Raw genomic sequence first — 241,020 nt, 5'->3', positions numbered from 1 at the left:
AAAGGCACTTAAGCAATATGAAGCTACTACTGGCATGAGGCTAGAATTGCTGTGTAAACCACATGGTGTTGGTGCAAAGCTCACGAAAAGAAGTGAAGTATGTGCAGATCTTTTTTTCCACATGGTATACATTAGGCTTGAGCAATTTTGTGACTATGGGGCATCAGTTAAAATGTAATGTACAGTTCTGACAAGTGACAAAACAATCACAAATCTTCTACGTGTGACAGCGTTCAAGCTTCTTTGAAGAACGGTCACCACGCTTGGCAAAAACAGACAGATACAACCGTGGTAACTGAAAGCAGCCATCAGAAAATTGGTACAGTATGACCATTTAAAAAAATGGACATCGTCAGCAACAATAGTTATGTAAGCTGTGATGTTTAAACAATGCTCAGTTGGTACTGAGGGCAGTTAAGTGTGCCAAGAAGTCTCCCTCACACCATTGCACCACCTTAACCAGCTTGAACCACTAATACAAGGCATTCAAATGTCACAGCAGACATTGGTGAGTTGTAGCTTCAGTTATTCATAGCGAACAGCAGTGGCAACACAGTTACTGTTGCCTTCCTATCACCCTGAAGCAGTCTGGCCATTTTGCTTTGACCTCTAGCATCAGAAAGATATTTTAACCTGGAGAACTGCCGCTAGTTAGATATTTTCTCTTTTTTCCCCTGTAAACCGTGGTAAAGAGCAGTTGAAGAGGTGTCACAACATGGCTGGTGAGTGCACAAAACAATATAGCAGCCAGCACTGTTGCTTCTAGATGCTTTTTAGATTCAAACACTTCATCACAAATCTTCATATAGGAGTGTAGAAGAAGGGTTGCTCTTTTTTAACCTGGCTAGTTCGCCATGGTAACTTGTTGTCTACACATAACCTGAAGCTTCGGTTTGAAAGATAAAGCATCACAATCACACAAAAACCTTTCCATGACAGTGTCTTTGAAGCATGAATGTCAATGAAAGAGTTGGTGCAGTTAAAAAAGTAATGGAAGTCTGGAGGTCTGTATTTTTTTTTAATACTTTCGGAATTTCAAAAACTGAAGAGAAGATGGATTCATATTAAGAGATATTTGTATTTATTAATTAATTTAACCTTGATTTGTTAAAAACAAAAATCTTCATTATGGGCTAACATCAGAACTAAATGCTCTTCTTGAGTGTCATGCTTTTCACTGGTACAATTGAATGTTTTAGAGCTCTGGTGTGCAACCGTGACATTATTATGATTGCATAATTATGTGCTTCAAAGTAATGACATTAACTCATGAATTTACCAGAATAACAATATTCCGTGGTTGAACTTTGTAGCTGTTTTTGCTGTAATATATTTTAACATCTCAGCTCTCCAATTCTCCTCCAGGTGGCACTGGATCAGTCCATTTTGTGCAGAAGGGAGGTGTTGCAAGCCTCCTTCTCTGTAAGCACACAGAAAGCTTTGTTCAATTTAATTCAGTCAATTCAATATGATTTATATAGCACAAAATCACAGCAACAGTTTCCTCAAGGTGCTGTGTATTGTAAGGTAAAGACCCTACTGTGGTGGACCACTGGAGGGCTCCACTCACACCCAGTTCTCAGGAAGTGTTGTTGTTATGTTTTGGAGGGAAAAGTGTTCAGTTCTGTGGTGATGAGTAATAAACGAGGAGTGATAATCGAGAGCTCTCGTGTCGTCTGTGTTTACCTCCACATTGGTGACCCCTGACTTGAACATGCTGCAGTCCGATGGTGGCACCGACTCCGCACTGGATGCCTCAGCAGCCGCCAGCCCTCTGCCTCCGGCTGCAGCTGCGTTTGCTGTGCCGCTCGAGCTGCCGGACTTTTGGCTTCACAATCCCCCGTCGTGGTTTGTGCACGTGGAGGCTCAGTTCGCCCTTCGTGGCATCTCGGCTGACGACACAAAATATCACCAGGTGGTGGCCTCTCTCGACCCGCTAGCCACCCGTCGTGCGTTGACTCTCCTCCGGGACCCACCCGCCCGAGGGAAGTACGCCGCCCTTAAGGAGCTGCTTCTTCGGCGCTATGCCCTCTCCGACGCAGAGCGAGCCGAGAAGCTCCTCTCCCTCTCAGACCTGGGTGGCGGTACGGCTCTCGAACTGATGGAGCGCATGCTGTCCTTTCTCAGTCCGCACGACGGGGGATTCCTGTTCGCCCACATCCTCCTCCGACAGCTGCCGGCGGCCGTGAGAGCCGGCCTCGCCAACTCTCCGCTTCTGGGCACGAAGGATTATCGCTCCCTGGCTGAGGACGCGGATCGTATTCTCTTGGCTACCTGCGCTTTCCACGATCACGACCTAGTTCCAGCCTCGCCGGCGGCGCCTTCTACTTCCCCGCTGACCTGCCCCGACATGTCCGCTCCTTCGCTGGCGGCAAAGGTCGCGACACAGCGACACCGCGGACGGGACCTTTGTTTCTATCATCAGTGTTTTGGCCCCAGAGCGCGCCGCTGCTTGCTGCCTTGTGCTTTTCCGACCCTGGGACACAGGCCCTGAGAGCGCGCTGTAGCGGCCGCGACCGCTGGCGACAAAGAAAAACTGTTCTTCATAGAAGACTCGCGCTCCGGGAGACGTTTCCTGGTCGACTCCAGCTCCCAGAAGAGCCTCCTTCCCCCGTCCGGCGCCGACAGTTTAGCAGCGGGCTGCGGACCGCAGCTCATTGCGGCTAATGGCTCTCCCATCGCAACGTTCGGGGAAAGGTTCGTGACTGTTTGTTTTCATGGTCGGGATTTCCAATGGACCTTTGTTGTTGCCGCTAGCTCTGTACCTATTTTGGGCGCTGATTTTCTTTGTGCCCACAGACTGCTGGTCGATGTCGCTAACAGACGCTTAATCGACGCCCAGTCTTTTTCTTCAGTACCCTGTTTCACTCGCGCCATCGAGCCCCTGAATCGGGCTAATTTGGTGACTTCTGGGAATGTTTTTCAGCGTTTGCTCTCTGAGTTCCCTTCACTGACTGTTCCTAATTTCTCAAACACGGCAACGAAGCACGGGGTTGAACATTATATTCCGACGGTCGGTCCCCCGGTGTTCGCACGCGCGCGCCGCCTTGACCCCGCGAAACTCTCCGTCGCTCGGGAAGAGTTTGCCGCTATGGAGCGCCTCGGCATTGTGCAGCCCTCGAATAGTGCCTGGACCTCTCCGCTACACATGGTGCCCAAGTCCGACGGTCGGTGGCGGCCGTGTGGGGATTTTCGCCGTTTGAATAATGTCACGGAGAATGACCGTTACCCCATTCCCCACTTACAGGATTTTTCCGCCCACCTCGCCGGCACCTTGATTTTTTCTAAAATTGACTTATTGCGGGGGTATCACCAGGTTCCCGTGCGCGCCGAAGACGTCCCAAAAACTCCCGTTATTACCCCTTTCGGCTTGTTTGAATTTTTGCGCATGCCGTTCGGCCTGAAAGGCGCCGCCCAGACTTTTCAGCGGTTGATGGACTCTGTCTTGCGCGGGCTGCCTTTCGTCTTCGTGTACCTTGACGATATATTGGTGGCCAGCTGTTCTGAGAGTGAGCACGCGTCACATTTGCGTCAGGTTTTCCAGCGCTTGGCGGCACACGGCCTGATCGTCAACCCCTCCAAGTGCCAGTTCGGCTTGCCGGTTCTGGATTTCTTGGGCCACCGCATTTCCGCTGACGGTGTGGTTCCGTTGCCGGACAAGGTCCGGGCCGTTTCGGCTTTTCCGCGTCCCGCGTCCGTTAAAGCGCTGCAGGAGTTCTTGGGGATGGTCAATTTCTACAACCGCTTTCTCCCCAGAGCTGCGCACCTGCTGCAGCCTCTCTATGCTGCCTTGAAGGGTAAAACTGCTAAGGACCCGATTGATTGGCTCCCTGAACGCATCCAGGCATTTTCTGAGGCCAAGGCCGCGCTGGCAAACGCCCCTGCTGGCCCACCCGTTTCCGTCGGCGGAGATCGCGTTGACCACCAACGCGTCGGACGTGGCGGTGGGCGCAGTGTTGGAGCAGCGGGTCTCCGGTGTCTGGCAACCGCTTGCCTTTTTCAGTCGCACGCTTAGGGACAGTGAGCGCAAATATAGCGTTTTTGACAGAGAGTTGCTGGCCCTGCACCTCGCGACCCGGCATTTTCGTTTTTTTCTCGAGGGTCGGAGTTTCACCGCGTACGTCGATCATAAACCCTTGACATTTGCGATGTCCAAGGTCTCTGACCCGTGGAGCGGGCGCCAGCAGCGCCAGCTGGCAGCCATTTCCGAGTTCACAACTGACATTCAGCACGTGGCTGGTAAGTCCAACTGCGTGGCTGACTGTCTATCCCGCGCGCTGGTTTCTCCCGTTTATGTTGGCATAGACTTTGATGCTATGGCCGCTGACCAGCGGGCGGACCCGGACGTCCTTGCCCTTGGTCTGAGCAAACAGGCCTTGTACTGGAGGACAGACCCGTGTGGAACGGCGGGCCTAGCCTGCTTTGTGACGTTTCCACCGGCCGACCACGCCCTGTAGTTCCACTTTCGTGGCGTCGTCGCGTTTTCGACTCTGTACACGCCCTCTCTCATCTGGGCGTCCGGGCCTCGGTCAAGCTGGTCAGCTCTAGGTTCGTTTGGCTGGGCCTTCGTAAATCGGTGAAAGACTGGGCAGCAGCGTGCATCCCATGCCAACGCGCTAAGATCCATAGGCACACACAGGCGCCCCTCGAATCCTTCCGCGTTCCAGGGAGGCATTTTGATCATGTACATGTGGATCTGGTTGGTCCCCTGCCGCAGTCACAAGGTTTCATGCACCTTTTGACTGTGGTGGACCTCACAACCCGTTGGCCTGAGGCAGTGCCTCTGGCGTCCACTACAGCAGCAGCAGTGGCCAGGGCATTTTTGTCAACGTGGGTTTCGCGTTTCGGTCCCCCCGCCGACATCACCTCAGACAGGGGCCCCCAGTTCGTTTCCGAGCTTTGGTCTGCCATGGCTGACGGCCTGGGCGTCAAGGTCCACCGAACCACTGCGTACCACCCGCAGGCCAACAGGATGTGCGAGCGTTTCCACCGGTCGCTTAAGGCCGCGTTCCGTGCTTCTCTCACAGATGGCAACTGGGTTGACCGCCTTCCATGGGTTTTACTGGGGTTGCGCTGCGCGGTTAAAGAAGACCTCGGGGTTTCCCCGGCTGAACTTGGGGTACAATTTCCCGGGGAATTCTTGCCCGAGAGCCCACCCCCGTGCTTCACTCCCTCTGTGCTGTCTCTCCGTCCCCCGAGAGACTCGTTTTCTCTTCCTGGCCCAGTGCACCATTGTCTGCCCGACACCTTTGTTCCGAGGTCGTTGGACTCTTCGCAGTTTGTTTTCGTCAGGCATGACACTCATAGGCCTCCGCTGCGTCCACTGTATGACGGCCCCTTTAGGGTTATTCAACCGGGCCGGAAGCATTTCCTTTTGGACTTTGGGGGTCGTCAGGAGACTGTTTCTATTGACAGACTTAAACCGGCACATGTGCTGCAGGATGATCAGTTGGTGCCGGCTCAGGCCCCCGCCGTGGCCGCCCGCCTTCCACTGGACTGGACAACCCTGCTTCTTCCTCTGGGAGCACCCCCCACCTGGCAGGGCCCGAGCTATCTTCAGCTTCTCCTGGCCGCCCATGCCAGCCTGGTCCTCAGGCTCGTTTCCCCTCAGCCAGCTCTCCACCTCCCCGGTTCAGCCGTTCTGGACGTTTGATTAAAGCAAGGGTTCTGGACTAGGGGATGACCCTACTGGGTGTTCGGGGGGGGGCATGTGTGGTGGACCACTGGAGGGCTCCACTCACACCCAGTTCTCAGGAAGTGTTGTTGTTATGTTTTGGAGGGAAAAGTGTTCAGTTCTGTGGTGATGAGTAATAAACGAGGAGTGTTAATCGAGAGCTCTCGTGTCGTCTGTGTTTACCTGCACACTACAATAATACAGAGAAAACAGAGAAAACCCCAACAATTACATAAACGCCTTTGAGCGAGCACTCTGGTTACAGTGGGATGGAAAAACTGTCTTTTAAATGAAGAAAAAATTGAAAAACAAATGATAAATAGAGACAAGTATATTCATATTTTGGAGCACATGGCACTTAAGTGAGGTGGTTGAGCATGTGTTTTCTAAATAGATTTAAAGTATGTAACCACTGGTAATCAGTCTCTTATCAAGAGACGGATAAAACTGTGGACCTTTTCTCTATGATCTGATTTAGGTGCATGGAGAGCAGAAAAGATCTGAAAGTTGTGATTGCTGATGGTTTGGATGGTTGTTTGTTTATTGGAAGGAGGAAGGTGAGCTGGTACCTCCTGCTGTGTCTGCTGGCACATCTGTTTCAATTCAGGATGACTGGCCTGTTAGTACGCTCACACTTTCTTTCACTGCTCCTTGGGAAAAACGAGCAGTCATTTTTGCCATTTTTCCCCCATTTAGTTAGCTGGCTTTTATTGAGACAATGTTTAAAAAACCAATGTGGCCCAACTTGTCAACCGTTCTCTTGTTCTCTGAGGAACAACTGGACTGTGAAAACTATATGTGGAAAAAAAAACTGTGTGTGCACAAGTAACATCGTGTCCCTGTGAGCTTGTATGTGATGACAAAGAAGAAATAAACAAACAAAAAAAGCCTATAAACCAATTATAGATCATACTTGAATGCCCCCCCCCCCCCTCCAAAAAAACAAAAAACAAAAAACAATAGAGTAGATTTTGAGCCATCTCTCTTGGCTGGTGAGTAGGAGTTGTGTAGGCAGTGCTACACTTGACTTTAATGGAGGATGTTTTTTTGCACAGATCCAGACTTTGTACTCCCTCGGTAGCTACTGTTTAAGCATCATTTGTCTGCCCTCAGACAAAAAGGAAATATTATGTATCTATATTTCTGGACACTGAACCTCTTAACTGACCTGCTTTAGACTAGGAATAAATGGACAGGATGCTCAGTCTTCATCTGAGCATCTGAATTAATGATGGCAATGCTGCTGCTGTTTTACTGCTGTCTAAAAGCACAGGAAGCTCTTTATGCTTATTTCCTGAAGTTGACCCTTTTATTCCACTAATGACCCCCAAATACTTAAAGTGTTGTGGAGCAACTACACCTGTTGGAGGTAATTCAGAAACCTGGAGGGCCTTTTAAAAAAGCTTAAAATAGACATGTAGTCTCATGTCCAGCTTCATATTTTTATTCTTTTAATAATAGTTCAAAATAATCGTCATTTATTTTATACTAGGCTACATCTTTGGTTCTCTATGGCAACATATCACAACAATAATTGCCTCAAAGTATTTTATATTGTAAAGACCCTACAGTAATACAGAGAAAATTCGAACAATCAGATGTTCCTGGTAGAACCAAGCTCAGGGAGGAAACAGGATAAAACCCACCATGGAAGAGAGCCAAAGATAATAATAACTAATGATTAGATGCACCATGCTTTATAAACAGAGAGTAAAAAGAGGTGAGTGAAAAAGAAAGCCTAGGGCTATTGCAAGGTAACCAAGAAAGAGTTCATATCAACTATGCGCTTTATCAAAAAGGAAAGTTTTAAGTCTAATCTTAAATTTACAGGTGATACCTGCGTCCTGAATCCAAACTGGGAGCTATTTCCACAGAAAAGGAGCCTAAAAGCTTAACGTTCTGTCTCCCATTCTACTTTTAAATATCCTAGGAGCCACAAGTAAGCCAGCAGGCTGAGAATGAAGTCCTCTATTGGGGTGATGCAGGTACTATGAAGTCTTTAAGATAAAATGGGGTCTATTTATCCAAGACCTTATATGTGAGGAGAAAGATTTTAAATTCAATTCCGGATTAAATATGGAGAAAATGAAGAGAAGCCAAAATGGGAGAAATATGCTTTGCTGTCTTTTTAGTCAATGTCAGCACTCTCGCTGTAGCGTCATGGATCATTCAGGGAGGTTTTAGAGCAACCTTATAGTAATTAATTACAATAAAGTCACTATCCTTATAAGTGGATAACTTTCTTCTGATTTGCTGTCTCTTGTAAACTTTGAACAGTAGGTGGAGCTACTGTGAGTATCTGCAGACTGTGACTTAGATGAGGACCTTCCTTCTTGTCATACAGACATTAGGCAAGCCCAAAGGTACAGAAAAGACTGAATTTTATTGTTGGGCTTGTGATTTCGTCTTATATAAAGCCAGCGCAGATGACAGTCAAGAACAATAATGGATGAGACGAGAAAAGCAAACTTTGTGAAATAAGGCCGCTCAAGGAAGAGAGACGAGGCTGGAGCCAAGCAGCACGTGTTATTTGGAATAGTGGGATGACAAAGAAAGCCAATCATGTAACTTGGAAGTGTGTTTGCTCTGCTTCACCAGACTTGGACACAAATACGTCCAAAACTATCTTTCCGGACTTACTTGACAAGAAGGATATTCAAGAAGACTTTGGTTAAACACAACAATATTTCCACATCAAAGTGAGATTGTATTTGGAAAAACTTACAACTTGACTATGGCTTTCATATTTAGATTAATAAGGTTGGTTCGCTTTGAAAACCAGGCCTCTGGCCCTTGAGATATTTGAGCACAATACTGTACACTCAGAAAAAAGATTATTTTCCCTCATAAACATGAGAAAATTCAACTGAAATATATAAATTGGAACACTTATTTATTCAAATGATTAATATCCTTGGTATAAAGCAATCAAATACATTTCATTTGCCATTTGAGAGTGCATTAAATTTAACGTATGGAACTATATTTCTATTACATAGAAAGTCATGTAATCAAATTACTTAAAGCCAATGAAGAAAATAAAAGAATAAATGTGATCCAAAGGTGAATGAAGTATATCTGAAATGATTACAATGAACTTCTAAATCCTAAATCTTTGATCTCTGCCATTGCAGACGCAAAAGCTAGAAGGCTAACGCAAAAAATCTTGACTTTATTATTTTCTGAACTTGGAGAAGTTGTTGGTTATTCCCCAAGTCCCAAATTAATTCACTACATTTCGTAATCCTGGTCAGGTGTCAGGTGGTTGGATCTCTCTCTCTTCAGGCAGTCAGGTGTAATTGCTGGCACTTGCTTGGCTCCAACATAAGGCCAGTTCATGTAGCGTTGCCATTTATAACCAGCCTAGGCCTAGCTAAGACCATTTAGAGAGTGGGGATGTTTCAGTGGAAAGAAAGAAGCTGCGTTCAGGGTCATTTGCTTTCCTTTATATGTACTGTTCTTATGTTGGACAGGACAATTTTACCATACCACATCTTTTCCTTTTGCTTCTCCCGACTGCGCTTCCTCAAACTTGCTTTTCTGCTTCTTCTCTGTGGAAGACAGTGTTGCACTTCTTTCTGGCTTTTCTTCTATTTGTTGCAGCAACTCTTGTTTATGCACGAACTCGTCACAGCTCCAAGCAGTGGAAAATAACAACGCCCCCCCCCCCTCAAAACTCAAGCAGCTGTTTAGAACTGGCGTGTGTGTTTGCACTGACATTGAATTAAGAACAGAAAATGATTTGCCACTGGATTGAAATGCTACACCTCAAATCCGAAAAACCAAAAAGAAGAAAAAGTACCATATGTTTCAGACTGAGTTTACCATATAATTGAAAGGAAATGGTGCGAAACTTTTTGCCTAGGTTGGCGATTTGTATCAATAATTTGCTCCACGAGTTTTGTAACCCTACATATCATTCTGTGGAATTTTTACTGATGGACATTCCTTTGATAATTGTGGCCTAGCATGCATGAGGAAAGCTAAGCACAAATTACAGCTCCGTTTAACCCTTTATGAAGCCTGATCCTGATTAAGAATCATGGTATCTTTTTACCACAAAAGGGTTTTATGACTACGTGCAAATTTAGGCGGCCAGCATACGGTCCATGCAGAGAGACACATTCACACATTAGTGAACGCGTAGTATCAGGCGGTGGAGATTTATGTTGGAAATATTTTCACTGTATTTGAAGTGCCTGTTGCATTTTTTAGCTCTTAGGAAAAATTTTAGTCTGCATTGATAGTTACAACAAAAGGGCTGAGGATTAAGAGACGTTCACCCTTGGTCTCATTTTGTATGACATGAACTTTTGATGAATAAAATGTAAAATAGTGCACTCTGTCCTTGGTCACAATAAATGCTCTGCTATTGGCTTGTACTTTGAGGACCCTGTTTTTTTTTAACCATGTTTTTAACCAGGTTTCTCTGGTTTGTTGCTGCTGTGTTTGAGAATACATGTACTTGAGTCCGAAACATATTAAATCAAGGGGAAAATGTTTTCCCTCTTCAAGGGGAAGAGGAGAGAATTGTTCTTTATGTGCTTCGTTATTATTGCTGATTTTATTGAGTACACTGTTTTAATTTCCTGTGACATAAAAGATGGTCAAAGTCTTTCGTGAAAATGGAGTTTGTTTCAGGGAAATGCTTGCTGCCAGCTCCTTTCAGTACAGTTTGGTTCTTTGATTAAGAATTTTTTTTCACATTCAAACTGTTGTAGAATCTGTGCCAAGACAATCAGAAAAAATAGTACTGCTGTCAAAAAGGGAAACCACAGCGGCATGCAGCTGAAATGCAAAGAGGCTGACAGGGACGATTCTTTACTTTATTTCTATATTAAATAAACGGTTTTGCTGATGGTTTACCTTTTCCCCCACTTGCATTTAACTTCCTGTGAACCTTCACATTTCTCTCTTGCACTCACACAGATTATGTAACCCTTCTGACCAGCTATTATTGTCAGTGCTGAGGTTCCAATACAACACACAGAGTAGATTCTGCGTTTCTTGTTCATATAAGGATAGCTCTACTAATAACAGCCTTTCGTCTATGGGAAGTACACATCTGTGCCACGATCATCTCGGCACTGTGCAGCTGTGTTTTCTGCTGTTGTCTTGCTCACAGACGAAAAGAAGCAAAGGAGATGAGAGTGATTTCACTTGGAGCCTGGATGAAACTTGCGATGGGTGACAGGTGTCGTGTCAGAACAGGAGTAATGTGTCAGTAAATAATGAAGAACACTGTGGGAGTCACTTTTATTTTGTCTTCCAACTGCCATAATGCACAATACAGCAGTGTTAGTCATTTAAACAAACGCCAACTGTTTTCAGTGTTTTAAGAGTGCAATAAAGATATTCACTACTTAACTGTAACTCAAAGTGCTTTGAAAAAATATTTGCCCCCTTCCTGATTTCTTGGTTTGTTTGTTGCCAGGCATCCTCTTAATTTAATTTTGGTTAATGTGGCCAAAGGGGGACTTTTATGTTTAAGACTCTTAAACATAAAAGTCCCCCTTGCCCACATTAACCAAAATAAAAGACCAAATGCTATGATCAAACAAGTTAAACATAAGTAGATGGGATGAGGCATCAAAATTAGATGAGGGAAGAAATGTTCTGAGAAACCAAACCCTCTCTATTTAACACTTAGAGACAACTTATCAATATTTTATTAATGGTTTTTTAATGTACTTGGTGATGTTATATACATAAATACGTCAGTCAGGAACTATGTTACACAGCTTGACTGATATGGGATTTTTAAGACCAATACTAATATTTGGTTATTCAAAAAGCCAATATTCCAATATTTCGGTGGATATTGAAAAAATAAATAAAAATATCTAATAAAAGGAAACAAACAGATTTTCCTTTCATTTGTTATGTGTATTCTATATTTACTAGTTTATACTCTGCTCAACTGCTCAGCAAGTTGTATTTGTGGTGTTCAAACTATGGAACGTTTATATTCATAATTATTGAATATGGGTGTTTCTCACAGCTCTACTTTGCTTTTTTATTGTCATTAATCAGCTGTTATAAATGCCAAATCAATATATTGGCAGGTAGGTAATATCAGCTGATAATAACATGTGACAACCTGGTTGGCCTCTATTAACTTGCACATAATCATTTTCAGTGTATGAAGAAGTCTTCACATTCTACTTAAGACATCATCTGTGGAGGATCAAAACTGCCAACTAAGAAAGAAAGTTAAATGTCATCAATGTGTTACAAAAAAATAAATAAATGAGCATTCGTTTATAAAAATGTAACATGGACTGATGTTTCTATGACAGTTTTCTAATTTCTAAGGTTTAGTTTTTCTTCATTTTCCTCAGTAGGCAAAAGAGGGGACTGTCGTAGGTTCAGCTTTGTACCTATTAGTTGGTCAAGAAAAGCTCAAGACAGAAATGGTTCATGAGACTGTTAGAGTAAGGTGCCGAGCTAATGTAGCTCAAAAAACAAACAGACAAAACAACACTCAGTACTGTTAAAAAATATGAATGCAAATCAAACTAAATCAGCTTGTTACATTTCATAATTTAATCAGTGCCAAATTATATTTGTTTTTGGTCCATTTTTGGTTTATCCATCAGTTTTTTTTAAATCTTGGGTCTCTTTACATTTACAGTTTCAATTTGTTCTCTACACCTCGCCAAGTTTTTTTTTTCAAACTTCTTGTTCTCACTAAGTAGCCTTAATTAGGTTGATGCTGAGATTCCCGCGACACATTAACAGAATTATCAAACCTTTCATTGTACAATAAATCAAAGTAGGCTTCACTGAGGACGAATTTATCCCTCTGGCTCTAATCAAATGGATTACACAACAAACGACCAATGAGTGCGAACAGTCTAGTTCCCAACTCAATACACAGCAGGATCATCCTCGTCACCGAGGACAGCTATCAACCTCCACAGACCAAGCACAGCAAATGTAAATGTGCTCTAACTCAGCCCGAGCTACTTGCTTTGATCTTTCATGGTTTAAAATTCACATACGACCTGCATGCAAATTATGTTGTCACTCTATAGGAGCAAGCTCAAACAACACTTTCTGGCAATCAGCCGCAACCTATTAAACACTGTAAGTTGAAGGAAAAAGCAGCACAAGCCTTGTCAGTATATCTAGGTCAGAAGAATGCAATGTTTTCTAGTCCGTATCCACTTTCTCAGCTATGAAGTGAGGTAGTCATAGTAGCACGAGCAACTCCACTTTAATGTACTCTTTCAGCACTGCCATATGGAAAAAAATACAACACATACACACACACTATGTAATTTACAGTTACAATCATCATGGTTATCACCTCTTTTAACACAACACTTGCACTCATGGGCATGCATACGAGGCAAAGAATTACACAAACAGAAAGTGCACAGATGGATACAGAGAGGGAGAGAACTGGAGAAAGAATCCAGAATTCTAACACTGAAGTAAGGAGAGGAAACAGGATGACTAGTGATGACAAGAAATGGGAAGGAAGGCAGAGAAACACAGATCTTATTCTTGCTTTTACCTGACAGGGAATCAGAAGACATCTTTCCCTGCTGCTGCATCTTCAATGCTTGATCCAGATTGTGTGGCTGTAGAGTGAGCGAGCCAGCACGCCTCACTGTGTGTGTTTTGATGACGGAGTCTGTGTAGCAGCTCGGGGAGTGAGCGAGCGAGCGAGGAGCGAGCAAACAGAGCCAGGAGAAAGGTGCGGGAGAAGAAATGAGCTGCTTTTATTGCCTCGTCAAGTGTCTCCAATCTCATTCTGACTTTCTCTCATTCCTGCTCTCACTTGCTGCGAAAGTGGATGTGTTGGACTTACATGGAGCACATGTACTGCAGATGAAGATTTATGAGGTACACAGGGGCAGGGAAATGGGAGGAGCACGAGAGGAGAGGGGAGTTGCAAAGGTTGAAGAAGAGGAGGTGCTGAGGAGAGGAAGAAAGCAATCACCTGCTAGTGTGGGCTTACTCAGTCAGGCACTGAGGCATTATTCTTCCCTCCCCTCTATGTAACCTTGCAACGCAGAGCGCTAAGCCAGTTCACAGCTTACATGTACTGCATCACTTTGGCTGTGTGTGACAGATCCAATCTTTAGTGAAACTGCAGTCTAAATGGTATAATACCAGCATGTCTACATGAAGGCACGCAGGAAATCAACACGCTCATTCTTAAGGCTTGGGGAGCTTAGTGCACAAAGAAGAGCCGCAAGTGCAGAAAGCTTTGTTCTTTTGTCTTAAGCTGATGTTTGTATGGAGACCGGTCGGTTAATGATCTGTTGTTCAAACTCTGTCTCCACTATAAATAAATGAAGTGGGATTAGAAATTCTTAACAACCTTGGCGGCTTGTAGGATGAATGACTTTTCGCTTTCACTTGATTAAAAAAGGCGTAACCATTAGATGACATCGGATGTGCACTGACTCTACAATTCAAGGAATGCACCATGTTTCTGAAACACTGCGGGATTTATTTGCACCTGCGAACATACCTCTCATTATGCATTAAGGTTGTCAAAACTGACCAAAAATTTGATTTAATTGTTCTTTAAAAAACACAAACATACATAGTTTAGACTATTCACCTACAAATGTCTAATAACAGGAGACATATGTGCTTATATATGTGTGTCTATGCTCAACGGTGACTTTGTTAGGTTCATCTGTTCAACTGCTCATTAATGCAAATATCTAATAAGCAAAAAACATGACAGTAACTCAGCGCAGGCATGCAGGCACGGCCAAGATGACCTGCTAAATTACAAACTGAGAATCAGAATGGGTCATTTAAGTGACTTTTAATGCAGCATGCTTGTTGGTGCCAGATGGGTCTAAGTATTTCAAAAACTGCTGATCTCCTGGGATTTTCCCACACAACCATCTGTAGAGTTTACAGAAAATCATCAGAGAAAGGGAAAATATCCTGTGAGCGGCAGTTCTCTGGGTAAAAATGCCTTGTTGGTGTCAGAGGTCCGATGAAAAATGGCCAGACTGCAGCAAGGTGAGGTCAACAGAAACTCAAATAACAACTTGTTACTTCAAAGATATGCAGAAGAGCATCCCTGAATCCATAACATATTGAAGCTTGAGGCAGATGGGCTACAGGAGCAGAAGACCACAGTGGTGGCTACCCTGTCAACTAAGGACAGAAAATCGGGGGTACAGTTCTGACACAACTGGAAAAATGTTGCCTGGTCTAATGAGTCTTGATTTCTGCTGTGACATTTGGATAGTAGGCTCAGAATTTGGTATAAACAACATGAAAGCATAGAGCCATCATGCCCTGTAGCAATGGTTCAGGCTGCTACTGGTGGTGGAATGGTGTTGGTACTCAAATCATCTCAAATTGGTTTTTTTGAACAAAAAATGAGTTTGGTGTACTCAAATGACCTCCACAGTCACCAGATCTCAATCCAATTGAGCCCCTTTGTGATATGCATGACTGCACACCAATCCACATCACTAACACGGTCATCAAGTTTATAGATGACCGTGTTGATGTGGTGAGATTAATACACAATGCTGATGAGTTTGCTTACAGGAATGAACTGTCAGTATGGTGCTCCATCAATTACCTGACACTCAGTACCTCTAAAAGAAAAAAGCTGATCCTGAGCTTAAGGAGACAGAAGGAGAAACTTGTCACATTACACACGGGTGGAGACACTGTGGAGAGAGTGTCCAACTTTAAATTCTTTGGCACACACACATCCCTTCAGGACGTCACATAGAATATAAATACAGCCTCTCTGGTGAAGAAGGCTCAGAGGTGGCTCAACTTCTTAAGGATGTTTACAAAAGCCAAACTGTCCAAACAGCTGCTGGTGTCCTTCTGCCGTAGCTCAGTGTAAAGTGCACTCAGCTATGGAGTTTTGGTGTGGCATTCCAGCTGCAATAAGGCTGACAAAAAGGGTCTTAAGAAAACCATCCAATCGGCACAACCAACAACACTCACTCACACTGCACTTGAGGAGATCTACAGAACCCCGGTGCTCATGTCAGACCCCGAACATCATCAAGGACTCTTCTTATCCTGGGCGCCGCCTTTTCACTCACTTGCCCTCTGAAGGATGCTACAGATCAATAAAAGACTGTGGCTCCAGACTACAGAAAAGCCTCTTTCCAAACTGTCAAAGTGCTCAACTCTGTCTCATAACACACTCAAAACATCCTGTGCAGTATCACTAGGGGCTTCTCAGCGGATGTGTGTGTATTTCTTGTAATTCCTATGTGTGTGTGTGTGTGTGACCTTTCTTTCGTCATTGTTGATGATGATGATGCTCCCTTACTGTATTTGCTTGTTTCAGTTTGACTAACATTGCATTTCACTCAGTGTAAGACAGATGTTGTTTGAATCCTTCATGCTTTCAGGCGTATATACCACTGTACTGAAAGGCCAGCAGCCTGACCTCTTGTCAAGCTTAAGCCTAAGGTAAGTTTGTAGGTAAAGATATTTTGTTGAAATAAGCTGATACATTTCAGTTAGCTACCATACATTGTTGACTGGCCGATAACTGTTAAATAAAAGTTTACGTAAACGTTTTAAAGAAAGAATAAAGAGAAAGTATAACCAGCTTTGCGTCATTTGCAGCTCAAGAGCAGGGAGTTGGAACTGAATATATATTTTTCTTTTCACAAATCTATGTAAGGTTTGTTTTTTTCCACCCCCACATCACTATTTATCATACTTCTGTTTTTTATTTGCTGGAACTGGAAGTTTCTTTTTCATCTTTGCCAACACAGATTTATTTAGCTTTGGGAAATACATGCAAAGTTCCTCTTCCTTGGTAAAAAGTAAAAAGCCCAAAAAATTGGGTTGAATTTGACAACTGGATCCATGTTACTTTATGTGCTACATTTATGAAATATAAAAGCTCAGCCTTTCTGAAAGTTCCATCTTGGTCCACTGTGATAGGATATAATTTAATACAACATTAATAAAACATTTAGATTTTCTTAAAGCAAAGCTTTACAGAAAGAATTTTAATGTGAATGCATTATTCTAAATTAAGAGCAGACTTTCTGCTCTGGGAAGCAGATCTGGAGTTCTCCCTCCCATCGCATTACTGAACTGCGTGTGACTAATATATTCCTCCTACCTACAATGCATTCACCCGACTCCTTCCCCCTTATTAGAATGTGCCGCGATAGTATACATATAACAGGGTCAAAAGAAATGACTTCATTATGACATGTTCTGGGAAACATATGCATATTCAGAGAGTCCAAATGGATTTTATTGCAGGTTAATGCAGATACAGTACAGTGCTCCTCCAGGAAATTTAAAATCAGACAAAGAACAACATAAATAGCCTCTTTTCACCCACAACTAATGAGAAACTTTTATCTCAGAATATATTAAAATGAAAATTCTCATTTTTATCAATAAATATGCACCAAACAAGGTGGTGTGTACCATGCCAAGGATCCAGGCATCTAAAAAATTGAAGATGATGTGCTATTAGTGGTAAATGTTAAATTCTGTGAATGTCACTACATGCCATTTTGCTCACTGTCATCTTTCCATAGGTTATATGTAGCCTCAGGGCTGAGCCTGTTCCTTTAATCTACCCTCGTGAATGGCAGACCGATGAACTGAGCAGACTACTGGCACAAATACAGCCAGTGTCAGTGTTTGAAAACCATATAAAAAAAATATATCAGGCGAATGTATAATGTGTTTGAGTTTTCTAACTTGTATGGGTTTGGAAACACCAGTGGACTACTTGTAAAAGCAACACCATGTTGACTTGTTAACTATGTGGTGTGCTGTGCTGAATGGATGCACGGCCAGCAGTTTGTCAAATTCTTACTGTTAAGAGGTCATTAATAAATCGGTCGTGCGTTTGCCAATTTCATAAGAAAGCAGCTTTGTTATCTGCAGTTGTAAATGTTTAATAACTAATTTATATGTGGGTTTTCCCACAGATTCCCCACAGACCTAGAGTGGTTACTGTAAGCAGTGACTTCCAGGGCTGCAGTTCCTACTATTCCCATTTAAGGCTGGCTATAGAAGCAAGTTTAAAGGTTTAAAGCAGGTGAGTTATACATTTTTTTTGTTATTTTACGATAAAGGTACAGGTTACATAAGTGGCTGGTGGTTCCGTTTGTTATTTTCATATGTACTAAAATATACTTTGAGTAGTTTGCAGTTCAAAGAGAGGTTGCAAAGATGGAAATACTTAGAAGAGGTGATGAATGAAGAAAAATATGAGAGTGCTGAGGACAGATAGAAGAAAAGATAAATAAGGGCGTGTAGAGGATTAGTAAGGCGGAACTCAGGGCGGCTATGAAGAGGATGTGGACTGGAAAGGCGGTTGGTCCACATGACATAGCTGCGGCGGTATGTTGATGTCTAGTAGAGAAGGCAGTGGACTTTTTAACCAACAGTCTTGGCAAGTGAGTAGAGATAAAGTGCACTGGTACCAGTCTTTAAGAGCAGGGCTGGAGTGACCACAGAAAGATAAAGTTGATCAGCCATACCATGAAGCGATGAGAAAGGGTTCTTGAAGCATCAGCATGGTTTCAACCTTATAAACAGTACATTTGCATGATGACTGAAACTAGCACCACTGAGGGAACAATGGGCTGGGAGGTCAGTTCCTTGATCAGCGGACAACCGCTGCCTAAGTGAAAACCCGTAGTGATCCCCGACACAAACAAAATAATATAGTGTACGCTGTAAAGTGACAGGAGGATTGCCATGATTTATACATTGGGGGAAACCAAACAACCTCTGGCTAAATGGATGGCCCAACACAGAAGAGCTAACTCGTCATGCCAGAACTCTGCAGTCTATTCACACCTACAGGCCAGTGGACACTCTTTCAGTTATGAGGATGTACACATCCTGGACAGGGAGGAACGCTGGTTTGAGCGCGGAGTCAAGGAGGCCATTTATGTGAAAAGGGAAAGACCATCTCTGAGGAGGGGGCCTGAGGGTACATCTTTGCCATTCCCCAACTCTCTGTGAATGGTACTCATGACCATTGATCAGTGGTGTTTGATCAATGAGCCTTGATCAGTGGTTGTTGTCATGAGAATTTGCATATTAATGATCAAGGAACCAGCCCATTGTTCCCTCAGTGGTACTAGTTTCAGTCACCATGCAAATGTACTGTTTATTTGTTTACTGTTTAAATGTGCTGTTAAGGTTGGGGAAACCTGCAGTCAGCTGAGACTGAAGACGAAACATTTCTGCCACTGAAAACGCTACGTCCAGATAAACAGAATCAACTTTTAGGGATTTACTTACCTGGATGATTGAGCATGCATCAAAACTTATGAGATAGCAAGGAGGGTGGAGGAAGTGTCTGTTTCACTCACTGTTTGGTCTTGTTTTACTTTTTGTTTACTTTTACTTTCTCTAACTGTTTGATTAGGTTTATTGCTGTATTAGCAATTATATATATTATTATATATAATTATATATTAGGTATTGCTGTTTGGTTAGAGTCAGGAAAGATTATAGTGTGGGTTAAATACAAAAAAAGATTACACTCAGATCAAAAATCTCAAATAAATAATTTTATAATATTATATAAAATGTTATGTGCAGTATTGTCATCTAAATACAGTTGATCTTGTCGCTTATCAGCTGCGAAACAATACATAAGAGAAACCTACTTTCATACTAAACTTTGAAACCACTGTCATATACTATATAATAATACAAACAATTACAATAATTAGTAAAAATACACAATTTAATAACATATCAGTTATAAGGTACTAATCAACATAGCAAAAAAAAAAAAATCTAAAACAAATTGTGAGATACCTTCTATTACACTGGAAAGACGGAACAACGTCCTTTGTAAATAAATCAAAATTTGGGAAATGCTGACTACTTGGACATCTTGTTGTCTCTGCATGTGTGCTATCCTCAGTTTATTGAATTTCTCAGCGGGAGCGTCATGTTAGAAGCGTCTGTTTCTTACAGATTACTTTTAATTATCATGTTCTGAGCTCTGCATCCAATGGAGAACTTAATCAAGCACAGGAAAGAAAAACAGCCAGCCATATGTCTCTGTGTTGACACAATTTATGACAATATTCGTGCAAGGATATAAATGGTGCTTTTTCAGTTGCCAATTAGTTAAAGGATAACTCTTAATAGTCACATGTATTAAATATTAATAGCAGAGATTTTACAGTGTCTCAGTACTTTACAATAATAATGATATCATTACATGGGACAGCTATATTAAACACTTTGTTGAATGTATCTTATAATGAGCACACTGTGCAAGAGGGCTCATTATTGAACTTTATGTCAAAATACTTAAAGTAGCACTGACTAATACTGGGGCCAGACTCTTTAACTAATAAGAATTACACTGGCTGGAAATGAATAGATTATATATTAGTTCTATCACTGCAAAAACTACAGGCATTCATTCAGTATGACTCACATGTGATTGTTTAAGAATGATGTTGTGTCTGTTTGTGTATTAAAACACTGCCATCTAGTGAACATTTAATCAAACTGCATGATAATTAATTTTTTTTGTCACAACATGAACTGCAGTTTATATTTTATATAGCATCTTTTGTCATTGCACAACCATATTTACCAGCCAAGGCAAACACTGTATACACATGCACAAGTATGAATGTGGCTTACTAAAAAACATGGGATGTATACCTATGCATTGGTGTGGGTGTAGTTAGTTGAATAAAAGGAAATTCATTGAATTAACAGCCACACATGCACACTACCACCAAATGGCCTAAACTCTGGACCTGACAGGGAGGATTATTTTGGCTCCACAGACACAACACCAAACTAAACCATGTCTGCAGTTTCTTTGTTGAGGCCTCATGCCGGAAACACTTTATGCACACTCAGGCTTAGTGCATACTTCGGTTTAATGAGTAAGCTTGCACGGCTGACAAAGTTTTGCAAAAGTGCAAATGTGGGGTGGTACACCTATCAGATTTGCTATAATTACCTGGTTTTGAAATTGAATTAAGTTAAATTTTAATAGTATCTGAAAGGTTACAGGCAGCATATTTGCTCATGTACACTTTGTAAAATTCATACGGGCAACAAGACTCTTACCTGGCCTGTTCACATAATGTGCAAGTGCCATTTATTAGAAAATTAAATAAAAAAACATTTTGTACTCATCTATGAAGATCAAGGACAGCTCAACAGCTGTTTTTTCAGCTTTTAGAATTAGGAAGGAGTGCTAAAAATGGAAAACTGATATTAAAATCAAATAGATGAACTTACCCATAGTAAGTTAGATAAAAAAGATATATTTTTATCTTTAAGTGAGGTTGTGCTAATTGGTAGTAAATGTTTTATTAACACAGGCAGAGCTAATCTGGGACACTTATGCAACACGTAGGCGTGCTGTTCTTTGTTGTATTTCAGTTCACACTAATAAAGGATGTGCCCATGTGGACAGGTGTTACTCTAGAGCCTGACAGATAATCTATAAACTGTGGGTACGCACAGATTGCTCTGATACCCTGTCTTGCTGCATGCGCAGATTTCTCAGTTTGCCTATGCTTTTGGGAAGGGCTTTAAAAATACATAACTCATAACAATAAATATATTATAGGGTAATATTTCAGCATGGGCCATGCTATGTTATCTAGGTGACAGTGATTTACTAATTACTTTGGTACTGAGCTGTTTGAACATTTCTTAATGCACATAACTTATATTAAGTTAAGAAATAGGTTATTAAACCTGTATTTTACCATTATTTCATTATACACAGCATATGTATGGATGACAGGTATGGAAATATCGGAGAGAAAAGGTTTGTCCTCGAGCGGAAAAAATAATTCAAGAGATACAGCGGAATAGTATAAAATATAGATGCATTTATTACAGACGAGAGATGAGCCCATAGGTTTACAGCGAGTGTGGAGTTTAACCTTGCATAGAGGGTTTTCTTTATGCATTCACCCAAAATAGGGTGAAACTCAGTGGCCTTCTACACTATTGACATGCAGCTGGTCTCCCTTGAAGCCTTTTGCAGATGCAAAATAGAAAAGTTGGGTCTAACAAAATAGAGAGGTCAACTCAAAAACTCTGTTACAGTTGAGACAAATTATATAAATGCACACAGGCTACATTCCAGTGTGTTTAATTCCTGGCCCTACTGGACTGGTGAGCACAAAGAGAAGTGCTGCAGATTGAGGTTCCATAAAATTCACTTTTTTTTGGCACTTCCTATATGACAGTAGCAGTAAAGCATATATGCAATAATGCATAATGAAGGGCCTTTACCATGCAGGTGAGTTAAGGCAAAGTGGAAATAAGGGGCAATATGACTGTATTACTTTCTTTATTACATTATACGTCTTGATTATTGATTATTATTGTTATTTGCTATTATTATTATAACATCTTGGTTATGTGACTTGTCACATACCAGACTCAAAAAGTCTTTTTTTTTAAGTTTTAAAGTTTTTCTTAAACTGGAGAGAATGATCTGGTAACATACCATAAAAAAGAACTGATATGCTTAAAAGCACCATAAGAGTTCGTGTCCATTTCCTTACAACAGATTACCTGAGTGGAACTTTGACTCTTTCATGTCATTTTTTTTCCTTTTTACAAGCAGTGTTTGAAATCCAATCTCTGCAGTACACTTCCGGTTAAGAAGGTCAGGCCAACAAAACTGCCTTGTATTAAAACTTTAATGCTACAGAGCACTTCCTGAACTTTTAAAACCCTCCAAATCCTGGAAAAAAAAAGTTAAGAGCAACAAACACACATGGCTCAGTTTCCTTGTTTGACGGCAGTCCCGGCTGAGATTAGCTTTGGCCTTAATGAAATATCAGTCATCTGGAATGGCTTCGTCCATCCATTTCATGTACGCCAAGCTGCCGTCATCTACTGCAAGACTGAGGACTTCTGGGTTCCCGTAGGGATGTATAGACCTAAAGACACGCAAAGAACGTGTTCATATACACTCAAATCTGTTTAAAGTGGTTCTTGATTCCATTTCTTCCCATCACCTAACAGCACTGCAGTGCTTTAAAAGCCTCACGATGGAACCAATGTAGAATAGAGCTGGGCGATATAAGATTTTTTCATATCACGATATGTTTTTTTCATTTCAGGCGATAACGATATATATCACGATATAAGCCAAATAACTATATTTGTAAGATTTAAATGTGCCGTTGCTCACAAGTAAAATGTGAAATAATCAGCAGCTTGTTTTGATTTAAATATTTATTTCCCATAATAAGTTCAACAGGGCAGATGTACTTAAAGAACACGAGACTTCAGTTTCAGATAAATAAAGGCAAATATTGCAAACTACATAAAAGGCAGCCGCTAAAGTATCAATTCCACTTAGAAACAAAATATTAATTCTAAAAATAAATCTTGGTTTGTTTTACAGAAGAACAGACAAAATTGACTAACTTTTGTCAATATCAAATAAACTGAGAACTAAAAGGAAATTCTCAATCTCTCCTTGTTGTATAGCTTAGCTATTACCTCAATTAGCTGCTTGAATCCTTCATTTTCGACCGTGTTTATTGGTAGCATGTCTTTAGCAAGATGGTAGGCTATGGTAGGGCTGCACGATTTTGCAGAAAATGAGAATCACAATTTTTTTGCTTAGAATTGAGATCACGATTCTCTCACGATTTTCTTTTCCAGTATAAATATTTATTGCACTTATTAACTGCACATCAACTTCGTAACAGTTGAGACTGAACATAAAAACAATAAATGAACATAAAAACAATAAATGTCTCACATTTTGTCGTTGCCGCAAAATGTTGTACTGCTTGTAATTCCGTCTCCACCATTGCTCGACACTGTGTGTATAGAGCAGGTAGTGCAACATTTGAAAAATAGTTGCGGGACGGCACTGTGTAGCGTTTGTCTAGGGTGTTGATCATTTTCCTAAATCCCTCGTTTTGCACAGTGTTGATGGGAGCCATATCTTTAGCCAGGTGATAAGTGATAGCCTCCGTAATTTCTTTGTGCCTGCGGGAGTTCGACAGGTATAGGGAAGCGCTGTATAAGGTTCCCGTTATTGATGTTTGGGTGGTTGACTGGGACGGATTTTCTCCTGTCACTTTCTTGGCCTTTACAGCTTCGTCATCTCTCACGTGCTCTCCGTTGTTTTTACCCTGCGGCTCCGCCCTTGTCATTTGTTGAGCAGGAAGAGTGAGGGCTTGTTTTCATGCAGATTATGTCCCGGATCACAATGCGGTATAATCGTCATCTTTTTTTTTTTTTTTTTAAATCGTTGTCATTTGGAAATGAGATCGCACATAAGTATGAATTGAGATCGCGATTTTCTAACAATTAATTGTGCAGCCCTAGGCTATGGCATTCATTATGTCGCTATGTCTCTTAGCTTTTTTGTCATATGGTAAGACGCTGGAGAAAGCCGACTCAATTGACTGTTGCTGCTTCGCAGGGATTCTCCTGGTTGTTTTCAATGACGAATTAGCGCTTTCAGTATACGGAACTTCTCTGGCCCTTCCTTTCGACAATCTCTCCGGAATTGGAACCGTCATCTGTGTTCTCTTCGGTAACCTGGTCACCCAAGCTCTCGGTTGATTTTTCTCTAGCGGGCAAACTCATTTTCTCCACTGTTTGGGAAGCAGCCAGCACGGCGGCTGGCTGCTTCCCAAACAAATACACATGTGCGGCTTGGCACTTGTGCTGTACGTAACAAGTCATGTGACGTGACGCTGCGGCTGTGATTGGTTCGGCTATGCGCTACTTAATTTGGATTGGCTGTTCCTTTTTTTTTAAGACAGGAAGAGAGAGAGATGAGGTCTATTGCAATAGTTTCATTTTTCTATCGAGAAAAAGTTATTTCGCAATACATATCGTTATCGTTCTATCGTCCAGCTCTAGTGCAGAATAATGCTGACAGTACACTGAAGATGTGTGCATATGTTGTAATTATGCAGTGTTTTTAACGCTCTAATCCTGAATAGCCCGAAAAAGTGAATTGTCATGTAGAATGAGCAATCTCTAATTATAAATAGTGTGAAATACTGACGCAGAATTGCAGAAGCCGGCGGATGGGCTTTTATTAAAAACAAGACAAACCTCATCATCTGTTACTTCTATTTTTTTGTCCAAACAAAAGTATCAGTGTTCGAATGTGAATGTTTGAACTGAAAATAATGTTCAAACCGAAGCCATGAACCTGGCTTTTTTCTCCCTTTAATAACTCTTCTTCACAGAACACAAGGCGCAGTGTCCAGTGCGAGTTTGACAACGTGACAAGCCTCTTACCTCACGTAGTCCACCACCTTCTGGATCCTGGAAGTCTTTGTTTTCACCAGCTGCAACAACAAAAACATCTCATCTCACCAGTCTTGTATTTCAACATGCCCGAGTGCATGCTGATCACAGAAGGAATTGTCTCCGAGAGCTTACCATCAGGATTTCATTTGCATCCTGGATTTCTCCTTTCCAATAGAACCTAAAATGACAGAAAGTATCGGAACTGAAGCACCGCAGGGCTACTGACCGGAAAGTACAAGCAGACAAATGGAGCCTTCAAATTTAACAAAATAAGAGCTTTCATGCAAAGAACTAATAATAGTTTATTATACCCTACAGTGGCTGTCAGATTGTTCTTGATATGCTTCTGTGGTGTCAGGAGCAAAACTCCCTCTTTGTTTAAAACGTGGTTTTAAAGCACAGGAATGTCAATAAGTTTTATGCTGACATTTAAGATACGAAGATAACCGAAAGCTCACGGCATACCTGTAATAACACACCATGTCAAGTCCAAGCCAAACCTGTATTTTCACCTCTATTTTGTAAATAGGTGTTAACACTGACATTTCTATTCAGTTACTCTTATTTGTCCAAAGTTCAGCTTACTCCCCCTCTAACCTAATCGCCCCCCACCCACCGCCTTTGTGCTGTTATGCATTGACAGGAAAGCTAATCCATGCATGCAAAAACATGCCTACTTTGAAGGCTAACTGCCATTCAAGTTTCCAGCGGAAGTAAGGCTAAACAAATAAATTCAGGTGAAGCGCATTCGCTTTGTGGTTTGTGAAGAAAACAGCTTCCCCTTTGTGAACAAAGAAGCATGTGCTTTCATTGTATTTATGAGCGCGTACATGTGATGGACATGGTAACTAAGGGGAGCTTTTGTGACTGTGTGCCGGCTGGGTAGAGAGGCGTTTCAAAAATGGAGGTCAGGTGTAATTTACATTGTGGAGGTCTTGGAGAGAATGTTAACGCTGGCCGCCAACCGCCTTTCCATGATTGCCCTAAAAGAAGTAAAAAGAAAGAGAGAATGGCGAGTACGGTTGGATGTATTGGTGGAAATGAAATGAAGGAGGCTAAGAGGGAAAAGAGAAAAAAAATCAAACACAAGCCAACAGCTGTTTATCTATTAAAACTGGGCCCTTCATTATCAAGACTCATGAAGCAAGCTGAAGGGGAAGGACATCTGATGGGAATTCAAGAAAAAAAACAAACGGTAAACTAAATTTTATTACCACCTTCGCATTGCCCCCTTCCCTGAGCGAGGAGCTGTGAAGGAGGTGATTTACATATATGGAAAGCGCACTGTGGCTGTTTTCCTTGACGTGGTTAATAGATGGAATCTCATTTGCATGCAGCTAAAATGCCAACAAAGGGAGACGAGAGTGCAAACACAGCGCTCTGCTCCACTTGTTGGTTTGACAGGATTGTATCTCTTCTCCGGGCAGAAAAGGCAAACTTATGTCAGGGGAAATCACTTCAGTCACTTCAAATCTTTTACAAACCACAAGTCACACGCCAAAAAGGAGAAGCTTTAAATGAGCATCAATACTTATTTTATTTTTTCACAATTAGCAAAGTATTTTTCTTAAATCAGATGAGAAGATTGGAAAGGCTCTGTTTAATAAATGTGAAGCTATTTGGAACTTCTTGTTGCCTGGCAGCAAATGAAACTTCTGTTGTTGCACAGTTTCATAAAAACTAAACAAAACTAATAATTAAAAAAGAAAATGTGAGCAAAAGTGCTAATTAATAAGTGTTAGAGGTGTTTCCAATTTCTGAGCTAACTGGCTGGTGGCAGGTTTATAATTACTGCGCACGCCAAACAAGGGTGATAATAATGTTTTCAGCTGAACAAGAAAAGGCATAAATATTCTTTCACTTTGTGGAAACACTGAAAAAAAATAATTAAGGTGCATGACACCTTAGGACACTGAAAAATGCAATGCAAGTGTTTAAAAAGACAAAAAAGACCAAAAAAAGACCAAAAAAAAGCACCATACCTGCCAACGTGCTTTGCTGTTTGCTCATTGGGAGTGTTGATGACAAGGACAGAGTAGTGACCTGGTACATAGCTCCCTGTGAATACAGAATGAAGCTGGACCCCAATGGACCACAACCCAGGGTACATGCACACCAGCAGGATCAAGAACTAGAAGGGGATTTGTGAGTGGAATAGGACAGGGCTGTCAAACGCTGACATCTCAGACACTGCAAGAGCTGGGTAATGTTTATAAAGCCTGTCTATAATTATTACCACATTTAGATGTCAAACTTATTTTTTTCCTCTTTTTTTATGCTGGGATGAAGGAAAGTTATAACTCAATTTAATTATCCACTGGCCTCTGTAGGGATTGCCATGTTTGGATTGGATTCAGTATTTATCCTCTTATTATTTGGCACTGTCTGTCACAGATAAATTAGTATTGGACTTGGCTTGGACACAGTGACCAATTTATAAGCTGCCCTACTTCTCCGTATAGCACTGCTTCACAGCCCGGCACAGATGCACGTAAAATCCTCCATCTCCCCCCAAACAAGTCATTGTAAAGCAGGCTGAATTTTTTTTTTATTTTAAATTAGCGGCCAACATTAAAGCACCAGCTGTCACCAGGCCAACTCACAACTTTTACCAGACTTTTCGTTAAAACAGAAACGTTCATGTAATTCCACAAAATAATATCTCACCAAACACGACACGAGCAGCACCGAGCGAAAGTTCAAGACGACCTCTTTATGGCACCGCTGGAAGAGCCACTCCATCCTGCTGGCTCTGACTAATATCCTGCTCCGGAGCCCGGCCAGTTTAGACAGTGCAGGGGGGGACTAACTGTGCCAAACTTCGCCCATTTAAACCGCTAACACTGTCACTCGTGATAACTAGTGTTACGACATTATTTTTTTAGAACTTTGTCAGTCCTGCTTAGCACGAATTTAGTGAGAGAAAACACGCTAAATACTTGCTAACTTTAAATAAGAAGCGTATACAGTAAAGTTGACAGGTAGGTTGAATAGACAAATACAGTGACAAATCTCTGCCCCTTTCAATTGGTTGCCTATGACTTCCTGCCACTCCGGCGACCAATAAAATTGCTAGTTCACGTCCAGTGCTCTGCTTCCGGGCCTGGAGCATAATCGGCTTTGCTATCTTGCTAGATAAACACGTCTCCCATGGATTGTGCTGAAAACATTATGACAAAGCCACAAATCTTTAAGGTTACTTTAATTTGATTTATTTCAAGCTGAAATAGAAAAATGAAGTCCTTTTGTCAGAAGACCTTTTTTCTCATTTAATCTCCTATAACGCGCTCTTATCCACAACCCCCGAAAATATATGACGTTTTTTATACATCAAGCTTATAGGCTCGTTTTTATATTACCCTCTCCATTTTGGGACATTTTGACTTGGTTTTACTCTTTATTTGTCAGGGACCATGCACAAAATCACTGATCTCGCAAGACAAAGGATGACTTGTTCCAGATGTAGCAACTAACTTTCATTTTGCAGTCCCCAGGCGGGTACACACAATAATAAATAAGAAATAAAATAAAAGTACATATCCAAGATGCAACTGAGTGTAACAAAGTCAACTATGCACAAGTATGAAAAAACAAAACAAAACAAAAAAACCATTGACCCACAAAGCTTCATACCTGCAGAGCTGTGAAAAACCTGTACTTCCTGATTTCGATGTTGTTGTTGTTCGCATTTTAGTCGCACTTGTACATTTCAGCTCATCAAACAAATCTGAATGTTAAGATATAATGAATTCATAAGTGCAGTTTTTTAAATTATTATTTCATGTATTAGGGGAAAACCTACCTGACCTTTGTGTAAAAAAATAATACCCCCCCTTGTTAAACCACAAGTTTTAATTTAATTTTTTTGCCTGTCCTGTCTGGCAGTGTAGCAAGAATTATTGTCTAAAGGCCAAGAAAAATGCCCCACACATTTACTTTCCCAAGTGGAGCTTTACGCCTTTTGCTATACCCCTCCACTTGATAGTCAGAGTTTATTAGATTTTTATTGGGTTTTTTTATTTTTATTTTCAGTTACTATAATCAGAACAGACAGAACTGGGGACTGCAAAGAGTAAAAAAAGGGACCGAAAGGTTTGGAAGAAAGTTAACAGAAGGAGAGGGAGAGAAAAATAGAGGAGAAGAGGGATAGAGAGAGGAAAGACACTGAAAATCTGCATCACCACTTGCTGAAAAGAAAACAGCAAAAAAACCAAAAAAGAAACACAGCAGGGAAACCTCAGCAACAAACAACATATGCAAAAGGAACAGTAAGTAATAAATATTAAATGTTACTGAGCAGCACACAGTACTAAGATTACATGATATGTTTAGAGGCAGCAGCCGACCAAGATAGAGTGCGTCTGTGCATACCTGTTTGTACATCTGTGTGTGTGAGTGCACTTGTATTCATAAGATTTTTCTACGTAAATGTCTAATATTGAGTGTAGGGAGCCATAGCCCTGCCCCCAAAGACATGAAGCAGGCATGGAGGAGATCTGGGTCCCAGCCATCCAGAGGCACGAGAGCCCAAGGAGGATCATCGCAGGGGCATTCGTGCCACCCACCTAGAAAAGAGCTGAGGGGTGCCTTCTGCACCCAGCAGCCACGGTGCAGAAGGCACAGGGGGCCGCAGTGGCGAACCCGCAGGCTCTGCTGGCAGCATGCCTCACAATCTCAAGAAACTCAGATCATTGAGCTCTATTGGTCTGGAAAGGGTTACAAAGCCATTTCTAAGGCACTGGGACTCCAGTGAACCATGGTGAAAGCCATTATTCACAAATGGAGAAATCTTAGAACAGTGGTGAAGCTTCCCTGGAGTGGCTGGCATATCAAAATTACTCCAGAGTTCCAAGGCGAAAACCTCTGCTGGCCAAAAAGAACACAAAGGCTCATCTCACATTTGCCAAAAAAATCTTGATAATCCTCAAGACCTTTGGGAAAATACCCTGTGGACTGACGAGACAAAAGTTGAACTTTCTGGAAAGTTTGCGTCCCGTTACATCTGGTGTAAAACTGTCACTAAGACATAAAGAAAACATCATGCCAACAGTCAAACATGGTGTCGGTAGTGCCATGGTTTTGGGGATGATTTCTGCTTCGTCAGCTGGGCTACCTGCTGTAATTGATGGAAAATAATGGCTAAAATGACGGTTTGGGAGTGACCTTGTCAGACTGAAATCCAATTGAGATTCTTTGTCAGGACCTTAAACAGACCGTTCATGCTTGAAAAACCTCCAGTGTAGCTGGATAAAAACAATTCTGCAAATAGGAATTGGCCAAAGTTCCTCCACAGCGAAAGCCTCATTGCCAGTTATCACAAATACTTGATTGCAGTTCTTGCTGCTAAAGGTGGCACAACCAGTCATTAGGTTTAGGAGGCAATTACTTTTTCGACACAGAGCCGAGTAAGGTTTGCATAGCTTTTTCTTCTTAGTAAATGAAATCATCATTTAAGAACTGCATTTTGTATTTACTCACTTTATCTCTGTGTAATGAGTTTGTTAATTATTGTGACAAATATGCAAAAAACAAACAAGCAGATTTTCAGAGCATTGTATAAACATCCTTATTAAGCATCAACACTATGCCAGGATAAAAATCAGGATGAGAAAAGTTAAAAAAAATGTAAGGATCTTTACATGAAAACTCTGTCATTCAACTAGTTTTCTGATTAAGCCCTTACCTAGACTACAAAACCAATTATCTTGTAAAATATGATACATTTTGCAACACATTTAGCATCATAAACTGTGCAATAATGTAAAGTTGTTGACTACAGAGTACCTTGATTTGTGGCAACACTGAAATGCTGCTCGAGCAAATATTACTGTGAGTGCTTGTCATAGACAAAACTGTTAAAGACATAGCATGAAAGTGCTGTGTGATTGTCTGAACGAGGCTTTTTAAGTGGTCAGCTACAGTAGAAAAGTGATCTATAAATACCAGTATATTTACCGTTTACTTTAAACGGCTCTGTTAGGGTTCTCTACATTATCACCTGAAAATGGTGCAAACTGAACATTTGGTTGCCATAGTGCTTTTCTACATGTGTGTGGTTAAAAAAGGTCAGAAGAGGTTAAATCTTCAGCAACACTTGCAGCATAAAGAACAGCTTTCCTGCTCGACTGACGCATTTCGGCTTATCATCGCAGACCATGTGATGACTCTGAATGCTGTCAAGCATTAAAGTTTTTCTCTATACTGCAAGTGCTGTTACATTTTAACCTCTTCAGAGTTTTTTTATGCACCTTGGAAGGAGATGAAGTTCTGCCAGAAACCTCTACTAACAAAAAAAACAAAAAACACAACCAAGGTTCCTATTCCTAGTGCCTGGAAGTTGTACGGCTGATTTAAAAGTAAAATCAATATGACAACAAACTGTCCACATATAATATTAATAAGGCAGTAAAAAACAAAACCATCAGCATCACACCTCTAAACCATCCCCTGCACTCAACTTTAAAGAATCGAAACTAGTGCTCAGATGTTAAAATGCCAAAGACACCTTTGATGCAAATACTTTTTTTGGATAGAAGGTAGAGATGGATAGGAAATACAGTAGAGAGCCACAGGTCGGATTTTAACCCAGGCCACTGGGTTCCAGCCACGGGGAATGTCGTTGTGGAGCTAAACGGGCACCAACAAACGCTTTTTAATGTATAAAGAATACCAACAGTCTGACACAGTCTGTTGCGTTCAGTGGCATGTGGTGATAAACAAGCACATTTATTTCACATTGTACATTTTCATCTTCTTAGAAAATAATCAGTGCTTAAAAAACACACACACAAACTAAAATGTCGTGCCAAAGAAATCCTAATCTTACAATTTTTGTGACTCACTCACACGCAGACACGCAGATGGGGGTACGGGTACCGCGCGGCTTCACAGAATGTGCGAGTGAGCAACGCCTCACATAACATATGCAGAAAAAAAAAGGGGAAAAAAAAAACTTCAGTTGGCACGTGAAACTGCCAAGTCTGGTGGAAACAGTATATAAATAGAAAAAACAGAAAGGAAATTACGTCAGCATGACACTAAATTTGTCTGCGGGGCATAAATTTAATATTAGGCTCTGACGAGATGCCACTGATACAAATCAGTAAAAAGATTTATATACTTTCTTTCCCAGAAAAAGAAAAAGAAAAAAAAGAAGCAGTTTTGTACAGGATGCCCACATGGGGGAGTTGTGGTTGCATCTACAGGCTCCTTCTCGCCTCCTCTACTTCCACTGTGAATAAATCAAATACAGAGTACTCATTTAGCATGTATAAAACTCTCGACTAAAATGAAATGTAAATGTTCCAACACAGCAAACTGCATGACTCATCCTATTCCCACCCCACCTTTTTTTTTCTCTGACCTCTCCCCCTGCTAGCTTGTGTATTTTGTTTTGCTCGTCCCCCCCACTCCACTCAACCCTTTCAATTCCTCCATTGGACAAGCACAGATCAGAGCTTGAACAGCAGGGGGCGCCACAAGAGACAATGCCTCAGAACAAACCAATTTATTTCCCCGAAGCTCACACAGGCTTCATTTGAGAGCCCATCAGAGAGCTCCAATAGAGCCACTTAAGCCACTGTTCCCCAACATGAAAGAAAGCAACCAAAATAGAGAGAGATAGAGGAAGAAAGCTGAGGAGCTGGCGAAGAGGCGTTTGATCTGCTTGTTCTAGGGCGTCACTCAAAGCCCTCCCCCCGGAGGAGCGTAGAGGCCTGTTTGTCCCTTAGAAGTCTAATGTGAAAAATAAGATACATCTTTATTTCCGTCCGTGCTTCTTGACTGTTTGTATGTAATGAGGCCACAAGGTCCACAGTGCAAGAGCGAAGAGAGGGTGAAAAAAAGAAGGAGGAAAAAAAAGCACAAAAGGATGTGGCAACGGGTGCCATTTCTAATTTGCCATTAAACTGAATCACTGAAAGAAAACAAATTATAGCCACGAGAACTGGAGAGTTTAGGAGAGAGAGAGAACAGATAACTCTGTGTGAACAAGGAAACAGGGGTTACGGAAAATGAAAACTCAGAGAGCTACAGTTCCAAGAATTCTGCAGCCTCTCTCTGCTGTTGTCTTCTTCCCTGTGTGGCAGTGCCATTACAGCATTGATTGAGGGTGGGAGGGGGTAGAGGTAGGGAACAGGCAGACAAAGAAACTGGACACACTACTGGACACTCAAAGGTCAGATAGGTCCTAATTGTTGGACTTTCTAGGCTGTGATTACCTAGGCTGGTCCTCCCAAAGAGGTTAATTAAAGAAGTCACAGGGGCTGGAGCAGGGAAGTGTCTCTATCACTGCTGCGAACCCTGGAGACCCCTCCATCCTCTCAGAGAGACATGGCTATCCGTCACAGCTGATTTCTGGGCTGCCTTGGCTCCTGCTGGTTCTACAGAAATCCCAGAGTGGCTGAAAACACAGGAGTGCATAGCAGCACCACAACACTGACAAGCAGCAAAAAAGAAAAAAAAAGAAAAAAGAAGACATCCCCTGCTGAAGTCCCTCAGGTAATGAAACCCACCCTCTCTCAAGGATCAGAAAAACACCATATCTTGTCATCTTTCGCCTATTCTCTCCCTTCTCTTTTGCCCCCTATGTCACAACCGGTGAAACACACAAAGCCCATTCCTCAGAAAACTGAACTGTCACATTATTTATTTCTTCTGCACTTGTCAAAAATCTTGCGAGAAGAAAACCCAGAGCTTTTTAGTTTTTTTTATATTTGTCGAGCAACATCGGCACATTTTTCCAGATCCAGAGCCTGAATTTAAGCTCGGTGTTTTCAGTGAGCAGAATGAAGGGAAGATTAATAAAAATAGAAGAGACAAGAGAGAGATGTGCAGCAGTTTTGCTTCTTTTGGTTTGAGAGAGGACAAAGTGCCCTGGAGCAGTTTTACAGGGGAAAAAAAAAAGAAAAGTTAAACAATATAATTCTGTTCTTGCAGAGTTCACCTGCAGCGATGGTGACGGGCTTAAATCACATCACTCTCGTTTGGTCGAGAGGGTGAAACCTTTCTTGAGTGCGGGCGGCCACCTCCGCCACAGAAAGACCCGGGCTTCCTTATTACACTTTCTTCACCGAGCCGTCTGCAGCATAACCGTTCCTTGTGCTGACGCAGGTAGAATGAGCTCATTCCCCCTCTCCATTCACAGGCTGAGTGCACCAAAATTCAGAGAAGGGAGAAGGCATAATAAGCTCAGGCTCCAAGTTAGTGTAGCTGCAGGCAATAACATGTGGACTTAAAGGGCTGTGTGCGTGTGTGAAAGGAGGCTACAACTGCAACAGAAAAAAAGAGGAAAAAACTCTCTCAACTGGACTATTTCTAGTTCACTAATCCTTAAGTATACTTTAAATATTTTTCCACAGTGGACGCAGTGATTGATGATACCTGAATTTGAAATCATGAAGTGAAATCCATAGTGATTTTGGTGGCGATGTTGAAAACTGAACAAAACAGGGGTTTATACTTCTTGTGTCTCCAACACTGCACATAATAAGTATTTCCTGCTAAAAATGTTTAAAGGTTCCTGTCTGCAAAATTTCTGCCTGCAAAGGCAAGGTCACTTGGAAAAAAACATGCTGCTTAAAAAAGAAAAGAAAAAATCAATACACTCATTGACGCACCATCCAGTGCAGATCTAACTTTGAGCTTTGTGTATAGTCAAGCTGGAAGTGCATGCGTGTTGGTGCGTGTGTGCGAGAGAGACGTGCAACCATCAGAAGTTATGTTATGGAAATGCTGGAATCACCATAAAAAGGGCAGCCAGAGGCATGCTTAGGGCAACCTTTTAGAGACCGTAATCAGCCTGCCAACTGCCTTTGCTCCTATTTACCCTATTTATGAGTCACCTCTAAACCTGCAACCACTTCATCTAATCTCCTCGCCTCCGTCTTCATCCTCTCTGCAAAGAAAGCAGCAGTTCCACTCCTGGATAAAGTTTTTTCCACAGCAGCTTTGTTTAGCTCAGCTTATTATTCAGACCTTCACTGCTGGTCAGCTGATAACCTCCAACTGCTGTGAGCAATTAAGCAGACTTTGCCTCTACTGTATAGTATCTAGAAGGAAAAGAGCCCTTTTGAGCCAGAGGAGAAATAGAGCAGTTAAGGTCAGGAGAGAACCAGGAGGAAAATGGGAGCAGAGAATAAAGAGATAAGTGGGTGAAGGGATGGACAGAGGACCATTTTGTGGTCATTCAAAAGGAAATCGATGCTAATGAATGGGTTGGTTCAAGCTTTGTGGTGATAAGGAAATGACCAGTTAAAGAGGATGCTGCAGAGTGTGTGTGTGAGTGTCTGTGTGTGACCAGAAACCAATAAGGATGTTTGGCATCAAGGAAGAACAACAGCAGTGTTGCAAAGTACAGCAAACACAGGTGTCCAGACCCATTAGGAAGCAGTCTAAACTAAAGGCCCGGTCAATATCTAGAGTGTTGCATTGATTAAGTGACTTTGACTGGTTTGCTGTGGTTGAAATGTTTCAGACGATGCAGATTATTATCAGTTTCCAATCAAAACATAACACTGGTGCTGTATTGATTGAGCTTCAAAAGGCCTTTTCATATTGTAGACCATTCTATACATTCTATGTTAGAAACAAACCTGGAAGATATTGACTTAGATGATATATGTTTAATGTGCTTTAAGTCTCATCTGGAAGAAAGAAAGCAGTATACGGAATTAAACAATAATTCTACAATGTTACTTGTGGTGTACCACAAGGATCTATTTTAGGTCCTTTACTTTTTTCTACGTATATTAATATATCTCAGGCTGTTTCTTGTGACATTTTTTTTATGCAGATGATTCTACTCTAATAGTTACTGGGAAAAAATCTTAAGGATGTTGAATTTAAATCGTCTCCAGAATGTGTTAGGAATAGGCTCAAAAAACTCTAAAAAAAAAGAGAAGCTTTCGTTACATTTAGGGCGAACTATCTACTTTTTGAAAGTAGCCAAAAGTTATAACAATAACTTTTGATAATAACAATAGAGCAATAATAAATATGTCATATGTTATTTCAAGGGCAAAACCACGAAACTTTAGATGCAGTGCTACAAAATTTAAAAATATAATGTAAAAAATATTCCATCTAAGTATTTTTTTACAGTTAAGATGTAAAGCACTACTTAACAAATTGAGGATTGTGGCTAATTTACCTTGCTGTTGCTTAGCATGTTTTCTCTTCAAAAACTGTTTCCGAAAAAGGTCCAAAAATGGATCTTTATGATTACTTTTAAGTGCTCCTTATCCTGGGAGTATCATGGTCTAAATAGTTCTAAATGTGTCTGTGATATTTTGTTGGTTTGTGATATGTATTGGAATGAAATAAAATGAATAAATCAACCATTCAACCATTCAAATAAACTAAATATTAACTCATACCAGAGTTAGAATTGAAAGAGCCAAACAAAACATGCAGCCGGTGTTAGGAAAAGCCTTAGTTTTATGTCAACTTTCACACTCCTTAGTCTCATCCAACATGGACAGATTGTACTTTAAAAAAAAAGAAAGAATAAAAAAGAAAAAGAAAAAGCTTCGGTCTGCTCTGCCTCTCAAAAGCTGTTATGTTTTGTCATGTGGAACAATACAGTGGATCTTTATCCAGCTGCAGCTTGTTCACAAACACCATCAAAGCTGCACCGTGAACATGAGAAACACCACACATTTATTTACCTTATAATAAGTTTGTTTGGCTTAACGAGATTCCCGTGGGGAGGATGACATGGCTACGATTTACCAAGCTAGACTGAATCAGGTGCGGCTGCCTTGCTGGGGTGAGGTTGTTCTCCAGAAAGTGCTAATTAAAGTGGGAAGGTGTTTAAAAATGCTACAAATTAGCTGTGTCCCAGTGGTATCAAGAATTTTGCAGGTTGCATGAGAGGAAAAAAAAAAAGGTTTCTTAATTCTGCCTATTTATCTGCGCGTATCTGTTGGCCTCAACACATTCACAGTGCTACGATGATTAGAGTTGGGCGGGTGGAGGTTTTGCAGCAGATAACAATGGAAGCAGGAGCGGCGGAGATCAAACGATTTTTATTTCTGTTGTAACTGGGAGAAGGAGGCTCCTTCGGTGTCTCTTGTGGGACTGCTGCTCCAGATTCTGATACCCATTTTCCCTTTGTTTTCTCTCTTGGCCCTTTGAAATATTTAGCGTGAATCCGTGACTAACACATACAGACGTCAAGTGTGCGCTTGTGTATGTGCTCACACATCGTCTACGATCGCTACTCTCCCTCCAGGCGTCAGACATCAACTGTGCCTCACAACATCTGGATGTGGACAGCCTTTCCCTCAGGACATACAAGAGCACTTCTCCATTTTAGCATAGCATCCTGGGGGACTGCTTCTTTCAGCCCACCCCTTGGCCTCTCATTCTATTTTACCACTGGAGGCTCCACTGAGGAATATCCCGTCAACAACATTTCCTCTCCCATTCTTTTCTTTTCCATCTATCTTGCCCTTTTTTGAAGCAGTGCAACCACATCCTCCCCTCATGGATTGGCCTGCCTCTCTAGAGTCTTCACCAAACAGTCACTAACAGTGTGACCTTATAGTTGACCTGTTTAAAAGGTGGCCATATTTACTGTTTGCAAAAACAGGTCAAACATGAGCTATTTGCAGGTCTTCAGTCTGGAGCATATAAAATATGACCTCCCACTAGAGCAGCACACCACAAGTCCACCATGCTGCTGTAGCTCAGCAGTCCCAAGCATGGCCTTTAACCTCAGCAGAGCGTAACCTCGACGAACCTCCCTGCAATCTGTACCACCTTGTTAGTGCACAGTCACCATCTGAGGCCTGTAGTATTAGGTATTCTAATGCATGTCTTGTTATCCATATAGATGAGAGAAGGAACAGAGCAACAGATGGCCGGGGAAAGTGGGAGTCACAAAAACAGAAATCATCCTCCAGAAATGGGAAGATCACATGCATCCTCTGCACACACCTAGAGACTCACACACGGACACACACGGACACACACGACACTCTCCAGCACCAAATGTTTCACCACTTTCCAATTCTGCTCGATTCTTTGCAGCATCTTGGCGGTGATCCAGTCAGCCGATTGTGTGTAAAAGTTGCACAGGGGGCTGCCAGCTGAGATTTAATCTCTGCTCCCTCTCTCCACGAGCTTCCTGCTGGATCTGTTATCGCCACGTCTGAGAGATATTAAAGAGTATCAATAATATGGTTATTTCCCAGATAGGAATCTTCAGAAACTATGAGCGCTCCAACGCTATGCCCTGTAGGTTTTTAAACCACCAGAACATTTTATTAACTATTTGCAAACATGGCTAGCTTCCATCGCTGGAGGAATCCCACATCCAATTTCAAAGGATTTATCTTCTCATAAAAGACATTTGCAAAGGTAATTGGGGATTTATTTGTATATGCAATGCCACTTGATTTGTTTAAGATTAGCAAGATGTGCATATATGTACACAGAAAAAAAATCTTGTCAGTTAATGGACCACAGCATTGCAAGCATTAACTGACATGTCTTTTTATATTTTAATAAATAAAACCAAACACATGCAAAAACAAACAAGCAACAATTCTGCACTTACATTCTGTACGAAAACCTGCCTATCATTTTTTTTAAAGACTGATAGTCATAAATTGTTTATTAATCCCGTATAAGACATTAGGTAAGATATGCTCTTAGCTGGAAAATAGATCCATTAGTGTGTAACTGCATGAAAGGAAGGAAAAAGAGAAAGGAAAAAAAAAACCTTAAAAGGTTTTTCTATTGCATCAGTTAGCTTATATTTGTCAGAGCTGCCTGGCAAGAGGGGAATGTCAACAGCATGAGCAAACAAGACAGAATGAGCTGCACTGTAGGTAAAGTCGAGGCTATGTACAGTATAAGGTGTTCTTTAGAATTTTCTTGGCTTGTCTACACGACATCAGCTTCATTTTGTAATGTGACTCTATTCAATTCAATTCAATTCAGTCCACTTATCCAATTCAGGGTTGCGGGGATCTGGAGCCTATCCCAGTTACCACAGGGAGAGAGGCAGGGTACACCTAGAACAGGTTGCCAGTCTGTCACAGGGCTAACACAAAGAGACAGGCAACCATTCACACTCACATTCACACCTATGAGCAATTTAGAATGACCAATTAACCTGACCCTACTAACTGCATGGCTTTGAACTGTGGGACGAAGCCAAATTACCCGGAGAGAAAGCATGCAGATATGAGGACAATGTGCAAACTACAGAAAGTAGATTCAAACCCAGAAGCTTCTTGCTGTGAGGCTAACCACTGCACCACTACTGCCCTCTCAATTACAGCCATACGACCCTGAGCATGCGGGATCTCATCAGTTCAGTTCAGATTAATTCTATTTATATAGTGCCAAATTACAACAACAGTTGCCTCAAGGCACTTTATATTGTAAGGTCAAGACTCCAATAATAGAGAGAAAAACACAACAATCAGACAATCGTATGAACAAGCACTTGGCAACAGTTGGAAGAAAAAACTCACTTTTAACAGGAAGAAACCCCAAGCAGAACCAAGCTCAGCAAGTGGCAGCCATCTGTCGGTTTGGTGTGAGGAGAGGAAAACAGAACAAGAGACACACTGTGGAAGAAAGCAAGAGTTTCATATTAACCAATGATTAAATGCAGAATGGACTATAAACACACAGAGAGTGAAAAGAGGTGAGTGAAGAAGAAACACTCCAGCCCTCAGGAGACTATGCCTATTACAGCATAACTAAGGAAGAACCCAGGCCCTAACTACAAGCTTTATCAAAAAGGAAAGTTTTAAGTCGATTTTTGAAAGAAGAGGGTGTCTGTCTCCTGAATCTAAACTGGGAGATGATTCCACAGAAGAGGGGTCTGAAAGCCTCCCATTCTACTTTGAAATACCTTGAAACAACAAGTAAGCCTGCAGTCTGAGATCGAAGTGCTCTAATGTGTTGACACGATAGTATGAAGATAAGATGGGGCCTGATTATTCAGGACCATTTATGTGAAGATATAGATTTTAAATTCAGTTCTGGTTTTAAAAGAAAGTCAGTGAAGAGAAGCCAATATGGGATAAATGTGGTCTCTCTTTCTAGTCCTTGTCAACAGGAAGCTTTTCAGGGAATTTGTAGGACATCCTGATAGTAATGTATTACAGTAGTCCAGCTTAGAAGTAATAAATACATGAACTAGTTTTTCAGCATCAGGCTGAGACCGGATGTTTCTAATTTTAGAGATATTACACAAATACAAAAAAGCAGTGGTACATATTTGTTTAATATGTGCAGTGAAAGACATATGACTCCATGATTCCCCACAGTGTTGCTGGAGGCAAAGGTAATGCCACCCAGATTAAGTATTGGGTTACAGAGACCATGTTTTTAGAATTTTTTGGCCTGAGTGCAATAACCTCAGTTTTATCTGAATTTGAAAGCTAAAAATTAGAGTTCATCCAGGTCTTCATGTCTTTAAAACACACAGTTTAACTAAAAACTCTATGGCCTGCTTTTCCAATGTGACACAATGAAGATGGACGAGCTGCCCCGAGATGCGCTCTGTGCTCTGTTTTGTTCAATCTTTCCCTCTGAGGGTTTCTGCTGCCACACGCCTGCTTGGGCTACATTTAAAATGTGTTCTTTTCTGGACTCTTCTATACAACCATGCAACGCTTGTGAACACTTACATGAGAAATAAACACACAGAGACACACACACAGCCCTCTGCATAAGTGTGCCATGCTTACCTACACACATAATCGGTAATGATTGACTTTCACATCATGTCTTCCTGCATGTGTGTCTTTAAAAATTAATAGTGAAAATGGGATTTTAATACATGTATATAAAGAGCAAATTATGTGGAAAAACGGCTTTCACTTGCTTGATCAATCATATTTACCTTGGATCAAGCTCCATGTGTTATTAATGTCTCAGATAATCAACCTGTAATGTAGGCTACATTATGAATGAGTGCAACTCATTGGCTTTGAGTAATGAAGTGAGGATGTACTTCACACTCCGAGGAAGTAGCTACGCTCCAAGTATAGCTTTTGATTCATGTGTTTGGCCTACTCCTAGCCTATTGGGACTGATACAGAGGACCATTAGTTTTGTTGTCATTGCTAAGTGCATCACACAGGAGACTTTGCTACACAGCGAGAATATTGCTTTTGCAATTTCACTTTCTTTTAGATGTATGGACTCCTGATATACAATGAGTTCATTGATTTCCACTCAAACCTTAAAATAATCCGGAAAAACCTTGCACGTAAGGACAAACTGCAAAAAAACAGCTATCAACAGTGTTTCATTTTCTCTCTCAGCTCTTTCACGTCAGTCCATCAGTGGCTCATTCCACCCACTCAATCTCATCACTTGTCAAAATATTTTGCTGACTGCGGCGATCCGGGCAATAAGTATTGCCGGGTGATGCAGTCAATAACATCAAGTGGACTCGAGGATTGCCACCACCGTCTCCTCATCGGCAGCGCGCGTATTGAAAATCGATGTCTATAATAATGAAAACCTTTCGCCACTCCCAGCGTTTTCTGTTTAGAGCAAAATACATCAACTGACCCACCGTCGAACATATCAGTGATTTGTTGACACCTGAAGGGATTTGGCACCACTTGTTCACAGTTTACTGAAGTTTAGACAAATAAGGGCCGTAACACAAATTCAGTCAGATGTGATAGCCTCTGACTTTGTTTACTATCCAAATACTCTAACAGGAAAAGTTTCCCAGCCTGAGCATTCCACTAAATAAATAAATAAATAAATAAAACAAAACTTTCACAGGCTCTTTGAAAAAAAAAAAAGAAATCTTTGTAGAACATATTGTGGCATAAGACTGGAATAAAATCACAATCCAAGTGAAAATTAGAGATGGCAGTACTCCCCGACTGCCCTGTAATAGGGATTTTATGTGCGGCGGTATAAAAAAGAAACGTAGTGATCTGTGGAGAAAAAAAAGAGAGCGAAAAAGAGAAGAAAAATTACAAAGCGCCTCTGAGGGCCTGTCTCGTTATTATTAGTTTTAGATGAAAAACACAAGCGCTACCCGAGAGGCAGCGGCATGCAGCAGGCACGCGTTCTCTGACATTTGAAGAGGTGGCAGACTAGGAGTGGGAGATGTTGGAAAAACTGCTAAACCGCCCCGCGAATGAAAGAAACGGGGAAATTACGGCTGAGATAACTTTTTCTCGACACATTGCTGAGTCATGCATGAGACTGACCCGATGACCAGATTTCCTAAAGTCAGAGCTTTTGTTTTAAAGGCTACAAAACATACATTAGAGATGGTTTTATGGTTAATGCAAAAAACTATCAACTCGAATGTGAGTGTGAATGGTTGTCTGTCCCTGTGTGTTGGCCCTGCGACAGACTGGCGACCTGTCCAGGGTGTACCCCGCCTCTCGCCCTATGACAGGTGGGATAGGTTCCAGCACCCCCCGCGACCCTGGAAAGGATAAGTGGAAGCGAATGGATGGATGGAAAAAAAAAAGTAGTCCTAAATGGCGTGAAGGCAGGATGGGAGCTTATGATGTCTTGCCCGAAGACATGCTTTGCCAGCGTCTGTGCATAATGCAGTTGCATCAGTTGCTGCACTACGAAGAATGGTGGAAAGTAGAGTGAATATGAAAAAAACAAACCATTGTCAGGCTCAGCTGTCAATGCCAGGGTTTCATAAACAAATCTTATCAGATATTATAAAGAAAAACAACTAAAAACTCTGTCAGTCATTTTAATAGGTAGACTCAATAACACAAAATAACTTATATAATGTATTATCTAACAAATATCCAGTGCATTTACTATAACAATACACAGTCCACAGTCTTAGTTACTCAAATCCCACATAGGTTGCTATGAAAACCCCTACGCAGCAGTTCAACCCCACCAGCATGTTAAGCGGTCAGCAGATGGTTTGTAAATATATATTTTCGTGTGAATATCAAACAAGCATTACTGGCAACACCAGCTTATTCCTATTTTACTTCATATCTGCTAGACTAAAGCATGGTACTCAGCAAGCTTCTGCTTGTCTACACATGTCAGTCATCTTGTTATGTGTTAAAAACACAACCGTGTGGGTAGTACTAAGTGTTGACTGTCAGTCATTTTAACGGAGACATAATACAGTGAAGGCAAGTGGAAATATATTTTGGTTAGTAGCATAAACAGCAGGCAAAATAAGTATGGAACACTTCACAAATTTTCAAAGGAAATATATTTCTTAAGGTGCTATTGACATGAAATTCTCACAACCAGTCCAATCCACACATGCAAACAAATCAAACCATAGATGTCCACAAATTAGGCCATGTGTAAGAATGAGAAAAGATACAGGGAAAAAGTATTGAACACATGAAGAAAGGGGCAAAAAGGCATGGAAAGTCCTGGCACCTGCTGCAATCTCTCAGTAATTAGGAAGCCATTATGTGAATTTGTGCAAATTCATATCAGCTGGTTCAGTCTCACACCATCCCATGTGTTGGATTCCCATGATGCACTGAGTATTTTTTTCTTCAGTCACCTTTCTTACTCACTATGTGTTAATAGACCTCTGTGCACTGAATCATACTTGTTATTAATCTCTGTCTCTCTTCCACAGCATGTCTTTTATCCTGTCTTCTTTCTCTCACCCCAACTGGTCGCAGCAGATGGCCCCGCCCCTCCCTGAGCCTGGTTCTGCCAGAGGTTCTTCCTGTTAAAAGGGAGTTTTTCCTTCCCACTGTCGCCAAAGTGCTTGCTCATAGGGGGTCATATGATTGTTGTGTTTTTCTCTGTATGTATTATTGTAGGGTCTACCTTGCAATAAAAAGCGCCTTGAGGCAACTGATGTTGTGATTTGGTGCTGTATAAATAAAATTGAATTGAACTGAATCCCACCCTATACACCATGTTTGCAGCTCAAAAGTAACTGCATATTACCCCCAAAACACCATAGCAACAGTCAAGTTGGGAACAATAGGTGGGAACATCATGGTGTGGGGCTGTTTTTCAGCATATGGCACTGGCACACTTCATATAATTGAAAGACGGATGAATGGAAAAATGGACAGAGACATTCTTGATAAAAATCTGCTCCCATCTACCAGGATGATGAGGATGAAATGAGGGTGGACAGTTCAGCAAGACAATGATCCCAAACACACAGCCAAGGAAACTCTCAGTTGGTTTCAGAGAAAGAAAATAAAGCTGCTAGAATGGCCCTGCCAAGCACCTGACCTGAATCCAATTGCAAATCTCTGAAAAAAACTAAAGCTCAGCGTTCATAGAAGGAGCCCACGAAGCCTTCAGGATTTGAAAACTGTTTGTGTGGAAGAATGGGCCAAAATCACACCTGAACAATGCATGTGACTAGTTTCTCCATACTCCTCCATACAGGAGGCGTCTTGAAGTATCATCATAAACAAAAGCTTTAAGCGTGTTCAGTACTTTTTTCCCTGTGTCATTTGTCATTATTACACATCATTTATGGACATCTGTAGTTTGATTTCTTTGCATGTGTGGACTAGATGGGTTGTTGCCAACATGAAGTGAAAACTGGTGGTGTCAACCTTAGAAAATGTAGAAAATGTTCAATACTTGTTTTAAATCAAATTTAATCATGACAGAAAACGTGAGAGGATGTAAGAGGATGAGCTGTTAATGGTGCCTTGCATTTTAACACCTATACACCCAGTAATGAGACAAATGAATGCTAATGTTCTGCACTTGTTAGATTTGTGAACATTGGTGTTTCTACCTGGAAAACGTTTGTGGCGACCTCCTACTTCTGCACAGATGTGACTGGGATTGAGGAATTAACTGTTTTCACATTTTGACGTGATCTGCTGAGTTGATGGGATGAACCCACATGAGCACCATTCTCTCTTTAACTCACTGGCTCAGCCTCGTCAGAGTAGTGCTTGCTTTGTCGAGTAAGTCTTATTTTGCTGTTATCTGGAGGTGCCATCCCCCCAGATAACACATTGGAGGCAGATGTTGACAAGCTTAGCATTTAGCCATGTTAAATTGGATCTTTTTTTTAAACAAGAATTTTGGTTAATAACAATACCCAACAGCAGGTGGATCCTGATGCATCGGGTCTCAGATTTTCCTCCAAAGGCCTGTTTTGAAAAGTGATATAATGGACATGGGGCCATCGTCATGTAGCAATCTATCCAAACACCAATGTGAAACTCCAAGACATTATAAAGCACAGTACAAGTAAACTGTGTCTTAATAAACAATTAGTCTCTGACATATATTCCCCCTCAACTTAAAAGATTACAATATGTTAGCTTTAGAGTTCACATCTTATTCCCAGGCTCTCTATGTGACATAGCAGCCATTGTTGCAAGGTTAAAGCGAGGTCAAGTGAGCAAGGCCCTCAAGGCAAAGAGCGACCCATTTCCTTTTTGACAGGTTTTGTCTAGTCAGTACATAAATACTAAATTCCATGCATTATTTATTGGAAATGCAGACATAACAGCAGCCTTCACATTAGAGAATGTAACCCTGTTAGCTACCGAGGAATTCTGCGAAACTGTCACCTTGTCCTTAAATGAAACAGACGTAGGGATTTTAAATAATTATATTCCTCTAGTGAAACAGAGATGTCCTTAATAGGGTAATGCGAGTAATAAGCAATCAAGAAAGACAAAACATAATGTAATAATACCCCAAAGTGGGGTGTTATAATCATTACAAACACAGCAGTCCAGTGTGTGCACACTCCATTCACAGTCACATCAAGTAAATATCATCTGTCTAGATAGTGAGAAAGAACATGCCAAATTAATCTTAAGTCTACATTAAACCATAGCGTAACTACTGGTATATTCTATATCTATTAATTTTTTTTAATAAAATGTACAGCCCTCATGCTCTCAGAGTTTCAAAAGACTGCCTCGAATTCTCCTTTTGAAGTAATGACTGTATAACGAAGGGGATCATTAAGCCTCAGCTCTGCAGTGCCTTTTACAATCTCCTAACTTGCTGTTTTGGTTTAACGGCCAGCGGTTTTACAATTCTGGACCCGATCCTGATCACTTTCATTGACTTCTTTTTAAACCATAGTACCTACTCTAGTTGTTGTTAGCAAAAGAGATCTCAGAAAATATGTTAGCAACTTCATGATGGCTATAATGTGGCTGTTATGTGGTGGCCCTGAGAGGTCAAATTTACTGCAACTTATGAAAACACCAGCAAATAGAAAAACACTACAAAAGCACACAAAACATACTGGAAGATGAATAAATCTCAAAGGAAGTTGAATAAAATACAGTGAAAGTAGAAAAAAACCAAAAGCTCACAAAATGAAGTGGAAGTGTTTTTTCTTTAGACATTAGCTGCAGAAGGGAAAGAAACCCAAGGCTCTGTGGCATGGTTAAAAGAAACAGAGGATTCAGTGCTGGGTATTAATCGTATGATACATATAATACTGTAAGTATGCTATTAGCTTGTGACTTCAGGAAGTATTCCCTCACATTATTGTCTCCCCAAAAACACTTTTGTTGCCTTTTCTGAGCTGTTTTTTTTTTAAAATTCTGTTTTATTTTGTTTGCTTTTGCAGCATTTTTTAATTTGATGGTGTTTTCTTAATTTGCACTGCATTTGACCTTTCGTGGCTACTGCACAGAGATAGCAGATATGAGTCAGATTGAGTCATATAAGCACAAAGTACTGGGCCACCTTCATATTGCACCTCAGGGAGCTATTTGGCCATTGAACCCCATGGTATGAAGCTCCTGGTGCACAGGTTTTGTGCTAATGCTATTTTGGAAATCTTGTGTCCGCAGAGTATTGTTTGACTTTGGCAGTCTGTGTTGCACTCAGCAACCCTGCTCTGTAAATTATGTAGTGATGTTGCCATGGTTCCTAAACGCTTCCCCTTCACAGTAATACCACTTAACATATTTTTATTTCTTCTTGGTTAGATTATTGTAATAGTCTTTTACCAGGTATCAATCAGAAATCATTACATATAATTCAGATCACGACTTCTTCCAAGAACCAAGAGAACTGGTCTAAGTCTTCTACTTATGTTGCTGTTCCCGTGTTTGTTGTTAGGGCTCGTCAGTCCAGCGCAAAACCCAGCTCGCCTCATCAATGTCTCCTTTTGTATCACTGATAAGGACTTCTTTGTAAGGTAAGTTTTTTTTGTTGTTTTAAATTTTAGTATAGATTTTATAGTTTTTTGACATTCATTTTGAGAGCTTAACTCCATCTTATTCTTTTAACTTTTTAATGTTATTTTTAAGTTAGTTATTATGATGAAATCACACTTTATTTCCTTCTTATTTTTATTTCTGTGTTGCGGCATTAATAATAAATTGTTTTTAGAATTTCCTCTCCTATGTTAGTTCTTCTACTCTGTGCTTCTGGGAAGCACATTGTAATGCTGATTTTGATATTATAAATATTATATTTGATATTATAATAATAATAATAATGATAATAATAATTTTTTAAATATAAATTTCTCTCCTCAACTCCTACTAGTTGTGGCAAATTGTTGCCCTCCCTGACCCTGGTTTTGCCAGAAGTTTTATCCTGTTGAGGAGTTTTTTCTTCCCACTGTCACCAAGTGCTTTATGATTGCTGGGCTCTTCTCTGTATTATTGTAGGGTCTTCATCTTACATTATTAAGTACTTTAGGCAACTTCTGTTGTGATTTGGAGATATATAAATATTATTATTGTTATTATCATTATTATCATTATTATTGTTCATAAAATGTATGAAGGAATAACCCTTTCTCCCTCACTATGTGTTACTAGACCTCTCTGCACTGAATCATACTTGTTATTAATCTCTGGCTCCTTCTCTCTCCCCAACCGGTCGTGGCAGATGGCCGCCTCCTCCCTCCCTCAGCCTGGTTCTGACGGAGGTTTCTTCCTGTTAAAAGGTAGTTTTTCCTTCCCACTGTCGCCAAAGTCCTGCTCATAGTGGTTCATATGATTCTTGGATTTTTCTCTGTATACTATTCAAGTATAAAAACGGGCTCTTTTGAAATGAGATTATACACTTTTTTTTTCTTCAGTCATGGCCCAAGTCTATCTCCATAAAACAAGCCAGGTCATCAACATTACAATAAACTGTGAACCCTGAAACAGTAAGTTCATCTTTAAAAACTTTTTTTTTCTCCCCACCGACTGTGTTGAGATTGTACTTTTCAACGTTACAGATGGCATACTTTTTTGAAAATGACACCATAACTATTCATTTCTTGTGGTTTTACAATTAAGCCAAGCATTTAATACAGTGGGCTCTGCTATCTTTTTGCATACAGAAGCATAGAAAATGGGTAGGTCACCACGGTATAACTCCTGCCTCATTGCAAATTTACCTTTTTTAAAGAATTCAGTCTGTTGGGGGAGTGGCCTCTTTTAATCTTTTTTTTTTATATATATTATCAATGCTACTAATAGCAGGTCTTGGAAGTCTTCAAATCCCCCACACTAGACATTTAGGTAATACTTAGGTAATTCATTGGAAAACTTGTCTTTATCAGCACAACATATAAAGTAAGTCTGTGAAAGCACAGCAGTCTCTGCGGCATTGGTAGAAGATTGCTGTTACTGTAGCAAAATCATGTACTGCATAAAGTCCATTATGAACATTATTCCTGCAGCGGCTCGGCTGGTTCTCTTATACTGCAGCTGTTGACTTTCTCAGATGTAACAGTGGCTTTGTGTGTCTGTTACTGAGAAGGAAAGTAGGCAACAAAACACCAACTGCCAAAATCCCATTTCTCCTTTAACACTGTAGACATGCGCCAAAATTAGAGCTGTTAAAAATGAACGCCATCTCTAACTGAACTGAGTGGCATCATGCAAAAAAAAACATTACATCTTCTTATTGTACCAGTAGAAGTCCGAATGACTCTGTCTTGACAAAAAAAAATACAAGCAGAAGCAGAAGGGAAGAATACTTCCAGGACTTATTTGACCTTACAGATTGGGACTTGTGGTTCTGTGATGCACCACTAAACGATCAATAGCAATACAATGCAGAGATGTCCCCAAGTTACCCGGTGAGTTAGTTCAGTATTGTACCAATTGAGCTGATGTAAAAGACATTGATGTTTCTGGTGTCCAGCACTGAAAGCTGTAGAGGTTTTTGAAGGAGAGAGTACCACTTTATGGCACGGTTTGTAGGAAAATCGTGTACTTATCCTAATTGACTTCATACACATGCATAATTAGACAGAATGCTGGTGAAGTATGAAGCATGTCAATACACATCTGGGTTCTCCTGCTAGGATTTTACGTAAGAACCCATTTCGGCATGTGAAAAAATACACGCATGGCAAGTTATTTGACGGGATGACATTTCTTTATGAGAATGAATCACCGGCATCAAAGCATCATCCCAGGCTCATGCCTTTTCATTTACATGGCTGTCTATCACCAACATGGCACGCATTAGCTGTGAAAGAGAGAGATAGAGCGAAGTAGGTGGAGAAAGAGACCAGTAAAGCGTTACCTTTGAGCACATCTGTGTGAGGAGACATGTAATGCAGCAAGAAAAGATGAATGTCACACAGCAGCTATGGACATACATGAGAGAACACGAGAGAGAAAAAAATAAAGAGACTGCACCGACTGTCTTAAAATCAATATAAAGATAGTGGAGATTATGAGTTTTTGAAACAAATCCAAACTTTTACATTTGATTTTGAATCCATTCTTTATTCTTATCTTCTCTTTGATTCATCGCTGTGCTTCCAACCGTAATATATTTGTACTATAGATTCGTACCAGTTATTTATAAGTGGAATTTCTAAAAAACAAACATATAAAAGCCACTAATATGCAAAAAGACACCATGATATTCTTTCTTTTAGTTCAGCAGCTGCCAGAGACTCTTCTAATAAAAGTGTAGCCACTGATAATGTGGAAAAATGTAACAATACGAAAGCTGTCACTAGTAATTATTAAACCTAGAGAGATAATTATCACCCGATTCTGCTGTTCCAATCTGCTTGGCAGTGATTAACTGAATTTTAAGTCATTTTCAGCTGTACGGCTCACGACTTTGATGTGATGGTTCACTCTTACTGCTCTCTGTTGATTTCGGCCATAGCGGGCAGCTGTTTTCAGCGAAAACGCACTAAAAACCAACTGCTCGTTACCTGCTTAATGCTAAATGGCAGAGATGACATTAGCAGCTAGCTGGTTAGCATGTTTAGCAGATGCAGTGACATATGGTATTTTCCTTCCTCAGGTGTTAGGTGCCAAAAAAACAGATCAAAAAAAGTGAGAGGATGTTGGGTTTACACTGATAATTGCCATAAAACTAATCATCGTGAAATCATGTGTGTTTTCAGTATGAACTTGTTTCACTTTTAAGCCCCATGTGCCAAAAAAAGGGAGAAAAATATCAGTTATTGTTCAGTGGGTTTGACGGGGAATCTCTTATGCTTTTTTCTTTATTTTCTGACAGAAAATAAGGAACAAGTACAAGTGATTCCTCTGAGCCACAATCTCAGGCTTCAGACTTCTGTAAGCTCTCAGTTTCAAACACTTTTTTCAACTCTTAGCTCTGTATATCAGTGAGGAGTGAAAACCTTAATATGGTCTTCCCAGGCACACAAATCCAACTAATCAAGGCTTCACCAAGGCCCGGTATAAGATAAATGAGACTTATTTTGAACTACAAAATACAAAAAAAGGAAAAAAGCTTCTTTTGCAGAACACAGAAATTAAAATAATAAGCATCATGGGTCTCGTTTCATAATGTGAGTCACACTCTAAAACCACTGGAGCCTACATAATGGTACTTGATAGCTTAGTAAATTTGAAGCCCCTCTTTAACTTAAAACTGAATTCGGGCTTTCTCTTCTAAACATGTCTCCAAGGCCTGCGCCAAAATAACTCCAATAAAATAAACAGGGTTATTTTCACATGTGTCACAGCTTTAGCTCGTACTCTAAGGAGGAAGCAATGTGGTAAATCCATTTCTCAGCTTAGATGTTGTGATTTGTTTCCAGTTTAGACTTAGTTTCCACTCTCTAATTTTCATGTGTATTCATGTTTAACTGTTGCTTTTGCTTATTGCGAGTTTAGGGTTACACAAAAATAGCTGCTCTGGTTTACCAAATGGCACTTGGCATGTCAAAGGTACCCAGTGCGTTAATATGACACTGATAGATCCTGAACATATGTGATAAGTAATGAAGGTATGATATACATCTTACTGTGGCCATAAGTAGGAGATAGAAGAGGAGATTTGTTGTGAATGAGATGTCAGCGGTTGTGGCATTTCAAAGAAAGGCCGTCCAAGTCTATTTCTTGGGGAAAAAAAGTGACAAACATTATTAGGCTATGCATTATCCCATGAACCCTATCAATCTTGTCTGCCATCAGCCCTGATGTCTGGATTAATAACACGGAACAATTTCGTTATGTGAGCTGGACAGATGTGACCGTGTTCACAATCTTTTTCAAAGTGGGTGAGCAAAACACTATTGATTTCTCCTCTGCAGATGGATTAAGAAGCGCGTTTGGCCTACTCAGGAGAGCGGTCTTGGGATGACTTCGGTGTAAATATGAAATACTTGTGTATGTGTGTGTATATGTGTGTGTGTGCGTGTGAGTATTAGTGGACAGACAGAAAGATAGATTGCTAGCTGAAAGTCTTCCAGTGACATTTGGCTGTTTTCTGTCAGACATTTCTGCAGTCAAACAAACAAGGTCCAATCTGTCAAGAGCAACAGAGCAGTATATTGAGATACCTGACTAGATAAAGCTGACAGAGAGAGAGAGAGAGAAAAGAGGCAGATTGTTTTAGATAAATTTTTTTTAAGTTTAATTAAGATTATGATCTACTGCAAATGACCAATTATTTTAAAAGATGGCTAACTGAAAGAGAAACATTCAGTGTCAGTAGATATTTGATGGAAGGTTTTATGCACATTCACAAGGGCACACCAAATAACCTTTGCTTTCTTTTACCCCCCCCCCCCCTTATTGATTTCTCTTTAACTTTTCATGTTCCAATCATTTTTTTCCCTTGTTGTCCTTCATCGCCTGATCTTGTATTTTTTATATTTCACTGCCTTCGCTTTCCTTTTCATTCAAACTGCCTGTACACATGTGCGGAATATAATTATAGTTGTGACTTTGAAATACAAGCCAAGGTTGACATATTATATAAGTACAGTAAAAAATAAAACAAAATAAATGAAAATAAAAAAAATCTAAGATATAAGATTTATATATATTATATATGATATATACTAGAAGGATGCATAAGTTGGTTACAATATATACCACATATTGGTTACATTGCTTTGGCAATAGATTTAGTTTTGTTATATACAATCTCTCTTTTTGTGTCATAAAGTGTGCACGCTGAGGTAGTGACAGTGCAGATAAGTTCTAGTTGTCGGCCTGTATTTTTCTGCCTCTCTATGCTGTCTTATTACCTCTTTCTACCTGTGATCTTCCAGCGCTGACACTATCTTCTCAGTGTCTTTGCTTATGCTATGCAAAATGACAGCCCCAAGTCCTCTGTTCCACTGCCAGATAGCAGTGCGAGGGGGGCCGCGGCTATAAAGCAGAAAATACCGAATCACATTCAGCTAATACCCTCAGTGATGACAGCCTCCGTCTTAGTTCAGTTAAAATTTGCTGCTGCAGAGACACCAACTCTAGTGGCTCTGCAAGTTTGCTACGAAAAATGATGCTTTTATTGAGTTTGCATTAGGGCGAGCAAAGAAACTGTCGAAGAAAGCATCAAAGATGCAAGAGGGCTGTTTAAGTGGTGACAGTCATGTAGAAGAGGCATGTTTTGAATGATTTTTTTGTTTTGTTTTGGGGGTTTTTTTGGCTGTGGGGAGAATACGTTGGACAGGCTGAAGGAGCCTGGAGCACAAATGTTGCTCCGTCATGCAGGAAAGAACTAATTGGGAAAGTTTTGACGTCTGATAAAGATGATCTATTGAATTGGGGAGTGGGGATTTTCTAGGGACATAGATCAGAGTGAAGCCTCAGAATGGATGCCATTGTGGTATAGGAAGAAAAAAACAATGCAATTTAGAGGATACATGGGTCTAAGCAGTAGTATTTGGATAACAGTTATTATTTCCTAGGTACACTTTGAGCCATCTGGAAAATCTTGCTGTAGGCTCGGTCATCAAGATTGACCTTCAGTGTCGACTTAGTCACTGACAGCAAGATCCCAGCAGTGGTGGGATGATTTCCAGAAATCTTATATGGCATGCTAGAACGATGCTGAGGCTGGGTTGTAGCAGCGACACCAAGAGAACTGCCCTTATAAAAGTACACCCAGTGCCATTGCTTGATCTAGAGCATAACAAATATGCCTTTAATCAACAACCATAAGTACAAAGCTTCCCATAATAGCCTCAGAGTGTATTAAATAACATGTTCTTATGTCTCTTTAACACTTTGAGGTCTTAGTCAATGATGATCCTACCACTACTCTAACCCCATATTTGGGGAAAGGTAAAACAGACTTTTTCATGTAAAGATTAAAATAGTTTATGATGTGTGTCAGTTGCAGTCATGATTTTTTTTTGTTTAAGATTTGAAAGAACTTTAACATTTCCTAGGGTTAAGGTTGGGATCATCACCGATGATGACTAAGACATTAGAGGTTTAAGTATCCAGGGGATGCACACTTTAACAGGGGAGCTATGGTGATGCCCGTTCTTCAGCGCTATTCTGAAAACCAAGATACTAAGCTATAAAAAAAGCAATGACATCCCCTGACCATTCTCATCTCTGGCTGTTTTAGGTGATTCGAGGGTGATCTTGTGCATACACATTCTAAAGCCTTAGGTCTAAAAATAGGCTTTCCTGCTGTCCCTATGATAGGCATAGCAAGCTTACATGTTGGCAGACAAAGGCAGTCTGTGTTGGCATCAGCAGGCTAAATCAGTGGAACGTGAGGAGGACATATGTGCAAAATTGACTAGACCTGCCTTGGTTGGCTCACTATTCCTCCCACATTCTGCTTTGCAGGAAGAAGAAAAGGTAGAGAGTGGAAATATATTCTTGACCGTCTGGTGCTCTGTTCAGGTCTCCCTTAAGGTTCAGGTTTGGATCTGAGATGAGTCCAGTGGGCATGTGAGATTTGTTGTGTAGGAGGCATACAGAGCTGTTGCTTTACGATCTGCATGAGTTGGCTGTTGCTGTCTCTCACCTCCTGCTTAGTAGGTGGATTGGATGATATGCCAGATTTGTCCCAGACGACTTGGTGCCCACAGTCAGTGTAACAAAGCCTTGGCTGTTTAAAATGGTTGGATAAGTAGAGAGGAGCATGTCACCTTAAAGAATAGGTACGTTTTTTTCCAGGTTTATCTCATTACAACATTCATGTTCCAGATCTACATGTAAGTGCCGCTTTGATTCGGAATTTTTAATGAACGGTGGACCGAAGATCTGGTTCACAGCCTGTGTAAAAATAGATTGTGATGATAGGAAGATAAAGCGCCATCAGTGTAAATGGCATATATTAACACACGTCTATACTTCAACTTCATGCATGCCAGTGTCACAGTATTGGATGCAGCTCCTGTAAACTGTGACTGCAGGGAGAAACTATATTAGGATTGTGGTGAAGCCGGTATCAGTTTTATGACAACAGTGTCTAATATCTTAACAAGGTTCAGATCTGTTACCATGAACATTTGTTCAGACATATTTCTAAAAGATGTATCCCACTGACTTTGGTGACTCGTGGCTTTTCCTCGAGTCAAACAATGAGTGTTTTAACATCTACTGAATTTCATTAAACTTTTAAAGGATACTTGGTACAAGAACGTGTACAACAACATTTATTGCTGCATTTTTATTTAATACCTTCAGCTTAAGTCAGGTTTTTTATGTATTTAATATTTGTTTTGTGACTAAACATCTGCAGATGAGTGGCAATCCCATCAGCGTTTCTTTGTGTTTAATGCAAATTGGAAAATGTTAGCATGCTGTTTAATACTGGGATTTACATTATCATAGCGTTTTAGCATGCCAACATGTCTGCGCGGCTCAGTAGCTTCGCTGAGACTAGTGTGCCACTCCCAAATATGTCTCTGATGGTTCCTATTCTGTTTAATTAAGCCCTGTCTTTATCCTTAACGGAACTTAGGCTCACAAAACCCTCGGCTATACAATTTAGGAAAGCTTAGAAAGGCTGAATTTGATGCAAATATTTTTCATGCATGACACGCTACAGTCGTGCAAAAGGGACACATTAAATTGATCCAAAGATCAGGATAACCTCCAGCCCATAAACAGGACCAAAATCCCTGACTTGGACATCTTCTGTCCTTTTGGTGTTAACAGTTACAAATACAAATACAAGTCAGCAATGCTATTAAGTAAATTGTGCCACATGGAATACATAGTTATCAGACACAAAATGAAAACTACCTTTCGAATATTGTGTAGGTCCCCCTCGTGCCAAAACAAAACAGATCAGGACATAATCTCTTAGTGTCCCAGGGTTTCTGGCAGAAGGATTATAGCAGCAGTTCCTTTGCATCCTGTAGGATGCACATGGACTACCAGATTGACAATTGCTCAGTACCTTTGGCTCGCTGTTCCTCAAGCTATTCCAAAGTAGTTTTTGCAGTGTAGCAGGGAACATTGTCCTGCTGGGAGAGTACATGTCATGTTCATGAATGCCAGATTTCCCAGCGGAACGCTGCATTGTTACAGTTAGACCGCACACCTTTAGACGAAAGTCTCTTCAGGACAGATAATGGAAACTACAAGTTTGAATGCATTGTTGATCTTAATCTGAAATTCCAATATGCCAATAAGAACTTGTGTTCTTCAGTTCTGTACAAGCTATATGTAATTACAGGGTATAATTTCCCTATAATTAAATTGAATTTCACTGTATTTTATTTGAAATTCTAATGTATTTATATTTACATGCAAATACTTAAAGGTAGGTACACTAAAATAAGGGGTTAACAAGTCAGATTTTACAGGAAACAAAGAAATAATTATACTGCAAGTAAATGTAAGTACTGCCTAATTTCCTGGTAAGTTAAAAACAAACAATATTTATTTACATCATAAGTATGCTGTACTTTTTGGGGATATTGTGCAGTAGTTTAACCTTCAGGAAGTTAAACTTCAGGAAATTATGCCATACTATTATAATTATTTACAGTATAGTCAGTTCTTTGTTTCATGTAAAAACTGGTCTTGTTTACTTTACCTGTAAGTATGTGTATGTAAATATAATTACATTGCAATTTCAAATAAACTACACAAACATTTCAGGGTAATTATGTCATCTTTCTAGCCATATTATGGAGCAATGTAGTAGCTCATCCAGGTCCATGATCCACAACATTTCACAGGTTTCAAAGTGAACAGTTTTCTTGCCACTGGTTGACAGTCATATCCAGACAAATTAATCAATTTAAATTCTTAGCATGAAAATATGTAAAGCATGTCATAGCACTGACCATATTACTGATGTAAGTGTGACAGGCAGGACTACTTAACCCTTTTATGCATGACAACAATCTGGATTTTTTTCTTAAGTATTTTCATTCATCTTTAGGTATGAAAAAAAGATTTTTGAACTTCATTTTTTTAAAACATGTACTTTTTAAAGAGCTGTTTACATGTCCACTTAGGTGGACAACATCACCTTTGGAGTGGGTGGCAGGGTGTGGAGTGGTTTATGTGCAAGTATGCCATCAACACTGACACAAATACAAGAAAACAGCCTTTGAATAGCTGTCCACTGTAGTGACCACTATGAAAGGGCTAATGTAGGAGTCAACTCCCTCCATGATCTCGACCAATAAGATCATTGTCATTACCATCTAACAGGATGAAACTTACCTGTAACATGTGTGACGTTTTTCAGCCTGTCATTTTGTATTTCATGAAAGTCTTTCTTTGTCAATCTAGTAAGATCGACAATCGTATGTTAAGGACTTTGCTAAATGCCTTGAACTGAAAAAAACAAAACAAAGTACATCAAGAGTGAACATTTTAAAACTGCATCAAGTGTTCATGAAGGTTATGTTACGAAAACGAAACAACAAATGTCGTCTTGACCTTTAGCACAATTTGGGTGAAGACCCATTACTTTATCGCTATGTGAAAGTGTGATTAAATTCTGACCAGTACTGTAGTACAAATAGCCAATTTGGGGATTATTGACGAATGGCCTGGCGACTCTTTGCCATGGCGGGAGCTCATTGGTCCTAGCACAGATGAGCTAAAACTGATTGCACTGTAATCCGACTGAATGGAATATAGTCAACAACAGAAAACAGAACTTGCCTGCTGCTTTACTGTTGAGTTAACTCATACTTTTTGTGATAAGCCTGAGCATTACATAGTTTCCAGAGCTACTTTTGTTGGCTGGGTGGATTTTGCATCCCATGACATTAGCTGGATTTTCATGGACTTTTCTTTTAATCATTATTTCATTGATGACAAGCTATTGAATATGCATGAAAGGCTGCACTAAAAAAAAAATGTCTCAGTGACAATAGACTGTAGATTACAGTCAATCCCTCAAACTGGGAGTGCAATGTGGATGTCAAAACACACAAAGGGATAAAAAAAGAAAAAGCACATGGCAAAAACAACCAAACAAACAAACACGCAAACAGGCACAAACAACACTGCAAATCCTGTCATCTTCATACAAAGATGCATTCAGCAGGCTGTTTGGTATTTCTGGTGCAAACCTCTCAAGACATTAATGAGTAAAATGTTAGCTCATGTTGGGTGGATGGATTTTCACACTAGGCAAATTCTGCCAGAGAGGTTTCACACAGAGACATTGTTTTGTGATTCACACATGCCAAAGGAACGCAGACACACACACACACATCCACATGTGCGTGCGCATACGCACACAGAAATAAACACAGATTTAGGGAACACTTTGTTTGCTGGAAGTTGCATACTCGCGGGCATGGGGCTGCTGCTCTATATTCAGTGGCTGCCTATGGTTTGGATATAACTCATTTCTGAAAGCAAAAGCCTGACAACCCACTGTGTCTCCTATTGGCTTAGTTTTGTTTTTGTTTTGCCGCTGCTCTAATATTGAATTCCCAAGCTTGCTCGCTTGAGAGCAATCTGCCTGAATTTACTGCAGCTGTAATGCCAGTTTCCCCGGGAAAGGTGACCTCCACTCCAGGTGTGGTGAATCTGTCAGAGCTTCCCTCCCACCACCATCCCTGCAATCTAATGACAACAATTTCTTTGCAGTGCATCTTCAAGGAAGTTGATTGCCTTTTGCGGCTAAAGGGATATTTCAAGCTCAAGTGTGATAAAGCCTGACATAATTAGCTGCTTATTCGCACATGCACATATGGTCGTGGTATAAAAATAATCCTACACATTCATATATCAAGAGACACAGAGGATGATAGAGATGAAAAGCCTTCTTTACACATTATGCTTCTCTGATTAATGGGAAAGAAGGGGGCTGAAGGGACTGATAAAAGAATCTGTATTATTATCTCCTCATTTGATCATACTACCAACAAACAAGTGTGCAAAAGGCAGCATGAGTGAAATTCATGTTTTGTTTTCAGTAGAAAGCAGAAGATAAGAACCTATAACAAGACTTGATAGAAACTTGTATTTATGTTGCATTATAGATCAAAGAGTCTCGACAAAGTAGAAGGATAAAAGCTTTTGAAAATGTGCCAAATTTGGAAAAAAACATCACTGTGACAATTTTACATCAACTAATAGTAAAGCTATGATTCCCCCACATGTTCCCCTCAACCCCCCACCTATTTTTTGTTGTCTCAAAGTAACCTATTTTACTGTGTGGCTACATCACTGTATACATTTTTAAGGTTGGGAAGGTGAGGTCCAACTTATTGTAGAAGTCACATCAGCAATAGCCCGAGGTCTTGAATAATCAGGGCTCATCTTATCTTGAAGACCTCATAGCACCATACCACCACAGCAAAGCTTCACTCTTGGTCTGCTGCCTCACTTGTGGTTCCTAGGATATTTCAAAGTAGAACGGGAGGCAGAGCCTTCAGTTTTCAGGCCCAACTTCTATGGAACCTGCTCCCAGTTTGGATTTGGGAGAGAGACATCCTCTCTACTTTTAAGGTTAGGCTTACAACTTTTCTCTTTGACGAAGGTGACCCTGAATTCTCCCTTAGTTAGGCTGCAAGAAGCCTAGGCTGCTAGGAATGTCACATGACCACTTTGCAATTAATCGTCTTTTATTATTCATCTCGGCCTCTCTTCCACGGTGTGTTTTTTGTCCTGTCTCCGTCCCACCACTCCCATCCAGTCATGGCAGACGGCTGTTCCTCCCTGAGCCTGCTTCTGTTGGAGGTTTCTTCCTGTTAATAGGGAGTTTTTCTTTCCTGCTGATTGTTGGGGTTTCCTCGCTATTAGTAGGGTCTTTACCTTACAATATAAAGCGCCTTGAGGCAACTGTTGTTGTGATTTGGCATCATATAAATAAAACTGAACTGCAATTAAAAGGATAGTCAATGTAGTTCTGAAAAAGATGAATTCTTAATTTGTGCAACTTAAACGACTTCTTTAAATGATTTCTGTGTTTTACTATGAATTAAGCATTAAACAATCATTTGATCACGTCATGTTGATCATGGAAAACGTATGTACCAGCTGTGCAAATGAGGGGAAAGAAGGCAACGCCATCTGCGGTAAGACGATACGCTGGTTGAAGGCATTCTGAGAGAAGTTAAGTTCTGGGTATAGATTTATTTTCTTTTTTGGCATGGTACTATTAGACATAATTTACATTGGCAGGAACTAGGTCAGCATTCTCATAACATGACTAGTGATTAACACCCTTGTGGACAACCAGTAATGTGCTGACTAAGGTAAAGCACAGCAATGGACATGCTCATAACTTGAAGCCCAGAGGTGTATAATGACCACTGGTTACCATGTATCTGATGTGGAACAGGCTTCAGGGCCATGCAATGTAAAACAGGCCACTCCATTTATATCACAGGAGCTGTAAAGCTGTCACTGCCACTCCATGCTCTTCTCACATAAAGCTGATTTGTGATGGCTCCAGTCCGCCAGCCCTCAGTCTCCCTAATGATGCCGAGATCCATCACACTCATTTAATCAGGGCTGTAAGGAAAGCAAAGAAGATGTATGAGCCCATTGTGTGCCTCAAAAGGTGCTTTATAAAGTCACTCTTGTACCCTGTCCCACACCAGCGGAAATTTAGATGCTAACATAATCAGTAATTCAGTGCAGTTGAAGATGTTTCGTTCTCCTTTTGTTATCACCCGCTTGACACTAATGAGAGTGGAGCACAAACACCTCATACTCCTGAATGAATGTTAACATTTGATACAGTACAATTCCCATTCTTTAAATTCCACAAAAAAGAGGATGCGACTGAAGTCCTACAAACAGATTACCTTCCCAATATGATCACACCATAAAGGATTTTGACGTTTTTGATCAGACTAATAGTAGATTTAAGCACTATAACCAAATTCAGGCACTTCTACTTCTTCGCTTCTTTCTGTGTGTACATTACTCTGGTGTCTCTGCAATCAACATCAATTTCTTTTCCTCACATCAGTTATGATGGTGCATACAGCGAGCGTGCATGACAGCTGAATGCCTGAGGGTGGAGGCTGAGGTGGTGGACTTGGTGCCCGTGGAGGACCTGGGAGTTCACCGTGCAGTCAGCTGTGCACGATGGGGAAGCTAGTGGAGAGTGCTTTAAAGAAATATGGAAATAAGTCCATAATTCTCTGTCTGTACAGCAGGAAAAGTCTTTCTCGTGACCTCAAATGAATAATCCGCCATGTGACCCGCCCTTCAACTCACACACTCACAGTGTGGTAAGACAGATAATGAAGAAAGCATGGAAAAAAGAAGGAAGCCAGCATCTTAACAAACTGCTCTGACAGAGAAGTGCGTAAAAATCAATGCAAACTTAAAAAGAACAAGCCAGAGTGATGCCCCCCCCCTTTTCTTAGTGCTTTTGATTCTGAGAATAATAAATTTAAGTTATTGCTGTTAGCTTCTTTTGTTTTCACTCAAGACCATTTCAGAGGTCACTGCAGCGACTGGCTTTTACCCGTGCTTGACTGCAGACAATTCCACATCATCAGGTGCGAACATTACATCAGCAATTTAGCAGAAAGCTGCCAGTTTTATTCTGTTCTGAACCACATCATCTATGGTAGTGATTTTCAAAGCACTCCTTGTTGATTCAGTGGTCTGAACCAGAACTGGTTCATTCAAAAGACGTGTTGCCCATCGCTCAATACCACACTGGCGCTCTGATGACAAAGTCCCACTCAGTGAACTGAAACACTGCTACTGAGCTATATTCCTCATAATCAACCAGCTAAAGAAATTGGAATGAGCCAGCACGGTGGCAACGCAGCGGTGCGGTTAGCACGGTGACTAGGACAGTTGTCTCACAGCACGAAGGTCCTGGACTCAAATCCACCATCTGTGTGGAGTTTGCATATTCTCACTGTGTATGCATGGGCTCTCTCCGGGTATTCCGGTTTCCTCCTACTGTCCAAAGACATGCGGTTAATGGGACTGGGTTAACTGGGGATTCTACATTCCCCATAGTGTGAGTGTGAGTCTAAATGATTGTCTGCCTCTCTGCGTTAGCCTTGCAACACGCTGGCATTGTGTCCAAGGTGTATCCAGCTTCTCGCCTTATGGCAGCTCTGATAGTCCCTTACACTACCTGCGACCCTGAACATCCTGAATTAGATAAGCAGAAGAAAATGGATGGATAGACGGTTTTAAAATAACATCTAAATCTCAATTTATGAACCCCAACATTTTAGACAGTATCTCTCAAAATATCAGACACGCTGTTTTTTCACATTGATCTGACTGTTACTTAAGATAATGTTTTCATACTGGCATAATGACTCTCCACTATTTCAAGTACAGTGGTACTTTGAAGTTTTGATCATGTGGCTCTCTAAGAGTAACCACCTGAAGACTTGGGCCATCATCTCTTCGGGCTACACCTATGTTCACAGAATCTGGGATTACCGTACATAGCCAACATTTGCTCCAAGGGATACACTTAATCAGTCACAGGATGCAAACAAATCAATGACTTGCATCGCTTGCTCAGTGAACGAGTGCATCCCAGTACATTAGCCTGCAACTGACGGAGAACGTGTCATTTCGGGAAGTGATTTTGCTCAGCTCGTTTCCTCAAACTGTTTGCTCTTTAAGGTGCGCAACTGTAACAACACCACCCTGTGCAGATCGCCTGTGAATGCATGGTGGATGCTGGTTGATATACTGGGGTGAGAAACTAGAGGATAGTGTGAGGAAAGAAGAGGGTTGTAGCATTATGAGGGTGTTGGAAGTGTGCAGTCACCCAAACAAATAGCTGACTCTGTATTCCTCCAGGCAGAATTAGGTTACTTCTCCAGTGAAGCTGCCCAATATACTGCGCAATGAGGTTAGGGTCATTGACAGGCCTCAGATCATCACTTTACCTATGTGTCACTGTGTGTGTGTGTGTGTGTGCAAGCATGCATTAATGAGTGTATAGCCATGATGTAAGGAAAATCAAGAAGAAAGAGAGACAGGAGGAAAAGACCGAACCAGAAATTGAAAGGGAGGTGGGTGAAAAAAGAGGAGGAACACTCAGAGTGAGACACCCACCGTCGCTGCTTGTGAGAGCTTAGCCCAGTGGGAGAGCCCATGCCACCATATTAGATTTTCTGCCTTATTGCCTCAGCCAGACTCTCTTGCCTCAGGTCACTTTCTTGTATAAAGGGACATGCATTACTCCAATCTCCTGGAAACCTCCCAGATATGTTGATCCAAGGCCAAGGCTTTAATATCAGCCAGGTAACCTCTCACTGTGTACCCCAACTTAATTCAATTCAAACAACTTTAACAATGAACGTGTCAATATTGGAAAACATTAGCTTCGATAATACATGTGGGTATATGCCATTTGAACAGTCGCAGGTCCCCAGAGATCAGCGAGATTTATCTTAGCAGGGAGCTGCATCAGCAGCCAAATCACCTCTCATTTAGTTCATAAAAGAGGAACACTGTGTAGCTAAAGAAGCCTCCTTCACTCTTTTTTCCAATCAGGGCAAACTTGTTCGAATGTTTTCCAGATTGAGATCTCACTGTTGTTAAAGAAAGGAGCAAAGAACATATATAAAATAGTGATTATTTATTGCCTTTGCTATTTTGCTATCTGGTGAAACTTGAATGATTAATGAAAGGCAGTTCATATCACACATGTGCAGACTTGCAAATGATTTAACATGACGTAGCCAAACACTGCAACACTCCTGATGCCTTCGCTATACATTAACTTTGCATGTAGATAAGATTGACACGTTGAGTCGCAGACGTGAAAAATATCCCAAAGACTTGAAATAAAGCATGCTCATCATTTACTTTAACGTTATCCCAAATATAACCTTGAACACCACCATGTTCATTCAGGAAATATGGCTTACAGGAAAGGATACGGCAGAACTCCAGGCCCTGTACAGTGTGTTACAGATGGGGATGCGGCTCTGCAGGTTATTACTGATGTCTGGAAACAAATGAGGAAATTACGAACAAATGCTATGACTCATCTATCATATGCATCCATGACATGCCTCGGCGTGTTCTAATGCGCACGAGTCTTTCTAATCCCCTTTGTGCAAATTCATATACTGAGCTGAAACCGTGAATCAATATCTGAAGAAGCCTTAGCTACATTCAATTTGTTAGTTTAGCTGCACTGTGCCATTATCAAAGAAAAATCGTTTGCATTATGCTTGTTGCATTTGAAGTCCGTGTGCTGGATGTGTACCTGGGTGAACTCAGAAAAGATGATTGGGAAGGATATACATAAAAAAAAATCCATTATCGCTCGTGTCATTTGCATTTTCTTTAAACAGAGAGCCACAGCAAGGTTTTCTAACAGCAGCACTGCCAGGAAAAAAGTGACTGAACTCTCCATGGCATGATATGCAGAGACTGGGGGAACAAAGGATGAGTAAGAAAGACGTTTGTGTGGCAAATTAAACAGAGATAAGGGTTCTCTCAAAACAGAGGAGAGAAAAGAGGCATTTGCCGAAAACCGAAGTCATTCCTAGGTCATGCAGACAGACGAAAAACAAGCTGAGACTGCTGCGGAAGCTCTATCAGCACTATTGTTATCTGCACGGTGACTGGTAACAACCTTTTCTTTCATATATGGACAAATGGAGATGTCACTGAAGTCTGAATTCATGAATGGCATTTCCAAAGGAAAGGCAGCTTTAATGACTCAAAATTCCTGTTTTAATAGAAAAAGACTAAATTATGTAACTTAATTTGCTCTGCTACATTTAAAATCCACTGGGCTTAATCTTGGTGTAGTACAGAGACTAGTCAGAGCTACGAGTTCCACCCGTCTGATCAGCTCCACGGTGCTGCAGTATCAGTTTGTTTAGCTGAATGTATGGAAAAGAGGTGAGGGTCTGGAAGGCCAGGCTCACACTTCTATAGCACAGATTACTCTCCAGATAACATTTTAATTCAGTGCAATGATTTATACATTTTCTACATAATAACCAATGCCAGGCCTGTAATGCATTACATTCCACTGTACAACTGCATTTCAGGTTATTAAACTTGTAATATTTACTTTTCAAAAGGGATAGATGTACTATTTTTAATTTTGTTTAATTATTTAGAAATCTGTAACTGAATGAAATGCTAACTTTATTAACTGCAGCACTGCAGTGAAGCAGTATATACATCAGTTTGCTTCACTAGTGGCTCCATGACTATACACTTTGGTGCCCTGACTAACATTAAGACAGCGAACATGTTCATGATGACACCCGCTGATTGAATTTTAAGTAATTTATGGACAGAAGATCTAGAAAATATGAAGTATGCAAATATAGTGTCCACATCCTTCATGTGCAGATGGTTAGCCTTCTTTATAAAGTTCAAGGCTTATCTTTTCAGATGGAACTCAAGCATATCTTCATAAAAAGTGGGTAGAGAGAAAAGTAAACAGAACTTCCTAAACACCAGACGTCCATCAGCCAGTCGTGACATAGAAAAAAACAGTTTTCCCTTAACCTCTAAATCAGTTTACAAGTAAAAAATGCGTAAAGGAAAAAAAAAACAAACCTTGAATTTAAACTGATTTTTTGTCATTTACCAACTTACTGCTTATGTTCAGTTTCAGTTTTATTTGTTACATGTACGTGTCATGGTCCTGGATCTGCTGCTCAGAGTTTTCAAGGTCTGTTGAAACATGTTTATGTTGCTAAGTTTTGATTTCTTGTATTCTTCCAGAACTTCTCCTATATCTCTTGTAGGTTATCTTTAGTATTTTCAGTGTTTCGTAGTTTAGTTATTAATGTTTCTAGCTCTTAGTTTCTTGTCTTAGTTATGTCACGGCTGCTGAGGCGAGCCGTGTGGTGTTGGAGGAAGGAGGACCCAAGATGCAAGCAGTGGATGAAAATGCTGGTGAAGTTTATTTACAGGGTGGAGTAGTGGAGTATGACAAATAACTGATGACACCTAAACTGGGAGAACTAACATAACAGACCTGGGAACATACGAAAAAGGGATGAGAGGCAGAGAGACGCAGACGACGAACAGGAACCATGGAACACGGAGCAACGCAGACTGACGCAGAGTAACACAGACGAACCAGCAACAGGCAGGAGAACACACAGGGCTTAAATACACACACCAGTAATCAGGGAATGGGCAACAGGAGGGAGACACAGCTGGGAGAAATGAGGCTAACGAGACAGGGGAGAGGTAAAACTGAACACACTGACATGAGACATGAACTTTCAGAATAAAACAGGAAACACAGACACAGAACCAGACAGGACACTGAACTAGACAGGCAGACTCACGAGCGGACACAGTGACACCATAGACAGACGGAGGGAACACAGAAGTGGGAGCAGACAGGCACAGAACAAAACCTTAACAAATGGCAAACCTCAACCAAAGATAACAGGATAAACAAGCACAGGAAATAATAAAGAAACACAAAACACTGAGTAGACAGACTCAGGACCATGACAAGTTAGTTCCCCCTTGTTCTGTTCATCTTAGTCTTTTCTCTGTATGGTCTGGTAGTGTCCCCCGTGTCATTCTCCCAACCACCCCTTATGTTGTCTCAGTCTCCATTTGTCCGTTGTTAGAATGTCAGTAACTTAATACAAGATATTTTAGCTTGAAATAAGTGAAAAAATCTGCCAATGAAACAAGTGAAAATTGTCTAGTTTTTTTCTAGTTTTAAGATTTACTGTCTTGAAACAAGTTCCTTTAGCTTACTGAAATGTTGCCCTTTAGCTGATTCTGTCTTATTTTAAGTGTAATAAGATAATTTTGACTAGGAATAAGACAAATACTCTTGGTAAGATTTTGAGTTTTTGCAGTGTGGTGGCTCCAAAAGTTTTGAAAGACATTGAGATCACCAAAAAGCAAAGACAAAATAAAGAAATAAAAGTAATCATGCAATAATCTGTCACATGTGTCTTTTAATACGTCATCTTAATAACGTTATATTTGGTTGTGCATGGCTGTGATCAGACAGTCACAAAACAGAATAAAAATAATAGTAATGGACTTTTTGGTTTATCTAAACTTACTGGTTCTATGCATTATATGAAAAGGTGGTGTGGTGGTGGAGAAATTAGAACTGCTGCCTCACAACAAGAAGCTTACAGGCTTGAGTCTTCGTGTCATCTGAGCAGTTTGCAGAGGTGTTGAGGAGGAAACAATATGTTTTCGCTTTCAACCAAATTTGGACATCTTTTCATCGACGTGAGAAAACAGCTTTTCACCTTTCCAGCACATCTGATTGTTGTTCTGACGTCTGGTAAAATCATTTTCAGCATCTTTTCAAAAGCCCTTTTCTTTTTTTTTTCTCTGGGTGGCGGTACATAACTGCCATCTAAACACTCACGTAGCGTCAACAACACAAGCTTCCCGTAATGGTTCCACTTCCTCTGAACTCTGGTCTTTCACTGACACTAAATGCTGTCAGACACGAAAAGTATTTTCCACAAGGAAATGCTCAAAGAATGGTTAAACACTATAATAAAGATTTATTGTGCCTTGACAAAAATGTCTCAGCTGTAAATCTGTCTTGAAGTTTAATTTCTAAAAACTTTTTTCTCTCTATGAGATTAAAAGTGTATGTAATGCTGCATAAAAGAGATATATGAGTGTCACCAGCCTCTTGTTTAGGTTCTGCTGACTCTAGATTTATGCAACACACACAGGATTTAGAGTCAACTGAAAAATGTGTCCTCTGTGAATAAAAATGAGAAGGCCATTAAATACCTCCAAGCTTAAAGCCAGTAAAAAGTGACAGTTTCAATGTCTTTCCAGCATTAATTAATAAGTAGCCTACTAAAACTTTAATTATTGGTCAATCAGAGTTCTGGTTTAGAGGGCAGCATAAAAGTCACTGTAATAATAATAAACTGTACATACCATACGAGTAAAAACAATTTCAGACCTAATAGTTGGCTTGTGATGACAGCCAAAGGCGTATGTGTCCTTTACAGAGGAGACATTATTAATTTTTCTATTAAAGCCAGCATTTTTGGGTGGTGTCACATTGACATTGGATGTTGTTTAGTTTCTTTACTGAATTCAACTTGTAGAGCCTGTAAGCTAAATTGTATACACTTCCCCTTCAAATCCTCTCAGGTCCTCACTCAGCACTACATATGTAATTTCATATGAGAACCTGAAAGTGATGGGTGTACAGTAAGTGGCTGAAATGCATGTGTAGGCAGAAACCTGCCACTAATGACAGTCTTTCAGTAAATCCCAGTACTGACTATGGGAAATCACAACGTGTCGATACACACAAAAGCGCCTCATTTTTCTGGGGCTTTTCCCCCTTCTTCACACACACTCAGATGTCTTTGTGATGTTGAGCCATGTGCAGGACTTTCATCATGCGTTCTGCCATCTTGAGAGTTTCATCGATGAATTGTGTTGGGTAAAAAAGGCATCTTGAACATTGAAAAAATGTCTTACCAAATGTTTTTTAGTTTTTTAGACACTTCCACTGCAACAATAGGGCTTAACAGTTAATCGTGTAATATCTAGAATGTGAGAAATTTCACAAATTGACTAGTTGCAACAGTAGCACAGTACCACACTCAAATTCAGTAAGAATGACTTTTTCTTTCACAAAAGCAGACTGCATGGCTGGATGCTTGAATACACCTGTAGCAATGGGGCTGAAAACACTTGAATTCAAAGATTAAGAGGTATGGCCCAATACTTTTGTCCATATTGTTTATGTCCCCTGCAAAGCTTCCCTGACATCAAAATCTGAGTGGGAAGAGTCACCGTCATGAGCAAGGCAAGGTGGAATTTAAAGTCAATCCATGCATGCTGTTGCATTCAGAGAGGAAGCTTACTATGCATGGCTACTGATAGGACATGACAAGATGTGATGAATTGTAGAAAGATGTACTTCTGATCTCTGCCTTGAAATACAAGGGAGATTTATTTATTTTTGCCTTCTCAGAGTATCCTCATCGTTTTTTGTCTTTCATAAATATCTCAGAAAACAATCCTGAGTGCTGTTTCCAATCAGAAATCAGAATGTCAATGACGCAGTAGCTCATCTGACTCACGATCCATCACAATTCACAGATTAACCTGGAAAACAGCAAATGTGATCTTGACCTTGAGCTCAGTTTGGGTAAAGACCCAATCCGTAATCTCTGTGTGTATGTTTGATGAAAGTCTGACCAATACTCGAGGACGAGTAGTGATTCTTGTGAATTACGAACAGAGAAAATCTACGACAGGCATAAGCTCAATATACTTTCACCCAAATGAAATAGAAATTGTCACTAGAATTTAACTTAATAAATGTTACATTAAGTTACCATTCTTTTTTTTCATAATTCAGAGAGAATTAAAGCAACACAAAGGGAAGGTCACGGACAATTATGCTGCATGCTGGAAGCTTTCTATTCAAACAAGCAACGGCCAATTTCATCCTTATGCAACTGTCAATTTTTTCACGCACAAATGAACACAGACATACAATACATACACAGTGCTGACAATACAAAAGGTAGTCAAAGCTCTGAGTGAAGTAAATGCTCTGTAATTACCTTCAGCACACACTTTTTTTTGACCCCAGTTGCCTCTTAGCAGCATCTTTTGAAAAACTATTTAATATACTGGAATATAAATCTTGACAGAAAGGGTTTAACTACTGTTAAAAATGCAGAGTTGTTCAAGATAGAGACCTTTTAATGTAATTATGTATTACAAATGCACGACGAGTTTAAGGACTTGTCTAAACAATAACATTTAGAAAAATGCCGTAGTCGGGTGTGCCCTCAAGGAGTTGCCCCTCACTGCTGTTTGCCATATGACAACCACAATTTGACAAAAGACAAAATCCTTGAAGCGTTTTCAGATTTCCAACGACATCTGCCTTTACATGTGTCTATCAACGTATCAGGGTTCTGGCTCCATTGACAGCAAACTAACAAGAGGAGCTCAGGCATCATTTTGCCCATCCGTGTGCTCCAAGCCTTGTGTAGGGGAACCCGAGGCATCCCTAGACCAGTTGGAATACATAATCTCTCCTGGGGCTCCTGGGCTTCCTCCCAGTCAGACATGCCCAGAATACCTCAACAGGGAGGCTTCAGGGAGACATCCTAATCAGATGCCCCCACAACCTCAGCAGGCTCCATTCAACATAAAATAGCAACTGTTGCAAGACGAGGTTAGGAGCTTAGATAGGGTATCACAGAATCTGAGCTCCCAAGCCTATCCCTGCACAGAAAAACTAATTTCAAAAGCTAGTATCTGGAGTTTCATCCTTTCGGTCATGACCCACAGCTCGAGACTAAAGGTGAGAGCTGGAGCATAGATGGGCTGGTAAATCCCAAGCTTCGGCTTCAAACTCCAAGCACGCCCACACATGGAAGCAGTATAAGTTATTGGAGAGAGAGCTGCTGAGGCTGATAAATAGATAATGTACATGAGGGAGTCAATGATATGTTATGAACGGACTTTCTGCCTTGTTGTGTTGCATCTTGATCACAATGCTTAACTCACCTTTGTGCGACAGTCACAGAACCTCTAGGCTGAGCAACCACGAGGCCTGTGGGAGCATCGCAGTTCAAGAATCATCAAGTCCACTAGAAATTCACGATGTTGTTCAGTTTTCTGTTCTGTGTGATAGGGCGCTGTTGATGGGTACATTCACACTGACAGCATTACGTAACCAGACAATGTAAGGGAGACCAGGGGTGGTTGTAACGAAGAACGTAACACTATCACTTTCACTAACAAGGGATAATCTAAGAATCATGTACTCAGTTTCATGCATGACAGTGTTTTCCCTGCCCTTGCATGAGAAACTGGGAAGCTGTGTGAAGAAGCATTCGTAATTTACAGAAACCAACCAAGAAAGTACTTTCTTTGATCAACTCTATATTTTCATGAGTATTGATGGTCTTCAAATTATAGTTAGGAAACTTGTAATTTTTTTAAAGACGGGTGTCTAATAAGTAAAATATGAAGCATTTCATCTCTGCTATTTACAAACCACCATGCTACTACAGCTAGCTAAAGAACAGCTGACAGGGGTGCGAAGGATTTTAATAACTTTAAAAAAAAACAACTAAATAATTTCCCCATCTCACTCCTTTTTTTAAAACATGCCCTTCCTCTCTTTTTTATATTTTATAGCATTTTGTACGTACTGAAATAAGAAGTGTTACTATTATCTCCAGCTCACAGACACAAAAACACCAATGAGTGCATAATGGTTCTGAAACTGATGCTGGATTTATTCATCTATTTATCATCCGTGGTCTTGTGTTGAAGTCTGAGTATAGGAAGTTTTTAAGAAGAGAGATAAAAAATGATTTGAAGTGCATGAGGTCAGAATAAGAATATATAGGTGAACACTGTACAGACGGCTGTTTATCACTGTAGCTAATTCCAGTTGGTAAGATAGCCAAGTTTTGTGGTGAAATGCTGTGAAATGAATCTTTAAGCATTTATGTGCTTAAGTAAGATTGAAAACTTTCTATGACAGTGAAAAGGTAATTTTGTATATACTGAGAAAACAGGTGCATGTTTTCATGCTAGTTAGCCATGTGCTAGCCAAGTGTGCTGTGGTTGGTAATACCTGGTTACAGCAAACATGTAATACTCTTGTTTAACAGTGTATTGTGGTAAGATTTAGGTAAATGCAGAAGTAGTATAGTATAGTATATTAGTATATAGTAAATTCAGTCAGCAAGGAGCTCTTTATTTTTTGGCTACATTCAAATAGATGCACCCCCCCCTCAGACTTTAGTCATAAGTAAAAAGACAGTCTGCTGTCAGTCTGCCTTTAAATCGGTCAACTTGGCAGTTATGTGCAATGTGTGATTGTGATATTATGGTGATTAATGGAGATGTTGCCAGCTTTTGGAAAGCTGTTGCTGACTTCATACACAAATATCAACATGAACTACTTAAATTCATTGTCCAGCCAGAACCTCACACATTTGAAACAGAAATACTTCCACAAACAACAATCTAGGTGCTGCAGTATGCTGTTTTAACTGGAAAATGAGAGCCTCTCCACAACTTTCCTTCTATGTAGGAACAAGAATACAATCACTTGGCAATGAGTTGAGTCCCCTATTGTTAAAAGGCGCATTGCTCTTCAGTCCAGGCTGACTCTGACTGATTGCAGTGTTTTGGCAATCGTTTATAAGTTACACAGTAACAGTTTACAAACCTTCATCAGTCTGCCTGAGAATGACTCCAATCAGTCTGAGTTGGATTGCAACCATTTGGAGATAGGTTGCCTCCCACCAGGTAACGTTTACTATCATCTTGTGATGTGGTCACCCAGAGGTTGACCATGCGCCACGTTCGACTAGTTGGTGTCTGCAACTCTTTGCAACTGGTTCCTGAATGTAAAAATATTTACATTAGACAACTGCTGATATTTTTTCTTGGTATGAAGGAGGTTGTCATCGTAGTGTACAGATCCATACAGCACTTTTGTAAGAATCACCTTTATCTCCTTTTGCTCTGTAGATTCTAATTAGCAAAGCCAATGTAAAAAGATAAGCCAACATGTTTGCATGCATGTGTAAAAAGTGGACACATGCGTGCAACCTAGACCGTGTATCAGGATTGGTAAGTTGTGTTTCAGACCCAGGAACAGAGATCAGTGTTACCCCAGTCAGAGTAAAGTACAAGGCTAAGATTTACAGATTTTAAAAAAGAGAGATGAAAGACATTTTACTTACCAACATGTGAACTGAAACATTTGGAAAGTTTCATAAACTAAAACCATACTCACAACTAAGTACCATGATGCGAATAAAACTGAATTATGTGGAGGGTTGCCAAAATCTCACGATCCAGAAGCTTATCATCATACACAGAGAAAAAAAGCCTGAAGAGGAAGAACAATGCACTTCTACATCTGCAAATGGCTGTGGTAAGAGACAGCTAAAGTGGTGTTTTTCATTTCAGAAAAAAAAAAACCATTGTTGAGTGTATTATTGATTTGAATATAATTATAATACTTAGAATCTGACTTCTCTGCAAAGATGCAACAAAGAGACCATCCGCAATTGTGTGAACAGAAAGAAAGAGACATGCCTGAAGTGTATCTGAATTAAGCTGTAAAACCAGCTGAAATGCTCACTTCTTATTGTCATAAAAAGCGAGGTAACACCAGTGTGAAACACATGAAAGCAACACCCCAAAATAAAAACCCGCTGCAGTGTGACTTCTTGCTGTATTAAATATCCCACATCAGACTCAAAGGCATGCAAAGTGTTGCTGAGTTTGTGTCAGAGTGTGCGTGTGTCCATGAATGTGTGAGTGAGAAAGAGAATTTGAATAAAAGGTGAGGAAAAGTAGGATCTGAGAAAGAAGGAAAACATTATCTAACAGCCTGCAAATCTACTAAAAAGGACAGCAAAAGTGGGGACATAGCACTCAGAGAAAACCAAACAGAAATCTACGGGAAATTTCTGTAATGCCAGACGTGGTTGTCCTACTCCTTCCCTCAAAGACCCAATCATCTGCTTTCCAACAGTCGAAGCGGGGGACATTAAAGCTAATCACGTTGTTGCACTGCGGCGTGCTCACAGTTGAGGTTTGCAACAGTTTCAATAGTGTGGTTGCAGGAATATTGTAAAAATGTAGGTATGCGTGTATTTGTTTAAGTGCTCTGGTGGGATGAGTGAGAGACACTGATCGCACCCTTAGTGCTCCCAAATGAGCTGCAGACAAAGACACACAGCTGTGTAACTTTGTATGTGCGTAGAAAAAACTTTAAACCTTACATCGTGGGCAAAGTCACGAAATGTTTGAGCATATGTGGCTGGTGGTTTTATCTGTGCAGTTTTTGTGTCTTACTGAAAATGCAGGTATGTTGTACAGCCTCAGATAACATAACAAAATCTGAGATCAAATGTGTCCCATAACCAAGCGCTATACAGGGGATTTGCAAACTTTCTTTCTGTCAAGGGCCCCATAAAGTCATTGATGCTGTGCTGCATACTTAAATCTGGATTAAAAGATAATTTATAAGATGTGTGCTGCCATTTGAATGCAGAGCCAAATAATTCTGGGAGAGCTTCTCATCTGGGATATACAGGAGGACCAGTAAGGACTTTCACTTTCAGGAGATGCTGGCAGCCACCTCTGAATACATCACCATTTTATTTTTCAGCAGTCCCCAACTGCACATCTTTCTGTACTGCCCCCCTTACCCCTCAGAGACATGCCTTGGGGATGGGTCAATGACCTTTTCAAGGGTAGTAAAATCTTAAATGTGTTGGTTAAATCTCATGATCAGTGATGTGAGCACATTCGCATACAACATTCCAGTTTTTCTACTAAAATTTAGCTTTTAGGGAAATTGAACACAAATTAGTTGAAAGTTGGAAAGTCTGCAGCACACTTGTCACTGACTTTCTGCTGAATTAATTTGGTACACATCAAAATAATTTCATGTGCGCATAATGTTTGACACAAGCTGCGCGCCCATCTTTTTTAGCATATGCATACAGCCAGTCGGATCAACAAAGTGTCACTTCGATTCTGAAGTTATGCTTTGGAGTTTGAATACATTCTGGCTGCAGGTCTTATTTAGCCACACTTTGTTGAAATTGATTTTGATGATTGATGCACAGCAGTGAAGGTGAATTTGCTTCAGTGGAAAAAAATATGGTTCCTCACATGAATTCTAATATATAATATCAGCTTTTTTCCATGAAAGAGGAAACTTACATATACCTGTATGGTTACTGACATGCACATTATGGCTGTATAAATACAGAGTCAATTGGCACATTTGCTTACCTGAGTTATTACTTTATTATTTGTTGCAGTGTCCCATATGTGGCTGGAAGCAAAGAGGAAATTAAGGTTCCATGTGTACATGTTCATCCTCTAATGATGTCAGTTATTAAACACACACACACACAAACACAGTGGTACTTAATCAGGCCAATAAAAATATCTGCTTCTCACTAACAGTGGTGTAAGTGCCACCGAGTTAGGATCTACAAGATGTCTCACATTTAATGATGCATGGATTTTTTTTGTGACTCTGTTGCTATAACAATACAGGAACTCTCATACTGCGGTAAATTCAATCAGTATCCATGTATTAATTATCAAACTACAATTGCACTTTCTGATTGAAATTCACTCCATCCCATGCTCAGATATATCCTTCTAACTGGTTTCTAGCTAATTTTATGAATATTAATGGTCCCTGTTCTCTGTGGGAAGAACCTTTGTGAGAAAAATGTGATGCCTATGTTAGTCTTTTTTCCCCCACAGTGACTTAACTTCAGCTTCAGAGACATTTTCTGTTAATCAGATGCATAGAATAAAGCAAGTTGAATATTGAATATTTGATTTTCATCTTATCTGTGCATTTGCTCAACAGTAGTCTCGAGTGCTTGAAAAGAACTAGACTCCTTTTTGGTTTGTGAAGATGTTTCACTTTTTCAAGAGGCTTCTTCAGTTTTAAAACCACTCACCAAACAAATTGTCCATTTTAAACCCAAATCACACCTTGACTCAGGTGACCTCAACAGAGTCATGGTAAGAAGAAAGCACACTTGCTTCAAATTCTAAGTCAGGATATTAAAAAAATAATCACAAAAACCAGACACATTACACTGTATTTGTATTTTATTGATTAAAAAAACTACAACCAAAAAAATACAACCGTACTAATTCCACAGAAACTAAGAAGGTAAGTAGCAGACAACTGTTGCTAATCAAATGCGGTTGATAAATTGATCATCAGCAAGTATGAGCACCTCTAAAAAGCAGAGGTTTTGGCAGATTGCTAATCTGGAGCATCAATCTGTGAAGCGTTAAAAGCCCATTTCCAAACCATCATTTTATAATTAGAAAGATTATTCACAAGTGGAAAATATTCAAAACAGTTGCCCATTTCCCCAGGAGTGGATATCCCAGCGAATTCGCCCCAAGGTCAGACAGTGCTGTGCAATATTTAGAAAAACAGCAACTGCTATACTCTGCAGGTCACAGGTTACAACTCCAAACCGCAAAACTAGTGGAATAATGTTCTTTGAAAAGACAAGACCAAAATGGAAATATTTGTGGACATGTTTGGCTTTCACCAATCTCAACGCTCGCCAAACACAGCATAGTAGCACAAACACCTACCAACTGTTAGTAAGGTGATGGAAAATTGATGACTTGTGCTTGTTTTGCAGCCACGGCCATGTGGCAGTCATGGAGTAAACCAGTGGCGTTTCCTCAGGACAAAAGGCAAGCAGTGCTTGTCTAGTGAAAACTAAAAATGGACATCAGTTTCTTTACTTTCATCTCACACAGTGCTGTCTTAAAGCTTCTTTCCTGTGTGCATTCATTCTTTACATTACTCCTATCTCTAGCATGTCTTGTTTCATTGGCATGTCCTTGTCCTGCTAACAAAAGGTTTGAGCTTGTCAAGCTGAGAGGCCAGCATATTAGCTTTTTCTGGTTGTTTGCATGCGTGCATTGTGAATAAACCTCTGGTCTTTGACAGGAGGCTGATGGGAGATTAGTGTACTAGACAAGCCGCTGATCACTCTGCTGTCACTGCTCTGAGATCAGTTAGGAGCTGCACTTTGTGTGGAAAAGAGCTGCAGTTATATGAGCTTCTTTGAGTTATCTACACTAGTAAATAAAGCCTTTATGATGGAGAGGGAAGGTCACCTCTGAATATGTTTGGTTTAATAAAACGGACAAGTTGAACTCAGACAGCACTTTCTGATTAGCATGTCTGAGAAATCACTCGGCTGAATAAATATACAAATTCTAACCAGCTGATTTGCTAAAACACCGCCAACACTTTTCATTAATATTTTGAATCCCCCCCGTAGGTACATACAGTTAACTATGCCACACACTGCTTATGCCTTTTATTTCAGCTGTGATTTATTATAAATATATATCATATGCTTTGTTAAATCAAGGTTTTGGTCTGTTTTTCTGAGCTCCCAGCAGTTTTTTTTCAGATAGTAGTCATAGTGCAGCCATATTTTAAACATATAATTTTATATCACAGTAACAATTTGCCAATAATATAGTTTTATGTGTAATGAGATGCTTTCACAGGGTTTTATTTGCTAATCTTGCAGTAATGGTTCTTAGAATTCCTCCAGCACTCATCATGTCAGCTAATACTAAATATTTAGATACATAGTAAACATTTATTAAACTACAGAAGTATTAATGTTTTACAATGTTTTAGCCAGGAATGAGTGCAGAAAGATGACGAAATTCAGGAAAAGTGCAACAAGCTGAAGGAGGCTGTCAGAATATATAGAGGAATAAAAGACAGGCAACACAAAATTTTATTTTTTATTTTGATCGAATTTGTCATGTTAAACAGTGGAGGAAGTGGGGAGTGAGGTGGGGGTGCGGGATGCCATTACCTCTGCTTGCCTTTCTGTAATAGTCTCCACATGCCACTGGAGTTGACCATGAACTCCTGTGCCAGCACTGGGTCATCAAATAGGACAAAGATAAAAAAAACAAAAAACAAAAACAGAGCAGCAAATATACCAGGACATTCCATTTAATTGCAAATGAAAAGAATCAAGGCGTCACAATGGCCCAGTCAAAATCCAGATCTTAACCTGACTGAAATGCTATGGTGGGACCTTTAGAGAGTTTTGCATAAATTAAATCCTGTGAACTAAAGAGGACTGAAGCAACGCTGTAAAGATGAATGGGCCAAAATTCCTACAGAACAATGTGACAGACTCATAAAGTCATACAGAAAAGATTTATTTACAAGTTGTTGCTGCTAAAGATGATTCTACAAGTTACTGAGTCACAGAGTTTACTTACTTTTTCACACACTGCTTCTGCATTTTGTATTAGTCTTTAATAAATAATAACACAGTTTATTCATTCTTTATTGACACCGAAGTTTATAAATTTTGGTTGTGTGTTTACTCTTTCCCTATATTTAAACAGCATAATATGTCTGAAGTTTTATTTACCTAATTTTAATATTTGGTAAAGACGTGATATGTAAAACCTTAGAATTGAGAAAGGGGCTCATTTGTTTTTATCAGGACTGTGTATTCCACGTTTCATGATGCACTGGGAAAGTAATGCTATGGTGACACCTGATCAGTAATGAGCTACAAGGTGCTTGTGTGCAGACCGAACAGCCTTATTTAAAAAAACACACAAAACTTACTGAGTTATCTCTGATAGGTCCCTAGCTCAGATCCCAGCTCAGTTTCTCCTTATATGATTCTGTCTACATTAAAGCTCAAACTCTTATAACACTATAATATAGTTCAAGATGGAAAGTCAACCATCAAACCCTCATTACATTTAATCATTACATTCAATCAGGAATTTTTTCTTAAGTATGTTAAGCATGAAAAGATGAGTAAAAATACTTGAGAAAAAAAATCCTGATTGAGGTTGTCATAATTCATGCATGACAGGGTTAAATAACAATAACAATGAATGTCACAATGTAACATTAAACAGCCAGTGGGTGGCAGACTACACATCAGTGTCCAATGTAGTGGTAACATTACAAAATACAGCTGTCAGTGGGAGATGGCAGACTGATTACTTTTTTCATGAAGTGACACATCAGTGTCCAATGTAGTGGTTTATGTGCAAGTATACCATCAACACTGACACAAATACAAGAAAACAGCCTTTGAATAGCTGTCTGCTGTAGTGACCACTATGCAAAAGGGTTCATTTCAAATAAAATACCAGGACATTCCATTTAATTGCATTGAAATTAAGCTGTATTATAAGCTGTTCCCAACGTTTTCTTCAACTAACATGACATTTGCATGGAGGTCATCACTGGTGATGAGAGCTGGACCTCTGACTTAAACCCAGCTGTTTTCAGCTGAACAGGCCACAGTTTCCATAACCGAAAGCAGACTTTATGAACAAGTGTAACCAGAAACATGTTTTTTTTTTGGACCTCTGACTTAAACCCAGCTGTTTTCACATCCACAGTTTCACAGACTTTAATTGTGTAACAGTAACATGTTTTTTTTTTTTTTTTTGACAACCCAATGAGGGGGTGAGACTGTCAACACAGAGCTTTACTGTCCTGAAATGTCTGTGGGAGGATTTTTAATAGAAATGACCTGAAATCTGGTGTGTGCTATTTTTTTTCACTGGAACATGGCACATTGAAAATGCAGGACTTCAACGCTTTCCCAAAATGAAAATCATGTTGGAGATGCCATTTCGACTTACTTGGGGAGATCCTGTCACGGAGGGGACAGAATAGGACTTCCAGGAACTGATCTAAAAATAGAAAACCTGCTAAAAATAGTTTGGAGATGAACAGGAAGGTGATTTTGAAGGGGAGATTACCCAAAGAGAAACTAAGAATAGTTTTACACTTTGGGGTTGCTGTAGCTCAGGAGGCGGAGCGGGTCAACTATTAATCGGAAGGTTGGGGGTTTGGGGAATATACCTCATGTATCTTTATCTTTGATTATCTCATTTATGTTTTATCTTTTATTACACATTTACATTTTGCGCTTTAATATAGAGTGTTGAAAGATAATGCCACATCCATACAACACAAGGCTGTAGTGGAAAATTACTGGATACAATGGACAGGGGATAGATTCTGGCGTGTGGGTAGTTAGGGAGGGGAACCAGACCATTTACCGTTTTTAATTTTTATGGGTCCCAAAATATTTTGATCACACCTCATGTGAGAATAAGAGAAAACATTTTGACCAACTACCATGGAGAGACATTTCTGAAACTACTGACAATCCATTAAATAGTTAGTAAGATTTTTCAGTCTGCATGAATTCTTACCTCAAGTATGTTCCTTGCTGCTTCTTTAGAGGACCAGTCCAGAACCATTTAGGCTAAACAGTAGAAGTTGAGTTCACCCTTTTATTCCCCCCCAAAAAGTGAGAGCCTTTTTTGAAATTTGAATAAAAGCCTGGTAGCTGAAATCTCCTGCCAACATCCTTCCATCAAAGGCTCTCATGGGGTCTACTTAGTTATTAGCCAGTGCTCCATATTTGTGAGGTGTCACCAGTAATAAGCAGATTCCAGGTTACCTTTGCCTGTGTCTGTCAGGCAGGATATCAGTTCCACAGCTCCCACAAGGCCCCACTGGGACCTTCTACCTGGCAGCACCATCAATTAGCCTAACGTACAATAATGTCACACTCCATGGGGATATGGGAGACAAGACAAGGCTACCTGGCCTGAGATATTTTCACATATGCTGTACATACCTAGCAGGAGAAGGGGAACCGTGTAATATATGTCTTGCACATAGTGGCACATGTGGATGGATGCATGCAGGGACAATTATTTGACACAGAATGCGCTGAAAGATTTTGAGACTCTTGTCTGACAAAAATAACGCTCTACCTTGGTGCAAGAGCTCTATCCATCACTAAAAAGAGACACCAAAACAGCTTCATGCATCTAATTCTAACTTTTCTCTGCGGCAGTACAAAGATGTAACATTGCAAGTATAAAGACCAATAAATGCCCCGAAAACACATTTTCATTATGAGTAGCGGGGTCTTACATAAATCAAAAAATCTCAGCTAAGGTTAGAAGCGAGATTTCTGTGGGTGTTTTTGTTTCCTTTTTCTCACTGGGAATGAAGAGGAGACGATGTGTTTAGAAGAAGGAGATTTATGATCTTTTGTGCACAAGTGAGGATTTAGAAATATCTGATGGAAATAGAATCGAAAGCTTTTTGTCACTTTACAGAATACAGTAAAATTAGGAATGCCATTTTTCCAAGCTGATGGGTTATTTTTAGCAGTTACTAAACTGTGCTCAAATTTGCAATCAGCCAAAGGTCTAACTGATGATACCTACATATATTTTACTTTGATTGTTGCATTTTCTTCAAGTATTTTATGTGTACAGCTATACAGCAGCACACTTAAAATATATCTGAACCAAATACACTGTTCAAAATTAACTGAATGCTTTTTAGTCAGAGTATAGCATGAGGTCAGTTAAACTTCCTGGATATTGATCTGTTCAGTTAAGTAGCAGAGGGGGTTGTTAATCAGTTTCAGCTGCTTTGGTGTTCATCAACAGGGGTACTAGAGGGGCAACAATGACAAAACCCCCCAAATAGGAATGGTTTTTACATCTGGACATGGATCAAATTTTGCCCTCCTAATATTTTCTGCTGAAGTCAATTTCACTCCTGGTAACATGAAGAGATACCTGGACCTTAACAAGGTTGCACAGGTAGTCTAAATCCTTGAGAATGGCACATCCATACATGCCATAACCAGAAGGTTTACTCAATAGCATGGGTGAGATTCCAGGAGACAGGCATTTACTGAAGGAGAGGCGAATGTAGAAGGTCCTTAACCTATCAGAGAGATCTGTTACTTAGTGTAAGGAGGGACAGGTGAGCACTGCCAGATCTTCCTCCAGAAGGAGACTGGTGTGAATGTCTCTGACGGTGGAGGGATGCACAGACCTGTACAGGCTAGGCGATGGCACTCTGACTGCCATTAGGTATTGGGATTAAATTCTTAGACCCACTGTCAGACCCTATGCTGGTTCAAAGGGTCCTGGGTTTCTCCTTCGCAGGCCAATACCCAGACTGATGTGGCGACAGTATGCAGGCAGTTCCTGGAAGATGAAGGAACTGATACAACTGACTGTCAACAGAACATCTCTGGGACATTATGTTTTGGTCCATCCAACGCTGCCAGGTTGACTATCAGACTATCATTATACAAGTTATACAAGCGCGCGGGGGCCATAAAAACTACCGAGCATCATTTTGAGTTGCTGCATTTAAAATTTCTGGGGTGTTTTTAATTCAGCCCTCTGTAAGTTGATCATTTTCGTTTCCATCAAATCATGTAGCGTCCTTTCATTCCTGACACATTACCCAGTTTATATCAGATACCTAGCATTAGTTTTCCCCAATGAGATCTGATGTGTATGTAAATAAAATCTTGTTCTTGTTTGGCAACGGCATCTTCTCAAATCTGTTCAAGCCCAAATCTGATCCGGAATATACGACCGGACAGCGCAAACAACCATAGCAACAACGCTGTATAAGACCAACCTAATACTGTACGGTTTAAATGAGCTGAAATGGTGACTGAAGTGGAAACACATCTGCGGTGAGCAAATACCGAAGGTAATGTAGCAAGAAAAACATAATTCTGCTGTTGCTGTGTTGTATCTCAGGACTCCCTTTTATACATGTTAAATAGCTTGCAAGAGTTAGTAGAATTATAAAGAACAGCTTAGCTGCTTTGCATATGTCCACTGGCTTCATTGAACTGTAGTCACAAGCCATCCAGGCATCTTATCAATGAAGAAAAACATTTCAGTGATATATTCGTACTTACAGCTTGCAGTTGTAACTCCTGAACATTGCCTTTTATAGATGGACCAGCTCTGTCTCTTTAGCATTAACCTAACCCAAAATCCAGCTCCTTACTCTTGAAAAGAGTCATCCTTAAAGTGGTGCGAACAAACAGAAGTTAAAGAAGTTATATAGAAGCCCATCCGTGAGCTTAACTTGACTGTGACAGCACCAAATTGCTCCTCACTGCATCAAATTGAACTGTGCTCAACTTTCTGCCCCTTCCAAAAATGCTGAGATCTCTAACCCAGCACCGCTCTGCTCTCTGGTGCTCTTCATGTCTGAGTGCTCATTTGAAATGAATGACTACTGTTCGGTTTCTCTCTCAGTGTCACTCATGGTGTGAGCATTCATTTATGGGGATTGTCACAGCTCCTGCCAAAGCTGGACCCTGAGAAAAAAAAAGGTTTCTAGTTGTGTTTTTGTAGAGAGGCTGTCACAGTTTCTGTTGTTCGGAAGGTTCAGCTCGATGTTCAGCAACTGAGTCAGGCTGCCTTGCCCTTTCATCTGAAGGGACCCTGAATGGGCACAGGTGGAATGCATTCTTTGCAGTAAAAGCTCTCTGAGAGAGAAACTCTCCCTTTCTCCAGGAGAATTGAAGGGCTGTTTAATAATATGTGCTTTCACAGCAGCTGATTCAGAACTAACTTAAAGCTTTTGAAAATACTACAAGAATAGCTTGGTAAGTGTCCATCCATATAAAATCAACCCCATGGGTGGCTTCGCTCAAGCAGCTTATTACGCTGCGTGGTTATGTGGTCTCTGTGATAGTGTCCTCCGTTATTGTAATGGGAGGCAATAGAGGAAGTGATGTGATAGAGTTGTTCCAATCTGCTCCTTACACCCTCCCACTCAGTGACAGACTGGAGCTCAGCTGCTTCGTCTGACTTCAATCACTAACTTTAACAGTGTTGGGTAAGTTACTTTAAATTAGTAACTTAGTTACATTACTAGTTACTTCTCTAAAAAAGTAACTCAGTTACTTCAAGTTACTCGTTACTTTCAAAGTAACTAGTTACTAGGGAAAGTAACTTTGGTTTTACTCAGAATTCTCTTGTTAATGTGTTGCTTCCGTAACTGGATGTCCAGCAAGATTGCCAGTCTTCTAGCTTGCTTACTTGCCACAAGTGCACTGTGCCACCTACCAACAGAAAGGAAAAATAATGTGCACATTTCCACGAGAGAAATCACGCCTGGACCGTCGTTGACCGCCGCCATGATTCTAGCCTGCTTTTTACATCCAACACAAAAACTGCAGTCATGGTGCTTTTGATTGTACTCAGAACTTGGAAATTCTGCCTTCTGAATAGGAAGATGTAGGTAACACCAGACTGCAGATGAGCTGCATACAGAGGCTGGACTGGGACAAAAAAATCATCCCAGGCATTTTGACTAGAGACCGCCCACCATTATAGGAAAAATCATAAAGCCTTTGAATGAAAATAAACACTGTTGTGACAGTGATGTACACTGTTCTGATGGTATATATGTATCAATCTATCAATTGTTTGTTGTAAGACTCAGATAATTTTTTTTTTTAAAGCGAGACATTTTAAATGAGAATAAGAATGAAAAGTATTTCCTTGTGCCCCCTTTCCTGTTAATGCCCTACCTGCCCCCCCCTGGCAAAACTTTGCTAGATCCGCCCCTGCACAGTTACCAGCTGTCAGCTACGTAGAAAAGGATGCTGGTGTTATTTGTCTCTCAGAAACAGTTCATAACTTCCCTTCAACTAATTCATGTCACCTAAAAGGTAAACCTGTTTCTCCATCACCTGTTCAGCTCTGATGATTCAGTAAGGACATCTCCTGGTTTCATCTTCATGTTTCCCTCTCACCAGATATCCAAACCGATATCATGACCAGCAGCTTTACAGCTGTGGCTCCAGCAAACATCAGCTGATACTAGAAATTAATATTAAATAAATTCTAACAACAGCTGATCAAGCTTAAACGTGCTGCTGTTGTTTAACGCGACATCCGCTGGTTTCTTCTTTCTGGCGCAAAGTGGGCGATAAATAAACAAGAGAGAAAAGCCGATCAGCTGATCATTGATCAGTTTCGTGATTGAAGTAGAAACAGGAGAGGAGAGAATGAGAGAAGAAGAGTCAGCTGTGCAGCTTCAGCTTTGTGTCTTTTTCATTGTAGCTGAAGTCCGGGACAAACTGTGTTCCTTTTCACCTCAGTGCGAAACGCGTAATATTTTCTCTGAATACCAGACGATTCTGTTTTTTACGGGACGGTTGGCAACTCTAATAATTAACTGTATGAACAAAATAAAGTTCAACATCAGTAACATAGCACCCACACAGCTGTATAGAAACTCCGTCATAGCTAGCTAGCACGCAGTACGAAAATGTCAGCATACCGAAAATAAACTCCACCTAAACTTGGTTTATATCTGACCCAGATAGACTGCAGGTCATAACTTCTTACCTGAAGTTCAGTTCACCTGACACTCGGACCGGACGGCCGCTTGGTCTCTCCTCTTGCCTCCCTTTTCCTTCATCCACCTGCTGGCCTCCACCACTTGCTAATGTTATTGAATCTGTGGAAGCTCCGCGATATCCACCACACCGCAGTAACGAGTAACGAGCCTATCTAAATCCCAGTAACGAGTAACGCGTTCCTGGTTTTGGCATAATAACTAGTTACCGTGCTCGTTACCACAATAATAACGTAGTTACTGTAACGCGTTACTTAATAACGCGTTAGTCCCAACACTGAACTTTAACAACCTGCTTTTTTAAAATTTATTTTTTAAATCTCTGCACGTGAGAAGTTGTTATTATTATCAATTCTTTCCATGTAAAACATGATTCTTGGTGGTTATGTTTTAGCAGCTGACTAATCAAAGGTGTTTTTCCTTCAGATTATGAACCTCTCAACAGTGTTAACACTGTTGGTGCCTTTTGGAGGATTTTTAATGGAGTTACACCATTGTGCAAAAGTCTTGAGGCACCCCACATTTCTAAAATTCAGAAATATTTCTTCTCGAAGGATATTCCAAATCTGTTCTTTGGATGTGTGCTGCTTTTCCATCCATTCTGTCAAGATGATTTGGCACTGTTTCAGTAATGTTGAGGTCTGGGCTCCAGGCTCTGGGTGGGGATGTGAGGGTCCATGACTGATAGTGTTCCACTGTGTGTTTTTCTATTCAGGTATGCTTTTACTGCACTGGCAGTGTATTTGGGATAACTTTAGTTCTGAAAAATAAAGCCGCTGCCAATCAGACGCCTTCTAGAAGGTAGTACACGTTGGATCTGACGGTACTTTGCTGTGTTCGAAATTCCATCAGTTTTAAGAAGATCTCTAATACCACCGATTGAAATGTAGCCCCAATGCATGAGAGAGCTTCCACTGTGTTTTACAGATGTGGATGCTCACTGTTGTACCTCTTTCATGACCTTCTCTTTAGATATTGATGGCCGATTGAACCAAACGTTTCAAATTTGGGTCCATCACTACATAGCGTGTTCTCCCTCAAGACACCATTGTTAAGAATTCTTAACAAAAAGCCACACTTCAACTGAGAGCATTTCTGATGTGGCTTCAAGCAAACAGTATCCTCAGATTTTTTTTTACGACCCACTGCATACTATGTCAAGATTTGACAGCTCTTCTTTGAGAATCACCTTGTTGGAGTTTGTGTTTATATCTAAAAATTCTAGCTACAACTTTCTAAAGCTTCTAAATGTCAAAACTTCAAAATGTGTAAAAATTGTTCCGAACCAACATGTGACTATATCCATCTTTTATGTACAGTCTATGGTTAGCTATTTATTAGCAATACAGGTTTAATGAGAGGATGGTTCTAGATATGAGAACTGATATGTGTGTCTTAAAGAATATCCAGATCTAAATTATCATCAATAGAAATATTAAAAAAGTACTTTTGGAAAAATATTAGTAATTCAATTTAATTCAGTGACTGCACCAGCTCCAGGCCCAGTTAACTGATTATAATAAGCAAGTATAATGGGGATCAATTTCTACTGTTTCGCTGAATAATATGGGTCTCAAATGTATTACAGTATAATATTGCTAAGCTGTTCTTTTTCTAAATGAGCTCCCACTGAAAAACTCTGAGTGCTGCTTTAAAACTGTCAAAAAATGAGAAATAGTCAGTCAGATCAAAAATTCAAGGATCATGCTTTCATGATTCTGATTTATGAAGAAAGATGTCTGTCAGGTAAAGCAGAGTAAAACAACCAGCCTCAGTATTGCCTCAGTATTTCATCAACCCATTCTTATTCTCTCTTTGTATTATCATTCCAATCAAGGTGCTGACATGCCCAGAGCATTGCTAAAAGCAAGGTGAATTCTGCAAAGGAGAAAAAAAGATCCGTATTTAAAAAAAAAAAAAAAATTAAACCATGGCTCTGAGAAAAGGCCAGAGAGGCAGTTTCTGCTCCTGCTCTAAAGGAAATCACCACAGTAAGTCCTTGTCACTGTTCTGTCGTACACATCATTGAAACTCTTCATGTAGGATTCAAAGGACGATGGCACGGCGAAACGCCTCTGGTGAGCTGCAGTACAGAAAGATTATCATAAAAGGGATTTTGAGAAAAGGGGTTGATGGATATAACAGCTACTTTTTAACATCCACATTTATGAATAAGTGAATGACATTGCTAACTTAAATTGCCAGGCTTGCACATGATAAGAATGTAAAAAGTCAAACTATAGCAAGCAGGTAAAATAAGCTAAATTATAAAAAGCAAAACTGATGAATTCCAGCTGTTATATGTGATTCTCTGTTGTTTTTTTCACACCTTTTTCAGTTTATTTCACACCAATTTGATAATTTCATATTTTACTTGTTTGATGTAAAACTGATAAAATAAAATAGTTTATTTCTTTAAAAACAATCGTAGTGACTCAGTATTTTCACATATTGGAACATTTGAGAGAAAAAAAGGATGGAGTAAGCCTTTCTAATATAACAGATTACTTCTTAAATTAAAATGAACCTGTTAAAAGTTCTGTCTGTTCCGTGTGCATATTATATCTAACCCCGGCTCTCTTAACGGATTAAATCAGTGGCTCATATTGATCCACACAATACTTTTCTAGCTAACCAGCAAAGGGGACGGGTGTCTGTGACTCCCTTCATATTTTCCTTGAGGATGTATTCATAACACTCCTTGACATCTGGCTAAGAAGCAGCCACAAAATTCTCCGTCTTGTTTAGTTGAGAAGCCAGTTTTGAGCACTCTGCTCTGCTTCTCTGGCTGCACACACAAACTGCTTGTGCACTGAGTGCTGTTGTGTTGCTCCTTTGCTCTGGATCTGGCTCCACCGGGGGAAAGGTTGAGGTCTGCAGAGGGCTAGTTTTTCGGCCTGGGATAATTAACCCCGTCTGTGGGATTGATTCTCTGTCCATTGTTCATTTTATGTCATGGTATTTATCCATACTTCACAAAAAATATCTGCTGGCTTAGTGCAGTTATGTGGGTACATTTTTGTCATTTTGTTAGCCATTTTTAGAAAGCTGTGCAAAAACAACGTCACACTAACATGTAACTCTTCCTAGTTTTTACATGCAAGCATACAGTCAGGTTATTCGGTCAGCTAGTCTAGCTGTTATTGACACTGCATAGGCAATGCTTTTTAATTAATTTCAAAGTGAGTTTTCAGAAAAAAGTACTGAAGCACAGTGTGTGTTTGATTGGCTGACAACATTTCTCAGGGAGAGTTTACTGAACCTTTAATCAAGCATTTGTCTGCAGCAGTCAACAGGTTAATTTTCACCTTGAATTGAATTTGTGAATATGTTTCCATTGTTATTTTTAAAATTTAATTTATATTTTCATACATGGAGCCAAACATGATTGTACTTCTACTAAAGTGCTCTTGAATAAGTACTTCCAAGGGCATTTTTGTGCCTTGTGATTTCTGTGTACCTTGTTAACACTGACCTAAACCTAAGGAATGATGGATAAATGAAGATAAGAACAGAACCTATTTTAAAATGTATCCTTAGGCAGTTTCTTACTACAGCATCATGTGGTTAGGAAAGAGAAAGAAAAATCCAGCAAAGACCTGACACAAGACATGAGAGATAAATATAATTAGTGGAAATGTGATGAATCCAAATTTGAAACTTTTGGTTCAAATCATCATCAGTACAGAGAAGGTCAGAGAGGTACAAACAGTGAGTGTCTACAGCCATCTGTAAAACATGATAGAGGGTTTGTCATGGTTTGGGCCTGAATTATCTCCAGTGGTGTTGGGGATCTTGTCAAAATTGATGGAATTTTGAAAGCAGTAAAGTACCGTCAGATTTGAATCCACCATGTAATACCATCTGGAAAGTGTCTGATTGGTAATGGATTCATTTTTCAACATGATAATGATCCCAAACACACTGCCAGTGCATTAAAACATACGTGGACAGAAAAAGAAAAGAATGCAACGCTATCAGTCATGGATTGGCCTCCTGGACTTTAAGATTATTGAAGCAGTGTGGGATCATCTGGAGGGAGCGAAAGGCAGCCAACCAAAAAAACAAGTCCTTCAAGAAGTCTGGAAAACTATTCTTGAAGAATACTTTAGGATGTTTAAAGAAGGCTTGCCCAAGAGAGTTGAGACTATGTTTAAAAATAATGGTGGTCACACCACCTGGTTCTGGTTCTGCTGGAGCTTTCTTCCTGCTAAAAGGGATTTTTTCCTTCCCACTATCACCAAGTGTTTGGACATAAGGAGGGTCGTCCAGTTGTTTAGTGTGTTTTCTCTGTGTTATTGTAGGATCTTTACCTTTCAATATACAGTGCCATGAGGCATCTGTTGTGATTTAGTGCTGTATTGAATTGAGTGTATTGTAGTTATTAAGTACAGAATATGTCATGCATGCTTCTTAAATCGTACAGTCTTGAAGGGTGTATGTAACAATGAGCTTTATTTTTTTTTTTAAGTATTTTTCATTTTTACAACTAATCACAGTGGTGAGGATTTACAAAATAAAAGCATAAAATGTCAAAAGAAAGTTCTCAAACTATTTCAACTCCTCTCTCCATCTGCATGCTATGTGTTTATAACTTTTTCCAAATTAAAACATTTTCCGTCTGCAGCTCAGATGTCAAACTGTATATGGTGACAGTTGCTGGTTTGCCAACATTGGTTGACAACAAAGGAGCATTTGTAATATAAACAGGAAAAAAATAATCGAACCATACAGTAGCTAGTTCTGTAAGCATCTGATCAACACACAACAAAAACCAGACCTTAAGTCTTCCTCAGGATTCATTGTTGTTTAACGACTTTTTATTGCTTTTAGATTGAAGGTGACACTAATGTAACTGGTTTTTTTTAACTTCATATAATTAGATCATCAAAATCTAATAAAGTTAAAGTTATGAAAAAAAAAATCAACACATTCGCATTACAAGGCCTTCGAAAATCACTAACGCAGCCGCTCAGTGTTACTCATCGCATTGGTTCAGTTGCTGATCTCACATGAATATAATGAGAAGAGGAGGCATAATTATCTGTCTGCACTGAAACTGCTTTGCAGTACATTGATAATTGTGCCATGTTGTAAAAAAAAATGCAAGAATGTTAGACAGCATAATATCAGTCACATTTCTAATTCCAGTTATGACTCAACTAGCAAGACTTTGGAAACCACTTTAAAAGCACCACATCATGTGGACTAACTTGGCCGTGTCAGGTTTGTTTTTGTTAAATGGTCCTTTATACAAATGACTCCAAATCAGCTTGGAAATAATATAGGTGATGTAAGGAAACACGGCATGATTTAAAAAACTATACTAAGACCAGACCAGGCTTTTACAGGACATTAAACATGGCATGGACTCTGCTCTTTTCCAAGTTTTTATGATCTAAAGGCTGAATAATATTTCACTGTCAGACTGTGCAGATTCCCTGTGCAAAGCCACTGAAAAAGCTCAAATCTGTGTGTCTGTTTTATGCATATTTTTATTTTTTTGCTTTAATATGTATTGCATTTGTTGTGGCATTTCTTGGCTGCAGAATAATGACTGCTGATGCACGATGGTAGAATTTCTAAAACGAAAACACGAGACAAAAGATGTGTCTAATTCAGTCAGAAAGACAGCAGCCAAAAGATAAAGCCTTTTTATAGCAAGAAAATGGCAACAGATTTCTATTTGACTTTCATAGCTCTCCTGTAAGCTGCTCCCCTGCCTTTCTGGAGACACACTGAAGATATAGGCAGGCTGTAATGTAAATCCCCCATGGGTGTTCATAGAGTGAAGCCAGGGCAACAACAATACTGTGTTGTCTGTGTCAGAGCCACTGGATAGACTATATCAAATTTAGCATTAGGGATGTGGTTTAAAGCTTTACCGTGCAGGAGGATAAGTGCAGCAGCAGCAACGATCAGTGTACTCGCCATTTGAACAGTTTTCTTTTTGCTTCTTGTTATTAATAGCAAAGCACTGAGATTAGCGATTAGCTGATAGATTAGCAAAGCATGACATGTGTGCTCTGCCTGAACTAATACAATGCTCTCATTCAGGCAGGTGGCCATGCATTTAGTTGGGTTTAATGGCTCTGCTTTCATCTGTGCGCTTACACTGCTACCATATTAAAAAGATATGCATGGAAGGAATGTTTTTATTCTCAAATAAATGGGAAATGTGAAGCATGTTGGTAAGTCTTAGTGAGATTCTCATACCACAGTAAAATAAAATAATTACAGAATGACTACTGTGTTTTGTTTTACGCCTCTTACCTCTGTGTTGCCACCCTGTGCTTTTATTGATTTGCATTTTGCTAAGAGAATGGCACTAAATGCACTCCGTGGAGAGTTCTCTAACAGGTCTTTTCAGCTGTGATCCACAATGAAAGCTGATGTGGAAAAAATAACATTGGCTTTGTCCATTCCTAAGATTACAAACGAGACAGGACAACGCTGTAGTTGTTTAAGGTAAAGCCAATCAGTGTGACGGGGGTATTTGTGAAAGGAAAAGAAAGTATGCAGCAGGCTTCAAGTGAAGGAAGTTCTCAAATTGCACAGGATAGGAACTGAATTGCACAAAATAGTAGTAATGTTGCATCACTGCTCATTGACTGATCTCTGTGGGAAGAGCAAAAACGGTATTTAAAACCACAGCCTCACAAATAAGCAAGCCACATTTTTCCCTGCCAATTCGGCACTTTTGAAGCAGCTTGAATAGACGATGCCACCAGTGAGCACGCTGTGTCAAGGCCAGACGTGAATGTATTCGCGCATCTAGTGGCTCTCCAGAGATAAGAACTCGGTCCCTGACATCGTGTGCTGTCTTTTAAGCTATGAATTGAAGAGATCGATCACAAGGCTGGCATCCTTCCCCGCTGCTAGTCTTTCAAGCAGACACCCTCCCTATCGCAGCTCACACTCCTTCAGGGTAATTAGTAGATGTGCTATACACACAGACAACTGAAATGCAATCGAGGTGCACAGTTTCAAAACACCCGGGGATCCATAGAAGATTGTTCAACGTCAGGGGTTTGTTTGGCTTTCTTATTACAGCACTGGTTCCATGTGCATGGTGTGAGAACTCACCTCACATGCTGGGTTTTCAACAGGAAACAGAACTTTACTTGAAATTAAATGCAAGACAATTGCTTATCCATGATGTTCGCTGGAGCTGCAACGAGTAATATGTTTCAGTGGAGCAGGAAAGGATACAGACTCTAATGACACAGCCAAAATGTGAAAAGCAATAGATGTAGGAAACAGAAAACAATAAGGGCAATAAAATCACTCAAGCAAGAATTGATGCCTGAACAACTGAAGAGTCTTCCATTCTTACATGCTAGCCATCACGCTAGTGCGGTGTATGGCAGAGAAATGGAAAATAAACATTTCCTCTTATGGACAACAAACTAATGCATAAATGTTATTTGTGTGCCAACATTATAAAAGTTTAAATTAATGTCATTGTTGATAAGCCCTGAGATAATTGGTTGGTGACAACAGTAGCAGGTATTGTGAAACAAAAAGTGTTAATTGAACTACACTGGAGATATATTTATACTACACTGTAGTGTGTGATCTTACTGAGAGAATTAAATTTAATTATTCACCCATTGGCTTCACTAATAATTGCTCTAAATGCTCTAAGAAGTGCAAATTAACATGTAGCGGTTAATTTCATTTACTTGTTCTGCATCCCTTATTTATGTTTAGCTGGTTAGGAATTCTGTTTGGTGCCAAAGTGAGCAGGGACAGGATATGAAATGTTTATTACCGCTGTCATCTAACTCTCGAGGGTGGAGTATCTGTCTGTATGGATATGTGTGTATACGCGTGTGCGTCTGTTCTTTCAATTTTTCAACACCAGATTCTCCGATCAGCTTCATCCTTCATGAGTGCATTGCTAAGGGCCTAAGGAGGTAGAGCAGTTGAAATGAGGTCTTTGGATAAAGCCGTCCTAATATTGTGGCTAACTCTTGTTTTCAGCTGACACTGGCACTGACAGCTCATTCACAACAGCTTTCAGTGACAATGTCAGTCATTGTCACACTTTCAGTCATTTGTTTGATACTGCAGTTGTCTTCTTCACTCCCTCTGGGGAGGAGACAGAACAAATGCCTTAGCAGTGGCTGCAAACACTGTATATAAAAGACTGAAGCACCAACTGTGACTGTGATCAACTCATTGGTTGGCAAGATCCCATTTTGAAGGCTGCACTGGCTTCACTTTTCAAATCTTTCTTCTTTGTGGTCTCAATCACACATGTATAGAGCTTGGCTGACCTCTAGGAACCTCTGGTGTGTTTCCTGACTGGTTGTTTGAGTTTAATTAGGTGTAATCGGTCACAAAGAGACTGCTTCACCAAAAATCTCTTTGTGATTGTGTTCTTGGTTAGCAGACTTCTATGGAGACCCCCGAAAAAGAGAAAGAAATTGAAGATGTACTTTTGCGTGATCCTGCAAAAAGTTTTTAAGTCCATGCACTTCAAGGTCATGGACCTTGGAAAAAACCACAGCGATGGAAGACACACACACCTGTGGGAAAGATTCATAGAATTTTATTTTGAGCTTGGCCTAAACTATGAAGACATTAAATCAGTGCTTTGCTGTACACATGGTTTTTATATAAATGAGAGACATCTGAAGAGACTTCTTAGTACAAGTTGAAATGCTTGAGGCAAGGTGTACTCTGACCTGGTGGACTTGGTTAGTAGAATGCATTAACAACCAGCTGCAGTACCCTGGATAGCTTCACGGGTACCAACTGAAGTACGATGAATGCAGGATCTTTCTCATCTGTCTTTTTTTTTGTTTTTTTCTCCGATTTCCCTTGCGGGGCTCCGTAGATTGCAGCAGTTGCTTGTAGTGCATGGAAGACACCAGATGCTACTTGTCTGCAAACCCTAGCTAACTACCAAGTGATACTGAAAGCTGCAAAAAGTTGCCCTTTTCCTTTACGGCTAAAGGGGTTCAAAGGTTCAACGCAATCCAGAAATGGGGAACATTTGCTTTCAAAGCAAAATTTCTGCATTACTGTTGAAACCAAGACACCTTCAAACAGTCTTCGTTTACGGTGAGAGACTGGCGAGTTTTTGCTTCTTCCATCCAAACTATGGGTGACCATGGTGATCTGCTGGTCATCAAAGCACTCACAAGGAGGTTTTGAGTAGGGTTTTCAGCAACCACCAGCAATCATTCACAACTGCTTAGCGAATAAACATTTTTTCCAGCGAGCAGTAGCCTTTGAAGTAAAAGTTGTCAGTGATTACCAAGCTTTCTCTGTATCTGTGTGACTGTGGTCTTATACAGTGTAGTATCCTGTAAAATCATACTATTACAGTCTGTCGTAACCAGTGTTGGTCAAGTTACTTGAAAAAAGTAATCAGTAACTAATTACTGATTACTTCCCCCAAAAAGTAATCCCGTTACTTTACTGATTACTTATTTTCAAAAGTAATTAATTACTTAATTACTTAGTTACTTTTTAAAAACACGATTTACAACCTGAATAGGTGATAAAGCGATAGATCTTTCAGCCCAATTCTACTTTTTCTGCATAATTCATCATACAAAATGTAATCAAATGGAAAAGTCTCTTTTAAAAACTTGTTTTATTAGTTTTAATCTTTTAACTTTATTCATCAAGCAAAAACTTAATTATATGCAACATTCTCTGACTGGAAGAAATTTGTTTAACATTTAAACCTATTTTCTGCACATTCCAGCACATAAAATAAAATATGTTTTTGTGTTTACACTCACTCTTTCAAATAGATGCAAGTGAAACACAGCAGAAAATAAATAAAATCAAAGACTAGCGGTCCTGTTGCTCTATTTTCACCTATAAAGCAGGACCGGGGTAGGCGGAGGTTTACCCTGGTGCAGGTGTGCTGCAGCGGTCAGTGGAAGAATCCGCGAGTTTCTCTGTGAATTTCACATTATGCTTGCCTGGAAGTTTAGGGGTTTAAAAAGAAGTTTTCTTCCCACGCAGTGAACAGTGGACACTAATGTTTTTGTCACTTTTTATGGAATCAAACTCAAAATAAGGTCAGTACTTCCACGCTTTAAACGCTGCACGCTCATACTCTCTCCGCACTCCATATATTATCCATTGTTGATCTGCAGACAGCTGTTGTCACTAACGTCGCACTCGCTTACGTCACTGTCATGAGACATTCTTGCAAAAAATCACGGTTTTAGTAACACAGTAACGCAGCGTTCCTACGTGAAAGTAACGGTAATCTAATTACCGTTTTTGCAATACTAATCCCTTACATTACTCGTTACTTGAAAAAAGTAATCAGATTACAGTAACGCGCCCATCTCTGGTCGTAACCATACTCAAAAAAATCTGTTGTTGGATGAACACAATTTAATCATGGCACCTTTTCCACGTGACTTAACCAAGTACAATAACCCATTTTTGAGCATGTCAAACCAACACATTTGGCATTTGGTGGTTACATTGGATCAACGTTGTATACTTACATTGACCTGAAGTGATTTATTTAAGTATGTAGGGTGAAATTTGTTTTAATTCATGCTACACAAGTTAAAAACTGTAGGAAAACACAATGAAATCTTGCTGTTTGAACAACTACTTTGTTAATCAAGGCAATTACTGCTAGTCTCGCTTAATGAACCAATATGGGGGTTGATGATTTCATAGAGACAAACAACCATTTGCACTTACATTCATGGGTAATTTAGAATCACCAATTAACCTAACTCTAATTACACACTGCAAACCAGCCAGATTGGGGATTTGAACCCAGACCCTTCTTGCTGTGAGGCAACAGAACTAACCATCACGCCACCAAGCTGTCAACCCAAGCTTAACAAAACTGGGAAAGCTATGATTTCAAGGCTTGATGCAGAATTTTCTGTACGTTTTTGGCCTTGACAGGTTAAACCACAATAAATAGCGATAGCATACACGCGGTGTGGGTGTAGCTGTCTGCCTCTTAAAACTCCAGCAATTTTCCTGCAGTTTGACATCTAATGTGATCTTGTGAATTTCGTGAGTCCAGGCAACTAACCACTCTTACTAGACTGTATCATGTCATCTCAACAAGAACAAATTAAGTTGCTGAATTTCATGCAGATGCTACATGATTTAATTACGTTCACCACAGAAACATGAAATTATTTAGTTCAAATTACAAGTTTGAATCTTGTACATGTAACAACCACCAAATTTCATTTTTTTGAGTGTACTAACTATTGCTCTGCAAATGTAAAAAAGGGGATAAAATGCTGAAGTTATATTTGGTTATTTTGTGAGATTATAAAGCTCTGCTCTTTAGGGTGATTCTGTTCCCTCTTTGTGCTGAGTGTAAAGAGTAGAGAGCTCTGTTCAGCAGGCTTTTTTAATGTTTGTTTGTTAATTATACACCTAAACCACATAATCTTAACAGGGAGATTTTGAATGGGTACTCTGCTAATGGCAGTGAAATTACGAAATAAACTCTTTCTGTCGAAAAAGTGACGCTGTCAACAGGCTGTCTCACTGCAGTTTCTGAAGATGTATAAGCTGAAGATGTAGGATCTTTCAGTTCATTGTGTTCTTTTATGCCCTTTCACTTTTCTAGCAATCTTTTTTTCCCGAACAAGAAATTGCTATATATATTTTTGTAATAGAAAAAAGACTAAACCCCCACTTTATACTACCTACTCAGCACCAAATGGAACACAGGCAATGTTAGCAATGCAGATAAAAGGGCAGATATTTTCCCCTAAAGAGATGGTGCACACTACACAATGGACAATTGGATGCTGTGACTGTGAGAGTCTGAGGCTGTTTCTCCATTGGAAAAAAAAAAGAAATAAACACACAAATAATTAAACTCGTTAAAATCAGATGATAAATTTGTGATAAGCATTTGTATTATGAACTAAAGAGGAATATTTGTGAATGAACTGATAAAACACTAGAATTTCACTCAATTAAAACTGTAGGACAAACTTTCCAGGATGGTTTGCATGAAAATGAAAAATGCTCCACAAGGCAACAGCAGCACACACTTACAGTGAAAGGTCCAATTTAAAGATTCCAAGTTGTTAACGAGGCCAAGCAGACGCTCCAGCTGCCTGTGTTGGGACACCTGTCAATCAACATGTCTTTGCCCCTTATTCATTTATTCACTTGCTATGAAGGTGGAAAGTATGGAGGCCGCAACTGTAATTTCACCAGGCTGTAAATCTGCTTTTAATACTGTAAAGATATAAAAATTTAGACTTTTTAAGTCTCTGGGGAGTCTGTGGGGACTGACTTCCTTTTGGAGCCAGCCTCAAGCGGCACCACCTGCAGTTTTTGCCACTTCCACGTTGGCTTTATTTTCCAGCTCTGGAGGTTTCCTCTAATCAAGAGCTCTATTGATGCGTTTTTACAGGGGGGATCTGAATTTGGATATTAGTCATATGTAGTGTTTAGAGTAAACTTTGATCTTGAGCTGCTGTAGAACAGGACGAGACATTGTTATTGTGGCCATCAAACCAAGTTAAAAATGAGCCAAAGGACAAAGACCTGCAAGCCCCAGTGAAAGATAACGCTGACTATTATTATTTTGTTACTGTTTTGTTGTTTAGTTGTTATTTTCACAATTTCACTCGGCTCTTCAGATCAGTAATAAAATTACACACAACCTTTGAAAATATCACTTGCTCGTTTGCTGTTATCAAATTGTATTATGTTTGTCCTCCCAGCGATCTAAGTTTTGAATGTTTCTCTCTAAATTTGTTCTGAATATGTTTGGGCTACTCTACCCATGCAGTCATGTGAAAAAATATGCACAAACTTACTGCTTCCATGGGAATTAAGAAGTAAATAGCAGCCAAGTGCTGATAACCAAATGACCTTGATTAATTGACCACTGGCAAATGTGATCACCTCTGTCAAAGCAGACATTTTGACAGTTGGCAGGTCTGGAGCATTTGGGTGTGTTAACAAACTGACACTATCTTCTCAGTAGTAGTAGTTTTTGTAGGTTTTATAGAAATATAGAATATAGGTTTTATAGAAAAAAAAAGACTTGTGACACTTATGGTACTTGTAACTATACATTTATTAATGTGTAATTACATCTTTCAATAAACTGATGCTGTTTAGTAATCCTTTAAAAATACACAGGAGTCGGTGTCTGTTTGTGGAAGCCTCTGTGTTGCCCATCTTGAATACAGTCACAAAGACATTCACGTCACATTGTAAGTATGTGGCTAGAGACGGGATACAGATGCAACGTATTCTATAAGTATTTTAAAGATCACAAACGGCTCTTTCAAATTATATATGACCATTTAACAATTGTACATGTGCATTTTCATCACCTTCACCTCCTCAATTGAAGTCCTGTATCAGTATTCCTGATATTGTTGCAATTACGTAGTAGATCAGACCTGCAACCCTCCACATTTCCAGGCCCCCAAAAACAACAACAATATCTGGTTTTAAGCTAACATTAAGGCAGCTAATAGTAGGCTCAACTTTCCTAAAAAAGAAAATCACGTTTTTCCTCCAATAAGCACTTTGATTACATTCTCAGATTCTATGAGACTTTATTCGCTAAGTGCCTGAGTTCAACAATGTTAGATCCACTTCAAAGAAAGTTTCACAAATGCTACCTAACAGCAGCTAATCAAAGCAACAAAGGAAATCCTCACCAACTTACCTCAGTACCTTTAATAAACTGATGCTATCCTGTAAAGAAGAGTGGGCCAAAACTGTTAGCAATTTACTTTTTATCTTTAATACAAATATACCTCATTATTTTAGATAACACAAATACCTCATATCACATATTTATGTGTTTATCAATTATCACATTTATGTCACATCTTTTATTACACAAATAAGTGATATAGAATAGTGTTCAAAGCGAACGCCACACCCGTGCGATACCAGGTTCTGTGTCTAGGAAGAGAGGGGTTGTTTTTCTGCTCTTCACTTACAGGGAGATGTCCAGTAAAGAAAGTATAAGATGAACCAAGCACTGGATCCAGCTCCATATAAGGGAAGAAGCCAAGGCTAAACTGCCCCCCCCCTCAACTTTTAAACAATGACATTAATATTCCGTTTCTGTGTCTTATAATAAAAGTGTTTACTGTTTGGGTGCGGTGCACTTTGTCTGTTTGGCATGCTGAACAGAGGAGGAGACACGCACTGTTATTATGCTTAAAAAATTTAGAAAACTTATACTTTCAGTTTATTTATTTTCTTTCTTCCACAATGATGTCAGAGTAGGGCTGTGCGATATGACCAAAATCTCATATCCCGATATAAGACATCTATAACGATATAAATCACTAAAATTTTACATTTTCTGAAAATTCTGTGAATCTCGGGCAGCTCGACATGCGTGATGTGTTTCCAGCTGGGCGTCCTTTACCTGGAGTCGAGTGTTTTAACCGATGCATGAAACTATACATTTTTAGACATAAGTTGTAACGGCCGCCGTTTTCTTTGTGAGTATTTATTACACGGCGTGCTGCGGGGAAAAGCCTGTTCTAACGTTTGAGTTTAAGGTTTATTTTTTAGCACCTGACAGCTCTTTTTTGCTTCTCATCCGTAAAACACTGCATACTCGTTCACGTGATTCAGTTTATTTTGAAAAGGCTCAACAGGATCTTGAGCTTTATTGTGAAAGGTTTATGTGGAAAATAAACAAGCGCACACGCGATGGTTTTACCGTCGTTGTTGCTAACGACAACGAATAAAAACAGGCGCTTGTCCGTCCATAGTGTGGTTATACTAAATATAAGAGAAAGAGAGAACTTTAAGAAATCAATATAGCCACTACAGTGACCATCAAAACGATGAAAAAATATTGCCGTAAACAGTTTATTTTGCGACACCACGAAACAAACGATAGCGTAAAATGAAACAGTCGTTTTTATATCGTCATCTGATATATATCATTATATCGAACAGTCCTATGTCAGAGTTTGATAAAATCATACAGAAATCTATTTGTTATTTCAAGTAATTAATGCTAAAGGTGTTTGTACAAGGTATTAGATCATTCCGTGCAATTAGGTATACACTTATGAGAAATTAAAGCTAAAACTAACTTGAAACTTATACTAGAAATGGGACCAATGTCCAGTCATGCAGTTATATGTCCTGACGGTGCATGGTGATGGTCTTCTTTAGTTTTCCCTGGGAACAACTCTGTGGAACAACTCTAAAATAACTGCAGCATCATTTCTGACTCCCCAAACAAAAATTCAATTTACCTCTGCATTTAGTTTGCAGCAGAAAAGTTGTTGAAAGTTGAGATATTATCTAAACCCTCACCGAGCAAAGCTATAACTACGTGGCTGGCCCCCAAAGACCCAAAGCTTTTTTTCTTTGTCTGCTTAGTCTACCTTTCAAAACCAAGGACATTCTTTGTGGTACTTTATTGTGGTTGATGTTCCAAAACGTTAACAAGGTTTTCCTTTGACAAGCAGAAGGCTACTAAATGCTTCTTACAAACACAGAACCACACGCCTATAGATGTGTATGGATGCGCTGCTAGGGACAGAGACAGCGAGAGAGACACAAATGCTTCGGCGTGTGCTCCATTTATAAAATGTGAATGTTTATTAAATGTTGACAAGAACATTAAAACACAGTATCAAGATTCAGCAAAACAATCTATAGTACTTCACCAAAAATAAAAGGAAAAAAGAAAAACATAGTTAGTTCTGCGCTGGGAATGAAGGAATGGGCGGGCTGGGTGGAGGAGAGCGGAGATAGGAGTAGGGGAAGAAAAACAGAGCAATAAAGGGGACAGGAGTTAGGAATGGAAAGTGCAGAGAGGGGAATTTAGGAGCCGGGGTTGGCAGCAGAGGCTAAGGCAATTAAGGAGGTACAAAGTAAGAAAGGGGTTTGGGGACGTGGCGGATCGATCGGGAGGGTGCGGATACTCTGTAATGAGTGGGTTAACTGGGAATTATCAGAGCCTCTGATTTCACTTCTTTTATCATCTCTTCCATTGGAGACTTAGCAAGCTGCAGCAGCAAAGAGTGACAATGAAGGCCTTCAACACAGAGGGAAGGAGGTGTGGGGTGGTGGATCATCATGGCAAATAATACATGTCTTTACATTTAAATAACAAGGGAAACATAGCGCTAACGTATACAGTGAGCACAAAGTCGTGTTGAGGCGAACAGAGAATTCGGGAGCGGGTTGTCAGGATTCGAGGGCACAAGCGCAGTTCAACACAGTACCAAGAAGGTGGTGTCCATTCTAATGGGATCACAATCACAATAAGTAATAGTTCATTATTAGAATTATGTAAATCTCTCTGTTATCAACACAAATAGCGAGGGAGGCATGTAGTACACAGGCGTCACATTACTTCAGAATTCCACAGAGAGACACACCCAGCCTCCTGTTCTCTTGTCTGGCTCATGCACGTTGGGCGTGTACAAACCGACGCATGTGCATATACGTGTACACACAGAAACACTGCAAATGCACGCTTGCGCTCAAGCATACCGACGCTCCGTCCGACAAAGAGACACGCACATACTCACGATTCGCACACATACTCAACGAGCGGTCCAATTCCCTCTCCTCGAGCGACTCCGCACAGTTCCAGCTTGTCTCGGAATTGGCAATAGCGCACCGCACACTCTGTGCCACAATAACATCTGCAGGCATGTGTAACGTGTCTTCGGCGCTTCTTCGATGAAAAGACGTGGCAGGAGTCCACCACGACGTGACATATACCGCGTGTGCACAGCCGAGGCGCTAGCAGAAACACACACAGAAACGGGATCCTTCATCAAAGCACCGGGGATGACAGAAAAACTCACAGCTGTTCCAGTGTCAGAGGTATTAAGTGCAACATTGCTCGGTGCTACACGTTAACTCACTGTCAGCTGGAGCGACACCCTTTAGCACGGATTCAAAACTGCATCCAAGTGACTCTCCAAAGCCAAGTAATCACAAAGGTCGCAAATGTCCAGCAAGGCAGCTAATGTGCCTGAGGAGGTTCAAAAAACTCTTATCATTGTGCCTTTGACATAAAGACTGAAATTTGTGCTGCAGATTAGAGCGGGCATGTGCTTGAGGGATAATCAGGTTACTCTTCTTCACTTGGATCCGGCCTACGGAGCACCGCTCCCCACCTGTTGCTCATTTTATAAGAAGGGGGAAAAAGTTATTTTGCTCCACGTGTTGCATTTTCTTCTTCTTTTTTTTGAACCAGTGGATTTTGTAAAGTCTATGTGCTTGAGTTCTCTTTGTGTCGTAGCATAGTAAGAAACAGATTCTCATGCTCTAAAAGTCATACACACTGTACAATAAAATCTACAGATATTTTAAAGCTTTTATTACATCCAAAAAAAGTTGATTCACCGACTTTAAAAAAAAAAGAGAGACGGGAAAAAAATCGGGATTACACTGTTTTCCGCCCATGTGCTGTGAATTTTTTCTTTCTTTTTTTTTTTTAAACTGACTTCTTCTTTTTTCTTTTTTTGCTTTGTTTTCTGTAGGCAGTTTGGATGTTGCCATGACACGCTGTAGAATTTCTACTCTGAAGAAAAAAGACGGCGGTTGAGAGCGTCAAATTTTATTTTATAGCAACTTTCGCTCCGTTTGCATGGCAAGAAAAAACCGTATCGCACAAACCGATTCCACAATAATCATCTGGAAACAACAGAGAGAGGAAAAAAAAGTTACAAAAGAGAGGACAAACAAGAAAGGGGGGCGTGAAGTTTCCTCGGGTCTCTTTCGGTGGCTCCATCAGTTTCTTCTAAGTTGTTGTCTTTTCCTGCTTTAATTCGTTACATCCCTTGCAGGCGTATTTCAGCTACTTAGTTGGACAGAGTGCAGGTAAGCCAGCCGTGCATCATGCTTAGTCTGTCTGTGCTAAACATTGTAGTCAATCGAGATGCTCTACTGAACCCGTGACAGGAAATTGATAGTGTTAGAGAACTCTGTCTGTCTGTCTCTCTCTGTCTCAGGCACACACACATTCTCTCTCTCTCTCTCACACACACACACACACACACACACACACACACACACAAAGTGCTGGGTTACCATCTGTGAGTGCTGCATCAGTTGGCCAGTACTCAGCTGGCAGGCAGATCAGACAAAGTGCCCAATATGCTCCCTAATGGTCCAAGTCAGATGAATGAGATCCTCCGCTGTCTCTTCTTTTTTTTCCATCCTTGCACCTCTTCTTCTTTTTCTTCTTCTTCACCTACTTCATCTCCCCAGTTTGATTCACTCTGCTCCCCCTTTCTTTCCACCAATTTAGCTCCTGTCAAATTGTTTCCTCGTTTTCTCCGTCTCGCTCTCATTATCGGAGCGCCCGTACTTCTCGCCACTTTCCCTGCCGGGGCTCATTCGGACAGATCAAAGATGTAAATGTGACGTAGTGCACCACTGCCCTGTCCCCTTCTCCCTGGTAAAACTTGAGACTTTCTTTGCAGAGGGTGGGGGTGGGGTTTGCAGGGCTGAATAATTTCTATCTTCTGTCTTCATGTTTTGTGAACGGGGGTTGTCTTCACATGTTGTACAGGAGTGGGCAGTGTAACTGAGTGCCATGTCAGCACAGGTTAGGTCAGGTTCATGTCAAGGGGGCCCATTTTACTTCAGAGGGGGGCTGGACCACATTGACAGACCCGGAGCAGTGGACTGTTGTTGGTTCAGGGCTCTGGTAAGCTGTTTTTGTGAACTAAACGTTCAAAATAAGGGCATCCCGGTTATTCAGTTTCTCGAAGAATGGGACCACAGGAAGGATTAAGGTAGCCAGGGTGACTAGTAGCTGAGTGAGTGAGGAAGAGGAGCAAAAAAATGGAAGAGAGACATCACGAGAAAACAGCAGAGTCAACTAAAGTCAAAGATGCACGTTTTAGTGAATAAACAATATCGAGACAAGTAACTCCATCAAGCTGTCAGAAACTGTGGTTTGTAATGTTTGAAAATTTTCTTCTTCTTTTTTTTTTTTCCTTCTCGTGTCAGTTTCATTTATTCTCTGGGTCGCGGGTCGGGCGTATCTTCATCTCGGAGAATTTGAGGGAGTACTGCCAGCCAGTCCAGGAGGACCACTCAATGCCATCGGCATAGGAGGTGTGCTGACCGCGCAGGTACTGGCCGTTAAGGTTGGAGGTGTGGCAGTTTCGGTACCACCACGCGCCGTGGTAGAAGGAGGCGCAGTTATTCTCCGAGTGGTCGTTATCTTTGTCTTTGGTGGTGAACTTCATTCCATTGTGCTTCAACAGAGAATCACCTAAAAAAAGAAAAGAAAAAACAGCAATTAAATTTGAATGCGTCAGTACCCACAAAATAGTTGTAAAACTGAAGTTAATGAATAAAACAACACAGATGAATCTGTAACTTCATAATAATATGGTCTGCGTCTAAGAGTGTAATTCAACTGTAATTAAATGAAATTTAAACTGCATTTTAAACTAAACTACAGTTTAATTATATTTGCCTACAAATACTTAAAGGTAGGAAGTTCTGGGTATTTTATGAGAAACGAGATCCAAATCGCACAGTAAGAAAATCTTCAGCACTGCATCATTTCTTGGTAATTTTGTGGAAAAACAAACAATATTTTTCCATCGTACATTGTAAGCACACTGTACCTTTTGGAGCACAGACTATATTATGTAGTGGCAAAACTTTGCCTAATTATCAGATATTTTACAGGAAACGAGGGTGTTTGAACAGTCATTGTTAAAAAAAAAAGGGTTTCTCTCTATCATTATGTCATGAGCCTTCATATTTTGATGGGACCTGTTTTTTCTTAATTAATTCTTGATTAAAAAAACTCCATATTATGGCCTGTGGCCCAAAAAGTACACCGTATTTATGATGTGACATAATTAATTTGATGTCATTGCTAAATGACCATAGAAGTGAAAACAACTCAAAATTACTCACACAGTACTTAAATTTACTTACATTATAATTATATCTTTGTTCCCTGCAAAAACCTAACTTGTTTGTATTTGTAGGTAAATAATATAATTGCATTGTTGTTCAAATAAATTAAAGTGAAATTCCATTGAATTCCATTGGGATTTACTCTCTTAGTCACGTTATGTATTATAAAGTGTTACTGAAATAATATCTCCTTTTCGTCTTTCATCAAAACATTCTTGGTTTAGAAACCAGTAATTAGACATATACACAAGCGATTAACTTCAAAAGACCTCATAACTTTTCAATTAATCTTTTTTTTGTTTTGCAGAGAGAAAGAGATAAAAGAATAAAAATACAGCTCCAGTGTCCTCCCGAGTATTTCTTGTCATTAGCTGAAGCAGTAGGTCGACGGCTTTGTAGGCAGTTAATCAAAGGTTCTGTGGCGACCTTTTAATAACACTCCCCAAATGATTTCATTAGGTTGTTAATGGATACAAATGTTTCAGATGATAGATGAGACATACTAAATGGTCTGTCTCACATATGTTGATGTCATGGTTTTAGGTACGGCCATATTGTTTTTCCTCCCTCGAGGTCTGAGTGTTTTCATATTCCCTTGCCCTCTGTTCCCTCATTCCGGTTATGTCTTTGTGTTTGTTTATGTGGTGTGTGTTTACCCTGCATCCTGCCCCTCAGTCTTTTGCTAAGTCAGGGTATTTTGTCCACTTTAAGAAATTTAGTATAATAATGTAACTTTTGTAACAGCTTCAAAAAGCTTTAAAAGCGTACTTATTCTATAAGAGGGCATTCTTTCCCATAACCTCTCATTGTGATTATGGCAGTGATGAAAGACCACTGCAGGGATGAGGCGCAGCCGAGTTGCATCACCTAAGTGGACCTAATAGTGGTCTGAAAGGTCAATCTGATCCACACAGCTGAAAATATCGCTCTGACTATTTAAAGATTTATTACTGGCAAATCCTCTTGCACTGACAACTGTTTTGCGAGCCGCTGCTGTAAATTCACCGGCAAAATGAAAGTAACGCCCTTGCAGATGCTGCGGTAGACCAAAAGTTTCCTGCAAATGGATGTTGAAAGAGCTCATAATGTTCAATAATCTCCCCATACATTTCCTCCAGTCTTTGCCCCTTCAATTTTTTTTTTTTTTTAAAAAGCAGGCTTCACACTGTGACTAGAAATGGATAGAGGGATAAAGTGGTGAGCAGAATGAAAGAGTGCTCACCAGTCATCAGGTGAAGCCTAACAGCTCGTCAGGGCATCAAACAGCCCTTAATTGCCCAGGATGTGGCCGCACAGCTTCTTACCCTCTCACTTTGCCCTGCTCCACTCGCTATTTGGCATTACTATGGTAACCGCTCGGTAGGAAAAATAATTTGACAGGCATGTCTGATATTCATGTTGTGTGCTGCTTGATGTTAGGAGAAATTAGATAGTGGGGGAGTAGAACAAGGGGAAAAAAAAAAAAAAGCTTACTGGTGTCAACAGTACAATGATGTCCAGAGCTAGGATGAAAGGGGAGGGGTGGGGGTGCGCAAAATACAGGCTCATTTACATGGCAGAGGATGCCACTTGGGTGGCTTGGGGGCCGGCAGCCTCCTCTGATGCCCATTAAGATCCAGTTGCTCCCAGTAGAAATGAGCACCTGTCTGCTGATCAAAAGCAGCCAGAGCTATGGAAAATACTACTAATAATAACAGCAGAGCTGCTGTGGGGGAAGCTGACGTGAGAGCGTGACTATCCCGAGAGAATTGGAGTAGCCATAATTTGACTGGAATCAAATGTCCAGCAGGCAAATGAGTTCAAGGTCAGGCTTTGAAGAGGACAGGCCTGGAGCTTTACAGGAATTTTAGCAGAGCTAGCTTGAGGAGAACCCCCCCCCAATACATACAACCCATTTTTCTTTTCCTCCTTCGCTTCAGTGCCTTCTCTGTCCCTTAAATATCTCTATCCTCATTTTTATTTACCTCTTTTTCTCCCACACCTGTCCCCCTAGTTCTCCCATCCCAGTTTCCTCCGGTCGCCCTCCTTCCTATCTTCCATCTCTCCTCCCTGCTCTCATATCTGTCCCCATTCTCTCTCTGTCTGTTCTCAAAGCACTGCTCCCCAAAGCTTCTTTAAATTGCTTCTTCATTTCAATGGCAGCTTTTTTTGTTTACGCTGCAGGTCAAGCACGGCAATTAATTGGCAGTAATTTAATCAAGGTGACAGGTAGCTGGCTTGAATCTCATGGTGAGTGAGCAGAGAAACAGACACTAGCAGTCCCTCACTCTGAGCAACTCTCTGCAAGGCTTAACAAGTGGACACGTCTACTGCACTGCAAAAATAACGCGCTGTTATATTTGCTGGAATGCAGAATACAAGGGGCGTTGGCTGGACTTTCGCCCACTGCTGTGTTTGCAATTAGGTTGAACGAAGGGGAAAAAAAATAATACGTGCAAAACAAAAATGGCGTATACTAATCAGAGTGCACAGTATGTCTTCCAAGAAAAGCCTTAATGAGTTCACTCAGTACACAGCACATACCTGCATTGCCTGAATAGTCTCCTACAGTCAAAGGGTATCCGTCATCATCGGGGTCCACCGAGAAGAGGCCCACTCCAAAGGTGCCATACTGGGCGTACGCTGTGTTATTTTCAAAGTCCTCCAGGTCGATACGTAGCTCATAGTTCCCCTGGATGGACAGGGCATGGATCTGCTTTAGCCCTGCAGGGAGAAAAAAGAGCGAGACACAGACCAAAATAATCCATTACCAAGTACTGCCGTTATTCTCAGCAAGCAATATAAAGCTATTTCAGCAGCCTCTCAATGCCATACATTTTCTGGAAATAAGCTGTAACATGGTTTTTGTCCCATTTAGAGTCTCTCCCTGCATGTGTAGGGTTTCTTTCCAAAACAAGATTAGAGTTTCTTTTCAAAGTGTGTGTGGGTGTGGACTGCTCACCCTGCTGATTGCTTGGAAGTTAGAGAACCCAGCTGAATCTATTGAATCCATCAGCGTTTCTCTTCTTAAATGAATGGCACCAGACACTGACCCCACTTCAAGTGTAGTTCAAAATCGTATTGATCATGTTCATTGGTTTATTTATAAGAACCTTGTTTATGTTTAGCATGACTTTTCAGTATGGATATTTAGCCACTTGAATCACCAAAGTCTATTGATTACCAGTTGACATTATTTTGAAGGCTCCAAGATGAGGTGGCGATGTCCCGAATTTCTCAAAGCAGAAAGGCTCCGTTTTGTATTTTATCATGTGCTTGCAAGGCTTGACAGCCTTATCCAGGACAGTGTCTTACTTTAAGAGGAGAAGATCGTCTTTCTTCAAAAGAAGAGGGTACCAATGCCCCGTAAATCAATTTCTAGATTATTTCCCCTTGCTGTCTTGGAAAACAAGCATACTCAGCCATAAACTTATCATTTCATCATCAAAGGATGCATTATTAAATGCAAATTTCACAACATCGCTGCTCCCTGGATGATAGAAAAATAAAGATTTGTAAATCCTGGGCTCACCTACAGTTATTTTCAGAAGTACTTTTTCACAAGATGCTGTGAAAAAAAACTAAGTACACCTTTACTGCTATCATAAGGAATTAATGAGGTAAGTTTCAGCCAAGTGCCGATACTCAACTGCCCTTGATTAATTGATCTGGAGCATTCAGGTATGTGTTAAGACAACGCCAATCTTCCAAGGACTGACTGTCCCAGAGAAAGTGGAAAAAATCATTAAGCTACATCGCAGACTCTACAGGCCTCAGATGACATGTTAAATGTTAAAGTTCATGTCAGGACAATTATATGAAGACTGAACAACCAAGACACAGCAAGACTTCTCCTTTGGACAGGCCAAAGTGGAGATGTCTGGTCATGATACACAGCTCCCAGTTTGGCAAAAACCAAAGACAACACATCAGCACAAACACCTCATACTAACTGTCAGGCATGGTGATGGAACGGTGATGATTTTGGGGTTTTTCGCTGCCTGGACAGTCTGCAGTCAGTGAGGTATTCGAGACTCAGATGTGAGGCCATCTGTTTGATAGTTAAAGCTTGGCCAAAATTAGGTCATGCAACAGGACAATTATCCCAAGCACAGCAGCAAATCTACAAGCGAAAGGAATCAAGGTGTCACAATGACCCAGTCAAAGTCCAGACCTCAAACCAAACCAGCAGCAAACCTCAGTGGACTGAAACAATGTGAAGAAGAGTGATACAAAATTCCTCCACAATGAGAGACTGATAGAGTCATACAGTAAATGACTAAGTCAAGGTGTTGTTACTAAAGGCGGTTCTAGAAGCTATTAAATCATGGAGTGTAATTACATTTTCACAGGCCAGCATAGAGTCCTTTTCACATGACTGTAATTTGCTTTACATTTGTTCCAAATGCACTAATAAAACACTGTTTAAACTCTCACATGTCATGAACGCAATCATTTCAATTCTTATCAGATCTGTGATATTCAAAAAAGAAAGTGAGGGAGGTATTAACAAAAAATAAGCTGCTATTATAAACACAATTTTATCTATAGCAAGAATCAGATCAATACATGTAACTGGGCATGAGGCGCAGTTTCGGTTAAATCCCGATTAAGTCTGATTTTACTGACGTGTGAAGTCCCAGCTCATTACGGGTCAGAATCAAATGGAAGAAATGTACTTGATTGGAAACTCTTTGCAAATCAAAAACAGCATCCAAAAAGCATTTTCAGTTTCAAGAAAATCTTAAGTTGTCAATACGTTCTAAGTTTGTGCATTGCTTTCATATCCAAGACATATTCCAAAGACCTCTTTATAAACTCACAGTCCATGTTCAACCCTTTCAGCTGTTTTAGATTCACGCCTGTCATCGTTCTCTCGATCCCCCGGATGGATCTTTTAATTATTGCTAAATCCTTAAACGAATGTATGCAAGACAGAAAGTGCCAGAGGGAAAACAGGGTTGCCCTCCCTTCTTCCTTGCCCCCTCCTGCTCTACGTGCCCCCCCTGCTGCGTTGTAGTGATGGCGCTTCCCAGGGCAGGTTTTCCTCTCCTGAGCTGATCAAAGCTACATGTTACATAGTGTCAGGCACAGAGAAGCAGGAAGAACTCTGTCTAGGTCCACTTAATACTAAATACAAGGCAGGAAGACAAACAAAAGTGAACTTTGCCTCAAGAGTTTGTTAAACATCCTCCGCTATGTTTATAAGTGCACTCTGTACTGTTAGTGTTTATGTGAGAGAATAAAAAGAGAGAGGAAAAAAAATTGAAATGAGCGCATGCACCGATGGAAGAGCTTCAAAGGCTTTATGGTTTGGAATAAGGGTTGGATTTAGCGCATGTGGAGCATGCTGCAGGCTACAATTTCCGGTTTAGGGTTTGTTTTACTGTCTGTCCCGTAACATGACTCAAAATCACCATCAAAGGTACTTCACCACAGGAAGGAAGACGTTTTTTCTTTTGTTTTTATGAACCTAAACATTGTCATTATACCTCCTACGGCAATCATCACCTCCACAAATGAAACTCATTCTCCTTTTTAAAGCTTACAAACCTCAAACTGACTCGGCCTAATTTGAATTCCATCGCTGTCGAGAATTGCTCTCTGAGAGTGCCTCGACTGAAGTAGAGGGCTAATTTGATGACAAACACAGCTGAAAGAACCCATTATTATTCAGAGACAGAAGCTCGCAGTCTGGGCCCAGGCACTTAGTTTGGATTTAATCTAGCCCAATGGGAGGTTGATCCCGTTCTTTTCATTTTCACAGTAGATCAGCAAATTGGAGGTGGAGAATCAGTTATTAATACAGTCATAGGCAGGTAACCTTATGCGTGCGGTTTTCCGGTGAATAGTTAAAAGTTTTGTACGAGTATACGAATGCTCGGGATTATACGCAGGAAAAACACAGCGAGAACGCGACACACATTATTGTTTTTCCACATGCCTTCAGACAGAACAACCCGGCACATTCGCAGAAATAGTTTTTGTGTCATAACCCTTTGAGAAAAAGTATCAATCCACACAAACACCTAAGGGAAAAGTACCCCAGAGTGATTTGACAAACTTCAAAAGAAAGACTTAGGATGTTTTCTCTTTCGGGTGGGGGGAATGCCAGATGCAACACAACTCTATTTAAAGACTCTACGGCTTCCAACTGTATTTACATAACTTTAATTCAGTCCCTAATTAAAGCCCCAGAGAATCTCAGCAAGACTCCAATTCAGAATAATTAAAGAGGAAGACAAGTGAAATAACAACAGAGACTTCTTTGGTTAAAATCTAAATGCTCAGGTGTAACTCTCTCTGTTAATTAAATGTTATTGTTAGCTTATTTAAAAATGGATTCTGGTACATGGGAGGATTTTGAGGTGTTTTGCTTCAGTATTAACATGCTGATTGCTCCGTTGGGGCAGAGATTCTCTCTCTTCTCGCTGATTTGCCATTTAAGAGAAGCAAAGGAGGCCGTCAGAAAACTTGTCCTCCTGTCCTCCTGCGCGCTTCACACGAGCAATTAGGGCATGCTTTCTTTGTTCCCTTTGTTCTAGCTATAGTGGCATATCATTATCTATTTTGATGTACTGTATCCTTTCTGCAGCCCGTTATTATTAAAATGTTACAACTGACCAGAGACTAAACACATGTATATATACATGGGAAATGCAATAATTAGGTCTTCAGTACAAATAGCTGAAAATAAATGTGGTTTTCTATAACAATGCCAAAAAAAGAGAAAAGATACGATATGATTTTATTTCAGAGCCAGTTAAATATTTAGATTTGAATTGCTTTTCATGTATAGAAGCAGAATGAGATCGGTGAGGTCAAGGTTGGTAGTGCTACATTGTGGAAGCCTGTGAGGCTGAAAAATGAAGCCAATGCCAAAAAACTGCAGTTGCTCGACTGACCAGAGGCGACCCGCTCTTCCGTAGACTCACATGTTAACGTGGTACAAACATTTTCTGCTAAAGCCACCTCCACAAAGGATGATGCTTCCCAGCTCATCTGTTTGCAGCTATAGTGGTTGCTGCACAGCAAGAGTGTCCTAGTTTTAAATGCACATGCAGGCTAAGCTCCTTTCTCTGTGGATTTTGCATGTTTTCGCTGTGTGGGTTTTCTCCAGGGACTCTGGCTTCCTCCCACATATCTGTTAGGTTAAATGGTAAATCTAGGTGTGGATGTGAGATTGAATGAGAGTGTGAATGGTTTTCTCTCACCCATCCAGAGTGTATCCCGCTCTTTGCCCTATGACAGTTGGGATAGGCTACACCCCTCCAAAACCCCAAATTTTAAGTCTTAAAGTTTTGCATTATTAGAGATATGGTCACTTTGAGTGACAGGGTGCCTGCTGGGCAGCTAACCCGAGTCACTCAGGTACAACTAATCAGCAGTTATATTTTCCTATGTCATGCAGCCATACTGTCTGTGGATGTACAGCTGTCACCCGAGGGTGTGAGGGATGTTGTAGCTTTGTCCTAATTGGTCACAAAACAGAGTACTGGACGGATATGATGGCAGTTCTAGAAGAACATAGGAGATCAAGATTCAGTAAGGTTCAGCCTCTGGGCATTATTGAAGTGTGTACCAATTTCATGGCTACCCATCTGATAGTTGCTGAGAGATTTCAGTTTGGACTAAAGTGGTGGACTGACAGACTGACAACTATTCCATTTAAATATAAAACATTTCAAATTACCAACAGAACCCAAGCTGTCTGTTAGTACACTCATGGTTTTGCGCAACTGAACATAGTTGGCTGGGAAAAGAAATTCAAAAATGTTTTGGTACGTCAGAAAACATTAGACGAACTGGATGATGTAGTCATGAAAAAAAATTACAATAGTTATACGATAAGCCCAATGTGGAACTTTCTCATACTTCAAACACTAATAACATGGTAGAGTAGACTGGTTAGTCCTGTTGGTGAGGTTTCATAGAACGGTCCTGTACTACGGTGTCCCTGAGAGGTCAGATGCACTGCAACTTAAGAAAAAAGCAGCAAACAGAAAGATGCTGGAAAAGCAAACAGGAAGTTTAATAAAAGACAACAGAAACAGAAAAAAACACACCAAAAAGTTTAAAAAGACACATCGGAAGTAAGAAAAAAACTTCACAAGACCCAATAGAAGTGTTTTTGGGGAGACATTAATGTGACGGAACAGCTGTAGAAATGAGAGAAACCAACACATGAAAAGGATTTAAGCACTGAGACACGTTTAAAAGAAGCGGAGGATTCTTTGGTGTTGTGAGACAGAAAAAGAAGCAAGGTAATGTGTGTTTTACTCACGATGTATTTATTACTGTAGACACATATTTGCTATTAGCTGTTTACTGTTAGCTTGTGTCACATTATTGTCTCCCCCCCAAAAACCACAAATACAGTGTTTTGTGATTTGTTTTTTTTGTGAACTTTCGCAGCATTTTCTTCTATTTCCGTTGTGTTTTATTCAACTTCCATTTTTTTGTGCACTTTTGCAGCATTTTTCCTATTTGCTGGTGTTTTCAAAAGTTACAGCCCTTTCAAGGCCACCTTGGTTAACATCTAGTTTTGATACCTTTTACTATAAATGTTTAAATCAAACATTCCTGCAAATCAGAAATGAATGTGAGCTTACTGAAAGTATCTCCATCACCAACAAAGCAAGGACATCGATACCAGTTTCTATGACGCTAGAAAAAATGTCCTGGTGAGGTAATCGACCCCAGCTCTTCACCCCCCTACTAATGCTATCCAGCACTTCAAACACAATATAAATGGGTAGCAATGTTCCTTAACCTTTCTACATAAGATGGATCTCTACATTATACAAAACTACCCGTACAGGGATAATTACTCTGTGTAATGAAAAGAGGACAAATAATACCGGCAAAATCCTCTTATTTTGAACAATCAATGTGTTTACTGACAGGGAATCTCATTTAGAGCGTGCCTGATTGCACAATGATGGAAGAACAATCTATAAGCATTCTTTGCTTTTCAATTATCGATGTCCTTATTTATTTTTCAGAATGTCTTTACCAACAAAGTTGCAAAGCTGAAAAGTTCTGCGCCTTAAACATCTACATCCAGCTGACTGCACATCAGGTAAACAGAAGACAAAGAGTGTTCTCGGCTAAATATATGAAAAGCAGGCCAACGTTAAATTTAAAACGCACTAATATGGAAGCCAGCTATCGATCCTCTTTGGCGATAAATGTATGAAAATGACAATAAAATGATATATATAACCCGAATTATCTCATTAAACTAGGTCATGGTAATCTATAACTCATTTTCACAACAGGTTTCTGGGATATAGGACAAATTTAGCTTGTTTAGAACATGAAGACACTAATTTGTCTTTTTTTATCTTTTATTCATTCTGAGAGGGCATGTTCCGCTTCTCCCAAACTAAAAGGAAGCAAAGCTCAAGCCTTCCTGACATTGATTAAACCATTACCATCAGAGGCTCTCGCTCCCTAAATGTGATTTTAGAGCTAATGAGACTGACATCAATGGTTTGATTAAAAATGCAGAAGACCTCTGTGAGATGCCTTTGTGATACTTGCTAAAAGGGCCAAATATTAATGATTTATTTGCTTTTATTTGAAAAATGTGTAGGGGAATGTATTTGATGCTTTTAGGGTTAAAGTCCTGCTCTCAGAGTCTCAGTGCATGCAGCTCTACGGGGCATAAAAGAAAAAGAATAAAAAAACCCCCAGATCTCTAAACCCAACAGAGGAATGATTACACTTCTCTCTGCCGTTTGTGACATTTCTCGAAGTTAATTATTCATCATGCTTTTCTCCCTCTGTTGCTGGGGGGCAGCTCCTGAGACTGTTTCGGTAGAAAAAGGAGAAAAGGAGCAGCACTCTTCCATCTCCTCCTCCTCCTCCTCTAACCCTCCCACGATAACTCAACCTCTCCCTCATGTTGTCTTTCTTTTACTCCATCGCTGTCTTTTCCTTATTCTTCCTGTCAAGCAGTTTTATTCTACAGAGATTGTGGATGTGCGGGGTGGGAGCAGGCGCTCGAAGAGGAGCGGTTATTTCCATAGCCACAAGGACAGTTCCTCTGCCCTTTGCCATCAGAGGCTAGGCTGGTTGAAGGGTTTGCGAACACGCGTCTAGTGAAAAAGCTTGCTGTCGTCTCCTCTTAGGGAATACAAAGGGCTTGCTATCGTTGGTTCTCCCCTTGTCATCAAAAGATAGGAGTGGAGGGAGAAAAACAGAGACAGGTGTGCGCTGAACTCTCTGGCTTGCTGCTCCCTCGGAGCCAACTGTGACATTTGGTGGGACACAAAAGCAAAAGAATTTTATGATTAACTGTCACACCTCTGACATTGCTTTGCCCGTTTGAAAACTTTCCTCTTGCAAATTCGAATCAGTCAGTTGTTCTAGAAACTTGATATTATTTATCATAAACAGGAAGATGGCATGTAGACACTTTAAAAATGTATTCTAATTAATACATGTTCTTCTGGTAATATCATAAACCTTTTCCCCATGCACAATATACAGAACTGGAAAGTGGAAAATCTTTTCCCCTTACACACTCGTATTTTGACTGTGAATGGTGGCTGTTCTGACTGCCTCTAGATCAAATGAGATATGGCCTGAAACGTGGGGGCTAACATGGTCCTAGATCTTTCAGGCTTGTTAAGAAGCCTTACACACACACCCTGCTTTTGACCGATCGAACAAGTGCATATGAGCCTGATTTCACAATATTCAAAAGCATTTTGAGAGTGAATACAGAATATTCTTTAGCTGAACGAACACTTCAGTAGTACTATTTATTCAGCAGCAAACACACGGTAGCGTTCCCCAGGCTGAGTCTAACTTGGGAATAATGATCTTGGGAATGTTTGTTCACTTTGCCCACAGCGCCCTCATTACTGCTGCTAGGAGTCACTTGCTTCATCTTTGAAGATAGATACATTTTGCAATATATTATTAATACATATTGTTTCCTTTGAGTCTTATGGGTTTCTGAATAGACAAAAGCTCACTGAGCCGCATATTCAAGACCTCCAGCATTTTCGCTGAATTAAATTCGACGGCTTTAATGGAAGTTGTCTCGCGGTGCCCGCAGATGGAGGTGGTTCAGCATGGCTGCAGGTGTGAAGATGTGGCTGTGCAGAATCGATAAATGGTTTGTAGGATGACAGCATAAAAAAAAAAAGAATTATACTGCTAATCCATGACACTCGACACTGAAGCGTGACATCACTAAATGAAGTTGTAAACTGGGAGGATATTTCTTACTATTTCAAGGTCAAGGGTCATATTTAATTAGGCAGAGTTAACACACAAAGCTATAGAATGAAGGATCACGACGGGCGGCAATGCTGTTAGTCTGGCAGCCCAACAGAGCTGTTGAGTGGCAGAGATGAGCAAAAGAGAGAAACTTGTTATTGCAGTGTTCCAATACAACATATAATTAAATGCTAATCCGCTGCAAAATATGTGTACTTTATAATTCTCTTTCTCAATCAGGGGCGTCTCATACTGCAGCAAAACAGTTTTAAGTGGAAGTTGGTCTTTTTTCATCTGCTTCAAAAAGCAATATTAAAAGTGACCTTGTTGCATAATGTGAAAATATTATAATATAAATCAGCTGGTCTTTCTAAATGGTACAGATAAAAGCCAGTTGTGATATTACCATCTTCTTTTAAATCTCTGGTGTGTGTTCGTGGTTGCTGACTAACTTGATCCCAAGTACTACTGCCATGCACATGATGCACAATTAATGGGATACCACTGAAGTGGCATTCAATGGCATACAAGTAAAACAAAATACAAATACAGCATTTAACTATTTAAGAATGGTTTGCTATCAGTTTCAGTATAACATGTGTGATAAAACAGGAACCGTATATATAATGAATATAACAAACACGCAGGTGAGAAAGCAGAGGAAGTTTAAAGGTTTAAACAAATGATCATGCAGGATTAATATTATATGTTCAATAGACAGGAAAAACAAACACACAAAACCTACAATGTCCTTCAAATACAAAACACTAGTTTTCTGATCCAACACAACAAACACTGAATAGATTCTTATTTAATCTAATTTTATGCTAATAAACTGGAATCTGTCTACCAATTTTTTTTTACTTTTACCTCATGTTTAAATAATGTATCTGTTATTAAATACTTAATAATATTAATTAATATTTTCCCCAAATTTGTTAATTTGTTAATTATTTTTTATTATTTTAGTATTATTTGACAAAAGTCAAGCATGTTTAACTGTGTATTAAAAACTACTTCTCTAACACTTTAGTCAACAGATGATTAATTAGTTATCTAACCTGTTCGCCATTTTTCATGTTATTTAATCATTTATTAACTTTTTAAGTAGTAAGCAGTTTGAACTGCAACTTGTAGCTCTCAGCTGTAATTATTGTATCAAAATGTTGGGATGTTGTTGGTAATTTTCAGTAAAATGACAAAGGTGGTGTTACATGATTACCATACCATGCTGCACAAGTGCTGCACACAAAATTGAATAAAATTGAGCATCATAAAAAACTGCAAAATCAACTATAACACAATTTTAATTTTTAAAATTGGCTAAAGTAGGTGCCCGTCTAATGTGCAGAATATGTAGGAGCAAATAGTGAGATGATCTGAGAGTGTAGGGGTAAAGCAGCTGAGGTAAGGCGGGGGTATACCATTTAAGTATTTAAAAACAAATACAAGAACTTGAAATGGACTCTAAAGTTCACAGACAGTGGAGCAAAGTCAGAACATGTGTAATGTGCTCTTCTTTTTATGTGTTCCAAATCAAAAAGCATCATTTTGAACCAACCAGACGAAGGGCTAACTCCAACACAAAGTGCGACCCAGCAATCAAAGCAAGACGTAATAATGGCATGTATTACTATCTCCAAAGAATTTATCTCTTTATTTCCTTCATATCATGTTAATGTCTACTTACATTGTCTTTCCTACTGCGTACATGAAGCCACCATAACTGCAAATATCTCTACTTCTGTATTTGAGCTCTGCTGAAATCTCTGAAAAACAATGAGTACCTGCCGCTGCTGCTAGTGAGAGCTCACAGTAAGACACTAACTTTGTGACGAGTCTGCTCATGTTGCTTATAATGTAGCTTGAACAATTTAATTGCATGTTTGCATTGTATGGTTCAGCTACTGCTAGCGAGCTTGATTTGGAGCTCTTCCAATGCAAACTGCTGTCTGTTTCGCAAAGCTCTTCCTCCACCCTATGCATTTTCTCATCATGACTTTTATTAATGACTGGGTATGGGTTTTTTTTAATAGATGAGGACAGGCAAAGGTTGATGTAACAGGCGAGATGCAAAGCTAATTGGCAGGTCACAATGATGTACTGTGATGTAGTCATGGCAGTGAGTCTTGATTAAAACTAATGGCGTTTTCCTTTCCAACTAACCTCTCCGCTATAGTTCAACCAAGCAACCGTAGCAATCAGCAGTGCATTAAGAATACATAGCTCATATACTCTTACTGTCTGATATACAAACAAAAGGATTTATAATCTTAAGATAGGTAATATTATTTCACTTCATTACTGGCTGGCTCTGTGCTTATTTCCTTTACTTCATGACAGTGTTTTACCATTAAGATCCATGTGATCCTGATATGATATGTGATGCATAAAACATTGCACTTGCTCAAAGAATAATTCATGCAGACATAACAGAGGACAGAACAAGGGTGTCAAAATGTCTGCTATAATAATACATGTGCCTGTGATTACTGATAGTAATCTTATTGCACATGTTGTTAGCATTCACATGGGTAAAGAAGTAACTTTCAATATCAGAGGTGCTATTGTTAACACGTTTTTGACCAACTAAGCCTATATGACCTAAGCCTATCCTAATTAAATGTAAATAGAATATCATATCAACATAACTACCACTTGTGTCCAGTGGGTTATTGATTATTTGGTACTATAACTTTGCATTTGCCTTTTCATTGCAATATCAGCAAAAAAATTAAAGGACTATTCATTCATTTTCTTCCCCTTATCCAACTGCTGAAATTAAAAGTGGCCTTCTTTGATGAGAAATACAACACTCAGTAGACTGACAGTGACCTTAAAATCAATAGGCCATTTCCCAACTAATTCATTTTGACTAAAATCCAGCTGAAGCTCAAGCACACCTATAAGTCAGCAGAGCTGGCAGTGAAAGCAAGATGCCACAGGTTTGACTGCCATTCAGTAGGGAATTAGTGCCTTTGATGGCATAAGTGTAGAATAACGGGTTATTCAGGGATACGATTAATTAGGATTACTGTTCTCTGGTTTGAGGCACACAAACTGCTCTGAACTGTAACAGAAGAACTAACATCATTAGAAGGCACACAGTGTTAGGCCGGCCACGGGTGATGCTGATTATATCTTAGCTCTGTGTTTTTAGAAAAAAAAATGCATTGTGTAAAATCCCAAATGTTCTGTACCATCAACTTTTTTTACAGTACACTTAAAGCTTGCACCACTTTAAGTGTACTGTATGTGGAGGACATGGTTTGTCATAACATATTAAACACTTAACAAGGAAAGGAGGTAAAAAAAATGCTACTGCAGTGGCAGAACCCCTGCTGATTTCTGAATGTATTGTTTTATTAACACTTAAGGCAAAGGATGACTACCTGTGATTCTGCTCATTATTGCTTTCATTTATTTCATTTAAGGTGTTTTATTTTTCTATTCATTTCCAGCTTTCTGTCTGCGAATTTCAATTCCATCGGATTACAATTGTGGTTTATTTGCCTAATGATTTATTTTCATTTGGTTGTTTGCTATGGTGTCTTTCAGAATGTTTAATTTTTTTAATTTACTTTGATTTACTTGCAGCACTTCACTTCACAGAGTATTTCAAGGACAGCGTTAGTGTGCAAGGAGGCTGAATGTTATCCTTTTGGACCATTTCAGATGTATTTTTTTCCAAACCATGAGAGTGCCAAACATAAATCTTCAAAATTGCTGCTGAGGTCCCTGCCACAGCCAAGCCAGCTCGCTTGTTTATCCGACTTAAACGGGATTCATTTTTTTTACTGATAAGAAGGTCAGGTAAAACGCTGCGATACAACAAATTTAAATCTCCGAAGTCATGCTGATTTTAATGTTGGCTCGCGTCACATAAGATTAATTTATCCACCTCACATAGATGTCAGTATTAGATTTCGGGTTTGCTTTCAACCTCACGCTTTTGTGAAACTAAACACTTCCAAATGCCATCCACCGGGCAAAATAAAGGAAAGGATTTTGCTCAAGTGGCAAGATTAGAGTCATAAAATCATGAGAGAGAAGAATGAGAGCCAACAACCCATCACATCTGATATCATCAGAAATTAACCTTCGGGGTGGAAAAGACTGAGCCAAGAGTGGTGAAGGGAGACACAGAGGGAAGGTGGAGGAGAGGAAAAGAGGCAGGTAGACAAATGCTGAGAGATTTGGCAGGCCTTCAAGGATGTAATTCTAGGAGAAGACCACATTAATATTTAGAGGTGCTCTCAGGTAAAACAAAATGAGCAGAGCAGCCCCAGCTTGACAGGAAGGACTGGCAACAGACGGCATGAAGATCCACCGGGTGCGGAGTATTCACACAAGAACAATGCTTTAAGGTTTTGCAGTGGAAGATGCAATTTTCTAACAAGCTAAATAGGATGTTTAAAAAGTCACATACAGGTTAACAAGCAGTCCAAAATTTTGAAACTCATTGAAATTATGCGCTGAAATTAACATACCCAATGTTTCACTTTTCCATATGGTGTAGAAACACTTCCTTTGATGAAATTATTTAAATAATATATAATTTCTGATAGCGTATTCTAAAAATTGTGCATTTATGGTTATAGTTTATTTATAGCACTATTAAATTTGAGCACTAATAAGTTCCTATTAAAATATACTATTGTAAATACTATTAAAGATATGATCTGTGATTAATTTAGATCTTGGGCGTATCTGTATCTGGAATTTCATTAAATATTCTGCAAACAAAAGGTAGATTTTACTATAATGATTATAACATATGTATGTATATATGTTTGCATGTACCCTCTTGCACAAGTTTCACAACTACAAAATATAATTGGCTCAATTGTGTTATTTATCAAACATTTTCCCCCCAAATTTGTGTTGTAATGGGGATGACATCGTGTGGCAGCATGACAGCATGTGATGGAAATGATATGTGACAACCAACATTGTTGAACAATGTTAAATTTAATTATCCCTGACACAAAGTAACATCAATTTTGAAATGGATAACTTGTGATTTTAACTTACGCTATGAACCGGGAAGTACGTTTTCAAAGGTTTGATTTGGTATTTCAAAAGTAAATGAAGCAAAACAGTTTAACAATCAAAAGCTGTAAATTTATACAGCTTGAAATGACATTTAACACCCTGAGCCCAACATTTATGAAGTCTGGAATTAGTGAGTTGAGCTTCAAAATCAAATCAGATTGAAACTATGCTTTACAAAGTTTGAAACTGTTAACTTTAAAATTAAGCAAGACCAAAAAATGTAATTTACTATAATATACTACTCTTGTAGTTTTAATTGTTAACTTCACTACCATACAATATGGGTATATGAATGTAAAGGAATTTGTTAATTATTTAGTTTAAGATACAATATTTCCAGTTATATGAGCAGTTATTGTACTTCTTACTTGTACATTCAAAGGAAATGTGACCTCTTTGAAAATTTATTTGATTTACCAAAAGTTGACCTTGATTTGTTCTTATTTAGGATCCTTCCATGGAAGCTTACCCTGTTGTCCACCCATGTGCTCCCCTGACACATGGCACATGACAGCTTGCTAGGATTGACACTTAATACAGTGCATACAGAACTGTGCTTATTTTGATTTGCTTAACTGATGCTTTTTGTTTATTCTTATTTATGTATCATATATCTGTAAACTGTCAGTTTTGGATTATACTGCTAAAATTATCTTTATTATTTATTATATAATTATATAGATATATGTCCCTTTAAAGCCCAGAGAATGAATAGGAGGAAATCCGACTAGGGAGAAAGATTGTATTAGATAAGAAGAAGAAAAAGCGTCTGAGAGCGTAACGGGGAGGGAGAGAGGGTTCTTATTGAAAGCATGAACTGCATGGAGTAGATTACTGAAACGCCACTGAAATGAAAGCTTTGATCAGATGCACATGACACAATTCTGGGCTAAGCATGGGCACTGTGCAAAGCATCTCTCTGATTCCAAGGTCAAAGTAATGAGAGGCTTGAGAGGGAAAGTGTCCAACAGGGCAACACATCTTCAGACCCTCCAGCACTGTTTGGTTGTAATGAGGTTGCTGAAAGGTCACCGCTAATTAAGCACCAGGCGCCATTAGAAATCTTTGACTTTTCAAGAAGTCAGTGCACTCAGTTGTCATATGGACAGAAAGACTTTTTTTCTGACCGTTAAGCAAATAAAAAAGAAAAAATCCCTGCGTAATTGAAAATTAAGGCTAAAACAGAAGCCAAATTGAGGTATTTTAAAAGAAGCTTGCATAATGACCGACACTGACTTACAAAAGTGCTATAGATGCAGAACATTCCCAAGACTGTTCTCGGTTAATGATGAGATAATGACAATCGAGAGATTCTCAACGAGACAGGAACCCTTACTGTGTAAAGTAGCACTAGACTGTCTGACATATGTTTAATTCAGTGAGAGAAACCTACTCTTCACAGTTACCATAGCCTCCTCCCTTATTTAGAGTCTTGTTCACAATGCACAAGCGCAAAGCAAGGATGAGACCCTGCAGAAGTGTGTGCTTATCTTGGCTCAGAGGAGTTGAGGCAGTGCTTGAATTCATAAATTGTTAATCTATATGTTGTTCTGTTGTCTAATGTCTGACCAGGCATGAACAATGACGCACGGCTATGTGTACTGGAAAGCTGTTATGTGCTTTTTAATTGAAAGCCCTCAAGAAAAGCAAGACAAATGATGAAATGAATTATTGCATGAAACAAAATTGGAAATAGAATTATATGGTGAGAAGCTGGGTCCTCAAAGACTTTTGCGTCACTGTCATTAAGGGGATCTATTCAGTCATTCCTCAATAAAATTTTCAATCGTCCCATCTGTGCTCGTTCGACATTCCTTTATGAGCAGATTCTGCTCATAAAGATTGTACATCAACTGGAAGATAAAAAATCCCTTCCCCCTTTTAAAGATCCTTCTGTGCTGCATGGACCACACCAGACTCTGGTACCAGCACAAGTAGAGAGGTGGAGCAATATACCTGTAGGCTGGTAAAGAGAGGCTTCAAATAAAGTACCTGGGTCTTGTGGAGAGGAGCTCGAATAGCTATCGTCCTCATACATATCGAAATTACTGGGAGAATTGCTCCAAATTGCAGCTATCTCCACTTCAGCACTGCAATCTAGTGCAGATGGAGTGTCTGCCAGGGTACAGCTGCACCAATCAGAGACAGTGTACCCTCCTGAAGGAAGCACAGGCAGAGCTGGAGGCCAAAGCATCATTGTGTCAGCGTCAGGAGTGATTGGCAAGGCCTCGGCTGCTTGGCTGACTGGATCCCTGGACAGCCAACATCACTATGTCAGACTCACTGAAGAGGAATCATACTCTTGAATAATTGATTGAATATGAACGCAGTATTGGAGGAGCTTTAACTGAAAACACTTACAAGTGTTTTAAATAATAGATTGGAGGGGATTGTAGTTTTTATTTCCCTTTGTCATATGGGATATGGTATCATATGATATTTCACTGTATTTTCAGACAGCTGGGTTCCAGAGTAATCTTAATCAGATCCCCTGGGTTGAACTGCACTCTCTAGCTTGTGCTGCCACATTAATCAACATGCATTTAAATGCATTTAGCGCACAAATGCAAATGCACTCATAGCTGTATAACTGTAGTAGATTTCTTAGTAGACTGCAAGATGTAGTATAAGTGGTGTTTTCCAAGAAATGCAGAGTAGCTAGATTTGAGGTTTCAAGAAACACATACTCATGCACATACATATAAAAGTGAGTAGTATCAAATATCTGAGTATGAATGAAATGATTTGTAATTCTAAAGGACAAGGATCTGCAGAGAGATGTACAGCTTAAATACTGAGAGAGAAACATTGATCTGAAACGCAACATCTTGGTTGAAAGAGATTAATGTAAGTCAGTTCAATGAGCACACTGAAGGCTACGAAGGAGGCAAAACAGAGCTTCCACACACCCACACTAAAAGACACAAGTCAATGACCTGAGACAGACATCATTTATCTAGCACAGTACATGCATTTTAAGTGCATTGTACCTTTCCAAGACTTTCTGCTCTTCTTTCCGAGTGTTAAGTGAATAGTTAGGGACCAAAGTAATACATGTGCTTTATAAAGCCCCTTTCATGTGGAGCCAATTATTATGGCAGCAACTGTATGAAACACTGTTGCAGAAACACTCTTAAAATTGTACACTGTGTCACAGTGAGGAATTAAATATAGTGTTAGCAAACTGCCGTGGTTGTACTAACTCATGAAATGGTTTTCTGGAATATAATTACTAGCGGGTATGGCTGGAGGGAGGAAATCTGCAGGGTAGAAAGCCAATGGCAGTAAAAACCACAGACCCACTGTTGGTGGGCAGATACTGGAGTTAAAGAGCTGCGCAATGCACTGAAAAAAACAAAGGTTTTCTCGGCTTCATCCATACGTGATCAAAGTAAGAATTCTAATGCGTATGTTGTTGCGAAAGGCTTAGTGGATATAGAATTAGCATTACTCTGCATAATTCCAAATGCCTGACTCTTTAATGATAAAGTGTGAATCTGGGCTGATCGGGAAAATGACAAAGATGACAAAGATGACATAAGGATCTGGGAAAATTAAGAGTAAAGGTTCCTCAGACTGTTCAGTAAATTACTGTTGTGGGAACAAATCTGGGAGTAACAACTGTATAATGGGTCAGGTTGGATGTTTTTTTGTTTTGCTTTTAAAGACTAGGAAATATGCAAGGCACACCCCAAGTCAAAGAACACCTCAGCTAAACAATGAGTGATCCCCGCGTGTGAAAATAATTTGTTTGTGTTTTCAGCTTTGTTAGTCGCAAATGAATCGATCGGTGTTGGTATATTTAATGATGACGCTACAAGCTACAGGCTTTTAACAATAATTACAGAAGAACAACATACCGTGTTTATAAGGTGGGAGTATTTACCCAAAGGTGGGAGTGATAAATGGATTCACTGTGCTTATTATTGTTTAATGGCATGCAAACAAAATTTTATTTCTTTATATAAAAAATACACTAAAAAAACAAAACACATTAGTGTTTGATTAATGAACCACAAAAAGGTTAACAGCTAACTACCTCATAGTTGTCTTCAAAAAAATCCCGCTAATATATTCTTATATATAAACTGGCAACTTGTTTCTTAGTGGAGACTGGAGGATTAAATGTCACCTGCTGTAAATAACGCAGGCTTCTGAATTTAAGATTTGCCTCCTCAGGCAGAACAAATCATCTAGCGACGAGTTCTGCATTATAGAAAAGACAAATGGCAAATTATATATAACATTTTTTAATGTCCAATCATTCATACAGTATGGTTATGGGGGCTATTGTGCGAAGCAGAGAGAATGAAGAGTTTTCACAGCTATGCGAAAGGAGTTTTTTTAGAAACAATGGAAGCGACACATGGGGGATGGATGGTGAGCGCCTGGTGGAATAATGAGGCTATTTATTCCCTCTAACGGGAACAGTGAGAGTTCAGGGGTAGACTGTGTAGAGCCTTCTAGAGAGTTTCTCTAAGCGGCGACCTTCCTGTAAGGTACAGTAGTTTCAAATCGGCTTCTTACGCACATTGTGTTTACGCATGTATGCGTATTTACGTGTGCAATGCAACACCCCTGGCAAGAATATGCATTCGAATAGGGGTGAAATTCTGGGAGCAGTCAAATATTAACTTTGTTCATTAAGAAGAAAAAAAAATCAGATATAACTTTTCTTAGTTTTCAGCTTTAGTCTCTCTTTTAATTCCCTTTATACGTCTCTTTCATCTTCACAACCCACTGGATTTTCCTCCTTAACCACTGCTTTCTTCTCTTCCTCCACTGTGAGCTGTTCTGATCGACGCTAGTTTTCTTTTCTGGTTATTTCAACATCTATATGTACATTTTTTCAACCTTTCCATCTATCTAACTCCTTTAATGTCTAAATATATAATTTGCTTCATGAGCATGGGCACGGTAAGGTGCCCAGCCAAAATCCCTTCACTTCAAATGAGGTCAAGGCGTCCCGTATCCGTTAAAGACTGGAGCGATAAATCTTCCAGAGCACAATCAATCAGCAATCCATCCTCCTTTGTCCACTAACTGGTGGGCAGCAGGAGATATTGACCCCTGACCTTGCTGCTGTCAGTAGCCCTACCATTGCTGAGAGAAGATGCAGGACCACACGATTGGAGCGTTTGACAGATTGTCAGAGTTGAAGCAATGATCTGCTGCAATTGTTTTTATCTGGGTTCATAGCTTCTCTCAGAACAGGTCTACTTGTAGTGTAATTGGAGTTGCTGTCTGCCTGACCTTTCCAGTCCCGTCTTGGACTGCAGGGTTGTTCAAAGTAAAGAAAAGGGCCAGTTTTATAACTTGTTCCTATTAGTTGATCAAATGTTTGTTCAAACCCATGAAAACTTCCCCGGCTTATTGCAACAGCAAGAAACTGTCCACAGTCAAAATGATGGGTGGGGGGAAAAGTACGTACACACACAAAAAAAGCAAAATGAGCTGTCATCCTCATGGGAATAGTGATGTTCTTTGAGTTGTGCTCTCTTTGTTGATACAGTCCTCCTTTAGATTTTCTACTGGGTGACGAGAATATAAATACAAGCTTCAGGATGCAGCATTGTGATACATGCGCGCTGTGGAGGATAAGTGTGTGTAAGGATGTGTTTATGCACGAATGTGTGGGAAAGAAAAAAGATTAGGAGGAATGAAAAAAACAGGGACATACTGTAGTTATAAAAAGTGAAGATGTGCACTGAATATAATGGGTGTATTGTGACATACAATACTTTAACCGTGTGAATCATGCTTCCCAGTTCTTGCATTCATGCTTGAATGTGCGTGAACAGTGTGTCTATAAATTCCTTGTTTTGTGTCTTGGGCACATGTGCTTAAGAGTCTGTGGTAAAAGTACTCGTTGCCATGCACAATGCTCAATGGCATGCCTCGCCACTATTCCTACAGACTCTGGGACCTTGATTTCCAAATGGAAAACAGTCAAGTTTTCTTTTCTTGTCCTTATCCCTAAGAATGTCTGTTTCTGGAGTGGGCTGATAATAGCTATATAACAGTTTTAGCCAGTTCCTGAACTCCTCTGTGTGGGGTAGCTTTTGATGCTCTGACACCAGCCTCAATGCAGTCATTGTAAAGCTCTCCCAAGTTCTCAAAGATAAAAATGTCCTGACCATCCACTTCCCTTTCATCAGCTTCCAGTTATCTTTACATTACATTTAATATGAACTTTCTGTGGCTTACTTGTCGATGACTGTGATCTGGACAACTGTCAAGTCAGCAGTCTTCCCCGTGATTGTGGCTGTGTGCACTGAACTAGACCAAGAGATAAATAGTATTTGTACTGTTTGAATAGTAATTTTCTCACCCTCATGAAATATTTTGAGATACTGGATTTCCGATTTTAATGAGCAATAAGCCACAATCATCATCAAAAAAAAAAAAAAAAAGGTTTGGATTTTTTTTTTACTCTACATGCGATGAATATGAGATATGTGGAAGTTTACTTTTTTAAATTAAACTAGGCAAAAAATTATTTGTTTTTTGAGAGGCACTAGAATGCAGCTTTATTTTTATGTAACAAACATCTATTGCTTGATCATCTATGTATGTTTACCTATCACATTTATACAACGAACAGAGGGAAATGCCTCCTTTAAGTATTTTTGGCTCCAGTACATCCGTGGAGTTTCAATCCCATTGTACATGTGGACAGTGTGTTCTCGCCAGACTGAAGATGAATGGGCACCCCTGCTGTGTGTGGCTCCTGTGCTTCTCTAAGCTCTGAGTAGTTCTACAGCCTGGGAGTTAATTGCCACAGACTCACTGCTATTTCACATTGATCTCAGTAACACAGGCAGGATTCCTGCCACGGAAAAGAGATAGAGACAGGAGAGAGATGAAGGGAAGAAAACAGCAAAAGAAAGACAACAGGCACGCCTGGCAATTACATTGTATACCTGCTGGTGTACTATCTGTATCAGTGTGTGAGTGCAGATGGGTGTGGGTGTGTGTTAGCGGCATTTCTAATATTCAATGAACACTTCAGCGTGTTTCTGATTTTGCTATGATCCACTGTTTTTTTCTTTTCTCCCCTCTTTCCTTACAGGCACTTTTTTTTTTAATGCGAAGTGGTCGTCACTCAAATAGAACTGACAGCCAAATCTTTAAAACGCCCATCTCCAAATTACAGTCATCCTCCTGCCTGGTTTCCATCTGCAGTCTCACTTTTACATAAACACAGACAAATGCTTGAGTGTCTTATTCTTTGTAGCTCACCCCCCCTGTAATCACATGAGCTTACAATACCCGGGGCGGGCTAAGAGTTCAATTACAGCACTTGCATGTGCCCCACTCGTTAAAGGTGAGCAGTATGTTAAGTGGTTAACACAATTTTCGGCAGAATTGCGTGCAATTTTAGTGACAGACAGAAGAAAGGACTGCAGAGGAAAAAAGCCTTTTTTTGGTTTTTATTTCTTCCTAGTGGCTGCTGTAAGTGTATCTCGAGGTAGGCAACCGAGGAATGTTAGATCACAACAAGGCACTCTTCGAATAAAGGACGACTTCCAGGCAGAGCAGTCAAGATGCATGGGTCTTATTAAATTGTTCCTACGCTCGCGCTGCTGGGGACCATCACAAAAATGATGGGACATTCTCTGGGCGTGCTTAGGAAATAAAGGATCATAGAATACTTGGAATAAACAAATTTAGTGGTGCTTAAAGGTAATAATAAAAATTTCAGTTGTGGCTACAAAGTGCAATCCTCGAATTTCTGAAAACATTTCTTTTTAGACATTTTTTTTAAACTGCAAATAGCATTGATTTGTATCTTAATATATATCATGATAATTCATTCTTTTTTATTAAATTATTGAGATTTTGCCTCATTTCTTCCTAGATTTTCATAAATCTGCCCCAAATGAAACCCCCTATATTTTGCCTTTAGTCTTCAAAGTCTTCTCAGAATCTAAGTACATAAAATGTTTTTCTATTTTAAGTGAATGATATGATGACATGCTTTTAATACAAATGAATACCCAAATGGGTGACACAGTAGGAAGTATGCAAAAGCAAAACATGAGACAATCTGACAATGGAAGGGGCTCTATATTGAGTCATACCTGCTAATCTTTGATTTCACCTGTTGTCAGTCCCATTGCCACAGGTGGATAAAATCAAGCACATAGCCATGTATTATCTCGTACGTGAAAGAATGGGTCATTGTAAAGCGCTCACTGACTTTTAGCATGCACGGTAGTTCATTAGATTTCCTCCCTACATAACAATAAAACTACAATCGACTCCAAGTGGTGTGTTTAGGAACCACAGTGCTGCATCACATCACTGCTGTACATCACTTTTCTTTCTACATCTTCTCTGACATTAACATCAGCACAAAAGCTGTGTGCTGGGAGCTTCATGTCATGGCTTTATAAGGCCGAGCAGCTCCTGTAGGTGTAATGTGTAGGAGGTTCAGTACTTTTGTCCATATTGTGTATCTCTCATTGTATAATAGTTGCACAGTCAGACCCCTACATTCTATTTCAACATGAGTAACCATTTTAATCCCTAAGCCAAAATTTATGTGAAACAATATCACACAGTAATAATTCCTGCTCTAAATTCTAGCTTTGCAGACTCTGATTTGCATCTCTTGTTATAAGATATGACATAAATTGTCAGAGAAACAAGGACACGATCCATAACATTACCATCCACTTTTAGTTCGAACAGCCTAAGGCTGAAGCTGTTTTTTTTTTTATAAAGAAGGAATTTAATAAAGCTTATTTTCAGCTCACAGCTTCTACAGCTGGCTTATTAAACAGCTGAGTAACTGTATTAACATTTTTGTCTTGGATTAAAACAATCTATAAGGGCTAAATGTGCTCCCTGCAGGATGGGGCAGACAGATTTTCGCCAGAAAGCGGGTATTGTGACAGCGGTGACAGCGATCAGCATCTCCGCAGGAAAAAAAAGGCAGGAGCAGCACGGTGCATCTGTGTGGGTGGGCTGCAACGCTTGGAAATCCAATGGGACAAGGCCAATGTAGGAGTGTGTAAACAGTCCCCTCTAGAACAGCTTGGTCTAAACCGAGAAATTTTCGTGGCAGCCACAGTGTGAAGTATGAAGGCTGTGGTGAAAGCTGAGTCTCAGATAAGACCAGTGTGCCCACAGTTGTAGTCACTGAAAAGAGCAGTGAGGAGAACACACATCCCTGGAGAATGCCAGAACTGGATGCAAGTTTCCCTAGTTTCTCTTCACTCCATCCTGTTTTTTTTATTTTTTATGGAAGTTTGCGATCCAAAGGTTGAAGTGGAACATTGTGTGCAAGCTGCGGGAGTGAATTTTAAGCAGTGGGAGTGCCAGGACAAGAACTGGGACTGATGCATAAAAATTATGAACAGTGCTCTAAACATTGCCTAAGTAGTCAACTTTTTTTTTAAACCTAGAAGATAAGTGAACCCAGCACAGGGCTTGTGATGTGCTTTACACCGACTTGTACTACAGATGTGAGGCAGGACCTTGTGATGCAGGATTACATGTGTGTGGCAGGCCCATAGAACAATTTGGAGAAAGAATTTGAGTATTTTTGCTGCAGAGCTGTGACTGGAGCTAGTTGGTCGCCACAAACTTGGTTTGTTTCGAGGACACGTGAAGTAAAATTAGCTGGAGCTGTAAGTTGTGCAGTTGAATGGCTTGGTGCCAGGGAGAGGTGCGAGCTTTGATTTTTTAGCTTATCAGCGGTGCATCTTTTGCATGCTCACTAAGCTTCATCAGACCCATTTCCCCACTGTATTTACTGTAGGCTTTGCAGACTTTATCTTTTGCCTGTGAGCCGAGAGAAGATGAGTGATGAGAGTGTCTAAAAGCTGCTGAAGAACAGGGCAGTATACATCCTTTAATACTCCGTGACAGTAGGTTGCCCAGTGGGATTCTTAATATACTGTGTGGATTTGTGCAGTTCCTGGCTGAAATTTGCTCTGTTAAAATCCCCTGAAATAATGAGGAGAGAGTTTTGGTTTCTTCTTCATACTGGCTATCTGGGCAGCCACACACTGCAGTGCTGCACTCACACTGGCTTGTGGCAGGATGTCAACACTCGCCAAAATAACAGGGAAAAACTCCTGCGGTGGATAAAATGGCTTAACGTTAATGGAAAGAGCTTAACAGTGAGGGCAACAGATTTGATTTCACATTGTTATATCAATGAAACCAACTTTTTCTCATATAAAAGCTGATTCTATCTTCTCTTAATACACACTCCTTGAAGTATAAAGCCAAGGCAAGCAGGTATCATAAGGTCCAAGTCTCAAACAGAGGACTGTTGCTTCTGACGTATTTCTGCCCCTCAGAAATGTTTAAAATCACAGAGCAGTACAAGTTTCTGCATCATACAGTTTGTGATTTTATAATTTCCAGTTCCTTTACACGACAAAGCAGCTGGATTCTCAGAGCTGGATTCACGAGGAAAGCCACAGTTGAGTTGGACCAATCAGCATCTTCTTAAATCTGATAAAAGGCAGATTGTTTATCTAATCAACTGTTAAAGGTAAATGGACTTTTATATATATCTTCTTTTTCTTTTAATCCTATTAGTAAATGAGGGGAAATTTGGGATTGCATAAGAAGACTTAAGCATGAAAACTGGAGGAGCTGGTAATCAAACCACTAACCATCCAAAGTTACATTTTTTGAAAACAAGAATGAAAAATAAATAAATAAAATCCTGCTAGTGTCATTTATACACAACATAACATGCCAAAAATGTAATCTAATGAAATCCTAACTGTGGTTTTATTTTTGTTTTCTCTTTGTCACGCTGTGCCTTGTGGTACATTGACGTGATTGGTTTATACCGTGATTGCGGTAGACAGTGATACTGTAGATGGATTTTTGGCCAAATGGCCCGCTGTGTGCCTGCTCTTATTCAAGCAGCTCTGCACAACTTTTCAGATGGTTCTGTGTACCAGCTGCCACATCAGATTAGTGTCTTCTTAGAGATTCCTCTTGCTTTACAGATTATTCTTGCAGTGACATTTAAATGTGCACTGATTAGTGAAATATAAGCTGCAAAGTGGTTGCAGTATAAAAGGAATGAACATCTATTTTAAATTGGGGTGCACCGATTTTATATTTGGATTGGCTACTGGACTGTTCCTGAACTCTAAACGCTGGGGTATAGGATATTGGTGAAAATGAGCTTTCCACTTAATTCAGTTCTATAGTATGTTGTTTTCTATACTGCATTTAGCACATTTATATTCTTGGATGTACTTATTTGCCATATTTTATTTTGCCAAGTCAGGAAATATATATCCAAGTTAAGCCTGCTGAAGTCCATGGATTACAGCTTATTATTACAGCTTATTGGTATCAGATCAACACTGATATCAGATCAGTATTCAGTATCTGCAGGTACCTTAAGCTGATACATTAAGCCAGCACTGAATGATATGGGTATTGTTATTGTATTGGAACTGAAAGAAATAGGAACAGTACATTTCTGATTGTAAATTAATAAATGGATAACTGGAATTCAGTCTAGCAGTTGCATGAAAAGAAATGAAAAGCTGTTGTTTTCACAGGCAGTTACCAAAAACTAGAATTCCATTTTGTCATTGATTAAGCGGTTTAAGCTCCACTGGATAATGAAATTGAGTACTGAATGTTGTGTTTCTGTTTTCTTTAAATAGAGACGAGGAAACCAAAACAAATTCATGCTCATTTCAACGATAAATATATGCAGATGCATGTATATATAAGAGAATACTTGGAAAGTTGTTAATGCTTTGATTTACGTACTTTAAGTCAGTCACTTGGAGTGTTTAGATTGTATGTAATGTAATTCTGAGCAAGATTATTCTGGGATTTACTCCAATTAGACCTTCACATCCCTAACAATGTGAGCAAAAATGTTTTCCTGAGCTACTACTGCACGGCTTTTAAGTTATATAATATTTTCTTTGTTCAAAAGAAAAAGTAAAACATTAAAATTATTCTAGGTGTACTTTAAAGAAGTAGAGACAGGAGAGAAGACACGACTGTGACAAGAGATCGTTTGTCTATCCTTTTAATGCTGGGTTTGACACTGCAGACCAAGTTCTGTTATTGTAATAGGCCATCTGGAAAACTAGGTTGGTTCCTTTGGGACCACGTTAAACTGTTTCAGGACCTATATTACAGGTAGACAAGCCTACATCAGCATCGGCGACCAGGTGTCTAATAGATTTGATTGTGACAATGGAATTGCCTTGACCCAGTTTTATGCTCTTTATACTTACTCCTCTGGGAGTTTATTCAGCAATATGTTGGTTTTACCTTTATACACACAACATGTGGGAAGCATTTTTCTGTCAGGCATAAATTTTATTAGTTATCTTCTACTTTCACATTAACTGTACCTTTATAACTACAGTTGTTTGACATCAGTCAGTTTAAAGAATACAACAGAATCAAGAGACAAATGCTAATGTAACATAAATAATATAATATAAAACTAGGCAGTCATTATGAAACACAGTCTGCAGATTGTTTCAAATCACCAGCAGTGAATGACAGTTTGTCATAAATAGAAAAAGAGCAAATCCCAAGTGGAAAAGCCTGTTGCTCTATTTCATTGGATTGACACAAATTAAAATGTTAGACTAATTGACACATATGCTGGTGCACAGATGATAATATACAGTGTATATCTATCTATGTGACCATAGTACTGGGTTGGAGCACCTTTTGCATTCAGAACTACTTCATGGCACAGATTCACCTTCAACAAGGTGCTGCTGGAACCCTTCCTTAGAGATTTTGGTCCATACGGAAACGACAGCATCACACAGTTGCTGCACGTTCAGGTATGAATCTCCCATTCCAGCACATCCCAAAGGTGCTCTGTCTGCACTTGTCAGCCAAAGTACTCAGGTTGGCTGCAGTGCTTAAAAATGCTCAGCTGGCACTAAGGGGCCCATTGCGTGCCAAGAAAAAAATCCCCCAGACCACCAGCCTCAACTGCTGACACATGGCGGGATGGATGTTTTTACACCAAAGCGTGACCCTAGCATCCGAATGTCGCAGCAGAAAGCGAGTCCCATTCAATCTTCTATTTCTCTTCCATTGTTTTTTGCAGTGTTGATTCATATTTCCTGTTCTTAGCTGACAGGAGCGGCAGTCGGTGTGGTCTTCTGCTGCTAAAGTTCATCGGCTACAAGGTTTCAACATGTTCTGAATACTTTGGTTGTGACGAGTGGTTATTTTTAGTTGCTATTGCCTTCCTTTCAGACTAAAGCAATCTGGCCATTCTCTTCAGGCCTCTGGCATCAACAAGTCATTTTTACCAGCTGCCGCTCACTGGATATTTTCTATTTTTCGGACCATTCTCTATAAACCCCAGAGATGGTCCTGTGGGAAAATCCCTGGAAATCAGCAGCTACTGAAATAATAAAGCTGAGAATTCAGGTGTATCTTATTAGGTGGCCGGTGAATATTTATATTTATGTCAATTTCTTTTTCCAAAATTTATCACTATTATCATACTATCAGTAGTTCAGTAAACGCAATGAAACTCATGCTAATGAGAAATGTACAAAACCTCCGAGGTGGTGGGTGGTAGCTGTGAGCAGTGCTGGTTTTGGAGGAAGGAGTTGCAATGATTTTTTTTAGGCTCCAGGCGAGCCTGAATCCATTTTTCATCTTTGCCATATGGGTAATCGATGATCAGGGGGTGACTAGACAACAGCCCAGCCTGAATGACCAAGGGTGCGCTGAAAGGTTCAAAGTAATTTGTAGCCTCATTCAAATTCAGCCTGCTAAATCCTGAGCTTTCTATATTCCCACTATACTTCCACTGTGTGCCATCTCACTGGAACCCTACCCACGTTTATTTATTTATTATTTTATGGGCTGCGCTTTGTAATGGCCTCGGGTCAGCAAAGAGACCTAGATCTCCATTAATTCACATAAATTCTGCAAAAGCTGTGAACCACACACAAGCATTCCTATGTCCAGCAAGGACACAGCGTGGAGGTGGTGAAGTGCCTAAAAGCATGTACGCCCATATCATGTTGTTGGTCTGCAGTGCTGCCTATTTACACGCTATGAGTTATTAATTATTATTAACACTCATCATGTATCATAATCGATAGAAGTCTACGCTTCCCTTATGAGTTTATGGTTTCAGTTGCTAATTTAAAGATGAATTTGATACTGAATAGTGTTCATTTTGTAAATTACGCTTCTATTTAGAGCAAAAATGGGCATTGACTCTGGGTACCCTCTGGGCCTTGTGATTCACGAGCCACATTTGTAGCACGAAGGAAAAAAAAATCATTTACAGTACGTTACAATTAATCTACAGTACATAGCGTGCCTAAAAGCTGAGCTGCCCACAGATGCGTATGTTGTGTTAGTCTTTTGTGCATGTGTGTGTGTTTGAGTGAAGAGAGCTTTAATCTAGAGAGCCGATGGCAGAATATCTCAGCTGTGGTAAGCACGTCCGTGACCTTGACTGTGAATGTGTGCTTTTACACAAATAGATTTCTTCGAGCGCCACTTACTCTGCCAGTCTGAACTTGAGCAAACTGTTGTGAGGTGGTTACCCGCACTTACTACGATGATAGCTCATTAACACCTGGCTGCTCAACCTTTCTAAAATGTGCTGCCCTTTTCTTTTTTTTTTGCATCAGTACAGGGTGGGCCATTTATATGGATACACCGTAATAAAATGGGAATGGTTGGTGATATTAAAGTCCTGTTTGTGGCACATTAGTATATGTGAGGGGGCAAACTCCTCAAGATGGGTGGTGACCATGGTGGCCATTTAGAAGTCGGCCATCTTGGATACAACTTTTGTTTTTTCAATAGGAAGAGGGCCATGTGACACATCAAACTTATTGGTAATGTCACAAGAAAAACAATGGTGTGCTTGGTTTCAACGTAACTTTATTCTTTCATGAGTTATTTACAAGTTTCTCTTTGTTCACAGCCATTGACATGTCGAAGAGGTTAACACGTGAGGAGTGGATCGAAATTGTGTTGACATCTGGTGAACGCAGTAACCGGGTCATTGCAGCAGATTTCAATGCAAGACACCCTACGAGACCACCCATCTCCCATGCTACAGTTAGCAAACTGCTTGCTAAGTTTCGTGAAACTGGTTCAGTGTTGGATTTGCCAAAATGTGGACGCAAGAAAACTGTCACTAATGAAGAAACATCAGTGGCTGTCCTAGCTTCATTCAGCAAGAGCCCACAGTGTAGCACTCGCGCCGCATGTCACTGGAGAGTGGCATTAGTCGAACATCCTTCGGGCGGATATTAGCTACTCACAAATGGCACCCTTACAAACTCCAGCTACTGCAGCATCTCAATGAGGATGACCCAGATCGGCGCACAGAATTTGCAGAATGGGCAAAACAAAAATTGGAACAGGACCCTCAGTTCACGCAGAAGATTTTGTTCAGTGATGAGGCAAACTTTTATGTGAATGGTGAAGTTAACAAACAAAACCACCGCTATTGGTCTGACACTAACCCACATTGGATGGATCCCTCCAAGACTGTTGGAACAACAAAAGTGATGGTTTGGTGTGGTATATGGGGTACAACGATAGTGGGTCCATTCTTCATCAATGGAAACCTCAAGGCCACTGGATATTTGAAATTGCTACATGATGATGTGTTTCCCTCTGTGTGCACTGAAGCTGGCACGTTCCCTGAGTTTTTCCAGCAAGATGGTGCACCACCACATTATGGGTGCCAGGTCCGAGCTTTCCTAGATGAACAGTTTCCTGGAAAGTGGATTGGTCGTCGTGGGCCAGTTGAATGGCCCCCAAGGTCTCACGATCTGACCCCCTTAGACTTTTATCTTTGGGGTCATCTGAAGGCAATTGTCTATGGTGTGAAGATACGAGATGTGCAGCACCTGAAACTACGGATACTGGATGCCTGTGCTGGCATTTCTCCTGCGGTGTTGCTATCAGTGTGTGAAGAGTGGGAGAAGAGGGTTGCATTGACAATCCAACACAATGGGCAGCACACTGAACACATTTTATAAATGGTCAGAAACTTGTAAATAACTCATGAAAGAATAAAGTTACGTTGAAACCAAGCACACCATTGTTTTTCTTGTGACATTACCAATAAGTTTGATGTGTCACATGGCCCTCTTCCTATTGAAAAAACAAAAGTTGTATCCAAGATGGCCGACTTCTAAATGGCCACCATGGTCACCACCCATCTTGAGGAGTTTCCCCCCTCACATATACTAATGTGCCACAAACAGGACTTTAATATCACCAACCATTCCCATGTTATTAAGGGAATATAAATGGCCCACCCTGTAGATCAGAATTAGTGATGCACTCAGAAAATATACGAAGCAGGTCACTGTTGTCCATATATGTCACCATGGATGACATATTTTTTAAAATAAAAACACAGATTTATAGGAAACAGACTTTATAGGTTTCACAATGACTTTGGCTGATGTTAAAAGCTGACGCCATGTAGCAGTTACTGATATCCTATAAAGACGCTGACTATGACTGCGAAAAAAGTGATTAGATGTCGCCACAGAATTTAATTCTTCAGCCGGAAATGTTTCTAATTTAGTCAGCTATCACGACTTCGCCCTCATCCTTGTGAGAAACTTGCTTTTAGACCATGATGGGCATGGATCCTCCTTCCCACCTCCCCCTCCCCACAAAGAAATATTTTGGTACATTTAATGAGAAGTGGTGTGAAGGCAAAGAATTTGGCTTCGGAAAAGTCGATAATTTCACAGTCGAATTAATTCTTTTGTTGGCATTCTTTCGCCTGTCAAGTTTTGAGGGGAGGCATAGACTAATATGCCTGGCTGCCAGCGAGAAATATAAGGATTTGGAAAAGGTGCTGGTTGAAAAAATACTTGTTTTAAGCAGACGGTGACCACTGAAAAAGCTGCAAGGTTAGAAAAAAAAATAATTACACTGTTGCGTGTTTTGGCATATGAAAAACCAAAAATATTGTTATTGCATTGCAGGTCTTTTGGCCTGTGTTGTTCTGAGTGGTTATCACAATAAAACATCCTTGTATTTCTTTCTCTCTGTTACCGCAGCATTTTTCATTGTCTGTAATCCAGCTATTGCTGCTCTGTTGATGCTATGAAGGGTCAAACTCATCTCTATCTGTCGGCCTCTTCTTGGGTGTCTCTTTCATCTTGCTCCATCACCTGACATGACTAAGTGTTTTTCTCTCTTTTACTTTTTTGTCAACTCACAAGATGACCAACATTTATATACTGTGTGAAATCTCCTTCCCCCGAGCTTGGCTCACCATCCTCGGCAGGCTTGCGCATGAGTCATACATTGCGGAGCACACACACGCACACACCTGAGCCACTTACCCAGCCAGTGTTCTCCGGTGATCTTGCCAAATCCCTCACGATAAGATTCCCATCCTCTGAAGAAGTTGACTGAGCCGTCCTCCCTGCGCTGAATCACCTACACAGTCAAGACAGCAAGACAAGAGTTCAGGGGTCAGATGAGATTCATCTCACGCGGTGTGCTTCATCATCCATTGTGATGACTCATTCTGAGCCCCTCTGTTGGTCGCTGAGCTCATCCAGAACTAAACTAAATGAACTCATAAATGCTTGCTCTTTCACAAATGAATAATGCAAACGCTCTTCCCACTAAAAAGGCAATTTGTCGGAAGATAATAAAAGGAATCCATTAAATCTTGACTGACTTTGAATCAAATTGCAGGGGAATCTGCATATGTAATTGAAAAAAAAAAATCCCAGAAATGAGATGATATTCATAAAATGATAATTCTAAATACACACAGAAAGATGAAATTGCTTTTCACCATGTATCATAAAAGTCTCTAAAAACAGTGGTGCGCAGTGAAATTATATGATGAGCTTTTTATAGCATCCCTTCCAGTATGAGAAACAAGGAAAACCTTAGCAGATACTTAGCGATTTAGCTTAGCCGTGCGCATATGCATGAGTGAGGGTGCAGCATCTGTAGCGCCAAATGAAACACTCTATCTATTACAAGTGCTGACATCCCAAGCATCAGGCCCAAGATGAAAGGAAATTGGAAATGTGCTTCAGAAGAGGAAATGCATGCAGATGGAAAACGGTCTAGGACCTACTGTTGGAAGACCGTGTAAATGGCAAAATGACAAAAGAAATTCCCTGAGACAGTATATATTCAGCATGACTAATCCCCAAGCATACCACAAGGTACCAGATGGCACCAACAGCCATGTTTGCTTTTAACATCCGCACAGACAAAGAAACCCTGCTGAGCGACGGTTACGTCCTAATCATCTTCATCCTTATAATTGTCTACAAAATGATCATCTTAATCTTCATTACTGAATCATCATCATCACTTATCACTGCAGGAATTTTTCTCCCCGTTCTAGATCGATATCTTCTCTAATACTGGTAGCTGCCCCAGTTCATTCTGAAGTCAGTAATGGAAATGTGGGTTTTTATTTATTTATTGCTTTTTTTCTTCATTTTTTTTATGTCCGATACACAGATCTGATATAACTGACATCAAGCTGTAAAGAAAACCCTTAAAAATGTCTGTCAGTTAATCGCTTATTATTATTATTATTTGTTTATAACAAGAGTAAATCATTTCCTAATCCTTTGTGACACTAAATTGTTTGAGACATTGTACAGAAGCAGGATAAAACGGGAGCTCTAACACTATAGCTCAGAAATATCAAACACAAGGCATGGTCCACCAAAGACTCTAATCTGTCCCACTGGATGACTTTTGAAAATGTATTTACATAAGTTTTACAGCTTTTCCTAAGGTCATAAAGACCTTCCTTACAGCCATTCAAAACATTTCATGATTTTTTCCAGGGCCTTACAGTAAAAAGAGAAAAAAAACTCATTCTGTCAATCATTAAATAAAATCAACAATTATTACAGGACAATGTGTGATTTAATGATGAGCTAACAGAACTTTTACAGAGTTACTGCTTACGACTTAAGCCAAGAATACACATATTTCACATTAATATAGCTGCTTTTCTTTTTCATATAGAAAACTTGAGATGCATTTTTAAACTTGCACTTCTTATATTAAGATTCCTCCGCGGTTAAATGTGTAGTTAAACTTTACATTGACAGCAAGGGGAGATTCCCTGGTCCAGCCCAACTGAGATCAAAATGGACTGTACATGGCCCACCATATAAAATGAGTTTAACTGCTTGAGATGTGATTATTGAATTATTTATATTTTGGAGAACAATCGCTCTCAAAGGAATGATGACACAAAGGAATATAATATATTTTTTATTGGCTGCACAGACAATGATGGTAAGTTGTACAAGGCCATCGGTTTTTTTTTTCTCATTTATTTAAAGTAGAAAAATAAAGACTCTCATGCAACATAGCCACTGGTTATCCTCTTTTCAGAAGAAACTACACAGCTGCTTTTTTCTTTTGCCTCTAAACATGCATTATATACAGTGTAGCTCATTTTTTTTGCAAGGACTGCAGAGATCTGAAACTACCATTTACTCACAGTGAAACAAAGGGATTTGTATCAGCATAAGACTGTCTTTGCTCTGGTTGTGGCACATTAGACCTTCAAGCAAGTGTCTCAGCTGCCAGTAATGATGGCAGTGATTGCACTTCTTAATTTTCACAAGATGACACGAAGAATTTTTACTGCTTATAATAACTCTGAATCTACTAATTAGTATGAAAGCAGTGTGACTGACTGCCACTAGTAGGAGTGATGTGTTCTTTATTTATTTACTCGTTTATTTAGTGCAGCCAACCTTTTATTTGTCTCAGATGTCATAGACAACAAAAAACATTTAATTTATGGCTTTGAGGTTGTTCCAAGAGCACTTTCCAAAGAGCCCGTCCAGCCCTCTGTCTTCGCTTGGGTTGTGACAGCAGCACTTAGCCTTTGGGAGAAGCCAAAGCCAGCTAGTCAAAGGTCATCGGAACTCCTGCCTTCAGCGTCCTGACACATGCACCATTGGTAATCCTCAAAGTGCAGAGTGCAGCGGATCTTGGTGATGTCCCAAATCCCGGCCATCATCAGTGACTGTTCCCACAACAGCAGTGATTTTGTTCGCATGACTGGGCAGCATCGTTTTATGGATCAGGTGGATGACAGCAATGCGAGATCTCTTGGTCCTGCTCATGAGAAACCTTCTCGGAGTGAACCTTTTGAAGTGGCCATTCAACGGGTGGGCCAGGAACTTGCACAACTTGACCAAGAGCCTCAGATACGTATCTTAACTCTTTGGCTCTTTACTGTGCACTGTACAGTCTCTGTTGTGCCTAAACATGACTCCTATCTTAATTTACGTCACAAATTATTTTAAATTGCTCTGTATCCTCAGTCAAATACAACAGTAGAAATACTACATCCTTTTAAATTTTCTACACAGTGGATGCAATCTGTATCACTGCTACAGGTGTCAATATTAGAACATTCACTGTACACCACAAGTATTTTGGAAGGGTTCTTGAGACTCTTCAACACATTCAACTTCAAATAAAATACACTGTGTCTCTGGCTCATATCCCACAGATATTCTATCTTTGTATGGTGATGCTCTCCCTGACCTTTACTGTAGCCACCATTAGCTCTTCCTCAGCTTTTAGTTTCTCTCAGCCTTCATTCAGCCACTTTTGTTGCTTGACCTTATGTTTAACCTTATGTTCCTTTTCTGCTAAATGTTAAAAATCTGTCATCCACTACATTTGACAGAGAAGGTGAGATTGCTTACTAGAATGTAGGCCCATGGAATTCCTGACAAATATGCTTTATGGTGTTTGATGTGATTGAAGAACACACTTTTTTCTTAACCAAGGAAAGAATTCTGCGATCATCCATTTAACTGTCTTCTTGCCATCTTTTAGACATCATGTTGTTAATGCACTGGGTAGTGCATTCCTTTGAGTTTAGCCAGTGGTTGCTTGTGGTTTGAACAAAAAGGCATGAAGCTCAGATAAAAGTCATTCACCAACTTGTGCAGCGACTCTGTGCTTTTCGGTGGTAATAGGGTGATTACGGTAAACCCAGGAATGGTGTCACAGCAGCTCCGCGAAGATGGAGGTTAGTTGCGAGACGGGAGTGTGAGTGTGTGTGATGGAGCTCTACAGAAAACAGACATTTTATCAGACATTCGGCTTCTTTTCACCATGTTTCTGTGGCGCCGTGTCTGGGATTACCGTAATGACCCTAATATCACTGAAAATGAGTTGATGCTTTCAAGAGCCATTGGAATTTTTCGACTGTGCCAATGGATCAAGAGTTACAGTAGTTTGACCAAAAGGTTTGACCTAAAACCTTGTAATAGGTTAATACAAGAGTGAGGGTGTTCTCAAACACATAACATACCAACCACTATGTAAAGCAACAGGCTTCCTTCCATACTCTATCTACCTCAGGTCAAGTCTTAGGGTAGTAAAACCTGAAAAAGTAAAAATTCCTATAAATAGTTCAACAAAATATATGCTTTTTAATCAGTTATATTTATTAGAAACACCCTACCCTAAACTCCCCCAACCTTGCACATTGGTTTATGCCAGATGTTTCATAAGCAAGTGATTGAGCTCCTTTTACTCTTACAGGTAAGTTGTGCTAACATTAACACAGACTCCACGCACGACATAGAATTGAGGTTTACCGGACAAATAATAAGTTGTGAACAACGCAAGGCCCCCTCTGTTCACCTTCCACAAAGTATCACTTAAATAATACTACCCCAAATTCAATAAACCGATTAAAGAATCCCCAAATATTAAATGTTTTTTCCTTTTTCTTTAGCTTTTTTGAGATTAGTCCCCCATTAAAGTAATAATAATAATAGCAAATGTAACAGAATCCCTGATCTCCATCACAAGCCTTTTTAACCCTTTCATGCATAGTGGTCAGTGGAAAGCTATTCAAAGGCTGTTTTCTTGTATTTGTGTCAATGTTGATGATATACTTGCACATAAACCACTACATTGGACACTGATGTGTCACTCCATACCCTGCCAACCTACTGGTCGCTTAATGTTACTATAGATGTATGGCATATTTCATTTCAATTATTGCTATTTAACCCTGTCATGAATGAATTATGACAACCTCTTAATTAAGGTTGTCATAATTCATGCATGAAAGGGTTAAAATGGCTCCTAAACTTTTTTTCCTATCCCTCTAACAGGTTAATTTGGGTTTTCACTTGCATCAACATCTCCTTGGACCTCATATTGAGAGTTGCGGTGAACAGTAACTAAATGCAAGTTCAGCACTTGGAATGAACTCCAGGTCTTTTATCTTCTTAATTTGTAATTCACCTGGGCATAAAACTCTATCTAAATCTATCTGTCAACTGTCTAATTATTCTTGAGCCTCTTATAATGGGGGACTATTTCTAGATGCCTAAACAGTTAATGCAGCTCATTAGTTCAACCCCACGAATTAAATGTGAAAGACTCACGACCTGCCCAGGGTGTACCCTGCATCTCCCTATGACAGCCTTGATATATATCAGAGAGAGAGAGAGAGAGCTTTTTTCACAGACAGCTCCCCCTCAGTCTGAATGGCAACTCTAAATCAACTCTCCATGAGCCATGTGTGCAGTTTTTGGTTTGTGAACTACGGCTGAAATGACAGAAAGCTCTCCAAGAAAGATTTAATAACCAAGTGTCCAATTTTATTTTGAACCCTTGCAGTTTGGGTTCCATGTGTTTTAAAGGGCCACGACTACCACCCACTTTGTTAAATATTGATGCAAAACAGAAATTAAAATTAAAGCTGAAACCTGGCACTCCACTGCTGCGCGTATAACTGTCCAAATACTGTCTCGACTGTAAATAATGTTATTAATCATTCATACACAGGGTTAGAGTGTAGCTCATTTCCACATCCCAGCAGCTGAAAGCACAGATGGATGGATGGCAAATGCACTATAATTCAGTTCTATTATTATTAACACATATTGTACATTTTGTGTCAGAAAGGAGTTAATGGCAGTCATGTTGTGTTAACATGTTCAGCTTACTACAATTACCACATGGTGTCAAGCGTATGCAAGGAAGCTGTCTGAAAATAGCAGACGTGTAATCTCTGGGATTTCATCTGTGTTTTCCACATTTTCAAGACACTGAAAGTTTGAACTTTTACTTGAACTAATAGCTTGGGAAATTCACACACTCATACACACACACACCAGTGGTGACACAGCTGCCGTCATCCACGAGAACCTTCTCTGCAGCCTGAGCTACAGCTGCTAATATTCGTAAACGTTCATCTTACATTTGATACAAAAGCAGCTAATATTTAACCCTGTAACACCAAATGTATCATGTTTAATACATGTGTTTTTGGGAGTTTTTCAGACCTCTACAATATCAGTCTGATTTTGTTTTCTGGAAAAACTTGAATAAATTACATAAAAATGTCAGATGTAGCAAAAATTACACAAATGAAAAAATATATCTGCAAGTTTCTCTTTGTTTAAAAAAAAATTCACTCATTTAAAAAAAATAATTTTTAGGCTTTACAGGATAAAGACTTTTGAAAAAACTGATATTAATTGCTGTAACATTGGCTAATAATGAAAATTATGTACAATAAATAAATAAATAAAAATAGAAATTGTGGTTTTATGTGTTACAACAGTGAAGCAAATGTGACAATATAATTAACGAGTGTTGAAAAAAATGACTTTTAGTTTACTCTTCCTGTTACCTCTCTGCTTCACTGCAGTCAAATTGGCTGAAATTATGAAAGATTTTTTGCTAGCAATAATTTAAGCTGTGCGACCATCTGCTGTTCGGAACAGTAAATCAAATCTGTCTAGCTGCTTACATGCTGCAGAGTCACCCGACATATAACACACGTCGGATAAAAGATAGACATGAGAGATTTACACCATGCTTTCAAACTTCTGTCCCGCTGACACTGAAACATAAAGAGGAAAAACTGCTCGGGTGAAATGAAGGCATTGCTTTAGAATTCATTTTGTTAGCTCCTATACAAAAGGTCAGCAGCCATCCTTGGAGCTGATGTTCGAGTCTTCATTAACCTTTCCCACTAGCTGTGTAATTCAGGGGTTGCGGTCTGACACAAAATCTGAGATACCCGATACCGTGAATCACTTCTGCAGCACTGGTGAGTGGTCACATGAAGCAGTACTCTACAAAAGCAGGATAACCAACAAGCAGTTCAGTTCATATCAGGGTTAACATACTTGTCTTGCTAGCCATGTCTCCCTCCACAGCCAGTATTCTTGTAAGACTCGAGAGCCCATCTGAGGTTTAATTGCATGTTGACCCTGAAGGTCAGAATCTCTCTCTGTATGTGTATCTTCCCTGGAGACATGAAGCTCTGCAGAGACACCAATCATTTTCTTTCACATGTTTGAGGAGGGAAAGGCACTGATCAACACTGGGAGGTGGAATGAAGCGAGGCTTTTTGGAGTGGGGAAAAAATGTGTAGAGATGTTAAAGTGGGTGCTTGACTGTGTAGTCAATCTGAACCTTTGTCTGTATGAGTACAGATACATTTGAAACACTGTTAATGTGCTTCTAAACACAACCAATGAGTTTAAATATTCATGTTTTTATTTATTTTACACATATATTCCAGCCATTGTAACACATTTGTGTTCTGTTACGACATAATGAGTGTTAAATAGGTTACAGTCAACATTTGTTGTGATTACTCTGATTCCTCGGCTTCACTGTCTTTTCCAGCTACGGAGCTCTTTTTTTCTTTTACCAGGTAAAGTTTAAACAATTCAACAGTTTGTTACAAATTCCACCATTTCCACTACCTGGAGAGAATATAAACAAAGTGTGCTGTCTGTTTTGGATGCAAAATCGACCCTTCATTTTCCCTGGAGATTGAGTACCTGGTGTCAGACATAATTGCGCAGTGAAAGAGAGGCTCGAAGGGAACCAATCTAAATGCCATTGGTGTTTTTTTTTGTTGTTGTTGTTTTTTTTTAACTCAATAGCCATTAAATTGAGCAATCAACATTTACTTCATGATGATAAAAGCAAAAATGTGTCTATTCCCACTCTAATGTAGAATTTAATGAGTAATACAAACTTTCTGTCTCTGGCCTTTTTCATCGCTGACATGTCTGAGTGAAGAATGTGCAGAAATTTGAAGCCAGTGACGGTCAGCTGCCTCTTTATCCTGAATATGTTTTCTCCTGTTGGAATATTCCTGTACCTCGCACTATGAATCATCCATCCTAGTGGAGCTCTTCACTCCCCTGATTTGATTTATACCATCCAGCACTAAATTCAGCACCTCACACTTCACTCATCCACATGCACACAGAGTCTGAGTGAGGCTGTGACCGACTGCTGTCTGCTCTGATCCCTACATTATGATCATTAATGCAGAACTTTCTCCGAACACTGGTCAGCACAGTGTCAGAACGCATTTTAAAAGAATTTTGGTGTCACAAAAAACCCCCCAAAACCCCACAGCTTTTCATCCGCACCTTCAAAAAACAGGAAATGAAATCAGTCACCCAGTTCAGAGTGTATGCCTCTTCACACGCTCGCACACACACACACACACACACACACACACACACAGTTTCCACTAGGATGCAGCTTAACATCCCAAATGACAAATCCTCACACACAATGTCTGGCTAGAGGGCTGTACCTGACATCAAAGTTGTTTCTGCTAAGGTCAGAAGCTGACTTGTTCTATGTGGGTGAGGGGCAGGCAGTGCTCTCGCCGTACACAGACTGAGAACTGCAGTTATGATACAGCAGCAGTTTTATTAAAGGGTTCAGCAACGGATGCTGGGGTTTACTTACACAACATAAAGTATATAACCACCCTAAAGCGAAGTTACAAAGCCCACTGTGAATACAGCCTGGGATCACAACACTAAGTCAATATTAAAGGATACTGGGACAAAAAAAACTAAAGTATCATAACATAGTACAATCAATTCTTTAAGTAAGTAACTGTTATAAATCAAGTTCCCTGAATGAATTATTAAGGTTCATCACTCATGCATTATTTATTTATTTATTTCAATAAAGGCTCACTTCTCTTCCCTTCATCTGAAGACTCCCCGAGCAAGCTACACATTTTTCTGATAAATCAGAGGACAGGCAGTAAAAAAAAAAAAATCCACAGTGCTTCCACCACATCGGACGAGACCTAGGTGCCAGCTGTTAAGTCTAAACAAAACTGTCATCCTCAAACAAAGCCTTAAGACAGATAAACCCATGTTTGGAAGCTTTTATTAGTGCACTTACAGCAAGGTAGCGCACAGCTCTGCCGTGCACACAAACACACTGCAGACAGAGAAAATAGTGCATCTGTGAATGACAGCCAAATGCACTGAGCTGAAATGAAACAGTGCACATGGATAATATGAGCCTTGAGCTCGACTACATTATCAAACAGATAAAAAGCTGCTTGTGTTAAATAAACCTGTTCCCGATTGCCAGCTCTGACAAGTTGGCCCTACCTACACAAGTTTGATGGGATTCTTCCCTTAGAATAAAATTTTGAGACTGGCACTAGTACACTGTAGTTCCAAAGAGAAAATGATCAGCTATGGCACTGAGCTGCTTATTATTGTCTCCAGGTGCACACACACACACACACACACACACACACACACACACACACACACACACACATATATATATATGTATATATATATCTGAATTATACCTATGTGGATATACTAACAGGGTATTATTTTGTTTATGACAGTATGTCACAGGGTACAAGTCAGTTAAAAGAATTGCAATGGCAATAGCTTTATTTTTGTTAACTCAGTGGAGTGGATCGTTGTTCCCTTGTTTTTTTCCTTCTTTTTTGAGGAGCAGTTATTTACAAGGCCGTACAGATGAAGAAAAGTAGCTTTGAGGGTGCCAGCAGCTGCTGTAACATGTATTGTCAGAGTGTCTGTGTCACCAAATCAACATCATTTAAGTATTAGACAGGTAAACGTCAAGTTCACTTGACAGCTCTTTAAAAAAAAATAACCCCTGCATTTAGGGACTCTGTGTTTAGGGCCTGCAGCTACTGGCTAGACACACACACGCAAAAAAAACAAAAAAAAAAAACAAAAATCAAGACTAACATCAGGCTGACATCTAAATGCTGTATGCAAATACAGGCAGTAGTTTTAGGCAGACCATTTAAACAGGCAAACAAGAAATGTAATGAAAAAAAAAAAAAAAACAATGGCCGAAATAACGTTAACAAGCAAATCTCCACTCCTTAATGACCATCTCACCCAACACAGGGGCTATTGCACAGGCATGATTACATTAAGCTCCCTGTAATCTCTGCAGTAGATGGAGGCTACTTAACAAGCTGCCTTAAGCTCTTCAGCAGGCTTTCTGTCAACTACTGGGAGCCTGCAGCGTGCACAGACGGACACCCTGACTGACAGACCAGAACACAGGGAAGAATCAACACAAGCACTCAAAAGCTGATTCTGGGAGATTTACAGTCTGGCATGTGACTGGGTGGAAAAAAGGCATTATGCCAATAGCTTGTTAGCTCTTGGCATATAGGCTACATGCTGTGAGCACACTATGTTTATATGCTTGGTGCTTTGGCAACAGATGTCACTTGCTCTGCTGACTACCTGAAGGTAAATGGTAACATCTTCCTGAGCGCTTAATATATCTGCTATAAAGGCAAACTGAATCACACAGGAATTATCTTTTTTTTTTTTTTTAAGCAGCATTTATGGAAAACAGACACAATGCGGAAATAGCCAAGATAGACACGTAGACAGGAGGAAAATAAGATCAATAAAATAAATACACAAAACATGATTTGATGCTAATAAAATCAGCTCCAAAAGCGGCTCCGTGCTCCTTTTCATAAGATGGATCAAAACAGACTGGTAGAGGAGCTTCTAACAGTTTGATTACATTGTTAAGAATATTGATGATATGGTGACAAATTCAACACTGTCTGATGAAAGCACTCATAAATCCACAACAGTCTGCACAATTGCTATCTTCAAAGAGGAGTGCAAACATCTGCTGGTGAATGTTTTATAATCCTATCAGAAAGACAGATGTGCTCCGAACACAGCAGCAGCAAATGAGAACAGAAGGACAAACACAATCCACAAGCATTTTTTTTTATTTTATTTTATTTACTTACATGTGCTTAAGTAAAAAAGATTATTCTTGGCTTGCAGGGGTAACCTGATTTCAGAAACATCATAAAAATAAGAAATCTGGTTTTCCCTTTATTTTTTTTCGGGGAGGGGGGTTAAAGGATTAAGAGAAACTGGGTTAACACAGGTAGATCTCTGCTAGGGCTTGTAAACATTTTTCTAAAGTCTGCATGTAGACAAAGATCAAGGGCAGTACAAGACTTTGGGATTTAGCATCACACTGGTGTGGCGTGTCCCAAGATACAAGAAGCTAAAACTGATTTATTTCTTAAAGCCAATATAAGCTTTACCTACATATAGTGCTCTGCAAAAGTCTTGAGCCAGCCCTTGGTGTTTTATATTTTGTATTCAAAAAGCCAAAAAATGTTGTAATTAAAAAAAAAAGAAAAAAACCCAAAGCAGTAGTTTTTCTATTTTTGTCTTTGTGGAAATTTGCTGTTTAGCCACTTAACACTGAATTCTGAATCATTCCAGCATAAAAAGGGACCTAACTCATTGGAGGGACCATTGTTGTGTCTGCACGACAGAAACCTGTGCCAAAAAAATAAAGAACAAAACTGTTTTAGTCTGTTGTAATAACACATAATTTGTTCCCACCGCTTTAGTTGTATCTATGAAAAATGCCAAGGCTTGCACGGTTTGATAGACTTTTGCATCAACAAGGTAATTGCCAAAGAGTTGTTAGCTAAACACTTGCCATAACTCAGGATGACATCCAGTGTGTTCTCAGAGGACAAAAGAAGAGGTGGCAGACAAAAAAAACACAGCAAATGAACACTATCTGAAAGTCATGTTCTTAAGAAATAAGAAAAGAAAAGTCCAGCAAAGACCTGACCCAGGACCTGAGAAATACATCTGGCCCTTCATTTGGTTCATCTACTATTCACTCAGTGCAAGGATGGCTGTCAAGAAGCCATTCATCATAAGGAAGGGGAAACAGGGGGAAAAGGCGGACGTATGCCAATTTACACAAGAACTAGACTGAAAATCAGTGGCAACGGGTCATATGGAGTGATGGATCCAAATTTGAAAATTCTGTAAGTACTGAGGAGGTCAGGAGAGAGGTGAAACAGCATCTACAGCCATCTGTAAAACACAGTGACGGCTGTCATGGATTGAGGCTACATTACATTCAGTGATGTTGGATACGTTGTTAAAATTGGTTGAATTATGAATCCATGAAAGTACCATTAGATTTTGATCCAGCATTTGGAAAACATGTGATTGTCAGTGACCTCATTTTTCATGCTTTCAACACACTGCCAATGCTGTAAAATACCTGAATAGAAAAATACACAATGGGACACTAGCAGTCTTGGCTTCCCCAGAGCCTGGACCTTAACATTATTGAAGCAGTGTGGGATCATCATGACAAAGAATGGAACAAAATGGAGCCAACATCCAAAGAAGAGCTTTGAATGTCCTTGAAAATCCTGAAGACTACTTAAAGAAGCTGTACGACCTCTGTTTCTGCCTTACTTCATGTATTTCTATGTATATTTGTGCATGTTTTAATAAACCGCTGACCTATTTCCAAGCAAAATAGAAAGAAATGAAAAGTGGCTCAAGAAGCTCAAGACTAGTGTTAGGAGATACTGATCAGCCACATACCGAGATGATCCTTTCTTAGCTGAACTTTTTAGAACGCTAATCTCAAAAAATGTCATAAAAACACAGATTACCCGAGGCTAATGTAGAAATCATCATCTTTCTTAATCAGCTGCTGATCAACTTCTTTTACATATACAAGTAATGAATAAAAACAACTTGAGGCTTTTCAGTTAAACGGTAGCAGCAGCTATATCAAGAGTCCTATTCGCGTGCTTGCTCAGATAGGAAATTTAGAATCAGCAAATGTTTGTGCAGCATCTCTCCCACAGTCGTCTAACCTTTCCCCCCCAAAAAAAACAGCACTCATCCCAGCCTAATGGCAGTAATATCCTAAAGGACATGTCTGACTCTGCCTGCTGTAATGCTTCCAGTGGACAGCTCATGCTCTGTCTCAGCACCACAATATTATTTCTTTATGTCAGATATTTAGGGTGAAAACAGAGGTTTGCTTCATTGTCTAGAAAAGTAAATTGAATTTGGATAGAGTGACTGTTGAGTTTGCAAACTAAACATTAAAAAGAAAAATGCATGCTTTAAATAGAAATGAGATTGTACTCGTAGGTTTTCAATTCTGCACCTTACAGATCATTTAGAGATATGAAACAACTGGAGAAACTTCCATCCTGGATTTGCTTTATTTTTCAAACCAATAAACTAACAGGCATGAAATATTGAAGAACCTGCGAGTCAGATAGAGATGCTGAAAAGCCTATAGCGTTGCCTCCGACGTGCTCAAAAAGGCACTCTAAGCCTCCCAAGGAGTGATACAACATGCACACAATCGTACATTCAATCTCAAAAACTTTTACATTTCAGTTCTTAGCTGAATTGAATATTTGAGAGTGATTGCAGTGCTTTCGATAAAAGCACCATTTGATAATGCAGACCCGCAGAGCACTTTGATATATCTACTCTCATTAATTATTTATGCCGTGGTCATTTTTAGGCCCTTCCTTTTAACAAATAAAATAGTAATAATAGAAGACATTACCCTAAGCCGTAAGGATGTGTTTAAATGGCATTTGAAATCACCCTTTTGCAGATGGCAATGCTTGCCCAAAGGATTATTCTGGTGAATGGATTGTGCCTGTATATATATATATATATATATGTATGTATATGTACAGGCATCTCAGTTTCTTTGATTATTTGTATAGATAGTTGAACACTTCATAACTTATTTTTATGTGTGCTGTGTGTGTGTTTTGGGAGCAAGTAATGACAGCTTTCTTCTTTTATGTCCTATCTGCCATCATCCCTCCTACCTCTGTTGTCCAACAGTCTCTGGGGCATGAGTTATGGCAGTGAGGAAATATTGACCAATTTCCTCTGACAACCATTCACATCAACCTGCATGAAATGTCTCTTCTCTTCTCTTCTCTTCTCTTCTCTTCTCTTCTCTTCTCTTCTCTTCTCTTCTCTTCTCTTCTCTTCTCTAGTGGTTACTGTGTACTATACTAGCCCTATCCAAGATGCACAGCTCTGTTAAAACTGGAATATTAACTCTGACAGCTAACAATATCATTATGATTTAGCAACATAGATTTGATCTGATACATCTTTTTTGCTCCTGTTCATTTATTTTTATCCTGTTTAGCGTCTTCTCTTTAAAAAAACATGGAAAAAACACATTTATTTCTATTTGACATATGAGTCATCGTGCTATAGAGGATGCTCCCTGCAGTGCGGGAAACTCATATTCTGCATAGTATCTTACAGTCAAGAAAAGTCAGCATGTTATTCTAGTTATTGATTTGTCTTTCGTATAAGGGTACCACCACTCTGCTCACTTCACAGTTACTAAAACCCTACATTTAGTCGTTATCTACAGTTTTCCATCTCAGTCTCTGAATCAACCTGGTACACCATCATTTTTTTCCATGTAGCCTCTAAACTGTATTTATTGACTGTGTAAAATTCTGTTTTTTTCCCAATTATTACATATTTTAATTATAGTAAAACAAAAAAACAAACAAAAACCTTTCTCTAAGTATTCACCACGTCACAACCAACTTTACAGCATCTGCAGTTTGCGAGCAGTAAATTCAATTAGATTTATTTCAGTTTTACTTATAAATGGCCAAATCACAGCTGCAGCCACCCCAGGGTGACTATTCTAAGGTAAAGACCTTACATTAAGTCATTAAGACCCTACAGATAAAACTCTTGGCAACAGTGGAAAGTAAAAACCCCCATTTTAACAGGAAGAAACCTTCAGCATAATCAGGCTCAGGAAGAAAAGTCATCTGCCATGACTGGTTTGGGATGATGGGAGGAGGACACTTTCAACCACTGCAACTGGCTGTTCCTTTTGCACACTTGTATGTTTTTGTTTTATTTGTTTTTTATTAAAAAAACAACAATAACACAGTTATTGCCAAACCAATAACTATGTCATTAAAAAAAAAATCAAGGGAAACCTTTCATAACCTGCAATGTGTGTAATAGTAAAATTAGAACATTTCATGGGGAGCTTCAGCTTCCCTGTAAGAAAAAATGCCATTAAGAAATGTTAACAATATGCAATACAAAATAAAGTGAGATTTTCCTGTATGGAACGTGACCCCAGCAGCCGGTTCCAGTGCAAACACTGGCGTCACTTGATAAAACTTGGCTGTCAGTGAATTTTCTAACCCTCAGTGAAAACCAAACCAAAATCCTGTATGTTTTTTTATTAACCCTGTTCACTGTCAGGCAGCTCAGTTCACAAATTTGACTCCATTGCTCAGATCTCTAATTTCATGCTGTAAACTTCATGTAAAGAACCTTGGTATAATCTTGACTTCTGCTCCCAAATTAGATTTGCAGATTAAATCTGTCGTCAGTGCTGGCTTCTCTCAGTTAAGACTCTTAGCTAAAGCCAAACCCTTCTGTTCTTTTAACAACCTTGAGAAGGTGATCCACACCTTTATCACACCCAGGCTGGATTAATGCAATTCCTCATACGAGTGACCAAGTCTGCTAATTAAGAGTTTTCGAATCTCAATTAAAAATTCATCTTTTCTCCTTAACCTTTTCATTTTAGTTTAATTTTTAACTGTCTCATACTTATTTATAAATATGCTTTTAATTTTGCTCGTAATTATCCTCTTTGATTTTAATTATCTTCCATTTCTGTTTTGCAGTTAACTCCATCCTAATTGTTTTATTATTTATAATTATAATTAATTATATGTGTATCCTAATATTATCAAGGCATATTTGTATTTTGACACAGTACCAATATTTTATTCTCATAACCAGATTATTGGAAAAATCACACTTCATAGTGTGGATAGTTTGATGGAAAAAGTAGACACTGGGATTTAACTATGTGTTATTATTAATGTATAGTTTCAGAAGAAGTTAACCCCTCAAAAAAAAAGAAGCAAATCTGAGATTCGTGATGTTAGAAATATTGGAATTTGTGGGTGGCTGTGTTGGTTTGGTCTGATTATGAGTCATGCATGGCATTATGGAACACATTTTCTTTGAACATGCTGCCATTTAAAACAGCTGGTGGTCTCTAATTTTTGCCCTTTTTTTGTAAAGGCAAATCTTATAGGGTGCTGTTAGAACAATGAAACAGAAATCGTCCACGCGAACCCACACATTAACGCCCTCCAAATGCTAAAACTATGGGAACTGCTATTGGTGATATCTGGTGAACATATTTGTCTACTGTATTAAGGTAGTGAACAGACCCTGAAAACACATTCTCCTAAAGGTCATCGCTGACTGATGCTACAGCTCTGCTGATTGACATCTAAATCTATGTAAGACAGCCGTACAATTCACAAGGCTCCCTAAAGGTCACCTTTTCACTGCAAATACTGCAGAACAGAAACATTTGATTGCATTTGAATTATCAATTTCAAAGTACAGGGAGCGATCTAATTTCTTTTCACTTATGGTATTATTTTTTAAATCCCTGCATCCTTGTTATCACTCTCCCTCCCTTTTGGATTCTGATGTTTTCATCAAGCCCACTCCCTTCTTTGTCTCCTCCGAGTCCCACTCGCTCTCCTCTGTTCCCTCCCTTCTGCGAGTAACCTGCTCATCTTTCAGTGTGTCTGCAGCAGTCTCTGCAACAGTGCTACAGTATGTCAGTATGCTAATGAGGTGGCAGCATATGGCTCATTCCTTATTTAAGCTCAGCCATCAGACAGGCACTAAGCCACTCAACTCACCATGCATCTCCTCTCCCTACCTGCCCCAGTTGGATCACACCACGCTGATCTCTTAATGAGGCTCAAGCGTTATCACAATCAGCTCAACACACCAGGCTGGATCAGTAACTGCTATATTATCACCTCAATCGGAGCTGTTAATCCTTTTATAGGACCATACGCAAAGTCTGCTCACTTTGACACTGCTGCATCTTTCGAAAAACGGACGGGAACTCTGACAGGAAAGCGCGCTCGTGTTCAGAAACTGTTTTTGTGGGAGTGTGCTCGCTTTAACGCACAAACAGTAATTCATGCACGGAGATACACAGACACGCGCACGCATACACCCTCCCACTCACACACACACACACACACACACACACACACACACACACACACACACACACACACACACACACAAGCTGCTATCCACTGACAGGCTGGTATGTAGCGCTATTCCATCATGCTGGGCTAAGCACTCTGTCACTCTGACAGTGTGGCTTTATTTGATGATAGGAGGGTACGACCTTGCCTATCTCACGCAGTTAGTCACTGGTTTACAAGTGCACACACATGCACGCACAATTCACTGACATGCCGATTAAACAGCGACTTGAGCTGATATTTTATATGTGCTTATGTCACTGTCGCGGATGTGGAAAGCAAACTGAGACGCAGTATAATAGGATACCTATTTCAGACTACATTTGCCTTTGCTACGCTTCTTTTCATTATTAGGCTTGACAATGTGCATAATGACTGTAGCGCCATAATACGTCCGCCAGTATAAACAGTTAATTAGTGTGTAAAATGCAGACAATATAGCTGTGATTGCAGCCACAGACTGCGAGCAAAGTAGTTTGGAGGTTTGAAAATGTGCGCTCTCCTTTAAACCTTTGAAACTTCTGCACACATTCAGGAGGCAAGCCTTCAAGGAGTTTTAACTATCCATTACAAAAAAAAAAGGATAAACAAGGCAGCATTGCACCCTAACCTTTATAAATGGGAAAGATTTAATTATTCCCTTAAAGGATGTAGAAGACTTTTTATGCTGCTTATGTTACTTTGCGAGAAGCAGAAATCTTTTTCTTTAACAGCTCATTGAATAGATTTTTTAAACTATCCCTTCAAATACATGGGACAGAGCTGAAAAACTGGGCTCTTGGTTTTACTTACAAGTATCACAACCTATTATATATCAAAATATTGGATTGTGCAGCTTCAGTTTCAGAGTCTTAGTTCTCCATTAAAAACTGCTCTGCTTTCCTGACAGCTGCTACATTATGCTTTAGAACAAATAGACATAAATGGCTCTAACCAGTAAGAGTGTGTACGTGCCTCCGTGTGTGTTTTGTGTGAGATACATCTAAACCACACTTCCAAATATAACCTCAAACATCCCTGTGTAAATGTTTGTTCACCTCGCTTGTCTTTCATTCCCAACAGATGCAGTGCTTCCAGTATACAGTCTCACTTAAACCGTGATGTTTGCTTTAACAAGGCCAGACAGCTGACATGCATTTGATCAAAGAAAAACCACATTCTTAGGAAACAAAAATCTCTCTCTTTTTTTTCTTAATTAAATACAAAATATTACTGTACAAAGACAAGATTGCAAGAATTACAAAACGAAAAACACACAATCAGTGCAGGAATTTGTCAGCTATAATGAAAACATTTTCTCTTGTGAGTTTGATGCACAGCGAATGGAATTACGCATGAAGTCAGACGCTGTAAATGCTTTCTTTGCATTTTTTCTACTAGAAATCTCAGCACGGGCAAAACAAAAGAGTATCTGAATCTTTACTCATGATGATAGCACTTACTTAGCCTTTACTGAGCATTTACAAAACAAAAGGTGTCATCATCTTCTGCTGTGACTGCCCCTGTAATACTGGCTTTCCTTTTCTGCTTTATTAAATTATGACTCACAAATATTATGTTTTTGAAATTAAAACCGAATCATGAACAGGAAACCTCTGTGTTTTAGTAATAAGAGTAAGACAATACTTTTGGATATAAAATGTCACAATTTCATAATTTTATCAGAGTTTAGACATGTATCTATGTGAAATTTTGTGCCAATAATTGTATGAATTCTTGAGCTACAGTACTATGCAAATATACGCTGATATACAGCATATTATATAAGGCCAACAGAGTGTAAACTCTCTTAGGCAGCTTTCTTTAAGTAGTCTTCAGGAAAGGTTCTGCAGGCTTCTTGTAGACCTTTAAAGCCTTTTTTAAGGGATGTTTGCTGCCTTTTTGTTCCAATTTTAATAATAATGTTGAGGTGTGGACTCTGACAAGGCCAATCCATGACTCATATTGTTCCATTGCGGGTTCTTCTGACTTAATTGTCATGCTGAAAAATGAAGCCGCTGCCAATCAGACTTTTCTGTGTTCATAATTCCACCCATTGTCCATCACTCCATAATACATGGTACCAACGATCTGGAGCCCAGTTCTTGTGTAATTTGGCATACGTCAGCCTTTCCACCTGTTTTACTTCCTTAAAAATGGCTTCTTGACAGCCACCCTTCCACTGACACCATTTCTAATGAGGCTTCAGTGAAAAGTAGATGGATCAGCCAAAGATCCCGATGCTTCTTTTAAGTCATGTCTCAGGTCTTTGCTGGATTTTCTCCTATTTCTTATGGACATGATTGTGAGATCCTGTTCATCTGCTGTGCTTAGTTTCTTTTAGAGCTGCCACATCATATTTTGTTTCCAACTCTTTTCAAATTTTTTAAGGACACATTGCAAATCACACCAAGACATTTCTCAGCTTATAGGTCTTTGGGAATCAGCTTGTTAGTGCAAAAATGCTATTTTACACCTGCCAAACTATGTAACCTTTGTCATATTTAGGAGATTCAGCTAATAAACCTGGAACAGATTACGTGTTTTTGCAGTAGTAACAAAGTACCTAAAGATACAATACAATTTAAAATAGTTTCTTTGCTGTTGTATGTTATGTGTACGCGTGAGAGTGGTTCATCCCTTGAGTTAGGTGATGTTTTTATGCTTAAATGCTTCTTAGATCAGTTTTAAGTAGCTAACACCAACAAACAAAAAGGTCACGTACAATTCCTGGAGTGAATGAAAAAGCAGATAATGTCCAAAGAAAGACTTTGAAAGGCCTTCAGAAAGTGTGCTGGGACAGGCTTTAGCCCTCTGCGACCCTGAATTGGATAAGCAGAGGAAAATAGATGGATGGATGGATGGATGGGGTGACTCAAGATGTTTGCATGGTACTGTATGGCACAAAATATATTTTGTCAGGTCTGCTTCAACCACCAAGTTATAATTAGTTTTCTTAAGGTAAAGACCTTGAAAAAATCTCAAGGTGTTCATGACATATTGCACATATTGCTTTGTCCAATAACTGCTAACTTTATATTTACCCAGCAACATTTAAGTCCATCCTTGTCCAAAAACGTATTGCAAAATTTCCCTCAAGACATCCAAGATACCGCATCTACAACAACAGTACAGACAGGCTGATGGACAACCTAAAAAATGCTTCTATCCATAAAAATTGAGTGTGGAGAAAAAAAACTAAAAAAAAAAACTGCTTTCAAACAGGCCCACTTGAAAAATGTGTTTAAGATTTCTTTTCTTTGCTCTTCTTTGATAAAACTTTGATAACGCTGAGTGATAGATGGGATTCCTATTGCCGTACAACCATAATCGCAGCAGGTTCTGTATATAAACTTGTGTCCTTGGTAACTCTGACTAAAATGGAAGCAATGTACCAGAAAAGAAAAATTCATGTTTGCGTAAATCATTCTTTTTTTTGTGGGGGGAGGATTTGGTTCATACATGCAGATTTTAAAAAGCAGACCTAATAAAACGACCTTCTATTACCTTGCATTCCCTGAATACATCTTGATTACTACCCTAGCCCACCAAAAGAGTGAATGTTCCTCCCTTGGGGAGAGACACACAGGGGTTAAAAGCTGTGCGTGTGCTCACTGTAGTACAAAAGTGTGTTTTTCTCTGACTCACCGTCCAGCCTCCACCGTCTGTCGTCATGTCACAGTAGACCTGGAAGCCTGAAGGGTGGTGAATAGGAAACACAGAATAGATGCCATCTTCTCTTTGTCCACTGGCATACAGATCACCACAGTCACGGGGACGTGAGCCTGGGGACATGCAAAAACAGGGAGTCATTAAATAAATTAGCTCTAATATGGATTTCAAAGGCAAAGCATGCACTTGTACACGAGTCTTGCTTTGCCCTCCATTTAAATCCAAGCACTGCCACTAACACATGAACACAGGAACTGTAAAGGAATAGTTTGAGCGTTGTGAAAAAAAGATTGATGATGAGATCGACGAGCAGGTGATGGATGACAAAAGCGGAACAAAACACGCTGTAAGTCTGTCAAAGACGAAATTATGGGAGGAAAAATATGAAAAGCAAGTAGGTCAAATGAAGCTGGGAAGACACGAGGGTGGAGCGCAGATATACAGCACCGTGATGCGAGATAATACAAGTAGCTGGGAAAGGAATAATCAAAAGGAAGTTAGAGAAAAAGAAGGATATCTTAGTGAGGAGGTATATACATTTGAGGGATATAAAACAGACAAGGAGGCAGAAAGATTGGAGAGAAGTATATAACAGGCAGAATTCGAGATGAGTTAGTGAAGAGGAGACGTGACAGTGACAGAGAGAGCTTGTAAGCCACAGCAGAGCAGAATAGTAGCACCCTTGTCTGTGACTGAGAAACCCTTCTTACACAAGGGATACAAAATCTATTCACCAGGAAGCAGGAGAGAAACTCTGTGATGAGGACAGTGTCATAGATTATGCATGCCTGCCTTCACCGGGTCAAACCCCTGAATTTAAAACAGCCAGGAGACTTCTTAAAAAGGCCATACAAGATTTTTTTTTTTTTTTTACAGAACCCTACATGATAGGAAATGTTTGCTCTCCCCGAAGCTTTTCAGTTTCCCCGTGTAAGCCTCGGCTAATAAGATCCGAACTTTCATCACCGTCACACATAAATGGTAACATTTCCTACTTCTTCTTTTCATTACAGGAAACTGGGGGTGTCTAGGTTCGATAGAGGAGTCGCTATTTAGGAATTCTCTAACGCAGTCATTTTTTTTTCAGCCTAATCATCCCTTAGAGCCGAGAAAATTTCCTTCCAAGTACCACCTTCATTGATTGCACTTACACTCTAGGCCTGCTTTTGCTTGACCTGCCTTATGGCTGCAAGATATTTAATACAAAAGCATACAGTGGAAGCAATACATGAATGGGAATCAGTCGTTTTCAAATCTTCTTTCTGCAAGACTTGTTAGTGACACGGGCTTTACAATCACAACTTTGGATGTCTTATAGTTGTATGCATATATCTGGGCATCTATCATCAAACTACATGTTCTGTTAATTATTTTAAATACAACCCCACTGCATTAGATATATATGTGGCCCTTTCATTGAATGCTATTACATTTTTTATTTAGTCAATGCAGAAAATTAAACAGTAATTGTGCACACAAAGTTATCAGTCTAATGAGTCATGGGAACGCCCCATTAGATATTCCAAAATGCATTTTGGAATAAATAAGAACATTACTTGCAGATCACTTACACATACTCAGACAAACGTTTTATCAGATCTACCCAGAATCACATTACAAGGGACGTCTACACATTACATCTACAGGAGCTGATCGGCCACAGGCATCACGAAGCTCCCGGCACAGTTTTTGTGCTGGTGTTAATGCCAGAAGAGGTTTGGGACTCAGCAGTTTCTGTAGTTTTTAAAAGATTTCAGTTTGCAATAACACCACTTAAAATTTTAGTTGATCATGAAATATCTAGTATAGAACAAATTTCATCAAATTACCTGTTGCAACTGTGGCATCTTATTGAAGTATCGCTTTCAAATCAATAAGCTCTTTTTGTGAAGGCAGACTTGCATGTGTGCGTGCTTGACTTTATACACCTCTGGCAATGAGACTGAAACCTGTGTAGTGCATTTAATGATGTTTAGAGGTACTGTAAAAGCTTCAGCTCCAGCTCAAGAAGTTGTTTCAGCATACCGAGGTGAGTTTTGGATCATCGACCTGTTGAATTAGCCAGCCTCCTTTCACTGTCTGTTTCTTTACTTGAAATTTGAACTGTTATACTTAGATTTATAGGAATACATTTTTCAATTAGTCCTGAAGGTCTGCTACAAAACACCAAAAAAGAACATTTCTCTAAAGATATTTGGTGATTGTGGGCAAAGAGCTGTTTTATCAACAGCATGTACGGCTTATCGAGATGACGATTTGCATACTTCAGACATCTGCAATGAAACTGTAGGTTTTTTTTCTTTTATCTAGTGACTCATCCATGTAAACCTTGTCGATGCACTGAAATTGCACAATGAAATGATGTAGCACTTCTTCTGTGTCAGCTAAACCTTCCTGCAGGTCTTTTGCAGTCATTAAAGAGTCTTTGCTTTGCATTTTCTGCCCACTATTTTTTTGTTTTGTTTCAATCAAAGAATTTGTTTCAATCTTTTCTTGAAAACTTTTTGGAAAGTAGAACTTAGAAGTTAGAATTGTTTTTATGTCTTTTATAGCATTTCTGTACTTTGTAGGCACAAATTTGCTTCATTTTCAGGGTTCTGAGTTGCTTAGGTGATCATGTGGTTGTTGATTATTACTATGAGGATTTAAAAAAAATCATAATAATTGACACAAACAAATAAGTTCATCAATTTTAAAACATAATGTCACTGAGATCTCCACAGATCTTTTAGAACTCAACATTGCCTATAATGTGAAAATGTACCATAACCTATAACATGTACAATATATCTGCTTTCTGGTTTCTGTTTGAATCTATTTTAAAGCGGCAAAGTAACCACTATAGTTTTTCCATAAATGTAAGCTTCCAGTTGGTTCAGTTGTTGGGGACTATTCTCAGCCATGGATTTGAGACAACATTGGCTTCTAATGCAGTAGAGACGTGTAACAATACAGCAAGTCGAGCTCGCTGAGAGCTGCAGAGCAGGACTAATAGAGCGGTTTCATCAGAAACCCTGCTGCATGCAGGGACGGACTTCAGTGCTGTCAGTTTTGCATTCATATATCTTTGAAAATCTAATATGTTCTTTTGGGAATATAGAGCAAACAGTACTGACATGAATTATTAAAACATTCACACCCATATGGAAAAGATGTACAAAAAGATGTACTCAGTTTGAATTTCAGCAGTTTGTCGTCACCATATCTACCTGCATAAATGCACTGAGTTGCTCTTATATGATTGGTTATATGAATATTTGCATTAAAAAGTGGTTCAACCAGTCTGTCTAGTACATGTACTACATGTAATACAAGCTATTCTGTTGCTTTTCAACATGAGAACTTACATATGGGCATACAGCCAGTCAAAGATAGTCACTTTTTGCCTAAAGACTACATGCAAATCTATTAAATCTAACATAAAATATGTGCACACACAAATTTTATAGCATCTGGTTTTAACATTTAGTTAAAGAGTTACTAATGCTAGTAAAAATAAAAATAATCAATGCAAAACGAGTATGGGTGGTTAGGCGGAAAAAAAAATCATTTTTTGATATTCTGTGGTGCCGTTTTGCTGTCTATCCTAGTTTAGATGTTTTTCCTCCACACACAGAAAAAAACACCAAAAACCAAAAGAATCCAAAAAAGAAGAAACACTGATTTACCACCGGCAGCTTTGATGTACTTCATCTTGACAGTAACTCTAGGGGTTAAAAGCAGTAAAACCCAGCATAAAACTGCATTTCAGGATTTCACAAGCTTAATGTAGAGCATATTTATATTTTTATAAGCACATGTAAACATACCATTTAGCTATTTTGAAGCCTATTGGTTCACAGCATTGTGCCAAACTCTACTTTTGAAATTTCTGGGAGCACAGGTGTGGGAGCAAAGCAGGTGGAGCTGGATGCAGCTTGGAAGAGAGGCTGAATACGTTATTACTAGGAGGAATGCGGAATAAGCAGATGGAGTCAGGGTGAGCTTCAGTAATGACCGGTCACATGTGCTTCCCTCTTCCTCTTCAAGTAATAGATCAAATAATGAGAGGGAAGCAGGAGCCTACCATGAACATGGTCTGCAACATGTTAAAAAGCGAAGAGCAATCATGTCATTTTTTTTGTTAAAATTACCTCTTTGCTCAAAAAGATTCTGTATCCTCTGCATGTCTCTGCAGCGAGCTTGTATAAAAGGACGGAAATGAGTTTTTTTGTTGTGCTGGTACCTCTTGTAACAATTTTTAATGAAATTATGGGATAAGGTCAGAAAAGCCATACTACATTTATCCCAACTTTGGAAAAAAAACAACAACAAGATTTTTTATTACACCAGTTTAGAAATTAATAATTAATTGACAATAAATAATCTAACTTGGTCTGCAGCTGCTATATAAAAAAGCTAATTCCAAACATTTCAGAGCTGAATTTTTGGTTTGTTCTTTTGTGTATGACTTAGCAGTACGCACACACAGTTTAGGGACACACCTTGCAAAATCGTCTGGCTAGCATCACTTTTATGATAACCATTGTTATTAGACGGTAAATTTACAGTTAATGTAACTTTGGTGAATAATTATTTTACTCCTAACAAAAAAATTGCAATGAATGCCAAAGTTAAATGGTTTTAACATTATAATTTATGCATATTCTCAATTTTTCCAAATGTAAACATTAACTGTGATCTTGTGCCAAACCTCAACAGAGACCTGTGCTGTGAAGCAGAACTTGGGTTTAACAAAGGGGGTTCTCAGGTAACATTGCCATAATTTATGTTGCAGAACTAAACTGCAACATAAGAGCTCAGTCTTGGGAAATCAGTAAGAAATACAGTTTCTTTACCCGGCTTTTTCTCTGGTTGCTGTTAGTAATTTTCAAACATTTTTGGATGTTCTTTGAGCGTTATCATATGATCCTATTTCAATATCTATTTCAACTTATGCCAAACTGAAAGGCGGTCTAAGCTTATGTTTAAATTATGTTTTATTTTATTAATTTTTTTTCACTTGCTCTCAGACCTTTAAACACCACTGGGGCTGTAGCTGAAAGAATAAGGTTACAACTGTCTTACACACATCTAAACATTAATTTAATGGAATATGTAATTGTAATCTGTCAGATTCCCCTGTGTCTTAATAATGGAGCTGCAGTACTGATAAGTCTATTAACTTACACGGCCTGCAATTTGGCTGGCTTTCCTTGCTACTAATAAGTAAGACTTTATTAATATAGCGGTGCTTTTTCCAGTCTTACTGACTAAAGTGCTTAATCCACATCCATGTTCACACAGCACTATTAATACACTGCTTTGTTTATTGTCATATTGTAGTATTGTAGTTTGGGACTAGTTATATGCTGCCAAGACTACTTCTTTCATTTGAATGAGCTCCATTTTTGGACTGACAAACAAGGGCTTGATAACTGCCTTTGTGTAATTGCTTAGCCTGATAGAGGATATTAGGGTTAGTGAAGCCAGGATAAGGAAAACATAGCCTGGGTAATGTTGAACTTTCTTCACAGCACACCCCCCTGGAGAATATGATGCCAAACCAAACAGTAAGTGGAAGTGAAAGTAAACAGCAAGTGAAAACAAAACTAAACACTGAGTGAAGCAGACGCAGGAGTGAAGCAAATAATCTTGGTAAATACACTACACAATGTTTTGTCTCTACAAAGACCTACACACATCAGTTACAACTCTACAATAACCACCTGGACCATCTTCTACCAACCAATAATTAATAAGTTAGTAACATATAACAGAAAAGAACTAGGAACTAAAGTTTCACTAAATTTCAACTTCTCACTATTAAAATCCTGCACTTTTTTTTTCTTTTTAAAATTTGTCCCATTTGTAAAAATATCAGAAGTCGTCTTGCACACTGCTCTAGGTGATTAGTCTGCAGAGCATGGAGTCTGCCTCTGTAGAGTGACATTTAGAAAAATGCTAAACACCAGTCTTAATTAATAAAGTTCCTAATATGTCATGTTTTCAAATTATGCACAGCAAGTCTGAAATTAGCAACTGTAGATCATTTCTGCTGCAGAGTGATGACTACTGGTATTAAGTTGGTGAAAGATGCAGCGCTCATCGACTGCAGTATCAGTATGTACATTAATTTGAGACTACGGTTCACCAGATTACATATTTAGATGACAGCACAGGCTAAAAAAACTTACTCGGTGTGAATAAAATACTATACACCATCAGATGTGCCACCATCTGAAAGAGGTCATATACAAAGAGGTTTTTCTTTTCTTTCATTTTCTCCCTTGTCACCAAATAGGCAAAGATTTAAAAGGAAAAAAAAGACTAATGCCTGTTTAAAGTGACATAAAAAACACAGAAAAATGGAGCCCCAAGCTTAAACATCCTTTCAAAGAATCTTGTCGGTTCAGCATGTGAAGCTCTGTCCAGGGTGCTGAACCCTGGAGCTGGTCGATCAGTTAGCATGAATGCCTTTTAGTTTTACTCTTGACGTTTGTATAGCTACAAGTTAACCACCATTAAAACAGGTTTCTGTGAAGCACTGTGTGTGTGTTTTTTTTAACTTGAAAAATACACAAAAATTTCACATCGCCATAACTTAAAAAGCAAATAACAGACAGACATTCTTTTAGGTCTTTCCACTCCTGTAAAATTCTTAATATAGAGTAAATGGCAGGCGATTTTATTTTTAATTATTTTTGATTTTGCCATTATTAGACGGTGCAGTTACAGACAGGAAAGCAGGTAGAGAGAGATGGTGAGTGAGTGGGTGGGGAAAGAAATGCAACACAAGGCTTCATGTCAGCCTTACAGCATTACAGTTTAGCTTCCAAGCATATGGCTGCCTGCTCAACCTGTGAACTAAACCAGTGCCATGGGATTTCTAAGCATGTATTTTAATTATCTGTACTCTGCATTTATACTCTATACCTTGGCGCTATTAAAAAGAGGTAGACTATAACAGGCGTTTTTTCCTTTAAGATGCTTATAGTCAAACTGTCATTGCCTACATCCTTACAAACCAAAGAGACGGTACGCTAGGTTAGTTATTCCAATTTTAAGACAAGAGTTGGTCATTTTTCTGCTTTTTTAACAGGATCTAACATATATTATGTTATGGGAAAGATTGTAAGAATGGATTTGTTGGAAATACACACACCAGAATTTCTCTGGAATGCTCATCCTAAATGATAGATAAAGTAAACAGGAGTAATAAATAAATAAAATAATTCTCCTGTATTCTCTTATATCAGCAGGACAAAGAATAGTACATTCAGGCATGAAGCATATCTGCAGACTAGAGTGTATTCTTCTTTCTTCCAAAAAGCATGTGAGTCCCAAAACACAAAATGTTTTTTTCCAACATAAAAATGTATGCACGTTTTAAATTGGCTTTAAACTTTAAGAAGAAAGCTTTTTTTTCTTTTAGCAAAAACAAAAAAAATCTTGCATTGGTAAATTTTCTGCAAAGTGGTGGAATTACTCATGTGGAAAAATATTAATAATGAGCGATAACACGTGACAGACATTTGACTGAACTCAACACCTGTTTTTAGGCTCCACCGTAAGAAAACTAGAGAGAGGCAGCAGCCTGCGAGCTACTGCAGCAGGCACAACAGGGCTGATGTAATCATCACTACAACCCCATACTGGATGTAAACCAGAAATGGAATTAGGAAAAACATATACCTTGTACATGATGACTCCTTAATTTGAACAGGCATAATCACAGTAACGCAAATACATGTACAATGTAATATGATGGAAATCTTCAGTTATCTAATAAATAGCACCTTGTGGGTCTTATTTTGACTCTCTCTCTCTCTGACTCTTTAGAGTTTGAAAGTATTTTTCCTTCAAACTGAGTGGGGGGAAATCTTTGCGGCTCATAAATTGACTAATGATTTCCTGACTGAATAGGGGAATTTAATGTTTTTGTCTCGGATGTTGTTGCCATTAATATATAGCCAGGAGACAGTAAATTAAAGCCAAAGTGAGGTGTATTACATATTATTGGATGACAAGTCTTGCCATCATCATGAAACAATATACTGGCACACCGGTTAAAACCTTCAGCACCATGGACAGAGCCTTAGCGGGGCGTCCTCTGAACTGAACTTTGAGTTGACTATGAGTTTATGAGTTTTGACTATGAATTTTTTCACAGATTATATTTTAAAGAATATATAATGTTTCTAATAGTGTTATTCAACCTAAAGACCTGCTTTTCAATTAACAGTGATGCTTAAATGGATTTCAGATCAAATTATAGCTGTTAAGTATTAGTATTTATATTAAATGTATTATAGATACATTTGTAAGATTCGATACATTAAATATAAAAATTCTGAACACCGTTGACCCACTTACCTAAAATCTAACAGTATATACGTTATATTTGTAAAAAAATAAATATGGCACTTGGATTTAACTTAGCATCAATTTAGCATCAAGGAGAACTTACTCAGCATCACCGGTTTGGTTGATAATGTGACAAGCCTGCAATATATTAATATTAAAGTATATAATGAATGTACTAAAGATTAGTCATAACTTTTTATAAAGCATTCTAGAGCAAAACTTGAACTTCAAAATATCCCTTTGTTATGCAATTCCTGGACGATGCCTACTTCTTTATGTCTACAGATTTATGTAAACACCTAGCACCTTCTCAAATTGTGCCTCTAAGACACAAATTGTTGCTCTTTTATTCTGGTAACGTATGCTATACACGGGCAGCTTTCAATCTGTGACCTTGGCTACCTAAGGCAGCGCAAATCCAACAGGGGGATGCCACTGGGTGTACTACGCCTGGTTGAAAGCCTTCCAATGGGATGATGCCTCAGGCCGTTCTCTGCCTTTCAGCAACACAGCCCGGTGGACATGCAAGTCATCTCTCATGTAGAGAGCGAGAGAAAAAATAATCCACATCTCTACCAAGGCCAGTGGATAATGTGGATGAGGTGGATGAGATGTAGCCCAGAGAAACATATTGATATCACGAGGAGATGCTGGATTGAATAAATATGTGGGAAGACTGATGGTAGACAGACGTCTGTGGAATAAAATTTTGATGAATGGTGGAGCTGGAAGAAGAGAAGGACTGATCGTGACGGGGAGCAGAATAGAGCTGGAAAAGGTCAAATGTGTCGATGCATACATTACATATACAGAGACAAAGATAAAAACAGAATATAAGAAAAAGAAAACCTTACATATAAGAATCCAAGCCCACAGGACAGATACATAATGTCCAACCATGCTTCATTTCTCTTACCGTTGGAGCAGCCCTTGAAGCGGGCGCCTCTGACTGGTGCCCTTTGTAAGTCAGCCTTGACACGTGCCTTCAGACCCACATTCTCCTTCTGCATGGCATTAAGAGCATCACTAACCGAGTTCACTACCTTCACCATGTTGATCTGGCTGTCTGACAGCAGCTGCAACACACAAACAGGGAATGACAGAGAAAAACAGTTAAATATATGTTGCGTTACACTCGTAATTACAATGCAAATGCACACAAGCCAGTCATCTCTATTTACTTTGAATACTTTTAAACTGTGTACACTGCACATTGCTTCAGACCATTTCCCAAAGCTTTTCGAGGCTTTTTACTACCTCCTAGAGAGTCAGGCTTCTTCTACCTTTTTGAACATGTCATACACATTACTGTTTAGATATGCATAGTAAAACTGAATGCGAGTCTTAAAATAAAATGTGGTTCTTGAAGTTTTCATAAAAGAAATCTGTTTTGGACCCTCTTAAGGGCTGGAATTTATTCGGCTATAAACAATCAATTGAGCATAACATTAGTTCTGGCAAGCTGCAGAGTTGAGCTCAGCCAGCAATCCCCGCAGATCAGCTGATGTCAGTGCCAGCCAACATTAGCTGATATGGTAAATATAAAATGATTAATGCTATTTAAGCCTCATCAACCTGCATAAAGGCAAGCCCCTTTGCAATCCCACCTCCAACTTCACGCTCAGTGTCTTTAGTCTATCTTTGCCTCCTGCTTTCCATGTATGTAAATGGAAGGGGAGGAGGTGTGTGCTCTCTCATACTTAATCTTTCTACAAATGCAAATAGAAGGGCTGGGGAGTCCCAGAACAGAGCCATACCACCAAATATGAATTAATGCATATGGAATAACAATGCTATTTAGACTGTTTCCTGAAAGAAATGCATTTACACTCTGGCAGCATAACAAACCCCTCTTCAGGAAAGTGTGCACTGTCAGTGGTTTCTGCACTGGATTCAAATACCATGTGAAAACAATACACATACTAGACATTATCTGGAAGACAGGAGCTAACCAGGTGCAGAGTCCGAGTGCAGTAACATAATTTAGTCTCAAATGAAATAATGCCATTCCCTTTAATGTCCCCATATTTGCCAGTACAACTATAGATACAGCTACATAAGGAAGATTTATGAATTTCATAACTACCAAAGTGGACTGAAGAGTCTAGCTTTGAAAGATGCATTTATAATTACCCACCTATGTGGCTTCATAAACCCAAATTAAAATGTTATATTCACTGAACTTTTCCAAGGTAACATCAAAGTTACATACGCAGACTTTGAAATTCCTCCTTAGTCTGCTCAAGGATGATCTAGATGTTATTGTTGAATATATATAGCAGTCCGATTTCTACAACTGGGATTCATATATTAAATGCAAGACTCGATCTATTTTACCACGTTTATGTTGGCTTGGAGTCTTTCCCCAATTGGACTCGGAATGTGGATGTAATGCTTCCCAGCAATCAACTATCACAATGTGGTGCAGTATTGTCTTGTAGGGACCTTCAGAACCACACTGGTGCAAATACTGCCCCATGTAGCACGGAGACACCAAATTCCCACTCCACAATGTACTCTGATGAATGCTATGAAACACAAAGAGCCCTGTGGGAAGGATGCTGATGAATGTGTGTGCTAGGACTTGCAAAGATCAGTGTAACCTCTCTGATCTGCCACGGCCACATCCTTACCTGCAGCCCTTAATGTGCTTTCCATTGCAGAAAGGTTGTTTTCACACATTGCCCTAGTTGGCCAAAGTCTATGCACAGCCAGGACTTAAGCTCCATATGAGAACACTGCACACTATATTGTGCAGACAGGAGAAATAGTCTTGCTGTTATTTGTACGCGGACACAATCCTCATCTCATTCCCTTTCTTTCATCTTACCTGTACCCAAATGCACCCATGCACACCCACAAACACACACTGAGACCTGCAGTGTTCAAAGACATGTATAGGGGATTCAGAATCTTCTATCAAATGTATGTCTGTGCAGCTATATTCGGGTCCTAAAACTGCATTAAGTAGAAACCCCAGTGGCCATTCCCTGCCCTCAATAACCGTGCAACACACCTCTGAGGCACAGCAACCTAAAATCAAATAATATCACGGTGACACTGGGGGTTTAACTCACACACAAACACAACACAAAGTTGCAAACAAAAAGACACATTTACATGCATACCTCCATGTCAGTGCAAAAAAGACACATGCATTCCATACAGGTATCAAATACTCTACACCTAGACTAGATACGAGAAAGACAGTTTGATGTGTACAACTACAAGTGCAGGAACAGGTCCGTACTTACTTGGACAATGATGCAGCTTATAATTTTGCCTCTGTTCACCACTAGAGTGGATTTGAAATCAAATGTCAAGATGTAATTGAAGTGCAGACTTTCAGCTTTAATTTAAGGGGTTTAACAAGTATACCAGTCCTCAATTTTAAAGGGGCTAAGAAGCAATTGGTGAATTTACTGACAAGGAGATTCATAGCAAAGTAAGGTCTGTCCCTCATGATCCTATGACAAATTAAGCAGACTAGTACATGCCCATGCTACAGTACTGCTGGGCCTGTTTGCGCTGTTGGCTGTAAAATATTTTATAAAGTGTTGAAAAATTAGTGATTTTAGCCTGCTGCTAAGCATTTGCTAGGCAGCATGATGGTATCATAATACCTGATGTAGACAAAAACCTTCAGAGGCCTAAGATGGACCTGTGTGGCAAGTTTGGTTGGTCAACTATTGATTGTCTAGGAGGAGTGTGTGGACAGACAAAGACTTTATATATTAAGAGCCAAAATTAATTTAAAGCTTTGAACTTGATTTGGTGACTGGTGACTGGTGCTATCAATATGAGGTCGAAAGAGACCTCAGGGAGGGAAGTTAGGCCATTATTAGGTGAAAAATTTAGAGAGATAGCAAAATAGCCTAATCTGGTACATTCTTAAAAAGGCTTGAGAGATCGTTATTTCATGGTCACAGAATTGTTTCTTTGGTTAAGAATAACCCTTTTATGATATTTAGTCAAGTCAAGAAGGTCGGATTGGACATGGCCAGAATACGTTTAAAAGAGTGTGTGTAGTCTTTGGATGAATAAAACTTGTATCAGAATGATACCCCTATAGGGATGGAAAGAGCAGCTAATGATGTGAAGCATGCCATATCATCTGTCAAACATGGTGGGAAGGCAGTCTTATAGCATGCAAATGTATGGTTGCCAATGGAACCTGTGACTAGAATATATTTATGATAAAACTGCTTCTAGAAATAGCAGGATAAAGTCAAAGGTGTACAGGGCTATGTTCAGTCAAATGCTGCAAAACTGATTAGGTAGTGCTTCACAATGCAAATGGTTAATGACCCAAAGCATATTGCAAAAGCAACCCCAAGAGTTTCTCAAGGCAAATAAATGAGATATTCTTCAATAAGCAAGCCAATCGCCTGATCTTAAACCAATGGCTCATGCGTTTCAGTTCAGTTCAAAGAGACCTACAAACACACAGCAATGGAAAGTGGCTGCAGTAAATGGCTAGCAGTTCATCTCAATGGAGGAAACACAGCATTTGGTGATGTCAGTGGGTTCATGCAAAGCAATTCTTTACTTTTGTAAAGGAGGGCTAGTTACTTTCGAGCCTCTAAAAATGAGGGATTACATATAAAAATGTCAGTAACACGTAAAAGTTTAATGGAATACTTTTGTTAAACCCCTTGAATTAAAGCTGTAAGTCTGCACTTCAAACACATCTTGATTGGTGGATGTCAAACCCATGGTGTGGTCAGAAAAATTCATTTTTAGAGAATGAGAAAGGTAGGGACATTATCTAACATTTGAGTTACCCTGTAAATGTTTTTGTGCACATTTAACATTATTACTGGTGTTGTCTTTAAAAGTTAATTGTGTTTGTTTGTGCGTACCAAAAGCAGAGGATTGTCTGCGGTCTTAATGCTAAGCCTTGACTGACACATCAATTAGGATCATGAAGTAATTACCTCTCATTAGGCAGCCTTTGCACAGTCTTACAAAATCAGTTACACCACAGCACTCAACACATGGAGCCTTGTTTCATGAGTCAAAGTTGAAGTCAAATTGTTACAAAGTGTTTCCATTTAGAGCTTAACACGATTCACACGATAATGTGCAGTGCACTCGCACTCAAAATCAGCCTCTTTGCTTCTTACTGTCGATTAAATCCATTTTCGTCTGATGCTTTGTTTCTTAAAACTACAAACTTAACTGCTGACCTGCTGAAACGTTTGTGGGAAAACACAATAAAGAGTCCGTTCTGTTCCCTAGGGTGCCGAGTCACAGAACAGAGAGGCACCACAAGGCTAGAAAGGGCAATTACAAAATGTCATTTAGTCACCATCTGCATAATATGACATCTTCACTTCACAAAGTCACCCTCTTTTCCTTTTGCAAATTGGAAATAATTTAAACTCTCAGCCATATCTGTCTATTCCGAACCTCAGATATCATTTCAAACAGGTCTAAAATGCAAAAGGAAAACATTAAGATTTTGTTTTGCGCTCAAGCGGCGTAATCAGTGACAGTTCATTTGCAGACAACCGGGGTAGTATATAAATGGTGTCACAAAGTATTTCCAATGGAAAAGGAAACACCTCAAACTTACTGTAACACATCTAAGACGCATAATCATTGTCAGCTGTAATTTATGTTAATACCTTGTCTGTGAATTGCCACATCTGGCATTCACAATATACCATTTGGGCTGTCAAAATACTATAGTATTGCAAATAAGTGTGTTAGCATATGATGTGTGCAAATGTTCAATTAAAAGTTTATGCGTAAGTAAATTAATGTAATCTTGCGTATAATGTTGTACTTACTACATATCATTAGTTAACAGGGCTGTGAGTTTACAGTGTGAAAAAGTACTTATCCCCTTTCCTGACTGTTTTTTTGCATCTTTGTCACACTTACAGTTAAGCCCAAAATTATTCATACCCCTGGCAAATTTTGACTTAAAGTTACTTTTATTCAACTAGCAAGTTATTTTTGACTGGAAATGACACAGGCGTCTCCCCAAAGATAATAAGACGATGTACAAGAGGCATCATTGTGGAAAAAATATTTCCCAGGTTTTATTTATATTTTAGCAAAAAGTATCATGTCCAGAATTATTCATACCCTTCTCAATAATCAATAGAAAAAAAGCCTTTATTGGCTATTACAGCAATCAAACGCTTCCTATAATTGCAGACCAGCTTTTGCACGTCTCCACAGGCATTTTTGCCCATTCATCTTTAGCAATGAGCTCCAAATCTTTCAGGTTGAGGGTCTTCTTGCCATCACCCTGATCTTTAGCTCCTCCCACAGATTCTCAATTGATTCAAGTCAGGACTCTGGCTGGGCCACTGCAAAACGTTAATGTTGTTGTCTGCTAACCATTTCTTCACCACGCTTGCTGTATGTTTTGGGTCATTGTCGTGCTAAAATGTCCACTGGTTCCCAAGGCCAAGTTTTTCTGCAGACTGCCTGATGTTGTTGTTGAGAATCTTCATGTATTGCTCTTTTTCATGGTGCTGTTTACTGTGATTAGGTTCCCTGGTCCATTGGCTAAAAACACCCCAAAAGCATTAGGTTCCCACCACCATGTTTGACAGTGGGGATGGTGTTCTTTGGGTTGAAGGCTTCTCCATTTTATGCCAAATGAAGGCAACATCATTGTGACCAAATAATTCAATTTTTGTTTCATCTGACCATAACACTGAAGACCAGAAACCTTCTTCTTTGTCCAGATGAGCATTTGCAAAGGCCAAATGAGCTTTGGCATGCCTTAGAAGTGCCTGGAGAAGTGGCGCTTTCCTTGGTCTGCATCCGTGGAACCCAACAGTGTCCGTTGGACTGTCTGCCTTGAGACATTGCCACCAGCAGAGCCCAGATTCACCAGAATGGCCTTGGTGGTGATCCTGGATTCTTTTTCACCTCTCTCACTATTCTCCTGGCCAGCACAGGTTTCACTTTTGGCTTCCAACAACGTCCTCTGAGATTTTCCACAGTGCGGAACATCTTGTATTTTTTAATAATTTTGCACTGTAGCCACTGGAACTTGAAAACATTTGGATATGGCCTTGTAGCCCATTCCTCACTTGTGAGCAGCCACAATGCACAGCTGCAGGTCCTCACTGAGTTCCTTTGTCTTAGCCATGAATGTCCACAGACCACCTGCAGAGAGCTGCTGTTTTTCACCTGTTGAGTTGATTAAAACAGCTATTTCCAATTAATCAGGGTAATTAGGATGCTTTAGAACAGCTTTGACTATTGAATGGTATGGAACTTTGGATTTTCCCAGAGACTGTGACAGTTTGTAGAGGGTATGAATAATTCTGGACATGATACTTTTTGCTAAAATATAAATAAAACCTGAGAAATATTTTTTCCACAATGATGCGTCTTGTACATCGTCTTATTATCTTTGGGGAGACACCTGTGTCATTTCTGCTCAAAAAAGAACTTGCTTGTTGAACAAAAGTAACTTTAAGTCAAAATTTGGCAGGGGTATGAATAATTATGGGCTTAACTGTACATATTTCAGATCATTAACTAACTTTCAATATTAGACAAAGACAACCCAAGTAAACACAAAATGCAGTTTTAAAACGATCATTTTACTGTTTAAGGGGAAAAAAGTTATATATCCTTTTCACAGTTATGCCAACATCTTATGTGAAAGCAATTCAGCAGTGCTTAAATCGACCATCAACAAGGGCTTGATTTAATTCGCTGTATTAAAGTGTTTCATAAATGTTAGGCCGACCTCTTCCTATCCTGTATCCATTTGATTAAACAGTCAGAGATTCTAGACATATGAGGTCTCTGAAGCAAAGAAACAATGAATAAAAGATTACCCTGATGATTGAGAGAGCCTTCATACATAAACAGGATGTTTTCATATCAAATATGAGTAATATCTGATAAGGCTTTTGATTTTTTCTATATGTAGCTTGCTGTCGGGGTGGAGTGCAAAGAGCCCAGCTAAATCACTGTTAATGAAATAAAGACGTGCAATGGCTCTTCAACATTTCTCTGCTATACTGGTCTTACGTCTCACTTGAGAAATAGGCTCACACATGCATAAATAAGTACTGCATTTCATTTCTGTCTCAGAGTTGTTTTCCACAGTCCTTGAAATACATGATGTCTTGTGTTTTGTTACAAAATATTATATTTAACTAAAACAGCCATCAGTTCTAATTTCAATCCACTGAATCGTTAAATGATCCCATTCATGTTAGAGGCAAATGACTTATTGTTACTGACTATATTTTGGATATTTTTAAAAGCTTAATGTGGTATATTAACAAATTTCCCACGTGTGGGACTAATAAAGGTTATCTTAGCATTTGTATTGTTCCAATTATTTCTTAAAACACATATTTTCCTTATTCCTTTTAAACTGTTAATTGCAATTGATTTTTTTTAATGAAGTCATCAATACCTACTTTTAATAGAACATAGTCACACAGGCCAAGAAACTGGTTGGTAACTGTGCGGTAATCTATGGTAGGCAAAAAAAAAATTAATATAACCCCAGTCACACAGGCTTAGAGACCAGTCAGCGACCCCCTGGAAACCAACTTTTGCTAGGAAAATGTGTATTCCCCAACCGGTTAACAAGTGATGGGAACCATTTGATTGCTGTTGTGCTGTAGCTCAGTGAAACTGGTTGCAAAGATGCATATGCACACCTACTTGCTAAGCAGTCGTGAAACTATAAATAGTGTGACGCAGGAAATGAAGGCCATTTGCCTTCAAAGTAAAAGTTGCTCCTTTATGAAACGTATTGGTTTCAGGAGGAAAAGTAAAACTTTTAGTATGAAAGAAAACAGATTGTATTTCCAGTTTAAATGATGTTTTTTCAAATTTCACTACAGCTCAGTTGTTAGTTAACGCATGTTTACGAGAAGTTAAGTGTCATCTATGCAATTTGTGAGAGACCAAATCACAAGGAGGATTTTAGTATGGCGCCTTCTTTGTAGCTGATTTGATCCGACGACAGCTGGCAGCCTTCCGCAACCATTAAACAACCAATTACTACTCTTAGTTTTACTGATTGGCCAATGTGACTGAGGCTTTAGGTTTTCAAGCTCTTTAAATCTAATTTCTGGCAGAAAATATTAAACTCCTCAGCTATTTAAAGTACTTGCATCAACTTTAATGAACATCTTGAGCAATACGGTTTTCTACACTAGCAGTAGTTTGGCCCGAGATCCTTATCAAAGATAATGAGTTTTGCTTGTCAACAACATTAAAATTCCACAGGGACATAATTCAGTTTAAACTGTGACCTGTGGTTCAAGGAGTCATACTCTCCCTTGTTGCTTTTTCCTCATTGAGTTTTTGCAGTCATATATTGTGCCAAACATTATATTTAGGTTCATTTTGTGAGAGCTGGAGTTCTGTTAATGGGCCATAGCCTTCAGTTTTTTTAATGGGGTTACTTTGTACACCATTGCTTATGCACAGGGCTGCCACTGCTGGTCAGATCTAAAAATAAAATACATTAAAAATGTTTAATGCAATTCATACCACTGCTGACAGGTTCTAACTTAATACAAAAAAAAGATTAATGGAGACAACCCCTGACGGTAAGAACACTTCATAGGAAATAAAGATCTACACTGCAGTAGTGTGAGGGTGTTGGACTGGAGTGCTTTGGGACTTGGGTAATTTACAATTAGCACTGAAAAGTTAGCTTGACTTTTAGTCCCTGCGGTAACCAGAAATGTAATCTTCAGTTACAGCTTACAACTATGTTATATAAATGAGAGATGGCAAAATCAGTGAGCTGGCGCTTGAGAAAAGGGTGCAAGAATATTAGGCGCTTTATTTATATTTTTTAGAATGCAAAGCTTAAACCTACGGATAAGTAATTTGGTGTGACACCTTTATGTGTATGTGTAATAGAGACCTAAATAGAAATGTAACCTTTCTGACAGTATTCATTCTGGCTTGTGAGGCCACACCAATGAAAGTAATAAATCACATGTGTCTGAATGAAGCTGTAGCTAGAAGTTACAGGCTTCACCTCACAACATATGTGAATTTTAGCAATGAAGCAAACTGGAGTCCACCAGGGTTCTGTTCATGGCCCTTAAATATTTACCAAATGAATACTCACTGCCGTACTCTGAACAAGTAAGCAACTGGGTTCTCAAAGAAAAATCACCTCTCAGATACAAATGGATGACCAGTTTAGATACTAATTTATGATAGTCTTCTCTTCCTCCAGCTAACGGACAACTTCACATAGCACAACTGTGGGCAGTGAGGCACACAGCCCCTCCCCTCACTAGCAGCTGAAGTAGCTGAGGCTCATAACACTGAGTTACTCTTCATGAAGAATTCTGAGAGGTCAGTAAAGCTCCCATTTCAACAACACTGAAGAATTAAATAGTTATCATTAACGTTAACCTGGCTGCCGGACACGTTAATTTTACTCATTTCACCATTCGCAATTGCCTGACAGTAACATTAGCTGTCTTTTATCATTAAGGTAGCTGCCAAAGGCTACAGCTCAATAATAAAACAATAATGTTAACATTGGAGTCTTGGCAGCTAACGTTATCATTCCTGCCTGCCTGTAACATTAATAGAGAGTGTTAATTTAACAGGATACCACGATTATTTGTCCCTAAAAAGCAACAGAAACAGTGGCAGCCCATCTTAACAACTGTATTTGATCAGCAACAAAAATATGATGCCAAATGGGAATGGGTACTGAAATCTGATAGTAAACAGGCTCCAGGGCAAAATGATTTAAGTATCAGTAAGCTCCAATGTTATCTGTATTATTTTCAATACTGGAAAAAATTAAGAAAATAGATTTACTATTGGTACATAAAAGTTATCTTTCACATTTTATCTGACCACCTCTGTTACTGATTAAGCCATTAATCTGAGGCATTTCCCCTGTTCCCTATCCCGAGGACAGTTGTCTCTTTATCTCTCTCAGAGCCTTCATGTGAGGGGCGAGGGGAGCTCTGTCTCGCACATACCACACAGATTCTGGTCTTTGTGCAGCTGGAGGACAGAATGAAATGCTCAAAAGTGCGGTTGCACTTTGCTAGAGTCGATGTCGAGTGGTTGTTGTCACAAATACAACAGGTCTTTTGCTTGTAAAGGTGGGAACATGAGAAATCTGTCAAAACATTCAGCAAAAGTGTTCAGAGGCAGAACTGCAGAGTTTTCGACTGCCTAGCTTGTAGTTCATCTGCTGTTGCTCCAGGTGTGTTATGCTAGCAGCCTGTTATGCACACACATCCAAATAATCACTTATCTAAAATGTTAACATGGGCTAATGACCAAATTATTATGGATATGTGCATTCATTATCAGGTGGTCAAAATGTCATTGCTCACAATTCCTAATCTTAAAGTTTTAGATCAGTCAGTGATTTGGCGTCTGCGGTCAAAGTAACACTGCAGCACAGTAAACGCTGTCAAATTTAGCTACGTTTTTCAAATTAAGGAAGGAAAATTGAACTAACGAAAAATACCGCCTGTGTTCTACTCGTGCTGAAACCTGACCATGAGCTGGATGTATTGCCTCATTGCCATATCCTTATATTTCACGAGCTTTTCCCATCACAGTGATTTATTTGGATGCAAATACGGGGGCTTTGGCGTACCTTTCTATTTGAGGCTGCAAGCACTTACTGTGAAAAATGAATGTCAGTTTTTCAATGATCGAAAAAGATTGGTCCTAAACCCGCTGCAATCACATTTCCCTGCACATCAGGTGATGTGGAAGGGCCTCTCCCTACGTGGCTGGGTGAAACTGTTCTTCAGGGGGCTTGCAGTGCACACAGAGCCATTACTAACACTGGCACAGTCAGCTCTGTGTCATCGTATAAATCAGACGTCTTGGCCACAGGTGGCCCATAGATCACATAGTCACACCACAGTGTCAGGCAGAAACAGCGGATGTGCGCACCACATGCCTTGCTTCCAAAGAGGAAATCAATCACTTGGAGTGTCTAAGCTGCTAGTACCACCTCCACTTAGCCTCAGTACCCACTGCACGATGCCACCCACACCAGAAATTAACAGGAGCAAAGGCAATGGACCGTTTTCCGTTCTCACTGTGTGCTCAATCAGCACCCATGTTTTCTTAGCCAACAGGTCCAGAGCGGACTCATCTAGGGAGTTTCTGGGTGATTTTTAAACAATGTTGATCTGTGAGCTTTAAAGGTCTGGCTTAACAAAAAAAAGAAAAAAGAAAGGGGATTGGCAGAAGCAGAATGAATTCAGTAGTTTGAGCTGTATGGCTGGCAGCTATGAAATCTATTTACTGCAGAATACAGAGACTGAGCCTGATGGGCCAAAATTAAAAGACCATGTAGTGTGAAGATTCTCCACGCACATTTGGGAAATGTATCATCAATAAATCAATGTGGACAGTCGAAACTAAAAGGTGTCTAATTATGTTCACATCCAATGTTCAGTCTGACTTACACATTGGGAAACATTATGTTGTTTTACTGCATTAATGTGCAAATGTGTTTGCTGTTTCTTGAACCATGATGGACATTTTCTTTCCCCCGTGACCTCGTCTTCAAACAGTAGAGTGAGCGAGTTATACCCAGTGGAACATGAGCCCTATTTGCACTTCAAATTAGCTGTTATTTGGCTTTAACAGTCTAAAAAGAAATTGACACGGTCTACTTGGCATTTGATTAGTCAGTGATGGTGTTTGGATTCTCCAGTCGGGAAAAGGAAGTAACTAAATAACACCAGAAAGTCCAATGCTGTCACACGCTCCTGAAGGTGGCGTCACAATCGATACATATTGATAGGTGTGTCACAATCCAGTCCTTGAACACCTCAGTACAGTACTTAAAGTCAGGACTTGGGTGTTGCCCAAGGATTTAGGAACATTGCTTTAAATACAGTTCACAAATTGGTTCATTGATTAAGAAAAAAACAACAACAACCAAACAAAAATCAAATCAAAACTGATAGTTTTCCCACAAACTGTGTGAATTTCGCTTACTTCTTAAGGAATAAAACCTTTCTACTCTTCTATGTGCCAAAATAAGTACAAAAAAATTGAAGATGCCTACTACTCTGGATGGTTTCATATATTTATACTTCAACTAACAGCTGTGATGAAGGAGATATTGATCTTTACATCACACTGAGGTACAAGGAATGTTTCTCTGCTTATGCGTCTCACCTGTATGAGGCGTCCCTGTTCCGTTTGCAGTGTGTTAAGGTCTTGCCCGAGGCTGCTCTGCCCCCTGCGTAGAGATTCATAGTCCATTTTCAGTTGGCCTGCGTGGGCTGACAGCTTGGCCACCTCCTCAGCCAGACTGACAAGCAGAGCCCGATCCTGTCCTTTCACAGACTTCAAGTCGGAGTCGTGGTCGGTCAGTGAGTGGAGCAATGAGGTCTGCACACCCTCCAGTCGCATAAAGTTACTGTTGTAATCCGGACAGTTGGGGTCAATGAAGATGTTAATGCGAGAGCCATCGCCTCTCTCAACAGTGACCAGGGCATTGGCTTCATCCTGGTTGGTAGAAATGTGGGGTAGGCCATCAGACATGGGTGGAGCCTGATAGTGATTCATGAAAAGGATGGTGCCAGTTACAGTGACAGCTAGCAATACAGCCACGAAGAGAAGGATAGTGCAGAGCAGGTAGCTGCAGCTCATCCTCTGTAATTCAGGGAGAAAGGTAGACAGAGAAAAGGTATGTTTTAGAAAAGTAAATGCAATTACACCGAAAATTACATAAAAAAAGGTGGGTTATTCAAAAAGAAATGACTTTCTTCAATCACCGAGGCCATAGTTTTAAGTAATGTAACCATATTTCCATGACAAAGTGTAGTTTTGAATTATATATGCAGCACAAAAAAGTAGAACCCATCAACTGTCGGCCTTATTAAAACTCAAAGAGACAATTTCTGTCCAAACACCCTGCTTATCATTGGAGTGGTGATGCAGTCTGGGGGAGGATACTAGCCTCATACATGTCTAGAAACCACTCAGGGACGTGAGAGCTCCTTCTTTTCAGTTCTGACATAGAGAGGAAAACAAGAAAATGTGAAGAAATGGGAGCTACTGAGAAAGAGTAAAGCAAAGGCGATGTGGACGGCCAGTCGGATGCAAATAAATGAGCAGAAGCCACTTAGAGAAAAAAATGGAGGACCTGTACCGGTAACATAGTCTCCAATAATTGGACTTTAAAATGTTTTTTTATGATGGCCCTTTAGGATCCAGGCCCATTTTCCACTTAGGTTAAGCAATGGATAGGAGAAAGCACTATGACCCGCCTATATAAATGATTAATAATTCCTAGCTCCCCAATATCTTTCTAACAAATGAATCACCAGTTGATGTCTAAGTCATTTTTTTAAATTATTCTACAATCTGTAGTTGTTTTTTTTTGTTCTCAATGACTGTATGTGGGCTTTGTTTTATGTTAGCATGTAAAAGTGAGAGTGAGCACATTAATATGTAAATTGGCTGTACAAAGCACAGTGAAGCACACTAATAGACAGCTAATGGCCTGCTTTACGAGAGAGGTTTACAGTTCTTTTAATGTGAGGAAAATCAATTGTGCTGTGCAGGAAGTACTCCTATCAACTTTGTTTACCCACAGTCTTTGGATAGAAGACATAAAAAGTTGTTACTCTCCAGATATGTGTAGGTGTACATGGGATGCCAATTTTGAAAACCTGAAGCACACAAGACACACAATCATTGTGACTACTTTAATTGCACTCGGCATATTTTATTATGTTCTTTTTAATTCCTGTCTCCAGTAGAATCTGTTGATTACATTTAGTGAAATTTCATGAATCATTGCTTACTAAAGCACCTTAATGTTTTTTACCATTACCATACCATTCACATGTGTGTGATCACTGTCGCTGCAAAAACTCTCCTGTGTTTATTTTTTAAAATGGGTTGCTGTACAGATGTAATGATAAACAATGTCATTAAAACCACTGACAGACAAAGTGTCAGGGGGTACCAGGCCTCCAAACCTCCTAATACCCAATCTGATTTAGCATCAGTGGGATCGGATGCTTCAGAACATGCCATAAGGCATCATCCTACAACCCACAGGATCCAAGGGATGTATGCCCAAGCCCTGACAGGTAAAAAAATGATGAGGATCTCAATATTACGCATTGGGACAAAATAAAAAAGTCCTTAGCAAATTTTGAAATTGGAAAAAAGACACTCTCAGATGACCAACGTGACATATTTCAGTATGTCATTATTTATTTAACCAAAAATAAGCCAAAATGTAGGAACTGAAAAAAAACTTTTACTGCTTTAAGAGGGTAATAAGCAATCAGGTGCTGCTAATCAAATGCACTTGATTAACTGATCATCAAAAAGTGTGAGCACCTCAGTAAAAGCAGCAGTTTTATGGGTCTGAAGCATTCAGGTGTTTTAACACAAAGCCAAGGAGGAAAGACATCAGCAATGATCTTTAAGAAACAGTTGCTACTTCATTACGGTCTTATATCCTCCTCATTTGTTTGGGAAGGTAATGAGCCTAGTTCCAAAGGACTACAAAAAACCAAAGCGCTACATCTCAGACTTTTTAAGCCTCAGTTAGCTCAATAAATTATAATGCTCATGACAATACAATTAGAAAAAAAAAGGGTTAAATTTGCAAAGCTCTGTCCTTTGGACACACGGAATGAAAGTGGAGATTTTTGGCTTTAATGCACACCAATATGTTTGGCAAAAACCAAACACAGCATGTCAGCACAAACACATCGAGCCAGCTGTCAAGCATGGTGGTGGAGGCATGTTGATTTGGGCTAGTTTTTTTAGCCACAGGATCTGAGCACTTTGCAGTCACTGAGTTGACCTTGAACTCACATGTATTCTAGAGTCAAATGTGGGAGCTTCTGTGTGACAAATAAGCTTGGGCAAAAGTGGGTTATGCAACAGGACAATAATAATAATATTTCCAAGACGCCAGCAAATCTACAATGAAATGGCTGAAAAAGAACAGAACCAAGATGTCAAAGTCCAGACCTAAACTTGACTGAACTCCTATAGCAGGGCCCTTAAATGAATGCCAACAAACCTCAATAAATTCAGACAACATTGTAACAATGAATGGGCTGAAATTCCTCCACAATGACATGGCGGACTAAAGCCATACTTCTAGTTACTGGTACTAAAAGTGGCTCTACAAGTTGCTGAATCTTGTGGTGTATTAATTTTTCAAAATTACTTTTTTTAGTTAAATAAGTAATGAGACAGTATAATGTGTCTTGTGTTGTTGTCTAATTTTAAGTGCTGAGATCGACTAGATAATTTTTAATTATGTCTCAATATGTTATATCTTGCAACATACTGCATACTGTGATGTACAACTATACACTAGATACACTACACGCATTTATGCCACTTAATGTTCACTGCATATGCACATGGACACATAGTTGCATAGAGACCTACATAATTTGACCATAATGCTTTTTTGGGAAACAGAACATAAATAAACTGGAGCATTGCTTTATTTTTTCACCCATATACATCATCACAGAAAAGAGCTCCAGGGGAATAATGCTGCACATAGCATTTTTTTTTTTGTTTGCTTGCTCTAATTCAACATGTAGGCCTTATGACTATACCTAGACTGTACCGTGAAATCTTTCCTTACATATCAAAACAGTGTTTCTCTTTTTTCCAGTTTGTATGAGGTGTGGCTCAGTGATTTTAACTCACTGGGCTTGGCAGTGTGTATGGATGTGTGTGCAGAGGGGTGTCTGTGCCATACATAATATGTATAATGGCCTTGCTCTGCAGAATGACAGCGACGTAACATTAGAACGGTTTGCCTGAGTACTATCGCTAGCGGGCCAAGACATCAGCGAAAGCTATCACTGGCACTGCACTAAATATTCATTGCTAGCACACTGATTATTAACGTGAAATGGAAAAGCTATATGATAGTTATAGTTATGCTGACAGGCAGACCTCTATACATTAAAACATATTCAGAACACAGAGGAGTGGAGTGGAGTGTTTCATGTATGTTGTACTGTAACGGGAGCCTAGTGATGACTCTAGACACTGACCAAATCTGTAATAATAATTTAGCCTTGAAAAACGGTAGCTAAAGGCAGCTAAGACATACCGAACATATGAAAGTGGCACTGCTGTGGCAAAGGAGATAAACAACTGTTTTAACCAAAGTATATATTTAAAGGTGGGCCTGCACATTTTGAAGTTTAAGAAACTTGAGGTTTGGTTGCGTCAAGCATTTTACGCCTCAGTCACATTACAGTTAAAAAAGGAACTAGGAAAAATCTGTGGTCACCCAGTGATTTCATTGAATTTTTTCCATTTGGCAAATGACTGTAAGTAGCTGCAGAGAACAACTGTTTGCGTAGAAGTTGAGCATACAACATTCTCAACCTCTGGGTGACCACTTGCCACTGCAGGTTACCTGGTGGGAGGCAATCTGTCTTGGGGAAGAGTGCATATAATTGCCATCTAATATATAAATGTGGACAGACTCCCAACTCAGTCTTTGCAACTCATCTGCAACAGGGAACTCGACCTAACTAGTTGGCAACTGGTTTCTATAAAAGAAAGTGCCTATGTTACTTTGCCATTAAATTGCTGTCCTACAATAATCCTATTTTTTTTAGGAATCCCTACTTTTGTGTTTACTGCTTCATTTATGGTAAATGAGCTGGTTCTTACATAGTGCTTTTCTACTCTCAAAGCACTTCATATAACATGTCTCATTCACACCCGTTTATATAAGCACTTCTTTCTACATCTAAGTGTTTGCTATCTAACATTCAACTCTGTGTCTTATTAAGTGTTATTAATCTAATTCCGTCTCATTGAGTCTGTCTTATTGCCGCTCTATTGCTGGTTTGATGAACCAAAGTTGCTTTGATCACTGTGACTGATCTCATACCTGCCCTTCGTCTTCAAAGAAACATTTTCAAAGGCAACAAAACCACAAATTCATTGCACATGGTTGCAGTAACTTTGGTGTTGCTGCAATCTCCAACCACCATTTTCCCTAATGTGACTGCAGAATCTTTTTTTCATGTTTATGAATACAATAATGAATCGACAAAAGTGCTGTTCAGTGTTAAAGTTCTATGTTTTGCTAATCTATCAATCCAGATTTCATCCTCCTGCCCACAGACACTGCATTGTTGGGAAGCATTTGCTGAAATGCTGCTGAAAAGCTCTCAGTTCACCGATAGAGACAGAGTCCTTGTAGAATTGTGTTACTCTGTGGCCATCTTGAAATGCCCATAGACACTTATTTGAAAAGTTTTTTGAACCATTACTTATTTTAAAAATCAGCAGGACATCAAAATTGCATGTTGTGAAGACAGGATGCAACTCACTCAGTGTGTCACAGTGAACAGTGCTTTATTATAGTGCTTTTTGGATACCCTGGCAGTTACGTAGCATTACAGCTCCTTTGGCGAGCTCACACTCTTTGTCACTCCCTCAGTCCACTTTCCTCCCCATCAGGTGCTAGGATCCTACTCAAATAGGGGAGGCATGTTGAGATGATGATCAACTGTGTAGGTCATCCTCCCCTGAACCCACTGCTCCACCCCACCCCTGCAGCTGAGCCACAAATCACACTTCACCACACATGTATTCAATCAAATCAAATTTAAAAAAAAAATTGATTAAAAGGTTTGCTGACTTTTTTTTTGTTAAGGCTTTTTTTCTCCTGGAAAGTTCTACTGCTTTGGATGTCAATTTTTCCTACAACTTACAATGTCAATAAAAGACGAGGTCACTTAACAATAACATAATTATGTGTCATTATAGGCTGTTTGCTCAAACAAGTACAGGATGAGGATTTATTTATTTTTCAACAGAAGAATAATCACAGGAAATGCACTCATTCTTCTGTTTACAGGTAATATTTTCGCCATTTGGGAGTTATTGCTGTGTACAAGTGCAACTGTAGAAACGCACTGGCTCAACAACAAGGTGCTTATTCGGTTGATTGATCTTATAATTTTATGATTTTATCTTTTTATTGTGCTGTGGCAAACAATGTTCCCAATAATAAACACAGCATAGGGATAAGACAACAGAAAAGAAATAGAAAACAGAGCAAGTGTAAAAAGAAATTAATTAACCAGGCATCTTTCCACTTTAGAAACAAAGGTGGCTAATTTAACCTTTTTTAGCATTATTAACCAACCAAAATGTCTCTGGAGCCTCAGATTTTCTGTTGCATTGTGTTTTGACGGTCAGTAAAAATGAAATGAAACAGCAACCTGCTTCATGTCCCAACAGAGTACGTGGTCTCCCACCTCAGGTTGAGATTTGTAGTGGCATAATGACAGTGAGAACAGGATGCAGGCAGCCTCTTAACAGTTTTTTTTTTTTTTGTAAATGAGACTCTCGATCTCACAGCAGGAGACCACTCTGTAATTAGTGGCTGACTTTCGCGTCCTCTCCTTTCTGTACTCAAGCCACACCACGGGATTTGAGGGGACAACTGGGGAATTCTGATAGATAGATCGGAAAGAAGAGGCAGAGAATCAGAGAGAATTCCTCTCTGTGGAAATGATGTCCTCCCACGCAGGAGAACTGGCAGACAGTTCTTGGACAAAAGGTTTTGCCTGCTCATTAGATAAGCAGGAAACCAGCAAAACTCTTCCAAGCGTCCTCACTCTCTCCTCCTCTCTCCCTCTTCTCAAAACACAAACACGCACATGCTGACACAAATCGATGTATACACAGAAGACATTCACGTTGAGGCTGCCAAACTAATACACGCAGAAAGGTACAAAAATATTTTGAAGCTAAACTGGCATGCACGGACCGCTTTTAAAAGAAGGCATGTTCACCATTTCCACCCTCATTTCATTCACTGGCATTTTGAATCTGACTCATAACAGCATTCAGTGCAGTTTCTTCATTATAATCTGCCATACAATCAGGCTCCATTTCCCAGTGTAGCCATGACCTCCCCTCTCAGTTCAGAGTATCTGCAGGGTCTTATCCATCTCCCTCTTGTGTGTCTTGGTATTTGAGCTGAGGTTGTGCCATTGCTGCTTCTCAGTGGCAAAATATAATGTGTTACACACAACGATCCATTACTAAAGGAGTGAGAGAGCGGATAGTGATTAAAAAAATCACTGTCGGTGAAACATAATCTCCTCCGCAGGTGAGCACGTAACTATTCAATGTCTGCCCCTGATTTTACTGAAAAGGAGATGGCGGATAGTAGTGTATACAGCAGTGCACGTAGTATAGAGGAAGAAATAAGGGGATTTAATTTGTGTCATTATAATATTATACATTTTATCAGTTTGAATGCTTTTTATTTAGCCATTTCTATCCACTTCAGTGTTTGCTAGTCCCTATATCAACTTACACATTATTCTGCAGAAATCTAATTCAAACTCTAGCCAAAATAATTAGTTTGATTTGTGTAAATTCAACCAGTTAAAAAGACAAATTGCTCAAGTATGCATGTGCGTACATGTGATAATGGGACCTTACCTTAGCTGGGGTCTCCCTGGCTGTTTCTGAATCTGACCAGCGATGTTTGAGTTGGGAGGAGCTGGGCACACATTCACAGAACGTCTGCATGGGACAAACAGATAGGGCCACCAGTGTTGGCGTTTGTTCAAGTCACATGTGCAATCAAGCATGCATGCACATGCAAACAAACATACACATACATGCACGAGAAGACGCACAGGCTTTGGATATATACTCCTGAAAACCAGTAAAGGAATACTTTTTAATCAGGGTATAGCATCAAGCCAATTAAACTTGTAGGATATTGATCTGGTAGCAGAGGTTTGGTGTTAATGAAATTAAAAACAGGTGCACTAGAGGGGTAACAATGCGACAGCACCCACAATAGGAATGGTTTTACAGGTGGAGGCAACTGACTTTTTTCTCTCCTCATCCTTTCTGACTGTTTGGCTAGGGCCAGTGTCACTACTGGTACCGTGGGCTGAAATCTGGACCGTACAGAGGGTGCAAAGGTCCTAGCACAATCTCAAAAGGATTGAGGGGATTTCAGTAGACAGGCAGTTATTCTAAGAGAGCCGGACAAAGCCATAGAAGGTCCTTAACCCATCAGCAGGGCCAGCATCTACTCCTTTTGACAAGGAGGAACAGGATGATCACTGTCAGAGCTACAAAATGACCTCCAGCAGGCCACTGGTGTGAATGTGTCTGAGAAAACAATCAGAAACAGACTTTATGAGGAACCTACATCATCTAATGGGCTACATGGTCACTGCAGAGCACAATGAAACCAGATTGGCATTTGCCATAGAATACCACAATTTGTGCCAAAACTGGCACCCTGTGCTTCTCATAGATCACAGCAGGTTCACCCTCCGCACACCTGAAAGGGTCTCAGCAACCATGGGGAATGTTATACTGCCTGTAACGTCATTCAGCATGACTGGGTTGGTAGTGGGTCACTGATCATCAGAGGAGGAATAACCATGGAGGGACGCACAGACCACAGGCCGCAGCCAATGGGCAATGGCACCCTGACTGGCATTAGCTATCGTGATTAAATCTTTGGACCCACTGTCAGATCCCATCCTGGTGCAGTGGGTCCTGGATCCCACCTGGTGTGCAACAATGCTCAGCCTCACGTGGTAGGAGTGTGCAGGCTCTTCCTGGAGATTGAAGGAATTGATACCAATGACTGTACCCCACACTCGCCAGACCTAAATCTAATCAAACACCTCTGGGACTTTATGTTTTGGTCCGCCCAACGCTGCCAGGTTGCACCTCAGACTGTTCAGGTCTGCCAAAATGGAGTCTGCTGCATCATTTTTCCACTTTGATTTTCGGGATGTCTGAATTCAGCCTTCCGTACAGTAGATTGATCATTTTCATTTCCATCAAGTGATGTGGCATCCTTTCATTCCTAACACATTACCCAATCCATGTCAGTATAAATATTCAGCATGACTTTTCAAATGTTTCCTTTACATCTCAAACGTATCATTAAAATCAGTTTTTATGACAGGTTCAATTTCCAGAAATCATGGACAGAGTTTCTTCTACTTTGAGTAAAATAGAAAATAGCAAAAAGTAACTTTTAATTGACTGCATGCGGGGAAAACACTGTGTGCAAGCAGCACTTATTCATACAGGTAAATGTGTGCAGTGTGAAATTTGAACATGCTTCAGGATACAGTATGTGATTACTGCTGCTTATATGTGTATTTGTCTAGCAGTTTTAGCCGCTACACAGATAAAAGGAGAGTAATTACGGAAGCGTGAGCTTTCTAACAGCTTCCAGAGACCACGTTGTTCCATGACCTTAAACACTACTCCTCCCCCACTGGAATTGCTCAATTAGCTAGGGACAATAACCCCAACACAAAAGCACACATCCCCAATCCCAGCTGAGTACTTAAGAATGGATGCAGCAAACATTAGCAATTAATATATCAAAATGTGTTTTCTATCCAAGCCTGGTGTCACAAGATTTTCATTGGTGAATTTATATGACTAAGACTATATGTCTTTACACTTGTTATGAGCAGTACTGTAAGATTACTTTAAAGCTGTACTAATTTTCAGCAACCAGGCGGTGAAGTAAGTTGGGTTTGGTTAAGTTTTGGTTTGGTAAAGAACCACCGACTGTCATATACAGCAGACATGGTATCTCCACCCTCCCACACCCCTTTTTTACCTCTGGTTTGGCCTTAGAACTATTTGTGTACTAATTGTTAAGCTAACTTGATTTGTCTGACGGCTGTAACGCTCATAACTCATATTGTGGTTTTGCAGATACATGACTTCTAATGACATAACATTAACTTGCTCTGTTTTTGGACACGTGACATCATGGTGACAGCGTGAGGCCAAGTGGTAAGGCCAAGTGATTAAGGCCCCAGTCACACAAACCTAGAGACCCATCTTCAACCAACTAAAAACCACTGGTCATCAGGGAAAAATATGTATTCCCCTACCAGCTGGTGAGTGGTTGCTGGAGGTTGATGGCAGTCGCTGGGAAATCGACTGCTAAAAGCCCCAGTCACCTACATCTGCTGACAAGTCAATGAGTCCCTGACACTAGAGAAAGATGTGTATTCCTTGACAGGATGGCAAAAGCCTCTTTGGGATTGCTTTGGGTGGTCGGAGATTGGCACAGTCATCCAAGTCCACAAAAAAAACAAACAAACATGCCAACATGTGGAAAAACACTGAGAAGCTACTTTTAAAGCTGTAGTGAAACTGTGAAAAGTGCGACACAAAATAGACACAGAGAACATTTCCCATCAAAATAAAAGTCATGCCTTGTGAAAGATGTTGGCTACAATGCTGAGGCACAACTTTTATTCTGAAGAAAAATGTTCTATTTTGTCAGCTTGCGTCCCACTTTTTCAAGTAGTTTAGCTAGCAGTTGCAAGTGTTTGCAGATAAGTCTGCAACCAGTTTCACCTAGTATCGTTCAACAACCTCGGGCAACCACTTGTCAACCAATGACAGAATACACATTTTACTCTTGCAGCTGGTGGCAGCAAGACACTCAATATGGCTGACTCTGGAGTAATGCTTATGACCCCCAAATGAGAAATCTCTAAACATTAAGCTTTCCTAATGTGGAAATGGCTGCTTATGCGGGGCAAGTGTGGCAGACAAAGCCACACAGTTACTGTGTGGGCCTTCTGAAAAAGCCACGCTTAACAGAGTCTTGAAATCCACTTAAAGTTGGGAGACTGCTGCTAATTCTCTCAGATTCCTGCAGGTATGATGGATGCCTTTAGCTTTTTAATGTTAATATTTCAAATATAGTAGCTGTGAAAGTGCATGTTTTAAACATGCAAACAGCACTTACATGTATGCAGTTGTGCAGCAGTGCTTGTCTTTGTGTATGTTTTGTCAGCTGCGACTTGCCGCGTATGCTACTCACATAGTCATTGTTATCTCGGCTGACCAATAGCTCACCTTTTTGCTCTAAGCATTCATTTCCAGTGTGTAAGACAGCAAGAAAGGAATAAAGGAAGGCAGTGAGAGAGAGAAAAAAGTTAAGGGTGGGTGGATGGGGGAAGCGGGAGATTTGAGAGAGGTGTGCTGAATTCTAATGAGCAGCCTTAGGGTCAGTGATAGAAATCTATGTCTGTTCTGCCTAAAACATTGCAGCTGTCTGTGCAGTACACAGAGAGCTACAGAGCTGCTTTACTAAATAAACACAGACTCCACAGTGATATGACCAACGCACTAACAAGTCAGCTACATAGTAGAGCGAAAGCTAATGAATTTGTGTGTCTTACAAATTCATTTTAGTAATAAAAAGCAGGCAAATGTGTTGTGAGTATACAAAATGGGTAAATGCTTGTGTGCGCCAACACACATGGGCACAACGTGTACTCCCGTTTTGTTGCAAAAGGGCAAAAAAAATTATAAAAACATCACACGTGAACACATACACACAGAACAAAAGCTTATGTGTTGCAGCTGCAACCCACTTAGATTCCTGAGACTCTGCCTTTCCATTATACTGAGCAGCATGGATCAGAGCTTTAGTTTGTTCATTCCCCTGCCTGCTAATGCTCACATTGGGGTTTCATGCTGCCTGTGCACACAAACATATACGCACGTGCCCCACAGTGACACACCAATATCTGTGGGGCTTCTTGTTGGCAGTGGTCCCAGCTTGGGCATGACTGCTTGGCAGTGTTTGTCTAGTCCTAAACTGACTCCACAAGCTCCACCAGCGGAGAGGATTTACACTTAATGGAATATTTGGGCTTTTTATTGGTTGGACCTTACAAGCAGAATTCTATCTGATGAGGCACGTCCCAAAAAGACAGAGAGGGCTCAGACTTATCCTGGGCGCGCCTGAATGTGTACGTGTGTGCTTTTTCAATCAGCGTACCTATGTATTTGCATGAGTGCATGGATAGTGTGTGGATATAAATCTTTTAGGCCAATATCCCCAGACTATCTAAGAATATTTGGATTGTGCGAACGTGTTGTTCTTGGCATAATTAGTTCGCTTTCCAGAATATCTTTGCGTGAGTCTGTGTGACAGGGACTTTAGCAAGGTGTGTTTAAGCCTAGTGCTCACTAAGCCGATGGAGTGGAAGAGGCTTTGCATATATTCACTTGTGGGCTTACTAATCATTTAATGGGACTTGCAGACTGCTAAATGAGGGGACAGAATGATGAAAAAAGCAGAAAAAGGGGGTATATAAAGCAGGATATAAAGCAGAAGGATATTGTGTAGGGGTGAAAGCCCTTACATAGTTCAGCAGTGTTTCATATAAGAGATTATCTACTTAAGTGTGCATTCTCTGTAGAGACTGCTATACCAAACAACACTCAAAACTAAACAGAAACTTTATTAGTGAGAAAATAGTGACTAAATGTATAAATTTGTGACATTCCTTCAAAATAAATTGCTATATTCTCTAGCTTGTAATCAGATCTTAAGAAGATAAACTATAAAACACGTTGAAATCTATAATGAGACAGGTTAGTATTAAAATATATATTTGAATCTCATCAAAACAAATCTACTTGATTGGTCATTCAGTCTATATGAAGCTTATTTTCCTTAATGATTATTTATCTGAATAAATACACTTTTGATTTTATATACATTTGTATCAGCTGTGTTTTACTCACACAATTGTTTCCTGTTTATGGGGGCATCGAATCGTTTTTTGAATGTACTTTACATTAAAATATGTAAGAGCTATAAAATCACAAAGAACTCATCAAGTTCTTGGATTTTAAAGATAATTCGGGGCTATTTTAAGTGGGAGTTAATCCAAATCTTTTCTTCTTTAAATTTACGGTCATTTATTTGTTGTGGTTTGTTTGGGGTTTTTTCTCTCTGAGGATTCAAATGTCACTACCCAACAAAATAAACATTGCCTAATTATTAATTCAGGGACTTACATTTAAAATTGAACAAGTTCTGAGGCCGGCCTTGCCAGAATAATGATGATTAATGGTCTTACACATGCATACCTGAGATGAAAGGAAGCTTCCAACTTTAACTAAAAGAAAAGACACACGAAAGCTGCACTCTATCATGTCTGTAGATGAGCTGCTATCATCATTTACTTACAGAAGTCTGCCAGAGCGTCAGTATGGGGGTAGAACTTACTGTACCCAGTCACTGGTCCAAATGTTGAGGTATCTGTTGATTCCCAGTAAACCACCACCCAATATTCATCTTTCATGGATCTTGTTCTTCCCATTGTTATTTATGCAGGACTGAAGATATATGGAAGTAATCATATTAACAAATATCTAGCAGGGTGAAATTGATTAGGTGCTGGTGTCCTTAAAGTAATGGTTTTGTGTGTTTTATGATGGCACAACTATAGTTTGTTATGGAGAGCTGAGTTAACCCCCTGACCTTAGAAGACCAATATCCACTGCAGCACAGCATCCCCTCAGAGAGAGTGAACATGACCACTTGCCACCCGATAGCACTCAACCATCACATCTTTTACTCGTGCACTGCCACACATGTACACATCCACACACACACACACACACACACACACACACACACACATGCACATATCCTCTAACACGAGTAAAGGAGCAAACGCTACATTTGTCTTGCGCCATCAGCATCAAAATCTGATCTCCTTGCCAAGGTCAAATTTTGAAGATGTAGGATACCCCCTTCGTGCAAACGCAGTCACAAACATAGACATACAAAGAGAGATAGATGGACAGACACACACATGCATGGACACACACACACACACACACACAAGTAAAGGGACCCAGTAGTGCTATTTGAGCTACAGTCATTAGTCATTCTGCAGGGTAGCTGTACCATGAAGCAGGACACCAGTATCCCTAACATGCATGTATTATTTATGAGTGCCTGTACGGTTTACACATAGTGATATATGCAAATGTATACATTAAGGAGACGCAGCTCTTCATTTTTGCCTATTTGAGGAAGTGTCTGCCTTCTTATGATGCTGCTATTAAAGTAGCAACACTGTGGGGTGGAGATTCATCTTGCTTTTTAATGGTGCGTCTTATTTGTGTGCATGCATGTGCGTGTGTCTGCATGAAGTTCATAAGGGTATCAGTGAATGTGCTTGTGCATCCAGGTATGTGTGTGCTTGCGTGCCCAGGTAAGTGTGTTTCTTGTCCTTGCATGATTGTACTTGTGCACTTAACTGTTCTTGCAACAGCAATCACAACTCTAAGTGGCCTGCAATTTCAAAGAGAGAAATTGAAGTGGGAGTGGAAAGGACGAAGAAAGACAAGCAAGCTGGTGAAGTTCAGATGTGAGGAGTCCTTGATGAGAATTATTTTGATTATTCCTGACGAAGGTAACAGGAATAGCAGTATAAATCTATTGTTTTCACTCCACAATAATTTATTGAATGGTGAAAGTGTGCCTTTACCAAAGATACATTTTGTGTGTGCTGAAGCAGGATCAGCTAGGTGGCCATTCTGTTCTTTAGGACCATGACAGTGCAATTAGGATGATGTTGCTGTCAACAAAGTGCTGCTGGTGCATGTATAACCGCCAATAGAATACACCTCTCTTGATGTGCATATGTGCATGAGCATTATGTTCCTGACATTTTATGCAATCATGCTCAAATCCTCCTTACCTGACCTGCGTCTTGCACATTAAAGTTTAATTTCAAGTCAAGACAAGTCAGGTTTATTTGTAAAGCCCAATCTCACATTCACTGTCTTCTTGGTCATCATATCACCAAAGCAAGGCCCGTTTGTTCGAACGAGGCTTTTGCTCTGAAAAAGGAACGAAAAACTTAAAGAACGAGAGAAGGTCAGTGACATGGAACAAAAAAATCAAAGAGACAAGTGAAAATTATGTCTTTAAATGTCTGAGAAGTCTAAGAAAACTTAAAAAGCGTAGGGAAATCACAGAAAATTAACATAAAATTGCAAAAATTGTAGGTTGAGCTTTTGAAATATGATGTTTTCTGTCTGCAAAAAGACCCATATGGTAGAGACATGAATTTTAAAGAAATTTCAAATCATTTTCTTTTATTAAAAACTCTTTAAGACGTTTGAAACAGACTGCTTTGACACATTTCTTATTCAATATGTAATATTTCCCTACCTCATACTCACATGCTTTATGTGTTTAACAATTGCAAGCAACGCTTTTTTTTAATCACTAAACGACAGCATAGGATATATAGGTCTTATAAGGCATAAAGTACATGTAAAATATTTACTAAAAGTTCATATTTTGTCTCCATTTGGTTAGTCTCACATAACCTGTGAGAGAAGAGGTAACAATATAAGCCTTTTGAAACTGAAAGCCCTTTTTCAATCTTGCTGTTTCACTTCTTGCTTACAAAGAAGCCGTTCTGACCTTACGGTGATTGTGTGCTTTATAATCGTGGCTGCAGTGATATGTTTTTGCATTCCAGTGTGTGCGTCTCAGGGACAGTTGGTGACAGAGTCAGTCTCTGTGTGGCCAATTGCAGTGTGAGCTCCAAGGACAGGCAGTGGAGGGTAGAGCGGGTGATTTGTCTCTTAGGATTGAACTCATCCCCCTGCTCTCCTGCTGGCCTCTCCTTCCTCTTCTTTCTCTGCATGCTGTCTTATTTTGAAGGTGAAGAACATTTCTCGCAGTGTTTGCATGCATTCATTTTAGCTGATGCAGCATATTGTGTTTTCCGAATTTAGAGTTTGTGTAGCGTGCACACTTACACAAGGTCATAGATCCTCAAATAAGCCATTAACATTCACATACGGATATTGTATGTTAAATAAAGCAATACAGCACAATTCACATATTTGCTTTAGCCCAACGGAGACATAAATACTTATACTGTATATTTTATATATACTATTCTGACCATATAAAACATTTTAAACATTATCATAACAACTATTCCTCAAACCTTGGTACTATATTATGCATTTTATTATGACTTTTTAAGTTTATTTTTACCTGTGGATTTTTTTTCTAATCAGTCTGGACTGACTGTCTGGGACCAACCAAAGTTCTACGTTGCTCTAATATTGTGATTTCTGGCCAGGATTTGTCTTAGAGGCATTCAGTCATAATCCCACAGATGGTAGCTTCACACCATTGGCTCTTCAGCCAAACACATATGCCAAATGTGTCTGACCCTGTGTTCTGTCTCCGACTAAGTAGGAATACTGCATCAGCAACCAGCAGCATTAAGAAAATATATGCGTATATACATTTAAACTGCTCATAAAGGGTAATATAATACTTTTGCGAGCCATTAGCTAGGTAATCCAAAGAAGTGCACCATTTTCATCAGTCATGAGCTTTACAGAGAGCTGCCCCTTTCAAATCATTGTGGCCAAGACACAGCAAATAAACTAATCTCTTATTATATTTATATTTATTTATATTTTTATAAAGGAGTTTTATAAAGGAGTTGGAGGAGATTATATTATTTTCTCAAAACTTTATAATCTGTGCTCTACGTATCGGAATTTCTATTCTGATTTTGAATCATTGGAAAATCACAGAAAATTCAGACAGGCATAAAAAAGCTAGGCTGTACACATTGAAGTAAATGCCGACCACTCTATAGCTAATCATGTCTGCTATTGCTTTTTTGCAACTTAGTTTGATATATGAAAACTGTGCTAAAAGGTAAAATAGAAACTGTTTTCATTAAAGTGCAGAAGAACTATAAAAAAACGGCTAACGCTAATGTATGGAAACCAAATAGCTCTTTAATAACTCTATCAAGGTTTTATAATGATATATTACTAAAGAACAGGATGTTATGTTAACCAATCAAATGCAATGACTTACATTTCTATGCGTTTTGCGCTGAGAAAGACTAAGCACAGCGCAGGTCATTATTAAGGTCAGTGCAAAGCAATATTTTTTCTGTGAGTCCTTGGCCTCACTTTCAATCCTTAACAGTGGATAACAGTGTATTTCTTAAACATCGTGTAATACTGATGTTAGGTTTTAGTATGAAATGCCTTTTAACTGCCAGCACAGGTGTAGATAGTAACTCGTATTATTTAATATGCCAACATATATAACTGTAAGACTACAGAAGGTACCTTCTGATATGTTGCTATAATATCTTTTTATCAAAGATCTAAAGAACAGATTTGTTGTTAAAGATATACCCATTGAGTTTAATTGTCTCCCTGACATTTGTACCTTTTTACATTTTCTTTGGAAGTGACATGCTCAACAACAGATAACCAAACTTCTTCAACGTTCTGCGTTAGAAAAGACTATGTGTATGTGTTCGACTGATCATGTATGTATGAACACACCTGTTCTAAGGTCAATTTCCTGGAGTCCTAAATCTGATTTTCCCTCCACGGAAGTGAATGTGAAAAGATGATTACTGGCTTCGGTCTTGTTAGCCTTTACAAAGCTTCCCAGAAAGCAAACACAGTAGTACTGCTGCTGGCACTACTCATAAATACCAAAGCAATTTTGTCAATAGGGCCTTTACTGTAATGGAAACATTCTAAATTTCGGTGCACAATAACCCTTCAGAAGCTATGGGCAATAAGTGGAGCACATACTGCAGAATGGGGATATGCATGCATCGTTAAGGGGCCTCTTCATGTAGAGTGCGGGGGTTTGATCGCTGCCTTTATAAGGTGTAGTATCGGTCACAGAAAAATGTTTGTGTTATTGTATAACTTGTTGAGAATGACACAGTTTCAGCCTCAATAAGGGCATATTTTTAGATTTGAAGCTATCAAAGGGCAAACAAATGGAAAAGGAATAGTCTTACGAGCAAACACATACAACTTTGCATGGTAAAGCAATACCCTAGCAATGAGTCAAAACAAAGCAAAGGCATTATGCATAAAACAGTGCTGCAGCAAAAATAAAAGGGCTGCAAGCACTGTTTTCCACTCCACGAGGAAAGGAGTAGTACCCACCTTAGTGAAAAATGGGAAATAAAGTAAAACCCTGATGGCCTGCTCATGCTTGGTATGGAATATATACTGCTCAAAAATTAAGGGATCGCTTAAAACACATATCAGATTGTGATGAATTAAATAATCAAACTAAAACATCTTTACTGATATATAATTTGTTGAAAAACAAGAGTCATAACAAGGGCCAGTGGAAACCAAAATCAGCAAATCTTTAAAGATGGCATTTAAAATAAGTTAGTGTTGTTCACATGTTCCCTTAACATTTTTAGTGATATGTTTTACTATCTTTTCTTAACCACATTACATATTTGGGTTCATGTATAATAAAAATCTTCCTGAATTAGTGTTCTGATTTGTGGTAAGACATTTTCCCTTGTGGTGAATTTGATTCGTTTTTATGGCCTGTTAGATATATCCAAGCATCCCATTTGTTCAATATGGTTTGAAGCAACTATTTGCACTTGAATCCAGGAACAACACTGCATACAACAGTTTTTTTGTCATTTCGGATGGCAGCAGGAAATCCTGTAGCCCATTTTCAAAAGCTGTTGCATTAACAGCTACTGAAGCCAGTTAATGCAATCCGAATTGTAACCTAGCATACTTTACTTGGGCTACTGATGCTCAAATAAGAAAAAAAAAAGTGATGAAGGGAAAAAAACGAAATGCCGGCCACACCATTTGAAAAAGAGCACTTTTTTTTTTTTTTACGTTACTCTGAAAATTTGGATCAAAAGTCACCAGCCTGAATCTTTGGGACTGAGAAGCAGACAAATATGAGAGCAGAAGCACACTTGCTCTCTGGCTGTTTGTAATAGGAACTGTCACACAACTGTCACTTTTCCTGTGAATGAACTAGGGCTGTGTCAAAAAAAGCACTCCAAATGAACAGTCAGAAGAAGGCAAGGACTAAATAAATGTAGAGTGACTGCATAAACAGACCAATTGAGTGTGGTTAGCTAGTGCTAGACATCAGTCATGCTCAGGAAGTAGCAGACAAGCTTTTCACTGTATTTACTGAACTAGAACTATATAATAACTCAAACTCACCTCATGTCTGGCAGGTTTTTCATACCAACTTCTTGCAAGGGGTAGTGTAGGTTCAGAAGTGACAGGAAAATAACCATATGGTATCCTAATGCTACTAGCTTACTGTTAGCTAGCAAAAACAAATCTTAATATGAGTTTCTAGATTACACATCGACTTGAGTTAAGACTGGCAGCTGGAAATCAAATGGATCAAATTAAAAAACTTAACTTAGTTTAATTTTGACTAATTAAACAACACAATGTCCTTACAGCATGCCAATTCTCCAATTTCAAAACAACAGTAAGGTGGCAAACCTATAGATTTGACCCATTCTCAAAATAAGGAAATTTCAAGAACTTAATTAATGGAGTTCTCTTCTGACAATTTCTCTGGAGTTACGAGATTAAACCGCTTCATTAGTGTCTGGGGAGAAAACAGACAGACGAGAAAGGCAGACCTTGGGGGGGAGAGAAATGGGGAGACGGAGAAAGAGTAAGAGCCTGCTTTGTTAGTGTTTGAAAGAGCCACTTTCAAGGCAGTAATTATGACGCAGAAAGAATGTAATTATTTTCCCAGAATGCCAGAGGGCTTTCAAGTACCTCCTAATAGTGATGGGTGACAATCTAATAGACTACAGATATAAGTGGTGCACGAGGCTTAATTGGTGTTTAAATATAAGTGACTTGTCTGAACACATCTAGGCTCTTTCCTAAATGTGTCGACTGCGCCTGCACCTTATGATCCAGCCTGGCATGATGTGACAAATTTGATCAGAGAAAAGCAGTATCATTGTGCAACTCATGCAATCTGACAGCTTGCAGTAATAAGCCTGAGGTGTTGCGAGCGTTTTAAGACTGATTAAGCCTCTGTCACATTTTGCACTTCCCTGGAGATTCCTGTTTAGTGCCAAATTCACAATCAGATGTAGAAACTCGATGTGAATAGAGATCGTCGCGGGTCACTTGAGAAAGTTAAGTTTCAGATGGCACATGTGCGCTAGGGAAATGAGCCAAACGTAAGACTCTCTAAGTTACCAAGAAGGAACTCAGCTGCATTACTTCATGGTATTTGGATGACTAGCTTTTCTATATTAATTAATTGTGATTTTACAGGGATGCACAGTATCTCACTCTAAATGACTTTTCACACATGGGCTGAAGTGTCAAAATAAATGATCCACTATAATGGATAAACCACTTTGCACCTTGTTGCTGCTTTTCCCACTGCACTAGTGTGAACATGGCTTATGGGAACAGAGGCATTCTCTGTATAAGCCCTGTGGGAGAACTGCAGTGATGAGTTAAAATGTCTGGACTCCTAATGGAGGGAGAACACACCACACAAGTTTTTTTTTTTTTTTTTTACTTGAGCCTCTGTCAGCTTACATTTGAGCACTGTCTTCACACAGTCATTTCCTTTCCTCGCTACTCCGCTAAAAAGTCGATTCGAGAAGCTTAGTAGTCTGATTGAAATCATAAATCCATTTTTATTCATTTCCAGATTTTCATTTTGGAAGATCTATTATAAAAGGGGAAAAAAAACTATTGAAAACTCAATACACGCAGCATGCAGTGACATTTCGAGTAAGCCACAGCAACAAAGTGTTGCAGCTAGTAGCATCGGATCTCTAAGAAAATCTGCTTTGAAGCAGAGAGCGGGTTGTGAGGCTTGTGACAGATGTGAACAGCAAGCTGAACTTTATTTTAATAAACACTGTAGGGGGATGTGTTTGCCACCACCCCCAATACTCTGATCACCATTTGACCCATGGCCCGGCTCACAGCCAACTTCTAATTGTGACAAGGCGCATATGGCACATAATTATTCAGAATAATCTGTTACCATGGTGACAGCTGACCCTGATGGCAACTGATGCACGCTCTTTATGTTAGGCTCCGTGGTCAGAGGCAGTTTTTGCCTCTTTGCCCTCCTAATGTGCTGCGGATTAGAGATGTACATTATCACTTTAATCTTCTCTTTAACCCCTTCCATCGGCCTCGCAGCCCCAGCAGAGAGACGCCCACAGCCACTCAGCGGAGCTGCATATGGCCACAAATGACGTGTGTTTTCCTGCTTATGTGTTTCATGAAAGCCTAATATAAACATACGATTTCATTCTCCCCATAGTGCCATCCTAGCTCAGTAATCCACTTCACTCCTCATCTCCATCAACTCCCTTTGGTGTCTCTAAGTGTATGCTCATGATATAAATATACCAAGCTGCTGTTAAGCTCTTACTTACTCTGTCTCTCCCTAAGACAGTCATCTTTCACAAAACAGATAAACAAGCCTTTCACTCGGGAGGTGTATATAACTTACTGGTGAGGTATTCCCTCCCCTTCACCTGCATGAGTCATAATTTTTTTAGTAATGGCAAAATAATTTGTTTTGAGCTTAAAAATGTCAAAACTGAATTTTCCTCAGATCAGTAACAACAGTCAAAAAGCCATTGCAAAGTATATTAGGTAAAGATTATGATCTTAATACAGTAATAATTTTGTTTCAAAGATAGGAGTCATTTTTTATCACATTTTCCCAGTGATGCTCATGCATCAATGGCACACACTCGATGCCAAGACTTGAATCAAGTTAAATTGTTAAGTGGATTAGAAACAAATGCTATTAGAGCAATAACAGAATTCTTCCATTAGACAGGGAAGTCACTGTGGAACATTGTTCTATAAGTTTCTCAGGTTCATTTATTGATAATATCTGGAGGATATCTAAGCCACTGCATCTTTGTGACCCCTGACACGTCTTACTACAAGCTGACAGCAACTGCTATACCCCACGTAACAGAAATCCCCACAGCAATAACACCACAGCCACCTAAAATAGAAAATACACTATCATCACTTTCTCTTCAGCTGATGACTGGCAGTGCCTTAACCCCGGAGTTAAAAGTCAGTCTGTCAGAACAAAGGCCAGTGACCCCAAATCCCCCCCACCATCTCTTCTCCTAAACTTGTCATTCCTTCATCCTCCTCTCCTACATCCATTCCTCTTGACCACCCTGCCCCATAGTGCTAAAGAGTTTCTCTCTGCATCTTCAACACATGCAATAAATCAATGTGAGCTGAGTGGCTGTAGAAATAGTGTGAGTCTGATTGATTTCTTATGTTAGCACATTATAGGTGCCTGTGAGGAGGCTGCCAGATTTCATTCCCCAAGTGAGAGAGGCTGTGCGAGAGAGAAAATAAGTTCAAAGTATGGTGGGAATTAAAGAAAGACACTGTTAGCTAAAGAACAATTTTCAAGATTTGTCTGTGATTAGATGACAATTACTGCTACAGTCTAGTCGCAAATTAAGGGTTGTCAAAAAAAGAAATAGACTCTCAGTTTTATTCTTTACTTTTCGCTGCTTTTTCTCCAAACCCTACATCTTTTACAAAAACACCAGACTTCAAACTTTTCTGTTAGATATGTGACAGAAAAGTTTAGCCGGCTTCCCTGGAGTATTTAAGAGCTGGGTGTCTCAGCTCCTGCTCCTCCTCTCTATTCACCAAACACCATGGTATTTGTTTGCTTTGGCTTTCATTTCATTTTATCAACTGATAAAACACATTAGCACACCTAATGGAGTACTATAATTTTCTATTCAATTTGGTTAATAATTTGTTAAATTCTGGTTCAATTAGTGTCTTTTCCATTATTTGTCATGGCCCTTTAGCTGGACTGTGACAAATTTTGGGGCTCATCTGGGATTTGAACCTGGGGCCTCTCCCAAATTTGGCAGTTGAATGTTGAGTATCCAAAGTGTTGTTTAGTGTAAAACCTAAAACAACCAGGCCAAAGCCAGCCAAACAAATGGGCACATTGCATACTTTATATTCACCCATTTAATTTAAAAGAGGTCCCAGGTTCAAATCCTGGACGAGCCCCCAAATTTGTCACAGTTAGTCAAGGGCCATGACAAAAAGTAGGAGAGAAATGACTTAAACTAAAATTTACCTTTTTACTTACCAAATAAAGTAGACACACATCGTGCTTCATGAGGTGTGCTAATCAGGGTTTTCATTGTAACACTAATTGGATGGGTGATTGAATGTTAAATATACATGGCTTTGTATGTTGTGATAACCTTAAACAACCAGGCCAAAGCCAAAAAAACAAATAATATGGTGTTGGGTGAATGGAGAGATGGAGCAAAAGCTGAGACACCAAGCTCTTAAATGCTCTGGGAAGACTGGCCAGGTGCTCCCTGTTGTACTGATTAACTCTGCCTACCAGACAACACAGAGGAACAAACAGCCGTAACACATCAGGCCCTGACCAAGACAGAGGGCTGTCACAGATCCAGTCCAGTTCTATCGCTTGTAAACTTAATTCATTACTGATTCTGTAAGGAAACTTTAAATAAAGGTGGCAGACAAATGGCTGAGACACTGTGCTGTGCTGACAGACTTTCTAAAGGCTTTTACAATATCACACAAACCTAGACTGGAAGCACTTGTACCTGATAATCTGACAGCTTGTCTGGAAAATGTCAATTTAAGAGTAGTAAAGCAAGGTCAAGATGAAAGTAAAAAGAAACTTTTAAAAGTATATAGATTTTAAATTGTGCTTTTACATCCCATCCATGAGACACCAAAATAGATGAATGAAATTAAATAATACTAAAAACACAAGGATAGGGGGATATAGAGGACAGATAATGGCTCGGAGAGAATGCGAAGATAGTCTTAAGATTCTGTTTTGAACTGCTTGATAGTCAGGGACTGAATGCTGCAGTGTTTGGGCCATACATCTTCTAAGTCCTTGGAAGAAATAACAAGCACTCCAGCAGAATAACAAAACTAAGACATCAGTTTCAGCGGAGAATAATAAAATCTCCTCTGGCACAATTTAAACAAAACACCAACATTAAAATCCTGAAAACTATTTATACTATTTCCTGTATGGATGTTGTATTAGATTGCAATTATTCTACAGGTGGCTATCAAGTCTACGTCAATACACACTGTGAGAGCCAAGTCAGACAAAATCCAGTAAAGAACACTGTTTGCCTTTCACACAACAAGAAAATACAAAACCTCTGCCCAATTGGTTGTTTTTATGCATCATACAGTTTAATTAATTAAATTTTTATGAATTCATGGTTTCTCAAAGACAAACTGTAACATTTATGGTGAGATCTCAACAGTTTATCCCATATGACCAAGGTTATGAGCAAATATATGCAGAGTCAGTCTGCACATATTTGCTCATGAAAGCTCATAAAAATGGTACTGCTAGTGTTACCAAGAGATGGTGAACAGAGAAGATTATCAGCAAACTATCAGCTTAACTCGTGTTTATTTTTGCCACACAAATGGCTCACTTTAACCAGGTTGGATCACCATGGTCATCTCAGCGCCGTTCTGGACCGGGTTAACTTCAGAGGATCAGACCAGCAGCTCACTACTGATTAAATTACAGTCACCATTCCCACAGGACTGACAGGAAGACCATCGGAAACATTTGCAGGTCAGATTTTAAATGTCAAATCATAATTTGTGTATAACTATAACTATAACACAATTTTCCCGGTGCTTTGTTCATAATTATCATAATGGAGTTTGCAATTATGTACTTCTGCCTCTTTCACATGAAAATGGTTTTTGCTGAATAGGTAGATCTAAATCTAACAGAGCCTGCTCTGTGATATTAGTTATTCAGAGCACCTAATGCTAGGCTCAGCGAAGCCAGATCAACCAAAGTGAGTCAGTCCAAGATGAACTTGCTGGTCCATGCTAAGCATTAACATTACAAGCTTATTACGGACTATAGACTGCATGTCAAAATTTATTACATGTGATATAGAGTATTAGGAATATTGTAGAATGCTATGCCTATTATCTGCTGTTTCCTGGATATTTGTGTCTACTCACGAGATGCTTTAGCTACCGAGCTTTGGATGTGTACATTTTACTGTAGCTGGTTTTCCTGTAATGTTTTGCATTACTAAAGAGTCTGTGTGTCCGGTTTCATGCACAGTAGGTGTCTGCATGAGTGAGTGTTTGTTTCTCTGAGGAATATGTCGTTCTGCTGATGCTAAATTCCACAGCATCAGCAGAACGAGTGGTCTGCAGCACTCAACATTTCCATATCCAATCACATTCAGGCTATAGTACTGCAGAGATGTGCAGAATTTCACCAAAGGAAACAAGACAAACCAAATATAATAATTATGCTCTTGTCTAGTGAAGCCATATGAGGGGCTCAAAAACTGCTCTGAAAAGAGATGTAAGTTGACATAAGGCATAATGGTTTCCTTTTTGGTGGTTAAAAAAATGCAAGGTAGATGATGTATGACAAAGCCCCTTTCAGCAGCTCTGTGTCTGTGTCGTTTTTTTTTTTTAAATGGGCTGAGAACAATAATATGTTTCTTCCCAAAGATATAGTAAATCCAGCTATGTGGGCTAGTGAGGGATTTTTTTAAAAACTCGCAACAACAATCATTCTCCTACATTTTTTTTGACAGATTTAATGTTTGAATCACTTAAAAGGAGGGTTTTGGAATAACAACAAGCCATGGGAGTGAGGCCTACAATCCTCATTTATTCAAATGTGCCACTTTCCCCCAGCACATCTGAATAATGGCACACAGTCTGCCAGATTGAATTTTTGATGATGAATAAATAATGGATGTTAGTGGATAAGTCTGTTAATACATTAGCCATGAGTTTGTCATAACTGTTTAATTGGATAGCTGCAATAAATACATTTCTGCATACCCCCCTGCCTCCCTCTGTGTCTGTCTAGTCCTGGATAGATTTCATGGATCAAATCTATTTTATTTATTTATTTATTTTTATTTCTCTCCTAAAACTGTTCTCACTTCCAATACCTTTCAGCATCCTTATATCACTCACCTAACCTCTCTCTTGTTTTCTTCATATCCTACTAATCACAAAAGTAAAAACATAACTGACTTAAAATATAGTCAGCGGGAACTCTTCTACTATTAATGAGTGATACTGAAGATGCTTTACTGCTTGCGGTCAGTGCCATCCTTGCAGAAAATGTGACATACATTTTAAAGGAAGGGATTGGGCTTGGCTTGGTGCAGGATCTAATTAATTCTCATTTCTTATTATCTTGTAAAAGCCAAGTCCCTGAAACTAAAAAAAAAAAAGTGTGTGGCTATTAACCATCCACTGAGTGTGTTTTTTCTGACACATTTAACTGAATGGATAAGGAATTACATTTCCAAGCCAATTCATAAGTCAAGAATACTACCTAATTAGAACAAGGTTTTCTCAGCCTCCATCCTTGTTGTCAATTAATGCTGCTATTAACCTTGAGACATCTGATGGCGCATGGCCCATAATGACGCTATTATGTTTCCTCCGTTAGCTTAAGCAAGTCATCAGCAGGTAAATATATGAAGCCGGTTTGCTGTGGAATTGCCTTTACTTGGCTCAGAGGAGAACCAATAATGTGATTTTGGAGAGACGGCCGCACGAGAGAGAGCAAAGTATCTCGATCACATGTGCTCTGGCAGTAAAAAGAGGCCCCCAGTACACAAGCACAGGAACAGATGACACTCTTTAGCATTACTATTTTAAAAATCAGCTGTGGCTTGCTCCGAGGCATTCTCCATATTCAGCTTAGTTTATGTTAAGACTGCATCATCATCCTCTTACCCCCTGCTCTCCTATGCTTTTTCTGCTCCAGGTCCAGTGGCCAATAGATTGATTTCTTGATTAAACTTCTCTGTATGTCATAAATTATTTACTAGATTTTCAAATGAATTTGCTCAATTAATTCACTGTTCAGGCTGCATTTTTAGTTTGATGCTCATCAGAAAGGAAAAATGCGTGTAGGTGACTTTTTTTTGTGCTTCCATGCGTGATGATATTTAATCGTTGATTAATGACGAGGGAACATCAAGCCAAAAAAAGAAAAAGCCCATTATGTGGTGTTGTGGTGCGATGTATGTTCGCTTAAAAGAAGGGTCCTAATCTCACATCTCTATTTTATCAAGACGCAAGCGTGACATGAACAGAGCTCTTTAACTACATTGAAATCGCCAGGAGGAAATTGGACACTTCTCACTGCAGATATAAAGATAGGGTCCAATCTGTCAGGGAAACGAGCCCAGCTAGTTGTCCTCTGTGATGACTGAACTCTGTAATACATGCACACGCTGCATCGCTCTCATCCCTCACCCCACCACCCGTTTCACTTCCAGCCCACTCTTTTCCTCCCACCTCCACACACCTCTCAGCTGCCTCTCACAGGTGATTTCCAATTCATTTTTAATGCTGAATTAGCAGGGAGGTGAATGATCAGCTGCATATTAGTGATATTATAGTCTCTTGGAATAAAATAAAACATTTTCTTTCCTTTAAAGTGTTCCTTTTTTAATCTTCATGACTTTTTTTGGAACATATGCTGCAGGACCAGCAAAAGTCCAACAGATGTACATTTCATGTCCTTCCCTGCCTGGTTTCCTCTCTCCCTAAGTCTTTCCTGGACTCTTAGCTCTTCTACTGTAAAACCCTACCCATCAGGTCAGCTTGTTGACAGGTCTGTCAATACATGCTCTGGCAGGTAGAGAGTAACCTTGGCCTCTTTCTTAATGCTCGCATTTACTTTTTCTCACAACTGTTCAAAAACATACAACAGGCCACCATCATCATCACCATCATGTACACACGTTGTGTTTGCCCACACACATTTAAGGACATGCAAGTGCACTGAGTCACGTGCACCTTCGGGCATACACACTTGACCCAAAGCGTATGTAGTGCACAAAATCAACATAATCACCAGAACCATGAATCAATTAGGTACAGTTATTCCCTATTACAGCTGTTTTCCTGGATGCGAGTGAGCCCTTGGTGATGCTTTGGGGCATCTGCAATGAGCCTTGTAACTGATCCAAGAGTTGACTGTGTGGAAAAAGACTGTGTTCCCTCCCCAAAAGCAATGTGTGGTATATCTGATAACAACCCTTTGTTGATGGTACGTGGGATTTTGAGCAGCTGGAATATATCTGCGTCATCTTGCAAAGGTACAAGTGCCCCCAGCTAGCCCGCTGTCTGCGCAACACTGATCTGGGACTGTCTATGATTCATTCGCTCCAACCCTCCTGTGTCATTTTTACTCCACTTTGGGTTACTCTTTTGTTTCTTTACTCTAGGTCTTGTTTTCATTCTTCTTCATCAAATTCTGTTTTCATTTGTGTTCCTGTCCTTCCTGGATAATGGCTCTTTTTTCTCCGAAGGCCTTGTTGGCCAGCTTGCAGCACTACAGATCTGAAATAGTCTGCACATTCATGTGAATAAGAAATATATACACTGAGAAAGTGAGAAAAAAAAACATAGAGAGGCATAAGGGTCAGAGAGTAAATACAAATAAGGGATGAAAAGCACGCAGGAAAGCAGTTCCCATGTTTAACCTTCAGATGAGTAAAGAGCTATCTTCATAGAGCTACGCATCCCAGCATACATTTCTATTCTGAATATCCACTAGCTCACCAACATTGTGGATCTGTAGTCTTGTTTGAAAAATTGTGCAGGCGTTCCAGATGTGACCTGTTTTACGTCCTTTTTGAATATTGCTAGATGCCCTTCCTGGACTTTTTACCAACAAGCAGTTTGTTTACAAAAACATCGTATCAGAACAAAAGATGACAGAAAGACTTATAAAAAGAGTAGGAAACATGAGAACATTAAACACCATCATGAGACAGACTCATAATCTTAATCCTACCATGAACTGGCCAAATTACAATTTAACCATAGGGTTGTATTTGTGTATTATCTATTTGTCAGCATATTGGCACTGGCATTTACAACAGTGGAAAATTGAAAATTAATTACACAGTTATCCATCAGAGGGCGCTCTGCAACTTCTCTGTTTGCAACACCACAAAAATAACAACTAACGACTATACGACTTGTTGTGACAACAAAGAAAGATGATCTTTATGTCATTATTGTAAGAATTTAATACACATAACCAATATTTTTTTTTTTTAAATACAGCCTATGTATTGGATTTTGAAATCTCCAAATATGGGACTAGTTCTTATATAGTGCCATTTGAGTACTTAAGCACTTAAATGGCTTTATACAACATGTCTCATCTGCATAAGCACTTTTTTCTACATCTAAGTACTTCCTAGCCAGCATTCGGACACACATTCACAGTCCGATGAACGCATCAGGATCAGCTCGGGGGGCTGATTGGATTGGTTTCTGGTTCTTCAGGGACTGAACCACCAACATTCTACATTGAAAAACATACATAAATATTTTTTTCTTCAATTAAAAAAAAATAACTGAACATATTATGACTCTCTGTTTACAACCATTTTGTAACTAAAAAAAAGTGAAATATTATAAAAAATATATAAAAACAACATGCATCTGCTTTTTATTTCCATAGCAATTTGGTAACCAATATTTTGGCCACCTCTGGCCTCATTGCTCATTATCACCCTTCAGTATTTTGCAGCTGAACAGTGACCATTTCTATTGCTGTCACCATGGAGTTTGTTGGGATGCTACACAAAATGGCTCTGTCTGTGTCAGAAACCTAAACAAAACTGCATGCCGCTCCATTACGACACTCAATCACTTTCTATGAAAAAGCACTCTTCAGTTATATAACAACTTGACAGTAATGGCTCGTTACCTCTTTGATCCACCAACACACAGAGTCCTCTCACACATTCATACCTTCATTCTAACAATAGTCCTACACTCCTGTGAACCACTTAGGCTTTGAACCCACAATTCAACAATACTAAAACAATGGAAAGCATCTATAGCGCATGGATGTGTTTATAGCTGGAAGGAAGCTGATATTGCACCGATACAAAGAATAAAAACAGAGAGAGGCAATTAGAAAAGCATTTGTGTGAGAAGAGACGTGCCCACAGGAAGATGAGAAACTGCAAAAAATTAAGGCTTTGAAATTCATTATAGTACATGCGCCAGTTTATAGGGGGATGTTGCTATAAAGAGCAAAGTGAAATCGGTGACACTGAGGGACTGTTTTTGTTTTCTTCTTGATAAATAGAGTTACTATATCTATTCTGTCCCCCCTCCCCCAACTAAGTTTGAAAGGATTGATAAAAGTAAGTCATCACACAAGCGAAACATGCTTGATGCGCTGAAGTTGACTGAAAGCAGAATGTGTAGCTATTGCATCCGTATCGGTGATGTGACAAATACATGAAGCCCTTTGGTGTCAGGTGCTTCCTCGATGCCAAGCCAGAGCAAGGCAGGGGAGACCAAGGCCGAGGTTGTTAGAGCTGTAGTCCTGCCACAGCAAGACCCCCCACAGGGAAATCACAGGCCCAGTGATCCAGGGAAGTCTCTCTGCTCTGTTTTGCTCCAGTCCACATGGCCTCCTATACCTCTGGCCTGCTCAGCAGGTTCATTATTTCGACAAGGGTACCCACAGAAGCAGCAAGCCCACATCTCTCACGGAGACGGCACGCATTTACAATCTTCAGCCCTCAACATACTGTTATGCTGATGATTAAAGTATCATGGCATGGCTGTATAGAACATATATTTCACATGTATCTGCTTCCACTGGAGCATTGTTATTAGGGCTGAACAATTAATCAAAGTCACGATATGAAAGGCCGCAATTTTCCAATCGCAAATGCTGCCCTACTGAACACAAATAAGCCGTAGCGAGTGAAAGTTTAAGCTATGATGACAACTGCAATTTTTTTCTGTTATAGTTAATAAATGTTAAATATTACCATATCCTAGCTGTCATCCTAGCTAGTATGCTAACTGTGGGCATGTCAGCAGTTTTAATTTGATCATTAATTAGCAGCGGGGAATGTAAGTACAGCCACGACTCTCTTTTAGTCATGTTTTTGGTCTTTACCAAATCCTTTGGGAAGTAGCTGACTTTTTACAGGCTGCACTCATCTATATTTTCACTCTTTTTCACTAATTATGGCTTTTGGTTTAAAAGGCTCTACAGAGAAGAGGAGATTAATAATCCTCTGTATTGATCGCTATGTGGGGAAGGTTTCGCTGCCATTTGACGCATTCTTTATATGGAAAAAAAAGAATAATTACCCTGTTTGTACAGCGATCATGGCAATTTCATGTGTTTGTTTGTCGAGTGTAAATGGCTTGATTTTCTCAGTTGTTCGCACATTACTGTTTTGAACTCATCACATGAACACTATAAATCGGGACCTGAACGATTCAGAGCTGTAAAGAAGCGCGCTTTGTGATTGCATGTCTTCAGATATCAAGATTGCCATCAGTTGCCTCTTAGCAGCTGCTTGTCATTATTATCATGGAGTAGCCACTCTGCAGTCGCGTTGTGCTGTTATCCACAAATCTAACGGCACTTTGGAACTTCTTCATTATGTTTGAATGCTACTGAGCAATGTCCAGCCCGAGACTGCTGTTGATTGGCACACCCCCTCCCATTGACCAGAATATACTGCACTTTTTTCTTCCATTAAAAACTGAGGTTGAGGTGCTTAAAAAATACATATGATACATATTCCATTAGTACATGAGCAAGATTACTTTGTGATTGCACTTGCTTCAGGACACTTCAGTTTAACGTACAGGACAAAAATAAAATAATCACACAGTTACTTAGAAATAAAAAAAAACACCAACAAAAGCATTTCCACTATTGCTGTAGGCGTAATTATGAGATACAATGAAAAATCAGTGTGTGCATGAAGTCCTACAGAGCCTGACTCTTGTGCCACAGTTGCGTGTGGGTACAAAGTCTAATTAAGTGAGTTAGTGCAGTTTGATAAATACCAGCAGAGGTGTTGACATAATTTGTGATATGGGTGGCTGCTGAGTCTGTTTTTGATACTTGTGTGTGATAAACATGGTGCGTGTGTGTGCGCATATCTTTGCATGTATGTGCTGCACATCATCCTCCTTCTTATAGCTTTCCTTCATGATGTTTTGGAGATAGATAGACTTCCTAACTATTGTTACACGCTTTGCTGAATCATTGATTCCATTTCTTGACTTTGATCTGTTTGTGTTGGTTGTGGTTCCAAAGTGAAGCTTAGGCTGTAAAAGCTGACAAACTGTCAGATATATTCCATGGTTTTCTTGTCATAAACAAACAGTTTTTTTTCCTCAATGCTTTGGAAAGTTTAGAGTTCACAGAATGTTATTGATTATCTCCAGCCCAAGTGGGCAACCCCACTGGGTTTATCTCCCTTTAAAGCTGTACTGTGTTTCTGCATCATGTGTGGTAAAGATGAGAAATATACAGATATATCCTATGTGCAGTACATTTGTATATACCATAGGTTTTAGCACACATGTGTGCACTTATATCACACTATGAAATTTAAAAAGAAAATGCTGCTTAACCTGCTATAAGAATCACAGCACAGTAGCTGATATACAAATCTAGAAATCTGATATAGAAAGGGAGTTTTTCCTTCCCACTGTTGCCAAAGTGCTTGCTCATAGGGGGCCATATGATTGTTGGGTCTTTCTCTGTATGTATTATTCTATGGTCTACTTTACAATATAAAGCGCCTTGAGGTGACTGTTGTTGTGATTTGGCTCTGTATAAATAAAATTGAATTGAATTGAATTGAATTGAATAGCTAACCTTTCAAAAGAAGACCTACAGTACAATGGTGTTTTTAACAGAACAAAACCTTTCTTATTCCAGTATTGAATTATAAAAATGTAAAACTGACACGTAACTTAAAACAGAGAGTTGATGAATCATAATTTCATCAATTCGTTCCAGCCATGTAAGCAAACAGGTTAACGATTCAGGCGAGCGGCTTTCATCGGAGCGTGAGAGAAAATGGAGGTTAAATCCTAACAGTTAAGCAGGTCATTGGCTTCAGGAGTCACATGATAATTCACTTCCTTGTCCTTTGGATACATTTTTGATATTATGTGAATGACTGAAAACAAGTCCTGGTTTCCTATAATCATCATCCTGTCCTTTGGGCTTTCATCATTTGAACTGCATGCGACCAAAAGCTCATATTCTGGGGATGTGTATTCATTCCAAAGCAACCTGCTCTTATTTGTATTTTTATATATTTAGAATCACATTTTGTTTTTGTTTTTTTGCCTTGACTTTTCTCAGCTCTGACTTTTTTCATCAACAAAGCCTAATATGAATGCTCCGCTATTGTGCTCGCTCGAAATTCTCCCAAGTTAATAGCACATCCAACCATGCGGCCACAGTCACACAGTTGCTTTGTATCCGGCGAAGATTTCAAAGCCGGTTTTTAAGTCGCACTTGAATCTCCGCTTTACTCTAAATGGCACCCATCTGTTACAAAAGGGCACAGATGACAGCCCACCTACAGCAACGACTCAAATATGCAGAGTTACCAGACAAATACCAGGCGATGTTTTGTAATATCAAGACAAACAGAGACCGCAAGAGATCTCTATTACCTGATCCCTCCCCACTGGGTCTGAAATGACTGTGTCAATAGCACGAGACTGGAGATAAAAGATTGGTATTACTGCTAAAGATTGCAGGGAGAGACTGGCTGACAGAAAGAGAGGGATGGGGTGGGGGGGCAGAGAGAGTGGTTATGTCTGCCTGTGTGTGATAGTAACATAACAAGTGCCGAAGAAGGAGACAGATTGATGTAGGGAGGAGTGGGACAGATTGGAGCATTAGGCGTTCTTATTTCCCACAACCTCTCCTCTCACCCAGTGTTGAAGTTATGGATAACATTCTGCTTTTTATGCTTCACAATATTAGAGTCATTCAGATTTTTTTTAAATCTAAACATGACTCTTCATTTTTCATTCACAGACCCCCTCCTCCCCATTTTAGTTTACTGATCAGACACAGAGAGGCTAGCATTGCAGAACACACACACACACACTCAACACATTAAAACCCAGGGCAGGCTATCTGGTGTTCACGTGACCTTTAAGTGCTTATAAAACAGACAGGGGAGCTTGCAGGCAATAAAACGCTGGCCTCGACTCCACTTATAAGCAGGTTACATGAAGATCTGCCAGCTGTAACATACAACACATTAAACTCATCTCGGTATCAGTCCATACTCATGCAGCAAGACTCAAACACAGGCCCACAGTGCCACCATGCAAGTGACTCTGACTGAGCCCTGAAATCTACAGGAGAGCAGCAAGCCACACATCCAACACCTAAGCTTCGCACAGTATTAGAGATTTGCCAAAGTCGAGCTTCTTTCTAACAATTGGAATGGCACCATCCGCAATTCACAGTACAAAAAACAAAACAAAACAAAAAGTCTAAAAAGCACAGATTACTGATTACTCTAACTGGGATAATAATGTGGTCATATATATTTTTTAAAAATCTATTGTACGATTTATGTGAGCTGATTTCTCCTCGTTCCTATGAAACAAATCAAAGGTGCGTCAGCAAAGATCGCCAAACTGCAGGCTCACGTCACATTTGCTCTTACGGTCTCAGATTTCTCTGAGCAACTTTTCAGCACTTTCACCTTTCTTATTAAAAGCCATCTACATTTTTAGAAACAGGGAAAAGAAAACGCGTGTTTCCTCCTTTCTGTGTGTTTTGCAAAGGCCACAAGCTGTATCAGTGCCCCGAAATCCGATCCCTTGTTCCCGAGGAGACCTTTCTCTCTCTCGCCTCCTCTCTCTGTCTCGTTCTCTCTCTCATTGGCTGTCAATAACCCTCTACTGACCTTGTGAAAACACACTGACTATTCCCCAAAGTGAGCCTTTCGTGCATGCAACACCATACACGTCCGACCCTGTCCCAGTTCACCCGAGCGGGAGACAGGCTGAACTCAAGACTGTCGGGAGGATGTCTGTGCGCCAAGTTTCGGCATTTTCAACAAGACAAACGGGATTTTCAGACAAGCGAGCAGCTCGCAGCCCGAAGTAATCTGACAATATGTGGTGAGGATGCAGCCGAGATGCGCAATTATCTCCTGCAGTGATTTTCACCTATTCCCCTTAATGAATGTATTTCTAAGTAGGGCTAACTAACACGTTCACGCGCTGTGACACATTAAAATAAAAAAAAATAAATAAAAAGTAGCCGTGGGGACCGTGTGATCCGCGGGTGGGTTGAAACATTATGACAGGAACAGAAGTGCTAAAGCTCGGGGAGTCGGGAATAACAGCTCATCTGCAGCTTCTGTCTCTACAGTGCAGTGATTCGCCCGAGAGGCACATCACCAAATTCAGCGTGGTAACACTGCAGCAAGCAGATGCACCACTCCTCATAATACTACTACTAATAATAATAGTAATTAAAAAAAAAAAAAAAAAAAAGCCCACAGAGCGAGTGGAGAATGTGCGGAACATACCTGGTTTTTATGCCGAGTTCCATCTTCGAGTTCAGAAGAGCTGTTCATGATTCCCCATCGGTCATTTACCATCACACGAAGAATCGGCGCATCGAATCCGCCTGTGTTTCGGGGCGGCAGGGAATAAGCCCACTCTTTTTAAGTCTTTACCTGCGATTCAGCCTACTCCATGAGAAAGAAAAATGGGGGTACTGGAGGTAGAAAAACGGACAAGGCAAAAGTACTTATGCGGCACTTGCACACATTACGCACCAAAAGGGAACTTGGACTAAATTCCTCCAGACTTTCCTGCTTCTGTATCCAATATTCCAATTAGAAAGAGTTTTCTTCTATTACAATCTCCTGGAAATAATAATAAAAAAGATTCACAAACACATCGCGATTATTTTGCATTTAACAAATGTTTTTAAAAATGAGCAACCTCTCCCCACAAAAATATATCCCGATCAAGCACCAAGCGCAGTCCTTTTAGTCCACAAAAAGAAATCGACAAAAATCTTTCTTCGCTCAGATTGCTTGGTGCATTCTGACCTTTGCGTCCACCCACTCCCGTTATCCGGACACTTTGAGGCGCCAGGTTGGCCAAGACTATTTCCACTAATCACTGAACAGGTAGAGAGAAGATGGGGAGAGAGTTGCAGAGCCGCCGCGTCCTTTCCACTTCTCCAGAAACCCTCCAATAACGGAGCCGCTGGACGGATACTCTTCCTCTTTTTCTTTTCTGCGCCAGGCTGATCTATCTGGGAATTTCACACAGATGCCGTTGACAAGACGTGTTGCGGTGAGATTAGCGTGCTCCGCTTGCGAGCTCCGCACGGGGCGCTCCGTGCCTCCGACTGTCAATCAGCGCGTCCCTTCGGTACGTGCGGCGCGCTCCAGGGCAACGTTCCTCCCCAGTACCGCCCTGCCCTCGATAGATGTGCCACCGCCTCACCGCCTACTGCTTCACTTCCACCGCAGCGCAAACCCTCCTATCCCGCTGCAACCCAAACAGAAGCAGATCATAGAAAATATATATATATTTCTAATGTGAAGACCACAGACTGTAGGCGGTTAAACACAATCCTGAGAACAGATTGCTGATGGAATCCTCCTTGTGGAAATCTAATAAAGGTTGCTTCATATTTCAGAGATTGTCACAGCACCCTTTGAACATTATTGCACCCAGTGTCTGACTGGATTTTAATGACTAGACGTAAGATTACCTAGGATTTCTAATTGGTGTGACAGCCGTTAGAAGTATGGGGGGGGCTCTTTGGGAGTTAAAGGCAGAAGAACCTCACTAAGGTATATAAAAAAGAGAGAGATGAAACAGAATATTAAACTGAAGCTACTACCTCATTTATTTCACAGAAGTCAGACGACTAGAGCCTTTTCCTGGATTAACTCAAGTTTGTGGTGTGTTTCAAGCTCAGTGGACATCAAATCCCAAACATAAAAATCCAGGCCAGTTGTTAAAAAAAGGGGTGACAAATTAAAAGAAAAACATGCATACAGCATCTCAGTTTGGTGTTGACATCACTACAGTTTGCATGCACGTCTGTACTGACTCTGCTTGTGCTTGCCACTCAACCTGAGAGATTGAACACAATTCATCCAAAGAGATTTGGACAGTTTCAGTGATGGTTATGAGAAGCGCTGTTGGTTCAAAAGCTCCCACAGCTTCGGCCAGTGACTCAAACCATTCAGTGAACCCTTGTGCCATATGGATGGGGGTACTGTCATCCTCAAAGAGGCTACTCCCACGAGGGAAGAAATGTTTTGTCTCAGAATAAAGGTGGCCACTCGGTACAGCTTTGTATTTATTTGCAGTGACACTTCCTGATGCCAGCAAAATTCCTCCCATTCCATCACAGAGCCACTGGATCCTCTTGCTGCTGGGGGTCAAGCCTTCATGTCCATGGCATTCTCTTGGTGAATGACATGCATTCGCCCACATGCTGAGAAGTTGGTGACGGATGACTCATCTCACCATATCACCTTCTCTTTGCATCTCTGCAGAACAATGCTGACTTCTAAAGTGTGCATTCATCTTAAAATTGAGTTTTTCCACTTAAAGCTCGGTATAAAAACATTTCTCTGTATTTGAAGTATTTATTGACTAGTCTTGCTTGCAATCTAATCACGCCACTGACATTTTCTGAGGTAGAGTTGCTCCTCTGTTTTTCCTTGCATATGGCACTAATGCACAAGTATCAAGGTCTGTAAACGCGCGCTTTCCCGTCTCTGTTTCTGACTCTATTTTCTGGTGTCTGCCGTAGTTCTAAATGCACTGTATGTACTGACACACCAGTCAGCTGAACACAGAGCGTGATTAGCTGTTAATTGCCCAATTGTGTCATGCGATGAAGCTGTGTGGAATCATTTGCATATTTTGTGTTGTGCCATTCTTTCATTCAGCCTTTTCCTTTCATTTCCACCTGTAGTAAACTGACTATGCAGCGGCAACCAAATAAAAGGAGAATCATATGAATTGCCACTATGAAGGGGGAAAATGATAATAAGGGAAAAATGTGCACTTGACTCGTTTGGTTCTTTTAGAAGCAGTTTTTACAAAAAAAACCAAAAAACCAAAACACCATTAAAAGAAAGCTCAGCTGGTTAACATAATAGCTCTTCTATTTGAACTCCAGTTATGAATTGATGAACATGTTCCTAAAAATCAATTCTCACTTCAACATTTCTTCCCACCCCAGACCACCGCCACCCTTCTCTTTTACACACAGTCGATACGGTCAATAAGATGTTCCACAATACTGGCCTTGTTTCTGCTCATTTAAGGAAGTGTGATAGACTGATGATTAGAGGTCTGATAATTAGTGCAGGGAGCAAAGCAGGAGTGAGATTACTCAACCCTGTGATAAAGATGCAGTTGCTGGCAGAGGGGTGAGGATGGGTTGAGGGGAATAATGCAAAATAAGGTCGTTGCTAAACAATGTACATTGTCAGCAGATCTGACACCCACCAGTTAATTGAGGGTATTGTTAACCTTTACATATTGTTTGGGTCAAATTGGACCTGTCCTGACATTTAGCTGGATTAAAAATACCTTGAATGTCATCCTTTTAGCCTGAAATTTGACAACTTTTCCTAAAGTGACCCAAAATACACAAAAACTATTTGAAAGTTTGACACTGTTGTGCAGGGGCTAGCTGGTCTGGGTCGAAACTGACCTATATACTGTGAACAGAGATGGATTTCAAGAAAATGGCGGTTTTAAGGAATCTTGAGACTTTGACGTGGCAGGCATCTGTGTTTTTTTTATGGGAAAGTGATGACAAAATTTGAGGTGTCACATGATTTTTCTGTGTTCCCACCACATTTGCCCAAGTTCCTGCAGACACAGGGACCTGCTGGTCTTTGAGCATTAATGGGGGAACCTCCAAAGAGTTAAATAGTAAACATAGAAGTGATCATAGATGGTGCACAAAGGCAACAGATGTCTTACAGTAGTCAGAAGGTCCCCTGGCACAGATATGAGATCTGAAATAGGGGAGTCATGTTGGTGCATGAGCTATCATTGTCAACTCATACTAAGAAAGTTCCCGGTTCAAATCTAGGCAGAGCCTGTTTAAACTTTGCACGTTCTCCCCCAAGTAAAGAAATGCATGTTAGGCTAATTGATTATTCTAAATTGGCCATGGGTATGAGGTAAATAAAGTCCTTGAATTGGACAGAATCTAGTGCTGTATTAATGTATAGTTAAAGTCTGAATTGTAGTTAAAAGTGGTTTAAGTGGTCAGTGAGATTAGAAATGAGCTATATAAATGCAAATACATTTGCTCTTGCAAAATAAAGCATCTGAAATGTAACAAAATAATCTAAAACTAAACCAATCAGAGTTCTTTTTTTCTGAGCTGAGATCAAACTGAGAGCTTCGTGAGATTAAAGACAGAGAAGAGAGATCCCAAGAGGGGCTGGAAAGTCCTAAGATTATAAGACACCTGAGCTGCCAGTTCAGTGTGTGTGTGTGTGTGCTTTAAATATGTTAATTTGAAATAAGCATGTTTTGTGTTTTCAATGGTTCTTAATGTTGAATTAATAATAATGATTACAGTACAGATGGTTGTTCTGAGGATTTTTTGTGATATAGCAGTGAGGACAGTGCACACCAGCTGTAATGGTTATACAATAATGTAGTTATGTAACAAGCTCCAACAGTTTCAGAATTGTCTTGCCGTTTTTACATACAATAAAATATATTTAAGTTGTTACAGCTATCATGTTTTCATTTCTTAGGTAAATCAAGACATGATACATGATAGCATACTGTAAAGGCATGAAATAGGAAAGGTATGTAAAGGTTAAGGTTAGATGGTTCGTCATGAATGTCTTGTAAGACAGAAAATAATGCTATGATACGCAGCAGACTGACTCTTTTTTTGTAACTCTTTCAATTCACATAAGGTTTCATTAAATTAATGGTGAAGATTAAGTCCGTCACACAGATTCTTATAAATCTTTCAAGGACAGTATGCAACTTCACCCTTTCCAGTTCATTTTAAACCAACGAGAGGAAATCAACATGGAAAAGGAATTCTGAACTCTCATGTGAAATAACTTGGGCTTTTTCAGTTTTGGCAGAACACATTGTGCTCATGCAGGAACCTATCTGACATATTAGAAAACCACAATAGCACTGGAGAATTGTGAAAGTTTTTAAAGTTTGGTCCTGCATTTTTCTGAAAAGACATCATTGCCACTTTTTTGTTAATAATTATTGGAGGATTGGTGGTGTGAATTCCTTCAAGGCCTCATAGGTTGATTAAAGGAATCAATTTCCTAAAGTGAGTGCAAAAGACTTTGATAAAGAAAAAAATGGGGGGGAAATCTTGTAGTTTTGTTGCACAGTAATTCTAGTTTCCCTTTCATCTGTTTAGCTATTTAAAAAAAATACATGTGTATGTATGTTTTTAATATGTAATATGTATAGTACATTATGCATATGTGAATTCAAATCCACAAATAGTCATGCATGGAAACATGGTTGTAATACACCCATATCTCTGTGTAACTGTATTTGAATACATGTATGCTCAATGACATTGGCTATGTGGATGAACATAATAACATGTAAGTACAACATGCACAGTAGAAAGAGCATATGTACAGTCACTGGACACTTGTTGTGTAAAGGCTGTGGCATTTAAATGATGCCAAGAAGATATCCACCATACCATTACACCACCAGCACCACCAGCCTAAAGAGTTGATACAAGGCTGGATGGATGCTTTCATTATTCCAATTTCACACCATACCACAAGAGACTCATTACCAAGCAACGTCTTTCCAGTCTTCTGTGGTCCAATGTGTGAACTGTAGCTTCAGCTACAGGTGCGGTCTTCTGCTGCCCATCTGTTTTATGGTCATGTTGTGTATTCAGAGATGCTCTCCTGCATACTTTGGCTGTAATGAGTGACTATTTATCAAACATTTAAACATACTGAATTGCTGCCGTGCGGTTGGCTGATTAGATATTACATATTTAATGAGTAGTTTAACAGTACTGCTTTTCATTGTTACAGCCAAATGTTCTATGTTTCTCCTATTTTTTTTATTTTGTCATTCCCAATGTGGTGTTTTTTCTCACAATCTGTGCAACCTTTGAGTACTCCTAAAAAACATCAAGCTCACATTCAAGATAACATGTGATGACATGTTGGCAGGGGCTTCACATGTTTTTCAAATGTACAAATTTCAGTTATGTATTTTTATGCAAACAAATTCTGGTGACATGATATACTTTAGGCATTTGTAAACAGCTTCAAGAGAGTGTGTCATATATCATAACATGTAAAAACAGACATACAGTATTGACTCGTGCTTACTGGAACAAAAGGCAGTTAACACCAAATGTCTTTTTACACCCTGGGGTCATGGTAACCGCTTGATGAAAAACAAGGAATGTGCAAACATTGCACATTTGCTTACAAACTGCAGGGGTGTTCAATTTAGCCCATATCCTTCCGGGCTTTTGACAAAATATTGCAATAATATAGCAATTTATTTCACAAGGAATGAGCCATGAATTTAATATCGAGGGAAGAGACTTAACAGAGGGCTGCCAGATATGCAACAGAGCGGCTGGAGTTAGAACCTTGGTCATCCCATCCTGTACCCATGTCTTTGACTGGAAACGTGCGTGCTTTCATTTATGTGCATTCATCTCTGTGCTTAGTTCTGGTTTCATCTCTGAATGTCACTGAAATCTGATCAGCTACATCTACAAAGACATCCAGAAATCTCCTGGAAAAGCTGTTTATCTCTAAAATTAACCCAAACTATACAGCCATTTATTGGCATTGGTTTCCTAACATCCATTGTGCTTTTTGTTATGTTTCATACTTCATTCGTTGTTGCTGTCTGAGATTTTCTCCTCTTTGATGTTCTTTCTTTCTTCCTTCCTTTCTTTTTTTTATTTTCACGCATGGAGTGGCAGTGGGACAAATGCACAGAACTGTGAAGATCCAACAGTGTGAACTGCCCTTCCCAAAATACCAAGTCTATAATTTGTAAAGTGACAGAGATGCAAAAAAAAAGGGAAAAGAAAAAAGCAAGAAAAGATGTGTGTGAAGGCTTGCATGGTGATAAAAAATATGAGGGACGTTATGACACTGTGGTTTAATGTAGATAATTGAACAGCACTCATTACTAAACTAGAAAAGAACACCTAGTAAAAAGCATATATGCACATACAGACGTGCACAGTTTAATAATACATTCAATTAACAATGGCTCGCACGGTTATATACTAAAAAGGTTCACGCTTACACAAAAGTGCACACAACGATTAACGGTAAGTGGAATCAAAGGTGTCAGTTTCTATACTCTCATCAAAGGAATTCCATGAAAAATCAATAAGGAGCACAAACAAATGCTGTGCAGACGGGGTGAAAAATCTCTGGTGTTATTAATGTATAATGCCGGTCTTTCTCAAAGTCTCCAGAGGAGGGGCAAAAAACCACTCACACCTCTGAAGTGCAAAGTCAAAGGCAGTCTTGCATCTCTCCCCGGCTCCCTCTGTTAATTCCCTAACTTAGCCCGAGGTTAGCCATAGGTGTGGGACAAGATGGAGGTTACTGATACGTCAGACTCCTTGCAGTCTTCGCTCTGCCCTATTCCTTTTTTCAGCTGCAATATCAACCCTGTGGGGCAGAACTATTTCATCACAGCGCACACGCAGCCAACTGCAAACACACATTCTTGAGCACTGGAGGTCCAGTGAGTACAAATTCAGATTGAGGTGACATTTACTAATGAGGCTAATTAGGCACAAATCTGGGAGTTGGAACTACATAAGTGGTGGTGGTGCTGATGATGATCACAAAAGAGGCTGTAATGATTATGATCTTGGAAATATGGTGGGAGACTTCTGTATCTAAGCTATTAACTATGATTATGCTCTCTGTGTGTGATGTTTTACAGTATCCGTAGCTTGATTATGCTCCACGCGTAGCTGTGGTCCATTTATGAGTCAGGTGTCCCTTCGATCCATGCTTTCAATCTGAGAGCTAATGTTGTATAACTTATATACTCCGTGTTTTGCCACCTATGTCTTGTTTGCACGCTGTTTACCTTTTGGCTCACCGTCAGAATGTCTCGGTGAGCTGCTGGGTTGTGTTTGCTGAATGGTTTGTAATTATCCGCAGGCCTCCCATGGGCAATGCTCCAGGGCACCTTTACAAGTTTGCAGTACTCTGATTAACCCCTTTTTACTTGAAGCTACCACTCTTTGCAGGATGTTTGAAAACACAGTTTGCACATTTAGTTTGAGAGATGCAAATAGTAGAAAGTAGGAGTAGTCATAAAAACCAACCCACCCTTCTGCTTTAATACACATTCACCTCTCAGCCTATGGCTTCCCAGTTTACTTTCCTATCCAACTCATTGATGTGTATAGGCAAAAACACGCTCACCTACCAAAACACACACAAGTATGTGACTCTGATGAATCCTGTAATATGTAAAGTCTCTTAATGTATGTGGGACTCAGCTCTCAGAGTGGTTTAAGTCCAATCTGTACCTCTTTAAGGGATTGGGCATTAAGTAGGAAGGAAGTAATCCAAAAATACTTGTTCATCTCGTAGGGCCATATAACTCCATTGAGTATCTTTACCCCCTACTAGGACAACCCTGTATATCTGAAGTAGTTCAAGACTTAATGTGACTTATATAATGCCCTTAAATCTCTTTGATGCCCCAAATCGCACATGTTTAGCTGTTTTCCTCTCTGGAACATGACTAAGTCTACCTAAGGCTTTTTCTTTTTTAAAAAAAGGGGGAAAAAAAAATAAAATAGAAAGCCTTGCAAACCAGTGGCCTCCTTTCCCAATATAGTGACAGCTTTTCTTCTGCCTTGTGTTTACAGGTGTTAGAACTAAACACACAGGCTTCAGCATCACCTTCCATGCTCACAGTTACCTCATGAAGGTTATTTATTTCCTGGAAAGACAGACGGATACCTCATTTTACCATTTAACCTTACAACGTCCTTAAGCTGTAGGTAGCTCCTGGGTAGGAAAGGATGTCCCACTATTTTTTTTTAGCCCCTGAAATCTCCTGTGAGTGTAATCTGCGCAAAGTGAAAGAGACATTAAATAACACAAGGATTTTCTTAATACTCCTGGGTCATTACATTTGGAAAGAAAATGCTTCTCTTTTAATGTGGACCGCCCACCCAAATCTCATTTTAAAACATGGTGTGGCTGAAGTGAAAATTAACTTTGCATGTGAGGTGAATTGGTAAAGTCTACAATAATGCTAAATCAGGATATATCTGCCCAAAACAACAGATGGCTGAGAGTGGTTGCTCTTATTACATTCATGGTATATGCAAAAAGTAATTTTCTTTCATTTCAGGAACATAGATTACAGTTATGATTACAATCACAGGACACAGAAACTATGTGTTTCTTTGTAGTAGCTGGGTGTAGCGTATGGTGCCAGAGCATATGAACTGGATGGGCAATCAACTTTGTCAACAGGCCAGTTGGGTCAAATCACTTTTCTATGAATTAAAAAAAAAAAAAAAACTGAAATAAAAAATAAAACCAAAAACAAGAGCAGAGAAAGTGCATTCATATTTTTGCATAAGTGCAACTGTACTTGCACCCTGTGTCAACAAAACAGAGGTTATAAATTAAAATACACAGCAAAGATTTAAAATAGTACTACAAGAGTCAATACTACATGATTAATAAACCTACACAAATTTAAAGGCCACACAACAAATCTATAGATAAATAGGCTCCTTTAAACTACGTCACAAATCTTATTACAACCATAGACGGACAGTGCCCTCACAGAGAAAATGTAGCCAAAGTTCTAGAAGTGCAAAAATATCTGTGTTAGATTGCAAAAGGCAAAGGCAGGACACAAGCACGAGGGAGAGACGTTTTCTCTAAGTGCAGAAATGGATCAATGAACTCACCGCACACTAGGACGGTGGGCTGTGAGTACAGAATATCTTGAACACATTTCCATTTGTTTTGCAATTTTTGAGTGAGGTCATGCTTTTAAACTACCCTAGGAGCTGCTCGGCCTTGGAAACCCACACCGTTAAGCTCCCAGGTGCACAGTTTTTTTTGTGCTGATGTTAAGGGTAGAGGAGGCTTGGAACTCTGAGGTTATTAAGTCACTTTGTGGGTGAGTTGGTTGCTCAGTTTGCACACTGCACACTGCACACCCTGCTGAAGTATGCCAAGTTTACAGTTAAGATTTATTTTTGGAATCACATTTTTTGTGCAAAATTACTGTTTTAAGCCTGGTAAACTTTGCTACTGTTGATATAAAGATACAATTTAAAAATCAGTTCACTTCTAAGTTTTCTATTCTGTGACACAACACCTGTTCCCTTAAGTTCAGTGCCATTTATGTGCTTGAATGAGTCATAGGTCAGTGTAAAGTAGCTTAACAGGACAAAAACATTCCTCCAAAAATGGTGAGGTATAAGAAGTGAACTGAAAGTGAATGAAAAAGCAGCCAACGCCCAAAGAAAAACTCTCTGACTTACAGAAAGCCTGGAGAACTATTGCTCAAGACCAATTTAAAAAAATTACAAGAAAGTCTGACTCCTTGGAAACAAAATGTGAAGAAATGAGGGGTGTCTCAAGACTTCTGCACAGTACTGTAAGGGAGTGTAGCCACACACATCAGGAAATGTGAATTATTCATGCAACATAATACACAACCGAGATGTTTGTCATAAATTTATCATTTCTTTGACCAAAGGCTTTTGGTTTACTTGCTTCTCTAGGAGTTGTAGTTTTCTGTTTTGTCTCTCAGTTCCAACCATTAAGTTTTAAGTTCCTTTATTGGACAGTTGAAACACAGTAGACAAAGTGCTGTATTATTCAAAACATGTCAGGCTTTGGTTCTTGATTTAATAAAAAATGTTTTTGACACCTTAATTATGCCAATTAACTTTAAGCAAATTAATGTATAACTTATATAACGGTTGTTTCATTACTACACTGAGTGTGTGCTTTCTGGGTTTAGTTGCCTGTACAACAAGATTTTTTCCCCCTGAATATTTTTATTTTTTATATTCATGAACACATCGAGGTCCTGCAAAATAAATGTCTGTACTTATATAACAATGAGTGTCAGTTGTGTTTACTGTGAGGCTAAAATGGAAACAATATGTATATAACACAATGCACTTGTATCCTGCATCCACTTTCAACTTAACCTGAAGCTTTGCAATAGTCAGATGTGCACTGCATAGACTGCTGATGAAACAATTCCGTTCATAGCACTAAATCACAACAACAGTTGCCTTGAGATGCTTTATATTGTAAGGTAAAGACCCAACAATAATACAGACAAAATCCCAGACGACCCCCTATGAGCAAGCACTTGGTGACAGCGGGAAGGAAAACCTCCCTGGCAGAACCAGGCTCGGGGAGGGGCAGCCATCTACAGAGACTGGTTAGGGGTGAGAGGAGCGAGAGAGAAACAGAGTTTGTATGTTAGTATATATAACAGTGAGTTTCTCTTGAGCTATTTCCTTTTGTCATCTTGGTTATTGCCTACTGCTAAGAGTTTTTGGTCATTGTATTAGCATATATTTACTGGCTTCCTGTTTTATTTTGAAGTCTCTGATTATCTCACACTTCAGTTAGTTGCATTTCTGTTTCCAGTGGTTTTATGTCAAACCTGTCAGTAATGAGTCTATGTATATGTATATGCCTGCAGCTTTGATTTGCTCGATCGTATTGTTTCTTTGCTTAAGGTTTTCAGGTATCATTTCTTGTTTCCCATGTTTCAAGTCTTTTTCTTGTTTCTTTGTTTACTTTGCCTTCTGGTCTGTTTATTGGATTTTGACTTTTGCTCACTGAACTGTTTGCCGGCCTCACTGTCTGTGACCGTCTTCCGATTTTGGATTAAAGATTTGGAATTTGGACTTTAACTCTGTTTCTCAGGGCGCCCTGTGTTTGGATCCTCCTCCTGTGGAATTGTTTGACTATGCCTGCACCAGTGAATGAAGAAAATATTAATGTTCACGCAGTCATGTTTATGAATTTGAATGCAATCGTTGCATTTTGTTGTATTATTACTGTAAAGGTGAAATTGATTTTACTTAGCCTAGCCGCATCGCTTTTTAATATTTTCACAGCACATTCCTGCACCATTGACGGGTTAGGCTAATTGTGAATACACATCCTCCTGAACACATGAATTTAATTTTCTGTTCTGTTTTTTTTTTTTCTCATTTGACTGTGAAGAATCAAATAGGTTATATAATGTGTGTGGGATTTTTAATGATGACAGTTTCTCATGGAGCTGTGTGTCATTTGGCCTAATGGGAGCAACTGGCCACCTCTTTTTGCAGGACCATCAAAGTCGTGCCTCGTGTCTGATTACACAGCACAGAGGACAGATGTTTATCTGTCAGCTGTGATGTTCGACATGTTGTAGCTCATCACAGAAACAGTTTGCTCGCTAACATAAGCCGAATGCCATGAAATATAGTTAAATAGCATTGCAGTCATTCACCTTGGGATTCATTAGCATAATGCCACCTTTAATTGATTTATTGGGGGGCTGTTTTGTTGTCCTTTTGGATGAGACGAACCTGATTAAGGTGATATGTCAGGCCTGACCCTTGGGCTCTATTTGATCAATGTGTATTGTACATGTTCTAGCCTGTTGAGCAAATAGTTATGCAGGTAATATTATCTAGGTCCCACAACAACCACAATAACAACAACAACAAAATAAATTTGGATCTGTTTATAGTTAAATAAAAGTCATGTTTCTGTGCACTTCTTTCTCATATGTTATTAAGGACCAATGTAATGTGTATGTTGTGTCTACAGCATGTATTCCAGATTTGAAAGTTTGTGATCATCACCAGAATTTTGCGGTGTTGCACCATGTGACCGCAGAGCTCTGGAAATGAATCAGCTGTAGTTTGTGCGAGAGAGTCTCTCCTGTGCCGATACGCAGTAATGTGTGTGAATTACCAAGGTAGAGAGATGAAATTCTTCACTCAGCCCGAGTCAGTGCACTTTCAGGTGAAACCAAAGAGCCTGAACCAAAGAGAAGAATGAAAATGATATATAATAATCATAATATCACAGTCTTGCTGCTTGAAATATCAGAGCTATTGGGGATGATTGTAGATAGGTCAGGACAGAATGTCAACCTATTGAATTCATTCCTGACTAGAAGGAAAGGTAAAACAGCACCTTGATTAAAGAGGGGTGTGTGGGTTGAGTGGCCATGGATGAAAGAGGATCCAACTCTTTAATCTTTTGGTGTAGAAAAAAAATATCTATCCATGCACAAAAACTGTAAATTACTTACGTTGGGGAGCAAGCCAAAGGTGAAAGGCTCTGTTCTCTTAAAAGCTTTGGCTGGCCCTAATATATTTGGGGTTGTGTCTATTTTGAATCTCCACAGTATTATATTTAATACCGAGAAATAATATCAAGTTTTTGAATAATTTATGCTTGCCTAAAAAGGCTGAATGCTGTTATTGCTTGTTTGTGGTTATACTCTGCCACCAGTCAGTGATTAATATCTAAATTTGGACATAGCTCATTCCCTCAAGAATTGTATTCAAATACTTAACTCGGTGCTTTGGGAGTGAGAACAGAAATCCTCTGTTTGATGCGCCCATACTAAACATAGTGCAAATGTTCATATTAAATAAATTTGCACAATATTCACTTTATTTCCACAGACTATCCAAAGGCAACAAATAATGCATAATTTGAGATGAGCCAAAGCCGAAAAACACCATGAAAAATCTTATCAGTCCACCCAATTAATGTGCTTCAGACAAGTATTGATGAAATTCATGACAAAGAAGCAAAATTGAGAAAATATTTTAATAGCCCAGACAGAGAACATCAAAGAAAAAAAAATCCCCACCGTAGTAAACACAGAGTATTTTATAAGTTAAAGGTGAACTTAATACATTTTAAACATCATGGTCTCTTTAGGTTTTGGGATACTCCTGTGCAGAGAAATTGTGTATAAATAAAATATAAAAAACAGTTTGTAGCCCTACAGGAGGCTGTACAAAGTCTAATAAATTTTCTCAAGTCATGTCACTTGGCAATGTCAGCAGGGGTGGAAGAAGTGCTGTAAAATTTTAATTGAAAGCAAAAATGGAGGTTAGAAAGAATGAGTTTACCAGACATCTGTAGCCTACAGCTTGTATGTGCTTGACATGATTTGATTATACCATTGTGGTCTACTAGTACACATACTGTGGGTATGTGTTACTAGTAGCCCAGGATCATATCACAGACTGAAGAGAAATGAATAAAATACATTAACATTTGATAATGCACTACAGTCTTGATGACATCTCTAAACTTGCAATCACACAGCACATGAAATGTAGAAGATTTGCAGTGAAATCAGTTTAATTAATCCAGTAGATTCTGGATTAAGTAGGAGTGGCCCTAGCTCTATCCATTGGAGCTAACAATTTCTACACTGTCTCATGGAATTTTGTTATAAATATTTAATTTACTGCAATTATTAATCTCTGTCTCTCTCTCCTATAATTTCCCACTAGTCCCGTTTATCTCTGCTATCTCTCTCCCCTCACTCCCAATAGTTCGCAGCTGATGGTTGCCTCTCCCTGAGCCTGGTTCTGTTGAAGGTTTCTTCCTGTTAAAAAGGAGTTTTTTATTCCCACTGCCACCAATTGCTCACTCACAGGAGTATATCTGATTGTTGGGGTTTTCTCTCTATTATTGTAAGTCTTTACAATAAGTAAAGTAATATGAGATGATTGTTATTGTGAATTGGCACTATATACATTAAATTGAATTGAACTGAATTGAATTCAGCCAAAAAGCTGAAAGTCGTCAATACGAGATTCTGAAGATGTCCTTGACCATTGTTTGTTACTTTTTCTTTGTGAATTTTCATTTTGTCTTGTAGTTAAATGTTTTACACTTAAGCTGTGACTTTATCCACTTCTATGTGTTTTAACTTGCTGTGTAGTTAGGATTAGGCTAAAAAACATGAAGAAAACCCCACTCTGCTTAGTTAAGTTTCCACACCAAACTAAAGAATGTGGATTGGGTAAAAATGCTATTTTTAACATTTTTCCAAGCACCCTTTTGGGGTTGCCTGCATGATCAAATTACCTCACATATGCTCACATAAATCACACTTCTAATTATTTTTTTTTTTTTTTCAAAAACATGGCAACCTTTACAGAACAATTTGTGTCCATCTACATGGACTTTTTCTTACACAAATTTTTGGCCATGTGAGTTTTAGATAAAGCCTCTGCCAGTACTAGTAAAGTTTTGATTGTCTATCTGTTTCCTCTGTGTTTGGACTTGCACTAGATTGAAACATCCTCAGCAAGATTGGTTTCTGCTGATGCTACGTGCGCACCCACTACTGACCGGCCGATTGCTCGTCGTTCTCCCTAAATCAACAATCTTCTTTGTCTTTCTCACAATAAGGTCCATATGGCTCACACCACATCACTCCATCAAGCTGTCAGTCTCCTCCCCGAACTCAAACCCCTGCTTAGCTATCCTGCAGAGTCATTTGAGGCATTCTGTCAAAGACACGATGAGCCCTGGTTTCATTTGAAGTCTACAGTGTGCAGTGTGAACATGAAAGGAGACAGGAATTTGTCCTGTGGGGCTGCAAAGCTATTTACCAGCTGTTCAGGCACACAGTGGTGTGACTGCAGAAACCCCTGTCTCCCATGTAGTCAAGTATTATTGTTGTGTTTGTGGATACTGTGGTTAAAACTAGTGTAGAGCAAAAATGAATAATAGCAGTATCCTCATAGAGGAAGTAGGACGCAGTGTTGAACTGGTATTGCAATACAAAGCAAATCTTTCCACTGATGCACAATATGTGCCTATCCATATTGTGGATAGGCACATATCCATTAATAAATTGTATCAGTGTGCAACTTAGACAAAGATTACATTGTATACACCAGGTAGCACTAATGAAGAAAACTCTGGATCATAAATGCATGGAATATATGCTTTACTGCTTTATTGTGCAGAGTTTTATTGAAGCACTCTGACGTTTCCGGGTGATGTGTGTACTCAACTGCTATACCAAGAAAAGGCAAATTGGAAACAAATTGCATGGGAAGACTAAAAGGAAGAAAGAAATCCATTCTAAATGTGGAGGTGATTACAATACTCATGGAAGATAAAAGATGCATTTCGGGTATCTAGAGCAGATGGAGCGGCTCTCATAAACCGTCTCTCGAAGCACTTAGTTTATCACGGGTGGCTTACAAACGGCTCTGTCCCCTTGTTGAATGCTTTCTTAGTGGGAGACTGTGAGCATACATTGTGTTATCTCATCTCGATTTCGCTTTCTGACTTGCAAATACTGCCATTTTTCCCCCCACAAGAGCAAACAAAAACAAAATGGGATCTCTCACAGACATAAACCCGAGTAGATCGGATGTCAGTTGAGCTCAGAAAACCACAATATCCATAGTAGCTGCTATTTCCTGATCAGTCCTTCCCTGCTGTGTCCCGGAGGAGTGTAAGAGTTGCACTGTCATTGCAATCCTTAGATAGCTTTCACATTACATGTAGTCATTTGATTTATTGCTATAATAAAGTATGCTTTAAAGCTGCTTTAATGTTTGGGATTGCATACCGCACACTGCATATACGGCACTGCCTTCCTCCAAAGTTTGAAAACAGAAAACTTTAATCCTTATGTATGCAAATTGACTTGAGGTAAACACCACTGCCAAACAATGCCAAATATATCTTGCTTAACTCTCACTTTGTATACGCTTCATTCGACAGTGGGGAACTCGGGTAAAGGAGAGGAGGAAATGATCGTCTACTGCTGACAAGGCTGTTATGCAGCCAAACTGCTATAATGTACAGTTTCAAAACTGGAGTGGTTAAATTAAAGAGTGTAATAAAAGAAAAATCCAGGAAACAAATAATTTTGGAACTGAACCCAAAGAGAATACATGAAGCAACAATTATCCAAGTTAAACATTTTATAGAAATACATACACACACATATCTAAAGGCAATTAACTTAAGACATCTTCTGATTTTTTTACAGTCAGACTTTTTGTTTTGGAACTAGATAAGTCACCTCATTCTGTCTATTAGAACGAAAGCAGATTAAAACACATTCACACGTGCTTCACTATGCAGAAGTGGAAGCCCTGTCCATGTACTTTCCACGCTCCATGACCGAAAGAGTGTTTAGGGACAATAAACAGTGTAAAAGTAATAGTCTCAATTACTAGTACAGCAAACTTCAAATTAGTAATCATCCATACCAGAAGATACAATCTCAAAAGAGCTAGAAATGACAGCTGGTTACATTATACTTTTGGGTTGCTTTATAGTCCAATCATCCTATTGCATCCCCTGTAACAACAATGGCATCTCTGCTGGGCAGCAGAGGAGCCTACCATTACGTTAGCGCTATCCACCCTTCGTAATGTAGGAAAACTGTGGCCTAAAGCTGCAGAACTCCCCCCCCAAAAAACCCCAAACAAAACACACACACAAGTGAAAGAGAAGCATGCACACTGGGAGTTTATTTCTCATTGCGAGGAGGAAGAAACGTTTGCACGTCGACATAAAATGCTCATCGACAATACTTGTTAGCCAGTAATTACAGTAATGTGGCAGCTAAAAAGTTATAAGGTCATGAGATTTACAGCCTCTTTACATTTTATTTAACTTGCATTTATAGTTCTACTGATTCATCTTTTTTTTTTTTCTGCATAAACTGTCTCTTCACTGACCCCCTCCCCCCAACACGCTGACAAAAACGCCCGGCGGAACAAAGTTAAGGAGACGAGACAAACGAGCGTCTCCACAAATGCAGTCACATTACGCTCTGATTTAAAAATCAATCCGGCAGTCAGAAATATCCTCCTCCTGTTTTCTCATTTGATGATGATTATGATGGATCCATGTAACTGCTCCACACACACACTAACTTCAACGCGTGCAGAAGTTAATATGCCAACTTGTGCGAGGACGCCTGTGCAGGCCCAGACACGTCTGTGCTGCAGCACTGGTTATGTGTGGAGGTGTGATATGAAGCGATGGCTTTCCAGATACGATTTATTATCAAGCTCAGCACAATGACAATATTAATTTAATGCCTCAACGGTGAAATTAGATAAAAACCTCCTTGACTGATGAGCTATCGTTTTACCTTATCACCATGGACCGTCCCTGACATCACTGTCCATCGGCTCACCTCTATTATACATAGAGAAAAACAAGATTAAATATTCTGAAACACATGAAATCAAAAATTTGCCCTGTATAAGATGTATTATAGTATCTGCATATCCTTGCGTGTGCTGGGGTTTGTGTAAATTTCCACTTAAGTTAGTGTGAAGCTCAGTGAGAATGTGTGTGTCCCTGCCAATTTTTTGGTGAATGAACTATCTACACATGCACCCTTCAGATGGATTTCTAGTGGACTTCAAAGAACAGGAGTGACTTTCTGCTGTTTATGTTGCCGTCTGCAACCAAGTTCAATCCCTGCTTTAAGGGTTAATAACTTTTGTGATACTGAGAGATCCATAGCCACTAGGCATGCTGCATGCTTTGGCTTCTTCTAAAGTAAACTGCTATTCAAGGACTAGCAGCAGGAGTCTTCAAATACAAGTACAGGTATGGTATAGCAAAAAACGAAAAAAAGCTACTGAAAAATATGTTGAAGATAAAAAAAATCACTCTTCCAAGACAGTTTAGAGTTTAGCTTTGAATGAGGCAACACTCTTTTTTGCAGCAGGATTAAATCTAGGCATCCAGACAGGCATAAATTCACCCGCCTTTCCTTTTTCTTTAAAAAAATAAGTCTCTGTAGGTGACAAATAAAAACACCTTATAACAATAGTTGGTCATAAAATGACTGAATGAGTCTATATTTTGGACTGACATTTACATAAGTTATCTGATTAAATTGTTCCATAAGATTTGTCATATTTTTATGCAGAAAATGTCACTTCTTGTCTCCATCAGTGTTTGCGTGTCCTCTTTCCTATTTTTTAACTGCCCAATTATTTTACAGTGATGAATGGTACCAAGAACACATCACCTGTCACCCTGTTAAGAGGTTTTCACAAGTACGACGAAAGCATGAGGCGCAATCTGCTGAGGTTTATGCTCTAGAATCCTATTACAATATTAGATGTTAAATTTATTATTTTAAAAGAAATAAATACTTACAAAACACTCTTGTAATATTTTATCCAAAGGACAAGGACATGTCTAATGGGATTAATTATACCTCAAGGACCAAGTAAAAAATGGAAGTTGTAATTAAGAGGAGAAGTGGGAAAGTTCAAATCTGACAAGCTTTGTTTGAAAATATCTGATAGTCTAATGCTGAGGTGTTAAACATAAGGCCCGGGGGCAAGAATCAGACAGCAGAGACTTCACTGCAGTGCTTTGGGAAGTGAGTGCATAGATTTTAAACTGTTAATTGCATTTTCATACATTTTATAGCTCCCTCACAGCATTCATCCTAACTTAACTTAAGAATTCACTAATAGAAAAACACCTAAATGATGGAAAAGTTCCTGTTTTTCTAATATTTGCTATAGAAGTATTTAATTAAATTATTTATTTATTTTTACTGTAGGTCCATGATAAAAACAAACAACCACAAAAAACCATTTAAAAATAAAGGACAGTCTGGGTTCTGAGATGCACAAATTTCTTTTGTAATTTTACAGGTTTGTCATGTAGAAAACTGAAACGCATTTTTACACATATATTACATACAAATTGCACATATTGACTACACTGCTATTTCTTATATTAAGACGTGTCATGTTTAATTAAAATGTCTTTACACTTTTAGAAAAGGGAATTTAACTGATCCAACCCATCAATGTGAGCTACACCGCTTGCATGTGATCCAGGATGTATAATTAGTTGGACATCCCTATTCTCCCTAGTCTGAGTGGTAGTCTAGTTGTTTAATCAGGTTAGGTTTAACATTTGACAAGACAAACATAAAATATGAAATTAACCCTTTCTACTTTGATTGCTGCTTTAACTATAAAAGTCATTATATACTGTTTTAAGAGAAACCGACCTACAAAGACATTCACAGAGACAGGTCCCTTTACACATGTTATGTTACAGTCAATGAAAATTATTCCATGTATGAATCTGTCCTACAAATGACTAATCTGACAAAGAAGCCTTAAAATATCCCCTAAAAAAGTCTTTATTAATATTTCATTGTACAGCATTTTGATGTAACTTTGAAACCGATTTAATTTGACTAAAACAAGGACACTTATACAGCAGCAACAGAAGCACACAAAAACACCCAATGACATCTGTGCTGCTTTTCCACAACCAAGATCAAGGGCAAAATCACATCATCAAATCAAAAAGGATGCAGAAAAAATAAAGAGGAAACAATCCAGCACCCAAACAGGGAGTCCAGTAAATAAAATAGTCTGATGCATGCAATGAGCTGCCTTGGGACGGTGAAAATCAATTACGTCGGGGGTCTGTTGGGTGTTTGGGGGGATGTGTGCTGTTCCCTCCTGATAAGAACATTTCTTTGCTTGATTTGGTTATGCCAAGAGAAGATTATCGCCTGGCAGGAGCAGCAGTAGGCCTTACTCATTAAGTGGTGGGTTATTGCCAGTGCTCAACATCAGAGCCAAGGTTTTAGTACATTGTAATGGGGGCTGGGTAAACACTCAAACACACTGGGATTTTTGGCCTGTTTTAGTTTTGTAAAACTAAATTGCCTGCTTATATCAAGGATTAGTTATTAACCTTGATCCCAGTGGCAGGGGTGAACTCGTCACTTATGTAGTGCGCGGACATATCGTGACATTGCAGTTAGCGTAGAGACTTTACAAAAGCATGAAACAAGGCATCTTTTATTCTTTAAGAGAATGAGACACGGGTCATTATATTGGCTTGGCTGATACTGTTAGCCATTGTTTCCTGTTAAATGATTTGTGGGATTTGGGGATTTTTTTTCTTTTTTCCCCGCAGCAGGGTTTATTTGAACTAGCAGAGAATCCATGGATGAATCATGCTGCCAAACAAGCTGTCCGTTTGTGGTGCAAGATGATAATTGGTCTCACATGAGCTAACGGTAGCTTAGTGATACTTTTCTGTCAATTAAATCATTTCATGTAAACACATTCTGGCCTTTCTAGCCTGCTGTAAATCTATACTCTAAGGATTGCCATGAGCAACTTCTCCAGAAGCTGGCAAACAGAGTGCAAAATTTGAAAATAATCAAGTTACTGTAAAAAAAAAAAAAAAGTTTGTAAGCTGGGTGATATTTGCAGGTATGGCCTTCAGACATGTTTGGTACAACAGTTATAGTTGCATTACACAGGATCCCAGGAATGAAAAAGCCTGTCATGTGTAATTGGTGTGTGTGGCACTGTGCTGAGCCACCGGGACCCAGAGTAAATATAACCTGACAGTGTGAAAAAAGGGAGAGAAAAGGCCCTTTTGATCCCTTATTCATCTCTACCCTGTCACTGATAAGGCTGGCGGGGTTGGACGATGGGAGGATGATTTTCCCTGAGGAGAGGGAGATGGAACGTAACAGTGTCACAATACAGACTTGAAGAGGCAGAGGCACACCAGGAGGGGCAAGGGGACAAGACTGAACAATAAGTATGAGCGATTATTAAAGCATTTTAATGTGGAAACAAAGGGCAAAGCAGGAGATGATTAACTACCTTTACTCCTGAATGAAGTGTTTCACATAGTGGATATATACGCTAAGGGCCTCTGCTGTGTTTATTCTTTTTTTCCAACTGGAGCCAACTAAATACATACTCTAAATATGAAAAAGCAGTGCTTTTGTCTTTTTCCATGGGTTCCAGTATGTTGTATTCAGTACAAATGAGAAAGGGAAGGCTTGAGTGTGTGTTAAGAAAGACAAAAAAGTAGAGAAAGGGAGAAAAGGGAGAAAAGGGGAGAAGTGGAGAGACACAGTTGTTCATTCAAGCATAATTCCATTACAGTTGGTGGCTGCTGTGAAGAGAAACCATTAGAGGTGTAATCAGGATGGATGGATGAGAATAAGGACAAGAGACTATGAGCGAGAGGAGATATACAGCTGATCCTATGTGATTGAGCCATAGCCTATGACCCATAACTCCCCCAGGTGGGGAAAAGGACTATCAGGGAATGAAATGACACCTGTCACTGCAGGTAATAGTAGCATCAACTCTTTCTTGCAAATGCTTTCTTCCCATCACTATCTCTCCATCTTCTTTTTCTCTTCTGTCACCTTCTTACCATTTTTTTCCTTCTCTCTTGTTATACACTGCATGCCATCAGTATCACAAAGAGATAGGTTAGCAGTTTTACGTAAAACTGCAGCCATTTTTTCCAGCCAAATATTATTAGCAAAATGTGTTTAAACATGAAAGAAAAGCTAATCTTTACGAGTGGAGGAAGTACTAATTAAATTATTTGCTTAAGTAAAAGTATCAACGCCGTAAAGTAGTATTTAAGTAAAAGTTAAAGGAATTTTATAGCATTAAAAGGAAAAAGAGTTTTGTTATTCCTGTTTATATTCAATAGTATTATTGTAAGTGTCCATTTTACTGATATGTGGAAGCTTGAGTTACTTATAAGAAGTTTGGGATACTCAAGTCTTAGCCATTCATGTCTAATCCAATCTCACGTCCTAGTAAACTTTTCTTGTATTTACACTGTTCTACTTATTTTAGGGGTTGCCCTGGCTGTGCCTATCTCTGTAGAGGAAGTCAGGAATACAGTGCCTGCAATGCGATTGGATGACATCTAAACCAAAGGTTTTATGGGATTGCTAACAGCCATGCTAACCACATTAGCTGTTTTCAAGGGTTGGGCTATCTGGCAAAGGTCAGCACACGTAATGAGATGCACATATTACATGGCACACAACTTCACATAAACCACTACAATCTAAGGGGACTGCTCATCAAGTGATAACATTTTGATTCTGTGTCTGAATCGATTCTGTGCTGCTTTGGACTCTCGTATTTTTAACATGCTGCATCATTTTGCCCCTTATATTTATTAGTGTCAGTGTGCCCTGCTATATGCTTCATCAAAGCTATTTTTGCAGTGCTTTTTATGTGCAGCACGTCTTTAACCTAAGCCCATGGTCTCACAAGTTTTCAAACAATGATATTTTAACAATTTAGAAAATCACTGTCAACCTCAAATAGGATTTTGATATAGGGATTAAGTGAGTTACAAATGTACCTGTGCCATACTGACTGACTCTTAAGTGGTTTTATTCATAAGAATTTAAACATGCTACTGATATTTATTTTAAAGATTACTGCCTGTGATGCTGTGTTTATATTTGCTTATAAGTGTACTTAGCCTTGGAGTAGAACTCCATTACTTCACTAGCACATGACTATTTGTTTTTTACATCTTAGTTTTAGTGCAGTTTTTGCGATGTTACTATGTATATTTATCTGGTAAATGTGGTTTTTGATGGATGCTCAGAGCCACACATTATTTCCATGCTTGGGGAAGAATTTGGACTGGTCATACCTCTCAGAGGTGCCTCTGTGTTCATTTGCTTTTGGGAACTGAACGTGTATGTGGACCCAAAAATGGCTTAAGAAGCTGATGGACACTTTGACATAATGCTAAGTGATCGTGTCATAAAGTGACGTGGATGTGCTGAGTAGCCTGCAAAAAGGTCCTTCTCATTATGACCATGAAAAATGAGTAAATGACAGGCCTTCAGGTTTGGAATAAAGCTTTCGCTGCACAATTATCATGGCCAAAAAGTTGCCATGATACAAAATTATTCACATATCTATGGAAAATCTGAAAAGAAAAATAAAAGAGAATGATGCAAATGGAAAAAAAATGCCAGAAATACTATTTTTTATCCAAGCAAAATGAATTCTATTACAAAAACAGTTTCAGGAAGATCATTATTTAGAAGTTGTTATTTGAGAATTATTACATATTAGGCATTTTATAATCACTGTTCTCTATGGGTACATTGTGACAGTTATTACATCAGCCTTTACAAGGATTAAAAGGTGGGAGAAAGATTCATACTTTCTAATATTTATTATTCTCACCATTAGACTGAAACTATATAAAAATAAGTGGTTATCCCTTATAGTAGTAGAGTAAATGTCCCACTATTTAGCATACCTCAAGAATCAGGATTTAGTTTCTAGTGGGATAGAAAAGAACCAACAATAACAAAAATTACTTTATTGAAAAATTAATTATATATTTGCCCGGTTGCAGGCTACTAAAGAAGGTAACCTAATGAAATGAGATATCATTCTCTATGTGTATCACCGAGAAAGCCATAGAGCTGGAAAAGTACACTTAACACAATTTCCCCAAGTAGTCTGTTTCAAAAGGGTTTTTTTTTATGAATCTCTTTAAACCATTTGAAAAAAAAAAAAAGTGTAAAACTTTCAAAACCCAAATTCTGTCTGTAAAAATTTCAGCAATGTAGCCCATCTATTGGAAATGTGGAAAGCCCTTGACTTTCTCTGACACTGAATAGGGGAGAAAGCAAGATGAGGTATGTTAAAAGAAATCAATCTACACACTATAGACCCCTTGGGTTCCACGTCTGTGCTCCATTTTCTCCATAAGACATGGTGCTGAATCTAAACTAAAATCCAGGGTTATTTGATGCATAGAGTTGAGTTTGTGGTTTGTGGTGGTCCAATGCTTCTAGAAAGCTGGCTCCTATATATAAAAAGATGGCCAGGTAAGACCATAATAGCATAATAATCTGTTAGATAACACTAACAGATAGAGACAAATTTAAGAAAGTTCCTTAAATTTTCCTTACTTATATCCAGTGTTGTTCAAGTTACTTGAAAAAAGTAATATAGCTACTAATTACTGATTACTTCTCCAAAAAGGTAATCCTCGTTTTCAAAAGTAATTACTTTATTACTTAGTTACTTTTAAAAAACATGATACACAACCTGAATATGTAATAAAGCAATAGACCTTATAGCCCAATTCTATTTTTTCTGCATAATGCAGCATATAAAATTGAATCAAATGAAAATGTCTCTTTTTAAAAATAGTTTTATTAGTTTTAATCTTTTAACTTTTTGCACATTGCATCAAGCAAAAATTAAATTATATGCAACATTCTCTGACTTGGAGAAATTTGTTTAACATTTAAACCTATTTTCTGCATATTCCAGCATATAAAATAAAATAATTTTTTGTGTTTACACTCACTCTTTAGAATAGATGCAAGTAAAACTCACCTGTTTAGCTGGAGTGGGGCCGTCGGAGGTTTTGGATGTGGTAGCAGCAGTGGTAATGTCAGTGGGGGGATCTGGGGGTTTCTCTGTGAATTTCACATTCCCGTTCCAGCTTGCTTGATGCTTGCTCAGATTTGAAGTTTAATTTTTCGCTGTAGAAAGAAGTTCTCTTCCCACGCAGACAGCGGACGCTGATGTTTTTGTCAATTTTTACGGAATCAAAGTAAGGTCAGTACTTCCAAGCTTTAAACGCTGCATGGTCGTACTCTCTCCCACACTCCATATTATCTGTTGTTGATCTACACACGTCTGTTGCTGCCACGGACGTCGCACGCGCTCACGTCATTGTCATGAGACACTCACAAAATCATGGTTTAGTAACGCAGTAATGCAGCGTGCTTACGGGAAAGTAACAGTAATCTAATTACTTTTTTGTAATAGTAATCCCTTACTTTACTTGTGACTTGAAAAGTAATCGGGTTGCTGCCCATTTCTGCTTATACCTGAATGGGATAGCAATTCACACCAGAAAAGTATTGGAACAGCGCAGGAAAAGTCCATAAAATCATGAGGAATAATCCATAGCCTAAATCAGCGGTCCCCAACCTTTTTTGCGCCACAGACCGGTTTATGCCCGACAATATTTTTACGGACAATAAGGTGTCGCGGATAAATACAACAAAATAAAACTAGTGCCGGTACCGAAAAAAAGAAGATTTATTCATAACACACGTGAAAAGACCCAGGAAAACCGAGTTAACGATAAAAACGATAACAAAATAACGCTGAAAACCGATAAAAACCCTGAAAACCATACATTTCACACCTGAGCCTCAACTCTCGCGGCCCGGTACCAAACGACTCACGGACCGGTACCGGTCCGAGGCCCGGGGGTTGGGGACCGCTGGCCTAAATGCCCCACAGGAGATCCGGTCAAGAAAGGAAAGAGAAAACAACGGTACGAGTGTGGAGTGTGGTGAATGAAATCAGGTTATCTTGCATTCCAGCTTGTAGAGCACATCTCTGTCTGTTTGTCTTCCTTGTCTTTAGTCATCTCTGGGGCTGCGTTTGGTCACTTTGAGGCAGGCAACCGTGAGAGTTAATTATAACAATTTACTATATTTGATGAACATCAATGGGAAATGGTGCACAGGGGTCCAGACAATATACAGGTGGCACTCCTCACTGGCTCATTGGTAACTTTACAATAACACAATTAATATTGATCACAGAGGAGTACAGTGGGAGCCATATGTTGTCAGGCCCATAAGCCATGCAAAATTTGCAATGCTTATGGGTCATGTAGGAATCCTTTAGTATGCCAGAAGTTTTTGTTTAGTGCCCCCTGGAGGCCAACTCTGGCTCTGAGAGCAGACACTGGCTATAAATTGCAATATGTGGGGTGTTCCAATATGGACATGACTTCTTCAGGCAATGTGTGGTTTACAGACAGACATTACAGAATAGAGGGTTTCAAATACACCTGCTCGAACTGTGACTGAGTCATTTGAGGATCTCTGTCCAGTGGCTGTACAAAAAAGATTTAGCTGG

The 241,020-nt window shown here is 39.5% G+C and overlaps 2 protein-coding genes across 8 annotated transcripts; both read right to left on the bottom strand.

The window, feature by feature from the left end:
- Positions 1-21,490: 21,490 nt before the first annotated feature.
- zgc:63972 (protein CutA homolog) lies at positions 21,491-27,967 on the bottom strand. Of its 2 annotated transcripts, XM_031754429.2 has the most exons (6): positions 27,593-27,967; positions 26,908-27,056; positions 25,849-25,908; positions 25,058-25,103; positions 24,914-24,963; positions 21,491-22,575 (listed from the first exon to the last, which is right to left on the bottom strand). In XM_031754429.2, the coding sequence occupies exons 1-6, from the start codon at positions 27,665-27,667 to the stop codon at positions 22,473-22,475; spliced, it is 483 nt and encodes a 160-aa protein (XP_031610289.1). In that variant the 5' UTR covers positions 27,668-27,967; the 3' UTR covers positions 21,491-22,472. The 2 variants fall into 2 exon arrangements, with proteins under 2 accessions (XP_031610289.1, XP_031610290.1); XM_031754430.2 differs by lacking the exon at positions 25,849-25,908.
- A 74,066-nt stretch (positions 27,968-102,033) lies between these two features.
- fibcd1b (fibrinogen C domain containing 1b) lies at positions 102,034-239,653 on the bottom strand. 6 transcript variants are annotated; one of them, XM_039614347.1, is made up of 9 exons: positions 214,997-215,696; positions 214,745-214,906; positions 187,086-187,169; positions 179,778-180,257; positions 167,548-167,707; positions 158,262-158,398; positions 137,713-137,809; positions 106,631-106,810; positions 102,034-103,445 (listed from the first exon to the last, which is right to left on the bottom strand). In XM_039614347.1, exons 2-9 carry the CDS (start codon positions 214,814-214,816, stop codon positions 103,180-103,182), a joined length of 1,476 nt encoding a protein of 491 aa, XP_039470281.1. In that variant the 5' UTR covers positions 214,817-214,906; positions 214,997-215,696; the 3' UTR covers positions 102,034-103,179. The 6 variants fall into 6 exon arrangements, with proteins under 6 accessions (XP_039470281.1, XP_039470282.1, XP_039470283.1 ...); XM_039614348.1 differs by having other exon boundaries at positions 214,745-215,086; positions 215,166-215,696; XM_039614349.1 differs by having other exon boundaries at positions 214,745-215,086; positions 215,276-215,696.
- Between the last annotated feature and the right edge of the window lie 1,367 nt (positions 239,654-241,020).

Source organism: Oreochromis aureus, linkage group 7, assembly GCF_013358895.1.
Source record: "Oreochromis aureus strain Israel breed Guangdong linkage group 7, ZZ_aureus, whole genome shotgun sequence".
Classification (NCBI taxonomy): domain Eukaryota; kingdom Metazoa; phylum Chordata; class Actinopteri; order Cichliformes; family Cichlidae; genus Oreochromis; species Oreochromis aureus.
Note: the sequence above shows the minus strand (reverse complement) of the source record. Positions and strands in the feature narration are given on the sequence as shown.

Excerpts from the sequence above, each read along its gene's own strand:
- zgc:63972 (XM_031754429.2), bottom strand. The coding sequence starts at position 27,667 with ATGGAGTGGCTCTTCCAGCGGTGCCATAAAGAGGTCGTCTTGAACTTT. Across the intron at positions 25,104-25,848 it reads CTCTCCAAGACCTCCACAAT|GTTCTATTGGAAAGGAGAAA; the intron begins GTAAATTACACC and ends CTGTCATTTTAG. Across the intron at positions 22,576-24,913 it reads AAGGTGGTGGACTACGTGAG|GTCTATACATCCCTACGGGA; the intron begins GTAAGAGGCTTG and ends GCGTGTCTTTAG.
- fibcd1b (XM_031754626.2), bottom strand. The coding sequence starts at position 214,816 with ATGGTAAATGACCGATGGGGAATCATGAACAGCTCTTCTGAACTCGAA. Across the intron at positions 187,170-214,744 it reads GAACTCGGCATAAAAACCAG|ACGTTCTGTGAATGTGTGCC; the intron begins GTATGTTCCGCA and ends TGTCCCATGCAG. Across the intron at positions 180,258-187,085 it reads CCAGGGAGACCCCAGCTAAG|AGGATGAGCTGCAGCTACCT; the intron begins GTAAGGTCCCAT and ends CCTGAATTACAG.